Below are 288,358 nucleotides of genomic sequence, written 5' to 3'. Positions count from 1 at the left end.
AACCAGTCTCAGAACCGGCCCCTGGACCAGTTTCACAACCGGCCCCCGAACAAGTTTTAGAACCGGCCCCTGAACCAGTCTCCGAACCGGCCCCTGAACCAGTCTCACAACCAGCCCCTGAACCAGTCTCAGAACCAGCCCCTGAACCAGTCTCAGAACTGGCCCCTGAACCAATCTCAGAACCAGCCCCTGAACCAGTCTCAGAACCGGCCCCTGAACCAATCTCACAACAGGCCTCTGAACCAGTCTCAGAACCAGCCCCTGAAGCAGTTTCAGAACCTGCCCCTGAACCAGTTTTAGTACCAGCCCCTGAATTAGTTTCAGAACTTGTCCCGGAACCTTCCCCTGAACCAGTTTCAGAACCAATTTCAGAACTAGCCCCAGAACCAATTTCAGAACCAGCCCCTGAACCAGTTTCAGAACCAATTTCAGAACCAGCCTCACAACCAATTTCAAAACCAGCCCCAGAACAAGTTTCTGAGCCTGTCCCAGAACCAGTTTCAGAACCTGCCCAAGAATCAATTTCAGAGCCCACTCCTGAATCACTTTCAGAATCCACTCTTGAACCAGTTTCAGAATCTTCTCCTGAGACCATTTTAGAGCCAACTGTTGAGCCTCTTTCAGAACCAGTTCCAGAACCTGTTGGGGAGCATAATGGTATGTATAATATACCAATGTTTACTTATAAATGGTCCCCTTAGAACCTTTCTGCGATAAACACATCGTGGAACCTGGATTCTTCTAACCAGGCAACTTATTTCACTCCTCATCAGTCCAGTTTTGCTCCTGTGCCCACTTAAGATATGCTTTCTAGTTCTTTCTAGTTCTTTCTTGTTCTGTGTCAGCACCTCACAGTCTTCAGCAGTTGTAGACTTGTTTGATTAGTTTGATTAGTGGTTCATTCTGTGATGACCTCTTGCACAACAAAATGTGACTGGCTGTTGCATCTTCCTTTGACCACTCTGATCCACAAGCTGTTTTCGTCACACCATTCTCTGTAAACGATTGGAAAGCCCAGAATGAGAGCTGTGTGGGAGATACTACAGCTGGCACACCTAAGACCAACTACTATACTATGTTCAAAGTCACTTGTTTTGCCAATTCTGACACTGACAGTTGAACACCAGCTGGAAGCACTGGTCTGTTTGATTTACACTTCTTACATGCAGTGTGACTTCTTGGAATGTACTAATAGTGCGGTGGTGGGGTTGTCCCTATTAACCTGGCATCTTGGTGCATATTTAAAAGCCTCTACATGCTTCTTTCTGACTTAAACAGAGAGGCCACTTGGGCCTTTTTGTGTCTTATTCAACTCTTCAGCTTGCTTAGAGCCCCTGGCTTATACCATAGCATTCTGCATTGTGTTAAGGCGCTTTTTCACTGATCACACATTTTGTTGTTTTTCCACTGGCAAGTGAACTGTACCATACCTGAGTAAGCGTGCTGACTTTGGTTACACTGGGACATATGAGTGGAGCTAGAAAAGGTGCTAGGGCTGCACGATTAATCGTATTTTTATCATTGTGAGGTGAATATCCATGATGAACATGTTGTTAAAGATTGCCATGATGGACCGGGTCAAATTACATTCTACATGCTCATACATTACACGTATTAGGAGTAGTGTCTAATATTAGCACAACGATGTGTGCTCCTGAGCTGGGCTCAAACCTCAGCCTCTTACATGTAGAATGATTGGCTTAATTGAATTATATTTATTCACTTTGTAGGCCTATATAGAAAAAAACTGTTCAAGGAACAGGAAGCACTAACTGCCTTACAGTGTACTAAGAAGTGTTTGCAGATGATGACAGCTTTTAGTAGCAAACGTCACATCGTATTTCCATGTCCTGCAGTCATAGTGCAGCCTAGTGCTAGCCACAATCACTCACTCTTTGTGTAAAACAAATTTAGGGGTAAATCAGAAAATTAAGCTCCTTTGTTGCTGCTACTACTACTACTGGGAAATCATATCACCACACTACACAGCCTCCAGAGAAGTCTAGTTTCCTGGGTTGTGTTATGTGATTTGAAATGGACACAGATACTCCTTGACCAGGGTACACATATTTCTGGATTCAGACTGGTAATCATACTATGCCATCCTGCACTGCCCAGTGGAAAAGCATATTCATACTACAGCAGGTGTTTGGAGTGTAGGTTTGGGCTCTTGCTGACAATACCAGCACACATACTGAACTCCCCTCACACACACACACATACGCACTAGAGCTGTGTGTTCATCAGCTGTGCACTGAAGCTTGAGTAGAACTGGGTTTCACATGCCTCTCTGTACATATTTTGCCAATGGTTACATTTGCTGTCAGCATGCAGTTAGCTGTCACTGGGTGTAATTCTTAGATACCCTAATTCTCATAAAAGCCAACTTTACTTCATTCATGTTGATTTGAATAAGTTATGAGACATTGAGGTACAGAAATGCTTAAGGTTTTTTCACCATAGTATTTTCAAAGTAAAACAGCTGATGTAAAATCAGTTTATGCTTTTCCTCTTATGATTGTTTCTAGATATGTGACTGACAGACTAGTACTCTTAGTGTGTGCATCATTCAGTACATACTGGACATGGTTTGTTATATGTTGAACATATATATTACTGTTTCTACTATTTTTTGTACTATTTGTTTGCCATTCATATACTGAGAGAAATGTATTCTTGACCCATTACATGGTTTCCAATATAGAGAAAACTTATGTTAACCTCCGTTTAAATAAAATTGCCAATAGTAACATATTTTTATATTTATATTTTTATATTTACCAGATGATATGTTTTTGATGAATCAGAACCAGAAAATAAATATTTTTTAGATTGGTAATAAAGTGACTTTTCTCTCTACATATTTACCATAACACAGCGGTGTCCTGTCTTATATGCAAAGGGCCAGTGTGGCTGCACGTTTTTATTCCAGACATGCAGAGCACACCTGATTTTACTTGGTTAATCAATTGGTCAGTCTTCAAAGAACTGATCATGTGTGCTTCTGCTTTGTTGGAATAAAAACCTGTAGCCACACGGGCCCTTTGCGGATGAGATTGGACAACACTGCCATAACACTATCTTGTCATTTTAATTATGTCTTATTTTATTTTTTCGTCCCTCTCAGATGTGGCAGCTGCCCCAGTGGAGGCTGAAGGCAAAACTTCAAGTTTCAAACCTGGCAAAAAGAAAGCCATGAAATTTGACACAAGGATGACGAAGGAAGAGCTGGAGGAGGAGCAGAGGTCAGTGTTTCTGGATGGCCACTCTGACAATAGTATCAAAACACAAACAGTATTTATTCACAAACCTGTTCACAAAACTGAACCACTTTCCATGTGGCAGTTGAAGCTAAAAGAGCAAAGATGCCTTGAAAAGATATCACTTTAAAGTATGAGAAAAAGAGGCTGGTATACCATCAAGGCATGACAACTTTGATGAGTGTTTTCAGATACGTGCATTTAGAGATCCTTATCTGAGCACCAACATGTATCCAATCCACACTGCCTCCGACTTAGCTTCCCTTCAGGTAGGAATATCAGCTCTCATTTTTTCTCATTTTTCTCTCTTTTTTTGTTTCTTTCTCTCTCATTTTTAAAAATCAAGTTTAAACAAATGAAGATGTAGTTGTCAGCATAGGCTGGATAACAATAGATTACTCAAAGACAGTTTCTTCTGTGTTGTGTAGCTGAGTAATTTAGGATATTAGATTATGATTATTATTATTAAGGTGGACTTATATTACATAGATGCAATGTTTGTATGCTAGGGCAGAGTCTTTTTCTGATTTTTTTAGGAGTCTGCAAACTAGTATGTGGTGGGCAGGCTATCAGTAAAGAGGCTGTTTTTACTGAGGATAATACCTTATAATCTCTCCTCTGTGACATCCTGCTAGTCTTGCGATTTGCATGAAGACAGAACAGACTTGCATAACTGCATGCCTTCACTCATATCTGTAGCATGCTTCCTGCACGGGGTCTGCTATCGGTAGAGAAGCAGTCGTGGGGGGCCCCAGGGCTTGTGTGGAGCTGTGTTCTTTTTCCCCACTGCAGAGACAGGGAGTGGGTGGGGATGGGTCTGCTAGATAAGGGCATGGAGACGAAGTTATGGAGGATAGTACTTCTGGCAGAGACAGCAGTGCCTTTGTTTTTCTGAATCTGTTGTTCTGTAGATGAAGTGGATATCTTGAGTAGGATCTGATTGATCTGAATCAGGGCTCGAAAATAACACATAAGCTCCATTATTGCATTCCCATGAAGCCTCAGGGAGCTATGGAGAGGATCAAAACTCCAACACAAACTTGTAAACTAAAGCTATGCAAGCTTTTCTGCTGGATTGCTTTCAGTTCTGTCCATAAGTAATTAGTTAATCTGGAGATTTCAATCAGTATTTAAGTAATTTACCCTTAACACAAGGTGTGAAATACAGAGGGTCCTGCAGGGTCCAGGACCACCTAATTAATCTCTTGGGAACCCTGAATGTCTCAAAATCAAAATTCTGGAGGGTGCATAAAAATAAACTTAGTATAAGGTTACGCTGTTTGTTAGGGGGCGGAGTGGGTAGCGCTGTCGCCTCACAGCCTCGATTCCCTGGCTGGGTGACCGGGGTCCTTTCTGTGTGGAGTTTCCTCCGTGTTGTCCGGTTTTCTCCCGCAGTCCAAAGACATGCAGTCCGGCCAATTGGACATGCTAAATTGCCCCTAGGTGTGAGTGTGTGAGTGGATGTATATGTCTGCGTGTCTGCCCTGTGATGGACTGGTGACAGAATGGTGATGGAATGTTGTATTCTGCCTTCCACCCACTGACTGCTGGGTTGGGCTCAGGCTCCCCCCCCGTGACCCAGAAGGAGAAGTGGCTTAGAAGGTGTGTTTGTGTCTTTGTTATGGAAAAATAGACACTCAAATTCAATTGGTGAGCTTCTGTCTTTAATATTCTTAACTGTCTATGCAGCACTGGTCTGGGGTGGCAAAATTAGTTCACCCTGTTGGTCCTTAGCCTAGTAACAATATGCTGTAGCATATTTGTAAATCAGAAAACATGCCCAATTTCGTAAGAGACTGGTGGAAAGAGTGAGTTGTTACTTTGACAACACATTTCTTTGACAACACAAGAGGAGATATGCAAGATCTCAGTTAATGTGTGGAAGATCCACATTACCAAACCAGAAAAGAGCCTTTCCAAAGGAAGAATTGTTGAACCAAACATTTTGGTGCCACTGAAGCAAGCATCAGCACCGCCAGGGGGAGTAAATTAGCAGTTAGCCAATTTCAGACACACCTTGTATTTGTTGTAGATGATAAATACTAGCACTAGTGCACATACAACTCAAGTTAGGATCGTGTAGTTTTTTGCCCTCCTCTGTTGGGGGTTTTAGAAGCTAGGCCACGACTGATATTAAGGCTCTGTGGGTTTATTGGTATCAGGGAATAGGGCTAGGTATCAAAATTCAATAGTTTTATGGTACTGACTGAATTACTGCAGAGTATTGAAAATTTTAATGTCATTCAGTGCCAGATACGAATACTTAAGTAGTCAATCTTAGCACCATCTGTGAGCCAGTAAGCATGCTTATTCCAAAATTTAGACTGTATGTCTGTTAATATCAGTGCTTCTTGATTAGTCTGTAAACAGGATGTAACAATATACAAATTTCACAATTGCATGAAAGTATATGTTTTAGTTACAGAATTGAAAAAGAAATGCTGATATAACTTTAGTATTTATTTTTGTTTTTACTTCTTTTGAAGTAATTCTCAGAATGTTTTTTTTTCTGAAAGACAGCAGTGCTTGTTGAACAGGATAACTGGCACAAGTTGTCTTCTTGGAAGATGTAAATAAAAAGCAATATAAACAAAACTGCTTTATAAGGCTACATCTCAAAATTAAATTAACTGAGCTTTACAAGATCATTTACAATTGATCTTGTGTTTGTATATAAAATGTGACTATTACCTTTTGACTGAAAATGAGTGTGAGAGGGGATTTTCTAACATCGCTCAGTAACTCACAGCAAACTACAGAATCCACAACAGAATAGAGGGGTCTACAACCAAATCAAGGTGCAAATCAGTAGCTATTAACAACCCCACTAAGCCAGTTATTTGTTTCACTCACTCAGAAACAGCACTTGGATCCTGTGGGGAGAAGCAGCTACTAAGACTGAGATTATTAATATTAATTTGCTTGTTTTTTTATATTTTAAAGAATGCACACCCCTAACAGCGATTATTAGTTTCTTGAAAGTGTTAATGGTTTTAGTTCTTATACTACTATTACTCAAGTCTGCTTTGTTTGCTTTCACCAGCTACTCACATTTTTTGCAGCAATACAGACTGAACTGGTAAATTTGAAATCAAAACTTGCAAAGGTTAACTTAGTTTACCTTTAAAAATCAGGTTGTTTAAAAATAACTGTTCAAATATCACTGAAGTATGTAAAATGCACCAAAATCTGACCTTAGCACCAAGACAACATGCTACAACCTAAACCTTTGAGATAATACATATAAGTATTTTGCATATGTGTAGCTGTGTTGCAGAGTAAAGATACACTATGTGCATAATGTGTTTTCGCCCCATCCTTCATCTTTGCAGGATAGAGTTCACAAGTGACTTTACCTCTCTTTAAACAACATGTGACAGTGTGTCTGTTTGGTCCCACTGGTAAGGCAAAATTTACTTCAACCCAGCCTTTGACACTTGACCCCTGATCTCTCTCTTGGCTTTACCCCAACCTTCTCCCCTCTCCTGTTTGCTCTGTCCACATCAATATGTGGCATAATACATAAGCCTCTGATGTTCCTGGTCTTGGTGAAGTCTAAAAACCCTTTGTGTCCTGGCATATGAGTTAACACTGGTCTTTCTGTAAGCACTGATTTAATCACAGGGTGGTTTATTATCATGAGGTGCTTTGTTATGATGGCTTCAACTGTTTTTGGTGTCACACAGAAGCTGTTTATACTTTGCATCAACATGTGCTTTCATGGATCAGATCACATTTGGATTTCTCTTGGCCTCATGAAATGTCTGGTGTAAACACTCCCAGGTTGCATTATCGGATTCTGAGGTGGTCAGAGACAGATCTTGACCACATTCAACACAAGTGTAAACAGAATGCATTTAGTATATCTGTTTACAGTTACGTTAGTGGAAGTGCCTACTCCTGACTTGCAAGCGACTGGATGAACAAGGAAGAGCAAAATGAGGGATACATAAGGCTGGAGTTATCTTGAAACTCCGATGGACCTTCTTGCGCTCTGATGGGCCGATGAAAGCATCCCAGCCAACCTTGTTGATTCCTGTTGTAGCAGGGGAAAAAGTAAACAGAAGTAAAACAGAAATCACGTGTTGATGTGTCTTTTATGCGGGAAAGCAAAATTGCATCTCATCTGGTCACACCATGGATACAATTTAATGAAAATTATAAATGTAATTTGGCCAAAATACATATGAGAAGTTTCATTCCAAAATGCTGTATACACATTTGTAACAATTATGGATATGATATGATATGATGCGTATTTGAAAAGAATACCAGCTGATGTAAAATGGAAAACACAATTTTATTAAGGTGGTATTTATCATAGTGCACTCTCAGAAATAAAGGTACCCCTCTTGTCACTGGGGTGGTACCCTCAAGGGTACATCTCAGTACCTCTAGTCAGGGATCATAATTGTACCATAATCCATTGAAATTATATTTTCTAAGTTGTATTGACTCCACACACCCCGTCACATCTCCAGACTCCAGATTTTATTATGTTTTAGAACATTAGATTATGAAATCAGAGTCACAAGACACAATATGTACTTTTCACCTGGGAAAAACTTATTTAAGGTACACAATTGGACCTTAAAACTACTGTTGTACCTTTGAGGGAACATTTACATTGTTTGTACCTTGATTAACAAAAAATGTACCTGGATAGTACCTTTATTTCTGACAGTGTGTAGCATTGATATTACTTGTATGTGTAAAGCCCGTCCCAACAACATATGTCAATATGTCAGGTCTGTAATGAGTTTTGGAACGAATCCCTTCATATATATATATGGTCCGGACATAAAAAACATGCTAATGCACGGTATAAACAAGCTCATAGAGCAGCACTGCAAAGACACTGAAGTCTTTACACCAGGGCCATTATCTATTATCAGAGTCAAATTCAGCTGTACCAGGACTCCAGATCCACAGGGTTATGAATCTGTCTAAAGGGACACTAAGGAACAGTAAATTGAACTGGGGGGGAGGATCACCTGAAAGGATATGCTGAAATATAAATACTAACAGGTCACTGAGTATACACAGAAGAGTTTGTACTCCTTAGAGGGCAGTATAGGCAGGTCCTATAGAGAGTTCTCACATGCTCCTGCATTGAAGTAACCACAAAGACACAGAAAAATCTGTCTAATTTTCTTGACCAGGGGGAATACAGTTGTGGGGAACACACAAGGTCACCGTGTAGCATAGATAATGTCCAGTGTTCACATGTTTCCTCATATAATTTTTCAGCAACTGTCCATGTGAGACCTGTGGTCTTGCCAAAAGAGGCAGTAGCAGAACGTTTCTATTTGCAGCCCAGCTTCTATTGCCTTTATTTTGCTAGCCTCCTGCTGGCTGAGGAAGGCATTGAAGTATGTAGTGCAGTTAGTGTCTACAGAATTAAAAATAAAAGTACCAATTAGGGTTCTGTTCACGATGCCAAAGAAGAACCACTCTTGGTTGCCTAACAAATCTTTGTTTGGATAATTCTTTAAGCAGGATTTTTTTATAAATGATAGTGTGTGTGAAGAACCCTTTTAAAGTTTATAAAACTTACACAAAATGTTCTAGCAATTGCGAAAGAAGGTTCTAAACCTTTAAAAGGTTCATCACACACTTCTCTTTTTCCAAACACAGTTCCTTAGGGAACCAAAAGTGGTTCTTCTATGGCAGTGGTCACCAAGCCTGGGCCTGGAGATCTATCTTCCTGCAAAGTGTAGTCCTAACCACAATCTCCCACACCTGCTCCAGCTAATCAACATCTTCAGAAGTCCCTGATTGGCTGGATCAGATGCATTAGTGTCAAAAAAGAAGGAGGAAGCATTTTAGATGCAAGTTGGAACTTAACTCTGCAGGAAAGTATCCAGGAGGAGGGTTGGTGACTACTGTTCTAATGCTAAATGCTAATATTCTAAATTAATAAACATCATATTGTTAAGAGTGTGGGGTTGCTGCTTTATTATTCCTTGTAACAGTCACTCATTGTAGCTTTAGGCAAATATTAAACAAAAAAAACTACAATAAAGGTTATATTTCCAAAAAAAAACGAGTCTCATCTGATTATCCTTTTTTTCATAGACTTTGCATGTGTGCCAATTGCTTTGTCTCCTAATCTGCATGCATTCAGATCTTACCACATATTCAGGTTTCCTTCTGGGCATGATTCAGCAACGGTTTTAGCACATTACCAAACTATGGTTTAATGGTTTTAATGTACCAATCACTTTGTAACATGCTAAAACCTGCTCTTCATGCAGTATTTTTCATTGCCTTCTTACTAACAAGCTTCAGTCATATTCCTAACTGTATGAAAAAGAATCAGTTATAGGGCAGGCAGCAGTATTAATTTAGCTTGAAGTCGCAATGGGTGGTGGTGGTGAGTCTTTCCTAAATGCTTGCAGTGACTCGGATCAGCTCCATTACTGTCAACTTAAACTCTACTCCCTCAACTACTTGCATGACTAACGTGCTCTTCTGCTGATCGCTTGCACGCAGAATCGCCACAGTGCCAATGGTGAGTGGCCTTTTCCTCTTCTTTGATAGTAGTTGGAACTATACTAATGTATTACTGACATTGTCTAATTACTATGTAAGTAATTACCATTTAGCATATTGGCCTAGCATCACCAGTGAATACAGCACCAAATATTGCCTTGAAATATCAGTCAAATCAAAACAAATGCCTGATGCCGATATGCACTGACTGGTCACTTTAAGTACACCTGCTTGTATCTACATTCTTTGTCCGTTTTATCAGGTCTGCTTATCATGTAATAGCACTTAGTAGTACAATTACAGACTGGAGTACATCTGTTTCTGTGGATAATTTGTTAGCCTCCTTTCACTCTGTTCTTCAGTGATCAGGACCACCACAGAGTGGATATGGTGAATCATTCTCAGCACTGCAGTGACACTGATATAGTAGTGATATGCTGGACAGCGTTTAAACTGCAGGCAGATCGAATTTGTCTCCCAAATCAGATCTTTTGAGATGCCTGCCCGCACTGTTATTTGCAAGTGATCAGATTTGTGTACAGGCATCATCAACCTATCTGCATGGGTTTCTGTGGTGACGATGTAGGCATCAGTAACTACGTAGCTATGCTGGTGACTCTGATTTCAAACGCGGAGGCAGGAGAGATGGAGATGCATCATCTTGCCCTCCAAACTCTTCGGAATTCTCTGGCATAAGCATGAATCTTTGGTGCTCTTCTTGAATCCTGTCACTTCCCTCGGTCTGGATTTGACATCATTGTTTGAGGTGTTGTGAGTGATGCAAAAGACACTTTGATATCCGGACTGAGACACATCTGTAAAAATCCGATTGGAATCCCATTCCAAACCACCTCCTAATATGGATATAATCTGCATATGCCAGAAACCGAATTTGGCCTTGCCGTCTGAATCACTTAGACACACCTATCTTGTTGGTCCACCGTGTAGAACACAGTGTAAGCAGAGACAATAGCTCATCTGTTGCTGCACAGTTTGTGTTGGTCATCTGCTAGTCCTTCATTAGTTTTGATAGAACACTGCCAGCAGAACCCTGTAGACTGGATATTTTTGGTTGGTGGACTATACTCTGTCTAGCAGAGACACTGAGGTGTTTAAAAACTCCAGCAGCACTGCTGTGTCTGATCCACTCAGACCAGCACAAGACACACCAGCATGCCACCATTACATTAGTGGGGGTTAACAGTATGCAAAAAAACAGAAGGACTACAGTCTGTAATTGTAGACATACAGAATGCATCTGTAGGGTAAATGGACCTGATAAAATGACAGTGTAGAAACAAGGTCTGTGCGTGTGTGTATATGTGTGTGTGTATATATATATATATATACATACATACATACATATATACATATATAAAACAAAGCATTCTAATTGTTTTTCACTAAATGTTTTTTTTTTCTTTCAGAGCAGTTGAGTAAGCAGAATGAAAGGAACGTCGCCTGGTCCTCCTGTCTGTTTTGCGCCATGTGAGAAGGACTCTGCATAGAAGTAACCTTTCAAGACTGCTGGAGGAATCACCCTTTGTTGACTGTCATAGCACCTTTCACATTCTTGTGGAAAATAAATCTTGCTGTCTTTAGCGTCCACAGAGTCTTTTGCATTTTTGCCTGTAAAAAAGCAAGCTTTACCAGACAACATCAAAGAGCCTGAAAGTTTGCAAAGTTCTTATTTATGATTTTTTTTTCGTATTTAGAGCAGATGTGCTCAGGCCTATATGTTAACTAAAGCTAATCAAGAGAAGGTACATGATTTTTCTTCTGTGCTTTTTGTTTGAAGTAGATGTGACTATAGTTTAACATTCTGAGAAACATCCTCTGAAATCAGGTTTTGTTCTGAAGGAAAATGGCCTTCCTCAAATAAAATGGAATATATTGCCATATGTTAGTGATATAAACAATAGAAACAGAATGTTTTGTAACACACAGTCCTGTGCAAAAGTCTTCAGCTCCTAAGAAAATAACTTTTGAAAAGTTATGTATCTTGGCAGTAAGCATTTATTTGCCCAGACAAACGCTAACATGAGAAGAAAATAAGCTAATAAGATTAATACAGTAAGTACTCATTAAATATGTCACCGTTTCCCAACTTCTCGCTGTGGCAGCCCAGTATTATTTGTAGTTATCATCCTGCACCTGGATTGGTTAAACAATACTTCTTTATATTAAATAAAATGAGCTGGTGATGGAATTTAAAATAAATTAATGCTTATTTATTTTTAGGTTATTTGGTGGTTGTACAAGCAAAAACACACTTGGTGCCACTTTTGCATCATACTTTATTATGTTCTTGCAAGGGAGAAATAGGATAAAGGGTGGCCATGTGCCTAGTAGAGTTATTTGTGAAGGATTTTAGTCTGAAGGTGAAACTGTGATAAAATATGTCCAGATAATGACACCTTTCACTCTGCCTCATGCAATGTGATTGGTGATCAAAACTCTGGTGTCTAAGAATGAGCTAGTGAGTTTTAGCCGTTGTGTTTAAGCATGACTAGTAGCTCCCTGGAGATATGTTGGTTTCACTCTGAAATTAAAGAAATAGTTCAGCAAAAGAATCAAATATACAGTTTATTTCCCCTTGCCCCAACTCTATTGTTTTTAGTTATGCAACATACTTTTGTCCATTTTTTAGGTAACAGTATGTCAAACTGTGTTAGAAACTACCTAAGCAGGTCTATTTGAGATGTCTGAACATCTTGATGCAGTTTGTGACAGCTATATGATTTAGGCATACAGTTTGCACAGTGCTAATTGGTGGAGCATAGGCTTCCATTTTACTGGTGCTAGATTAGCTCCATTGCTAACTTGGCTTGTCTTGGCTGATCAACTCTATTAGGGGAAAACTGTGGAAGTCAAAATTTTGCCAATGTGTTTTAGGTAGCAGGACACAGAAAGTGCATTAAAAGAATGTTTCATCCAAAAATGATAGCATGGGTAACAATGAATTAAAATTAATGGTGACCAGTTATCTTCAATTATTAACATTTTTTTTTCACTAAAGATATCTTCTGCCATTACGTTTGCAAAACAAAATGTATTGACCCTTTTCTGTTTGTTTCATTGACTTTTGTAATATTTTATTAATACAAATCCAGGTGGGTGAGCCATTTCTCCTTATCATTCTTTTATTGCTAATTAGCAAGTCAGCAACTGCAAGCATGTTCAGAAAGCTAGCATTGTAGAAATGGCAGTATATGATTAAAAAACATTGTTTCTTAAAGAATTTTTGGTATGTAATATGAAATACTTATGTCATAGTTAGGTTTTCATTGGCATGTGCTATAGGCAATGCAGTAAGTGCACAAATTACCTCACTGTAATATTATAAAACTGGTTTGAAATGTACAAAGCTATTGACTGCTAATCAAGTAATCTTGAATTTTTAAAAACAATAAAAAATGAACTGATCAATAACAAACCATGCAGAACTTTCTAAAGATGGCATATATTTTACTGGTTGCTTTTGGGATCTCCTACCTTAAATAAAGTACTGATTAACCCCAAGGCTTTGTTGAAATCCCTGCATAAAAAAGCAACATTAATGTTTTTGATTGCAATATACAGTAAATTAAATTGTTTAATTCATGTTAATGTTGCACTTTTTTCTCCCCACCCCAAAATGGCTGTGCATGGGCCTGGTAATATCATTAGGCAGCTCAAAATACATATAGGAGAGCACTAACTGCCAATTATGTCATCTGACAGATGCGCATATTATCTTTCATCATACTGAGGGATGTGGGGGTAGAAGGAGACAGATAATACCCCCTTGTACTTGCAGGCTTTGATGGCTGTGGCACTGCTGGGGATTGAACTTGCACTCTCCTGCTAATGTATTTGTTTGTTTGTTTGTTTTTTAAATAATGTAATTGAATTGAGTAATTGTGACAGCCCTAATCCAAACATCTGAATATATAAACCTGGCTCGTGTGTTCTCTGTGTTTGTGTTTGTTACAGGGTTCAGCGGGAACAGCTAGCTGCTATCTTCAAGCTGCTAAGGGATAACCAGGACACGTTTGGTGAGGTGACTGAGGGAGACGTAGAAGAGCAGCTTAAACTCTACACATACTAGTGCGTCTACATGTGTCTGTAAATATGTATGAGGCACAAAAAAGGACCAGCAGGTTCTTAGAGGTCTTTTCAAACTCAGGACATCACTGACTTTGTTCAGTTTGCACAGCACAAAGCCAGATGAGTGTACAGGGCAGTGCTTCTGAAACAGGCCTCAGGCACCACAAGAAGAGACAGTGAGAGAGAAAGTCAACAGAAAACAACTCTTCTGCAATTTATTTAATTAATGATAAATATAAATGACAGTAGAAATGTATATCCAATATGACAGCATGACAGGACAACATGATTGTACTCCATTTACATTTTTACTTTTTCTTTAAAAAAAAAAACAAAAAAAAAACTTTTTACTCTTATGCCAAAAGGCAAAAATATTCACCCTAAAACAAAACCTGTGATGTGTGCACTACAAGCCACAAGTATGAAGGCAGCCATTAATTTTTCAAGTTTCAAAAAGCAAACCATACCATGTTTATTAGCATCTAGTTTAAATAAAGTCGCCACTAGAGCGCAAAGCCATATGTGTAAGGCTCCAATAATTATGGACAGCTTGGACTTACATAAGGAGGAGCCAGGATACTTCATAAACTGAGGCTCACCAAGCCAGTAAAGAGAGAGGAGAGAAAATACAGCTGGATGAAACTCCATTTGTGAGTAACCTTAGCAGGTTGGATTTTCAGTTTAACCCCTTAACAATCCAGGGTTATTACATACTAAGGCTTATTTTTCAGTAACTACAGGGACTTCAAAGCAAACTAATGGAGTTGTCTTAGGTTATAGAGTATAGTGTGTGATAAAACATGGTAAGGGGTAGAGTTTTATTTTTGTTTTTCATGTTTAAATAAAATTTTGATTTGCGCCCATGTTTGGCCCCTGTGTGTGTTCCCTGGGGTTCTCCATAGCTTCCCAGCCAGAGTGCCTCAGCCTCTCACCATGTCAACCGCACATAGTAGAAAGAATTTTAAAGGGATGTTTTCTAATTCTGCATATGACAGTGTACTCCACCTTGACCTGTAATCAAAATGGCCTTTTTTGCACCTTGTTGGTTCATGTTCCTGGTCATAAAAGACAGAATGTTTGTTTACCTGAAATCTTCCTTCAAAATGTAAAGACTTTTGCCTACCTCTAAAACATTTTTTGATTTTTGATTATGTCAGTGTGCACCAGTGGGTCCGGTAAAATAATAATCACCACTAATATGTTTCACCTTCCACCAAACTACCCCCATCTATCAACAATCATAAAACAGTAAGCTAGCTCAGAGACCCCCTTGATACCACGTTTCACTCAGAAATGTCTCAGTACAGAAGGAAATGTTTAATGATTATAAATTCACATTGACTTCAGATCTTTCTTGTTTTGTTTTGTGGTGCTGTAAAAACTTGATCAGCAGTCGTACCTCTTATTAGGCTTGCTTACTATGCGTTTAAGATATTGTATTGAAAATAAAACTGTTTAAAATCTTGATTTAGGTCTAATTTGTTATTTTTGTCAAAAAGGTTGCTACGGTAACAGAGCAGACATTTTCTGATACTGCTTATGATTTTGCTCTATGGACTTTTGTACTTTTGTACTTAGGGCTTGTTGTGCAACTGGTCAGACTGGCTGCTCTGAAAGGATGTGTCCATTCTTGTACCAGCCTTTTGTGTACACTCTCAATGGAGCGTATTACTGGCTACCTGTTGACTCACTACACTGTTAGAAAGGTTCTACGCAGGTACTTTTATTGTTCATCAAGGTACAAACAATATAAATGTTCCCTCAGAGGTACAACAGTGGTTTTAAGGTCTAATTGTAAACCTTACATATTTTTTTCCAGGTGAAAAGTATGTATTAGTACCTTTTCATAACCTAATGTTTTAAAATAGAGCAATAAAATAAAAAGCTTGGAGATGAGACGGGGTGTATGGAGTCAATACAGCTTAGAAAATATAATTTCAATGGATTATGGTACAATTTTGTTCCCTGACTGAAGGTACTGAGATGTACCCTTGAGGGAACCACTCCAGTGACAAGAGGGGTCCTGCCCCAGTGACAGTTTACTACCTTTTTTTTCTGAGAGTGTACAATGTGATTGTAGCCTAATACCTGGTTATAATACCTTGACACCTATTTTTAAACCAAACAACAAGACTCACTCAAAAAAAACTCTGCAGTTGCCATTTAAAACATATATGGATGTAACCACAATGTTTCTCTTTTTTAATTATAGATTTCATTGTTTTTTCAAAATTGCAAATACATGTCTCAGCAAGTGCCAGCAAGTATGTCTTTTTCTCATAAAGGAATGGGGACAAAGCACATATGTGTAGCAAGAAGAGAGGAGAGGGGAAGATAAATTGTATAGTAAATAAATTTGCTAAATAAAATTGCAAAGCACATTGAAAAGAAAATCTATAGACAGACAGACATACTGACTTACTGAGCATGCTGGCTAAAAAACCCTGCTAGCCATTTGCTTTCTTAAAAATTTTGCAAGGAAGTCTAGGTAAACATATAGATAGATAGACAGGTGGACAGTCACACAGACTATGACCAAAAGTTTATAGACAGCTGCTCATCCCATGGGTCTTCTGAAATAAAGGTTAGTAATAAGGATAGAGTTTGTCCCTCTTCTCATCTTTCTTTCTCATCAGGCTTTACAGTAGATGATGGAACATTACTATGAAGATTTGATTGCATTCAGCCTCAATTAGGCTATGTTCAGACTGCAGGCAAATTTTATTGTTTCTCAAATCTTTTAAGACAACTGACTAAACTTTTTGCAAGTGATCAGATCAGATTTGTGTATCCAGACATTACCAATCTATCTGCACGGGTTGCTCTGGTAACAATGTAGATGTCAGTAACTACACATATAGCCTTCACTGGTGACATGGACTAAACACGGATGCAGGAGAGATGAAGGTGCATCATCTCGCCCTCCAAGCTCTTCAGAATTCTCTGGCATAAGTATGAATCTTTGTTGCTCTTCTTGAATTCCAGCACTTGCTTCCCTCTGGACTTGGCACTATCGTTGTTTGTCATGTTGCAAGTGACACAATAGACAATTTCAAACCTGATATGAGCATCCAGACTGAGACACATCTGTAAAAATCGGATTAGAATCACATTTCAAACCACATCCAAATGTGGTTTCGATCCAATTTGCAAAAATCAGACTTAATGTGATGTTGTGCTGTCCAGACTATGAAAAATCAACGTGGATACAATCTGAATATGCCAAAAATCGGATTTGGGCTGTCAGTCTGAACCTACCTGATGTTTAGTTCTGGATCACAAACACCACTACAGCTCATGCTAAAGGCACTGGAGAGTTATCCATCACTCCAGAGAACACAGTTCCACTGCTCCGAAGCCCAAAGCTAGGGCCTAGCTGTTGCTTAGTGACTTTAGGCTCATGTGTGGCCATGTGTGCGCAACTAAAGTGGGTCAGCAATGGGTGCCCACTGAAGTAGATGAATTCACTAATTAGAACGGATGCCTGGATGCTTTTGGACACATAATGTAAATGGCAGTCTGTTCAATTAATCAACCAACCAACCAATCAATAAATGAATTTGTTACTGGAACAGTTCAATCCAAGAAACTCCCAGAAGAGGACAAATGTCCCCCAAATCTGGGAATTTAGGACTTTCATGACCTTTTATGAGAGCTGAAATAGTAGTCAGTGTTACAGACAAAAATAACATTTAATAGTCAAGACCTCAGTAACAGTTTACAAGTAGGTTACGATTCCTAGGAAATAGTTAGACTATATTCAGAGCAAAGACAGCATCATAGTTCGGCAATCAATCGAGTTCCTGTGCCTTTTTTTTATTTAGTTTTTTATCAGTGTAAATGAAACTTATTACAACTATGCAAGAAACAATACTGCCCATTGGTCATTAGACCACATTTGTGGCTTGCATTGGACAATTGTCCAATGATGTGTGTGGATATGACAATATCACATTGCACAAAATTTTAGCTTATATGACTTTGCTGAAAAAGGATTAAGATGAAGCACACTGTCTAGTCTGGTAATGTGAAGTGTGATCTGGTGATGAATTACTTTATTTTTTTTTTCAACCGTGCCCTGACTCGTATTTGTTAAAACATTTACTTTTTATATTTATATACTAGTGTATGTGTAAGTGTAGATACTTTTTTACTGTATATTTCTGGCTCCATACCTCCACTTTTAATTGAGGAAGATTTTAAAACAAAGTTAGTACTTGTACTTTCATTTACAGTTTCTGTCTTTTTCCTTCATCTGATTGTAGTAGAAATGTCATCATTGTTCAGTAGCCATTACAAAATTGGAAAAAAAAAGATGGACCATCATTATGTGGCAACCATTATATTATTGTAAAAGGTTTATCATTATGGAAAATTTTATAGAAATATAATATAAACAGTAGTTTTGTTTGTTTGTTTTTTTCTCACATCCTATCTATCTAACATGATGGTTTACTTTCGTGTAGGTAAGTGAGTCCAATCTGTCATTAATGTGAAAGAATCAGCGTCCTGAACAACGCGCGTGCATATCCGAATTAGGAAACGTCACGTAAATGAATTTGCGTTCTCTCTTAAGCCCGATGCGCTCTCAGCTTTTGTTTGACTCGTAAATATTGTTTTGAAATGACTCAGCAGGCCACCATAAGGACCACATGAAAGTGGCACAGGTCGAAGTTGAAAAGTTCAGATATGTGTGTCCACACAGCTCTGAAAACATCAGATCCGTGTCGCATTAGGGCAAAAAAACGGATTTGTGCCATCTCAGCCTGAGGTAAACGTAGCCTAATGTTTTTCGCTCTTAAGTCTTTTTTTTTTTAGTTAGGTTAGTTTGTTTACTGTTCATGCACGTAATTCATTCACGTGACGTTCCCAATGAACAGATATGAGTCACATCCACCAAAACGAACCATTATGTTAGTAAGATATTGGATCTGAGCAAAAAAAATCAAATTTGAGCAATTCTGAAGCCCAGTGCTGGAGGCTGCTACTCTGCACTTTTTAACGTTTTCCCCTGCTCCCAGCACACCTGATCCAACTCATCAGCTAATTAACAACCCAATGATCCGTTAAAGTGGGTGTGTTAAAGCAGGAAAAGCACAAAATGTGCAGGGCAGTGGGTCTACAGGACGAGGGTTGAGAAACTCTGTCCTAAACACACTGGCTGTGTTTACATGCAAAGATTTTTGCCAATCCGATTGAATACAATCCGGTTACAGGTTCAAACTGAGGTGTTTATATGCACACTCTATTCAACAATTTGATGGAAAATCTTCGTTTACATGCTCACTACAAGTAATCCGATGCAAAATGACGCGCATGCGTGGAGTAGCGTTTAGAGTAAACGTTACCATGACAGCGAACATCACGTGAGGTCCAATCCGCGTGAGACGAGTTTCCAGTTGGCGTGCTTGTGTTTTAATTGCTTTAAAATGATGTCAGACTCAGGAAAACGTGCTTCACATGTCCTTATAAAGGAAACGGCGAGAGGAAGACGTCATGTTCTGAGACTCATAAGCTGGACGTCCGTCTCACTGCCGTCTATTAAAGATCAGAGCATAAACTTAGTCTCCTCTGCAGACCCGTTTTCGCTCCGCCATGCTGAACGGTATAAACTTTCGCCATGACGCGACGCACATGCGCAGAACATACACGTTCTGATAGGAATGTAATCGGATACAGGCGTTTACATGGCTATTATTCTTCTATTTAACGGATTATTCAGAGGTTTACCCACCTCGTTCAATCGGATAGAAATTGTATTCCGAATGGCCTCAATCGGACTAGAATATTCCGATTGAGGTGTTTACATGGACGTGTTCTATTCCGATTGAGCTATTAGTCGGATTATCAGGCTGCATGTAAACGTAGCTACTGTTAGTCAGTTGTGTTCTTGTTTTACGTCTTTATTGCATGCAGTGTAACATTCTTATTTTCAAAGTAATATTTATAAATAAAATCCATCAAATACTGTTCTGAGTAATAAAAACATCTTTAAAATATGGATTTTTAGTACTTTGTGCATAAAAAATAAATACTTGAACGCCATTAGGAAACAGATCTCAGATCTGCCTCTGCTTCCTCAGCTGCGTCCGGAAGCGCAGTCCCATCTTTACGTGCTGTTTGAAAAGTGACATGCGCTCGTTTCACCTACAGCGTTTCTGTCCCCCGGCATGGAGACTCGCAAATACGTCTACATGTTGTTGGTGGTCTGCCTTACTTTAACATATTTTATCTGCGTTAAAATGCGGCGTTTGATGCCTGTAGATGACCATGCTCCGTCCCTCAGGTAGGCGCGAGCTTCTGTTTACTTACTGACTGATCTGACGAGCGTTCTGGCTAAAAACTCCCGCTAGCCATTTTTCCCGTAAAAATAGCTTTGTATGCAGTTGTTTTGTGTTTCATAAGTGTCTTTAATCTAATTACCGGTTACTTTATCTTTAATTTAGTAGACTTTTTAAAAATACAGCGCTTTATGCCCTTAATGCTCTTCGTAGCCTCAGTAATGGCTGAAAGGTGTTCACTACCATTCAAGTAAAGCATGGAGTTACACACCACGGTAAAGTTAGTTTTATTTTCGATATTCGTCTTTTCGGCGCTAATAACATTTGATCGGACTATGGTATTCAGTAAAGACTTACATATTCATGACAGTACGACCACAGAGAGTGACGCACACCTTTTGTTTTGCAGTTTGGGTGACATTTAACGTACCGCGCTTTTGTGTTAATACCATAGAACTGAGACAAGTTTTTCAATGGGAAGAAAAAGCATGCACTTCTAGGCCACGCCTACATCCATGCACACACCTTTGTTTTCCTCCAAATCGTTTCAGTGCATTTAAATACATATTTTATTGTTCATGCTAACAATGGACACCGTCAGACAATGAAATGTCAATAGCTCTGTGAACACTGTGTCTACACACATCTGATTAATTGTGTTATTTGCTCTAGATTATGGTTAGGAATACACACCACTTTAATTTTTAAAAAATTCCTTGTCCTAACAGTATTGAGCCTTACCTGTAAAAAGTGATATTACCTGTGTACTAATATAGCTAGTTAGCTTGACGACAGAGGTTCAGTAATCGTCAGACGTTAGCAGTCATGAAGGTTCAACAGATCCTTAACCATCTAAAATGTTAGTTTAAAAAATGAGAGTGTAGAAAAGAAAATGTCTTATGTAAGTGGATCAAAATGCAACTCAAAAGTCTTTCAAATCCATCAAACACTCAGAGAGTCAGATTTACGTTATTTTTCCATTTTGAATTTCGATAACATTTTAGACATTCAACATTTAAATCAGCAGTGTTTGGTGCAGATAAGTTTAATGACACACAAACTTTGGATTTTACTTGATGATGTAATGTAGCTAAAATACTACTTAGATTCAAAATTCAACATTCACTGCAATTAATGCAGCTGAAATGCTTTTGAAGATAAAAATAGATAAATATTAACATAACATAATTATTGCAGTACATTCAAAATTCAAAAGTTGTGTATGATTGCTGAAACTTAAGTGCACCATACACAATTGTTTGTAGTGTTGTGTGTAATACAGCTGAAATGCTATTGAAATTTACAATTTATAAAAGTTAATAAAAAGTAGCTACACCATTATATCCAAGAGCTAAAGGGCTGACATCTCTCTGCAGCATGCACAGCTGTTTTTGATGTAATATATAATGCAGCAGAAATATTATTCAAACTCAAAATCTATAAAAATTAACACAATTTGTTACACCATTATATCCAAAATCCAAAGACTGTGCATCATTGATACAGTAGTTACAGTAAAATATTCAACATCTAAAGGCTGTGCATCATTGCAGACACCTCACTGCACCATACACAGCTGTTTTAGTGATGTATGTAATGTGACTGAAATATTATTGAAATTCAAAATACAAAAAAGTTAATAAAAAATAGTTACCACAAATTATCTAAAATCCAAAGGTTGTGCATCATTGCTGACACCACACACAGCTGTGTTTAGTGTTGTGTACAATGCAGCTGAAATATTATTGAAATTCAAAATACATAAAAAAATGAATAAAAAGCAGTTACAGTAATATATCCAAAATCCAAAGGCTGTGCATCATTGACACCTTGCTGCGCCACACCCAGCTGTTTTTGGTGATGTACATAATACAGCTTAAATATTATTGAAATTTAAAATACATAAAAATTAATAAAAAGCAGTTACAGCAATATATCCAAAATCCAATGGCTGTGCATCATTGCTGACAACTTGCTGCACCATATGCGGTTGTTAATAGTGTTGTATATAATGCAGCTTAAATATTCTTGAAATTTAAAATACATAAAATTAATAAAAAGCAGTTACAGTAATTTATCCAACATCCAAAGGCTGTGCATCATTGCTGACACCTTGCTGCACCATATACAGCTGTTTTTAGTGGTGTATATAATACAGCTTAAATATTATTGAATTTCAAAATACATAAAAATTAATAAAAAGTAGTTACAGCAATATATCCAAAATCCAAAGGCTGTGCATCATTGCTGACACCTTGCTGCACCATACACATCTGTTCTTAGTGATGTATATAATGCACCTGAAATATTATTGTAATTCAATATACATAAAAATTAATAAAATGTAGTTACAGCAATATATCCAAAATCCAAAGGCTGTGCATTATTGCTAACACCATGCTGCACCATACACAGCAGTTTTTAGTGTTGTATATAAAGCAGCTGAAATATTATTGAAACTCAAAATACATAAAAGTTAATAAAAAGTAGTTACAGTAAATTATGCAAAATCCAAAGGCTGTGCGTCATTGCTGACACCTCACTGCACCATACACAGCTGTGTTTAGTGATGTATATAATAAAGCTTAAATATTATTGAAATTCGAAATACATAAAAAATAATAAAAAGTAAAAACAGATGTGTATGGTGCAGCGAGATGTCAGCAATAATGCACAGCAATTTTACAATTTTGGATACAATCACATAACTACTTTTTATTAATTTTATGTATTTTGAATTTCAATAATATTTCAGTCACATTACATACATCACTAAAACAGCTGTGTATGGTGCAGTGAGGTGTCAGAAATGATGCACAGCAATTTTACAATTTTGGATACAGTCACATAACTACTTTTTATTAATTTAATGTATATTGAATTTCAATAATATTTAAGCTGCATTATATACAACACTATTAACAACCGCATATGGCGCAGCAAATTGTCAGAAATGATGCACAGCCATTGGATTTTGGATAATTTGCTGCAACTACTTTTTTTTAAATTAATTTTAATGTATTTTAAATTTCAATAATATTTAAGCTGTATTATGTACATCACCAAAAACAGCTGTGTGTGGTGCAGCAAGGTGTCAGCAATGATGCACAGCCTTTGGATTTTGGATATATTACTGTAACTGCTTTTTATTAATTTTTATGTATTTTAAATTTCAATAATATTTCAGGTGTATTGTACACAACACTAACCACAGCTGTGTATGGTGCAGCAAGGTGTCAGCAATGATGCACAGCCTTTGGATTTTGGATATATTGCTGTAACTACTTTTTGTTAATTTTTATGTATTTTTGAAATTCAGTAATATTTAAGCTGTATTATATACATCACTAAAAACAGCTGTGTGTGTCTGCAATGATGCACAAACTTTGGAATATGGATATATTGCTGTAACTGCTTTTTATTAATTTTTTTGTATTTTGAATTTCAATAATATTTAAGCTGTATTATATACATTACTAAAACCAGCTGTGTGTGTGGTGCAGTGAGGTGTCTGCAATGATGCACAGCCTTTAGATGTTGAATATTTTACTGTAACTACTGTATCAATGATGCACAGTCTTTGGATTTTGGATATAATGGTGTAACAAATTGTGTTAAATTTTATAGATTTTGAGTTTGAATAATATTTCTGCTGCATTATATATTACATCAAAAATGAATAAAAAGTAGTTACATGATTATGTCCAAAATCCAAAGGCTGTGCATTATTGCTAACACCATGCTGCACCATACACAGCAGTTTTTAGTGTTGTATATAAAGCAGCTGAAATGTTATTGAAACTCAAAATGCATAAAAGTTAATAAAAAGTAGTTACAGTAAATTATGCAAAATCCAAAGGCTGTGCGTCATTGCTGACACCTCACTGCACCATACACAGCTGTGTTTAGTGATGTATATAATAAAGCTTAAATATTATTGAAATTCGAAATACATAAAAAATAATAAAAAGTAAAAACAGATGTGTATGGTGCAGCGAGATGTCAGCAATAATGCACAGCAATTTTACAATTTTGGATACAATCACGTAACTACTTTTTATTAATTTTATGTATTTTGAATTTTTATGTATTTTTGAAATTCAGTAATATTTAAGCTGTATTATATACATCACTAAAAACAGCTGTGTGTGTGTCTGCAATGATGCACAAACTTTGGAATATGGATATATTGCTGTAACTGCTTTTTATTAATTTTTTTGTATTTTGAATTTCAGTAATATTTAAGCTGTATTAGAGGTGTCAGCAATGATGCACAGCCTTTAGATGTTGAATATTTTACTGTAACTACTGTATCAATGATGCACAGTCTTTGGATTTTGGATATAATGGTGTAACAAATTGTGTTAATTTTTATAGATTTTGAGTTTGCATAATATTTCTGCTGCATTATATATTACATCAAAAACAGCTGTGCATGCTGCAGAGAGATGTCAGCCCTTTAGCTCTTGGATATAATGGTGTAACTACTTTTTATTAACTTTTATAAATTGTAAATTTCAGTAGCATTTCAGCTGTATTACACGCAACACTACTTGAATTTTGAATGTACTGCAATAATTATGTTATGTTAATATTTATCTATTTTTATCTTCAAAAGCATTTCAGCTGCATTAATTGCAGTGAATGTTGAATTTTGAATCTAAGTAGTATTTTAGCTACATTACATCATCAAGTAAAATCCAAAGTTTGTGTGTCATTAAACTTATCTGCACCAAACACTGCTGATTTAAATGTTGAATGTCTAAAATGTTATCGAAATTCAAAATGGAAAAATAACGTAAATCTGACTCTCTGAGTGTTTGATGGATTTGAAAGACTTTTGAGTTGCATTTTGATCCACTTACATAAGACATTTTCTTTTCTACACTCTCATTTTTTAAACTAACATTTTAGATGGTTAAGGATCTGTTGAACCTTCATGACTGCTAACGTCTGACGATTACTGAACCTCTGTCGTCAAGCTAACTAGCTATATTAGTACACAGGTAATATCACTTTTTACAGGTAAGGCTCAATACTGTTAGGACAAGGAATTTTTTAAAAATTAAAGTGGTGTGTATTCCTAACCATAATCTAGAGCAAATAACACAATTAATCAGATGTGTGTAGACACAGTGTTCACAGAGCTATTGACATTTCATTGTCTGACGGTGTCCATTGTTAGCATGAACAATAAAATATGTATTTAAATGCACTGAAACGATTTGGAGGAAAACAAAGGTGTGTGCATGGATGTAGGCGTGGCCTAGAAGTGCATGCTTTTTCTTCCCATTGAAAAACTTGTCTCAGTTCTATGGTATTAACACAAAAGAGCGGTACGTTAAATGTCACCCAAACTGCAAAACAAAAGGTGTGCGTCACTCTCTGTGGTCGTACTGTCATGAATATGTAAGTCTTTACTGAATACCATAGTCCGATCAAATGTTATTAGCGCCGAAAAGACGAATATCGAAAATAAAACTAACTTTACCATGGTGAGTTACACAATACATTAAACACATTAAGGATTTATGGATGTATGCATCTTTACCAGTTATGTAATTGCGAGAACCTTTTAATTCAGGTCGTGTGCCATGATCATTGCGATCATTGGTTGTTAGGATATGACATACATAGATTTCATGAGGGGTTGTCCTTTGCTCGGTTGTGCCTTATCTACTGTGATAGAATAAAGACTATGTTTGGTGTACGTTTCTCCTTTTAGGACATATTTTGAAGGTGGAGGCAGCTGGAAGGCAGTGGATTCCTCTAAAAGAGAGAAACAGTTACATAGTTGGAAAGTAGGATAATTCTGCTTTATGTCATTTTCTGTTTAACATAGAAGTGGTTGATGTCTGTGATCATGGGAGACCATCTTTGTTCTTTCTTCACTTCTAGCCTATGCCTTCCTGCTCCTTCAGACGGATTGTAAAGAAGGATAGAAACCTGAGGAAGCGTTTCAACTTCTCTGTGCCTCTACTGCAGTGGGCAGGGAGTTTTAACCAGTCTGAATGGCAGAGGCTTCAGCATGCTCCTTTACCGTTTGGCTGGCGGGATCTGTCTCATAATGGTAAAGAACATTTTTTGAAAATATCTCAAAACATCGCATACAAGTTTATTCATCCTCACTTACTTCCCTCATATCCGGTATAAACCAGTGGTGAGGAACACGCTGTCACTGCTTCATGATTCTACTAGCAGCCGTCTGTTTGAGCGAGAGTATTCAGGTCAGTGTGTGCGATGTGCTGTAGTGGGCAATGGAGGAATCCTCAAAGGTTCGGGACAGGGGAAGGCCATTGACAGCCACGATTATGTCTTCAGGTATGTGCACTCTCTCCTCATCTTTGGAGTGCCACTGTTTTCCATTTTAATCCTTTCTTGCATACGTTTCTTTTTCTTCATCTCATTTGAATGTTCAGACTTAAGTATCATGTATGTTGTATGTTGACATCACAATTTGATTTTCTAGGAAATGATTCAGTGCGTCATGAAATCTCAAATTTAGCATATTTTGATTGTTTTAGCATGGTTCAGAATAATTAAAAAAACACTGTTTACAAACTTGTGGAATGTAGCCATTAGAAACAGCACTAACAGTTTTTAAAGGTTTTATTTACAATTAAGTTAAAAAGCCCACTCACAAGTTTTTATATGTAATGTTGATTACATATGGTAAATGATGGTAAAATTGTGGTAAATCTGAAACAATGTTTTCCTCAGAGACTATTTTGCCTTGTAGCACCCTGCATGTTCCTTTCTTGCATGGATTTAAAACATGTTATATGCCAAAATGTTATATTAAGACTATTGTAAAACAATGTCTCAGGCATCAGGCAAAATATTCCTAAGCATTTCCTGTAATAAATTTGTTTCTAACTAGCGTTAAGCATTGCACTCTGAGTTTGGTTGTAAAGTCACAAAATTCCATTCCAGTTTTGTTTCGGATGTGTAATTTATTAAATATCATTATAGTTCATTATGATCCTTTCTAACATTCCAGAATTGGTGCAGTTGAACCTTTAGATCTATGGATCGCAATGCATTCTACATGCTATAATAGGTGTTGATTTTCTTTGAGCATGTTTAAATAGGGACATGACAGCTTACATTCCGTGATATTCTGCAGCAGACTCCCTGAAGAAACTTTATTTCTGCAGTCTTATTTTCACAAGTTAAATGTATTTGTCTTGGTTTCAGCCACTGTACTAGATAGACAACCAAGTGCTACATAGGGTGGACTCATTTATGAAATTATCAATAGGAGGTAATTTAACTTATTATTGATGTCTTTTGGTGTAATTAATGAACTACATATCAGATTCTCTTTAAAGACCACAACATGGCTGTAATCGAAAGTGAAGTTGCTGAATACCTGTTAGACAAGTAACTGCTTGCAATTTTTCAGGATGAATGGAGCAATAACCAAGCACTTTGAAGAGGACGTGGGCACTAAGACATCGTTCTATGGGTTCACCACAAATACTCTGAAGAATTCCCTCAAGGCATACTGGAGTGATGGCTTCACCAGGGTGCCACAAGATCCTGTAAGTGATGATGCTGTTTCTGAGGTTAGAGGTTTGAATTGCCTAATAAAGAAAGCTAATGTTTTATTCACAGCCTTATGTTTTCACCACAGGGCATTTGCTATATCTTTATCCCCGCTAACATCCGAGACTATGTGATGCTGGCTGCTGCCGTCCAGGGAGTTTCTGTGCCTTCAGGGTACGACAAAGGAGATTTGTAAGTGTTTTTAGATGATGCACAGGCTCTATTATGCACCTGTGTACCTCTACACGTACAGTAGCAGCACACTGAAACGTTGTTTTTGCAAGTGCAGTTCACAAAGTAACCACACTGTGGTGCTGCTTCACTGTGTTCTCTGTCATCCATGCTTCATTTAAGGCCAAAGGAAAAAACATCTCAGAACTATTAGAATTTCCAGTTGCCCTTTGGTTTTGAGATGTTTTTCCAAGCGTTCTGGGTTTTCAGACTGAGTCATCGAAGTGTCTTTTTTGTGTTATTTTTCACTGGTACATTCATGCTTTTCTGGTTATTCCTTATTTATTTATGTTTCGTTTTGTGGCACAGGCCTTCCAAATATTTTGGATACAAGCGGCCAGTCCAGCAGTTCAGAATGATTCATCCATCCTTCATTGAGTACGTAACTAAGAGGTGAGAACATCTTAATATTTCTGTAACACAGTAGGTAGTGTTGATTTTTGACTTTTTTTTGGAGACTCTAGATGGTGTGCTAATATAATTGGCAGGTTTCTGAACTCTCCACTATTGAAGATGAGGCACGGCGACGTGTACATGCCCAGTACTGGGGCGCTCATGCTCATGGCCGCCCTTCACGCCTGCGACCAGGTCAGAGTTTGTTCATTCCCTATGAAGTTGAAGGCAAACTCTTATGGTTCAGGTTATGGGAAGTGCATTTTATTAGCAGCTCTCACTTGATTCTGCATCTTTATGGGAGATTGATTTAATCTCCCATATATTGCTTAATAGTTCCTGCAGTATTGGTCTTTGTAATACCGATATCACAAAAGACCACAATATGCAGATGAACTTTAATAAATCACAAAAAGCCTATCCTTGCAGTGATTAGGTGGGACAAATTCATTCAAAGTGGTTAAAGGTGAAATGCTGCATTGTGGAGAACATAACTGAATTGGATTTCTTAATAGTGGTGGTGTAGACATCACAATGTCTACAATGCAAATATAGCTATTTTCTATACTATTTAAAACGCTACTTAAGAATGTAACTGTGGCAGATGATATAATAGTGAATGACTGCCAGAGGGTGGCTTACCCTATCAATAATTCTCTATTGTGTAGTGCTGATTGAGACTTAAGCCAACAAAGTCATTTGTGGTGTAGCCTGCGCTATAAAGAGCATTGTCACGCATCATCCTGGGAAACTATTTAGGGTAACCACGCAGCATCCAAGTGAAATATGCTCTTTTAGAAATGAATTTTCATTCATGGTCAGTGTTCTTTAAGTACTAATTATATTCATTATATGCTCAGAAAAGTGTATTGTGCATTACCATAATAGAATTTCTCATGATGTTAAAATATCGTCATATTGCCTGCTTCTAATTTCATGCCTCCTGACCACCAGAGAGTCAAGTCAAAGTTTATTTATATAGCGCTTTTTACAACAGGCGTTGTCACAAAGCGGCTTTACAGAAAAATCCCTGTCCAAGCCCCTATGAGCAAGCCAGTTGCGACAGTGGCAAGGAAAATCCTCCCTAAGAGCAAGAGGAAGAGGCGTTGACTCAAAACCAAGACTCAAAAGGGGAATCCATCCTCCTCTGGTCAACACCAGAGAGCAAACAATAACAGCAAGTCAAGTCAAGTCAAAGTTTATTTATATAGTGCTTTTTACAACAGGTGTTGTCACAAAGCAGCTTTATAGAAAAATCTGGGTCCAAGCTCCCATGAGCGTTACCAGTGGCGACAGTGGCAAGGAGAAACTCCCTAAGAGCAAGAGGAAGAAACCTTGAGAGGAACCAAGACTCGAAAGGGGAACCCATCCTCCTCTGGTCGACACCAAATAGCAAACAGTATTAGTATAAAATATTAGAATACAAAATGGAAAAAACAGGTAGAGCAATGGTTAATTAAATAGTTTGAGTTTATGCAGCAGCAGCAGCATCATCAGGAGGGTCAATTCATGCAGGTGAGGTGCAGATCAGCCAACAGAGGTGGAGCTCTGGTGACTCTAGCAACTCTGGTGGCTCACATGTGGCGACTCAGGCAGACGTTGCTCAGGGGCTCAAATAAAGGGAGAGAGAGGGAGAGAGAGAGAAACTGATTAACAGGACAAGTCCGTTTATGGAGAGATATTAGTGAGTTAATAGTGCAACAACCGATATTAGCACAATGCTTGTGCAAACTGATAAGCAAGTTTTGAGTCTAGTTTTAAATGTAGAGAGTGTGTCTGAGTCCCGAACAGAGGTTGGGAGATGATTCCACAATTTTGGGGCTACGTAGGATTAATTCTAGGTACTAATAGTAAGCCAGCACCTTGTGATCTAAGTAGGCATGATGATTCATAATAAGAGAGAAGTTCACTCAGGTACTGAGGGGCCAGGCCGTTTAGAGGTTTATATGTCAGTAATTTTGTACTCGATGCAGAATTTAACTGGCAGTCAGTGTAGGTTTGATAAAACTGGGCTGATACGGGCAAACTTTCTTGTTTTTGTGAGGACTCTGGCAGAAGCATTCTGGACTAACTGAAGCTTGTTGAGGCTTTTGCTGGAAGATCCAGACAGCAGGGCATTGCAGTAATCCAGCCTTGAGCTAATACATGCATAAACTAGCTTTTCTGCATCATGTAGAGACAGTGCATTTCTTAATTTGGCAATATTGCGGAGATGCAGGAAAGCTATTCTAGTAATATTTGTTATATGTGCATTGAAGGACAGATCGGGATCTATCATGACACCAAGGTTTTTTACAGATGTACCTGATGCAACTGTTTGTTGCTAGCAGCTTTTGGACCAAGAAAAAGAATCTCTGTTTTGTCTGAGTTGAGTAGGAGAAAGTTACTTGACATCCAGTCTTTTATGTCTTTTACACAGTCCTCAGTCTTAAGTTGAAGTTTATCATCTGGTTTGGTCGATATATATAATTGCATGTCATCAGCATAGCAGTGGAAATTGAGGCCATGTTTACTGATGATGGTACCCAGTAGTAGCTTATATAATGAGAATAATATAGGTCCTAAAACAGAGCCTTGTCAAACACCATACTGTACCTTTGTAAGAACAGATGATTCGCCATTTACATTAAACTGATAGCAATGAGTCAGGAAAGAGCTATTCCTGTTACTTCTACAAGGTTTTCTAGCCTATCTAGTAAGATTGATAGGCTGGTCTATCATATCAAATGTCAGATCAAGATCAAGGAGGACTAGCAAAGATACATTTTCTTGGTGAGAGGATACAGAGATCATTTATAATTTTCACTAGTGCTGTCTCTGTACTGTGATGGGATCTAAATCCAGAATTTTTCATGTACCTGATTCCTATGTAAACAGGAGCTTGGTAGTTGTGTCACAGCTTTTTCCAAAATCTTTGATATAAAGTTAAAGATAGGTCTATAATTTGCTAACTCGCAGGGATCAAGATTAGGTTTCTTAATCAAAGGTCTAATTACTGCTAGTTTAAGGGTTTATTATTGACAGAAGAGTGTTGGTTATTTCTGGCAAAATTTCTTTGAGTAAACTTGTAGGAAATGGATCTAATATGCAAGTAGAAGATTTTGAGGAGGAACTAATTTTAACGAGCTCAATTTGTTGAAGCTATACTATACTCGAGATCTGGGTTAACTTTGTAGGGCAGCGCGTTTGTAAAGGTTAACTGTGCGCTTTGTTATTGAAGAATTTCATCAAATCATTGCTGCTATAAGCTGATGGGATCTGGGGTTCAGTAGCCGTTTGGTTGTTAGTCAATTTTGAAATTGTGCTAAATAATAATCTAGAATTATTCTTATTGTTTTCAGTCAGAGAGGAGAGATAGGCTGAGCATGCTGCAGCAAGTGCCCTTCTGTAGTCTATAAGTCTATCCTTCCAGGCAGATTGAAATACTTCTAGTTTAGTCAGGCGCCATTTTCGCTCTAATTGTCTTACAGTTTGTTTTAAAGCTTGAGTATGATCATTGTACCATGGGGTGAGCTTTTTCTGCCTTGCTCTTGTACTTTTTAATTGAGCCACGTTATATAAAGTAGAACAAAAAGTATCCTCTAAGCACTTGGTCATAATATCTAATTCGGTAGGTTCAGACGGACAGCTCACAGAAGCTGATAGATCTGGGAGGTTTCTGATAAAGCTACTAGCTGTGGGTGATGCTATAGTCTGCTTAACACAATAGCGTGGCAATAAACATATTATGTCTAAAGGGAATTTCATATGAGATTAGTTAATGATCTGGACTGCTGTGCTCTGGGGAATAATAGATTACTTAGCCATGTTTACACCAAAGGTCAGAATAAAGTCTAGAGTGGTTGCAAGAGTGAGTGTGACCCTTTCTTTTTTGAGTGAACCCAACACTCAAGTCTTACTTAGTGGATGCTGTGGTTTGTCAAAGTTAATATTAAAATCTCAGACAATTACTACTTTATTTGAGAGCTTTATTAAACTTGATAGAAAATTAACAAATTCCTGTAAGAATTCAGAATGTGGTCCTGGTGGCCTTTAGATTGTAATTAGTGAAACTAATTTTTGTTTGTTCCTCGATCACATACATTGAGAAAGACTTTCAAAAGAAGCACATTTGTAGCCTGCTGTCTGGTTCACACCTAAAGCTTTTGTATAAAAGGTTGCTAAACCTTCACCCTGGCCGCTTAAATGAGGGCAATGTACATAACTGTAGCCTGTGGGGGTGGCTTTGTTCAGAGCAAAGTATTCATCAGGACCACCTTAGATGTAAGAGATCTTAAGCAGTCCTAGTTTTAGACCAAAGGTGCCGTCATTGCAAACTAGTTTATCTGGTCTGATGTTCATTTGTAGGGCAAACTTTTCAAGGTTTTTTTGAAATTTTGTTTTAGTCAGGCAACAGACACAGTCTCAATTTGGTGGAACCTATGTGATGTCTCAGAGAGGGGAATGGAAGAAACTGAGGAAGCATAGTCCATCGCATTAAAAGCACTTACCTGTCTGCTGTCAATACTACTTACCTTCCATTGTTTGCTATCGTTCCATCCAGTTAGGCCTGATGTAGAACCTTCTTTATGTTCTCGGACAAGATAATAGTCCCATGGAGGCTCGGGTGTAATCATCCCTGTGGTAGAAGGCCAGTCGCTCCCAGAAAGCACTCCAGTTGCTCATGTAGCCAAGGCCATTGTTCTCGCACCAGTCTTGGAGCCAACAGTAAAGTGTGTAGAGCCTACTGAGCATCTCGCTTCCTCTCCTGTAGGTGGGCAGAGGTCCTGAGATGACGATCCTGACATCGGTCAGAGAGCAACTTAGCCTATGGATTACTCCATTCCAGCATAGTCAGGAGGATGGGTGCATGTCCATTAAGGCTGATGAATTGGCTGACAGAACTGAAACACACAAGTCTGTAGTTGAGGCCACATATAAAATCTTGTGAAAGTGGATAAAGACGACCAGGATGCTGCCACAATGCCTGAAAACGGGACACTTCTAAGAGCAGCCCATGTTGCCAAGACACCCCGAGTTGAATGACATGCTACATAATTTGGGGTTGTAATACCAGTTGAGAGTGGTGCACCAGCTGTGTGGCTCCCAAAGCAAACGAAGAGCTGGTCAGTGTGATGGATAGACTCAGTCATCAAATCATGATCGCTGAGTGCCCAAACAGGGCATAAACGCAGGCACTGGTCATCAGAAATGTTGGTGTAAACTGACACTTAAGTAGATTTCGCAGCAGACCCTATGGCACAAAGGATGGATTATGTCACAAGGTGACACCAGAGAAGCCTGGCTTCCACCGCAAACAGGTGGGGCTAATAGAAAATGTGTGTAATGCACCATTTTACAGAGACTCCTGTAATTGCAAGTAAGAAAGTGAGACCCACTTTAAATCTGTCTGAGGGAGTGGTTCAAAAGGGGACATGCACAGGTCACTGCCCTCTGGAGCAAGGGCCAAGGAGTCCCTTATAGTGATATAAGGGACTCCAAGTGATATAAGTGAGGTAGTGCAAGATAAGGAATTGGGCGGAATTGGCCTATCTATCCAGTCCCATTGCCCCGTCCTCGTCTGTGTGAGAGAACCACCTTTGACATTGTATGTTTTCCTTGCTGGCAAAGTGGTCCACTCATGCTTCGGTGTAGTGGCTCCAAATCTGATGCCCATCATTTGGGTTCAGTCGCCACCCCTCGGGATCAAGCTGCTGTCTCAACAGGGAGTCGGGTACTGAGTTGAGCGCTCCCAATAGATGAACTGCCCTTAGTAAAGCTAACCTGAGGAATGCTCATTTCAGTATGTGACGTGTCAGTTGTAGAGCTGTTATGGAATGGCTTCCACTCTGGTGGTTGCCACACTGACCCTGCTATTAGAAAAATGTGTTGCCGGCAAATTCTGAGAATAGACACACGTGTGATAGTCACTAGCGTATATTTGTGGTGATCTGGATCAAGGCTGTGTCGAGCTATCCAAATCTGCAGTGGCTGCAGTTCAGGAGTGGCAGGATTTGAGCAGCAGCTGTAAGCATTCCCTGGACGCTTAAGAGCAGGCTGTGGCGAATTTGTCACCAGGTTCAAAATATCCGCTCTGTGCCATGGTAACAGCATTGGGGTTAGTGAGCTCTTCTCCAGGTTGACCATCAACCCCAATCTCCTGATATGGAGTTGTAGTGCACTGATGTCTGCAAGAGTGTGCTCTTGAATAGGAGAGCATGCCAGCCAGTTGTCCAAGTAGGTAAAAATTTTCATACCCGCTTCCATTTGAGGGGACAGACCTGCTTGTTCGCATCTGGAGAAAACCTTTGGAGCTAAGGACAGGCCAAGTAGGAGAACCTTGACCTAAAAGTGATGGTCCTGGAAAATAAACCTTACGAAAGAGTGATGAGCCTGTGCCATGGGGATGTAAAATTAAGCATCTTGTAAATCAACTGTCGTAAACTAGGCATTTGTGGATGTCGCTGTCAAAGGATCTGCTGCATGTATCATCTTGAATGGGACCTTATTGAGGTAACAATTCAGCTCCTGTAGGTTGTGAACTAGACAGAAACAGGCATGAGAAAATAAACTGAACAAAGCCCTTGGAACGGTATAGGAATAGAGCCAGGGTCTTTGGGGGGGGTGTCTGTGTGCCCTCTGCATGGGCGGGTCCATACCATGTGAAGATGGCCATTTTGGTTTGAGGAGCACCCACTTGTTGATACATAGCAGCTGGCCCAAACAGGTGGCCTAGCACCAATGGAAGCTCTTGTAATGTAGTTCTACAGACGTTTGGTAGAGGAGTTTGTGAAAGCCATACCTGGCGTTGTGGATTTACAAGGAGTGCCATTAGATGCCTCAGTTCCTGAGTAATGAATCCCAGCCCATGAAATACTGCCTGAATAGCATTTCTTACCTTTGGCTCTGCCTCCATCTGTTCCAGGCTGGAGCCAGACCAATAAGGCTTCCATACGAGCCGCTGTGCTGGAAATATCATCTACTATTTTATGAAGCTTGGATCTTGAATTTATTTTGGATTTCATTTTGGGTGGATGTGCTGTATCTGAGTGCATTGCTGCACTTCTCACTCCACCCATGTTAGCTGGTGTTCCTGAAGAGGGGGGCATAGCATCATTACTTACAATTGCAGCAGCAAGCCGGTGTTGATGGATGGTTAGGGACATGAAAGTGCTGTGTACACATCAGTGGACTGTCAGTGCCTCGAGAAGGTGCTCTAAAAATCTATATGTAAGTAAAAAGGCGAGAATAGGTTCACATGAAGTACACTCACCTCTTTTGCAGCGCTAGCCAGATAAACAGGCTAATGGCAGCTGCTGCTCCACCATGCAAAAATAGTAGGGTAAACCTATCAGATAACTTACCAGTAATGATTACTGAATAATGAGAGTATGTCACAGGGGGAGACTGACTTTGTGAAGCCCCAAATACACGTTTGATGCACAGTTGAGTTTGACGTGAGGAAGAACCAACCACGTTGTTAATAATAATAATAATAATAATACATGGCATTTGTATAGTGCTTTTCTAGGACCCAAAGAAGCTTACAGATTACAATTAGTGGTACAAGAAAAATATACATAACAACATACAAACAGATGACACAGCAGGCACAGAGATACAAAATCACAGCACAGATGATGAACTGACATGAGCTATAATAGTTTAGGATAAAGGAAAATTGTATGTAAGAAGGATGTAAGAAGGGAGAGAGTTCCAGAGGCACGGAGCTACTCTGGAAAATGCACGATCACCAAAGCTATGGAGTTTAGAGGAGGGAATGGTAAGCAGACCAGCGGTAGAAGAGTGCGCGTAGGCTTGTAGGATTGGAGAAGGTCAGAGAGATAGGAAGGAGCCAGACTGTTGAGAGCTTTGTAAGTGAGAAGAAGAATCTTAAACTTAATACGGTAGTTTATGGGAAGCCAATGGAGGTTTTGGAGAACAGGTGTAATGTGGTGATGTGACCAGGTGTAGGTAAGGAGACAAGCAGCAGAGTTTTGAACTGTCTGAAGTTTATGAAGTAATGAGGAGCTAATGCCTGCAAGAAGAGAATTGCAATAATCTAAACGGCTAGAAATGAAAGCATGAATGAGTTTCAGCAGCTGACTGGGAGAGAGATGGTCTGATTTTTGCTATATTGTGCAAGTGAAAGAAAGAGGTTTTAACAAGGGAGCTGACGTGAGAGTCGAGTTTAAGTGAAGAGTCAAGGATGACACCCAGATTATGGACCACAGAGGAGGGAGACAAAATAACATCATTTGAAGGAGTGACATTACGTATTCCATGCTCTGAGGCAGAGGAGGAGAACCAATTGTGAAAATCTCTGGATATGCTGTGACTAGATGAGGTTGGCACAGGGAAACCCACTGTGCAAACTGCAATACTCACATTGGAAGATATTCCAGCTCTTGAGAACAGCACATTTGATTCAAGTGCGAGAAGGAAAAAGGGTGAATTATATGTGAAAGTGCTCGTAATAGCACAGGCTGTGTCACATAACTTTGTTGGCATACGTTTTGATCCACACTAAACACTCCATGGGCTAAGCTGCTCTCTGGCGGCCAAGAAGCATGAATGAACAAATGGTGAACCTACATGTGTCTTCTGGGTTTTATATCGTAAGTATCTCCAAATTTGTAACTTCACAGGAGAGGGCAAAACCGTTCTTTTATTGTAAGTTAACATAATCTTATTTTGTTCTAAGCAGTTTTCAAGCATTTCAAGCATCTCACACAATGTAAAGGGAAGCTGCTGAGCTCAAATTATGTAGAATACTAAACATTGAAAAAAATAAAACAAATAAATAAATAAATTGGATAGCGACTATATGTAAGGTTGATGATGGATAAATCTGAAAAAAAAAAACTTTTCTTTGAGTACATTCCCTGAATATGTCTCTTTGACATGAATGTATGTTTAAAAAAAATCTTTTAGACCAAAACCTTATCACAAATCAAAGGTTTAGGTATCAGGCAAGATATTCATAACTATTTCATGCAATAGCTTACTGTGACATAGCTTTTAAAGGCATTGAACATTTTTGGCGTCTGGTTCCTTTCACTACCACTGTGAACAATTGTGACTCGATATGTTTCTGTAGAACAAAGCACTTTACATTAAACCCCTATGAATAACTTTAATCTTAAATATTTAATTATGTAAATTTTTTGAAAATTCCTCTTTAACAACTTGCTCTGTTAACCCAGGTTTAGATACTTAGTGTTTTCACACCTAAAAGTCCAGGCCAAGGTATTTGTTACATTGTATACATTTGATCAGGTTAGTTTTGGTTTTGCATTGCAATTTAGTAAGTGCACTACATGACACACCTACGTCCTGTCGTCATCACCAAAGTGGGCCACGCCTCCCTATACTTAACATTTGAATGGGTTGTAGAGGAGCGTGAGTCTGATGTTGATGTGTTGTCAGCAGCTTGGTGGGTAGCCTTTTCCATTTGAATGGAGAAAAAATAATATCCCTTCTCTCTCATCCTCTCAGAAAATAAGATATAAGTTTTAGCATTTTAATGCTTTTTTTTTTTCAAGTTGACTTTTGACTTTTTCATTGGACCAAACTGCAATGAAATATTTAGTCTTCTCCTTGTCTCCACATGTGCTACTGCAGCTCATTTTTACTTCTTTTACAATTCTTTTTTTCTTAATGGGTGATGGTAGCGTGCTTCAACTTCCTGTAATTGGATAGAAAGTCCAACCATCTAAAAAGTGCTTTCGTGCTGCAGATGAACAGAACAGAGTTTGATCCGGACCAAGACCACTTCTTTTGGTTGGACCAATTTGGTCCGAAGCACATTTTACACTGGCTGTTTTGGTTCAGACCAAATTAAGAAGTCCGAAGGTCCGGACCAAACAAGGTAGGTGTGAAGGCACCCTTGAGCTATGATTTAGTCCCCGTATGTGTGCATGTAAGTATGACAAATCGCGTGGGAAAAAAAAAAGTGCTTATTGAACTAAAGAGTGCTTTACATTCTTGAATGTATGTAGCATGGTTAATTTCCTAAAATGATTCAAAAAAGGACCGGAGGGCTCCACCTCAGAAGCTCAACCGTGGTTGATTTAAGAGCTGTTTATGATCTAGAATCCTGGACATGGAGCATAGGTTGCTGTGATTATGTAGGCTAGTAACATTGTTGTGAGACACAAAATCCAGGATTAGATTGAAGTAATCTTAAAGTTAGATATATAAGCAATTCTGCTTTGTGAGGCCAGCCCCTGTACTTAGAAAAGAAATCCCATGAATTCATCCCAGAAAACCTTAGGGAAGTGAATACAGTGCCCAAAGAGTGCAATTTCAAATCGCAAGAGTTGCAATTTTTACCATAGCACATAACATGATTTTGTGAACTGCCTGTAAAGAAGTTACACCAGCTAGAAACAACCAAACAGAGATGTGCTGTGGACAACACAATAACAAATAGTTGAGTCAGGTGCTATATGTTTAGTGTGTATTCTGGTTTTCATGGGTGAAAAACCTGAACCTTAATCTAAATTGCAGTTTAAATTGCAGTTAGTATATTGGTCAGAAAAATCACAATTAGACATCTTCCCCAAATCGTTCAGCCCCAATAAAATGTCAGAATAACAGCTTTAGTAAGACATTTTGGCATGTTTGTTTCATCCCAAGTCCTTTATTGGTAGAGTATAACAAAACTGTGTTACCTGGAGACATATTTCAGATGCTTATTTACAGAATTTAGCAACTGCCCAGTGCTTTGTAATATATGTGGGTTTTCAGTCAGTGCGTTTTCTGTTTTCTGAGTACAAGGAGATTCTTTGAACAAATATTGTCTATGGAAATGGACTGAGATATACCAATGCAGCAGCAGGTTGAGCATTCCTTTACAATATATGCTTGTGCTGTAGATTGTTGACATTTGAGAGCTTCATACAGCACTTTGTAAAAAGATGTGCACTTACTAGAGTTGTCACTTCAGGTGTCTGCATATGGCTTCATCACACAGAACTATGAGGACTTCTCCGAACATTACTACGATGCAGAGAAGAAGCCACTGCTTTTCTATGCCAACCATGACTTGCTGATGGAGGGGGAACTATGGGAGTTCTTGAACTCCTCTAGTGTTTTATGGCTATACCAGAGAGACAGCATGAAGGCCCTGTCATTCATAGACTGGCTAAATTAAACTCTGCCCTACGTTTGTGAAGTTGGTATGTATTATTAGTTTTATATGTGTAGGTAGCGTTTACATACTTATGTTTCTCGTTTGGTTCAGGGAACATGATTTTTCATACTGATTCCCTCTTTTCTGTTTTGAAAATATGCTATAAAAGGCGAGGAGAAATGTGCCTATAAATAGGTTTTTGTTCTCTCTGATTTTGTGTGAATTAATTGATTTATTGTGCTATATTTTGTTATTCATGTCATAATTTGAATTTCACAAAGTGGGATTTCTCTGTTAATCTGGGTAACATAAGCCCAAAGTGAAGCTCATCCACTAAAAATGTCAGTCTTAACTTTGAGCTCAAGTTACCCCCTAGGTTGGAAGTAGTGGAGTTTGTGCTGCTATGTTCTCAAACCCTTATTCAGGTGTTGAATTTGTTGAATTTGTTCAGTAGAAAATAAAGTCTTCTTTGACATACAGTACTGTGCAAAAGTCAGACAACATTTTTTATTTCACTTCTAGTCAAAACGACCATTAAGATGTATTAAAAATGTATTTTAAAAAAGAAATTAATACAAGATGAAGCACAGGCTTTCAGACCCATAGCATCCAGATGTCCTCTGACATTCTTTCATATCTGTAGCAATAGTGGAGCTTGATTTCATCCTATCTTTCAAGATGAAAGCTTCAAGTATGTTTATCTGGCATGGTTGTTAGGAATCATATTTTCTCTCCATCTTGCAATCATTTTTTGATCTCCAGTTTTGCAAACTCCTGCTTTTTCACTTATTTTCCTTCAACTTTCCTCTTCCCTACTCCTTATACAAAAGGATTCTTACATCTCCTAAAAAATGTGTGCTCTCATTCAGAAACATTGCTCAGCAATTGATACCTACATCAGAAAACAATAAGTGGAGTGTTCCTGATAAGAGTCAGGAAGGAGTTTGATCACTCTTCCAAGAAGGGAATCTGTGTGCGTGCATGCACATGTGCATGTATGCTATGAGTGAAAATTTGAAGTGCTAGAGCTGGCATGTCTGGCAAAATTGTAGTGTCTTGCCTAAAGTCTTTCTTTTGGGGAACCGTAAAAGCTGGATCACCTTCATCGCCCAATAACACAGTCCTCAGACGAGCTTGAATGAACATTCCTGCAATTTTCAACATAATCCCTATTAATTCGGAACTTACAACAAAAGCCAATGGGCACTTGATGAATTCTGTTAATAAATGTTTAACATACATGGCTACATAACACACACATTCAAAAAATCATCCAAAAAAGTTGGGATGGTGTGCAGAATGTAAATAAAAATAGAATATAATGACATGCAAATACTACAGGAAAATACTACAAAGACAACATATCAAGTACTAAAACTGAGAAATTTTATTGTTTTTTGAAAAATATATGCCCATTTTGAATTTGATGCCAACAACATGTTCCAAAAAAGTTGGGATGGGGGTATGTTTACCACTTCATGACCTCTTCTTTTATAAACACTGTAAGCATTTGGGAACTGAGGATACCAACTGCTGTAGTTTTGAAAGTGAAATATTTTCTTGTTCTTGTTTGATATAGAATTTCAGCTCCTCGACAGTTTGGGGGCTCATTTGTCATATTTTTCATTTCATAACCCTCTAAATGTTTTCAGTGGGTGACAGGTCAGGACTGCAGGCAGGCCAGTTTAGCACCTGGACTCTTAATATGGAGTCATGCTGCTGTAATACATGCAGAATGTGGTTTGGCATTGTCTTGCTGAAATAAGCTAGGCCCTTCCTGAAAAAGACGCTATCTGGATGGTAGCATGTGTTGCCAAAATTTGTATATGTCGTTCAGCATTAATGGGGCCTTCACAGATGTGCACGTCACCCATATTATGTGCACTAATGCACCCCTATACCATCATGAATACTGTCTTTTGAACTGTGCACTGATAACAAGCTGAGTGGTCTTTATCCCGGAGGACCATTTCCATTTCCACTCAGTCCATTTTAAATGAACTCAGGCCCAGAGAATGTTGCAGCATTTGTGGATCTTGTGGCAGCATTTGTGGATCTTGGTTTCTTCTTTGCATTTTACAGTTTTAACTTGCATTTGTGGATGCAGTGACAAACTTTTCACAGACAGTGTGTTTCTGAAGTGTTCCTGAGCCCATGCAGTGATTTCCACTAGAGAAACATGTCTGTTTTTAATGCAGTGCCTCCTGAGGGCCCAAAGATCATGGCCAGCAAACATGGGTTTTCGGTCTTGTCCCTTGCATACAGAGATTTCTCCAGATTCTCTGAATCTTTTAATGTTATTATATACCGTAGATGATGAAAAGCAGAAGTTCTTTGCTATTTTACATTGAGAAACGTTATTCTTGAATTGTTGCACTATTTGATCATGCAGTCTTTCACAGAGTGGTGAACCCTCCTCATCTTTACTTCTGAAAGACTCAGACTCTCTGGGATGCTCTTTTTTTATACACAATCGTGTTACAGGCCTGTTGTCAATCAACCACCAGGTGTTTTTTAGTATTACACAACTTTACCAGCCTTTTGTTGCCCTGTCCCAACTTTTATGGAATGTGTTGTTGGTATCAAATTCAAAATGGGCAAATATTTATCAAAAAACAATAAAATTTCTCGGTTTCAACATTTGATATGTTGTCTTTGTACTATTTTCACTGAAATATAGGGTTTAAATGATTTGTACATCATTGCATTTTGTTTTTATTTACATTTTTGCACAGTGTCCCAACTTTTTTGGAAATGGGGTTGTACAACAGGTCAGACAGACCGGAGAGAATGTTTTACCAAAGCAGTATTTATTAAAGTTACGCTATGCAAGTTTTGGGGATTTGGAGACCCCTCTGGTGAGAGTTGATGAATCTCAAGTCAAGAGGCTTTTATTGTCATTCCATTTATGTTCAGGTACACAGTGGGGCGAAATTCCGTTTCTTCAGGACCATGGTGCAACATGTAACAAAATAAGACAAAGTGCAAACGTGCAGACATAAGTGTGCAAACATTAAACAAGGAACAATACAATAAACATGATGAATGAACCAGACATTAGACACAGTAAACAGACAGGACAGTGCAACGTTGACAGCACTCATTTCTGGACATGAGGTAGTTAGGAGAATCTGATGATTTGTGAGCATATTTGATATCCCACGAAATCGAGACACCTCTGACTTTTAAATTATTTCTTCAGACTTTACAGGGTGACCCACAGCAGCGCACAGACACACCGTATTTTAGTGTTTTTTTCCCTCTACTCTGTAATGCTACTTCTTCCAATTTGACCAAAAAAAAAACTCTTATATAGCCTTCCCCATGGGTTTTTGGTATCCAGTCTTACCTCTGAAAGAACAAATTGTGCAAAATTATAGCTTTTTTTGGAGAACACTTGAAAGTGTTCCTTAAAAATACATGTGTTGAGCAGTAACCAATGTAATTCCGCAGCAACCCATTAGCTTCTACAAGTGTGGTCTCAGTAAACTTTTTCTAATTACTGTTCATAGTAACAAACCAACTCTTCAACTAACTCAGGGTGAAGAGATTAGGGTGCAATACAGTGTTTTCCTTTAAAGAGTTTTCCTTTAAAGGGCCTATATCAAAAGTACAAAAGTATTGGGACACATACACATTACACCTACAGGAGCTTTTATGACATCCCACAAGCCCATAGGCTTCAATGTGGAGTTGGTCCCTCCTTTACAGCGGTAACCGCTTCTACTCTTCTAGGAAGGCTTTCTACAAGACTTTGGAGTGTGTCTGTGGGATTTTTTTTACCCATTCATCCAGAAGAGGATTTGTGAGGTCAGACACTGATGTTGGAAGAGAGGGCCTGGTTTGCAACCTCCGTTCTTGTTCATCCCAAAGGTGTTTGATGGGGTTGAGGTCAGGGCTCTGTGTGGGCCAGTCAAGTTCTTCCACACCAAACTCGCCCAGCCAAGCCTTTATGGACCTTGCTTTATGCACTGGGGCACAGTCCTGCTGGAACAGAAAAGGGCCTTCCCCAAGCTGTTGGAAGCATACAATTGTCCAAAATGTGTGCTGAAGCATTAAGATTTTCCTTCACTGGAACCTTTTGTTTCTTAGTCTAACCCCTGAAAAACTAACCCATAGCATTATCCCTCCTCCACCAAACTTTATTGGCACAACACAGTCAGGCAGGTATCGTTCTCCTGGCGTTTGCCAAACCCAGACTTGTCCATCAGACTACCAGATAGAGAAGCGTGATTCGTCATGCCACAGAATGCGTTTCCACTGCTCCAGAGTCCAGTGGTGGCATGCTTTTTACCACTCCATTCGACACTTGGCATTGTGCTTGGTGACGTAAGGCTTGCATGCAGCTCGGCCATGGAAACTCCTACCATGAAGCTGCCGGCACACAGTTTTTGTGCTGATGTTATTGCCAGGGGAGGTTTGGAACACTGCAGTTATTGAGTCAGCAGAGCACTGGCAACTTTTATGCACCCCGCTGTGTAACTTTACGTGGTCTGCCACTTCATGGCTGAGTTGCTGTGGTTCCTTAATGCTTCGACTTTTCAATAATACCACTCATACTTGATTGTGGAATATCTAGGAGGGAAGAAATTTTGCAAACAGACTTGTTGCAATGGTGGCATCCAACTACAGTACCATTCTTGAATTCAGTGAGCTCTTTAGAATGACCCATTCTTTCACAAATGTTTGTAAAGGCAGGCTGCATGGCTAGGTGCTTGATTTTATACACTTGTGGCAATGGGACTGAATGAAACACCTGAATGCAATGATTAAGAAGTGTGTCCCAATACTTTTGTCCATATAATGTATCTCTGCCTATTCAGACCGCAGAAGTTTAGCCCTGCCTATTCATGTTGAAGTTATAAGGAGTATTTCAGCCTGGGGTACTTTTTGAGTGAGGCACAACACAAAGAAACCATTTTGAGCAGAGATCATTTAAATACAGTACTGTACAAGTGTCAGAGAACACCCTTCATTTATTTAATTTTTTTAATCAAACAGAGAAGCTGCTGGTGGTCCCCAAAAAGGACTGGCCACCCCAGAGTCCAAACCTCAAAATCAATGAATGTGATTTTACTGCATATTTTAGTGCAAATTTACTTCATATTTGTTGCATTTAACATATTGGAATTAAATATAAAATGTGGTTTGTACTCTTATTTTTGTCCAATATGTTAAACCAACCAACTACAACTACAAATTGTGCACTAAAATTTGTGGAAAAATTGAATATTTAAGTGTGTTCTTTGTAGAGGACGTGTGAAATTCACTTAGAAAATCAACAAAACGTAATTAAACCAGGGCTGTTCAAACTTTTGCACATAATTGTATGTTTTTTGTTTTTTCCTGATGCTAAAAAATGGATAACTTGTGCTTAACAGCCATTTTGACTGGAAATTAAATAAATAAGGGGTGATCAAAGTAATAAAAACAGCCTGTTAAATTTTGAGAGACGTTGGAAAATTGGAATGTAAAAATGAACCATGGCTGTTTATATACATAAACCAAAACAAATGTCAGAGGTTAACCTCTGTGAAACAAATAAAATACAATTTAAAAAATTATGATATGGGCTCTTTTTCAACATAATTTCTATTTTAAATGCCGCTTCTTGGAGCTGTTTACTGACACAGTATGTTTCACATGCAGCTGAAGGTTGCATAAATTTACGTTCTCGTCATCCCCCACCCCTTCCCCCCCTCAGAAATTCCCAGTGGGTTAAATGTAGGTTCTTCAGGACAGGGCCTTTCACACGCATGGTCATTTATGCTGTTATGCTGTAACAGCTGCCCAGAGGAGCCATATTTATCTAGAACTCTGTACTGACAATCACTCAGTGGACGCAGGGCCATGACCATGTTACCCTGGGGCGAAGGTCATAAGAAACCATCTGAATGCTGCATATGTTATAGAGAAAGACCACTGTGGACTAACTTTGACCTTTTTGTTGAAGGTAGCATGAATGCATAAGCAGTCATACTTATCCTCAAACACAAAGAGTAAACCACCAAGACCACAAAGAGTAGCGCCAAAGGATTTACTGTGAAACAGTCCATTTAATCCCTCTTCAAGATGGTTTCTACAATGTCTTTCTGTGACACTCCAGTTCGAGTAGGTGCTTTAATGAGTCCAATATCAAATTAATATAAATGTAATTAGAATGACTTGCTAATAAAGGTTTTTGTGTTCTTTGCAGTTAAATTGTTAAGATATAAATAACATTATTCACAGTGGAAGTGATAGGACCCAAACATCAGAGATGTTTAATACAGGTGAAACCTACCCCACAGAGAGTTATTTCATGAAATGGTAAACAGTACATTGTCTATTGCCTAATACACTGGTTTACTTGGCCTTTTTAAAAACATTCATATTTGACACGTTCATGTAAGATGTGCAAGTTCACCAGTCATTTTAAATAGTAAATAAAATGGCTATATTTACATTGTATACACAATAACCCTGGTTTCTATTACAACCACTGTAGCGAAGTCTGAATCAGTGTTTCTCTACAACACAGCATTTCACATCAAACCACTTTGAAAAACTTTGATTACATCTCAATGATTGAATCATGAAGGAACAAAACAAGAAAGAAAATCATTTTTAGGATGCAATCTGCTTTTTTAACAGGATAAATTGATGGAGTACTCCAACATTTTCCTCAAAAACATAATTTTTAAAATAATAAAATGTAAACAGGGAACAGTTAAGTATTTTTCTTAATTACTAAATATCTTTACAGTTTTCAGTAATTCTTTTAGTGAAATACACTAGTACACTAGTCTAAAGTAACATACCACAAGAATGACCTCCCACATCTTTGGATGAGTCAGAGAATGCACCTACAAAATGAATTTTAGATGCAGCAGCACAATATAGTCCAACAGTTGTGTTGTTCCAATAATTCTTCTTGAAGATCGTTCTGTAAGATCTGATAAGGAACAGAATGTACGTAAGCTTTTATCTGAGTCAATTGGGACTATTTTATTACAGAGCAGTGATATATGCCATGGCTTTCCACTGTTCCACGTGAGGGAGGTGGAGAAAATGCAGTCTGCCTAGAAAAATCAAGCATATAGGTTTTATGCAAAAAAAAAAACAAACAAACAAAAAAGACCCCAGCAACAACAGAGAATATGGTAAGATACGTATTCATTTATTCAAGTCACAGTAACCCACGGATGTGACGTCACTGGTTTTAATTTAATTTAATTTAATTTATTTATTTATTTGTTTGCTTGAGTTCTAGGCTACAAGACCACTTTGAACTGGGTGTAATTCGATGCACAGTGAAAGTCTATGGAAGATAATTTTTGCTTTGTGTCTTATTTTAGAAACAAACAACTAATTAGAAACGTATCACTGCCCACAGCATTCAAATAAGCATGTAGTAAGAAACAGCCCCAGCTGAATTTTGAAATTTCACTTTTTTTTTCTTTATCCCTTGGAAAAAAAATATATTTCTGAAGTATATATTTTCTAAAAGTATTTCTATGCCCCTTCGTCTAATATTGGAAAAAAATAATTTCTTTTGGAACTATTTGAAGTACTCCTTTAACAGCGTCCCACTCCTGCTCTGTAGAGCTGATGTGGGCTCGTTGATTGTATGGTTGTAAGCGCACGGTGGGAGGGAGGAAAGAGGAGGGCTCTGTTGAAGCGACTCTGGCCAAGTGGCGGTGGAGAAGAGCGCTGCCAAGAGTAGTGTTGGAGTCCCCGTCGACGAGGTGTCGTGGTGAACCCATTAAAAAGATAATTTGGCCTTAACCAGACACAGAAGTAATCATTATATGAAGAGAAAGTCGTAGTCGAGTGTATTTTACACAGACAGGACTACATTTGCCTGGACTTTGAACTACTTTTCCAGCTGAAAGTGAACAGGGACTTCACGGATCTCGGTGCGTTTACGTTAGCTCTCCTGTCTGGAGCTGCGGGCTTGACGTCAGTGTTAGCCTAACGTTTGGCCAAATTTAACGGTAAGACTTTAAGAGCTGTACTTTTTTCTGTCTGTACCGAATTATTTCATCAGCCACTCTCAACTTAAGCTTGCGAAAACAACTCTACAGTAAATGCCGTCCTGTCAGAGCCCGGTTAGGTTTTCCCTGCTAGCTTGCTTGCTAAGTTGAATGTCATGACGATAGCCTGATTATTTTACTCAAAGACTAACTTTAGCCCAACGAGCTACTCCTTGACGCTAACCTTAACGTTACAGTGGGTTGCACGAGTTCAGTAAGTAATTTACAACGGCTTACTAGTTCTTTATTGCTACCTTTGCTAAGGGCGTAAAAGTTATTTAGAAAAGCTCTTCGTTAATGAATCATTAACTCAGACTGTAAGTTAATAATACGCTTTTTTCCACTTGTAACAGACTTGTAAATAGTTTGTTTTGTCACGTAGCCTAGAAGTCTTGTCTATTCCCTGATAAATATCTCTAGTTCACCTGATAAAGAGGCGTGTTGTCTTGTTTATAGGTGAGGCTTCATCCATTGTATTGATGCTTTTGATGTCGAATATAGATAAATGCCTTTACGTTCTGCGGAGCTCGAGGTGGTCAATTGCTGGATGTATTTCACCAGCAGTTTGTATTGACCTTATATCACAACGAAATAGTGTTCTGGACAATTAACATTGCCTACTTTTATGGCTCAAATTAAGTATACTCCAGCCTGAATAATTGGCTCTCATTATAGCCTAAATGTGTGATTTTTTTTTTCTTTATTTAGTATCTCCATTGGACACTTTTAGGCTAAGTTTAGGTTTATCCCTACAATCTTTTCCTCTCACCTCTCACCACCTCCTATTGTTGTTGTTAATCCACTATTGAACTTTCTACTATAAGTGAATCACACCCTATTATGAAAAGTTATGTATTGCAAATAACAACGGTCCATCAGTACGATCAAGTACAAAAAGGTTGTTTCTTGTCTAGGAAGAATGGAAAAAGGACGTGATCACTGTTATTGACAGTGACAGCTTTGCTTACGCCCTGTGTGCCTTACTGGGTGTGTGTGTGTGTGTGTGTGTGTGTGTGTGTGTGCGCGTGCGTGCATGTGTGTGTGTGTGTGTTTGGAATACATGAAACTCTTTGGGGTTATGTAACATAGTTATGATTAGGGAAAACACAGCATACTCAAACAGCTCATTTTATTTTGATTGTGGTATGCCTTGTTGCCCACCCACTTACTGAAGTGTTTCTATGTATTGATTACGCTTACATATTGTGTTTTTCTTGTTTTGCCAGTACATTGAGGGTCAAAAAAGTAAGGAGTGAAAAACATGTTTTCCTCTTGGAGATGTAATTATCTAAGCAATACTCAGTAATACTTGAGTAAAGTAGAAACCGCCCAAAATAAAACTTGAGTATAGTAAATTCAGTTACTCAACTATTTCATACTAATGTATGTTACATCAACACAGTTTTGCCATTCAGTTTACTTACTCGTGGCTTTTGTTAATATATTTTATTAATGTGGAAATTATTTGAATCAAGTGAATTGAGTGCATTACATTTTTCAGTGTACCGTTCTAAGCCCTGATAAACTACTGTGTTTCACTTCGTGTCAGTAGACTGAACTGTGGTAAAATCTGAGCTTTTACGGATGTTGTTTCTCCCTCTCATGACTTGGTGTGAAGAACAGGTCATCGCTCTGATTTCTCTGCAGGGGGAGTGGGGATGCTGGGCATGGTGCCAGTCCCTAAAAAAGGGGGAGGGGTATTTGAAACTGGAGGGAAAAATCCAAAACAAATTATGTTAACCCAACTTTTGCTTTGCCTCCAATTAGAGTTCTGCTTTGCTTTTCTTGTGGTACACAAGGGTGCCTTCTTTCACCTCCTGGCATCAGAGAATCGTAAAAAACTCTCTGCTGTTCTCAGGATATTACTGTACTTCCCCCAAGCACTAAGCTTGTCTTGTGTCTTGTGTTCTAACATGGAAACCTCACTGTTATTCTTGTCAACACCTGTTTTCTTTCAGGTTCTTGTCTGCTGGCCCAGACAACACTGCTCCAGCCGTCCCAGCGCTGTGACCAAAACTTCATCCAGACGCTCAAGGACCAGACATGCAGATCAGATCAGGGAGTGCTGTAAAAAACCCAAGAGGAAAGAAAAGAAATTCGAAAGTGAATTGACAGGGAGATAGATTTTCCCTCTTGCTGCCTTCGATGCCCCTTGCCAGAGAGTGAGCTGTAGCTGATTGTGCTGATTTGACAGTGATTGTTGGTGAGATACAGCTATCCCTCTGACCAGTGCTTTCCTAAATTGTTTCTCTCTCTCTCCCCACTATTGGAGTTAATAAGCATTGTGGGACACATTTGTGCTGCTCTGCCTCCCTACATGGGGGTGTAAGAGAGGAGTTGGACTCTTGTGGGTCACCGGTAGACTTCAGTGCAGCAGAGGACAATGGGAAAGGAACAGGAGCTTCTGCAGGCGGTTAAGAACGGTGACTTGCTCTCCACGCAGAAACTACTTGCCAAGTTCAAAAGCAGCCGAAGCAGTGAGTATATTCCTTAGACTGCACAAACCATTCTGGTGCAGGATTCATTTACATGCAGGGTCGTAACACGTAGTTCTTAGTGGTTGAATCATTCTATGTTGATAGTGGAAGATGTTAACAGAGATGTTAACCTGGTTGGGGACTGTAACTTCACAATCGTATAGTAGCCCCACACACATTCTTGGACACTTATATCAATGGTGTTTCACCAAATTCCTTTTAGTCTAGCATTAGGCTTAATCCAGGTCAAGCAATAACTCACCCTTAATATGTTAAACATTATATCTACTTTTATATATGCATTGTATTAATTTTTATATACTAATCTTAATAGATTAGTTCATTATTACTTTGTTCTTGAACTGATATGATGTCATGACCATGAAGTAATACGGTCAGTTTGGAAAGTTGTCTGTTTTCCACTTCAGGTTAAGGTTTTCTAGAGTATCTGACTGTATCGTAATTTCTTAAGAGGAACCATTGAAAAGGGAGCAAAAGTGTTCTAATGGTAGCTTTAAAAGATAGCCTAGTGTTTATTGTTTGTTGTACAGTCTCTTTGATATTGCCATGTTCGTAATCTTATTAAATATGCATAATGTAGATCTTTCTGGAAGACCATAGATGGCCTTAATAGATGATGGCTAAGGCAGTGCGGAGAATTCATTAAAATACCCTTATAGTTTGTTTAGGCTTTGTACAGTTTATTAGACAGTTGCAATCTATGTCAGTGCCTGTTTCTTTAGGAAGAAAATATAATTTCAATTAGAAATTAGAATTGTCTGTTGGGAATGATGGTTATCAGGAACTGTAGCTTGGAATTTAGTTAAGAATCAGATGGAAAGAACAGAAAGTCTAGCTTACATGCAGTATTATTTGTGATCATTGGGAAATTTGGTTACATGATCCCATGCGATCTAAAATTTAAGAAGTTGATAATATTTGTAATGTGCCTGCCTTTATTTAGATCAGACACTAGAGACAGTGCGCTCACTAATGCATTAACTGACACAGTTGTGAAGATGCCACATTCTGTGTGCTATGTTGTAGTCATAAGCCATCTTCTGCCACTTGCTAACTTTTGCTGACATAATTTGAGATAAGTGACTCATCTCCTTGTTGACTTACTGAATCTTAAAATGAATGTTTTGGTAATTAAAGTAAGCACTTTTGTAATTACTTGGTGTTTTGGCAATTACCTGGAAATTACTGCTTTTTTCTGCTTATCCATGGACAAATGTCTGATGTTGATAGCTGCCTAATAACATCAGTAGAGTAGAGTAGAAAAAAGGATTTTGTTGCAAAAATGAACTAGTCCTACCTCTAGTAGTGTAGTGTATACATAGCAACAGAAATGGTAATGGTAAACCTTTTAAAGTCTAGTAGTTCTTATAGTCAGTCATGTTTTATGCCTGTTTCTGTCTTCAGGCATACATGATTCAGCCCAGTACTGAGAAGTTACAACAGGGAAAACACAAAAATGTGCAATATATTGCACCCCCAGGACTAGGATAGAATCCATTGCATTTAAGTTTATTTAATTTGTAGGTTTTTCTCAAAGGTGAGTCTGCTTTTGTGACTCATCTTTACTGCTTAGTTTAAATGCAGCTTTCTAATTAACCCACACTAATGAACTTCCAGGAAACCCAAAGCCCCATTCATTCGTCCTTCCCACCAGGCTTCTCATTACCTCCCCCTTGCAATTAGGCTTCACTACTTTTTTATCTTTTGTCCGAGTACATGTTCTACAAGAGCGGCAGGGCTGTGCTTTGAACCACCTTGCCAGCACAAGATCTGATAACATCTACAGACTGTTCTGTGCTTCTTTATCTGCACTATGATGACATATAGACAGCAAGATGTGCTCCATTACCGGTGCACTTGGTTTGAATGTCTGAATGCTCCCTGTGATGTGGTTAGTGGGTCTGAGCTGTAAGTAAGCTGTAGGGTGACCAATATGTTTAGTGTTATCATTACTGTGATAAATGACATCATGGTACGCTTTTCTGAGAGTATTGTGAGTATCATCAGTACATTTAGAGCACTAAACAACTGTATGTGTCACCAGAGATAAAGCTGTAGAGCCAGTGCATAAAAAGCATACCAAAAGATGTAACACATACGAGTAAAAAGTCACAACTAATTAGTCAGATTTTATGACATAGGATAACTGATAATGTCCAACAATCTTTCAGAATATGTTCTCTGTTCTGTGTGGCCTTGTTGATTTTATGTATGTTTTGTTTTATCTCTCTTGTGATATTAGAGCAATAAGTCCTGCATTACCGTGGTTTTGCATGATGGAAAGCAGGGTGAAACTTGGTTGGCTTATTACTTTCACAAAACGGAGAAACCTTGCCTTTATGCATAATAAAATGTATGTGTGCAGTCAGATGTGTATATTGAATATTTTATAATGACTTTGAACTAGTCATAGCCTCATTTTAAAACTGAAACCTATTCAATACTTATGAGGTGGCAACAGAACATATGTATGTGTCAAAACAGCACCAAAAACTTATCCTTTCCATGTAACAAAAGAGTTGTACAGGGAGGAGACGATGGTTCGTTCTGTTTTTGGTCTGTATTGCATTTGTCCTTCAAACGAACGGCACAGGAATTTGTTTTGAAGCAAACTGAGACCGAGCTGTTCAGGGGGTCTTGGTCCGTTTTTTTGGTGCGCACTACAGTTTGGATGGCAGTGTTCTCACTTGCTCTAATGAACCGCACTAACAGAGCAATCTTGCCGGGGTTCATTTTAATCTAAACTAATATGATATTTGTTGTACCTAACATACATTACATTGATGTAAAAACATGGCTATGGAGATGTGCTGGTTGAATGCACTCAGTACAGTAGGCAGAAATCATGCCTACAAAAAGTTTTCTATGATACACTGTACATTTTAGGACATCCTCAGATCACAGCGTCAAGTTTAATACAAAACAGCTTCAGGTATCTGGAAAAACACATAAGCAAAATCATGTCTTCGCTCTTGCACATCAGGTGAAACGGACTGTTTTCAACTGCCACAGACAAAATGGAGTTAGAGATAAGACATCAGGCTAAGTTAAGCGGCCTCAGACAGTGAAGTTCATGTGACAATCGCATTTTCTTTCTTTATAACTAGATTAATTATAGTTTTGTGTCCAAATTAAAGATAACCTATACCGCCACAGCTTCTATTGAACTGTGTGTTTGTTCCACAGTTGTTCCACACAGTTGTTCCACACAGTTAACTGAAAAAGAGGACTCCAGCACCTGGACTGACTTTAATCTTCAAATTACCTTTTTTACCTTTGCGATGTGACCCTTTTAGTGTGTGATAATTACAGAGCGACTTTGTTTTCAGAAGATGGCCCTCCTCTAGTAGTCTAGTTCCAGTTTTTGTCGGTTAGCCACTGGGTTAGTTAAATGTCTGCTAATCTACCACAGAAAAAACTACTGTCAGCTTGAGCTGAAAAACTAATAAAATACTTAAAAACTCAGTGAAATGGTACCACTGTATAGATCAGGTTTTAAGTTCAAGAAGCATTAAGAAGTTATAACAAATTTGAACATTGGAGTCAGTGACCAACGTTTATCTCTTAAGCTGTTATTTTTCTTTATTTATGCCATATTATAATAGCCCATCCACCATTTTATTTATCTGTATTTTATCAATTAGCTGTATATTTGGAACAGTACAAATGAATTGACGCAAAGGTAACTAAATGTGCCTGCGTTAGCTAACAGGCTAAATTTTACCAGTAGTTCATAGGCCTGATGTTATTAGCCAGAAGTTCAATTCAAATAATTAAAATAAAAGACTAATATTCTAACTAATATTGAAAATGCTACACAGTGAGTTTTGTGATTAATAATGTCATTGCTGTAATGCCTTTGTGTAATTTGGAAATCTTTCCTAACCTCTACCTTGTAAGAGACCCTCTGGCACCTATAAGAGAATCTATCATTGCTGTGTTTCTGCAAAGAACTTTTGTGTTATTTGAGCTCAGTGCATGAAGTGTCTTGATTTGTTTTCAAAGCTGGCTGGAGGCCAGTGAGATAACCCAGTGCCACCTCTGCTATTCCAGACTAAGGCGTTTGTAAACAGTCAGAGACTTCAAGGAGTGATGGGGTCACGAGGTGAGCCTTACAATAACTCATCCATTGTTTATCAAACCAAGACCTGTGGATGGGTTCTTTGTGGCAGTGGTGAGCAAGTGTAGTAATTTCTCTATAATGGATCATAAACTTTTTCATGTACTGGATAATACAAAGCAATACGGTTGGCCAGCTAGTTAGTTTACCCAGTGTGCATCTTGCCTACAGTCTCTGGAGCTTTGTTCAGATCCCTGAGGGGCCTGCTTGAGCATGGCCTGTCGGATTATCCCCAGCTCTTTGTTACAGCTTGTACCCTCCCTAATTCATCACCTTATGCATTTTGCATTAAGCTTGCATATTGTCACAGGACACAATACAACAAACATTGTGGCCTATGTCTCTCCATTATGCTAACTTCACCCATTCGCTTTGACATCTGCTATCTCAGGTCTACCTTCAGTCTCACAGCCCCCCTGTTTATCCCTCCCACCGAAATAATCATAAATACCCAGATGGTGCCTAGACAGATTAAGAGGAATCAGGGAAAAGGGAGCAAAAGTGTTCTAATGGTAGCTTTAAAAGATAACCTAGTGTTTGTTCTTTGTTGTACAGTCTCTTTGATATTGCCATGTTCATATCCTCCACTGCTAAGGAGCTTAATGATGCATCATGAAATAGTATTTGTTTTGTGTTTCTTCTTTGCTACAATAATAACAACAGATGGAAGTGCAAGACAGACTTGGATTGTATCGGAATTCATTTTAAAGAGGTTAGCCATGGTGTAGTGTTGCTTATATCCATGGGAAGCCTTTGTAACTCCAGTTTTATTACAGTTTCCAGACCTCTTGTTTTTTTATTACTGTTAAAGAGCAGGATTACAAAGAAAGTAAAGTGAGAGAGCTGTGATGAGAATAAATGTATTTGTAATGGCAGAGATTATATCTTTAATAGTAAAGTCAGACTTCCATATAGAAATTAAGCCGTTTCCTTCTGCTCTGCATCTGCTTCAAAGCATTTGCTCACGGTACATCCTGCAAATTAGTTTAAGCAGAAGAATTTGAATTAGTGCTTTGCACACTTATTATATAGCTGATATTTCACAGCTTGTTGCCTAAGTGGACAAATAATGCTTTGGGAATTGGGCTTAACATCCCCCACAAATGTGTGCACATACACACAACCCCTGAGAAACTGAGTGATCCTTTACCCCAACATGGGACGTCACCATATGTCTTTTTTCATTAAAGCATGTCACATGGTGTTATAAATGAGCTGCGCTAGCCTATCATCCCATCAGTGTCCCATTTATTAGTTCTTTGTAAAGCTGTCTAACTACAAAGCACCAGTAAAGATCCCAGTGATTGGGGGTTGTAGTAATGCTGTTCTGCAGCAGGATGGGACATCTGCTACAGGCCATAGAACAGCCCACCTGATTTCATATTGCTTTGGTTAGCATTATGAATTAGTCATGAATGCTCTGTTAAAACACAAATCTACTCTGAAAACTGTGCCATCCATATCTTGAAAATCTGGAAATGCTGCTGGAGCTAGACAGCTTTTTCTTGCATTGTGTGGTTGATGTCAGGCAGTCTTTGACCATGTATACAAATTAAATGAATGGTTAAAATACCAATGTTGCTTATAATAAAGGTGACATTATGCTAATTGATAGCTATTACTTTCCATTCTTTCTTAGGAACCTTAGCATTTTCACTGAACTTTATCTTCGAGGTTCTGTCCAGCATCAGATGTTGCAGGATTAGCATCCAGTGATTTTAATACAGCACAGAAATTAGATAATCAGGTCACAGAAACAATCAACTTGTCTTTACTTTACTTTCCATAGGGCCAAAAGTATTGCATAGGGATATTTTCATTATTGTAACTAGTTTCATTTTAAGTGTGGTCTCATTAAGTGAGTATAAGTGTACATTGAAGTCATATACTTGGTAGTGGTTAATTCTTCTGTGATGTTGAAGCACCAAATTTCAACTGTGTGACTTTTTTAAAAACAATGCAGCATCTTCTTTCATTAGTTTGTGCACAAAAGTTTATGAGACTCTCTGTTCACAGCTGAGCAATAAGGGAGGTAAATAAGATTACTCTTACTTACTGTTAGAGTGTGTACATTGATGGAAAGTGTTAAAGCCTTGTAGGTAGTTTGGGAAATTCTGTCTTTTGTAGAGCATCCACTAGTGTTTACTTGTCAACTTTCCTGTTAGTGTGCTAAATATTTAATTGACTTACTAAAAAGGCATGTCTCTGGAAGAGATCAGTTCTGCAAGTGTAGTGAAAGAAAGTAAAGAAACATCAGTTCTGTTATTTGGTTTTATATCAGTCACTTAAAAAGTAAAAAGAATTTATTTTTAAGTACTGATGTAAGTGTGGGTTTCAGTTAATTATAAATGATTGCTAAGAACAGATCCCTATTTTTCTTAATAGCATTTTTCGAAATGTTAACTGTTCTGCCTCAGCCGTGTGTCCTAACTGTGCCGGAAGCATGTTCTTTCTCACCTTTTCCTCCTGTCAGAATTACGAATATTTGACTGTTTTGAAGGATTAACCAGGCCTCTTTGGAAAACCACTCAGAGATTTATTGAAAGAACTGGGAAGTCCCAAAACTGCAGTGGTAAATACTGCCTTGTTTTGCTCTCAGTGAATTGAAAGCAAAGTGGATGAACTCTGTTTGAACTTTGTAATTTCTACCTCTGTATCTTTTTTGTAGAAGTCTTTCTTCAGATTGACACATGGTGCTAGGTTTGCTGCTGTATCTTACAACTCTCATTAATTGAAAAGATATGAGGGATTCCTGATCACAATGAATTTTAAAAGGCACAGGAGTTGTAGTTGTGTGTAAGTTGACTAAAGGCCTAAATCACACATTCTGTCTCATGTTTTGTTCTTGCTCAGCATGTTTTGTTTTGTGGATGGCAGATAAGATTCCTGCTACCAACTCAGTGGACAACCAGACTCCAGCCTTTAGCTTGCAACCGAATGATAAGATTTCATATTGGTGGCCTTTTTTGCCTTTTGAATGAGCATTCAGTGTTTGTTTTGTGACAGATGAATAAAGCCCTGTTTTGTGATAGCAGAAGAACAAAATGTGTTTCATATAGCAGGTTGTAGCCTATGTGCTCAATTAGCATCAAGCATGTTTATTCAGTCTTTTTTTCTTTATTCAGTCAGTTATTTGATTGTTGCCGGCAGTGGAAAGTTACTATTTAAAAGCATGCAGCATTCACTACGACCCTGGAGTAGAACCCTACCTCCACTGCCTCTGTGGACCAATTAATGAATAAACCCTGCTGCACATCGCCAGGGCACTCCATGACTGAGGAGAGGGTCCAGGATTTGCTGTAGGGCACAACATTTTCTGAAATTTTTGACCCCAATATTTTAAGAAGTATAAAGTTCAGATAACCGATTTTATCAGGTGATTGGATTTAATAGGATCAAAATTAAATAGACACTTAGTAAAACAGTGCTAAAGTGGCTGGGTTGTTTGTTAGTTGTGAGCTGTGAATCCTTAAATATGATTGGGAGTTCTGAACGGTTCCAAAGACTTTTATTCATTCTTAGCAGCTTTGTTGCTTTTTTAGAATTTTTTTTTCATTAGTTCTCCTCACATACAGCTTTTTGTGTTAGAACATGTTATACTAATGCTAAAGGCTAGGTTTAGATGCATTTTATACCTTTTTATTATTTCAACCATGATTGTGTTTTGGATACCACTTCAGCTTGTAATGCTGTAATACAGGTGAGCGGCTTGTGACAGTTTCTATATATGAAAGCATTTAAAACCTAGAAATAAGCAATTTCATCATGTTTCAGGTGTGATTTTAATTTATTTATTAACAATTTAAACAACATGTTTGATTGAGTGAGAAGTGGAATGACAAAATTTAATTAACTGAGAAGTGCCCTACTTTAGCTGTAATTTATGAAAATGCCAAGTGTTTTTTCCATAAGAACTGTATCATTCCGCTGAGCACAGGTTGTTTTGTAATGACTCGCTTTACGTGGCACCTGCAGCCTGTTTGGTCAGACTCTGAAGAAGAATGTGACAACAGGACTGCATCACATTCTGACCCCCTTTCGTTGCCCCTGCAATAGCAGAATAACTAAACAAACTAAAATCCATACAGAAACGAACAGAATACGATTCGGTAAACAAGATGGCCTGTGAAAGGCTTTACAGGCTAACTGAAACAAAATGACATTCAGGTTATTCTGGCAAATAATAAAAAGCTGAGCTGAACCTGATATTGTGACTGTTTATGGCTCTATCTGTAAAACTGAAGGCTGCTGCTTTTTGGGGGAAGGAATTGCCAATATTTGAGCACATTTGATACAATGTCTGGGGCTTTTTTTTTTTCTTTATTTTGCAGAACTAGTGTATAGAATCAATGCGGTGTGTTACCACGAATAGCATCATAGCTGTGATCTACAATACTCGCCTTCAGTTCATGCTGGTGACTAAATCCCAGCCTTGTTGTTATTAAGGAAAAAAACAAGAGCAGGTGTGTGTTAACATGTTGGCTGTGACCCGGCAAGTACAGTAGCTCACAATAGCCATAACGCTATGTGTGTTAGTAAAGGTTAGCTGCCACATAAAGTAAGACTTTAGTAACTGGTGCTCAGCAGAATGATAGTTATTGTGGTGAAAAAATACATTGAACACTTCTCGACCAGTCCGTTTGCACCGTCAGAACTAACTGTTCTATAATTTGCGAAGCAAGCAACTGTATCAGTTAGTCCTACTTTGCAAGGAAAGCATTCCAAAGCAGGACTGAGTGGCACATGGAAAGGGAAAGATGGGTGAACTAGGCCTCAGAATGCAGAACACTGTGACTTATGAGTCACAGCTGCATTGGACTTAATAGGGTTTCACAGCTATTTTTCTGGAGTCCTTCCCGGTCTGAGTGTGCCAGCCATTGTGCTAAATGCGACATAACATTGTGTACTTGAATGAAGGGAGGGGGGGGGTAGAAGGAATGATGTCAGCATATCAGAATGCATTCCCCATGGGATTAGCTCTGTCAATTAATTTAATCTGAATGCATGCAGTAGGTGCTGCATATTTGTGAGACTGTGTTTAATTGGCAGCCAACTGAATGTTAGAGACAACAAACTTAAAAAACGTTCTGACATGCTTCCATACAGGAGTCAAGGCACACCTGAGAACAAAAGTTCTTTGCTTTTCATACGGAGATGAAGGGATGAGAGCCTGACTGGTGAGAGAAGAGTAGAGAAAGACAAGGACAAGAAATGAAAGAGAAACAGGGAGAGTCTCTCTGCATGCTGTTAAATTTTCACCTTATCTCCATTAGGTTGAGAGATTGGTTTGGTGTGCTGTACACACAAGGGCCTCAGATGGATATGGTCAGTCACATGCGTGGAGCGCGTGCTTATTCAGGACGAGCTCGGGGAGGAGGGGGCTGTATCTGTTCTAAACAGATGAAAGTTTTGGATGGGAGGAAAATGTTGTTACGAACATAGGATGGGGTGTGAGTTTCCTTTCATCATGGGAACAGTTTTTGTGGCATGCTTGTGAGAATACTGTCTAGGAGTGTTCCAAGTGTGTTTGTGTGTCCTTCCTTTAAGTCAGATTGAAATCAGAATGGACCTTTTTTTTTATCTTGTTAGCTGCTGGTCATATTATCTGTTTTTGCAATTTCTGCCTGTTTTGGAGGTTCTTCATTTGAACTATGCATTTGTTTTTTTCAGTAACATTGATGGAATGTATTTTAATGGTAATATGTTTGATTTACAAAACCGGAAGCAAACTGGATTTTAGTCTGTGTAGATGAGCCAGCATGTCAACATTTGAAAGTGTTTTATGTTTGAATGCTTTTTTTTTATTGTGTTTAAATGTTGTTTGTTATTGGTTGAAATGAAAGCTCCAGTTGGCTGTTGTATCTTGGTGTTGTGCAGGAGAGTTGTTTTGTAAATTGTTTTCACAGCAGGGGGTTCTCTGCCTTTTTCATCCCTAATTGCTTGCTAGCAGCTCAACACAGTCACAACATTTTACACACAGAGAGCCAACAGTGTTCTAATTAATCTAATAACAGAATTAACAGTATTTTATTTGAGTATATTGATTAAAAACATTCAAGATGATTCCCTGAATTCTTTCCCGATATTGCTTCTGATACCTGAGCTCATGGTATCAGGCAGTACTGGGTACTTTTTTGTGTACCTCATATAATGTGCTGTTACAATTAAAGAGTTAAAGCATCTATCTAAAGTATCTATTTTAAGAAATGTTAAATGTTTTTAAAATGAGGCTCACTGGACAAGTTTTTCATATTCAACTATATTTTGTTAGTTTATTTTAGGGCTATGAAGTGGTCACTGATCATTGATCACTGACAAACACATTAACTATCACCTTGTCATATGAAAATCACCCCAAAATCTGACAGTTTTAACGTTTCGGACTACATTGAATTGATAAAAATGTAGAACTGAAATTATAATTTGCTAGCAAAGCTGATGTTAAGCAGTATAGAATATAGAGACGCCTTCCTGCACTGGGCTTTCATTCTGATGCATTACATCAAAGTTTATTGAGAATGTCTTTTATTTTGACACACTGCAGCACTTTGTAAAGAAAAACATGGCTTCAAACATGTAAGTTTGTGTGTAATGTGATCATGCAGAATTATTAGCTGTATATACATCATTCAGTTCCATTAATAAAAACACAAAAACAAGAATTTGAAATGCATCGTGTCTAACAGTGTTTTCACATATAGTTCTTTTTAAATGAACCAGTTATGTTATAAGTGAACCTGAAAGGGAACCAACTGCAAATGAGCTCAGTTCTTTTTGTGTTCACAGTGTAAGTGAGCTATAACAAGGACTCAGTTTTTCCTGGTCCTTTGAGATCTTGAACCACAACTCCATTAAAACTCAGACCCCTTTCACACCACTCACACAGCGTTATGTGATAAATCTAACCTTTTAGGTGGCGAGGTGGCATTCTTTTGTTGTCAGAAGGCCTGAAGATGTCTGTTACTGGGTAAACTTAAAAGTAAACCTACCAAAAAAAACGGTAGCAAACTCCCTTCTTTAGCCTTACAAAGAACAAAATATGTAACCTTGGTAAGAGACCATGCTAGTACTTTCATGTATCATCAACCACACATTGGACCGCATTCCAGTTTAACCTTTTTGATTGACTGGCTCATTATGATTTGTTGTTTCCCCTCTTGTCATCACTTACTGTCACATAAATTAGAGTGACATATTGAAATGAAAAGCTCTGTTTAACATTCTGATGGCTCAGTGTGAATTAGGCTCTGTCAGCAGCTTCCAGCTGGTTCAACATTGCGTTGTCATCCTCTTTTCATGACAAACCACAGCCAAACTCTGCCCCAGTGCAAGACTTGCATGAATGTATTTTTGGAAATGTATGCATTTGATCTTAGTGGAATACTTATGAGTAGATGATGGCAGCACAGCTTCTCAAAAAAAAAAAAACATGACTTTGAGTTCACAAGAATGCAAGAGAACATCTTATTGAGCACCTAGTTTTTGTGAATATTAGATTCTGTGAATGTTCTTTTTCCATAGTTTAAAAAGAAACTGAAAGCTGTATGCACATTGCAGACTTCTTTCTTTACATAGCTATACAGCGCTATACAGTGCTTTTCTTTGCAAATTCTTCATCCTGATGCAACTTGATAAGACCAACTCCTCGAAATGTTTTGTCTGCCGAAAGTGACAGACCTCAGTAAGTGTAGCACAAAGCTGCATCAGTACCAAAGGTGTTTGTTTGTAGAAGTAGATATGGATCATACAGCTTTAAATAGAACAGTTTCTAAATCCTGGTTCTGGATTATCATGGTCTTGCAAATTTTAGTGTTTTCAGTCCTGATTCAACTCAGCAGCTAATTAACAAGTCTTTTGAGGGTTGAAATGATTGTGTTGGAAGGAAATACTGAACTATACAACAGATAGAAGGCTTAAATATGTACTTCTGGTAAAAAAGATTATCATGTTAATAACGTATTAATGTGATAAATGATTGATGGCACTTAATAACATAGCACATTTTTCTGGCTTGACTCTCTGAACCATCTTAAGTAGTCCAGGCTGAATCTAGCCAGAATATGTCTTTTAAACGGCTTTCAAAGGGATACCTTTAGCACCTTTACCAGACCACTCTGAACAGTGCTCACAAGTGATCAGTGGTGTGAGTCGACAAAATCTGTAATGCCAGTATTTTGTGGAAAGGCAATAGTAGTAATTTATATCCTAGTTGGAATTCTTCTTAAGCTACTGGTTTCACTGATATGTCACAAGTACACCAGATTACACAATATATAAACAGTGTAAAACACACTAACCTACTAACCACACTAACAACATACCACAATGGCTGAGCTGCTTCTTTCAGTAATACATATAATTAGGGAGAAATCCCTCATCTCCTGCTGTGTAGTAAGTACAGTCTAATACAGTTAATGATAGTCCAGGTTGTTATTGAGGGAGCAAACTTTAAAGAGACAAATGAAAGGAACTGCCAATCTCTTAGTATAATGATAGCCTTTAGTCTTGGTTTAGCCTTTAGCATATCAGCCTGCTAGCTAGGCCTGTGTGTCCACTATTCCTTGCTTTGCACCTCCATCGGTCAGTTACATTGTGCAGCAGCAGGGTCTTGCGCACTTTTGCTTCAACAAAGCCAGGAAATCTGCGACTCAGCTGCTACTACTGACAGCGTGAATTACTATATTTAATATTTATTTACTAAACACCGGCAGAGTCTGACGCTTGCAGATGTAAGCGTGAGTAAATGGGACACACGTATGAGACAAATGACTTAAGAAATTGGGGTAAGAAACAACATTCAGGCCTGTTTTGTTCCAGAGAAGGTGCTGTGTGCTTACATTTACAAAACCACAAGTTTATCTATATATTGTTCAGCTCTGTTTTGAAATATTTTGCATTATAAAAATATTTTGCCTTTACTTCAGTTGTTAAATATTTCTTATTACTAATTATATTGTAATAAATATTATTTATAAACTTAAGCATCTGGAATGGTTTTCTATATCAAGCTTGATATGTTTTATTAGTGACGAGCACATCTTTTACCAAAATAAATTTAAAAAGTGGAACTAGGGCTGTGACGATAACTACATTACATCAGTACTGCCGTCATATGATGCCTGCTGTGGGGTTGAGCTTATTACCATCATCTTTTTTTGGCTGGTGAAAATTACAGGTGTGCATATGGTGTGTGATTTGAAATATATACACAGTGATCATTGTTAAGTATCCTCATTGACTGATTGATATTTTTATATATATATATATATATATATGTATATATATATATATATATATACACACACACACACACACACACACACAATACACAGATAAAATTTCAACTACATTTCCAGTGTTGCTTGGCATTGATTTCTGTTCAGTGGATGTGTGTGAACGGGGCTTTGGTTTGTGAAGAGGAACATGAATTTGAGGGGGAACCGAAATGGATGCAACAGTGTACTTGGCAGTAGCACACCTGCCTCAGGAGGACGCACAACCTCAGGCCAGCAGTGAAAGTTGGGAGTCTCTGAGGCCTTTGTGAGAGGAACGAAGTACCAATGTTTTTATCATCTAAACTTGTTGCTTAGCAGGAGTTTTGTGGGCGTCGTTGGCGGGATGGGGGTGAACAGGCATTGGCGGTAGACCGTCAAACTGTGGGGATACGTTGTTTTTTCACAGGAATAGGACAAAATCCATATCATCACAGTCCTATGTGGGACTGCATAAATATCAGGACTTTTAAGCTAGTTAGGTTAACTAGAGGGCGTTTTCACGCTTGGGCTGTTTCAGTGTCTTTAAATGGACTCAGATCACTGAGTCATTGTTTTCTGTGCATGTGTGAACACGGCAAATGAACTCCTCCAAACGGTCCGAACTGAGACCACCTCTTGAGACCTGAAGGCTCACTGCACACAAACGGCAATAGTCTTCCAGAACTGCAGTGGGTAAAAACAGACCATCAAAGAACATTTAGAAGGTTCTACTCAGGATAAAGCCTGTCCATGACCTATGACAAGACAGCAGCCCTGGCATATTAAAGTGATAAGATGCGAGAGCCCGCGTGATTTTACAGGGTTAAAGGCTCATGCTGGGCACGCAATGCAGAGTTTTAAGCTGCTTTCACATGCTGAATGAATGAAAATTCACCGCTGCTTTTTCAAATACACTATTTCATTGCAGACTTGGATTTTCACCAGGTGGAGCTCCCCACCTTGTGAGCGCTGCATACACAGTGAGTGGTGTAAAAGGGGTCTGAGTTTTAATGGAGTTCTGGTCTGAACAAGAAGTGGTCTGAGATCTCATCTCATCTGAGCTCTCAAGGAGCAGAAAAAACTGAGTCTTCTTTATTGTTCACATTGTGACATTGTGAACACAAAAAGAACTGAGGTAATTTGTAGTTGGTTCCCTGTCAGGTTCACTTTAATTGAACTCAGTTTGGTTCTTTTAAAAAGAACTACATGTGTAAACACCCAGAGTGACACTGAAGGAGCAGGTATTGGTTTTGGAAGGAAAAAGTGGTATTTTTGGTGGTCAAATTTGAGCAAATATTACAAATGTGATTTATCATGATTATTAACATATGCTGAATACACTAATTCTGGAGCCACAAGGCTTATGTAATAGAAATCTAAGTCACCTAAAAAGATTTTAAGTGATATTAAGTGATATACTTCTTGTACATTTTAGCGTCGTAGCTCCATTGCACAACTAAAGAAGCAGCATTAGAGCACCAAACATGTCTTGGATGATCGACTGTGTTTGGGGTAAGAGTAAAGTTTTCCAAGTTAGATTTGACAGTAAATCGTTCCTTTAAGCAGTTAAAGAGTAAATGAACTGTGTTTGGTTGTTGGCTTCAATTTGGGCTTGCATTTCTCTGCACCCTGGAGCTGCTGTGTCAGAGTGACCTGGTCATAGTATCACAGTCATGCTGATGCACTTACCCTTCTGGGTTATCTTGGGTGGTTGGATGGCTTTATGTGATTAAACCTCTGTGAGCTACTGGAGAGAGAGACTCCAGGGTAAAGAAGAGAATTAAGAAAATCAAGATTAGAAGACTGTGATTGTCCTCCAGATCATTTTTGCTCCTGCAAATACATGTGTTTCAGATTAAGCCTAGAAGCTAAATATTCCCCTCTTCTCAGTTTTCATATTAGAAGCCATCACATATTGCAGATGTGATATAGGCCATCACATTGCATCTTACCCTTTTATAAAGGGTACAAATTGAAATTGGCAGGTAATTTTACTTATCTCAAAAAATACTGCAGAAAACAAGCACACTTCTGCTAATAGATTAAGTCAGTGTCATTAGATAAAACTGAATTAGCCAAAATTAATCTAGAAATATGAAGAATGATCTTTGAGTATTCTTACAACAATATCATAATGAGTAATATTAGATATATTGACAAGATTTAAGATTTCGTTTACTAAGATCAATTTTGTAAGGATGTGCTCTTACAGTGTGATGTGATGTGGGGCTGCATGAGTTTGAAATGCCTAAAAGTCCCCACTCAGCCACTACTACTAAGCTATTTTTATCACCGTCTCCAGTGCATCGATGCCACCAACTCTTTTGTCCAAATCATTTGGCTTTAGTAGAAAGCCCCATGCTTGGGACAGATGTTTCCCTTTTAACCAAAATCTGCCCTTCTATTTGGTTTTCCTTCTGTGACATAGTAGGATGTGGTTAAAGAAAATTACCCCTTGTTCTAATTCTAATTTTGCTTGGCTGTGTCCACAAAGAGGTTTTTTGGAGGCCAGGCAGTTGGCCCAGCCTTGAAATCTGCAGTCTGAATGCCACTATGCTTAATCAAGATATAGAAACAGCATTGAATTTTATATCTGAATTATGTTTGATTGTATAGCACCTTGGTCATGATTAATGATTAATAATGAAATGACAACACAAGTTTGAGATCTTTTATTGTGAGCTTGATGTTCTTTTTTTCTTTTTTGGCCACAGATGGAAGGAAAAAATATTTAATTAATAATTAATTAATTAATATATATGCGTGTAATAAGATTATAATTGAATCATTTTCATTACTTGTATTGCTTCTGCTAATCTAGCTTTTTAATTTTGGGGTTTTATGTAACCAGTTAAATGTCTGCTACCAAGAGAAACATGTTTGCAGAACTTGGAGGAATCGGATTATCCAGTTAGCCAAACTCCCACAGGCAGCCTTGTATTCCTCTGTAACTTTACAGTCTAAACAAAACAGCCTGATGAGTTTTTTTCTAACTACCCTTATAACTTGTTCATGGTTTGCTTATCAAATTATAGCTGTGGGGCTGGTCTGCTGCACATATATAATTTAATACATGCAACTGAAATCATTTTTCATTCCACATAGTGAACAAAGCCCTCATTCATTCTTTTCTTCATCTTTGCTTACTTTTAGTTTGCAACCCAGTATAAGGTTTCAAAGTGAAGTTCCCAATACAAAGAGTATGAAGACCAAAGAGTATTTACTGAGTGTTTAAACTCCTAAAACAAAAGCTGTGTTTGGTGTTCCTTTGGTCTTTTCGTTTGTATATGGCGGTGCTGCTGATCCTCGGGGCCTCTCTGCTCCCCAGTGGCCTGCCCTGCAGCTGCTGAGCTCTGTCAATTGGCACGGAGATGAAAGTCTGGGCTCTCTGCTCAGTGCTCTATAACACAGCCTGACCGCAGCTCAGCCATGGACACAGCCACGATCTGCACTTTTGGCACTCTGACAGTGGGACTCCACAGACACAGACAGACACCCTGTGGGCTATAGCTGCAAATTACATCTCTCTAATACAAAAACATGCTCTCTCTCACTTATACACTTATATTAGTGATTTATTGGGATATAATGCCCTCCCTCTGCTCCTGGAGTTAATTTTTTTTTCCTCCAGCTTTAAAGAGAAACCTGGATACGTCTTAAAGACTCAGGGAATGTGTATGGTTTGGACGTGCACACATTTCCAGAGGCCACAGACCCAGCCTGTGGCAAATGCAGGCTGCCAGGCCCATGCCATATAAAGCTAGATGTCTTTTGACTCTTTTTATGGTATGTTAACATTTTGAAATTTTAATTCATGCTGATTGCAAAGTTAATACAAAGAAAGTGTGCCTCCTCCAAACCCTATTTGACTTTTAATATAATAATAATACCAATAAATGAATTGTGGGCCAGTGCTGATATTTGATAATGTTTGTGTACATTTCTGTTGATACTGATGCAACATTTATAAAAGCCATAAACAGATCCACCTAGATTACCTTTGAAAAAGAATGTAGCATTTCTTTACGTAGGGTTTCAAAAGCAGTAATATGAATAAAGTAAATACTTGCCCAGTGTCACCTGAATGTTTTGCACTTCCAGAGCACAAGAAATATGTCATCAAGGATCGCTTTGAAGTATCAGTCGAATCCAATTTGTGTGTCATCAATATTTGTTTAAACAAATATCATCTGATACTGATATGATTTATATATCATTGTGCATGTCTGGTAAATTGAATCGAGTAAGTTATTTAGAGCTGCACTTTGTAACTTTGGCAAATTTGAGAAATTGGCTGCCTATCTGGTGGAAATATTTAACTACATGAAATATGCAGAGGAACGTTTTGTAATGTGGGTTGTGCTTTCAGTCCTGAGGGGAAAAGTATGGTTGTATTCCCTGCTTCAACACAGATAACTGATAGCTAACATTACTGTTCGTATGACAGCTGGGTGACACATTTGTTCATTAGTTATATAAGGTTCCACTCAGCCAGATATCTGTCTAGACAATATTAGCCAAGTATATTTTATATTGGTTGTTTTTACGAGACAGATGGTAGCGCTGGAAGTTATCTGAGAATGATGGCTAGCCAGTAGAGGATGAATTCTGAAGCAATGTTAATGTTAGCTTTACAGCTAAAACACCTTCACAATTACTAGTTTCCCCAAGCAGAATGAACAGAATAAAGCAAAAAAGGCGCCATTAGCCAAGTAATCTGTTAATATTCACGTCAGGTATACAACTAAAAACAACTTCACGTTTGCAAGGGTAAATTGCATCACATTACAATGGTAACATTAAATTCCACAACAGTAATAATGTGGCTGCCTGTTTTCGATAGCTAGCTAGCAATCAACCAACATAACTGTCCAGCAATAAAAAGCCAGTTCAGCATCAGTCCTGAATCGCTTCAGGTCACAGAGCTTTCACCAGATCTGAAAAGCCAAGCCAGTGTTGATCCTGGTCTTAGCTCAAGTTCTGTCGCTCTCCTTTTTAGCTTGCCGGTGTTCTGCCAAACTTTGCTACCTTGTTGAAATGTCCTGTTGTGGCGTATATTTATAGATCCTACATAAAAATTTTAGGTAGGACATTTTGATAGCCTATATCACCTTATGAAAAAAAAATTCACATTCCCCCTTAAAAGCTGCAGCAATTATTGTAACGTCAGAATGTAATTGCTGCTCCATTTAAGGTGGAACAGGAAAATTTGAACAAGAAGCTGGTGAATGTCCTTATCAGAAAATGTTACCAGCATTAAAAGAACAACAAGGATATTTTGATAGCCTAAATCAAATAAAAGGGTAAGTAGTAATATTAAGCTGAGCCTGTATTGAAATAACATTAAAAACCCAATGAAACATTTAACATACTGAGTTACTGCACTATAATAATGATGTGCCCATACTCGGTAGGACCACTTGATGGGTAGGATAAATTGGTAGAACAACCGGCTCTCTTCAGTGTGTATTTATTTGCTTTGACCATGAGTGATGCCGCAGAGGCCTACTGGGTTTGCCTTTACAGTGTCTCCATATTCAGCAGTATCTCTCTCCTTACGTCATTAACTTTCAGCACCGTACAGCGCTGTGAGCAACGCCCCACCAACGTTGCTCAGGTGACTAGCCCATTTCATGCTGGACCATCTTTTTGAGTTTGTGCATGTGACGTATATATGTAAAGACGTCTGATGTGGTATGTAACACTGCTGCCAAATCTGACCTGACAACTCTGACTTTAGAAAGAATTCGTTTGGCTTTACTGGGAGACTTGCAGCAGTGCACGAACACTATATTTTAGCAGTTTTTTTTCCCTTTTGACTCAGTAATGCGAATTCTTTCAATTTTAACAAATGTTACATAGTACAGCTTTAATATATCATTCCTAACTTGCCAGCATGCTTGTTGGGAATGTAGATTTCAGCTTGAACCCGACGTGCTCCATGCACTTTCCTATTCCCTATTTGCCAGTCACATGACCTTTAATTCACTGTGAGTTTATTTTGTCCAGCTACAGAGTGCATAGCAGATTTACAGTATAGCACATATCTGATTTAGATTTTGAGTAAAATACTGCTTTAAGGCTCATCTAACCTACTTAGTCATGGGCAGATCTTTGTTTGCTCTCAGACGACAATGTTTGTTCCCCATCTCATTGCAATTGTACCCACTTTTAAATGCCTTTTTCCTTGTTTTCTTTGTTTGCTGTACTGTGTTGAAATTAGTTTGAAGGGGTAACTAGTAAACTAGTAAAAATAGATTGTCTCTGCTCTTTTATCCTCAGCTTCTCCGCCTCCCTTGACCTGCCTAGTAAAATTTAAATCTAGTCGATATATCTAATATCACTTATTTTGCGACTGTTGCAAGAATATTGTAAGATTATTTAACCTATTTCTAGATACTTTTACTTGTTTTAAGCCATTTTGTCTAGAGAAATTGTTTTATTTTCTGGGCAGATAATAAGCATTATTTCTTGAGACAAGCAAACTTATCTGGCTTATGCCTTGAAATTAACAGAAATATCTGCCAAAGAATAAGACAATTTTGCTAGATAAAATTATTCTCAAAATCAGAATTATTACATACATGCAAGATGTTTTTCACTAGCCAAGGGTTAATTTTTTGCAGCGTGGGCAATTTGAGAACTGTTTGATACTTTTAGATGATGTGCTTCAGTTGAAAATATAACACTTTAAAGGGTAGTTCTTTTTAAAAGAGAAAAGATGTCAGTACTAGTACAAGCTGATACCCAAGCTTTTAGTAAAGAAGATCAGAAAAGGAATGCAGACTTTATACATCCTTCTAACACTTTCTTCCCTTTCCTTGACTCTGCTGTGGATGAACTGACCCTAATCCTTTTATTCTTCTGTCCTTTTATCCTCTTCATAGTAATTCGGACAAAACATCAACCTGGTACATAAGACAGTAACGGTATTTTCACCCTTTTCAACAGTAGCATTCTTGTGCATTGTCACCTGTTGTAGCCACTTTGTCCAAGCACAGATTAATTTTCTAGTTATAAAAAAAGGTTCATACTAATGATCTGCCAGAGACTCCTCTTGATTTTCTTTGTGTATGTGTGGGTATATAGAGGTTTTATTTTAGGGAATTTTATGGTATATATTTGTTGAAATGTGTATTTGTGACCACACCCTCCGCAAGGACAATCTGTACTACTCATTTATTTACACATTGTGGTCCTTAACCTAGAGTTGGCACAAGTGCCTCAAACCTCTACAGTCATGCTGTACTAATTCTTGCATGGCAATAGAGCTCTGGTTTAAATCTGCCACCTTTCCATCTCAGCACCAATTGCCTAAGCTTCCAGCCCACTTTTCCTCAGACTTGGATCCCTCTTGATTCTTTGCATACCGTCCATGTTGACATTCTTTGCTGCATTTTCATGCATTGTTTTGCAGCCTGGGGCGATGAGGATGGCTGATATCACACGAGTAAAGTAAGCTATGCTGCCCTGACATTCCAGTTAGCAGGCTTTCTCCACAGGCTGTGAGAGGATGATGTGAGCAAAGCCATATCAAGGCGTAGACCGTGACAGAGCAGAGGCACCAACATACTGTACGCATTCCAACGTGGAGAGGCTTAAGTGTGTAAAAGGTCCACGTCTGCCGCCGCTCTTCTTCTGAATCACAATCAGCCACTCAAAGTCCTTTATCCTCCCGTGCCAGCCATTTGTCAGGTTTACCAGTAATGCTTTGCTAATCTACTTTGGTCTGGAATCTGGGGTTTAGAATGAAAGTGATTACAGTGATGTTTATAAAGGGACTTTTTTGTGAGTCCCTATTGTTTTTTAGGAGTGAACTTTAGAGAATGGGTCATTTCCAGTCTGACGATTAGACATTGTTGACGCTTTGATGCTATTTTTGTCTTCATTTGTTGTAAAATTCCTGGTTAGGGATCATGTGTGAATGAGTCTGCTGTATATGCAATATAATAGCAGGAGTCAGTCCAATTGATATATTGGTTCATATTTTAACATTGCTAATTTACTTTTAGTAATCCACAAGCTGATTTTATATGACGCCTTTAACAACAGTTGATATATGAGCCTTGGCAAAGTCTTGAATAATGGGAGAATTAAATTATAAATACGTTTCAGAATGTGTATTAATAATGTTAATAAAGAATGTTTTTCTGAATCCATACCTTCTCCATACATTTTTTGAATTCGAGAGCTGCTGAAAGCATTGAAAACATGGCTAAAGGAAGAAAGAAAAACAAAAAGAATAATAATATATGTAATGGAACAGAGGTTGTAGAACAACACAAGTGAGAGAAGAAGGGTAGGAGGGACGGGAGTGTTTGTTGAGTGAGCTCACCAGGACATCTCTTACACAGAATGGAGGCCCACTAGAGTTTCAGTGGTGGGGGACACAATAGACCCAGCCTTGCACTCTTTGGAACAATGGTCTTGGGAAAGGAAGTGTGAAAAGAGGCTCAGCCCAAGTCCCAGCTTTGTCTCTGGAAGCCTCCGCGCTCTTAACGGCGCCTGTGTCAACACACCCCCACCTCACCTCTCTCACCCATGTTGCCGCCATGTTAGGACTAAATGGCCCTGGGGTCAGGCTCAGCCATGCACCATAAGTTCCGGCTCTGACAAGCTTTCTGTCCTGTGTCCTGTGTAATGGTTTTAGGGGTGTGTGATATGATGGTACATTATTATTATGCTGATAAATGATGTCATATAATATGTTTTCTCTGGTACAGTCAGTGCTCTGGAACACTGAATAATTAATCACATGATTTTGTATATGTAATCAGGATTATTCTAATTGGTTTTATTTAGTCAAATCGAAACCTTTTTTTTATGTAAAAAACAGTATTTTTTATAGCTTTGTGAGTGGACAAATAACCTTTATCAGAATGTATTTTTTCAATAATAAATACAGTCAGTATTTTATTTTATAACTTCTCCGCTGTTGTAGCGTCCCCTTTATCATAACAACATACACCGTGCAAACAGCTGGGCTTCAGCTTGCACTACTACAAATGGTTTATAGGGCAAACTAAGAAAATGTGTTAACGATGTTAAAAATAATGTGCTGTTAATAGTCTGTTGAGTAGCAAGTAGCTAATTGGATTTTAGACCATTAGGTCAATGTCAATTTTTTTTTTAAATAATTATACTTGTTGTTTTTCATAGTCTTTTTTAGATGAGGTGCATGTGTCTGTACTTGTTTGAAAAACAAAATATTGTAATGCACTCCAAATTGATGCCATTCCAGCCTCCCCTGTACCACCAGGAAGTGATATAGCTAGCAAACAGAAGAAGTGGCACAGAAAGAGAGGTGCATTCCTTCCTGCAGAAACACACACAAACAAAGAGGACCAGCAGAACCACAGGAGGTGAACTGAGATGAGCTTGTCTGTGCCAGATAGAGCGTGAGTGAACACTATCTTGTTGAATCCATCAGTAGGACTCACACAGCTGTTGTAGAACCATGCCACATTGGAACATGGAGCAGCGCTGTAAAATGTGAAAGTTTTGCTTATTTTTATGATTTGCTACTGTGAAACAAGAACCTTAAAATGAGCCTGTTGTCAAGGATGTGATTAGTAAGTCTGAGGTACACTCTCAGAAATAAGGGTCCTCAGCTGTCACTGGGGTGGTTCCCTCAAGGGTACATGTCAGTACCTTTAGTCAGGGAACATAATTGTACCATAATACATTGAAATGATATTTTCTAAGTTGCTTTGACTGCACACACTTCATCTTGTCTCCAGGCTTTTTATTTTACTTTTCTGTTTTAAAACTTTAGGTTATGAAAAGGTGCAAATATGTACTTTTCAACTGGAAAAACTAATTTAAGGTTCACAATCAGACCTTAAAACCACTGTTGTACCTTAAAGGGCACATTTACATTGTTTGTAGCTTGATGAACGAAAAATGTACCTGCACAGAACCTTTATTTCTAACAGTGTAGTGTATTTTATAGCTGCAGGCTAGTTATGATGGCTAACATGTGCTAGGTCCAGAAACAATGAAAAGATAGTTCTCTATCTTAAGGGTTTTTTTTTTTGTTTGTGTGAATCTTCCCAACCAGTGGGAATGTTGTTTATAATGACAGCAGATGCAGTTTGTACAAGAAATGGCAGCATTAATACATAAAACCTTTATTGTAATATAACCTTGATAAACGAAGGGTTTCTGAAAACCTTTTCTCTATCAATTTTGTTTTTTAAACATATTTTTCTCATTCATATTTACAAGTACAAAAACATATATTCACAGGAAGTATAATAAATAACAAAACAAATGTGTCTGAATACTTGTTTCTCCTCACTGTATTTATGGTTTTCTGTGTTGCTCATTGCATCTTTTCCTTTTTATCTCATCTTGTAGACCTTCCTGATGGGAACTGACAGAAAAAGGATTTCAGGGTTTAGTACTTGTTAAAAAAAGGCCAGATAAATCACCTGAATCTTGTATCTGTTTACTGCTCTTCCTTATTTACAGCTTAGAAGTTTGCTGCCTAGAGATGAGGGGCAGGGCTCCTTTAGACATGATAGAACTTCTTTTTAGTTCTGTTGTTGATGGAAGGGATTTTTTATTAATGCCAGCAGCAGATGTGCTGACAGGATATGGATGTTACTTATTGGCTCACAAAGTTTCTGACAGTCATGCTTCCTGTCTGTAAATGAGCAGGTGCTGTTTAATGCTGCTCATTAGTTGAGGTCCAGAATAACCAAAGGACCAACCTACTCCCACACCGAGGAAGGAAATTTGACAAGGGAGCAGTTATGTGGAGTTCATACACAAATACACAAATTGTTTTAATTGTTATTTTATTTTTTAAAAAAATAAGTTATAAAGTATTTCTCAAATGTTTCATAGTATTTTTAGATGATTTAATAGTTTTTCTTAGGAAGATCAAGTTAGTAAATGATAATATGCTGTAATTATCTGTTTGTAGTCAAGTTTTTTTGAAGCCAGTGACTTTTGTCAAGTTGCCTCAAGATTTCATCATCACTTTCCAAATACAAAGCATTTTGGACATTAATTTTATCATAATATTATTCATAATGTTAAGCAACTTTCTTCATCATTTTGGAATAATCCACAGCTCTGTTCCATCCTGGAAGTTCAATCAGATTTTTTTTTTTATAGCTTTCTACAAATAATTTTAAACCTATGGTATTCTGATGTACTGGTGTCTTATTAGAAGTGCAACTGGCTATATATTCTTACATTTTTTTTGACTGCTAGTGAATGAGTGACCAACCAGAAATCTATCACATTTGGGATTGTACTTATTGCATTTAATGGTGGCCTTACACCAAACAACTTTTCAAGCAATTCCACTGTTGCAGATAAATATCAGATGTCAGAATAAAATCATGAGATTCCTGCTAGAGTTGCGGGTTGCTCCCGTCTTCTTAATTGTTTGGTGTCAGATGGGCAGGATAGCTTTCTTAGGTCAGTCTTTTTCTTATCTTGACATTGCAATAAAATCAACCGTGTTTAATTTCATCATAAGTTTTAAGTCTTGGCTCATGCAAGTGGTGATGTGCCAGGGGCGCGTGAGAGGGAATAAACAAGTGTGTGAAAGAGAGAGAGTATATTTCTCTGCTTGTAAATTTCCACAAAGTGCATGATGGGAAATAATCTTAAAAATCTAGTTGCAGTCGTGCAAATAGTGACCCTGTAAGATCCTGTCTTTGGAAAATCAGTCTGGGACTAAAAACTGTAAAAATTGTTTTTAGATGTGAGAGGGTATTAGACTTTAGTCTTTTAAAAGTTTTCTTTTAAAGGTTTTTTTGGATTCTTTTCAAAGTTTTCTAGCTTATACTGCATAACATGCAGTGTAGTTATCTCAGTTTTTGTTTATATTGGATCTGTGTTCTACATTTTTAGATCCTTTGCACTCTTTGTCTTGTGGTAAAATATCACAGTACTATGTAAATACAACAGGGCATCAACACTACCTAGACCGGACGTTTCCTTCCTGTGTGTAGTGGCCCCCTGCTATAGCATATAAAAACCCCAGAGCACAAAGCTGTCGCCAGTCTCATTTACTCAGCAGATAAGAGGGGCTGGGATCCGTTGTCCTCTTTCCTTAGCCAAACACACCACCTCCCCAGCTAGAGTGTGTGTCCACAGGAGGACTGAGGCAGAGCTGTGAACTCCATGGAATCTGCCATCTTTTGATCCAGGCCCAGGGTTTCCACTAACACTTTTCAGGCTTCAAACAAAGCCGCTACCTCTCCAGTCTTCAAACCATACTGGTGTAGATAACAGTGGTGCTAAACATTGCACCACTCCCAACTCCCCATGTAGTGTAAAAAGCACCTCTTCCTTCCTTGTAATCAAGAAACAGTGCCTTCTCCGGTTGCAAATATCGAAGAGGAAGGTAACAAACCATTAAGCCATTGTTGCACAAAGTCATGACTGCTGAGATCCACTTGGTGTGCAGTGTATGGAAAACAAACCATCAGATTATGCTTTGTTACACTTGATAACATTAGGCAGAGTATCCAAAGTAGACCCCACAATAAAGCAAAGACATATTTAAATCAGAAAACATACACTATATGGACAAAAATATTGGGACACCTACACATTACACCTACAGGAGCTTTTACAACATCCCGTTATGACGGTCAGGCAGGTAACGTTCTCCTGGCGTTCAACTCTGACTCATCCATCAGACTGCCAGATAGAGAAGCATGATTCGTCATGATACAGAATACGTTTCCACTGCTCCGGATCCGGTGGCAACGCTTGGCATTGTGCTTGGTGATGTCAGGCTTGCATGCATTACGCGCCTCCTCCTGCTCTGTAACTGTACGAGTTGCTGTGGTTCCTTAACACTTTCACTTTTCAATAATATCACTCACAGTTGATCGTGGAATATCTAGTAGGGAGGAAATTTCGCAAACTGACTTGTTGCAACCTGTTACAGCACCACGCTCAAATTTGTTGAGCTCTTTAGAACAACCCATTCTTTCACAAATGTTTGTAAAGGCAGACTGCATGGCTAGGTGCTTGATTTTATGCATTTGTTGCAATGGGTCTGAATGAAACACCTAAATTCAATGATTAAGAAGCATGTCCATATATTATACATTTCATAGATAATAATACAGAGGCTTCAACAACTAAATAATTTCTAATTTTCATTCTTTTTTGGTAACATGATTTCAGTTCTTGAAAGAAATCTGCAGGAATATTTTTTCACACCTCAAAGTTCAGTCTTGAAAGTTGGTTGCATTTTCTACCTCACAATCCAAGTAATCCCAAACACATTCAGTAATACTTAGGTCTGGGCTCTGGGATGGCTAGTCCGTTGTTCTCAGAACACCAACTGCTTCATTATTTGTTTTGAAAACTTGATGGTGACAGCTGTTGGTGGTCTACCAGGTCTTGCACAGTTGTTAGGAGTTCCATTTTCTTCAAATCTTAAAAAAAAAAATTTGCACCAATTTGGAATCTCCTGTTTTTTTCAGTCATTTCCTTTTAACTTTCCATATCCTTATGAAAGTGGATTATCTTATATTGAACCTCCACAGGAACACCTACTGGAAAACAGTTAGGTTGTACTGAATGGGTGTTTTCACAGCAAAATAGATGCACATTGGTCTCTCACTTTTGCATTGTAGTGTAGATCAGCAGGTGGACATTTTCCCTGTTAAACGGCTTTTATTTTCAGACCTGTTTAATCAGGAAAGCCCAGTCTACATTTAAACCTGAGCAGACAAAAAGACATTTGAGATACAAATGGTATGTCTGGGACTGTAGGAGTTTTAGGTTTTTAACAAGACCTGACTTGGAGTCGTATGATGTTTTAAAATGGCAGTTTCCACTGCTCATTATGGATGGAGCATGATCTCTCTGTGTAACTCCACCTCAAGCGAAAATGATGACCTGCACTTTTTGTGTGTTTACTGCTTGGATCTAAAACACCCTCAACTACAGTCAGAAACCAAGCCATTTTCAAGGCGTTCCCTGCCGGTTTTTGGATAAACATATAATTGTATAGTTCTGATATAGGTCGTGGCTTTTCTAATTTTAGTTGTAGATTTTTTACAACAGATTGGATTTCAGTCTTTTGCTCCACACACAGGTTGGGCAGTCCAAGGGTGAAGTTCTCAAATACACTGACGGGAATAAAATCTCCCAACTGGATTGCATTCTTGTGGCAGAGAAGCTGTGCTACATTTCTGCATTTAGCATTAAAGTGGATAGAATGATCGTATGCTGGGCCTCTCCAGTGTTTTGACCAATCAGGCAGAGCCTCCCCTCCCCACTATATACAATTAAAAATAACTTCAACAACTGTGCAGCAGATGAAAGGTTTGAGGGAGCCTTTGCTGCAACATTTAGTGGCAGTCCTTGCCAAATGAATGACGAACAGCTTCTACCATTAGTCACACAAGAAGAGTATGATTTCAATATAACTTGTTAGAAGTAGAAGACCTTTGTTCAAAGACACTTTTATGTGCCCATGAGAGTTCTATTCAGTGCTTGAAAGCATCCCATTAATTATGGTAGGTAACTAGGTTTCTCAAAGATCCTGTCAAAGAACTGATCCTGCATGCTGGAGCTGGTATGGAGTTGTACATCAAAGCCTTTTTGCTTTGTTTTGGTCACTTAAAAGTCTCTCTTGGCTGTGACAGGTCCATAAAGAGGATAGGCCATTGTGCCGTCGCCGTGGCTCCACATTGTGGGGTATCCAGTGTCTGTGGTCTGAGTTTCACTCTGATCCAACACCCCTGTGGCTTGTCCTTTTGGCCTCACAAGTCCAATAACAAACACTAGTTCCTGGAGGTCATCATTCCCTGACTCACCTTCAGTGATGCCTCAAGGAGCAGAAGACTAGGCATTGTCGGTTATTCACACTCATTGTGGCTTGTCTAAACAGGACTGGTAGATTGACTGGTAAATCTATGACTTTTTGAAATAATAGTTTGATGTAATATATATACATGTTAATTTTTCAAAATGTATCATTTGCTTCCCAAATAGATAGTGTAGTGTATTTACTAGAGACATGTAATGTGTCGTTGCTACATGTGTTGATGCTTCTGCTTACTGGAGTGGAAGATGTGGGGCAAATTGATTAATATGGACATTGGAAGCTAACACATTTCTTAGCATGTTTATTTTCTCTGGTTTAAGCAGCCTTCTCTGTGGTATCACATTACCTGCCATGCTGATTTTATTTTGTTTACTTTTATTTTTGGAAAGCAGATCTTGCTTGCCTGTCACCCTGCCCCCCCCCAGCCAAAGCCCCTGTAATCACATAGGGTCACACAACCCAATACAATGCCACAAGTGAACAGTAAATGAATTAAAGAATGGTTAATAAATCAATAAATGAATGAAGGAGCACATACCACAATACCAAATAAATTCAGCTACTTCGGTTAGCTGGCAGCTCGCTGTTTGAAGCATGGAGAGTTGCAGGGTCATCACAGGCTCTGATTGGTTTCCTGGAAACAAAACTAAAGGGGGCAAAGATGGACGAGAATGAGAGAGAGCTAAAATGAAGGAAGAGAAAGATAGAAAATGACTGTGTGTAATCAGTGGTAGTGCATAATTGGATTGATACATTATAATAACCTCACTGTTATGTAAATCACTGACTTAGTGGACTTGGTTGAAAATAAACATTGATGCACTTTACTTTTAGCCATGAGTCTGAAAGCCAAACATGCCAATGTTTTGATCCAGTTTGAGCTCTCCACAGTGTTTTGGTGAGTTTGCCTAATGAATATCATTGATTGCAGTAACCTGTTATGCTACTGATTACAATGTAATGACTGAAATGGCCTGAAATGTTTACCTAGATCAGGTTCAAGAGAATTCTGACTGTTGTATTCTGTTTCCTGTTTTGCAGAGCTATTGGGCTCTACCAAGAGACTCAATGTCAACTATCAGGATCCAGATGGGTAAGTCATGCTTCCACTGTGGCCTTCAGTATATTTGGGTACAATTGTGGTCTGCTGATGCTTCACCTTGTGATCTACATGGTTAAACACTAGAGCTAATGGAATCGTCATTAACATACCTGAATAAAGTGATTGTGATGACTTCCTGTCTGTTCCTCATTTGTACATTTTGTAAAACAAGCCTGAAAGCTCTTGCTTGTGCAGGTTGGGATTGGTTCTCTTGCCCTGAGGTGAATCACACCTTTTCGCTTAGTCAGGTGGGGCTGGGTAAATGGTAATTGTGTCTGGTAGAGAACTGCAGTCGTCACAACTGAAAACACTTATTTAAGTTTTGCCTTACTCATTCCATTTTTCTTTGTTATTCCCAAAGCTACATCTCCACAGACTGCCAACCCGTCTGTTGCTGAGGGTTGCACCTGTGATACTCTGCAAGCCTTCATTACATTTCATGTCAATTTTTTTTTGTTGTAAACACATTTTGTTCCTGGCACAAAACTGATTTTACCTTGTAGTCTTAAAAAGCTTGACTTTCTTTTAGTTTGTTTTGCTATTTTTTTGTTTATTTTCTGACAATGGATAGCATGACTGTGTGGGTTATATTGGGAAGTCTCTATATGATCAGGATACACTCTGAGGCCAGTTATGAATGATAATAATGATATTCAGCAGAAATTTTAATGATAGTATTCAGGGGAAACTACCTTTAATGAGTATCTTTAGAGGAAACGGCTTTTGCGAAGTTTTTACCACACAGCTTTGCAGAGTAGATGCACTTTTTTGGCATGGTCATTTGAGTTACTTTAAGCAAGCTTCTAGATTCTTTACCTGTGTTTTGCCTTAAGTTGGCAAGACATGGGGCAGTCCTCCAGCCAAAATAAACCTTAAGATAAGTTAGGCCTCTCAGAGCAGTAAAAAGGTCAAGCGATAGGACATTGACCCCATATATCAGAACCAGGGCTGTGGTGAGATTAAAGTGCTTGTTTTCGTAGCAACGCTTTTATGCAAGACCTATTCAGGGGTACAGGGTGGAGGAGGTTGAAGTAGGCGAGGGTCAGAACTGGGCAGTTGTGAGTGAGGGTCTGACCATAACAGATTAGTTGGGGGTGTTTTCAAAGCTCCACACAGCTTAGTGCAGTGATGACAGCCTTGGCTTCCGGACATTATTATGGTAGAGAGGAGCACATGAAACACCCAGAGGAAGACTGTGAATGATAGATAGAGCTAAGGGGGTCTGACCATTAGCATGTGTTAGTGTTAATCTGTCGTTTCATGTGTGGCTGGTATGTTCAGAGCCTAATGGACTATGGGAGCCTCATGATGAGGAGGAAAGTTTTCACTATCCATTAGTCTGTGCTATTAACAACTCTGTAGCATTAAAGCGAATATACAAAACTGTTCACAAGTCACAGACCATCCTTCATGTAGTTGCTTCCAAGTTAAAAGAGCTATTAAATAAAAGTCATTAATTTTTCAGCTTCAGGAGAAAAAAGCAGAAAACATACCTTTAACAGAAAATTACCTCAAGCCTTAACAACTAATAATTACTTTTGAATATTGAATGTGTCCAGCCTTTATCACAGATTCTGTTCTTTTTGAGACACTCATTTTTCCACACCAGTTCAAGTTCAGTCTTAGAAGTTGGTTGCATTCTATACTTCTCACAATCCAGGTAATCCCAAACACATTAGAGATGGCTTTCCCCTTCCTTATGCAAGTGGACTATCTTATCTCTAGCTTTCTCACATATGTCTCCTGAAAAATTAGTAACTAAAAATTAGTAACTGAGAAATTAAGTAATTGAAGTGTGGCCTCTGACTTTTGCATAGTACTGTGCTTGTACAGTTGTCTTACAATTTGACCTCTTGATTTTATTAAGTGATACCCGAAGAATGGAAAAGTTTGAGCCCTAAGGGAGGTATATGATGTAGCCAATCTAGTTTAGACCGTGTTTATTACTGGTAGCAGTCATGTAGGGATCTGTATGACACTGTTGAGGAGAACACTGAGTCACCCATGCGTAGGCAGAGGTTATACATGATTGGAAGCTGATATAGTTGAATCAACCTTAGAAAGGCCCATGTCCCTACATGTCACTGAATTCCAGCATTAAGCTTGCATTTTAATCTGCCATGTATTATGTGTTGTGTAATTATTTGAACGTGCATGTCCAGGTTTGACTCTAAAATGAGAAAATAGAGCAAGGGCAGAAGACATGTAGGGGGAAGCTTTAAGCAAATAAAAGTAGCAAAATGTTTATGGTTGTGCTTCCCTGTGGGACAAATTAGTATTTGAGCCTCCTTTGACTTTCTAGCGGACTGTCGGGATTTGTGTGGGGTGCGTTTCCATGGCAAGTGCTCCTGGAATGGCTATATGTGAAAGGGCCAGCCAGTGTGAGGGGGACTGATTGGAGCCCTTGTCCTTTGTCCACCAAGGCCACGCTGCCAGGACCTATCAAATCCACTCTGACAACTGAAGAAACAGAGGCAACGGCAGACACGACCTGTAATGCAGGGCACTTGCTGAGCTCTGGGAACTTTCGCAAAATGTATATTTTGGACAAACCAGCAACCACCTATGCAGTGTTGCCAACCGTTGGTGAGCCTTGCTGTGTGTGGTTTGTGCTTTTCTCTGTTCATATGAAATAAATCCAACTGCCATAAACTTAGTTTAAGTGATGCAGTTTTCATTAATTAAATTTGCAAACCTGTGTGGTCCCTAAAAATATGCCAGTAACCTGTTTGCATAAAACAAATTTTCTGCTTTGTTTGCAGTATCCAGAAAATGAATTAATAAAGGGGGCATGATACAACATTTAAAGATTTGTGTGAATTACATTAATTTAATAACAATCACTGCAATGTGGACTTAAAGTAACAGAAGTGGAAAAAAATTCACATTCAGAACTTCAGGTTCAACTTTGGTGATTTCTGGCACTTAAATTTGCATCTTCAGCCAATAGCACAACTGTTTTTGTTGTGTTGTAAAAAGCCTCTACTGATCTGAGAAAGCTTAACACTAGATGTTAGAACATTTAACTTTGATTTGATTGCATTCAACCATGAGAGAATTAATGAGATCAGGTACTTATTTTGGATGATTAGTTCTGGATCATGAACGCCACTCCAGCTCATCCCAAAGGTAGAGCTGGGCGATATGGCCAAAAACGTTATCACAAAATAACAAAATAACAAAATTCATATCGTTCGATATCGATACATATCGCGATAAATGTCAAATCATGATTTCTTTCACGTTTGAAGGCTGATTTTGCTCCTGGGTGGTTAACTGTGGTTTTAAACTATCACTTATGGTCCGATCATGACAAACACTCGGCAAACAGTGGAACATTTCACAAATCTGTCTTGGGACGGTGGGAGAAAGTTTCTGAGCTGTTTTTATCAGCTTGAAATGCACAGCTGCAATTTTTGTAATAGTCATAATTTAAGAAAGAAAACAGATTATTTTTAGCAGTCTGGTGACGAGCGCTCGGCTATCCCGTTACAAATGCTAAACAAGTGGCCAACAACAGTGCTAAACTCTTTAGTTTCTCAACAACGTCAACTCGGTTCGGTAGGTCACTGCTATCACTCCTACCACATCCATGTCAGAGCATATCACAGTATTCAGACACCAGCTAGCGACGACTGGGTTTCTCTATGCTATCGTAGTAGTTTAAGGGGTGAACCGCAGTATATCTGACGTTCGCTGTGTAAAAGCATTATCTACAGTGTGAATCTCTCGCACCAGACAAACAGAGTCCTCCTTTTAGGTATGTTTAAACTGAAAGCGGTGATTTTGTGTCGTGTTTGATCTACCGTATCATCAATTCACCGTGTTTTGCCGGAGCGCTGCTTCAAGTTAGCCAGCAGCTAAAAACAGCTAGCCTGGAAAGATAGCGCTCTCCCACTCTCCAATGCCTCACAGCTTCCTCAGTTTACTTTCGAACATGAATCCACTTCTTTCTTTCACTTTCGTTGCTCGAGAATGCACTAATACTAAAATATGACGGTTTGGCGCTGTAACACGGCGCTGCAGACGTGATTTAACACCGCTAAAGTTGTTAGGATGCATGGAAAGAGGTGAGTTCACTGTAGGACAGTGCAGTTACACTACTGACCTCGTCACTCACACTCCGTCACAGGAGAACAGATCGCCGATAACATCCACTCAAACAGGGAATGTATAACTCCGCGTTTCAGCCGTTGCTAAAGTATATTAGGCGACCCTTTTTTTACTCGTGGCCCCCTCCCTCTCTAATCAAGTCGAAAAACTCGGAAGTGCGCCCTCTCCTGGCGACAGCAGAGTAGTGTCGCTTTCCTTGCAGTAGAAAACGCCACCAGGGCTTTCGCTAAAACGTGGAAGTGTGAGAATGGTGTATTATATCGAACATTTATCGAACCTGTCTTATCGCTCTATCGAGGAAAAGTTATATCGCGATACTTATCGTTATCGTTTTATCGCCCAGCCCTACCCAAAGGTATTAGATGGAGCTCCATCACTTCAGAGAACACAGTTAGACTGGTCCACAGCCCAATGCCTGGGCACTTTATACCCCTCTAGCTGACGCTTGGCATTGGGCATGGTGAACATAGGCTCATATGTTGCTGCTCCAGAACATCCCATTCTACTGGCACTGCTTTTCTATGGAGAAAATTTAACCCTGTTTCATCACCTTAAAGTGGCACTCATTAAATATGTATGGATACTTAGATATAATTATATACATTCTTATAAAACATAAAGTGTATCTTTATACCTGTTTTGTGCTTTTAGTGTTCATGTTTTATGGACAGTTTCCTCATCCTCACCACAATGTGACTAGCAACAGCTAAAATGTTAAAGTTATTGCTAAATTGCTAAATCTTTGGTTTAGCCTTGCCCATGCCTGTTTCACAAAAAGTAAACTACTGTGAATTACTGTGATTGTGGCTTATTGTCAGCATTTTGCATTTTGGTCATGTCAGAGTAAGCAAATTTTACTATATGTGTTATAAAAATGTAAATAATTTACCTCAAATTACCCAATTTTGTGCTGAATTACAGCAAACATGCATTGGGCAATTCAGAGCACCTCACACATCATTTCCTTTAAATGTTGGTTGTAAACCTCTGTCTGGACATGTTTGTCTAAAAGATTGGAACTGATTGACTGTTAGCCTTTACCCTGTAATGGGCTCTTACATCAAATTAGCAGCCTCTATTTTCAGAATATAACACTACGTCTTCTGCTGTCTGCTGTGGAAAAGGGGGTTCTACTGGGCTTGTTTACAGTGATGACCACTTGTTTTGAAAAGTCATAGATTTCAATTTCTTTTGGAATTAAGTATTGGCAATAATTATTTTGGAGTGTGCATGATAATGTATATTGTAAATGATCATAGTGGTCTCTGTTACAATAAGAGCCATTAAATACATTATATATAGTGTTTTGATGTATTTTAGTCTTTTTAGTCTCTGTTATAAGCTTTAATTGTGCACATTTAAGGTTGAGCAAGCCTCAGAAAACAAATAGACACAGTCATTAGCTTGTTGCTAATATTACATAAGTGACAGGCTAATGTAAATTAGCAGTTTGCTAGCTGTGGCATTTTTATAAAAAAAAATGCTATTTATCAAATGAAATACAGTGTTTGGATTAAAATTTGCTATATTTAGGATAGATGGCAGGCTCATGAGTTTGACAATATTTTACAGACGTTAAGGTTTAGGTTTATGCATGCAAGTCATTCGTCCCTAAAGTGTCCCAAATCGGCTCATATGTTATTTTTATTGTCACCAGGAGTACAGGAAAGCCTTAGTCTGGAACCTTGCTTATGCCACTTTTCTCTGTTGGGTGGTAGTCCTTCTGAACCTACATGAATGAAGTGAGTGAGAAACTTGAATAAAGAGAAGTTGAGTGGTTAAGAGTAAAGAACCATTGTTCTTAAAACAAGAGTGCTTGAGGATTTTGGGATATGGAGGAGAGGCCTTTTAAACACAGAATCCTTTCAGGTCCTTTCATACGGGGCTTGCAGGTCTTGCCAGCACCAGGTCAGACTAGAGCGATGAAGAAAGGTAGCACAGAGGATGGATTGTGTTGCCTTATTTTAGAGCCCTTTACCTCTGTTGCTAACGTCTTCTCTTATAACATGACCTGTACTTGACCTTTTCCTGCCCCGAGGCTATCTTCAAACCCCACAGCAGTCCCCATTACCTGTGCCAGAGTAGTAATCATGAGGTTTGCCTTAGGGACCGTAGAGTTTAAAAAGTATGTTAAGTGTGCTGCTGTTTACCTCAGGCAAAGTGGTGTCCCTTGTGTAATTTTATTTCACCATCATTGGTTTGTTATTGATGCTGAGAGAAGGGTTTTTTGTCTTTGCAGGAGTAAAGCCCCTTTCATTTATTAAATTTTTGGTCAAAATGGCCAGTAAGTTCATTTTTCAGTGTCAACTAAAAATAGAAAACACATATTTAAAAGAAATTATTAGATATCAGATAACTGAGCTCCACTTTTCTTCAGATCTGAAAAAAAATCTGCAGGTGTTTCTGTCCATCCTTCTGCTGTGGATAGATAAAAAAAAGAACATAATTTGCATCAGAACATCAAAACTGGATATCGGATATGTGAAGTAAGGTGGACTGAGGAATCTAAATGTCTTATTGGGATTACTTAGATCATGAGAAGCTGAAAATGCAACCAACTTCCAAGACTGAACTTTGGTGTTTACAAGAAGCAAGGACAAATGTGTAACAGTGAAAAGTTCTTACTGTCTCTCTGCCTTAGATACTGAAGCCATCACTTTCTTCCTCTCTGGTATCTCTAGTTCTGTTTCTAAGATGCAAAAATCCTTCAGCATGTGGTTCAGTGCAGTGTGTGAAGTTTACACCAATCTGTGAGCTAGGCCTCTGAGAGAAGCTACAGAAATTTCCAAGTCCGTTTGTCTTGTGTCTGCGCTCTGACTGTAGTTGCTTATAGAAATGGTCATTTTGAGTACCTGTATTAATCCAGTCCGATCCATTTCCACCCCTCTTTCAGATTAGCCCAGATGTGGAGATACTTTCAACCTGCCTTTCTCCCATCCTCCCCTGCCTGATGTTGGAATGGCAGGCATGGCTAACTTTGTCTGAGAGAGTTTATACAGGAAATTAACTGCTTTTTTTGATCAAACTCACATGGGTTCCTATTAAAGAAAACAATGTCTGATATTGCTTGCTACTTGATGGGTTTTACCATGATCCCTGTCTCAAGACTGTTGACTTTGTTTTGGATGACAGAACTCGGATCTGCTCAGAAAGTTTCAGGTGTTATTATAAATATTACATTTAGACAATTAACATGATTTAGTAGCCAATTTGATTCTGTTCACTTACAAATAGCCTCTATTCATTTTGATACTAAGCAAGACTACATGGCTCAACATGAGATTTATATTCTGCAGTATTACTAGTCTGGAAATAAATGTAGGAAAACATGCTGCTGAATGATACAGTGTAAAGGACACTAACTGTTGTTAGGGTGGCAATTGTATCACATGTATCAGTACAGTTAGATATTCTACAAAAGAGTTTGACTCCTTTTTGCTTTTAACCCTTTTGAACTTTAGATATTACTTGCTTCTACTAGATAGACTTGCGGTGGACCCAGTGGTATTTAGTTTTATTCAGCGAATGAGTCCCTAAGGGATGATAAACTGCATGGAGGACAACTAATCTTCCTTTTAGCCTTTGGAGCAGGCAGATTTCAGTGTTTGTTCCTCTACACGTTTGCACACACTGGGCTCAGACATCCCACCTGTGAAGGCTGGCCAGATATGGGCCATAGCTGATCCTGAATCTTTATACACTGTTGAAAGTCTGTATTACTGGCTCCAAAGTGCTTTCTGTTGTTTGGCATGGCAGTATGACAGTGCTGAAGTTATGAATCTTCTGCATGCCACTGTTGTTTGCTCTTCCATCAGATTCTTGAAAAATTAGAAATATATTGAAAGGGGGGAAACTTTAATAATTTCTGGAATTCTGTTTTATAGACAGAGTGGGTAGCAGGTGTAGAGGTCTGAGTCTGACGAAACATCAAATTTTGGGCTGAGGTTGGGACGTTTTTTCACATGCAGCTTTAGGCTAGGGTTTATTTTCTAATGATTGATTTTTTTTTTAGCGTAAAAACTCACATATCTGTCACTCTTTCATAACAAAGTAGCAAACTTAGTAGTTGTGTGAGCGGATTCAAGTCGGGTTTGGGTTATAAATTTAGCAGTACCAGTGAGGGCTTGTTGGGTTGGGTTGGGTTGGGTTTCAAAGTTGTGGGTATGTCTTGAGTTCGAGTTCGATTTCTAATTTCCGACCCAAACTCTAAGGAAGTCGACATGCGTCTCACCTCGTTCAGTCAACTACTAACACTGCTTATATTGGCACTATAACGTGTATTAATAGTTACTCAGGGTTCAAAGTTCTCTTCATCTTTGTAATAGGGCTACACAATATATTTGATCATCTCAATATTGGCCTTCACAATATTAATATTATCAAAGGCTATACCATGCAAACGAGCTCTGTAAGCTCAACCAGTCGGAGTGTGTTTTTTTTTTTGTTTGTTTGTTTTTTTTTTGTTTTTGTTTTTTTTTTTAACTATGCTGTGAGCATTTTGGTCACAGTTCCAGGTGAGCCTATGGTATTTTTGTAGTACGAGAAAAGTAAATTATTGTGGTAAAATAGTACAGTCTTTAGCCATGTCACCATATTGATTTTAATATACTGGAATGCATAATGTAGTCACAGTATGTAGGAATATAATTGCATTGCAAATGTTTTCTCCATCTTGCAGTTCTACCTTCTAATGAGTAACTTCCGTAGTTGTATAGCTCATCATTTTAAAATGTGAAAGGTTCTGCCTTGTGGCCAATCACTTAAACCAAAGGCACGTCTTCCTCAGTGTGGGTTTTTCTTTGTGGTCCACTTGCACCTCCTTCCAAAGTGATATGTAGGCAGTAGCCTTCACAGGTGGGAGGTTACATTGGGAGATTTATGCTCGGGTCTATGGAAGGATGAAGGTGTTTTGCAGACTGTTATTCATCATTGTGAGCCATCTCTGGAAGGCATACTTTGATTTGGCATGTTCCAACAAAAGATAACATCCAGCCCAAACAATAAGCATTTTTTTATGTGTCTTGCTTCTTTAAACCTCCGAGCATTTTTGGAACTCAGGCTGCGCCTTGAATGAGTCTGGTCTTGATTGAGTCGTGCCTCAAGTACCATGGCTGGTATTTGTGTCTCTCTCAGCCTTGTTAATTTCAGTCTTCAGTTTACAATTTTGCCACATCTTCAGCTTTTCAGTGCCGCTTTTAATACGCCTTGGTTTGTTGGCAACCTAGAGTATATTGGAGGAGGGGTTTTTCCATTCTTTTTATGATCACACATGGCTCTCAGCAGCGCATGATGAAAGTGTATTAGTGTTGCCTTGCATCAACATCAGCAATAAACAGTACTACATGGCTTCCTCTATAAAATCTTACTTTATGTACTTGATTTTATTTGTCCTAGGCCTATATATTTTGGTAGTTGTTATTGTGGTTAGACAATATAAATTTTGTTTAACGTTATTTTGATGCTGGCCTGCGCAATATGGATATTGCAGAATTCTTCAATATGCAAATGAGACTATTGCAAATCACAGATATTTTATTGTGTGCTATGAGGGTCTGACTAAACCTCAAAAAGAGATCCTGTGGATGTTCTGATGAAGGCATTTACATGAACCAACAAATTTAAAAATGTTATAATGCATTTTAATATATTGTTAGGCACATCATGATTGTAATATCTAGCAGTATAATCACTAATTGGAATTTTGTCCATGTTGTGCAGTCCTTGTTGTTAATTGGGTATCCTGTCTCTCTATAACTACCTCTCACTGTTTTCTTGCATAGGTTTTCAGCACTGCACCATGCCGCTCTAACTGGCACCACAGACCTTCTTTCCTTGTTGCTGGAGTCTCAGGCAACTGTGGATATCAAGGACAGCAATGGTTAGAACACAACTCTGTCTGCTCCTTCAGCATTAACATATTGTTCCTGTTTCAGTTTGGTGATTCATAAAATGGTTTTAGATCACATAAAATTCTGCAGGACATCCATTATGTCTACAAGTCCTCTGGATACATGCATCAGTAAAGGGATATTTTACAGATACATTGCATAGAAAAGAACAATAGTAGTAACCACTTCGAAGTTCGAATTTTGTCTGTATATTTTTTCATTTTTAGCAATAGCAGTTTGTCATACAGTGCCAGAAACGACAGAAGTCTATTTGAGATTACTTAACAACTGATTTCAGGCATTTGTGTTAATTCAGGCGTGCAGTTTGGACATATGCTAGTTGTTCGGATATTAGCTTCCACTATTTGTTAGCTACATTACTCTTGTATCTCCAGGGCAAAAATAAAAAGGCAAGGTTAGAGACTAAAAGTCTTGGCTGACTGACTACATTTGGGTTAAAGGGAGTTGTGTAAATTAGGGTTCTTGCCAGTCTATTCCCTTAATAATTCCCTTTAAAAGATCTCTATGCTGCCCCTTTCAGGAATGCGTCCGCTGCATTACGCTGCGTGGCAGGGGAAAGCTGACTCAGTGCTCTTGCTGCTCAGAGCAGGAGCTTCTGTCAATGGAGCTTCGCAAGACGGGCAGATCCCACTGCATCTGGCTGCACAGTACGGACACTATGAAGTGGTGAGTATGATAGCTCGGTCATCCTGCTTATCATATGGAGGTTTGACTCTGAACGAAAGTCCTTAATGAAAGTGTAAACATCCACTTTGTGGACTAGAAACTTCATTTTAACTTACACTAAGTTGAACTGTGCCTCCAAGCCTTCAGAAACAAGTGGCTACTAAGTGGTGCAGTTGGCTAAGAAGGTTGCCTCCTGTCACTAGGACTTGAGTGTGATTCCTGACCTCACAGTCATTAGTGTTCAGCAGTCCATAAACTCATGACTTGCTGAGCATTGTTGGGGGGGTAGGAATTATTACTGGCATATACATAATCTTCACCTTTGGTGTCAGTCAGGTTTGGAAGAAAAGTTAAAAAATGCACGATACCTAAAAAAAAAAGTAGCAAGTTTACAGTATTGTGTAAGGTTTCCTTTTGCGTTATTTAAAGTGGCCTCCAACCTAAAGTGAACAAATGACTTAACCTGAACCTACTGTGCTTGGCATTAGACATGGTGTCCAGAGTGTCCCATTCTATTGGGCAATGCTGTATAGACACAACGTGAACACCTGCATCAGCAATGGGTAGATCTTAAAGTAGCTGAATTTGCTAATTAGAAGGGACGTCTATAAATTTTTGGACATACAGTGTATGTATATTTGTGTGTGCTTGTAAACAAAAGGCTAGACAAGTAGACAAACATGATGCATGTAAACAAAAGCTTGAGTGCTTATAATCAGACAGTCTAAATGTTATAGTAATCAGCTCAAATATTGAGCATAATGCTGATTGGATTATGAGAGATAAGAGGGAATTGGGCTGGATTTGATGAGATTAAGTGATGAGAGTGATTTGAGGGCTGATGAGAGGGATTTGGGGAGCACAGAGATCGAGGGTGATCAGGCTTTAGACAAGTCATAACTCTTGTGGCAACATTATATCCTCCTGTTGTCCATCTGCAATGCCTACCAGACACATACTCACTCTCACCTCTTAACTAGCAAATGAGCAATGTGTTTGTGGTGGTATGACAGTGTGTGGGTGTGTTTTTCAGGGGACTGACTGTCAGCAGTCTGGAATGAAAGCAGATCACCAATGAACTGTTATTTTCATTTTTTGTTTCTGGGGGGTCCATGGATACAGTGCCTGTGAAATGTTAAGTCATTACATTGGATCAGTTCTGCAAAACCTCAGTGTAAACTCCAGTATGTATATGAGAGTTTTAGTTTACAAACCAGTAGTTGTGTTTAGGGGTGTTAAGGCACTTATGTTTTAGAACATATTTAAAATATTTCAGACATAATACCAGACACACTGACAAATTGCTGTGGTTTCCACTGTTCTGTTAAAGGGCCTATATATTGTATATTTTTGTTAAAATCCATTATTAATGTTTGGGTGGTTTTATGTACATGACAATTTTCCAACCTCTTTTTATTCTTAAGAATTAACAGGCTGTTTGGTTACTTGTTGCCTTCCAGACTGATAAATGTAAATGACTTCTGTTCTGATTGGCTGCTCTATATTGTTCCTTGTTTAAAAAAAGCATTCCAGCTGAAACGCTCCTTATAACTTCAGCATCAATGGGCAGAGCTAAACTGCTGTTAAATGAATAGTTAGATATATGTTAGCAGTTTGGTTACTATGAGATCACAAAAACAGTTAAACTTATTTTATGTAAATGATAATGAAAGCAAAAATGTTTCTGAAGTCTATTGCAGTGCAAAAACCACTCAAAAATACATTTGGTTTCATGATACTAATCAAATGTCTATCTTGCAAACTCTTGAGCAGTGGATCTAATTTCAGTTAGAGTTTAGATAAGAAATGATTTTAATTTCCACTCCTCTCACATGTCCCTTCATTCTTTCTCTCTAGTCTGAGATGCTGCTGCAACACCAGTCTAATCCCTGCATGGTGAACAAGGCTAAGAAGACTCCTCTGGATCTGGCCTGTGAGTTTGGCAGGCTGAAGGTGAGAGTATATTAAATAAACATTTAAGCACCCTATAAGCATCTGTCTAGTAAGTAAAAACAATGTTTGCTTTTTGTTTCTATATTGAATTATATTGGCAAACGTGTCCTAACAAAGATAATATCACATAATATAATAATTATCTGTGCCTTGGATGGTACAGATGGTGTGTTTGTGAAGGGTGCCAGTTCTTGGTATGTATAAACATAATAAGCTCATGGCAAAATCTAGTTGTTCCTTTTAAGGTGCTTTTTCCTATTCCTCTTGAAAACATGTTTTTAAATAGATATTTTATTGTGCTTTTTGTGCAAGAAGCATAGAGCAAGGATAAGAATCAAACAATCATTTTCTCCCAACAACTACATATAAAACATAACAAGTCATCAATATCTTACTCATCCCCAGCTACACAATTCTACCCAATCAGAAGATGGATGAAAAGTAAATTAATGCATAATTATTTTAAACTAAATAGACAATAACATAAATGAATAAGAACTTAAATTAATATACAAAATAAACAAATTGCAATAAAAAATTAAGAAATTAAAAGAATTAAGAAATTCTCTCACAGGTTTGTTTTGTTTGCAGCCCTTGCATGTCATGCTAAAACAGTGGTCCATGATTGGTTATGTTGCATGTCAGTCAACTTTTCCTTTCGACATAGGTGGTTCTTAGCTACATCAAGTGATTAAATGCACCAGACTTTCTGATGATGGACAGATGTCTGGTTTGCGAGACTACTGATCAGGAGAATCAGAATGCTTTCTATGTGCTACACAGTTTTACGTGAAAACAGCTAAAAATTAAAAATTATGCTATGTTCCTATGTCAGTTAATTAATGTGACTGTGTTTATTTACTTCAGTGTTTGGCAAGTAACATCACCAACGTATGTTGATGTTTACTACACAAAAGCCAGCTAAACAAAACCTACTCAATGACAGAAATGCCATGAAGAATGCTGCGCCAAAGATTCACAATCACAAGTTCACATACAGCTTGTTCTTTTAGATTTCCATTATGCTTGCCCATCCAGCAAAGAAACAGCAAGCATCAGTAGCCTATGTTTAATGACGTTCAGGCTTTCACAAGGGCATGGGGATAGACTTTTACCAAATATATTTCTTATCCACTCTTACCCGTAGTGTTTTACAGTGGTTGGCAAGGGTAGTGTGAGGATTCTGAAGTACCTTTATTGGTAACTTACAGCAGTTTTGTTCCTTCCTGAATAAGGAAACCAGTCTCCTGTGTGTGGATGATGTGGTATCCGCTGTTCTGTTCAATATTTGAATTAGTAACTAATCGAACCGATTATTTTGATTAAAAACGGCGTGATGTTTTTTTAACAAAATACAAAAAACAGAACCTCTCAGAAAGTTCCCATTCCACATGCTGGTACCTTTCTCTGTGGCCAGTGTGAACATGCTTGCGGCCTGAGAACTATTAGCATTTTAATGAGTTAAGGGGACATTGTCAAAGTCTTTAAATATAATGCCAACAATAAGCAAGGTAAGATGGGGTCAGGCAACTCTAATTACATGGGTCTTGTTCGCATTCCAGTGACTCCAGTAATTAATTACTGATGTAGTTAAAACTCTTTACATCAACTTCAGTCAAACTCATATAAACGTGAATATTTGTTCCCATGTAAGATATCAAAACTCTCTTTGTAATTCTCAGCAGTGGTATGTTTGTGGTCACAGCTGTACAAACCTGTCTGCTCTGGACATGTGCAGGTTCAGTGCTTCTGTCTTTAACCTTGTCAATAATATCAAAAAGTGGAGTTCTTTTGCTTTTTTCCATTCTGTTTTTTTCAATTGAGCTGATCCCTGGCTGCAGCTTTTAGGTTGCTCATACAAGTGCTCTCCCAGTGCAGCTGGCGTGAATGCATTTATGCAAGAATATATTTAGATGGCTTACACTGTGTCATTTAGTATCCCTGTTTGTGCTGTCGTGTGTGTTTTTGTGTATGAGAATCAGCTGCTGTGTTGAAGGGCCAGGGTGTGGCAGTGGTAACTGCCTGACGTCTAGCTTTGTCCTTTCTCTTACAGTTTTCTCTTACATACTCACTGTCTCTCTCCCTATCTCTCTCTTTCTCTGTCTTTTACAGAGTGTAGGTGTAAAGGTCTCTGTGACCCAGATATTTATAGATGTTAACCAACATCTGGTCATGGCTCGTACATACATACATACACAGACGCATGGATGGATGGATGGATGGAAAGATAGACTGACTGACTAACGTACTGCCTGACTTATTTACTGACTTTTTTCCCCATATATAGTATAGACCTTACTACCAACCTGCCCTGCCAAAGTGTACTGACAGACATCCTAGCATGTTTTTTCCCATTTCCATTTTAAGAATAATCACATTTTAAAAATAATTCCAAAGAGAAAATATTTAATATTTTGTGAATAAAAAAATGGCACAGTGTCACTCTTTCTCCTTGTGGTAATTTCCATGACCTAAACCTTCACTTTAGTCCATAATGTGCTTCACAAATAAAAACAAAAACAAAGGTGGTTTAATATTTTATAGATTTATGTTTTTGTTTGCTGAATACTCAGATAACTATGCAAATGCTATAATTAGTTCAAACATCTATATATTCAGGTAACCTCCACCCCCTTGGTTTCCCCCAGGTTTGTTTCAGACTTATTGGAAACACTGCAGATCCATATATGAAGTGCACTAGGCATGAAATACAAGAAAAATATTATTAAATGGATAGATTATTGGTCCCAATCCTTATCCTAACCCAAATTTTCACCATATAGTTTGTTAGAAATTCAAACATCTGTATATTATCTATAGGGAGTCAGCTTATTCAACTTACTTAAGTCAGTTTTGTTAGTTTGTTTGTCAAGTCACTTTTATTTTTATAGCACTCTTAAAGACAAGTGTCAACTAAAGTGCTACACAATAAAATCAAGAAATTTCAAACAGCAGGAGACTGAGCAAAAATAATGAAAATAAATAGATAAATTAGTAAAATGAATAAATAAATAAAATGACACAGCATGAGTGACAAGACTGAGCAACTAAACAAAGCTCTGTAGGACTGTTTGTGTGGTTCTAGGTTCTAATCAAAAGTAGTTCAGACTCAATCATTGGATCATTGATAAATCAGATGCGACAGGTACTGTATGTTGAAGATATTCTTATCAGGGCAGTGTACAGTCGTAGGTTAGTAAAGTGTTTGGAGTGTTGCCCAAGGATTCTTATTGTGGCGCTCCTATCTGGAAAGAGAATCAGACCTCTGATCATTCCGATGTGGGACTGTGGTGTTGTGCACCATGATTTGTTAATGAAAAAAACTGAAAAAAAAAATGCCTAATGCAAAAATGGAATGGCAAGATACCACTTATATTGTGCTGATAATAATTAAATTTCCCAATTTATTGACAACTAAAATATTGACTGGCAACACATCATGCACCCCTTTTGTTAATGGTCTAAGAGTCACTTCTGTAGAAGGTTCTCACCTGTTGTGTTTCGGCAGAGTACAAGTCAACTCTCGGGAGGTGTCCAAGGAAATTCTGGTGGTGTGTGTGCACGTTTATGCGTTTATTCACACTCATACTCCCTGATTCATACTTACACCCTCTCTCTCTCTCTCTCTCTCTCTCTCTCTCTCTCTCTCTCTCTCTTCTAGGTTGCCCAGCTATTGTTGAGCAGTAACATGATTACGACTCTTTTGGAGGGGGACAAGAGGGACTCTATAGAATCCGCCTTTAACACGCCCCTCCACCTTGCTGCTCGCAATGGACATAAGGACATCATCCGGTCAGCTTGCCATTTTATCATGTTTTTTATGTGTGCCTATGTGGATGTCTGTCTTTATATGAGTATGTCATTAACAAATAAGCATGTATAGGCAAGATGGAGTAGTGAACGGTATGTTTTGAAACTTTATCCATTTAGGCATAGTGCATAAACTCGAATCAGAAATACAAAGAAAGTTCAGTTCAACATTATCTGGGCCCTTTCAGCAAATTTATAGTAAAACCATTCCTTAAATCATCAACAGAACTGGACACATCACTGAACTTTAAAGCTCCCTTTGAAGTATTTGTCTGCTGGCTGCATTGTTGGGGCTTTATTATAAATGGCGGCTAGGATAACTTAAGGTCTTTAATGTATGTTTAAAGTGCTAAAGAATAATACGGGAGTGCAGCTGGAAGGTCCCCTGTCTGCGCTGTGCATTTTAAGCAAACACTACTCAGTGCCCCCAGAACAGCTTTGTATAGAGATGTCACAATCCAGTCCAGTCACTATACTTTTCTTAAAAAAAAACAAAAGGAGTAGGTTAGACTCAATACCATACTGCACATATTAAAATGCACTGATATTACTACAGAAATGTAAAGTAACTCATCATTAAGGCAAGGCATCATAAGTCAACAAAATAAAGTATACCAAGCATGTCAGTCTATAATGTCATATTATGCACATAATAAACATTAATTTATTTTACTGCCGCATTAATATAGCCACACAATTTGTGTGCCAACCTGGGATTGTGTCTACCTGCTACATCAGTGGAGCATTTAAACAAGCAGAGTAAAACATTTAAACAAGCATTTCCAGCTCAGATGAGAAGGCACTATTTGTGGCAGGACTGGAGTTTAAATTAAGGAGGTGACTGAGGAGTGTAAATGTAAACGTATCTGTGGCACAATCCAGTGAGTAAAGAAATGCAGTAGATTCTTTAGACCGCTTGCTTTTGATACTCAGTCCATTCTTCTTTTAGTGTAGAGCTGCCTTTCTTATTTATTAGATTATTGCAATAATAATAATATTATAATAACAGCAATTTATTGCTAACAGTAGAAGTCTGCTTTTCAGAGTGGGGCAGTTGTTTTGTAGGTCAGCCAATATTATGTATAGATGTAGTATGTCATGTCTTCTCACTGTGGCGGGCATTCCGTACCAGTCCTGGAATTCCGAGGAGAGGGAACCTAATCTGTGTCTTACACGAGTGTGTGTGTGTGTGTGTGTGTGTGTGTGTGTGTCTGTCTTGTTTGTACATTCTACTCTGAGTTCTCTGCATGTTGCATGGGTACTGTAATGTGTGGCCCAGGATTTTAAAAATGGTGTTGAAATCTTCTGTAGACTAGGTCATTATATCTGACTACAGGTGTTGTATAAGTGTACGTTGTACTTTCTTTCTTTAAGGCTGATGCAAAAAAAATCTGTTTCTGCCATGTTAGCTAGTTCTATCACAAACTACCATTTTGAACAAGAAAACACATGAGTATGAATTTAAGTCACACATTAGCCATGCTAGTCTGATTAAATAAATCAATAATAAGCTCTTCCCAATCCAAATTCTGTTCTGAATTAGCTCCTACAATCACAGTACAGTCAGTAATAAAGGAAGGCTCATTTACATTTAATATAGTGATAGAAAACACGGTAGCACACAGAAATGGTTCTTCATGTTGATATTGGTATAGTGATTTTACCATTTCCAGTGGGTACATTTATGCTGTGTAATATCTTTGTTGTCATATTTAAATGAGCAGCTTCATTCTTTTTTTGGGCCCAGCACTGGGCATGTTTTGTTCATGTGGTTAGCTGTTGACAAATGGAGGTAAAGAGGCTGGGGAGCTCTTGTTGAAAACTGGACCTAATACACTGAGAGCAGTGAGTTACCAACAAAATAGATAGAGAGTAGAATGGAATGTTTACCAACTTTAATAAGTTGGTATAATATGGTGTAAAAAAACATACTGTTTGAAATTGTAATAATTCTAATAACACGGTTCAGTTACTACCTTTTTATAAAGTCACAGTGGAGGTACAGCCTGTTTCTTCACTCTTCTCGCAAAACATGGATCATAATTTGTATTTTTTTAAATATTGTGAATTTCTTTTATGCTATAAAGAAATATGAGGTATGAAAAGTCTGTTAACATAATATATGTGGTAATATAGATTCAGTATATTAATGAATGTGGTTAAATTTTAATTTACAATTACGGACATAGCCTTCTCCCAGACTTTAATTATTTTTGTAATTCCATTTCTGACACCATATCGGCTCATATATGCATTTCATTCTTGTATTCAGTCTGTCATTCTCTTCTTTTCCTCAGGCTACTGTTGAAAGCAGGGATTGACATCAACAGAGCTACCAAAGCAGGAACTGCTCTGCACGAGGCCTCTCTCTATGGGAAGACTGAGGTAGTGCGGCTGCTGCTGGATGTAAGTCCCTGGGTGTTTGAGCATCTTTAAGCCGACTTAACATCTGTATGTTTTTTCAAGGTGCCAGAGACAGCTTCAGATTCGTTTCTAGATTCTTCTACCTTTCTGTATGTGTTGTGGTACGGTGCCTTCACGTACAATCTTTTTAATCTACTGGAAAGCCATATCTAAAAAAGCAAATGTGAAATGGAGAAAAACAGTTTCAAATGAATTGTGATACCTTTCACAAATCAGTGTGTTAGAGAGCACCAGAAAAGAAGAGTAAAGGCTGCTGAAATCTAGAGAATTAAAAACTTATTACCATGCCGCATAACATAAATTTATGTCTTTAAAAGACAAAGAACTGAATTTTTATATGTGATAGCACTCAAACAGTAAAGACATTTAACTATAACTTCAGGATCCTGAATTCTCCATTACTATCTCATAACTAATCAAACTCAGACATGAGCTCTGGTGCATGATCTTTGCATGCATGTGTTTTTTTGGTTATGTGTGTGTGTGTGTGTGTGTGTGTGTGTGTGTGTGTGTGTGTGTGTGTTTTCTGCTGTAAAGTCTTGACAGGTAAAGACCTGAAAGCATTGTCGCCACCTTCTGCTACAAATGGAAACTGAAATATACCAGTGGTTTTAAATAACAAACAACTTCACTGTTTTGTCAATAATTTTGTCCTGGTTTATCAAGATCTATCAAAAATTGCTTATTGTCTGATCCCTTAGAAACAGCAGTAACAGCCATCTTAAAGCCTAAATTCTATTTCTACTTTTTTGTCCGTTTTTTATAGATGATATGTCAATAGTGTAAGAAACAGTGTAAGTGAAACTGTTTTGGTTGTTTTGCCTTCCAGGCTGGAATTGACGTGAACATTCGGAACACATACAACCAGACAGCCCTGGACATTGTCAATCAGTTTACCACCTCTCATGCCAGCAAGGATATCAAACAGCTCTTACGAGGTTAGGCCGCCTATGTGATGTGTATGGTTTTTATGGAAATGTGCCTTCTGGAGTGTTTCTATCACTTTTTTCAGTTTATTTTCTTGTTATCCTATCTAGCGTGCTTCTGTTCCTGCCTTTTCTTATTTAGTTTGTATAATTGTGCTAAATAGTATTTAACTGATGTATATTTGTGGTTGTGCACAAATAGTGGCGTGTAACATTGTGAATAGGAGCACAGCAATGTGTATAATGACACATTTTTCTGATGTATTTTTTGTGGTAAAGAATGCATGCTGCAAAGTGTATTTGGGGTTTGTGTGTATGTTTGTGTATACTGGCAGACCTTAGTGAGTTCTGTAAGGGGCCACAGTGGGTAGAGAGGAACTATAATTTAAAAAGCAGCTGCAGCTCTCTGTTATGTGCCCTGTTCTTTTCCTCAAAATCTGAAAAATCTGTGTGTGTATGTGTGTATGCTAGAGACGGACATGGAGAGCTTAGTGCTGACTTCAGAATGTATTATGCCTTCTGTGTCTATCTGTGTGTGTGTGTATTTGTGTGTCTGCATGTGAGCATCTCCCACTGGTGGTGCTATCTCCTCTTTAATCCGGTCTGCAGTCTTTGAGCTCAGTCAGTAAACAATGCACTGTAAATCATAAAGGTGTGTGGGGCTAAAGCGGGCTGGCCCACAAGATCTTTAAGATGCCTATGGCTCGGATGAAGTCTGTGTGATTATATAGCTTGCAGTTATTTATTTATCCTTCATGTGCACACCACATGAGTAGTGTATAGAATGATTTAACCACTCTGCAACAGAGCCAGTTACAAAGCAAACATATTTGCACTAGGCCTGGGCGATGTCTACAAATAATTAGCATGATATTTTCTGTTTTCTATTTGCTGTTGTCTAATAGCTTTTTAAGGCCCCTTAGTAACAGTAAAAGTGAATAAAACATTTTGTGCACATATTATTTAATATTGTTGTTCGCCCTTTTCTGATCCTGTTTTCTGGTCATAGATGGGGGTCTGAGGAACTTTCTGTGCTTTTAAAAGTTCTAGGGCTGGAGCTAGAAGCTCTAGGGTAATTACCAGTCACTTTAGCTAGGTTGTTTTACTGCAGTGGATCACACTGAAGCAAGTTGAAGTTCCAAAGCACGTCAAAGCAGTAGTTAAAGCTAGCATCACAGTAGCAGATAGAACTAAGAGGCAGCTTTTTAACAACCTCTCTCTCTCACTCATAAACGGAAAAAAATCACTGTTGCACAGCACACCCACACACTTCTTAAAGGAATGTGAATCTCAGTTTCTCGGTACATTTAGCAAGCTGTTTAAAGGTAAATTAACTCTCTCTAGCTCTCTGTCACTTTCCCAACATGGCTATTCTAGCTCCCAGTGTTATGTGTAAAATGTGTATGTAATCACTGCTGTCACAACAAACATGCATCACCATAAGTTTTTGAATGGGCTAAAAGAAACGGGCAGAAATGACTTGGGAAAAAGTCTGGTTCCATTGACTTACGTTGAAAGTAAAGTATGTCTTTTCCTTCTCCTGTAACGTTACCATTTTGGAGATATATGAGGTTTTCTTCCGACAGCAGCGATATATTCATTTGTTTATGCAGGCGTATGTAGAAAAAGTCAAGTGAAAATGTATTTATATTGTGCTTTTTAAACAGACTTTGTCACAAGCAGAAAATTGGGGTCCAAGCCCCAATGAGCAAGCCAAGGGCAAAAGTAGCAAGGAAAAACTCAAGAGCCGAAAAACGTAAGAGCCAGAGGAAACAAGTCTCGGAGGGGAAACCCATCCTCCTCTGGTTGACACTGGATAGCAAAACAATAATACAACAAGAGCAATATGAATAGAGAATAAACGTTTATAGTTACCTTACAATATTGAATATAAAGTAAAAAGGAAAGCTGTTCAGGGAATGGTGACAGCCTTACAGTACACAAAAAATACTTGCAGGTCTGATGTAAGTAGCTAATAGTCTTAGCTGTTAGTACTTTTTTGGTGCATCACGCAGTAATAAATGTTGGTACTTACTTAAAGGAGAAGTTATCCTTCACATGCGCACCACATAACTAGTGTATAGAATGATTTAACCACTCTTGATTTCTCTTGAATTGCACAGCAACTTGTTGCACACCCAGTCAGAGACCCCTGTTTTAATCATTATTTATCACTTCTCTTAACATCCTTGCAATGTCCAACAGCTTTTTCCAACATTAAATGTCCATATTTATGTCCATATTGTGCAGTCCAGTGGTATATATTGAGTGAATAACTTCACTGTGTTCTTTGGCATTTGGCCCTGTGTCAGAGCTAGTTTATTGCACTCAGGTGTGGGACGTTTAACTGACGTATCTTTGTGTGTGTCCTCAGAAGCCACAGGAGTTCTTCAGGTGAGAGCTCTGAAGGACTACTGGAACCTCCATGACCCTACAGCCCTCAACATTCGCGCTGGTGATGTCATTATGGTGGGCAATATTGTATTTCACTGCTCTTTGTGTGCATTTGTGTAATTGTACTGCTATTGGCCAATGACCAAACAACACGGAACAGGCTTACCGTGCTACTGGAACCCTATATTATGGGCTGTGTTCCTGATGTCTTGGGGATAGCAACCACATAATGTCATCCAAACAACACAGGTGTGTGTGTGTGTCTGTGTGTGTGTAAGACTTGCAAACTCTTTAACAATAGATTGAAAAACACTTGAATGTTCCTTAAATTGTAATGTTCTTTCAGTGCACATTGCAAAATTTGATATCCTAGCATGTGGAAACATCTAAAGCCTAGTCATTGTGTCTAATATTTCTCATAAAATTGTTGTAAAATATTATAAGGTGTTTGCTATTTGTCTGTTTTCCCTTTGTCTAGGGAAATTGTCTAAGAAAGGCTCTTAATCTATGTGGCGCTGTTTGTTTTAGGGTATAATGATTTCGCTTTTTTCAAAAAAAATAATGCTTGCAACAAGCAAACTTATCTACCTATGCAATCAGATAATTTTACTAGATGAAATGGCTTAAAAGTAAAAGTAGTAAAAATAAAAGAAATAAGCTAAAAGGTATTGTAATAATCTTACACCAACCTCAAAATGAGGCATATTAGATATATTGACTAGTTTAAAGACAATTTCACTTGCCAAGACATCCGTTTTTGTAGTGCGCTGCATCTGTTGTATGGGGCCTTCTCTCACTGTCTTTTTTTCTCCCTTTCTTCCCACTTCTGTTGTGTTTAAGACTTTTGTTTCCTTCATAGTGCTCTGATGGCTCATAGCGTTTACATTTCAGTCCCAGACTGAGAAGGTTTTCACACAACACTGTTGCACAGGAAATGTTTGGACGGTTTCTATATAATATTTTACACCTGAAATGCTAAACAGGAGCCCAGCTGTGGTTCAAGCACATTAATATGGAAACAGAGCTAGAACTGCAAAGGAATGAGCTGAATGGTTTCTTTGTGAGTGACTGAAGGCTCGCTGCTGTGGAACTATAGTGGACTTGTAGAACCTGTCATGCAGATAAATCTGACAGGAGTTGAATAGCTGCAGTGTGTGTTTGGGGGGATTATGTTACATAACATGCAAAAGGTTAATGATTAAGGTTATTGTCACTACTCCAGATAACCCTCAGTGTCTTTGCTTTTTGTCATGAAAACAATCTACCGAGGTAGTAGTAGGAAAATGATTGGCTGTCTGTGTGGTGTTTGGCAGGTGCTGGAGCAACACATGGACGGCCGCTGGAAGGGTCACATCCATGATAGCCAGAGAGGCACGGACCGTGTAGGCTACTTCCCCCCATCCATAGTGGAGGTCATCAGCCGACGATCTGGTATGTGCTGCTGTATCCTAGTACCCTGCGCTAACACTAATACAGTCTATTATGGATGGTTTTGGTACCACCATCGCATATGGTAACCTGGTCTTTCCTTGTCTCATACACATGCACACTTACTCACACATGTATATTAAAAGACTACTCCACCTAATCTCTATCTTCAGAACCTGTAGCATACTTGAAAAGGGACAGCAAACCTGTTCTAAACAAAGTTATAATAGAAGCCCACGGGCAGTTGCTTTTTAACAGTTTCAAATAAAGGTATAAAATATTCATGCCAATTTGTTTTAGTGCAGAGCAGGATGTATTCAGGATAACAGAAGTAGAAGGATGTGAGTCATTTTATGGAATGTAACGTTCTAGAACCTTTCGGATTACTGATGTCAAATTACCTCATTTGCGGCAGTAGATCCTTAATGAGTATGAATGCTCTGAGACAATGTTGTGACATGATAACTGTCTTAGTAAAGCTTGTTTTACATTTAAATCAAGCATGTTGTGTTGTTACAGAGCATTATATTTAATTTAATTACAGTATTTCTCATGGTGTTCTGAAAATGTATTTGCTGTAGTTTGATTGATTTATATTTTAGGTTTCACAACATAGTGTGATTGCTGACACCCTAAAAATGTAGTTTGAATCTTAGACTTTGGTTAGGAAAAATAGTCCAGCAGCATAGCGAGTTATCTCTCTTTCTCCACCCTTTTGCCTTTAGTGTCACCAACACATCGTCCAATAAGTTTCATCCCTAACCTCCCATAAGCTTGCATTAACCCACCGCTCGTGTGTGTGCGTCTGTGTGTGTGTCCTGTAGGGGGCACCCTGTCACGGCACTGTTCTCTGCCCTGCCAGAGGCAGCAGCAGCTCTCCAGAGCGCCCCTCACCTCCAGTCTGAGCATGAGCACCTCTGTCACCCCTCAAACCGACAACTCCTACACTCTGTACACCCCTAACCCCCACCTGGCTCTGCCCCATGCGAACAGCCTGAGCGTCAACCCAGGTACACACTCAAAAACATGCCGTCATGTTCAGGGACATGCACACTACAGTTGCTGGTCTATTAGGTACAATTGTCTTGTACCTATGCTCACTGTCCATTGTTTTTCACACATAGACATGAACTTTGTTGGTATGCAATTACTGACAGTAGCTCATCTGTTGCTATAGGGGTAGTTCATCATAGCTACCTCTACCTGATCCATCAAGGGAAAGGGACCATAGCTGACCATGTATTATTTTGGTGGTTGATCGTTCTCAAAACGACAGTGACATGGTGACATTCAGTGGGTGCACTGGCCTATTTTTTAGATACATCTACCTTGTTGGTACACCTGGTAGGAGTACAATTAGAGACTGAAACTCTTTTTCTCTGCACACATTAGTCATTGTACTGGTCAGTTTTTGAACACAGGAGCACAGCTGACTGGATTTTTCTCTGCGCTGGGACTGAACCCTGCTCTCCCACCTGGGAGATTAGTAACTTAGGCCTGATTCACACATACTACTTCTGCATGGCGTGAGCGACGCAGAAAGTCTTGCTTTTCATTTCGCCGCCCATGTTAACTGGTCAGCACTTTCACACAGGCTGTGAAGCGACAGAGCGCCCCAGATGCGCAGTAAAGCATTGCGGTATTTAGAGAATAGACCCAGCACTGATTTTTTTCTGTGCACATCACGCAGCAAAATACGCGGAAATAAGCCATGGAAATGGATTCAATGAAAATTAAACAGAAAATCACATAACCGCTAATTTTTAAATTAAATTTAATTCATTATGAAATACTAGTTAAACATTCCGTGCTGCAAACAGGCCAGCGCGTTCAAGCTGTTGTGCTCACACTGCTGCATCTCTCATGCCTCCCAAAGGTAGCATATGTGAATAAGGCTTTAACCATTCGGCCAAACGGCCAACACGTTCTCTGAGACCTTAACATTTGGCCCATAACTCAGCTTAAATGAAAATTCAACTCAAAACACAACTACAACTATATTCAGGTCCTCCCCCATCAAGCCTCTATAAGCCCCCCCGACGCACACACAACCATAGTCAGACTATTTTCATCCCAGCTGTGACATTGCAGTGTTTAAAAACTCCAGTAAGACTGCTGCATTAGATATATTCCTAGTAGCTGAACATCCACTACCATGTCATTGTCACTGTTGTGCTGACCAATATCTGGCCAGTAGTGGTCGTATGGTGGTATATTTCCATTGATGGATGGGGTAGAAGTGGCTGACAGATTGAGCAACAGGTGGGCAGGTCAACAGAAACTCACTTGGCCTGCAGTAGGTATTACTTTTACTCACACAACAGCCCCCGCCTAAAGTGCCAGCCACTACACCAAAGCCCTCTTTGGATGGGATGTGTAACACACCTCAAACACACACTTAACCCCCCACCCCAACTCCCTACCCAGAGGCAGAGAGGCCGCTGGCCCATGCAGTGTTTGTGTCTGCTAGGTGGGCCACCCAGCAGCCTCTCGCAGCCCACTCTCTCCTGCCTTGAGGATGTCTGGGTTCTGAGGAACTCCTGCACTGGTAAGAATTGCTGACTCCTTGCTGCCCTCTACTGCCTGCTGAATGGCTAGACTACATAACCAGCAGTAAAGAACATCAGAGCTGCTCAAGCGTCTGGCTTACTGCAATCCCCGTAGCAAAAACCTCTCATGTGAATGTAGACTGAGCTTTGTGTTTGTAGAGTCACCCCTGTTTGTGAGCATTAACCCCATCATGCCTCTGCCATTATCCTGCACTCTTCACTGCTGCCTTCACCCAACCCCGTCTGACCCCAGCCTGCATTGTCTTGACTTGAGTCGTCCCCTCATCGGCACTGAGGGCTGTGCCTAAATGGCCCCTTGCTCTTCGATCTCTCTGGCCTGCACTGGCAATAACATTGTGCCAGCACAGTGATGGCATGAATGGCTTCCTATTTAAAAATCTAAAAATTGTTTAAAAAAAAAAGCAAGTATTATACTGCAATTGTGATGCATCATATTGTTTTAGATTTGCAGTAGGGAGTCAGCAAAAGGAAGCAGTTAAAGGAATAAAGGAATAGTTAATTCCAAATGTGATTGATCAGTCAAAGTATGTTTAGTTTCTGGCTTTTTTAGTTATGGGCTGGAGCTACGAGGCTAATGCAAGTATCAAGTAATGCATGAGCACAACACAGTTCATAATTGTTGTCTGCACATAAGATATTTTACCACTTACAAGCTTTAGGACTAAATTCTTTTGCAAAGGTCCTTTTAGAGGCTCACTTAGTACTCTACCAATTTCATTCAAGCCTTATAATAGCTGTACAACTGTTTTCAGAAATGTGACATACTTGTCTACGACATTACCCTCGTACATACTCCAGTGAAAAACTAAAGATGTACACATCTGACATCAGGCATATCTTGGCTGATTGATTATAACTGGGGTAAAGTAAACATTGTGTAATTTTAATTTTTTCACCAAACTATTCCTTTAACTCCTTTTGAGTTACTATAACAAGCATCCTTTTGAATTACTATAACAATACACTCATTGGATCTTTTTCTTCTTTTTCTTTCCTTTGTGTCTTTTTCTGTGTTTCTCCTTCTCTTTATTTCTCTTCTTCCTGTTTCCTGTGGGTATAACCTCCAGCAGGGGACAGGAACAGCGTGGGCAGTACAGGCAGTGTCGGGAGCACGAGGAGTGCCGGGAGTGGGCAGAGCACGGAGAGCAATAGTGCCCCCAATGGCCTGCACCAGCACACAACCCAGCCTGATTCCAACAAGGTAAGCAAAGTTTCAAAGAATTCAGTATTCTCCAGTGCCATCTCACTGTTGATTGTAATGATACCACTTATCAACTAATACTGTTTATTCCATCCTAAATATAATAGTCTGCTGTTGGGACTGGGACTTTGTTTGTCATTTCAACCATATACAGGCAAACACTGAAACAAAATGGTGTGCATTCATGGCTTGGGTGCAGCATATAACATGCAAAACATGACATGACAGTACACAAGTCAAGACAGTACACAAGTATCCAAAATTGTCACTAGCAGTACACACACACACACACACACACACACACACACACACACACATATCATCCAAACCGCTCATCCTTCTGGGTCACGGTGGGGTGCTGGAGCCTATCCCAGCTGTCATTGGGCGGAAGGAAGGATACACCCTGGACAGGTCGCCAGTACATGCATAACAGCATATGTTTAATAACAATTCATAATTCACATTAATAAATAAACAGTAGAATAGTATTCACAGTAGTGATTCTGTTGCAGCATGTGACAGACACTACTTAGTATTTGTAGTATTTTGATGTGTAGTATGTTAAATGCAAATATCTATATAGTAATAATTGTAGTGATATGTAATATATTATACCGATTCAGGGTACCTATTTAGGTTTAGATTTCTCAAAGTAAATATACTGAAATAGCCTTGACCGCGGTTTTTGACAGTTTATCAGTATAATTGTATTAAACTTTAAAACCTATGTTTTGGCTTCTTGTTTTTTGAACAGCAAGCACCACCTGGTGGTGATTCAGTGCAACCAGATCACCACAAACAGCCTGATCAATCTACAGGTACTACATCTCTCTGTGTCGTGTCCTCTTCATGCAGATTTTACATGATTTATTTGGATGTAAATAGGTGCAGTTCGGGTTTTGGATTTATTTTCACTTATTATTTTCCCGCAGACAACAAAACAAGTGTACATTTGTGTGTTGTTCTTTAGGCATTCCTAGAAGGCCAGCGCTTGCTGTCCCTAGAGCAGCAGAGCAGAGCTTTTTGCAGCAGTTTGTGCGACCACAGCAGTTGTTGGAGGGCAAAGTAAGAACACCTCAAACCAATGAAACATGACAAACTTCCAAATAAGTTTCAAATTTAAAAAGTCTCAGTCCCAAATCATATTCAGAGAAATGGATTGTATCCGCTTATTATTTTGCAGGATGCTGAAGCAATCTACCAGTGGCTGAGTGAGTTTCAGCTGGAGCAGTACACTGCTAACTTCCTTAACGCAGGCTATGACGTCCCAACCATCAGCCGAATGACCCCTGAGGTAGAATTCTACTCAGTGGTCTATTCATATGTCTTAGAGCACTTTGATATGTAATACAGCAGTGTTTTTTTTTTTGGCAAATGGATTATGTGCTCTCTCTTCATTCTCACTTACATCTTTATCAGGACCTGACTGCTATTGGTGTAACAAAACCAGGTCATAGGAAGAAGATCTCTTTGGAGATTGGCAACTTGAGCATTCCAGAATGGCTACCTGAATATACGCCAGTGAGTTACATTATAGTACTGATTATTGTTCCTGTCGTTACTGTAATTATTTATTTTGTGTTATAAGTTATACAGTATATATGAATTTTGTCCCTCCTTTTTAGGCAGATCTGGGTGAATGGCTCAGTGCTATAGGTCTGCCTCAATATCACAAGAAGCTCTTGGAGAATGGCTACGATTCCATCACCATTGTCAGAGACCTCACATGGGAGGATTTGCAAGAGATTGGGATAACTAAACTAGGTGAGCTAATATACTTTTGAATTTTGCCCCTTTAAGCTTTTATTCATTAGCAGAGTTTTAGGGCTGTTTTGTAGAGGTACTCTAAGTTGACATCACATCGTATTAAGCTAATACTAGTAATACATAGTAAGCTAATCACTTAATGTGATTAAGTGAATAACAAAAGTGATGCACTGTACTATATGATCACTGGTTTTGATTGTATATTAAAAGCAGTTAATACAAACTTTTAAATGGTAAGGTATATGTAACTGGTTTATTAGTATGCATTTTGCCCATTGTGATGGTTGTGTTTGCCTCTGACCTGCCTTCAGGCCATCAGAAAAAGATCATGCTGGCAGTGAAGAAGCTTTGTGACCTGCATAAAGCTCTCCTCCAGACTGAGTCAGACCAGGGAACCCTGCGCCGCAAAACCCCTGCAGCCCTGGACCTTCTCCCAATCGAGCCACCCGCTGATGGTGGTGACCTCCCCTCGCCTCACACCCCCATGATGCTCACCTTCCAGGACAGTGAGCTGAGTGCCGAGCTACAAAGTGCCATGGCCACACACTATGGGGGCCCCCAGGAGGGCCTGGCCATCAAGAATGCTGTGGCTATGTCAGTCAGCCAGGAGAGCATTGATACTCGTTCCAGAGGTTCAGGGCGATCTCAGGAGCCTCCTGTCACACCATCCTCCTTCTCCTCTGCCACAACCCCTCACAATCATTCAGAGGAGAGTCTGGACAGTGCAAACAGCAGCCCTGTGAAAGAACGGAACATTCCAGAAGGCCGGGACCAGCAGCAGCGGCCTGTTATTAGCTCTTCAGGCTTTAAACACCCTGCAGTGCAAACCAAGCCCAAACTGGCCAGCTCTCCAGCCAAGAAGGCGTTCAGCTACCTGCATGCCAACAGTGGCAGTGCCACTCTGGACCGACGCTCACCCGGAGCGCCTAAGAAGCGCACCCAGAGCCTGACTCGTTACGCCCTGTCTGATGGTGAGCCTGATGAAGAGGACGATGAGGAGTTGGCCCAGCCTCTGGCTGCTGCCCTCCCCTCTTATGCCACTCTGAGTCGCAGGCCTGGCCGCAGTCAGCCGGCCCGCCTCCAGTCTGCCCCTGAGCAGCCGGTGGGCCGGAGTCATTCGTTTGCTGTAAGGGCCCGGCGCAAAGGTCCTCCTCCACCCCCACCCAAGCGTCTCAGCTCAGTTAGCAGCAGCACCAACACTGAGGCAGCACCAGACCCTCAAGTGAAGCCTGCAGCCAGCGTGGAGACCAATAGTCCTGGCATAGTAAAAACTATCGCGGCCACTTTAGAAACAGCTATAGTGGGCCCCAGGGCAGAGCTCTGCCAGGAGGCCACTTCTTTCATTTCCACCTTCACTGAAAGAAAGAGGGCCCTGAGCCAGAGTGAGCCCAGTGCATCCCCGCAGGCCGAAAGTGACAGAGCGGTGAAGTCTGACTCCGAGGAGGATGAGGGCACTAAGGATGCTGGCCTCGACAGCTCATCCTCCCCTCAGAACAGCTCCAGCGAGTGCATCCCCTTCGCTGAGGAAGGCAATCTCACTATCAAGCAGCGGCCCAAAACAGGTGGTCCACCCAGGGCTGACAGTGTCGTGGAGCATCCAGAGAGGCTGAAGGCAGTCAAGGCACCCGAGCTTCCAGAGTTCAACCTGAAAGAGTCAGACACCGTGAAAAGGCGACACAAACCAAAGGAGAAAGACCAGCCACCATCCGGGTTAGATAATGAGCACCAGCAACAGGGCGCGGTCAAGTTGCGCATCAGCGAGACTGATATTGCTGCACCTTGTCCGGAGCCTCTAGCAGCCCAGCCTGTGAAGGCACCACCACCTCTTGCTCCAAAACCGGCTAGTCCTCCAAAACCTCCACACCACGCTGTTAATCTCAGACAGACTGCTCCTGCAGCCCCAGGTACAAAGTTTAAACAGGTGGTTTGGTCAAAAGTCAGATTTCCCCTTAGCAATTTCCCCTTAGCAATTTCCCCTTAGCCCAAAAGCACTTGATCAGCCCAGACATGCTTGGTGCCTGAAGTTTGCTATGTATGAAACTTTTTTGCCCTGTATGCCTAAATCAACACTCACTTGCTTTAAATATTGTTGACTTGTTAAAGAGGAGTTTCACCATTTTTTTTTTCAAAATTTCTGCATAATTAAATCGGTAAGGTGTTAAACAGTTATTCAGAATGTTTTGGTGCGAAATGCACCGTTCTTGAGAACCTTATCAGAACTTTTTACAGTGGTGGTAGTAGGAACCAGATATCTGAAGTGTTTATTCGCTCTAAAAGCTTTATCACAAAGTTATTATGTAATATGGTTACAAATATGTTGCCTCATGGTTGAGACATTATTTTACAATAGAGAACATTTTGGCCTACAACTTGATATACAGTCATAGCAGAGGGTGTTCCAAAGTAAAATAGTACCCAAAGAAAAGTTTTTCAGATTTTTACCAATATTTTACTGTCATCAATGTTACAAATAAAAAACAAAAATCATGTAGTGGTAATTTTAAATAGCATGTTTCCCTACAATGCACCGTTTTATATCATACTGCTTTGAGTGACTTTTTTACATTTTAACCATTTAATTTTGCAGTAATTTTGAAAAATTTGTGGAATTTCCCCTTTATGTAATGACAGATATACTTAATTATATGGTTTCTGTTACGGACATGCTGTTATCTCCAAACTCTGGGATTACTTAACTAGATGTTTTCGTATTTCAGTGTAAAGTGGTGAGATGGCTTGCACACCTGTGCACCTATTCCAATTTACTGGCATAGTAAAAATCATACAAATCATAACAAAGTTTTTAAAATACCAATGAAATATGATAATATGCATATTTGACAAATTAAACTCAGATCTGTTCAAGTGAAGAATAACTTAAATTATAAATCCCTCTGTGATAGTTTAGGTAATTTTTAAGTTGTAGTTGTTCTAACTCTTGTTTTTGTCATTGATATTTAAGTGGGAGGATCTGGTGTGACAGTGAATGTGGTGCAGAGCGTGGCATTTGCTGCGCCCACATCTCCAGTGCCCTGTTCTCCTGTTCCTCGACCTCAAGTTCAGCCAGTATCGTCAGGAAACCCTCAGGCGTGTGTGGAGGTGGGCCCAGGTGCCGTGCTGGTGCAGCAGAGACTGGATCAGACCAGCTCCTCTCTGGAGGAGGCGTTAAAGGCTGTGGAGAGAAAACTCACCTTAGATGACATGACTGATGGGTAAGACAGAAGCAACACAGCAGACACATGCACGCACAAATGAAAAAGAGCTGCAGAAATACAAATGTAGTCAGGTTGTAAATAGAGCTTACTTGTTTAGTACATGTAGAATCTGCATCGTGAGTCCACTTTCACCACAATGTCTACAACAGCATAGTTCTACCGTTAAACACATCTTTACATACAACATGACTTTACATGTACTACAGTTCAAAAGTAGTACATGGTATTGCTTAATCAGTGCTTAAAAAACAATTTGGTTGCAGATGAATGTATAAAATGTATTTTGATTTGGTAGTTTTCAAGTTTCATGTCATTTGTAGCCAGCTAGAAAGCTGTAATAAAAATTAAATTTTAGATGTGTCCAGAATGATGAACAGAGCTTTAGATGATTTATGATGTTATACAGATTTTCCAGTCATTTTAGAATAATAATAAAATTAATATCAGAGGAAGGCTGGGGTGATATATATATTTTTTTGTCATAAAAAACTGATAAATCAGGACAAAATAAACATACTTGACTGGGAAGTATTCAAGATGGTGCCACAGATGGCAGCCTCGGTGAGAGCCTTGTACGTTTTGTGTTTGTTTGTTATTGTCATCTGTTGTGTGTTAAACAAGCAAGTTACTGACATTTCACATGATACAATTACGGAGTTTTTGGGAATCCTCACAACGAGTGCACTGGCTCTGCTCAAGCTGGAGAAAGGGATTAAAGCAGCAAAGAGGAAATATTTAGAAAAGCTGAAAAGCTACATTGCTGCTAACAACTCAACTTCAGTTTGGAAAGGCCTCCAAGAGAACACCAACTACAGCGACCTAAATGAGTTCTGCTGCAGATTTGAATGCGCAATCTTACTCTCCCAGTACCCCCACCATCAAAAAAATTACTGGAATAAATGATTACAGGACAGTAGCCCTGACTTCTGTAGTCATTAGGTCCTTGAACACCTAGTATTAGCCCACCTGAAGGCCATTACAAACCTGCTGCTGGATCCCGTGCAGTTTGCATATAGAACTAACAGGTCTACTCTAACAGGTCAACTTGGCTCTTCACTTCATGTTACAGCATCTCGACAGTCCTGGGACTTAAACTAGAGTTCTGTTTGTGGACTCAGCATTCAGCACCATAGTGGCAGAGCTGGTGCAGGTCAAACTGTCCCAGCTGTCTGTGCCAGATTCCATCTGTCAGTGGATTATGAATTTCCTGACAAACAGGAGACAGCAGGCTAGGAAAACACGTCAGACCCCCCAGCCCTCAGTACTGGAGTACCCCAAGGTTGTGTGCTCTCACCACTTCTGTATAAATGACTGTGCCTCTAAGGAATCAGCTGTAAAGATCTTGAGGTTTGAAGACGACACCATCATGGTGGGCCTCATAGCCAATGGTAATGAGTCTGCCTACAAAAAGGTAGTCAAGCAGCTCACCACACAAAAAAACGGTGGAGATGGTGGTGGACTTTAGGCGGACTCTCCCTTCCTTCACCGTCTCAACATCAGTGGTACTGTGGTTTCCACTGTGGAGTCACTCAAGCTACTGGGCACCACCATATCCAGGAACCAGAAGTAGGAGAAGAATACGGCCTCCATAGCCAAGAGTGTACAGCAGAAAACATTCTTCCTGAGACAGCTGAAGAAATTCAGACTGCCACAGATCCTAATGAACCAGTTCTACACAGTGATCATTGAATCCTTCCTGATGTCATCCATAACCATCTGGTTTGGTTGCTCCACCCCGGAAGAACAAGCCAAACTCCAGCGAATAATAAGGACAGTGGAGAGGGTCATTGGATGTAGTCTACCAGCACTTCAGAACATCTACAACAGCAGGGTATTGAAGTGTACTGGCAAAACTACAGTTGTCCACTTTCAACCTAGACAATATTCCTGCCAACTCAGTCTGGTAGAAGATTTGGGGCCATCAAACCCATAACAGCCATACATGCTAACAGCTTTTTCTCCAGAGCTGTAGCACTCATTAACCACAGTGGACACCTTACACTTTACACTTACACTGAACCTAACCAACCTCCCTTGTTGTATTACAGTATAACTCCTTCTGTAGCATCTGACAACTGTACAAATGTTCCTTTTTTTTACACAAGTTCATATCATTCTGTAATATTCTGTGCCTAATAGTCATTATATGTCTACTCAGACCTGCATATGTATAGATGTTCGTATTTGCATATGTACAGATATTCACACGTCTCTAGCTCATTTTACATTAGTGCTTTATTCTCTTATTATTGCATTTTAATTTTGTTTGTCATTTAGAGAAATATTTGTTCATAGTGTGTGTGCTTGTCTGGTCTGTTCTGTTACATGTCATACATGTGTGCACTCACCCAGACAAGTTCCTTATATGTTTAACATACTTTGTGAAATAAAGTGATTCTGATTCAGTTTTTATCGTTTTTTTAAAACCACAGCTATTATACAGTTACATATTCACAGTATCTGGAAGAGTTTCTATTTGTGCCAGGCAGGACATCAATGCCGTAAGGCCTTTTCACACAGAGTCTTTACAGACCAAAAAAGCCATGTTTTTAAAACAAACAATGGCACTAATGCTATCTTTAACATCAGAGCTGATGGTTGCTCTTGTACTTTCTTTGCTCAATTTAATGTTTGGCAGTTTAAGCTGAAGCAGTGATATATATGATGTGGAAAATAAATATATTCTATTTATCGATTTTATGACTTAATTGATAGTGATAAATCGCTAAGTGGTCCCAGCCTTAATCCACATTGATTTGTATTTCAGAGTGATGCTCATATACTTATGTACTTGTCATTAGACAATTGCAGTATATTGTTAATTATTATTTCCCCAAATACTTGAATAAAGTAGTTTACTGAGCATGGCTTTTGTATCTCTTGCTTGCAGGAGGGGGCACACGGTGAAGACTGCAGGGAACATTCTGGATGACATTGGGAACATGTTTGATGATCTAGCAGACCAGCTAGATGCTATGCTGGACTGAACTGGACTCTACTCTCTCAGGTGATGCTGCAGACCGGGCTGTCACTCAGACATGACACAAGGCAGGGTGGACTGCCTCAAACAAACATTGGCCGATTGCTTCTCTGCTGTCTTACATTACTAAAGTACAGAAATCTGCTGCTTAGTGGGATTGTTGAGGTGAAAGTTAATGGAGATATTTTAATTTTCTGGCAGTCCTCTGAACTCATGTCAGGCCATCAACATTTCTTTCACATTTAGAAGGACCATTCATGCTCTAAACACAAGCACTTAACCCAGCTGTCCAGTCTGTTAAGTATAGCCTGCTGCTGTTAAAACCGGAGTGTTCTTCCTCCTCTGTCTTTCGGACTCATCTCCTGCTTGAACTGTTGCTATTCTAGTTATTCCAATTTATGACCTAACAGCATTTACATTCACCTATTTTAATGTTTTGTGTTTTGTCTGCTTACCTTTCTCTAGATTTTTAAATGTAAACATAACTTATCGACAACAAAAAATTTTCATAAATGACTGCAACTATTAATATGGCAGGTGGACCCAGATGAAGAGGTGCACTTTGGAGAATCATTCCTCAAGCAATAACCAAGATGTGTTTTCTAAGCTTTTAACATACCTGTATGTTCCTGACCATTTCAGTTTTAATATCAGTTCTAACAAGTTTTATATCAAATGCAGATGATTGATTTTCATTTTAAGATATAACTGCCTTGGTGCCAGTAAAATGTTTTAACATGAATTGCATTCTGTGTAAAAAAAGACGTTAGTCTTCAGTAGTTAATGTTTTAAAGGGAACACATCAACTAATGAACTTTTGGCACCGCTCAAAAAGTACTGCCAGTGTGGATGTACAGAGGATGATGGAAAAAATACTGATATTCAATATTTTTGGAATTATTTCAACTGCATATTAGTGAAAAATAGTATTTAAAAATGTCAAAATATGTATTTTGTACACTAAAGGTATATTTGACCTATATTTGACTTCTACCAAAGTATATGTATATTTTTCTTGAAATGTTTCAATACAAATTGTATTTCATGCAGCTAAACTAATGAGGGTATATTGTTAACACTATTACATTTATTATTGTTCGTTACTTTGTTACTTGCATTTCTGAACTTCCTGCTATTAAAACAGTAGTATGATTACTGGAGGTTAATTTTGATGTCATTGTTGTAAATGTCTTCGGTTGTGCTTATATGTTTTTGTTAACTGATAACTGTTCTTAACTGATAACTGTTAACTGTTTTTCAGTGGTCAGGACCCCCATGGACCCTCACAGCTCTGTGTGTATTATTTGGGTGGTACTATTTGGGTGGTGGATCATTCTCAGCACTGCAGTAACACTGATGTGGTGGTGGTGTGTTATTGTGTGTTGTGCTGGTCTGAGTGGATCAGACAGCAGTGCTGCTGGGGTTTTTAAACACCTCAGTGTCACTGCTGGACTGAGAATAGTCCACAAACCAAATATATCTAGCCGACAGCATCCTGTGACCACTGATGAAGGACTAGAGGATGACCAACACAAACTGTGCAGCAGATGAGCTATCGTCTCTGACTTTACATCTACAAGGTGGACTCACAAGGTAGGAGTGTCTAATAGAGTGGACAGTGAGTGGACACAGTGTTTAAAAACTCCAACAGCACTGCTGTGTCTGATCCACTTGTCAGCACAACACACACTAACACACCACCACCACGTCAGTGTTACTGCAGTGCTGAGAATGATCCACCACCCAAATAGTACCTGCTCTGTGAGGGTCCATAGGGTCCTGACCACTGAAGAACAGGGTAAAAGGGGGCTAACAAAGTATGCAGAGAAACAGATGGACTACAGTCCGTAAAAATAGAACTACAAAGTGCACCTATATAGTAAGTGGAGCTGCTAAAATGGGCAGTGAGCGTAGAAACAAGGAGATGGCCATAATGTTATGCCTGATCGGTGTATTTTTTAATGTTTAAATTGATGGCTGGCCATCCCTGAATCGTTCTGTTCAGCCAAGACGTTTCTGTCAAAACTTGGGACACAATCATATCTTAACAGGTCATGCTGATCTAGGGTAAAAAGGCAATATATGGTGAAATGAATTTTTGGCTTCTAATTTTAATTGTGGTCGAAAATATAAAGCTCGGAGTCAGTATTTATGATCCATAATTTTATTGTAGTAAGAAATAACTTTCCACATATGTGCATTTAAACAGAAATTACACCAAATATGCTGCAAATGTAGTGCCCCTAAGCAAGTATTAAACATTGCAATTAATCAATACTGAACTACATAATATAACAGGTTTAAGACTTAATGATAATTAGAACACAGGTCATGTAAATAAACATTAAGTAATCAGAATATCTCTGTATTCAGTAAAAAGAAAAATTCAAAACATCATGGAAAGACACAGAAAACAGGTTTTGTTGGTGAAATGTTCTTTAGATTTACAACAATGATACTACGCAACACCTCAGTGGCCTGCTGTGGAAGTCAGAGTGGTTGACAATCAATAATCAATATGGTTCCCTTATGCATATCAACTGTAAAGAATATTGTTGGAAAGACTTTGAGTTTCTCAGCCACAGATATGGATAAAGCTTAACAGTGGTTACAGAATTTGCACTTCTGCTTAAATAAAATGGAGAACAGGTATCAAGCTCTCTGACCAGCAGGGCCAGTGTGGATGTTCTTGACGCCACACACTCACATACACACACAAACACACACAGGCACAGATGGGCTGAAATGATCAGGCCTTTTCAGATTATCAAACTGGACCAAAGGAAAAAAAAAAAAGTCAGCATTTATACAGGACTCAGTGTATAACAGATTAGGTTTGATGAGTTCTAAATTTCTAATGTTACAACTATCTAATTACTCAGCATCTAATTTGTGTTAGTACTTCAATTACATGAGCTTGACATATACAATGTATATATAATATTTATTTAATAACCATTTAAAATATTCAGTATTCTCTAGTTCAAATCTGGTTTAAAACGTGTCATATAAAAACAGCAGGACAGAACTCCTTTCTCATGCTTTAAGTGGTATCTAAATTACACAAGTAAACATGTGGGAAGATTACATTTTACTGAACAGTTCATGTTTCTTGTTCCAGTCCATTGGGGGGGCCCTCTTACTGGAGCGTTTCTGGTGGGCCCGCTCTTTCACTTGCTGCAGGGAAAGGTTCAGGGCAGGGATGGCATCCATGATGGACGGCTCCATTGCCTAAAAATGAGATTAAAGCATTCTACATTAAACTTTGCCTACAGTTTGTGCACTATTCAGCCAAAAGCAGAGCAAGTGCAAAATGTTACAACTTACCCCAAATTGCAACAGACAAACAGCTGGGTTTTCACACTTAGTTCATTCATGGTTTCACATTGCAAAGGCTAAAGTGCACCCAATTACACATGTGCGTGTTTATTAACTGGTTAGGAATTTGACACTAATACAAGCCTATTTTTATTTTAACTTTCACTATCATAGATCCAGATCTGTCCCTCAAATATGATCATGATAATCATATCTATTGTATGGAATCATATCTAAATTGTATGGAAATAGAGACGCTTAACTTCTGCATATATATCACAATTAGCGCAATAAAAATAAACCTTAACTGATCTCTACGTCTAGAATAGATTGGTTTAATTGGGCATCAGTTTGAGTTTAATTAGTGAGGTCAGCGATGCCTGGAACAACCCACCAAAAACGTGACAAAACCACGATCCGACACCTAAAGATCAAGATTTCTGCACACTTCAGCACCAACCCTAATCAACCACACCTGATCTGTCTAGTTATTTCCTTCAGACGTCGTTGCTCAGCTGAATGAGGTGTTAGGTTTGGGTTGCAGGTGAAACCTGCGGGAAGGTAGCTCTCCAGGAAGAGGGTTGGTGACCCCCATTGTAAAGAGTCAAATGTCAAACCAAGACAAACTCCACACACTAGTGAATAAAACCTATTCTGATTGTGATTTTGATATAAAAATAAGCTGCTCTAATCAGACCTACCTCAGATGGCGGAGTGCCAGCAGGTGGAATTGTGAGTGACGTGTTAGAAGAGGCATTTGATGGTGATGGGCTGACTGACACCTTGGACTCCTTCAGCTCAACCTCTTTGTCTTCTTTTCCATTAACCTGATAAGGCAGAAATCGAAAGTTTTACACAGTGCACTGAAGTGCATCATGTTCTGCAACTCAAGATAAATAATTATATAAGAGGGATATGTTTGTACTTCATATAGAAGTACATTCTAAATGTACTCTACCTTTTCCTGTGATGTGATACCCTATTAAGTATGTTCCTACAGTCTGTCCACTTGGGGGCAGGACTCACTTATGCAATTACATAGTAGCTTCATGTTTATAGGTGTTAACAGCAGAATGCAGGCTCAGGTTGTGATTCTACACCAAAATATTTTTGCTGTTGTTAACAAAACAAAGCAGTTATTACTGGTTGATTTCCAATAAAATTTTAAAACTATGTAAAAGGCAGCTGGCACATTCAAATGCTTAAAAAAAAGTTTCCCATTTGATAAGAAATCGAAGCTCAGAGTTTGGACTAGTAATATTAGCAACTGGATTTGGTAAAATTCTGAAGTTTTTTCAACAGACAAGCAGCTGTTCTAGTTCTGATTTAAAGAAGTTCACTTTTCAATTATAAATATTTTATATTTTAATAACTTTTATTTTCTAAATAAAAATCAGATCTGCCCACCACCCACCTCCACCCCCGAACCATTTGTCAGTCCTGTTTATAATTCCCCCTACTTAGTTGTTAACACTCTTTTCTATAGTAGGTAAAGACTGGCTTTCTAAAAACCAAGAAAAAGATGGACGATTGACAATGAATTTTGAAGGAAGCTTTTAACTGATGCCTCTAGTTGTAGAAAGCATCAAATTAATTACTATTTATCAGACCATACCATTTAAAAGACACTGTCCCACCCATCATTGGAATAAATGGTCTGCTAGCTTAGAGACTCTCCCTAATTCACTCAGAAACAGGTCACGTTGTGGAAGGAAAATGATTTCTGATTTACATGGCCTTTAAACTCAAACAGCAGAAACTCTGTGTTAAATAATAGAAATATTGCACTGCCTGGTGCAGATATCTGAGTGTTTTTGAGTTATTTCTTTTCCTATAAAACATAAATGTTTTTGTGTGTTGTGACATGTTATCCTTATGCTATAGATTAGGTTTATTATACATGTTTTTTGTGATACTATTTTGTGTTCCAAATAGAGCAGTTTAGCCTCTGTTGTGATAGTAGCTTTGTTACAGTAGTGCTGTAACAAATCTGCGCAACAGATCACTGCCAGTCTAGCAGTCTTTGTAAAGACTGGTTTTGAAAGTAACTAATTAAAACTGAGAAATTAGCATTTTTTTTATATCAGAGCTCACTGTTCATTACAAAGCCACTTATGTAAGTATCTGTGCCTTAAAGGTGGGATTTTCACTGATACCAATAAATATTAGCTGGTTTATTCAGCCAAAATACATATCAGTTCGGCTTTAGTGAAGGACAGGACTGGTACTGGCTGGTACTGCTGGAGCACTGCTGGTGTCTTACAGGTACTGTACAGCGTGTGCGTGTGTGGCCCTTCATGCGTGTTTTGAGGTTATGCTCAAATATCTCAGACGGATTAAGAGCCCGGACAGACATGAGCAACTCTAAAGCTTTCACAGTACAGCCTTTTATAAAATTCTGCTATGACTCGTGTCCCTAAAATATCTTCAACAAGTAATGATGCTTAAATCTTACAGTGGAGTAATACAGATACAGGAATGTAAAAACAATGTAGAATATAGACCCTTTAATAGACTTGTAGTGTATAGTGCTCCAATGCAAAAAACTGTAAGCTTCAGGCTGCACAACAGTTTGATCAGAATTCTTTAGGTAACAATACTTTTTTTTAACCTTTGAGAATGTTGGCCAAACAATGATGGTTAATTGTAATCAATTATAATCAATTCTTACATATTTTAATTCTTGATTGAGTTAAATCTCAGCTTGAGATCAGCTTGAGGGATCACCATGCAATACTATCCCAACAAAATGTCTCTGTTGGTCACTGCTTTATCTATCCTTCAATCTAAAAGACAGATACATGGTCTTAAGCTTAAGCAACTGTTAAGCCTGACCAACACACTGGCTTTCAGCAAAACTGTCACTTTTCCCAATCAAATTTAACAAGCTTACCTTCTCCTCCATGTCGCCATTGAAAACTGGTTCAGGCAGGGGTCCTGCAGGCAGAGAGAACAAGCATCACTTAATCAGCAGTTCCAGACCAACACTGTCTCACACCAGGATCTCCATCACATCCACAGACAGCTTTCTCTACTGGAACCAGGGAGGAACACCTCAGTAGTGTTTCCGCACAACATGCACCACTAAACCAACTGATTAAGAGAACAGCTTCGGTGACTCAGATTGCAGTGAATGAGCACCTTCTCCATCTCATACCACAGATATATGCTTCATTCATAATTAAAGCAAAGGTCATCTCCATGGAGCCTCCAGTAACTGCCCTCTCTGAGATCCACCTTATAATCTTACTCTTTTTTGTTTTCCTGGCTTTAACACAAATAATTCTGGGTCCGATAATTAACAAATCAGCATTTCTACAGTCAGCACAGTAGACATGCTCATGGATCATGGAGGATCAAAGGTCTAAGTATCAGGGCCATGCCTAGAGTACAGAAGAGTCCTGTAGAGACAAATGTCATTCTATCATCTATTGTCATCTGAATAGTTAACCCTAGGCAATATGACATAACTGATCACAATAACTAAAATCATCACATACTTTACTTGCTAACAAGTGCATAAACTGTGCAGTAATGTAGCTGTTTGGATGTCAGTCTGCTATGCAGTTATCACATTTTTTCAATGTATTTGTTTTTTTTTTTACCAGATTTCTACCTCCTGTCCTTCTTAAATACATTATTTTGACAAACGTTTTTTACAAATATGGCACAACGTCTGTTCCAACCAGAGATGACACTATACCACTTTTTCAATACCAATAATACCTTGACTATATGCTAGTCATGTGGTATGCCAGCCCTCACTCGCAGAGCCAGCAGAACACTAGTAAAGACCAAAAACAGGAGGAAGAAACTATTGAGATGGAACCTCACAGCCTTACTATCCATCGCTATCACAGTGCAGCACAGTGGAGTGTCTGATGTCTTAGTAATCTCTTTCACTGCAGGGTTTGCTATCTGATATATAGCTGAAAAGCTGCATGTCATGCAGAAACGATCGCAATCAAGATCTGTGAGCGTATGTAAATCTCCTTCCCATACACATGCATACACACAGGCTGTACGCGGAGTGCAGGGGTGTGCACACTTCAGAGCCTCTTCAAAAGCAAGAGAGTTGCAGACTGAAGAGCTACTCCAAACCAGCGCCTTGGAAACCAAACAAAGGTGCCGTCCAAACTCTCAATACCTCAGAGAGGGAGTCTAGGTGTGGTAAAGAAACTGAGATACTGTGTTTACATTTACACGTCATGGTCAAGGAACTGGCTTGCTGCAAGATGCCAGTGAGTGAACTAAGTTGACTCATCATTTCAATTAATTAATCACATAATTTTGTGTAGTGTTTGAAAGGCAGTGCATTTTGTTACAAGAACACGTAATTTGCCTGGGGTTGTTAAAACTTTTGCATATGACTGCCTCATATAGTCAGTGGCTCAAACTCCTCCGACACTTAACCTCTTGTTCTCATTCTTGTTCATACAGCTTGTGGATTCTTGTTATACCTCCCATAGGCTCCCAAAAGGAACTGGAGCTTTCCACTTTGCTCTTGCTTTTGGTAATTTGCTGCTTGTTAAATTATCCATAGGTCTCCTGAGAGCACTGTCCAGTATAGTCTGCCAAGAGTGCTGAAGGTATCACTTTTAAAGTCATTTAAAAGCTACACAAGGACTACAGTGGAGGATACTATAACAACATACAGCATGTGGGCAGCTGGGCTTCAGCATGCACTACTATGGTAGTTTGAAACGTCAAACAAATGTGTTAACGACATTTTAAAAAATAGTAACGTTATTAATTTTTCACAGTTTACAGTTGCTGTGTTGGACAAGCTTTGCAGGACATTGGCAGGAAGTCAATCGAACCCTCATGATAGACTGTAGGGCACATCTCAGAAGGGGTAGCCATCTAATTGTTTATTAACTTCAGCTGCTTTAAGGTTGCCCGCTAGCTGAATTAACATAGCCTACACTACAAGCTACTAAAACACAGCTGGTTTAGTGCAGCTCTGAGATGTGCCTGGGGGCTATGGTGGTACTGCTAAGGGTCTGTTGGCATTAATTTTTTTTTTTTTAACTGCAAAACTTCATTGCAATATATAGACATTTATACTATACATTATAACCAGTAACTTTTAATTAAGTTTTAATAACTTTTTATTATTTGCAAAAAGAAAACATAAAAAGACCTTAAAATTTAGGTCAGGCTCAGCGTTTTGTCTGGCAAAATGCATGACCGATGTATACAACATAGATCACTACAAATGTTTACATTTTCAGGGCTAGCCAGTGTAAAATATTTCTCTTTTTGATCGTATTTAAAAAGGTACCCCTGATTCGAATTCATGCATCATGGGTAAATGGCCAATATTTTTGCTGTTTATTATGTTGTATGATTATACAGTCAAGTGAAATTCGATAAGCTACATTGAGTTTTGTTTTGTATTTGCTTGCATTTGAAAAGGTCAGGACAGTTAACACTCTAAATGTATATACTTTGACAAAAACTAATGTTATCTACAAAAGATGCGTCAGTAGGAGGACCATGTATAGGTCAATTCTACCTTAGCAGAACCTAAACTGCTCAATATCCTTATCCAGAGTCCTTCCAGAACTGAGTGTTCTACGGTGGTTGGAGTCCTAGTTATGAGGGTGTGATTAAACACACACTCATGAGTTAAATCAAGTCTAATAGGGACGCCTCAAAGTTAAACAGAAAGGTCCAGAACCAATCAGCGTGTGTTCAGTGTTATGGAAACAGTCAATGAGTCCTCATTGGTATTCCCACAGAGAGCTGCAGCCTCACTGAAAACCTATTCACAAACTATTAATTCAGGTCCCTTGCTATTTCATTTCCTAGTGAAAGAAATAAAGACAGGGAAATGTTGACAGTGTACATACAGACTGTTTTGGAACCTGAACAATATATTTATATGTGACTTTGCTGATGGCAGGAGCTATAAAATAAATAAAGTGAGTTTATCATGGCTCTGACTAATCTGGCTGCACCAAATACAGTTGAAATGGCTTCTTCCGGCACCTCTCTTTCCTGCTGGCATGGGATGACACATAGAGACGCCCACTCAACAGTCTCTACAACTACTCATGCAAAACTCTATTCTGGGTCATGCGGAAAAACCAACCAGACCTGACACACTACTGTCAACATCCAGAGTCGGGTGCCATCTACAGGCAGCAGTGAGTATTGCTGGAACACAAGAAAGAGTGCTGGACAGCTTACTTCAGTTTAAAACACTGAGGTCTAGTTGCTCTAGTGTTACAGTTTTTTTTCAACTCTAACACAGCTAATTCAGTTCACCTATTTACCAACACCATTCATGAGCAAAATCAGCAATCATGTTAGAGTACAGCAAGGGTGTATGCCTTGTAGTACTGTTTGGTGTACTGTCATGCAGATTGTAAAATGTGCTTCTTTTTATTTCATATAAGGATCTATACATCAACAAAACATGCAGCGATTCAGCAATGTTGACTGGCATGTCTTATAAACAAAATCTTAAAAAATAAGAAAAAAGTAGAGTGAAAACACATTTTAATAGAAACATGAAAACAAGAGATTTCCCCCAGTAATGGAGAAAACTTGGCTTCTGGAAATTTTCAGAGCCCATGCAGTGATTTTCACTGCAGAATCATGTCTGTTTTTAATGCAGTTCAGCCTAAAGGACCCTAAGATCACGGCCAGCCAATACTGGTTTTCAGCCTTGTCCCTTACACACAGATTTCTCCAGATTCTCTGAATTTTTTAATGATATTATGTATCATAGATGACGAATCGCCAACTTTTTTTACAATAGTTAATAGTTATTTATTATTTTACAATAATAAACATTATTCTTGAATCATTGCACCATTTGCCCACATAGTCTTCTGAGAGACTCTGTGGGAAGCTCTTTTTATACTCAATCACTTTACTGACCCTTTGCCAATTAGCCTAATTAGCTGTAAGACATTCCACCAGGTGTTTTTAGCATTGCAAAACTTTAGCATTGTTGACAACAGCGTTTTGTTGTCCCTGTGCAAACTTTTTTTAAATGTGTTGCTGACATTTAAAAATGGGCTCATATTTTTCAAAAATACAATTTTAATTAAAAATTAAATTAATTAATTCAGTTTTAACATTTGATATGTCTTACTATTTGATATGTCTTACTATGTCTTACTATTTTTATATACTATTTTCAATTAAATATAGGGTTTAAATGGTTTTCACATCATTGCATTCTGTTTTTATTTGAATTTTGCACAGCCCAGAAAGTCACAACTTTTTTGGAAACAGGGTTGTAAAATATATTAATTTTTTCAGATTTCTTTTACTATGTGGTCAAAAATAAATTTGCCACAATTGAAACAGATTCTTTTTACTAAGCATACATATTTTGATTAATATATTTAATGTTTTTGGGTTGGAAAACTCATCTGGTGCAAACAACATAGAATTGTATTAACTGTGTTTTACATCGATTTCCTCAATTTTTCAGTGTCTGTTAGAATTAATTCTGTCTATGGTGTTGGTTGTATCATTTGCGCTCCTGCAGGGGAACTGTTCATAAGCAATAGGTGCTGGAAACAAAGTTTGTTTCCATTTGTAGCAGAGATGTTTAGGCTGCTTGTATAAAAGTGATGACTCTTGCTCAAATACTTTTAAAATTATCAAGCAAAGACCAAAAAGCATCGTGCCTCCCCTACGTACGGTTCTTCACAAATTTGGTGTGTTAAAGAATCATAAGTAGGTGTCTAGGTGTCATGATCTCAGTTCTAAGTCCAAAAATTAATTAGTTCTTCCTAATTAATTAAGAATCATAGTGCAACTCTGCAAATGAACATGTGTGTTAGCATGAGTGCTGTGTTGTTACCCAAAATGTGCTCTGCTGTCGGCACCACCTCACACTTCTTAAAGAATGCATCTGTGTCTGGATCCACCACCAGCAGTGTTGTCTCATCACCTCCGGCCTTAATGGCAGCCACCACGTCCGAGTGCAGCTTTCCTTCCACTGACACACCATTTACCTGCAGAAAGAGAGAGAGAAAAACAAAAAGAGACACAAAGAAAAACATTCCATTTCAAATGATATTTTATAGCCTTTTTTCTAGGTGCAATATTTAGGAAGTTAAGGAGAGAGCGTTATGTGTGAAGAAGCCAGTGACAGTAAGGAAGTGAGTGTAAAAACTATGATATGACTGCACAGAGCTTTGTTTGAGCCTTCGCTGAAGGCATGGTCACTTCAGGTTGTTTAAACAACACAAGCCTCTGCAGTCACCACAAAACAGCCTATTTAACAGGCCTATTAAACAGCCTCAGCCTACTTAAAGTGATATTGTTGAAACAAATTATTTATACAATGTTACTCTAAATGTAGTTGTTCATCAAGAAAGTGTCTGAATTTTGCTTCTTTAGTTGCTTCTTTAGTATTGCACTGTACCTGTATTGCACTGAGGCTAAAGTGACTAACTAGCATGAAAAATCAGCACACACTTGCCTCAAACCGTGTCGAGTTGTCAAGTAATCTCAAATTTACTTCTTACTGTGGTTTCTGACATTGTATGACATAGTACTATCCACAAAAATGCACAAGAGATGGCTGCCACTACTGATTTCAGCCGTGCAACATACTTCTGTTCATTTTTATAGAACGTATTATGGGCTGTGTTTTCATGTTTATATCGTTTATATGTTTTCATGTTTATATGCTCATGTATTGCTAATTTGATTGGCTGTACATATTTCTGGATGATGTTGATATATGGCTTCCACTGTGGATAGTACAGTTTTAACTTGTATTTTGTGAATTTCAGTGACAAACAGAGTTTATTCACAATGGTTTGTCATGAATTCCTGATCCCATGTGGAGATATCCATCAGCTTTTAACGCAGTGCAGACTAAGGGATCGAAGGTCACAGGCATTCAGTTGTGGTTTTTGGGGTTTGCCCTTTACACACAGAGGTTTCTCTAGATTCCCTGAACATTTGATGATATTTTGCAGTGTAATGAGTGAAATACCTACAATTCTTGCAAACACTTACTGAGAAATGCTTATATTAACTTAACTTTTTTTTGGTGGAAAGTGACCCATCCTTGCTCATAAAGAACTATGCCTTCCCTGGATGCTCTTTTTATACCCAATCATGATCACCTTGCCTATTTTTAAAGATTTTTTTGAACATTTCACATGCCTTGTCTTCAACTGCCCCTTCCCAATTTTTTTTGGAAAGCGCTACAGGCATCAATTTCAGAATGTGTGCATCTTTACGAAGAACAAAATTTACTGTATACATTATAAGTGATATTACTGTCTGTATTTGCAATTCACATAATGTCTATCTTTTTTTGGAATTGAGTTTTGTAAAAGCAGACATCTTTAAAAAAAAATAGAGAGCTATGGGAAGGGCGTCACCTTTTGGCTTGTAACCTTTGAAAAGCTATTTCTGTGGGATTCATTTTATTCACAGCTTCATTGTTCCAACACACACAGCAGACAACCTGTTTATCAGAGCAAGGATTCATTTTTCAAAATTATCAGTCTCCTTTCCTGCAGCTCCATCGAGGGAAATCCTGTGTCTCTTAATCAAATGCACACACAAACACACACATGCACTCAAGGGAAAATGCTGCTGGTGAAGATTTTCCCAGAACCTTGTGAATTAACATTGCATAAGAATATGTATTAAAAAAGGCTGATGAACAGTTTGACAGGACCATACTGAAGCAAAAATAAAAGGTAGCTGAAATACTTGGAATAGTTCATTTCTTTTTTTCTTTCCTTTTGAGTGTGTTTTTTCTTTGTGGCTTGTCTTGTCTTAATGTACTTGTCTGTCTCTTGTACAATATATTTGTTGCTAATAAAGAAAAAAAAAAAAAGTAAAAAAATAAATGAAATACTTGGATTAATTAAGTGGCAGATATGACCTAGGCAAAGAATTCTCAACACAATGGAGGGCTGGTATGCAGTAATACCTGAAAATATCACGTTATGAGCGGAACGTTCTGGATTTTGGGAGCATGATGGTGTGCGCACATGTGTGTGTACATGAATGTGTAGACTATGGCCGTTCACCCAGCACAATAAGTCTAGCACGCAGTGGGAGGTCAACAACAAATACTCCTCCATCTTTCCCTCTGCTCACACTCCTTCCTCCCTCCCTTTTATACTGCTGGACCTTACTTCAGAAAAGACTCCTGCTCAAGTATCAAGTTATCAACCATAACGTACAACAGCGAAGTGAAAATATCTCTAAATTTGGAAGACATGGTTTTGAATAATATAAAGATTAAAATACGAATAACTTCCTACTAACTTCTACTTTCTATTACAGAAGATCAACAGAACTACAAACTATTAATCTCCTTTAAACAGTTCACAGTGTCTTTACCCAAGGAATATTTCAGCACTTTTAAATTGTTCATCTGTCACTTTTGTATTATACTGTGGATTACCACAGAAAACAGTTTTAACACATTTCCCTATACTTAGAAAAAAAAAACAGAAAAATTAACTTATAATAGAAAGCAAAAGGCAGTTGCTAAATATTTGAAATATGTTACTACATAATATATAAATTATATAGCAAACTATAAATTTGAAACTGCAACCATTGTACTTCAACAATACAGATCTTCAGATGACACAGGCATGAAAAAATACTTTGACAAAGCTGTTCTTTCATCCAACCTTTGAAAACCAGAGCAGAAAAGTAAAAAAAAGTAGTTCCAGTTACTTTTGCTTTCCTTGTGGTTTTCCGGTATCCATGTGTGATCAGGCAGGAGCCTGTGAAAAGTCCACCCACATCACTATGGTATTAATTTATTATCATTTCTAGAAAACTAAAATCAGAATCTAAAAGAACTACTTAAACAGATCTACTCTTAAAATCTGGGACCACAATTATTTTTTCATTTGTACTTGGAAATAAACAAAATAAACTTTTAAAAAAGTTCAAGCAAACTTGCGACATTGACCATGTTAACACACCATCATTAAAGCAAAAACTAGACATACCAAATACTGAGAAATTCTAAAATTTGTGTAAATATTTCAAAGATTGTACTTCACTCAAATTATAAAGCTAATATTATAATTTGCAGTAAAAATGTATTAAATTGGAAAAAATAATCTAACATAGAAGCATTTTCACTAGTGGTCTCAGACTTTTGAATCCCACTGTACATGTTTTGCATAAAATGAACTGTCAGAAAGCAGCAAGTGCCCAATGGCTTTTATTATGAGTGTGTTTAGAGTCCACAGATTCTCTGTTCTTCCCTAAGAATAGGGAAACAAATCAAAATTATAGTCTGGGTAATTGACCATGCTGAAAAATACTGGTTTCATCAATACAGCTATGGTCCCTTCCAGTAAAACTAAATATTTTGCTGTTTCCTGTGTTAGGTTCCACTCTCTCAAAGACCTTTAGACTTTGTTGTTCTCCTGCAGGGATTCAGGCTTTAGGCAGTGATGCACTCTGTTCCAGTGTTTTCTGCCCATGTTCCACCAGCATCCCTGGAGCCCTGGTTTCTCTACACTCAACAGGATGGACAATGAACAAATCCTTCCCTTCCAGGAGCTGTATTTCCCGCTATGTTCCGAACACTATGGAGCTAAAGATAAAACAATGCTACACCAGTGTAGAGTGTCCACATTGTTCTAAAAACTCTTTTCAGGAGATCCCTAATTCTGCATATTCAGCTCTGGGCCAATACCAGCAGAAAATGGTAGACTGGATATCAAAACGAAAAAAAAAAAATCATGCCTGTCATATGACATAATTACTTACAGCACAGCATAAAGTAAAGCAGAGTAAAGTAGGCTGTCTAATAGTAGTCACGTTTTATTTATTAGTCACAAATATTTAACAATTGAACAAGACGCTTCCCAGTTTTACACTAGAATCACAATTCTTTTATTTTAAATTTTATTTCAAATTTTGCCCAAATTTGCAATGCAAAGTACAGAAAACTGATGTCTGCTATTCATGCTATGTAGAAAAGTGTTTCTTCTTATCGTATAGTTCAGTTTGAGCATGGTAATTTTAGATGACCCCTATGCACTTAGCTAGTTCAGACCATGCCTACACTGTATGGCTGCATTGTTAGAAGAGATTGTATGACTATAGGAAGGTAGAGATCTCTGACAACTCGGCCGCAAGTGAGGTTCTGGGCAGCGCCTGCTTAAAGCTAAAAGACCAGATCCCTACTTTTTAAATGAAAAGAAGTAGGACTGAGAGATAGGACTGGGGATAGGAGATGCAGTGTTGGTGGAGTGTGAACGCTTCGTCACAGGAAACAAAAGGTAGACAAGGAAATTCTAGGGCATTAGATTGGAAGGAGGAGAATCTTCAGGCCTGGTCCTACTCTTGAACTTTATTTAATACATAAATCTATGAAGTACTTCAATTAATAGCTTTGTAGTTTTTAAAGAAAGAAAATTTCTGATCTTAAGTTTCAGCACTAGCACAGTTTTTGAAAAAGAACACGTGGCACCATGGTGTGTCTACACAAGGATATAATGTCATAGAGTAGAGTACAATGTCATAGAATAGACCAGACCGTAAGGGAACATGTGAAAGTGTGTGAACCTGTACTATCCGGTCTTTGGGTCTCAGGCCGGCTCTTTCGGCTGGCGAGTCCTCGTCTACGGCTCTAATGTACTGGCCTGGTCTGGTTTTCTCGCTGTGTAGGTTGAAGCCATAGCCATTAGAGCCTTTCTGGATCACACACAGTCGTGGCCTCAGCTCATTCATAAAGTTCTGGACAAGAGAAAAAAAGGAAGAAAGTCAGTAATCATTACATGCATTGACAGTCACCCATTAATTCTTGCCATGAAAGATAATGGAAAAACTAGGTAAGTTTGGGTCAGTGGGTACAGGCGAGGTCAGAAAGACATGGCATAGTGGAGCAGGGATAAAGAGACACTGTTAAGACAAATGAGGAGAAACAAAGTGCCTCAAGTTAGGTTCAGGGACATTTCCTGCCTTTTCTGTGTTCCTAATGACCTGAGGCTGTACACAGGATGAGGGCATCTGACTACCCACCCCTCACTATTCACAGATGGCATGTGGTATGTTGGACAGTTCTAAGAAAAAAAAAAAACTTCCTTCCATGTTTAGCTGCATCTTTTTTTAGAGGAAAACTCTCTGAAGGGTAGCTCAGACAGTTAATCTGGCTTTGGCCCAGTGAGCTAAGTTTAGCAAAATAACACTTCAATATTCAACATGTTGATTTGCTGACTATGGAAATCATGACTACTAACAAAAAGGCTGATGCGGACACACTGTGGTCCTGGCAAACACCGCCCATGACCTGGAATTTAAGTCTCTAAATGTTTAAGCCTAGGATTTATGGAGGAAAAAGTGGGACTTTGATAAAGCGAACCTCCACTGCCACAGAGAACCCTTTTCTTACTCTCCAAAAAGGCCCTTTGAGACTCAAAAGAAGCACATCAAAATAAGTATGTTGAGCATAAAAATTATGGTTTAGCAGACACTGAGTACTTGCACTTAAATCCCAAAAAGAATGTTTTGGAAGTTAAGGGAGACGACAAATAGCATTGGACAGTATGGTAAAAAATGTGAACATGTGAACAGTGAACATGATATATTTAACACATTTTCTTGAACATTTTCATCATCTATCGTTTCATGAGATTTATGCTTTCTTTGGTTAGCTAAAATGTTATGAAAAAATGAAGGAAAAAATAAATCTAAGAAGCTCTGAAATGCTAAAATGTGGCATAACAGGCTAAAATCCAATCTGCGCATTGAAGAACATACTATTATGTATTTTCTTACATTGAACCTGCAATATTCTCTGTCATGATGTAATAGTATAAACATGAAAATATCTAATTTTCTATTTTCTACTGAAAATATATTATCACTGAGTTGTAAGTTTTTAGATTTTTTATTATTACTATTGAAATATTTTAGATTATTTAGATTACTATTGAAATATTATTTTTTGATAACTTTTTTCCCCAGTTTTGTGAAAAAATCATGGTTAATTCCCACTAGCTCTCTCCTATTACATGGTGCTACTAAGCTGGGTTCTCAAATTTTCTAAATACAATATTTTATATAGTTAAGAATAAAAATTGACACATGGAAGGGTTATCATTTGCAATTAACACAGGAGGTGATCCATGCCTGGTTGTTTGGATGATTTTATGATTTACCTTTGTTTAAGGCATACATGACTTAAACTATTGCAAACTGAACTACAGTTTCACAACTTTTGTTGTACAAATATATCTCTTTGCTTACACAGCTCTGCTATTCTTGAATACACTTTCTAATACCAAACTGCATAAGTAAACAAATACTGAGATAAGTTTGGATATTCATGCATTTAAACAACCACAACCACTTCTAGTTGTGTAGGGACGAGACATAATAACTACTCTTTAAACAGAAGACCCAAGACTTCCACCATTCACGCACATTTCCAGACGTCAAGCTCCCCTTCCTTTCCTTTCCATTCTTCAAGTCAGCCACGCCTAGTCAGAGTTTCCTGCTGACCCCACCTGTTTCCCCCTTCTCAGGAACAACACGCCCACATTGGACCATGTGGAAATCAGTCCCTACCCCATCAGGATCTACAATAGCACCACACCCAACAAGCAGAAAAGAAACACAGGTCCCTAAACAGAGGCACACAAGCCATAATGACGTCCTAACTCTCTAACTCTCCTGCTCTACACCCCAGGCAGGCCTGCTTACTAATAAAAGCCTTGAAGAGTGTTTGTCATATCCTGAAGGCAGGACATGTGTGTACACATGTACTCAGCTCTGACGGCCAACCACACTTAGTGACTATAATTAAGTAGTGTTTCCCTACAACTAAGACTTCTCATACTCCAACATGTGGGTCTCAAATACACTCTCACTTGGTTGTGATATTAGGTGGGAAAACTGTTGTTAAAGATTCATTATAACTACAGACACAAACACAGAGATGACGTTTGAGCTTTTGAGTTCATGCTTTATTCCTCAGGCATTGGAAGTCATTGCTAACAAGCAGTGCCGGGCGATCTATGGCTGTAGACCCCCCGTTCAAAACAGCTTTTAACTGTTAATTTCCATTATGACCCTCTTGATTAAACCAAACTTATTTCTAGTTACTGCTGTGAATGTATTTATCACTGAAGTACACTGAGTCTGAGGTATCATCTACAAGCAAAAACCAGCACTGATGCAGAAATGTCAGCAATTTGAGTGGTTGTGTGAGAGAAACCAAAAGAAAGCAATAGCAAAGTGGAATGCCATTTAATGTAGCAGTACGACAGCGAGAAGCTACAATTCCAGATGAGTAGGAATATGCAGGCACTGTTGCTCTCACTGGACGTCAGTGATTGTATTGTACTGCACTTGTGTACTGTATTGTATTGCACTGCTCTGTGTTTAACTCTGTTCCTTTTTCTCTAGGTGTCAATAATGACTTTCTGATTCTAGCAGTATCTGAGCTCAGGACTGGCTTTCTCTCTAACCTATTGGTAACTAGCAAAGATACTTTCTCTGGATAGACAAAGCACTTTTTGTAAGTCGCTCTGGATAAGAGCGTCTGCTAAATGCTTTAAATGTAAATGTAATGTAAATGATGAAAATTGGAACCCATGTTCACCTATTTTCATGTGTACCCTTCATTTGACAGCTCCACTAATGCCTAATCAAAGCTAATCACTGTCAATTAGCATGATACATATATAGAGATCTTTACAAAACTATTTCATATGTAAAGCAGAATAAATGTGTTCGACTATTCTGACAATGCAGTGCCATTTCTGAAACATATACGGAGTGCACTTATCCTCTGCTCACGCAGGCTGGGTAAAAGATGTAACCTGTTAACCTCAGCAACAAAATGAAAAAACAACATCTCCCACCTCACTCACGACATGCATAGAAGGTATGTGTGCAACAGACCTTAGGAACATTTGTCCTGTTTCTTATGTCTGTCAAAACATCTGGGCCCATATTTATCAAACCTCTCAGAATGTGAATGCTGATCTGGTATCCGTCTATGGCTTATACATAATGCATGAACTGAAAATCTTAGATCAGTGTTATTACCCTGAGACACTGTCACTGACATCAAAGGTCACAGATGTACAGAGAAAGGACATAATGGAGTGATTTCCAGCATATTATATTGTAAATGTTTCTGAAACCTGGCTTTTACTCAAAAACACTCATTCTGACCATCAAGACCAGATGGTCTACACTCTCCACCACCTTCCCAGCAAAACGTGGAGCAAAAGGACGATGAGTGAAGCAACAGAGGACACGTTGTGTGGGGAGAGTGAAGGAATCTTGTAGAGGGCAAAGAATCTGCGGAATCCGCTGCAGTCACAAAGCCTATCCATCTCCTGAGGAAGAGCAGGACTTTTCACTCCTATGGCACATCCTGTGTACACAACCCCAGCCCTGACCTCAGATCAGCACGCCTCAGTCACCAACACATCAGCTCAGCTTGGTCTGAGAGTACATCTCTGCTCATTTCCCTTTGATATCCAACACTGTGCCTCTCATGAGGCTCATGAAATAGGGCCTGCCTCACATTACTTCATGTTTTATTTCTTTTCCCACCGAATACCAATTTCAAGGAGTTACAAATTCTGAGAACTGATGTAATATTGTCCAAAAATTAAACATATTCCAAGGTTTTAGTTATGCTATTTAGCTTTTCTTATTTTTCATTAGTTCTCCTCCTTGTAACTAAGGCTTTCCTGAATAATTTAAAAACCTCCGAAAAAGTCATTCATTTCCTTATTTGGCTTTTGTTTCCTGTTCAGTCCCTAACAGTATTCTAGAACACTCTTGTAAATTTCTGACAAGTTGGAGGCTTATTCAGCACTGCATTTAACAAAACGTTTTATCATAAAACCAGGATAAAATAGTAATTATTTAATGATGGATATGAGAATAGGTTTTAAAAAATTCACACCCAGTTAACATTAGGAATTTCGATTTAGCTGGTTCGTATAAAATATGAACACCCATAAATCTACATGAAATTAGTACACACTGAAAGAACTCAGAGTCATTAATCCAGATTGAGATTTATGTTTGCCTATCAAAGTTATTTTACTTGCAATGGAATATGAACTTTCCTATCGATGTCCATTTGAGATGATGTAACAACTCAACAGGATTTAAGGCAAGTGTGCAATGATGGCATGCAGTTAGCACAATGTTAATTAATATATGTAAGCTTCCATAACTTGTTAGCTACATTAGCCTTTTAGCTCCAGTGCAAAACTAAAGAATGGCAAACATGTCTTGGCTGATCAACATTTGGGATAATGGAAAAACTGTGTAAATTTGATTTTTATCAAACTATTCCAAACTATGCTAGGGTGAAAGAGAGATTAAAAACCCTCAAAGCTGCTTCCTTCCTCCTGGAGAAAGTCAAGTGGCAAGTGGTCTTTGTTGTCATTCTTCAATATAACTTGTATACATAATGAAATGTAAGAAGTGAACGATCAGTCCAAACACAGCTAGACTCAACTCCCAACAGAGAATCCATACTTGTATACGGTCCTACCCATTCATTCTGTACAGCCACACTCACCCTGACCTGTGCATAACTCTCATAGCGCTAGTTAATGTTGGTAACTTTACTACAAACTGCACCTATAGCTATTTAGACTGGTGCTGCTTCTTGTAGAATGTGAGGACTACATGTGCCTTACAGAAAATCCTCACTGGACAGCGCCAGAAACTATCAGGACCTTTGCTGGCTGTAGCATGTTTGAATTTTGCCATGCACAGTACCAAACTCTTAACTTCGGCAGCAAAGTTTCTTTTTCAGTTCCCTAAACTAGCCTGAGCCCAGCTACTTACTTATCTTGTTTAAGGTTGTCAGTATTATTTAGTTAAACTGGACTACCAGTTTATATTAACTAGATTTGTTCAATGAAAATGTACCTTCTCAGTAAACAGTTAACTGTGTGTCCCTAATACATAGTATTGAGCTACAAACACAGACAAACATTTCTATAAGTGCTTTTACTTTTTAAAGGCATTAGCTTAAATCAGTTTAGGTGTTTTGTAACATTTCTACAGTGCCATCTATGGTCTCCCATTAGCAGCTGTTACTACCAAGTTCAAAGTCTAATCACAGTCTACCACATGACTTGCAAATGATCAACTTCATTGTCAAATATGTTTGCTCTTGTACAGGCATCATTCCATACACCACAGACACAGCGATACAGCCATGACAGCTATTCAAACACTGGACACTTCCTTGTCTTTTAATATGTCAGTAATGAACTAGAGCCCTCCAGTGAGGTGCAAAGAGAGAAAGGGTGTTCAGAGATAGAGGCCAGTTCTCGACCCCAAAGCAGCCTAATACTGTTTGTAAACTTTCAAAAAATATTGCAATAATAACGTTTTATCAACCATTTCTCCCGGTCAGTGCGTTTTCTGGTGTTAAATCTCAACGTGACTGTTGCCACATAACAACAATCTGACTAGTCGCTTCTCAGCTCATTTGCTAAAAGTTTGTCCAGAATGAGAGAGCAGATAATGGATGTGCTTCAGTAGTCTGATCTGTCAATTATATGTATATTTTGTCATCTCTCACCTCGTTATAGTGCAGTATGACACAGTCTGTTTGATGTAAAGTCATTGTTCGCCTCATGGATATGCTGCTTAAAATTTCAACACCCTTAAAACACCTTCCCGCATCCCTACGCCAGTAACTGCTGCACTTTTGTTTATATTTGTAAGGCCTGAGAAGCTGCCTGACTCAGGGCCTTGTTTGTGCAACAAGCCACAGGCCACATGATGACAATAGCTTGAATAGCATAACTGTATTCTGAATTCCAGCAGCGTCTGACCGTCAGAGACACAAGTATATATAGACACAAGTATATATAGACCAATTTATTAAGATAAATAAATTTAGAAATTAGATGAAGCTGAAGTCAGCTTCTTATTTAAAATTCCCAATCTATCTTAAACGGTGCAGTATTTACATTCAGGTACTAGTACAGGTGCCAGAATGTAATTGCTACTCCGTAAACATACACATAGATACAAACCGTCGACTAATAATTAAAAAGTAAATTTTATGTAAAAGTAATTTTTATCAACTCTAATCAAGCAGCTGTCACAGTCCTACAATCCTAAAAAAGATGGTTCTTCAAGTATTCTCTAGCACACTAGTTAACTCAAACAACACTTTGATTAAATATTTATATATATATATACACACACACACACACACACACACACGTACATATATGTACGTACACACACACACACACCACTGCTGCCTAGAATTATAATCACAGTAATTCAAATATATATTGCCCTCACTCAATCGCGCATTTGTTTTTATGCAACTCGAGTCATGGTGGCGTCACCTCTCAGGGTGGAGATGCCAGTATATTTCAGGCTAACGTAGTGTCACTTCCTTTCAGACTCTGTCTTGGGAGGTCACTTTCCTCTCTCTCATTGTCAGACAGAGTTTGTGAACCCAGAGGAGAATGGCCTGACGAATGGAATGCAGCATTGTGACCGGATCCCCAAGAGACAGTCTCCCTCATCCCCCGCCTTTCTCTGACAGACCACCCTCCACTCCTCACCCGTCCCTGGGAGAGGGCTCTGGCACCCAACATCACAAGCATGCCAACAGGAAGCAGGATACATGTAGACCCATGTATTCCCACACCAGCGCACACTCATACATGCACTTCACCTCCTTCGCCTTCTTGCTCTTTGGACAAATCTCCTCGGGTTCAGGATGCTGGTTTTGTGCTGCTGCTCCGCCCTGGGCATTAGACTTGGCTGTAGACAAAGAATACACAAATATGACGCCCTAGCGTCGCCCATAGGAACCAGGTTACTTCCCCACGCCTATCTTACTCTCATTCTCCATTGGTAAGAAGTAGCGATATGCATCCTGACTAACTTTTATATTTGAGTATCTTTAATGAAAGGATAATACACAGCCATGGGCGATAATACAGTGATTTCAGTTAAGGGAGTACTCAAGTATCTGTACACACCTCTTGTAAAAAGCCAGCTTATACCCACATGTGTGCATATCCTTGGGGCATTACACCTAAAAAGTATGAACAGTACATTCCAGGAAACCATTGAATTATGGCTTCTTTCCATCATCCTTCCAGTTTATATGGAAAATAAGGCTACTACTACTAGACATGGCACAAAACCAATTTATTTTTCTTTTTTTGATACCAATAAGATTGAAATGCTGAGTGAACACTTAGAGAACCTACAACACCTACCGAAACAAATACATAGCCAACAGTTACATCAGGATACTGCTGTTATCACCTGACCTACTTTCCTTCGTTGTACATTATGTTGCATTATAAGCAATTATGTTTTTGGTTAGATCTATTGTAGAAAAAGATAAATTATTTTGTTTATTCTGTGTATCTTATTATTGTACAACCCCATTTCCAAAAAAAGTTGGGTTGCTGTGCGGAATGTAAATAAAAATAAAATGCAATGATATGCAAATCATGTAAATCATATTTTGAACGGAAATACTACAAGGACAACATATCAAATTTTGAAACTGAGAAATTTTATTGTTTTTTGAAAAATACATGCCCATTTTGAATTTCATGCCAACAACACGTTCCAAAAAAGTTGGGGCGGGGGCATGTTTACCATTGTGTTTCATCACCTCTTCTCTTAACAACACTCTGTAAACTGTAACACTCTGTAGTTTTGAAAGTGAAATGTTTTCCCAATCTTGTTGACATAGGATTTCAGCTGGTCAACAATTTGAGGTCTCATTTGTCGTATTTTTCATTTCATAATGGGCAGGTCAGTTTAGCACTCTGACTCTTTTAATACAGAGCCATGCTGTTGTAATATATGCAGAAGGTGGTTTGGCATTGTCTTGCTGAAATAAGCAGGGCCTTCCCTGAAAAAGACCTCATCTGGATGGCAGCATATGTTGTTAAAACATGTATATATTGTTCAGCATTAATTGTGCCTTCACAGATGTGCACGTTACCAATGCCATGTGTATTAATGCCCCCTCATACCATTACAGACGCTGGCTTTTGAGCTGTACACTGATAACAAACTGAATGGTCTTTATCCCGGAGGACACAGGATCCATGATTTCCAAAAAAATTTCAAATGTTGATTCGTCGGACCACAGGACACTTTTCCATTTTCACTCAGTCCATTTTAAATGAATTCAGGCCCAGAGAATGTGGCAGCATTTGTGGATCTTGTTTATGCATGGCTTCTTCTTTGCGTTTTAGAGTTTTAATTAGCATTTGTGGATGCAGCGACTAACTGTTTTCACAGAGAGTGGTTTTCAGAAATGTTTTTAATGCAGTGCCATGTGAGGGCCCAAAGATTCACAGAGTGGTGAACCCCTCCTCATTTTTACTTCTGAAAGACTCAGCCTCTCTGGGATGCTTTACCCAATCATATTACTGATCTGTTGCCAATCAACCACCAGGTGTTTTTTTTAGCATTACACAACTTTACCAGCCTTTTGTTGTCCCCGTCCCAACTTTTTTGGAACGTGTTGTTGGCATCAAATTCAAAAGTTTGATATGTTGTCTTTGTACTATTTTCAATATAACATAGGGTTTAAATGATCTGCACATCACTGCATTTTGTTTTTATTTACATTTTGCAGTGTCCCAACTTTTTTGGAAATGTGGTTGTAGTTAACCAATATTAGATCCAGCATTTTTGTCTAGTATCAGCCTGATAGAGACAGTGCCATCTTCAATTATTGCACAGATTATTAAGATGACTTAGACTGGATCTGACTGAATTAGACTGGAGGAAAAAGTAGTGAAGTCTATGAATAAAAATAAGTAGGCTTGCTATTTCAACACTAAGCTTGCAGCTATATTATATATTTAGTTTTGAAATTTTGAATACCCTTTTTACTCTTACATCACTGGGGCATGTGTACAGATCCAACAAAGCGAGTCCCCACGCTAAATTCAGTTCAATCTGTGACCACCGGCTTCCCCTGCACTCTGTCCATGTAAACCATTTCCTCTAGTGAGCACTACCCAACAATCAGAGGAGGGAAGGGTCCCTCCCAAAGCATTCACTCTCATACTGACACGAACAATGTGCAAACACACACACACACACGCACTGTAGACACAATACTATAAGCAAAGTCACATAAAGGGAAAGGTTCGGACAACCACAAACAACTACAGTATTACGTACAGTACAATAAAACATTAGAGCCCGCCTAAAGATTCTCTTAGTAGACCGAAAGCCATGATTTTTTTACTTAAAAAAAAAGCAAAAAAAAAAAAAAAAAAACTTTAATGCACACATAGACTACATTGTTAACTATAACTGACTTCGACAAATAAACAAATAAGTAAACATATAAATAAAGAAATAAACAAATGTAATTAAACCAAGAATTTCATGACTGATTATAATTAGGGGTTTTACACAGCCTTTTTAAAAATTTCTGCATAATTGTTGAGATGTAAACAAACTCATTCTGGGTGATTTATTGTGAAATGGTGCGTTGTAGAGAAATTTACCATCTACCTATCCAAAATGATCAGTGAACCTACATGTGTCTTTCTGAATTTTTTTTTAATGTAATACTGACAATAGTAAAATATGCATAAATCTGAACAAAATATGTTATCTTTGGGCAGTATTGAGCCTCACAACACCCTTCATGTACAACTCTGTTATCAATGTATTAAAAAAAATTATGTTCAATAAAGCAATGTCTCAGGCATTGTTCTGTGTCAATAACATTGTTTCTAACATTTTATAAAGTAGCTCTTAGAGGCATTAAATGCTTCAGACATCTGGTTCCCATAACCACCACTGTGAACAATTCTGAATCTGTAAGCTTCTCCAAAATAAAATCTGATTTGTGTTCTGTGAGCGCTGTCACTGTATTTATGGCCAATCAAAATCATTACGCTCTCCACCAAGCTCTGCCTTACTTTCATCAGCCCTCCAGCTGCTTAGCAACTATGCCTATCCGCATTGTATCAAGCCTTCAGTATGTTATTAGCGCCCGTCATGTCCATAACTAGCATGCAGACACAGAGATCCCCAGTAGTTTCTGAAGCGTCTTTTTGCGATTCAGCCATGAGACTACACAATAAACCACTGTGATCTGACCATAGACTGGACTGCTAACATTGCTAGGTTAATCGGCATGCTTTAGGCTAGTTGGAGTAGCTGCTCAGTTTAGGCTAATGTGGTGAGCTCATCAGCTGGCTACATTAGCGATCAAATGAGAAACGAATGGTAGTTAAAAGTTTTTATACTGTTACCAACATATTATGTGGTACAATGAGCATAAGAAAATTCACTGTTAACTATCACATTGGTGGCATATTATCATCGTAACGTAATTCAGAAACCAACTGGTACATTAGGCTGTATTATGTTTGGTTAACTGTATAACTTGCTGATAGCTGAGGTTTGGCAGATATAGACTTTTATACCATATTTTTGATGTATGTTTTTTCATGGTCCTTCCGAAAAATGTATTTCTGCCTAAGCCACTGCATCAAACCACTCTGAATTAGGGCTGAAACGATTACTCGAGAAACTCAAGTAACCCGATTACTAAAAATCATTGATGCAAATTCTTTGCATCGAAGCTTGGTTTAATCCATATAACTATATTCACAAAATGCGCTAACGCCAGAGCCGGTTTATGACGAGCCTGGCCTCTTCCTATTTCCCCCATTATATCAAAAACATGACGGCAAAATGCCAGAGGGTGCCCGCGAGCGAGTCTTCAATGAATGGAGGTAAATGGAGCTCAACAGCTAAAAACTAAAAGTTACAATAGTTTCTAATCACTAAGAATTTTCCTTTAATTTTGAAAAGTAGAAGGATGTATTTCACTAAACAAGCAAACCTGTATGCTTCCTTTTCTCTATTGCAAGCAGGTTTTGGGCAGTAGGACTAGCGGAGCAGCTCACTGGCTGTTTATGCTCACTGACATCATGCATGTACATGAGGCACCATTTAAACTCTGGTAAGTGAAGTTTAAAAGTGCTTAAAAATATAACAGCGGTGTTAAAATATGTTCATGCTGTTCTGTGTTCAATAAATTAATGTATTCTTTTATATTAAAAATGTTTAAGCATGTATAAACAATGATTTTGCTCAAATGCTCCATCTTAAAACATTAATTTTGGACTCTAGTGTTTGAGAAACCTGGAAGACATTACAGAGTGGAAATTCTCCTTTCTACAAGTTCTCTGCTTACACTGTGAAAACAACAGAAAGGGCCCATTGGGATCATTTAAAACTGAAGAAATACGAAAACTCAGCATGTCTTATGTAAAACCAGACTAGCCTACCATAATAGCACAAAGTCAAAGCTTCAGCATCTCAGCAGAAGGCATGCAGTCTACGCATTCAGTCCACAGAGCTGACCTGACACAAGGTAACGTTAGTGTTAGCATTTAACATAAATCCAATATGATTGCTATATGATTCAAATGAAGGCTAGTAAAGAATGTGCATTAATTATGGCTATATGTAATGGCTTGCTAAGAATGAAATCAATGTGGGGGCTAGTTATGATGCCCCTAAGTCATAATAACTAAGCTTTGCTGAAAAACATAACCATGGAAAATAAAACGCTCAATTTCAACTTGTGAAAGCTTGAGCTTCATTCATATTATTATTAGGATTGTCACACAACAACCATGCGCCCCTCGCACACACAGCCACAAGCCTACACCTCTCACAGTGACACATAAAATACTTCTGAAAACAAAATATCAGTTTTTTAAGCAATTGGAGTCTAAAATGCACCAATCCAATACAGCAGGTATATTCAGTGTAGTTTGATTGCAGTGAGTAGGGTCAGCATGTGTGAGGTGACCCTTCAGTCTAGTAAATAAATCTAAATTAGCCAGTCATGTGAACTTACAGTATGATATTTAGGCCTAGTGATAATATTAATAATAATATATATATATTATTTTTAACTTATGCCTTAGTTTTAGGTTGTATGTATAACTTTTTTAAAGTAATCTGGAATTAATTTTCAATAATACAGATCGTTAAATGGCACCAAAATGCCATTGTGTAAAAGGGTTTACTTTCGACAGATAATATTACTGCATGCAATTTGAGCAATAAATATGCTGTTTTTTTTAAAACAAATTAGTTGTTCAGTTTAAAAAATGTGTCTTATTTTCTCTTTGTATACTTACAATTTGTTCCTTATTAAAGCAAAAGTATTTGTTATCCACTTACTCGATTAATCGCTGGAATAATTGGCAGGATACTCTATTCCTAAAATAATCGAAAGGTGCAGTCCTACTCTGAATAACTTTGTTTATATCTTAAGAATGAAACTTTGACGGAAATATGCTGAAAACACTAATGTTAACAATCAGTCGATTTCCTTTGCCAAGCATTCATCAAAACTTTTTTACAATTTGTCATCCCTGGATCCAAAATGAGTTATATCATCTCCTAATAGTAATGAAAGCAATGAAAATGGCAACAGTAAAAATTGTTTCTGGACCAGTGTTCAGAGACAGAACACTCTGACTGTTGATAACAGAGCAAGAGAACACCTGCAAGACGTGGCCTCTGCACATCCATGGAAAACAATGAGAGGAAACCACCTTAATCTTTGTGTCTGTGTGCTGGCTACCACCCCAAGAACAGATTCTTACAAACAACTGTTTGGATACTTTGAAGTCCTTTTCTCACAGCTCACAGTGTGAGCTTGCTCTGTTCTCATATTGAGCACAGTTCTAAGCTCCCCCAAGTGCTCTCTTTACTACAGTGTTTTCAAATGCTGCTCTATTTTTATAATCCAACACTACAATTTTAGGAACAATTCTTTCCTCTCTGCACTCAAAGGCGTTATCTGTGGACAAGTTTAAAGCTAAAGGGTGTGTCTGTTCCAAGCAGTGTTCTTTAATACATGTCTTTTATAAGACTGAGCAGATTAGAGAGCTTGAATATGTTATTGACCACCCTCTAGCACACATGGAGACATAACTCTTGAATAGTCACAGAATGTCATCTGTTCCTTTCCAGTGTAGCACTGCATTACGTACAATTAAATGCTTTTTCAATACTATAACATGTTAAACAACAATGTTAAACTTTCATAACTTCTATTTCTTGTTGAAATAGGTTAAAACTGCTGTCAAAATGTTGCTGTGGTTGTATCATTTCTCTGGAAAATTAAAGAGCTTATGATCATTTGACTTGGATAGACAGTGACAAGTCCATTTGCATATCTACAACATAGAGGTTACAGTTTTATTCACTAACAAATGTTCAAACAAACAATCAACATAACATGTAACACAATTTCTATGTGTTTCCTATGTGATGTAAGGAATGTTTGGCTATATTCCCCCACTGTCTCTCCTTCAGAACATGTTTTATGAGGACTTGTAAATGATTTAGTTACTTCTTTGATTTTACATATGAAGAATTTTGTATTGAAAAAAAGAGACAAACTTGAAACTTAAAACAAGTAAATTATTGTTTTCAATTTTTACGGCAGTACATGTGGCATTAGTATTACAGTCAAAATAATGGTTTCCTGACACTCTAGGCCAATGATAATTTTCTCACACACAAGTTAAGAAGTATTAACTAAGGGTAGAGTAAAGGATTCAACTGCTTGTGGACTATTAACTGTATCCGCTTGGAACCAGTCAGATATTCTTAGGTGTTCAAAAGGAGGTTCTGAATTTACAAAGCTGCTCCCTTTGACAGCAGTTACTTAAAGGGCCCATGTCCTATATTTCTCTTGTACATTTCCCCCTAATGACACTAATGACATTTGTGTGGTTTTATGTACCAAAAACAGTCCAAATAGAATAGTTTGAACTCCAGTCTCACTGTGTACAGAGTGAGTGACTTAACCACTCTGCTACAGATCCAATTACAAAAGCACACACATGCACAGTTCAAAACTACTTTATTCTTAACTACTAGTCTGTTAAAGTGCTTCAAATGGGATTACTACTCTCTCTCTGTTGTATGTACAATGATGCAATCCTGCATCACCACAGAGTTTCTAAGAAATTAAATACATATTTGTTTGTTTTTGTAGGCCTATATGTGAAAATCTGTCCAGGGGATGCTGACGGAATTTCTACCATCTTTACAATGCACAAAAAATTTTTTGGTGTAAGTAGCTATTATTAGAATTTCATTGGTTTTATTTTGTACACTGCACAATTGTGAGTAGGGCACTTGTAATCTCAGAGTTTCCCACAGATCCTCAAGCATATTTTGTCCCATTTTAACAATTTCCAAAATATTTCATATTGTTATGTACAAACAAGGGTACATCACAAGACTCAATATCAGCTGCCTGCATTTTATTTGAATAACCAATTTTACTACCCAATTTAGTAAAAAGAACCCTGAGATCAGTCTGTAAATCTGTATATATTAGAATACACCCAACACCCTATGCAGATCACACCAAGCTGTTATGTAATGATTTGTAACAGATCCATAAACTGAAACCACAGTGTTAGGCACAGCATTCTCAGTATTTCAGTGATAGTGAGGACAGGAGGCTGAATGAGAGCTTAAAGTGTAAACGTGCTCATCACCATGGGAGCACAGCTGTTTTGGAGTTGGACTGCCAAAGCTTTGGAGCACTGGAGCAAGGCACAAATCATCAACATTGCCAGTGTGCACAAATTCAGACATTTAGATACATGTGTTTGGATAAAAAAGCAGGAAAATCTGAGAAAAATGCATGTGCCCTAACAACGGGCTACAATGCACACAGACCTCAAGAAACTACGCCAAACTACTATGTGTCTTTACTTTGTTCTGTCCTATTTAAGAGCATTCTGAGCAGGGTTATGAAGTTTTGAAATGTTCATTATTTTATATTTACTTACATTTTCAAGATAATAACAGAGCATGACCTGGCCCCTGACTGGGTGTGGGCCACTGGCATTCTAAATAGGCTTGGGCAGTGTCTACCTAACTGGTAAATGACGATGTCTACAGGGAAATACTGCGATGAACAATGAAATCAGGGGGATGGGGTGGGGATGGTGGTAGTGTTAAGGCTCATTCAGATGAAATAAAATGTTTTCGCTGCAGGTTGAGCAAGTCTGCAGGTATTGCAGAATGCAGGTTGTCGCATCATGATGCTGGCTCAACATCGTGATGTCTGTCAGCCATCAACAATGGACGATGGCATCGTCTGTTGGTCCCACTCTAACTTTAAGCCAACTCATACTGACAAATCATCAGATGTACTGTGACTAATAAAGTACCAATATGTACAAGTACTTATCTACTGATGCTGATACAAAGGCAGTAAAACGAATCAAATAACATTTAGGCACAGTAGTCCAATATTGCCTAAACATTCTGCTTTCACAAAAATGTATTTGTACATACAAATACTCCATCAAAAAGGCTATCAGCTTGAATGTTTAATCAAATCTAAACATCTGTACACTGGCAGTTTTTTTTTATTTTATTTATTTGAGCAAATATTTGTTGATACTGATATCATTCCATTATCATTGTGCATCCCTTCTGATCAATCACCATATACTGCAGGTAAAGACCATCCAAAATCTCCCCATTCAAAAACTACACCACAGCTCTTCTCTCCCAAACAATACCACCCTCCCACAGCAAATGTTTGAGCAACGAACTGGTCCTTTGGGTACTATTTTAGTGGAGAGGGCACTTGCTTCACAGCAGTGCTGGCCAGTCTTTTTGATATCAAAAACAAAAGAGGAATTCAAAGCCATGTGTCTGCAGGAGCATCAGGAATGCATCGACAGCAATAAAATTTGCAGAACAAACCTAAAGCAGCAGGGTGGTGTTGTCACTATTCTCAACAGCGGAAAGAGAAAACTGAAGAAGTTGTTCAAAAAAATGGATATATATAAAAACATTTGTGACATCACAAAAAAATCAAAATAGGGAGTTTTGCAGCTTAGTTTCAATATATGCACTGTACGTACACTGTATGTACTGTATGAAACTTTAACAGTGTTTATATCACTCTTATTTTGAAAAAGTGACAAAACTTCACCTTTCCATGATATGAGCCCTATAACTGAAGCAAGGCATCGCTCTACTGTTATTTCATTAGGAATATTTCTCATAACCTCTGCTTACTCTAACTGTAACTTTACTCTATCTTCAGTCAACTGAAATTTGTCGTGAAACTGTCTATACAAATAACATTGTAATGTCCAGTATTCCCTAACGAGTATAAAAGACCGTTTTCTACCTTCTCAGAACTCTCGGAGCTGACTTTCTTTTCCACGGGACTGTGGTTTACTCCTCCGTTTTTCACAGGCTCTGGTGTAGACTCTCTGGGGCTGCCGTTCATCTCCACCGCCTCGTTCTCCAGCTCCCAGTCTGCTACAGGGATTCCCTCCGTCACGTACTCTCTCAGACACTTCAGGTCGTGTTTTCTCAGCAGCTGCTCGGTGTCCATGTCCACCACCACCAGCTCCAGGCTGGCTGAGGTCGCTCGGATCCGCGACACGACCTGCTGGTGACTCTCGCTCTCCACATTGTCTCCGTTCACGAACACTAGCCGGTCCCCTGCGCGCAGACCCGACTTTTCGGCGGGAGAGTCCGGCTCCACGAGCCGAATAAACTGCCCTGTTTTCCCCTTCTCTCCGTGAAGATGGAAACCGTAGCCGTTGTCCCCCTTTTCGAGAACGCAAAGTCTCGGTCGGAGAGTTTCTCTCAGGCTGGGCATGGCTGGCGAAAACAACCTGTTAGTGATGACGAAGGCGCTGAGCAAAGTGAGAAACGAACTGCACAGACTGAAAATGCGCGATGCTAGGTCATTAAAAAACAGTCTACGGGTGAAACATGCCACCGTACATGAAGGAAACAGCCCGGATAACTGGCCTCGTTTACTATGGTTTAAACTGAAGTTATAAATGTCGGCGGTCACACTGTGTCAGCGGTTCTCCGCGGCCAAGCGGCGACTCCTCCTACGAGGCTAAGCCTCCTCCTCTCTGTGCCTTTCACACCAAACTGGTTGCTCTTGTGTTTTTGATCAGGGGTGACAAAACGCTTATCCCAGCATGTTGCTGTCGATGGATGAGAAGCTCTGCTTGGCTGGCACGCTATGATTTCATATCCATTAAACAGTAACAAGGTGCACCTTTTAGATACCATGACGTACTAAAACTTTTTTTATTATAAGTATAGTTAAGTCATGGTAGTAAATTATAGATTGCCTTGTCTGTGCATTTTGAAAAAAGTGTGTCATGAGCTTCGTTCTAGAGGGATGAAATACTGTCTGGGCCATGAGGGCCAATACCCAGGGGCCTTGGACAGGCCCTTGACCACATAGCTTGATGTGTCCCAAATACTGAAATATTTAAATATACGTACAGATGTTTAGGTGATGTTTTTACATTTTTTATGTTGGAGTTTTACAATGAGTCCTAAAGTAAATACCTTAACTGAAATCCTGTCTTTGCATATTATTGGACTGTTAGTGTGTTAGCATGTTAGCTTTCTGCTGACGTCGTCAGCATACTTTGATGAGGGCAGAATATGGTCCAGTTACAGAGAATATAAATTTGGACTCTGTAGCAAACACTGCTTGCTTGTTTCCAGTCTGTTTTCACACATGTGCAAACTGAGAAATCTGAAAGAAATCCAAATAAGAGTATATATGCACTAAGAAATCTGATTATTGAGCTAAAATCCAGCTCTCTTTATCGGATTTCTTAATCGGATTTCTAGATCAGAGTATGCTGTTTACATGACCATTTGAATAATCAGATAACTGCAGAAATCTGATTATGATTGGATTAATAAGTGCGTGTAAAGGCGCTCATTTTTGGCAAGCTTATTGTTATTTTAGCTGTCTACTATAGCATTTTGGCATTTAAATTGAATTGAACTGAATATGAGCTGAATATGCAGAGTTTTAGCTCAAATTTGAAAGTATTTAAATCCCAATTAGTTGAACAGTGTTACAGCACCTCCAAGTGGTAGGCCTGTCAGTCAACAATCAAGAGAAGACTTTTCCAGAGTAAACACAGAGGGTCTACCATAAGATGTAAACTATTAGTAAGCCTCAAAAGCCAGATTGGAGTGTGCGAAAAACACAACTAAAAAGGTTCTGAGCAACACTTTATGGACAGATGAGACAAAGATCAATTTGTCTCTGAATGACTGGAAGAGTATGGATGCTACCAATAGAACTGAGTCCCTTGTATTAATTTATGTTGTGACTGCTGATAAAAACAACAGGATGAATTATAAAGTGTACAGGCCTATATTATCTGTGTTATCTGCATTTCCTAATGGTGCACTTTATGCCCTGCAGTCCATAACTTCACGTGCATGGAGTACAGCAAGGCCTTAGGGTGTCCTATTTATCATTTTGCCATTCACAGGGGTGCTCAGGAGCACCTTCATTGCAGCCTTTGGTGAAGATCACAAAGATGAAGACTCAGCAGTGGCCTATAACCCAAAGTTCCATGAGATACAAGCTAGTTCCAATCAGAGTAGAGGGATTTCTTTACAGCTGTCTGATAGACATGGCAAAGAGGAAGACATTCAGATGTGAGTACAAAATGCATTTGTTTATTAATTTAACTTGTCACTAAGCTGCATTATGCATGTAATCTGAATTCAGATACTGTAGATAAGCAAATTAGAACATGCAGAGCCTGCACGTCAGAACAGCCTGTCCCGAATGCACATGTTTAAACCAAACACCGTCAAAGTCTCTTGCCCTGCACGTTGTTGACGTCACCAAAGTCTAGACTTTGAGAAGGACCACAGGGAAACACCCAAGAGCAAGCAGGGACTAAAAACTGTTGCAGTAATGTCCTGGCAGAGCATCTTCAGGGAAGTAAATCAGAACCTGGTGATGCCAATGGGTACCTGACTTGAAGCTGTCATTGACTGCAAAGGATTTGCAACCAAGTATTAAAAAATGACAATTAAATTTATGATCATGTTAGTTTGTCCAGTTACTTTTTAGCCCCTAAAAATGGAGGTGAGCTATGTTTTAAAATGGCTGTAATTCCTACACCGTTAACCTGATTTGGATGTAAATTAAAGCTAAAAGTCTGTATGTTGAGCTCATATTAATTTTTTTTATTTCAACTCCAATCTGCTGTGGTTGATAGCTAAAAATAACTTTGTCCAAATATTTATGCATTTATGCAGAGGCTGTTAGTAACTGAGTAAATGTATTTACACACCACTGGTTAAGAAACACTGTTAGCCATTAAGTAAGTACACAAAAACTATGATTTCAAACAATATTTCAATAAATAATCTAGCTGTTAAAGACCTGAAATACTTAGGCTGTTGTACTGTAACTGATTTTAGAGAGAAAAGCTATGGAGCAGCAGATGTTGGCCAAAAGCTCAGGTGTTGGCCTGTTTCAGTGAGTGAGTCTGCACTGGAGTACATGCTTGCTCGCCACTTTGATCTCTCCAGCTTTGTTCTTCCTTATTGACTTCCATGCTGCCACCTGTGAGACCAAGTGTGGGATTCATTTGCCTACTGTAGTCAAAAGTATTTCAGGCTGCTTTTGTCTAAGGGGGAAATGCAAACCTATGTCAGGTTTAGCCAGGATTTCCCCAAAATATTTCACCTCCAGTCCTGGGAAACCACTGCTCTATTTAGTATGGTGCATTCCCCGCTCAAACAGCAAGAGAGGTCACTATGATACTATGAAAATGTATATTAGAGCAAGGAAACCGCACACTGCACATAAAACCCTCAGAAGAGCACATTTGTTATTCACCAGGGACAGACAGCACCCTATTGTCAGTGAGTGAGTATGAAAGCATATCAGTATCAAAGTTAAAATGAAAATGTAATATGTCAAGTGGAAATGTATTTGTATGTTTGTATGTGCCTTCCTACTCATATATGCAATGTTGAGCTGAAAGTGAAAATTCAAATTGAATACTGCAATTTTAATTTGCCATTTGGTATTGAAATTTCCCTTACACAAGGATATAGATGCTATATGAGTAGCTTTATTTAAATTAAAATGAATTTCCAGAACTGCATATTTATGCTCAGTGTTATTATTCAATAATTGTGTAAAAATAACAATTAAAATGTAATTTCTTTTATGCATTTTAAGTTTTTAATGATACTTTTAAATTGCTTTATCAAAGAGAACACCACGCTAGAAAGAGGGCAAAATTCAAATGTAAATGGTAAACAGCGCTTCTTCTCTTTTCAATTACGTACCCTCGCTTACTGCTCTCATTCTGTGTCAAAATGCCTTTGAAAATGCATTGACCAGATTGCATTTTAATTTTCATTGTCTTACCAACCTGTCAATCATCCTGTCAGGGCAGGGCCAACAGTAACGCTCAGTGGAAAAGGCTTAAAAACATGGCATCTTAAGAGTTTATAGCTACTCTTACATTAGCAAATGAGATGAAGAAGAGAAGAGCCACTTGTGATGCTTAATGTCTTTATACATGACCCCATGAGAAAGTGTTTAATTGAACATGTGGCCAAGGTTTCTGGCTTATCAATCTTGTTGATAAAACGAGGTTGAACTTGGCTTCCTTCTCGCAGCTTCTTTTTCAAATTTTCTGGTCCACCTCAAACAGTGCAGCAGTTACACTGAGCACCGTTTAAGGTGGAACAAAAATTGGAAAAAGAAGCTAACTTTAGCCTCGTTTCATAAACTAAGAACAGTGGGCGAAAATGAGGCTGGACATAGATTCCAGAGATTCCAGTTGATGCCATGCAGAGATATCTTTTACAAAGTGAGTATCAGAGGTGGACATATTGCTCTGACATCAGCTCACCTGCTAATATGCTACGTGAACTGTGGAAGGATGCAGAATTGCTAACACCAGCTAACGCTACTTTCCCAAACAAAGCCCCAGTCTGCTGATTTTATCAGTCTGCTAACACGATCAACCTCACTGTGTCACGCACACATACCAGCAATTTTTGTAATATTAATTTTTAAAAAGAAAAGCAGGACATTAAAGACTCCCTAGCTGATTTCAGATGAAATATGACAGGGTACTGACACAGTACAGCGGCTGTGCCAACTCAGCCACTCTGACGAGATGGTTGTGTGATTTACGTCTGCATGTGCCAGTACGATTAAAACTAAATCATTTTGTGAGTACGTATTGGTAACAGTGGATATTGCTTTAAAGTCAACCTGAAACCAAGACCATCACATAGAATCATCATATTGTACAATTTAAAAGAACAAATTTGCTCTCCTATTTGAGTGTTGATTTACTACCGGGTAGATGTGGGCCAGAATAGGGCCAGATCTTGGACGGCTTCATACCATTTTGCCTCATGTCTTCATTTGTGGGACGATTCTGGCATGAATGTTGTGGACCAACAATGTAGTTGGGCCTGACTGGGGCCAAATTTGGGCCATATCCTTTAGTTCTACACACTTTACACTGTGTGGGCCAGATCTGGGTCAAGGACCCAGCCGTATAGTGGGCCAGAACAAACCAAGGATGTGACCCACAAGTGGACCAGACAAATTTTGCTAACTAGGTAGTGACGTAGATTGTAACAACAAAGTCATAAGCTCTTTATATTTGACACTGACTTGCTCATTTTGCATGTAAGCAGTTTGCATGTACACCCAGTTACAAAGGCTAAGACAAAAAGACAATCTCCCTACTTTTCCATCCTGTCACATTTTACTGTTTTCCTGCTCTATCACTTTGACTCTGGGTTTGTTTATTAGCCGGTTAGCTGGTTGTGGTATATCAGAGCAGATAAAACGGTACAATACACACCAAACGGCTGTAACAAGACCGAAAGACTCCTTTTCTCGGCTTTGAACGGCTTTTTGTTGCTTTTACCGCTGTGTATATAATAGCAGCGCCATGAAATTTTACAAACGGATGGAATAACCGTGTTTCGCTGGATAACCACAGTCTCCGGACGCTCCTGCTTTGTGGATTCAGAGGCAGCCCGAGCAGCGCGGTCAGTGATTTCTGGGTTCATACGTCAGAGGCGCCGCAGCCAGCGAAGCACAGCAGCTGCAGATGGAAAAGCCGCCTTTCACAAACACAGCCATTAGTTTTGGCGTTAGTTGAGCTGAACAGCGATTTAAAATGCGTCTCTTTTAAAAACGTGGGAAAGTCCTCATCGTCTCTGACGGCCAAAACGGACGAAAAGGTAGGACAGACAGGCCGTGATGCACCCATCTAACAGCAGCTGTTCGCCAACGTCGGCTAGAAGCATCAGCTAAAGGCTGAAAATAAATAGGCAAATAAGTTGGTTGTGTTTTTATATCCATGCCGTTGTTTATAGGTTTAAGCGGCACGTGTGACATTGTAATCTACACATCTGTTATTCAGATGTCATGGAAGCTCCGGTGAAGGGTTTTTAGGGTGAAAGTAATTCAGGCTAGATTCAGCACATACTTCTAGATATTAAGCAGTACTTATTAGAGATGAATTCCATCATACTTATTGCCTTGTACGTGAGGTTTTGCATTTCCACACGTCTGTTACCCAGAGAATACGAGAAGCAGCACTGAGATTTTTGTTGATTTATGCAGGAATGCATGAGAGAGCGAAGGTGATCTATGTTGAGGCTGAAAGATGTAAGCCTGTGATGTCGCATGTGCACTTTAAGGAAGAATTCAATTGAAATGATCTCCTTCTTTAATCTGTCAAATAATAAGGCCTGAATTATTCTCCCTTCAAAGGAAACATGGAGAGCTATGAACAGTTCTTTTTGCGCAGTCTGGTTAGACTACAATCTGAAAGGACATACGACAAGAACCATCTCACATCTGGCCAATGCATGGACACCTCTCTCATCCGCTTCTATGGGAGGACAGTTCTGTCACCTATGGTGAGTACAATACTTAAGAGATATGTGATAAGCTCTGTAGTCTGAAGCATTACTTAAAGCAACATAAAATGACTTAGTAAGGTTAGGCCACCACAAGCCACCAGAACCGCTTCAGTGCACCTTGGCAAAGATTCTGCATGTTTGTGGAACTGTACTGGGGATGTGGAACACCAGCCTTCCAAATATATTGTCTCAGTTGGTATTTTGATTATGGTTGTTGAGAGTGCTGTCTAACACGTCAGTCCAAAATCTTCCATAGGTGTTAATTTTAGTTGAGATTTGGTGACTGTGAAGCCATAGCATATGATTTACATCATTTTCATACTCAACCGTTCAGTAACCCCTTATGCCCTGTGGATGGGGCCATTGTCATTCTGGAAGACATGGCATTTTCACTGTGGGATGAAGCTGATCAGTCAGAGTAACTTGTTTTGATTTGCAGAGACCCTTCTCTCTACGGCAGGGGTGCCCAATCTTATACACAAAGGGCTGGTGTGGCTGTAGGTTTTCACTCCAAACAAGCTGAAGCACACCTGATTCTACTTGTTTAATCAGTTGGTTTAAACAAGTAGAATCAGGTGACCCCCTGCTTTGTTTGAGTGAAAACCTGCAGCCACACCGGCCCTCTGTGGATAAGATTAGACACCCCTGCTCTATGGGGACAAGTAGAGAACATGGCGAAGGATATCTCCTCTAACCATCTCACATTTTTTCTACATCTCTGTAACACAGTGCCTGTGTTTTTTGCTCTCAAATGAGCATTTGTCTTTGTATAAAGGGGGTTGTGTGCTGCAACCATACTATAATATTCCTCTCTATGTTGTTGTGAAATGACTGTGCTTGCTAACACTGTCTGATCATGTTGTGCATTGACATCACTCATCAAGAACAGTTGTTCTTATGTTTTTCTTTGAGGACCACTTGCTCTTTTCCTATCAGAAATAATGCCTGAGCAACATGGTCATTGAATGTGTGCGTTTAACCACAATTTCCATCCTGTTGTAGACCCTAAATGCTTGTCAGTTTTGACTGTTCCTACTAAAAACTAGCCTGGTAATTTCAAACAGCCTCAGACAAAATGGCTCCACAGGCAAGATGGCAAGGGGCTAAGCTAAGTAGACACAGACTCAGATGGTAAAGTTTGCAGTTCCATTCATTTCTAATAGATTTATTACAGGTTTGTGGCCAAGTTAAAGACAGCAATTTACTACAAGCACATCAGCTTTTACTGAACTGCACTTTGTTCTTTTATTTAATAAAGATTAAGACTTAATTTATGTGTTATCAGTGTGTCTGTTTCAGTGTAAGGGACCATGGGAAAATTACAGGCCAAAATGGTCAAGTTAAAGGGAAAAATTGAGAGCTGTGCTGGACAGTGGGTCCCCAGGACCAGAGTTAAACACCATTGCTCTGTTGACTCACACTTTTGAATGCCACAAATTCACAGGGTTAAAGTTTACCTAGATTGTTTTACATTAAATGAAAATTACAAAATTTACTGTTACTGGAAGCAAATTTCTTTTTTGCATTCCGACATCTATTGCTATTCAAGTGAATTGTCTTTTTTCAGAAGGGAACTCTTTTCTGCTCACTGCTCAGCTTTGCTTTACCGCTCTACAAGCATGGTGTAAGAGAAGGGTAGGCAAAAAAGTGTAAAGAGCTGTGTCTTCCAGAGAGTTGACTTAATTGGCTTTTTTTACCTTTCTACAATTCGTGAAGCTTTTTCAAGAACATTCTGCGCTAATTTGATAGAATGTAGAATGTCTTGTTCTGCTAATTTTAAAGTACAACATTGTCCGTAGTATGACTAGTTGTTGCTGTGGTCTGAAATGTTTTTCAAGTATAATGTTTTGTAGATTGTGTAGTAATAAAGGTAAATTTGATTCCACCATAATAACAGTCGTCACAGTGTAAAATTGCATTCTACTGCTTAGGACTTATAGTTTCTGAAAAGTATGACAGATTTATGTTGGGGTTTGTTGGTTCTGCATGGAAGATCCACTGTCCAGAGCACAATGTACTAACCTTTCTGCTAAAAGTAGTAAAGCATTACCTGAATTTGAACTATAGCACCGACTGAACCAGCTTATTACTCCATTTAATGAAAATCACAAAATTAAATAATATTATGTGATTAAAATAATCAGCTGTCCAATATTAAGTAAAACAATGTTTTCAAACAGCATCCCAAATTCAAAGTAAACTTTCCATTAATGCTCTGATCTTACGCTGTGTTGATGATGGTTTATTGCTAAATTTAAAACTGACCTGAACCTGACAAATATTTGGAAAATGACGTTTGAACCCAATGTGAGCAGTTGGGTCCCGTTGAGTTCGGACAGATCTTTTATGCTCTAATATGTACCTCTGTCTATGTTTATGTCTAGCTAAGCGAGAAGCAGCGCAGGGAGATGGCTCAATACAGGCAGACAGCCGCAAGACTGGAGGCAGAGAAGCAAACTCAGTGTCGAAATAACCTCTTAAATCGGGTCCAGAAGATTCTGGATGACCGAGGAAATGCATTTACAGTGCCTGAGCCTTCCAAACCCTCAAACAATGTACTGACCAGTAACCACCTCGTGACTCCACCAGAGATTTTGAACAAAAACCCAGGAAAGGATCTGGAGAGGGATGTTGAGAGTGAAAATAAAGAAATAAGCCTACAGAACCTGCTGCGGAGGTCGCGAGAGTACATTGAAAAGGAATATGGTTGGCGAGGGTCAAAGGTTAGCAGCAAGTCACCTGTGTCTTGTACTGTGCCCTCAGAGAGTCTCTCAAATAAAGAGAATGAGAATGGTAGCCCTGTGCGTGAGACTGATGGTAATATATCTTGCTACATCCAGTACCATAGTCCCCTCAGCCCAGGCCAACTCAAGACTCAGCCTTTTAAGAAGCCTAAATCAGTAATTGATCCTGTACTTGGCCTTGACTCTTTATCTGGATGCACTTCGCACAGTCAGCTAAACACAGGGGCTAGTCTAAGCCTTAGGCCCCATCGTGGCCGCCCCCGTCCAGTGTCAACAGGTGACATAATTTTCTCATACTCTGGCAGAGCCAATGAGCCAGGTATCACAGCTATAGGGAGGTCTCCGGAGGCTGTGCTACCACCAGGCCTTGAGAGAAGGCTTCTGGAATTAGAAGGACTAGGCGGAAGTCGACGAGCCAGCCATTCTGGCTCCAGCCCAGTGAGTGAGAGAGGTAGTTTTATCAGTACACCAGATACAGGACATGACCTCTCAGAGACTGCATTTCGGAGAAGGTGTCACACATTGGATAGTAACCTGGGGCCACCTCATCAGAGCCCTCCAATAGATAGGAGCCAAGAGAGAGTTCCTCGCTTTATGGCAGGTGTTCCTCAGAGGACTCCCCCTCGCCGCTCCCCTCCTGCCCAACTCAACGCAACATTTACACTAGCTAGCCCCACTAGCCCAACTTCATCAATGCTAAGGCCTAACTTGATGAACACAGATCTCTCAGCTTCTTCATGCCATATCAAACAACAGCAAGCGACTGAGGGAAACTGCATAATCAGTACAACACTGGATGAGACCAGGACAGGTAAGCGAAGAAGAGATGGAGACAGATATTACAAGAATCAAAAGAATATTAGAAAAGTATTTCTGCTTTATATGTTCCGAACGTCATGTTATAGCTTAACAGGCAATGGTATACAGCCAACAACGGCAAAATTATAATTTGTGACTGAACATTGCCACTGGCGATAGCAGGATTTCCCCTTGCTGCTCCATTTAACAACAACGGAATATCCAGTTTGTCGTTGTACATCTGCCCCCCACATGGAAACGTTTAAGGGTGGGAAAAGGCCCGTGCCTGGTGTCGGTTAACCATGTTGCTGCAGTAACATTGGAAAAAATCGTTTACCTCCAGTTTTTAAAAAACACCATTAATGTATTTATTTATTTCATAAATTATTTCTAAATTAATAAAAGCCTTACCACAAATCTTAGGGAGGGTAATCATTGGGAGCAAAGGAAAAAATTATCTCAAAAGCAGCTCAGCAAATATGCTATAAAAGAGTGTTTCTTCATGCTAGGGACCCACTGTCCTGAGCTGTTTCAGCTATTCCCTCATCACTCCTAATCCAGCTCATCATCTGATTATAGAACCGTTTCTCAGCTGGATCAGGTGTGTTGGGACAGGAATAGTTGAAACTATGGAGGGCAGTGGCTTCACAGGAGCAGTTCAAAAAATCACTGGTAGAAAGCTACTTTGTTGTGTAATTGATATTTTATAGCACAGAATAAGTGTGTTGTGTGTCTTTCTCAGAAGAGGTGCAGTGGCGAGTACAGGCTATTGGAGAGATGCAGAGATGTGTGAAAGAAGAGCAGCATGCCTTACAGATGTCCCTAATCATGGCTGAACAAGAGAGAGAGCAACAGCGCCTTCAACAGGTCAGTGTGTGGAACTCCACATACAATTGCTTTTTTTTAAATAGTTTGAAAAATGGTACAGACTGTCCAGATTATGAGGTCTGTGAAATTGCAAGAAATTGTGACTGTCCTATACTACATAACATGCAACTACATAATGCAGAACTACAGATGGGGAAAAATGACCCCATTAAGAACACTGTCCATTTACTGTGAAGCTAAGCCATATCTGTGCCTTTTATAATGGACAAGATAATAACGAGTAAATCTACATACAGGGGAAAATAAACTGGAACAGCAGACAGTTTTGTTTTTATAGCACAAAAAAGAAATTCTTTAAAAGGGGACTTTTCATTCATTCTAAAATGCAGTAAAAACAAGAATCAAGAAAAACAAGAAAAAGATTTGTTAATTTTTTTAAACCTTTATTTAACTGACAAAAGGACAAAGTGATGTTTTGGCTGACCAACTTGACTGCACAATATAAACAAATTTTGAATTTGATGCCAACAACACACTTAATAAAGGTCAGGGGACAGGGGCAGAATAAGATTGAAACGTTTTTAGATATTCATGTTACACCATTTTGAAACATTCCACAATAAGCAGGGGAGTTGATAACAAGGGAGGTTATCATGACTGGGTATAAAAGGAGCATCCACTCAGTCTTTGCAAGCAAAGATAGGTGGTAACTTAGCACTTTGTGCCAAACTTTGAGAGAGAATTGTCAAACAGTTCAAAAAGAACATTTCTCAATGCAAAATTGCAAAGAATTTAGGTCTTTCACCTTCTACCATACATAATATTCTGAAAAACTTCAAGAAATCTGGAGAAATCTCATTGCGTGTCGGGGGAACATGTTTCAGGCTCCAGTCCTTGTGGGCCAAACTATTGCAGACTTCAGCACACTGCCTCCTTTAACACACGTGATTTAGCTCATCAGCTAATTAGCAAGGCCTTGAAGAACTGAATTCAGGGCGTTAGACGAGAGTAAATGCTTATCTCCGCAGCATTTTGGCCCGGAAGTTCCCCAGTTTCACATGCCTGATGTAGGGTAAGACCGGAACCATTGTTGAATGTGTGTGACCTTTGAGCCCTCAGACAGCATTACATGAGAAAATGTCATGCTGCTGTGTTAAATATAGCCACATGGGCTAAGGACTACTTTGGAAAACTTAACACAGTCCGCTGCTGCATCAAGAAACTTATTACAACAAACTCTATTACACAAGGAGAAAGCCATACATCAATTCTAAGCAGAAATGCCGCGAGTTCTCTGGGCCGGAGCTCATCTCAGATTGTTCGAAAGACAGTGGAAATGTTTGCTGTGGTCAGATGAGTCAACGTTTCAGCAACGACAAAAGGGACTACCCATACTTTTATCAGCGAAAGGTGCAAAAGCCAACATCTGTCATAGTACATGATGAATCAGTGCCCATAGGAAATGGTTATTAGACATGACAGAACTCTGCTTAACAGCAAAACACGCATTTAAACTCTCCAGCATGATGGCTAAAAATGTGTACCATTGCCTAATTCTAGCTAATAATCTCTACAGTTAGCATATTATGCTAATGGTAGCTAGTCAGTGAACAGCTTTGTGTTTTTTATGTGCTGAGAATGATCCACCACCAAAGTAATACTTGCTTAGGGGTGGTCCTGTGGGGATCCTGACAGATGAAAGTAAAAGGGGACTAACAAAATACGCAGAGAAACAGATGAACTACAATTTGTGAATGTAGAACTACAGAATGCACCTATATGGTAAGTAGAGCTGATAAAATATGTAACGATAGATACAAGGTACTTGTGCCTGATAAAGTGGCCAGTACATGTATATTGTGTATATATTTGCTAATGCTTGTGTCTTCTCCAGGAGCTGGAAGAGAAAGAGAGGCGGCTGAGGGATCTGGGTGGTGTCTGTGCTGTTGTGGGGGAGTTGGGGAGCGAGTGGAAGGCAGCTAGTGAAACTTTCTCCTCACTTAGCACCTCATGCCCTATATGCCCAGCTGAGATCTCACCTGGATGTACCACACCTAACATAGGTATTCCACCACCAGTGTTATAATAAAGCATAACACAAGATGTAGTAAAATAATTGCAAAAAATGTAATTTGATGGCTATATAATTACTTTGTGGGGCTGTCCCGAATACCATTTTTGGTCTCCGAAGCTTTGGCAGTAATAAACAGCAAACATTTAAACCTTCACTTTAAGGGGGAGGTCTGAGAAAGTCGTTCAGAAAATCCACGTCCGAATCTCCAGGCTAGCTGCTCTCCTCGCAAAGTGCTACAGCACTCACAGCATAGCTTCGCTCCATCTACCAGGCCTGCTGGCCTCTGTTAGCAGCAAGAGTAATAGCACAGTGTCTGCACAGGTTTCTTCTGAGAGCCACAGACATTACAGTATTTTGTGGTTTGCCTTTATTGATCGCCTACATTTAGCCAAAAAAGGGATATCTAAATCTCAAATTTAGAAACCAGATACCTACCCAATGAAGTCGAATATTTGGGTTCAGCCCTATTACTTCAATATAAATTACAGATCTAATTTAATTTATATTAATAGCACTGTGTGGCCAAAAGTGTGTGGACACCCCTCCTAATTGATTTTAGGTGTCTTAACTTACTACTAACAGGTGTATGAATTGAAGCACAAAGTCATGCAGTCTCTATAGACAAACATAGGCATTAGAATGGGAGCTTCATGAAATGGGTTTCAGTGGCTGAGCAGCTGCACACAAGCCCAAGACCACTATGCGCAATGCCAAGCTTCTGCTGGAGTGATGTAAAACACGCTGCCACTGGACTCCAGAGCACTGAAAACATGTTCTCTGGAGTGATGACACCCTTCATTGTCTGACAGTCTGATGGATGAATTTGGGTTTGCCAGGAGAACGCTATCTACCAAAATGCATCTGTAAAGTTTGGTGGATGAGGGATAATGGTCTGGGGCTGTTTTTCAGTGTTTGTGCTTGGCCCATTATGTGCTAATGCTACAGCATACTGTAGTGGCAACAGTTTGGGGAATGCCTTTTCCTGGTCCAGTATTACTGTGCCCCTGTGCAAGGTCCATAAAGACATTGTTTGACAAGTTTGGTATGGAGGAGCTCCGGAGCCCTGAACTGTACTGAACAACTTTGGGTTGAAATGGAACATCAGTTGTGAGCCAGGCCTTCTCATACCTGATTTTACAAATACTCTTTTCACTGAATGGTCACAGACACTTTATAAAATCTTGTAGAAAGCCTTCTCAGAGGAGTGGAGGCTGTTATAGCCGCAAAAGAAGGGCCAGCTCCATATTAATGCCCATGGTTTTGAAAAGAGATGTCCAGCAAGCTCATATAGGTGTGATGGTCAGGTGCTCACAAACTTATAGTGTATAGTATATAGCCATATAGTGTATATACTCAGGGATTTCTGTCACAGTACTCTTAGTGCCTGAGAATAGTGTCTATTACAGTTACAAGAAAAATTAACTGACATTGATCTTTGTTATTCCATTTATGTTCTACAGGTCTCCCCTCTCCTGCTACTTCAGGCATCATGACATCTTCTGTCCCACCTCCAGTCTACTTGTGGGGGCTAAACCGGGGAGTAAACAAATCTAGGAACAGACTGAGCCAGGTGTGAGAGCTTTTGATGAGATATATATGGGGAAGTTTTTGTGTCATCTGTAACTGTTAACATGGCTTAATCTGGAATGGCAACAGCATCAGTCTACTAACTTTAACTATTAGTGTTCTCAAAAAGAATATATAAATAGACTTGTTATACATTTTAGATGCCACTTTTTGTCTGTATGAAAGCCTCTGTTCAAAACTGTCCTTTCTACATGCAGTGATGAAGAACAGTTCAAGTATTGTTGTCATTCTTGGTTAAATTGCTGATTTCAGTATGTTAATATTTTGTCATACTTTCTTCCTGTTTTTTGGAGGTTTTAAGTCCAGAGCAGCAGAGGGCACTGTGTCGCCTCAGTGCCGTTGCTCAAGGTTTCCTTACGCGGCAGCTCCTGAGGACTGAAAAAGTTAAACACCTGCGTCAAACAGTAAAGGTGAAATATTAAGATATGCACATGTACTTTAAATATGTAAACTTGTAGGCCAGGTTCAGGCGGTCTGCGTGTTATGTACAAAAATTTAACTTAAAGCAATTAATGGCCCATTTCTGATTGATTACTAAAGGTTTGGCCACCTAGTGGCAGCCAGTTTTACATAGATTTTTAAAAGTAGATGTAAATTAGCAGTACTGTCTCAAAAGGGTGTTGTTGGTAGACTTCTTTAACAACAGATGCTACACCCTAGTTACATACAATGCTGTCAAGATGGGAGGGTGAAGGCTTTGAGTCACGTGCAGTCAGTCACCACATCCTTTCAACCTGCTCACACAACATCTTTGGACAGCTCAACACTTTTGGAGAACGCTTATATGAACCAAGCAAATTTTTTTATTGTTAAAAATAGACAAAATCTCTCTACTAATAGGTTGCCATTTTTGTCACATCATCAAATGGACACTCTTTTTCTTTTCCAACAGTGTGACAGTGGCAACCTACTAATTGAAAGATTGTGCCCATTTGTCATGTTATTAAAAATAAACAAAACTTTTCAATTTCATACACAATGTTTTGTTATGAAATATTGTTATATATTATTGTTATGTATTGTTATATATTGGACATATTGTACAAGTTTTAACAGTCAGTTTAGAGTTCCATTTAAATAAAGTACGCTACATTCACTTTTCCACAGGAAAGAGGCATATTTGTACCTTTTTATTTCAACGTTTTAAATAGAAAAATAAAATCTAAAGTCTGGAGGCAGGACAACATATATGGACCTAGTGCAGCTTAAAAAATATAATTGCAATAGAACATAGACAATTATGTTCCCTAAGGTGCTGAAGATGTACCACTCCAGTGACGGTTTAGTACCTTTTTTCTGGGAGTTTATCGTGTCAAAGTAATTGGACGGTTACAAAATTTTAGTTGTTTTGGCTCTGTACTCCAGGACGTTGGATTTGAAATGAAACAAAGACTGTGAGGTTAATAATGACAGCTTGACTGTGTAAAAAAAAGTTTGACTTTGCAAAGTCCCTTTTTTTACTCCATCACTCTGTGTGTTTGTGTTTGTGTTTGTCTTCGCAGGACACTCGGGAGTTCATCTCTTCTTTCCATAAAGAAGCACCGCAGAAAAGAAACACTCTCTCAGAGCAGGATCTTTCACTGCAGGAAAGAGTCAGAGCCCAGGTAAACAAAATTAGAAATGAAAAAAGGCTGGAATACAACTCCCAGCATCACTTGCAAAGTTCACAAAAGCTCAGCAGATGTGCTGTAGATTTCTGGCTGATTTGCATTTCTTACAGGCATGGATTGCTTTGTGATTGTGTGTTTTGAATCTGTCTCCTGCAGCTGCGTGCAGCACTTTTTGACATTCATGATATATTCTTTGAAATGACTCTGGATGAACGGTTGGCTCTGCTGCAACAGGACCGAGAGCTTCGTACAGAGAGGAAACTTCGAGAGATGGTAACCATGGAAACAGTTCTCTTGCATTTTCCGGCCAATCATTGAGCAGAATATTATTCTGTCAATACATCGTAAATAATACTCAGATTTAGTAAATGGGTTTATAATTAGGCCCAAACACAAATGTTTTTATTTTTATGTCATTATACAGTCATTGAATACACAGTTACAGCACTTGGGCCGCTAGAAATATGATCTTACTTACCAATAGCTCATAGTAGTGCTTATGTTAATGTGATATAAATAAAATAAAGATTTTTATGTGATCTTTGCTCTGTTTACTTTAACAACAAAAACAATGTGTAGTCATTCATAGTATGTTTCAGTTGCATTCACAGCTAACACACCATCAGATATAAAATCACAGTGCATTGCTTGTTTGTTTTTTTTTGTGTTTTTTCTACAGTTGCTTTTTAACCAATAAATGCTTACTATACAGGTTAACCACTTTACATGGTATTTTCTCAGGGGCATTTCTCACAGTACTTTGCATTATTATTATTATTATTATTGTTAATATTGTAAATTTTATCAGTCTTGGCAGGCTACAATAATAATAATAATAATAGTTATAACAACGTAGTAGTTACATACTAAATTGTTGATTGATATAATACAGAGGAGTATATGTTAAATAATTAATATATAAATAATATATTAAAAGATGTTATAACATGGTCATTTAAGAAATGCCCAAGAATCTTGACATGGCTGCAGAAAATCCATCATAAAGAATGGACAAACTTGTTATGGTGTCAAATGTGCCTTTACACATTCTTGTTGAATACTAAACTGTACCTTCTGCAATTTTGGAAAAGATCAATATTTTAGCTGAACAGACCATGTTAGTTCATACAACATGTCTATATGTAACTGTAAAATAGGAATACTGATTAGAGAAAGAAAATATTTTTGTATAAAATAATAAATTCGGAAGGTACATTTGAAAATCTACCCTTTTTAAAAATGCAAAAGTTAATGCACTAAATATACAGGACAATGCATGATGTTATTCAGCATAATGACTAACTGAATAAATTCCTTATCAACAGGAAAAAGCCAAGAGTCCCAAAGAGAAGATGATTTTGTCTGCTGCCACCCAGAAAGTTCTAGACAGGAAAAAGCAGAGGTGAGGAGATGTACCAAGCTTCTTTATGTATTGTTTAGTTGTACATTACAGTCTTAAAGGCAAGGCTGCAGCTGAGGTAGTAGAGACCTTGCTAGCTCTGGAATACAACATATTTCTTGACTTGCAGTATTTAATCCTTTTTTGACATAATCCTTCAAATTCTCAGGGTGCATGCCTAAGCCGAATGGAATTACTGTACCATTAATGTACTGGTTTGGCCAACCAAGGCGTTTGGTGTCTGAAGTTTGCTTCTTTAGTTTTGTGTTGGAGCTACAAGGATAGTGCAGCTGACAAGCATTGGCTTATAGCCTCCAAAATGTATGTACAAACTGTACGCATAAATCATGCACTTACCTCAGACTGATGTGTTAAGTAATCTCAAGTAGAACTGCTTATGTAATGCTTCTGATGCTTATATCCCATACTGTAGCACATACTGTTATTTATAGCAATGGAAAAAAGTAGACAAATTTCTGGCTTCAGTCTGCTACTGTTTTGATTCCTCTTCCTGAACCTCCTCAGAGTGGGTGAGTCTCCAGGTCAGACCAGAAGGATGCAACAGAAGCCCAAAAGCCCGCTTACCAACAGGTAAGAGTTGCATAGACGCAAAGGCCTGAGTACAGTTATGAAAATGAGTACAGAGTTAGCTGAATTTATGGATATAGTGTGCATGCAGGTGTCTCTGAAGTGGGGGTGTTATGAATATTCTGTTAGTAAGATACTGACTGATGGAATAACAGAATTATATTATGCATATTACTTTTATGCAGTCATTATTGCCAGAGTTACCTTGCTCCTAAAGGAATGGGCATTACATGTAAGTTAATTTTTGTGCAGAATATAATGCTCACACAAGTTGGTCTGACATGTTTTCTTCAATGAGGAAATGCAAAAAAAGTGCTCAAATAAAGAATATAAACAGAAATATTACAGTTGCACACTTTAACCAAGTTAAGTTTCCAAGGCAAGTCAGATATACAAAACATACACAGTTCACAGTAAAACAAGTTATACTGAAAGACAGACCAGACAGCAACAAACCTGTGATAAACAGAAACACATGCTACCTTTTAACATATTGCTTTATTTCATTATTGTTTCCCCTTATTTCATCAGCTCATAGAAAGAAAAACAAAATGTTTACAACCCACTAATAACAAATCCTGTGAGAAACTGGATACCATTCACTTTAGATAAGATGAGCAGACTTGTATTCACATTTTGAAATAACAAGTTAACATTTTTTTGGCTATGTGATAACTTTTCATAACATTTCCTTAGAGCTTGGTTTTCTAGTTTTAGTAACTTTGAATGTTAATGGGAAGATAAGGAAAATAGAAATACTTTGGATAATTGGTAATTTAACAAAATTCGCCTTCTCAGAAAAGCTCTTTTTACAAAGGAAAATTAAAGTATAACTGTTTAGCATTTTAAATATAAAATATAACTAATCAACAAGCATCATATAGAAAATTATTAATGGGGTGATACTTATAAGAAAACTTAATGCCACCACATATGCATAAACTCACTACATTACAGTGTAGTTTAGCTTAGACAGAAGGACTGTCACTGTTGGGCAGTTGCCACTGTCAGGCAATTCCACCAATTTTTTAAAAACCTGCATAATTTAGTCCTTAAGATGTAAAGTTAGTTTGATGTGAATTTTTTGTCTTGAATTTCTTGATGAACCAATTTTCTTTACAGTTGTGGTGATAGGAGCCAGGGGTTGTGATATCTACAACTAAAATATAACCATTTTATTAATTATACAAAACAACCAGTGGCTTTACAAGTGTCTTTAAGTGTTGATTGTGAAATAGTTCTAAATATGGAAGAAAAACGTTATCTTTAGGAACTCTTTTAACTTACAACCTTTTGCATGTTCCTCTTTGCCATTAATGTATTTTTAAAAAGTACATTTAAAGCCAAAAACCTATCTGAAATCTACTGTAAACCAATGTCAGTGGCATCAGGCAATATATTATTAACCATTTTGTGGAGTAACTTTCTGTTAGGGAGCTTTTGGAGGCATTAAACAGTTTGAATGTCTGGTTCCTGTCACTGCTGTTGTGAACAATTCTGATATCGACTCTCTTAAATGGAACGTTTCACATTAAACCACTCTGAATGACTTTGATTATATCTTAATGATGACTCAAAGCTAGTAGCAAGCAAAAACAATATTCTAGTTTGTATAATGCAGCGGAAAGAAGGATTAATACTATATTTTTTAATTTTACATTTTTTCAGCTCTGCTTTGTGTTTAACAATGATGCAGCACTTTGATAAACATTTGGATTTAGTCAAATTTAGCCAGAAAGGCTAGTTTTTATTTGCCTATAGACTTATCTTTTACTTCTTAATTCTGGTTTATTCATTCAGTGCAATTGCTATACGAGCCAAAATTCAAGATACCTTGGAATCCCAAAGTTTTCTTCTCTTTTTTAATAATGAATTTAATTAAATTTTTGTGTTATGTAAGCAGTGTTTAAAGCTTTGAAACACAGACTTAATGTTCCCACCCTCAGTCTTTATGTTGTTTATGTGAGGACATAAAAACTAGCTTAATTACATATTTCCCCTATTCAGCCTACAGCAGTTTAGTACAATACAGGACACCCAGTCAGAACAGAGCTTATTCACATTGATCAGTCTTAATGGCACATTAACAAAAACAGCTTGTTTAATTCTACGGGACAATGAGGTTGGAAAGTGGTCATGTAAAACTGATGCGGTACATAAAACCACACACATTATAAGATATGGCCCCTTTAACATTTGTAAGCAGATTTTTTTCAAATAATTGGATTGAACATGGCCCTGTCCCACATCTCCCACAAGATGCATCTGACTAGAAAAAATGTTAACCAGTAAGACATCAGAAATATTACTTATTTACTTTTGTTTTTATTGATGAAGAATAATTTCAGCAAAAGTTCAAAAGTGCTTATCTGCAATTGTATTTTTAGGAGTTTGCATAGGAAGACTCAAGAAGACAGAGTGAAGCGCTCAGACGGCCTGAAGAAGCAGCATTCACTTGGTTAAGGCGTCCTTTCTGGGTCTGTAGCACTACAGCCTATATAACCCTACTACTGAACAACTCACAACTTAGACCTCACTTTAACAAAAGCTAAATTACTGCTGCTCTCAAAACAATCTTATTCTGCCCTTGCTAACTATGGCTGAATCAGCTTGTCCAGCAACATAAACATAACATTAATGTTAATATTAATTAAGTCTTTATGTTGCCAGTAATATTTACAGTACTGAGCTACTCTGAACTCTCCACTCTATTTATGTGAAATATAAGCAAAACCAATAAGCAAACATGCCCTCTAACAATCCATGAATGTGCATAAGTGTATGCAGTTCTAAAACTGGATAATTAGGTATTAAATAAAGGACCCTTTTAGCTCAAAGGTTGCTCAAACATTGTCAAACCTTGTCTGATTTATTTGAAATTGGGCAGTTACTTTCTCACATATGACTCATTCAACTGTGTCAGTATTGGTTAAGAGTGAAGATTAATATCATATTAGGTAATGAGCATTACTGGAGTTGATGCTATGTAAATGTTGGCTGAAAACATAGACAGCTGTGCAGCCAACTTAAAAAATATAGTTGTCTAAACAAGGTTGTCTGCAAAGTCTATTGACCATATACACTGGGTGAAACACCATGGCTGTGAGAGCTTCAGCAACGTCACTAGCTTCAAATCCTGCAAAATCAGCTAGAGGAAGCACAGAGTGAGTACAAAACAGCATTGGAGAATAAAGTTAAAGCTATTATCAAGAAGCCGTGAAGGCAAGCAGCACTGAAAGGCATCCATCAGGGTCTATGAAAAATGACCACGATTGGGCATACTTATAACTCAGGACCAGATAGGTTTCATAGATCTATTCCATGTAACACTGTTCACAGTGTATACCAGGTTGTCAGTTTATGTACACCTATGTTGTACCTACCATTGACCATTTAATCAGAAACACCTATCATAGCTGGACATTGTAGTTATAAAACTGCTGACTGTTGCCTGCCTGTTTGCTTACAATTTCACCCTGTACCCCAGTCACCCTGTACCCCAACCATCAATGGACCACCACAGGACCACCACCGACCAGATATATGTCTGTTCTGATAATACACAATGCAAAAATGTATCATCAAAAGTCATTATCAAAGTCAAAACACAGCATTGGCTACAGGCAATCCTATGCTCCAAACCTCACTTCTTCCAGCAATTTTGAATAATCTCATCAACTATCAATTATTTCTTTTAGCTAATTATCAAGCTCTGCTCTAGCCTATACTTAGTTTATAATTAACTGAAAATGACATTTTATAAAATTAAATAACACAGAACAATGCAATTTCTTTGGGTAATTATCTATTTTGCCTCCCTTTCGCATCTACCAAAACAAGATGTTTTCTATCATCATAGCATATGCGCTCTGGAATGCAGCTATAGATAACTGGGCAAAAGATATGTACCATTTTGTTTTAAGTCATATCTTTTTGACTTCATTAATTGTAATCATCTGAATCTCATTTACAATCAGTGAGAGACATTCAGAGAAAAGTAAAAGTTTCTCCAGTTCCATTTTTACTGTAGGAACTCGCAAAGTCAGAGATCAGACTAGCTTTTTTTTCTTCCCCAAACTCTGCAGACAACTGACCTATAGGGAGGCAACATGATTAAATCAGCCTTACTATTTGCGTTCAAAAAAAAGTCAACACTGAATTAGAAGTGATGGTCTCTACAGTGACTTCTCACTCCCATATTCACAGTTATATGGTTTTGGTTTTTTATTTTGCACGTTTATAATGTTTTGCTTTTGTATTGTATACATAGCTACTGTGCTTGAATGGTTGTGAAATGCCTGTTTCACAAAAGTTCCAACTTTAAGTAATCTGTTACTAAACAAAAATGGCAATGCCAAGCCACCAAGAAGCCCACAAGTATGTCTGCTTTTATTGTTCATGTCAATAATGATATTGGCTGTTAAATATCACATAATAGTTTTGCTTCCGAAAAAAAGGGCAAAAATTATGTGCATGCTACTTGAACACATACTGAAATGAATGTCGTTTGTATTAATTTAATTTAGTCGTTTTGTTTATGTGGACCTTTCGGTTCTTCAAAAATTCTGTGTTCTGTGTTTGAAATGGCATGTTTCAAACTAGTAATGAAATATTTTTCATATTCTTGCATACAAAATAATATGACTGAAGCAGGTGGAATGTTCAGAAATATTCAGAAACAGTCCTGCTTACAGCAAAAAGAATAATTTGAAATGTTTTAAACGCAACTACCAGTCATAGCTCAGCACTCTCACAAACAGACAGACAGCCAAAACAGCAGCAGAACTGATTAAAATCTCTATTTCAGATGCAAGACATTTCCTAAGAAGTCAATTCTGTGCTGCTTTCTGTTTAGTGAAAGAACAGCTGCAGCTCACTAATCCTGTAAATTTCAACTGCTTTGCAGGGCTGGGGTGTGAGGCTATAACCAGATGCTACCTAGCAAAGTTAGGGGGAACAGCAGTGACTCCACTCGTGAAAAGGCTGCATGTAGTAGTTGTAGTTTTAGACCCTCATGTCTTTTATCAACGAGAAGAAGATAAAAGACAGGTACGCTAGCCTGTTGTTGGCTTATTATCCCTTTTCCATTAGCATACTGCACCAATAAGAAGCCCAAGAGATTCTTCATGAATTTCTGTTTTGCTTTTTGCAAAGTATTGGTTTATCTTCAGTTAGGCTAACACTAAGTCAGTTACAAGTTATTAATAAGAAGCCAATTTCAGCTTTTGAAAACGAATCAGAAAATGCAACTTACAATGCAAAAATTCAAAAATCTTCCAGTGCACTGGAGAACATTTTATGTTAAGACCTTAACCAAGAAACATGAAGAACTAATGTTCAACTTAATACACATTTAGCTAATTCAGCAGGTACTGCATGAAGTTTAGCCTGCACTCATCTGAAGCTTTGAATTGCGTATGTTTTATCAGATTGGGAAAGGGAGTGAACTGAAGCAGTCAAATCTTCATATGAAATGGCAGTGAAATCATATCAGTACCTGCAACTCGTAGGGAACGGCTGTACCAGCTGTAGGCAAACTAAAGTGCAAGTTATGCTGTAAAAAATGATTTGATGTTTTAGCTTAAAAAAAAGAAAATAACCTGTTAACTTATTATTTGAAGTTCAAGATGTTAAGGTATCCAGGTTACTGACTTTTTTTTGTCAAAACATTAAATCATTTTTTACAACATAGTTGTAATATGTGTCAAAATCAGAACAGTTGACATCCCAAACTGCTTTGGTCATTGTAATCAGTTTTATTGTTGTTTATTAGAAAAATAGACAAAAACCAAAATGATACATTAGCAGCAGTTATCCTAACTGACGTATGGTGAACAGTACTCAATTGCTGATATTTATTGATACTGTTCTAAATGCTCTTACACTGTTGCTGTCACAACAGAACCTTGTATCTCTGAAATGGTAGGAACAAACATTCTTAACCTTTATGCACATTAATGTAGAAAGATTTTATTCTAAGTAATTACAGCCTATTGGTCCATTCATCATGAAATGTTTACTTGAGGTAAAGGGCAGCTGGTGTTTTCAAATGGTATAATATAAAGGATAAAATGGAGTTGCAAGGTTTTGATATGGCAGCAACAATATGTTATAATTTATTTTGTCTCAATGTTTCATTCCTTGGACCTGATAAAAAAACTAAACTTTGACATTGCAATTCACCTTTTCCATGTGTTTGTTAACAGTCAAACAGCTAGACAGCACAGGATTGTTATTCCAATAATAGATGGTTGTGAAAAAGCTGTATAAATATCTGTTACATTGGCAGACGATGAATGTGAATGGTGCAGGTAGGCAGGGCCTCAGGAAGTGTACATCATTCTCTTCTTCTGTACATGCCCATAGTCTTTGTCTTTTGTGGCCATATGACCACCAAAGTGGAGTTTCATATTCACTGCATTCTTGGCATCTGGGTACAGCTAGTATTGATCCACGGGGAGAGCAAAGTCACTGATAATTCATATAACATTTTCCTTGTTTCTTTTTGGCTCCATGACATAAAACCCATCTGTAGGTAAAGCACAACAAGTGTACAACAATAAATACATTAAGAAATACATTGCACAGTTGTATGCAGAAGTTATGGCACCCATGGTCTAAGTGAAAATAAGTAGACATCCTCTACATTGGGCACACTTCTGCACATTTCAATGCACATATACTGTTTATCTTCTGAATAAAACATTTTTGGGAGAAAATTAAACATAAAATGTAACCTGTGCAAAGGTTATGCCACATTTTATATTATAAGCACATTTTACACACAAACATATATATATATATATATATATATATATAAAATGTGCCGAGTGTTCCCTCTAGAAAATCTACAAAACATGTATTCATGCTTTTGCATGACACTGTGGCACAGAATGACAGTGGCCTCTGCACATTTTCTCAACCATAAAAAATCCTTAGCTCAGAGGACATTTAACTGCATAATGTGGAAAATGCCCTGGGGCTGAAGCCAGGCTTTGCATCTAACCAAATCAAATCCACTTGTTACATTTTCTGCCTAATCAATTCTCTGTTTGCGTGGTCTGGATCATAGATTCAGCTTCATTAACTGGATCTGAATTTGAATGTGTTAGAGGAAGAGTGCAATTAAAAGGGAAAGTAACTGCTGATACATGGAAAAAAAAAAATTATGTATAAAAATAAAAAGACGAAGCAGCAGTGTATAATTTGAGCTCTGACTGAAGGATACTGACATTTTTCTCCGGGATACATTTTTAAAGAGGCATTTCATCAGACAGAATCATGGTGGGGAGATTTTGCGTGAGACATACTGCAGATTATCTGGACAAAATCAATCTTTCATATACAAGCCAGTCTCCTTCCTGGAAATCCACCCAGCAGTTGTTGTTTGTGAAGGTCTAACTCAGAATGGGGTACGAACTGATACTCCTCACATATTTTAAGCATCTCCTGCATTCGGGTCTTAAATATTCATTTTAGCCATCAACAAACTGGCAAACTGCTAGTAATGGACATTCATTTGAACTCAATGACCAACAACTAGATTTAATATGACAAGATAAATGTCCTTAGTGTGTGTTCTGATTGGTCTAAAATGATGAGACTTGTATAGTTATAACTAGGATGAACAATTAACAGTAGGTATTATAGTAGTGGAACTAGGGGTCACAGTGTCTACAGTGCAAAGTTTATTTCCAAAAAAACCTGTGAACCAACTGAGTTTTTATATGTAAATCTCTGAGCTCTTATATGTAATAATAATACTAGTAAAATAATGGGAAATCTGGAAGGGAAAAAAAGTTTTATTTGGGTAATTTGTTTGCCTTACAACACCCTGCATGTACCTCTCCACCATGAATGCAAAAATATACTTTGTTTCAAAAGCTAATCTCAGAGCTATAGTAAAAAACAGGGGCCCAGGAATTAAACAGTCTGTTCTTAACCATTTCATTTAATTGCTTCCTCAGATGTAGTTTTCAGAGGCATTCAGTGATTCAGACATCCGGTTCCCATCATCACCACTGTGAACAATTCTGAGTCAAAAAGATTCTCTTGACTGGAGCATTCTCTTAATGAATTTGTTTACATCTTTTCAACTTAATTATAACTTAGAGAATTAAAGATTTTTTTGAAAATCAGTAGAACCTCCTCTTTAAAATAACACAAGTTATTTTATCTTCATGTATTTTGGTAAACAACAGCCAATGAGACAAGAGGATGATTAATAGAAAGGTCAGAATTCAGTTTATCCATCTTTACAGTCTCTCTAAATCATCATCTCATAAACTGTTAAAATTCAATTAAGGAATGACAATGCTTAAAAAAATACAGTATTCTTTGTTAGCTTATTCATGGTTCTTTTTTTTAGATCCTTACTGGAGCTGTTAATTAAAGTGCATGTCCAACAGTATTTGGAAAATAATACTACACTGATCTAGCTAGCATAAATACAGAAATGTACAGTATAGTAAAGTTATACACCTAAAGCAATTGATCAGCCACAGTTTCCTCCACAATAGTCAATTAGCCAAGACAGAAATGCAGCTTCTAAACTTTCAGAATCCAAACCACGCTTGTGTTCATAAGAGGATAAAATGTATTATTATGGTTTTAATGTGATTAAAGGTTATTGTTATGCATATAGTGTTACATACCCAATTCAAAAAAGTTAGAACAGTATTATGTGAAATGCTAGTAAAAAGAGAAAGCAGTGAAATTCTGTTTGACCTGTATTAAACTGAAAATGTTATGATGTTTTACCTTATGAACTTTGTTACCTTATGAACATTGTTTGTTATAAATATATGCTCATTCTAAATTTGATCCCTTCCAAAAAATTTGGGACAAGTGCATGTTTATCAATGTGTCACCTTTCCTTTTAACAACACTCAGTAAATGTTTGGGGACTGAAGTCACCAACTGTTCCAGTAAAAAGCATATTAAAAAAAAATGATTAAAGCTTTAGCTCAGAGAAATCAGCAGCATCTCTGGATGTTGTTGACATAAGACTTCCACAGTGCATGTACAGTCTTAACTTGCATTTGTGAATGTAGTGATGGACAGTGATGGTGTTTTACAGTGGTTTGTCAAAGAATTCCCGACACCATGTGGTGATATCCATCACAGAAGCATGCTAGTTTTTAATGCAGTGCTATCTGAAGGATTGAAGGTCACAGGCATTCACAGCTGTGGTTTTAGCCTTAAATTGCCGCTTTTTGGAATGTGTTGCAGGCATCAATTTCAGAATGAGTGTATATTTACTGAAATAAACAGCAAAAACCCTGCAAAATTCTAAGCTGACAACAGAGTGTTAATGTAATTAATTGTATGTAATGTAGTTACAACTAAGGTAAAAAGGTAAGACTCAGGTTGAATGGTAAAAAACAACGTTTGTAAACATGGGTATAATAGTATCATGTACACCTTACAAAAAAACACTCATACACTCACTCACACACTGTACGAAAAAACCCTCATCCTTACTGATAACCTGTAGTTCTCAGAAATTACACATTTTAACCTACGACACTGATATAATAATGCATATTAACTAATAAAACTAAGCTACGTGGCAAATACAAGGAGAAAGTTAAGAGACCAGCTCATTAACAGAAAAGATGTACTAGAAATAAGGTGTGTGAAGAAAAGAATGTATAGTCTACCAGCAAGGTACTTTTTTTGTTTTTGACAAATATGAAAAAGTTCAACATGAAATTAGTCTTTGACTAATAAATTTGGACTGAAAGACTCAAGCGTTCACAGCAGTTACAGTTACTATTCGGTAACAACAAATTCTTATCCATACATGTCTTCCTTTCATAAGAAAACGCCAGCCGCTCTTTTTATTGTATGCAGATTTCATGCACAATAGAAATGGCCCAACATTCCTCAAATCTTGTCAATTTACCATAATTAACAAAATATCTTGGAATAAAGTCTCATTAGCTTCAACGTACATGAAAGTTAAGAACATTTTCCTTTTCCTATCATGTTTCCATTTTGTAGATACAAGGCTTTTTTGACTGCAACAATGTACTAGTTACCATATATGCATATCCTCTCATCATTTCTATCTTTGGTCTACTAGACTAACATACTTTCCCAATCAGATTTCAGATTCTCTTCTCAGCGGTCTGGGCTCCAAAAGTACAGTTTCCTGACTGGACGCTGTTTCTGAGACCAGTTCAGTGTTTGCATCCTCCAACACCACATTCTCACCAAAGAGGTCATTCTTTACTTCCTCATGCTCTTCCTCATCATCCATGTCTTCTTTATCCATGAGAGCTATTTCATTCTCATAACAAAAGGAGTTGGAGGCAGACATGATGTACTTTTTCTCTGCAAGTTCTCTGGCACTGCATTGTGGAGTGCTGGGAACCTTATAAGTGTTCTCAAACTTGGAGTAGTCCACAGTGTAGTAATTTTTCTCCACAGAAAGAACAGGCTCAAACCGGTGGCCCCACAAAATTTCACTAGCTATGTAAGAGCTGCGACACTGTGTGGTCATGGCAGTGGCTTCTACCATACCTTCCAGAATGACCACTATCTCAAATTCAGAGCTTTCCAACTCCTGCCTGCTCATGTCGTAGAATGGACTGTCTTCATCGATCTCATGAATGATAGTAATGGGGGACACCAAGAATATACGGTCAATACCAGTGTCAAAGCCAACATCAATGTCGATCTGATCCAGAGGTATATATTCCCCCTCAGCAGTGGTGCGGGACTTGAGGAGCTGTGCACGAACATGAGCTTCCACCAGGTGGCTCTTTCGCAAGTTTCCCACCCTCCACATCAGACACAGTTTAGTGTCCCTCATGGCGATTGTAGCATAATGGCTAAATACCAGCGTCTCGTTTCTTTTCTTGGGCTTAGCCATTTTGGCCATGACTGCACCAATGATGAATGCATCAATGATGCATCCCACAATGCTCTGGAAGACCACCATGAAGACAGCAATGGGGCAATCCTCAGTTATGTAGCGGTAGCCATAACCAATGGTAGTCTGAGTCTCCACAGAGAACAAGAAGGCCGCTGTGAAACTGTCAACGTTCGAAACACATATCTGTTCCTCATTGTCTAAGTCTCCATATGACAATGCAACCAGCCAAAACACAAAACCAAAGAGGAGCCAGGAGAGGAGGAAGGACAGGCAGAAGATAACCAACATCCAACGCCAACGGATGTCCACGCATGTTGTGAAAATGTCAGCCAGGTAACGCTGACCCTTTTCGCTCATATTGATAAACTGCACGTTGCAGTGTCCGTTTTTGTTCACGAAACGGCTCTGAGTTTGATGATGCGTGTGCACCTTACCCCCAGCATTACCATTACCATAGCCATTTGGCATGCCAATCGTGGCCAGCTTCATTCCATCTTCTTCCGAGGACACAATGCTATAGCGGTGGGCTCGCACGCTTCCCATCACTTCTGACTGGGATGGCTGGGCCACTTCTGCTTTGGAAAACAGTCTGAGTTTTTGAAAAAAGCGTTGGAGAAACAGTTTTGAACTCTTTCAGGGACCAACACAAAGGAGAAATTTGTAGTATGAATTCCTCAGAAGATCGCTGAGTGGTTGTGCTATTTAGCTTCTCCACAGAGGCGATACTTTGGCATGGGCTTCAGAGTCGGTAAGGATCTGTTATACGTCATAGGTTGAGTTTTCTGTGGAAAAAGATAAGATTTTAGAACTGTATGCTTATCTGTCTACAAATACATTCTATAAGCTCAGAATCTTTGTGCACATTAGCTCACTGATATATTGTTTGACTGATAAAATTGGTTCATATTAAGGTTGCACTTAGGGTTACACAAATCTACAACCAGCTCTAATGATACTTCTTATGACATTCTTTACACACACTGCTAGGTTTGCAATAACTGCTGGCCTAATTGGTATTGGTTATAGTGACAATTTCATATTGGTTGGGCCCTGCAGAAAATTCTGAAATAAAAACTATTATTTTATAAAACCAGCCAGTTCAAGATGTCTAATAAACCCTATTTGAATATGACAAACAGTGGGGAAATAATGTTAACACCACATGAAAAAAGTGTCTAAACTACAATAACAAAGAGAACTATGTAGATGAGTCACAGCATGTTCAGTGCCAATTAGCTATAAAAGGGGGCCAACAATCAGCACATTGATACGTTTTCAAAAGCAACATGAGGCAACTAAATATCTCAGCAGATGCAGCTGCATATCTCTGCTGTTACCTCACTAAAAGCTGCCCAATTTTATAGGATCCTTCCAATTGGCTGAGAAATGCACCGTTCGCTTCTCAGAAATCAAAGGATTCAAGGCTGCTTTATCCTTCCAAAGGAATCGAAAATCATGACAATATATATCAAAGGCAAAGGCAGACAAAAGGTTTCTGTCATTGATTAAAAAACTGTTACAACACCTCTAAAAACTGCAATTAATGGCAGGCATGGCATTCAGAAACTGCTGTTAGCCAAGGCCAATGAAAAAAGTTTCAGATGTGTTGCTTTAAAGCAAGGAATGGCTGAAGTAATTATCTATTTTTTAGCTAGCAGCTTCATGCACAACAAAAATAGATACAATCCAACAAGAACTTCATAGAATTCATTTACAAACTGGTAGTAATGAACCATGTAGAATCTAAACCAGTAGAGTGCAAGTTTCATCATGCCAACAAGATTTTCTAGCCTAGGCAACAGAATATGATGTTTTATATGGTGTAAAAAGCCATACTCTGACCTAGATATGCAGTTCTGGTTAGAGGATTTCCCGCTCTAGCTTGTGTAGTCAAGTTGATAGGAAAATCACATGAAAGTGTGAAGTGTGAATAATTTTAGGTTAATTTAGCAGTGACCAGCTGGATGTCGCAGTTTTCAAAGCAACACAGAGTTCCAGTAAGGCCAAATAGTGGATGCAAAAGTAAGTATACCAGGTACAAAAACCTGTTACACAATGATTTAATGTCAAGAGGTGTGATCTCAAAAGTTATGATATGTGACAAACAGTCAGTGCAGTGATTCAACAGTGAATTTGTTAAATACTGTGATGGCTCTATAATGTTATGGGCAGCCACCTTATAGGAGACATTAAGTGCAAGTGATTTCTATTGTTGCAAACAGTATCCCTTGATGACTTAAGCCTTCCAAGAAAATTGTATATTCACTTTCAAAGTTGTCCTCTGGTCAGTCTGCCCATCACTGCATTCATCAAGGAATTTACTGGCTGTGATTATATCTTTCTCACACCACGTTCTACGTTCTAAGACCAAACTCATTATTCAAACAGCAAATTTAAACAGCAGTAGCAATTAGTGGATTAATCAAACTATGTGATTATTAGTAAAATTACCAACTTTTGTAATAAGCTCAATTATATCAATGATAATATCAATCTTTGCCACTCACATGAATCAGCTGGTGAGGTAATCCTAAATCCATGTGTTTCCTGAGAAGTACTGCTCTCTGTTTCGGCTGTATGTTTCCACAGCACAACAATAGGCTTTCAGGGCAATGTGAACTCTCCATTTGTCATGGGGTAATTATGCCACAGTTGTGATATACTGTATGCCATTCTTCCTGGTCTGAAACCCCTCAGAAGTGACTTGACGTCCATTCTTATAAGTGATTGGCTGAGGAATTCCTGTGAGGGAAAACAAGTTTTGAAAGAGATCAGCAGTCATCTGAGAGGTAATTTTTCAAAAATGTCAACATGCAAAAACCTTCAAACTGCTGCCAATGATGAGCTCAGAGTGATATTTGTAAATATTTGCTTTCTGAAGTATATCAGTGCATCACCACTGAATTGGACACAGGTACAACTGATGAAAATGACATTCAAGGCTGATCTACATCATGCGTTATTACCTGTTAAATCCAGATGAAGTTCAGCAGAGCTAGTAGATCAACATCAAGCCTCTGCCTCTGCAAATCTTGATCAATGGACTAAAGTTGTCCTTAAGTGGAAGAAATTGAGATACTGATTTAGAACCAGGCCAACAGCCACAATAAGCCCTTTGCTATAGAAAACGTAACTGTGATTACTATTAACTGTTCCAATTTTAAATTTTTCCTTTATATCTTAGGTCTTTGATAAGGCTGTAGCTCAACAGCTAACATCACACTTGCATAAAAATCACATACATAAAACTGTTCAGTTAGGGTAAGGCCTCATAACAGTACAGAGACAGCAATATTAAAGTAAATATAACTCCAATTCCAAAAAAGTTGGGACAGTATGTGACAGTATGTGAAATGCTAATTAAATAAGTAAATTAGTTAAGATTAGTAAATTCTGTATATTAAATAAAAAATGGAACAGATGCCTGCAACATGTCCTACGAAAGTTAGAACAGCATGTTTACCTCTGTGTTACATCACCTTTCCTTTCAACAACATTTCAACATTTGGGGACTGAAGTCACCAATTGACCCAGTTTTAAAATCAGTTTTTTTTGCCATTCTTCTGTTATACAAGTCTTCAGCTGTGCAACAATACAGGGCCTTTCATGTCACATTTTGAGCTTCATAAGACACACATTTTCAATGGGAGACAGTTCTGAACTGCAGGAAGGCCAGTCTAGGCCCCTGCACCCTCTGATTACACAGCCATGCTGTTGTACCACATGCAATATGTAGCTTGTTCTTGTCATGCTGAAATGAGCCTGTATGTCCCTGAAAAAGACAGCATTTAAAAGGTAGCATATGTTGCTCCACTATGTGTTCAGTGTTAATGATGTTTTCACAGATGTGCAGGTTACTCACTAATACCAAACATACCCTGACAGACCCTGGCTTTTGAATTTTACACTGATATAATCTGGATAGACTTTTTCCTTTTTGTTTCGGAGGACATAACATCCATTATTTCCATAAAAAGGTTGACATGTCAGACCACAATACATGTTTACAGTGTACATTAGTCCATTTCAGATGAGCTAATGCCCAGAGAAGTCGGCAGTGTTTTTGGACACAGCTGGCATATGTCTTCCACTATGAATACTACTGTTAACTTGCATTTGTGGATGCAGCAACGGTTTATTGCCAATGTTTTTTTTTTTTTAAGTATTGTCGAGCCCATGGGGTGATATCCATTACAGAAACATGCAGGTTTTTAATGCATTGCTTTCCGAGGGGTTAAATGCATTCATTTGTGTTTTTTCTGCCTTTTCCTTTACACACAGAGATATCTCTGGATTTTTTTTTTGTTTTTAAGATATTATGCACTGTTGAGTGTGAAGCATCTAAAATCCATGTAATCCCTGGCTAATGTATAAGCAACCCATCATTGTTCATAAAGGTCTAGGCTTTTCCTGGATGCTTCCTTTATATCCAAGCATAACTGCATCACCTGTTTAAGATGTTTTTTGAACATTCCAAAATTGCCCCTGTCCCAACTTTTTTAGAATGTGTTACAGGCATCAATACCAGAATGAACATATATTTATTAAAAACAATTCATTTGATAAGGTAAAACATTACATATCGTCGCTGTCTTATGGAAACCATGCATCTCCATTTTTGTTGATTTTTAGTTTTCTACATCATTTCAACACCCCAGCATCATTTCATGATGAATGGACTAATAGAAATGCTTTAAAATCACTTGGAACAAAATCTCTTTACATTGACTTACATTGAAAGGTAAGAGTGTTTTTGCCTTCTCCTGTAAAGTTAATATTTTGGAGGTTTTTCATTGGACAGCGACGATATCTTGTCCTTGTATAATTTGGCTGGTTCACTATATTTTGTTTTATAGAAAGCAGCATGCAAATTAAATTGAGCTCACTCATAGCCAGGTTGAGTGCCATCATGCAGCTCTTGGCCTGTGGCTTAAAGAGTTGCTGGCTAGAGTGGCTATAGTCAACTTTACCCTCATGCAAGACTTGTCTGTCTGTGAACACCCACAACACCAGCAGCAACTGTGTTGCTCTCCTTCTGCACTGTCAGAACGCCCAACAACAAACAGGTTTGAGGCTCGAAGATGCCTAATTTTAGTGTCGCCCTGGTAGTACTTGGATAAGTACCGCTATACTTACATATTTGAGGTGCTTCATAAAACCTGTCATGCCTCCATGGTATGCCAGTCTTTTATTGCCAGATTTGCTCTGAGCATTTGTCTTTTCCTAATTTAAAGTGCTCCACTGATTTTTAAGGCAACTGTGCTTTTTCACCTTAAACAGCCATGTGGAAAGTGTAAAAAAGATGATGCTTCCAAACAATAAATACCAATGTAATGAAGGAATACTCAGGAATTTGAATTACTTGGGTCAGCCTTGTTCATAATCAAAAATGAACTAACCTGAACCAAAAATGACAAAAATCTGCAAAGCGATATCTTTGACATCAGCACTTGCACTTCGTTACATCACAAAAAAACGATTAGCTGAACACTCTGAAGTAGACATTTGCCAGCTTCTTGTTTGACTTTTCCGGTTCCACCTTAAATGATGCAGCAGTTGCATTCTGAACTGTTGCGCCATTTAAGGTGGAGCAGGAAAATTCAGACAAGCAGCTGGCGAAAAAGAAGCTGACTTCAGCTTAATGGAGAGTTGAAAGGCATGATATGAGGAAGTTTCTCTATTTCGGCTTGTCAGGTGAGTAATATTAACTTATTTTTGTGGGTTCAAATGGTCTTACCTAGAGGTTCTACTTATGGGTATGCCTGTAAATAAGTGCTACAGTTGAACATTTTGATAAGGTAGCACAACTCGTCAGAGCACCACCAAAGCCCGCTGTAGTTTCAAGTAGCTTAGTGACATCAAATTGATGCGCAGTAACTTTAGATTGCATGTAACAATATTAATAGTAAGAATCTTTAACGACCTTGAAATTCAGAGGATCCAGTGGTATTCAGGAGAAAAATGTACACAGAACAAAACATATTCTGAACATTTTTGTCTACCACAGGGTGCGATAGAGGCAATTTTCCGAAAACCCCATTCATTCTGGCCGTAGAGAAATGGAGCTTAGACCTGGAGTTCTTAATATGGGCATAACGTGGACTACAGAATGATGCACGACTACAATGGTCTATGAGGCAAGGTTAAAAAGTCTTAAAGTGCCTAAAATAAATTCAAAAGCACTTACAAATATAACAGCGGTCTTAAAATGTTTATGCTGTTCTGTGTTTGGGAAATTAGTGCAGTCTTCTATTAAAAAAAGGTAAACATTCACAAACTATGATTTTGCTCAAATGCTCTATATGAACACAATCATTTTGGACTCAATTGGGAGCGCCCTCTAGCTTTTGACAAACCCATGAGGACAAGAGTGGTGGACTACACCCGCGATGTGAGCATAAAATAACAGTGAGCTTCAGAGTAAAATGGAGAATGACGACAGTCTGCAACAGCGTATTCACTGTTTTCTAGCTAGCTTGGCTAACACTGGAAGTATTTAACAATATCAGATCAGAGTATTTAATATATACATAAGTTTACCTACCCTGCAGGACAGTAACAGTGCTTCTCTTTTTTATTTTTTTTATCTCATGTAGATGGATTGCTGTTTGATGAGGCTTGATATTTTTGCCTAAATCTGTAGGCTTTAGCTTTTACCTTTACATTTCAAAAAACAAGTATCTCCAAAATTATAACTTCACAGGAGAGGGTAAAAACGTTCTTCACTTTCAATGCAAGTTAATGGAAAGACATTTTATTCTAAGCAATTTTGGAGCATTTCGATTGGTCCAATCATCATGAAATTTTCACACAATGTAAAGGACAGCTGCTGAGCTCAAATGATGCAGAAAAGTAAAAATCACAAAAAATGGAGATACATGTTTTTTTTATTGGACAGCAACGATATGCATGTACTCGTCCATCACAAATCTTACAGGATTAATGCTACTATGTGATGCACATAACTAGTTGACTTAACAAGTGTTGTGTGACAAATAGGGTGTCACAAAGTGTAAGTATGCTAGCACTACAATATTTCATTCATGTTTATGGGCGGAGCAGTGGCTTGTGTGTGCCGTTGCAAGTCTGCAAAAGCGGCACAATTATGTTTCATCTAGAGTGGCACAGTGGTATGCATCAGCCCTGGATACAACAATACCACACAATGCATATACGACAGCAACGTCTGTTGTGTTGTTAGACACTTCATTTGAGACTCTTAAGTTTCTGCTGTTTAAGAAATTGAGTCAGTTTCAGTCAGTTAAGCACTGTTTAAACACATATTTATTATCTTCTTTATTAAAATAAATAAAATAAAAATACATTTTATTTATTAAATATTTATGTTTAAACAAATATTGCGGTAAAACATGAAAATATAACCACAAGATATATAATTATAACTGCCAATATTATCAGTTGTCAAAATTTCTAGCCACATAAAATCAGTATAAGTCAGGCCCTAATGATATTCTGAACGAAAAATAGACCACTCTGTGCAGGACAACGCAGATACATTTACATGTTAAACTTTTTACAGCACAACAGTTATCAGATTATTACAGTCAGTGAGAAGTGTGGCATAGATCTCTATAACAGAGTTCAGGGTGTACAGTTGAACATGACTGAATTTCTGGGAGTCTCTGGGACAGGTCTAAGACTGGATTAGACAAAATGAGATTCACAGCCCTTTTCACATCACAACTGCTGATGCAACAAGCTGCAAAAATTGCTTGACATGGTGAAAATGTGTCCGTCATGCCAAAATCTGTAATGCTGCGCAATACTGCGTCTAGCAAAACGCTGCCTTATCTATATCAACACACCTCTGGCAGTTTATACATCGAACGACATTCGACAGGTTGCTTTCTCTGAGGGAAAGTAGTGCAGACAGTAATCAGATGGAAACTTGTTACATAAACACACGCTCTGTGTAGGTCTTTTTTCCCCCAGCTGAAGAAGAGATCAATACAATAACCAATGTTGCTTTAAAATGACCCAACCTCCAACATGACAAGCAGATCTCTGCTATGCACAGTTAGAGAAACTATTCACTATTGCAACTCTCAATAGAACCTTCAGTGGGTAGACGTTTAAAAATCATTGAAGAGATGAATTAGAGTAAATTCAAGAACAAACATCTCTTAGCACTCAACACGCTGACCCCTGAAACAACATCATAATAAGCAGAGGAAATAAAAACACACAGCTCTATTACTTTTTAACTATTATTACTATTACTTTTACTCAAATAAAACTTTTAGAGACAGCCAAGTGAGGCGCCAATGAACGACAAGCGTTCTATCTTACTGAGTTCAGCTCAGTTACTGATAAACATCAAGCCTGCTACTGATTAGCATCGACATTACACGGAATTGGACTGTATTCCCTTCAGTGATTCATACGAACTTTTAAAACCAAACAAAACTTTTAGCTCCACTTCTTGGTCCGATGATTTATTTGCTTACTTCTCATTAGCGACTTTCTCCAACTTTTAGAACTATCTCAGTGTGAAAATCACGTCTACAAAGCACGTATCAGCCTTACCTGCTGGACGTCAAAGCCGAAATAAACATTCACTCCTGTAATTTATAACACCTTCGGTAAATAACCAGCTCTCTGATGCTGATGGCGTATCCACACCTGCTTCCATGTCCAGGTCTGTCCCTCAGTTTGCCCTGAATGATTACCCTGAACTGAGTGATTGGCACTGACAGCGCGGCTCTAACCCCGCCCCCTCAGAGACAGCTAACCAATGGGCTGAGCTTCAGTGGCCCAGCCTGATATTTTACTGCATGCGACAGCTGATGGGGAGCTCGAACTGGTCCTCTTTGACTTGTATATATATATATATATATATATATATATATATATATATATATATATATGGAGTTTTAAACACCTCAGTGTTACTGCTGGACTGAGAATAGAACCAAAAATATCCAGCCAACAGCGACCTGTGACCACTGATGAAAGACTTAGTGGCTGAATAATACAAACTGTGAAGCAACAGATGAGCTATTGTCTCTCTTTACATCTACAAGGTGGACCAACAAGGTAGGAGTATCTAATAAAGTGGACAGTAAGTGGACACAGTGTTTTAAAACTCCAGCAGCACTGTTGTTGCCTTTGGCTTGCTCATGGGTGCTTGGACCTGGATTTTTCTGTAAAGCTGCTTTGCGACAACACCTGTTATAAAAAGCGCTATACAAATAAACTATGACTTGACTTGAATCACTGTGTCTGATCCACTTGCACCAGCGCAACACACACCAACACACTGACATCACGTAGTGTCACTGCTGAGAATGATGTACCACCCAAATAATGCCTGCTCTGTGGTGGTCCTGTCGAGCTCCTGACCATTGAAGAACAGGGTAAAAAGGAGCTAACAAAGTATGCAGAGAAACAGATCGACTACAGCTTCTGTATGGTAAATGGACCTGATAAAATGGACAATGAGTGTAGATACAAGGATGTGGTTTTAACCCCTTACATGGCCAGGGTCTGCTGGTGGAGTAGCTCGTCCAGTTTGCATTGAAGTCCCTCTAGTTACTGAATAATAAGCCTTATTATGTAATAAGCCTGGAAGTTTAAGGGGTTTATATTATGGTGTACATATATACTTATAATACTTCATAACATGTTTGTAATATGATAGGATTGTTTGTAATGTGATGTAGCTATCAAAAAAAACTTTGATATGTGTTGCTAGTTTGTTGTTGTGTGAGCAGGAAACTCATTCAAACATGAAAGCTCATTAGTGAAAACTGCTCATATTTGCTTCATAAAAGCATTTTTTTTTAATCAAACCAGTTGTTGCCTACAACATCTTTACGGCTGTATTGTACAGCTGTAAATGTGAATTGACAGCAGGAATTTGTTTCTTAAGGTGCAATGGACTCAAATTATTATTATTATTATCTTTTGATCACTGTCTCTCAAAATTCATCCAATCAAACTACTTATCAACATCTCTGATTGTTTCAAAATAACAAACATAAGGCAGTTTTTAGATAAATAGTTCATTTGAATGTAGAATAGGGTTTTACTGAATGTTAAATGATAGATAGTATTGCTAACTTGGCTAATTTCCGGAACAAAACAACTGACACTGCTGCCGAATAAAGAGCCATTTGGGAGCCAAAAGAGCTGTGTTTTATTGGCGATCTGAGCCAATTGATCTGACTCGCTGAAAAGAGCCGGCCATCACTAGTAAGAATGTGCCAAAAAGGTAGGCGTGTCTACTAAAGTGGACAGTAGGCGAGCACAGTGTGGTAAGTGTACCTGATAAAATGTTGCGTGTAGGTCACAGAAGCTGTACTGAAAGGGAAATTTCTACATTATTCAACATTTATGTATATTTAATTTGTTAAGATGTAAATAAAGTCATTGAGAATGGTTTGAAATAAATGTGCCATTCTAGAGTGTTGATAGGAAATGGACACTGGTTAGTGCTTTTAAAAGTCATTGCACAAAAGTTGATGTATGTGTTTCTTGATGCCAATGATATTGTTTTATGATAGTTTTGAGATAATCTTTTGGCCTTAAATGTTTTTTTTTACATGCAGGGCATTGTGTAGCAAAATGGTACCAAAAGAAAACATACTTATATGAAAACATACTTATATACTTATATGTTTATATGAATGCCACTATGTATGAATGTTGAGCTTATGAGCCGCTGAATTTGTGTGCCAAAGTGCATCTGTAGGTGATTCTATGTATAGCAACAATACACAAGAGAGTCAGTCCTGCTCTGCGAAACAGATTTCTTTTAACAAGGACAAGATTAAATAAAAGATACAAATCTGACTGAACCTGATTGAACCTATAATCGCTTCCACTAACATGCCAGAAAAAAAATACAATCCCTCTCTGACAACAGATGGTTGATATTACTCAGGCTACGGGGTAAATAAAAGGCTCAGAGTGTGAGTAAATGCCTGTGAGTAAATGCTTAATATGCATTTTTAAACATTTGAATAATTCAATTAAAACAGTTGATAAGCCAACACATAATCAAATGATTAAAAAGCTGCTTACAAAGTGCAAGAGAAGTCTATTATAGAGAGTTTTTGTTGAATTTCAGTCGACTTTGGCCTTTAGTCAGATGTGATTTTGTGTGTATTTTGTAGTGTTGACCACCTGGTACATACAGTCGTATGGAAATGTGTGGGCACCCCTGGTCAAATCAATGTTTTAATGACTTGCAGATGAGCTATCGTTCCTAACTTTACTACAAGGTTGGCCCAACAAGGAAGGTGCGTCTAATAGAGTGGACGGTAAGTGGACATGGTGTTTAAATACTCCAGCAGCACTGCTGTGTTTGATCCAATTACACTAGTGCGGCACACTTGTACCCTGTGGTATGCACAGACTTTGTCATTGTGGAAATAATGATGGTATTGCCTCAAAAATTCATTTCTGTGTCATGGCGCTCTCCATATTTCAGAGTGTGCTGGAGAGCAGGATTAGTAGCTACTTTATGGCACATCTCTATTCTGGAAGCTGTTCTCCTCCATGTACGGATTAGAGGCATGCGTCATGCTGCAATTCTATCCCTTGTCTTCTCTGAGATTAAAAAAGAGTTTTATGCTTGGCTAAAGAATCAGCATAGTGCTGAAAAATAAATGAATGAAAGAATCTGCCAGTACTCTATAATCAGCTGATACATAGAAATAAAGCAGAATTGTTAAACAGTACTTATACTATGGAACTGAAATTGACAGAGAATGCATTTGTGCCTCTTTTCTACTGCAGGGCTGAACGGTTCTGAGCACAGAGGGTAACCATTCCAGTGGCTTTTCCACACGGACACGGGTCGACACAGATTGCAGGCCTTAGCCTGTTTTTTTCAGCATGGTTAGCTAAACGTACCTGGGGCTACAGAATTGTTCAGTGGCATGACACAACGATGTAGCTATTCGCTGATTGTTTCTACATTTATTGTGCCACCTCATCCTGCTGTGTTATTTCAAACTTGAAAACAAAAGTTCAGTTCGTCACATGAACGTCAAATAAATGAAAGCAATGCGCGATTTTAAATCCACCATTCGGTAAACATCAAAACTTCAATCTAACGCTAGTTAAATGTTAAATGGCATTGCTAACTAGGAAAAGAGTAGCTGGTTAGTGTTAGCTTAGCTAGCATGCTGTCAGCTCTGCTCAACACAGAACATGTTCGATTCTGACTAGCAAAGGCTTTACTGACAAGTTTAGATGATAATGACTCGAATCTGAGAAAGCGAAGTTGAGCGGCTGATGTTAGAGGGAGAGAAAGCCGAAATTAAACCTGTAACTGGTATCTGGAGCTGGAGCCTCCTAGCTAAGCTAATGCTAGCTGGCTTCTCTCTCCTAGCTAAATAAACTAGCTTAGCTAAAGAGATCCAAACACCCCAGTGCAGGTTTGATTTGACTAACTGCGCTGCTATCACAAATACAGACGATAAAAACTTATGGCAGTGAGAGTAAAGTCGACTGATTGGCGATGGAGTAAAAGAAAGCTCAAATTGAAGCTGTTCTGTAGTGCTTTAATCTGTAGCCTTCTAGGCTAAGATAACATGAGTGTATGCTGCACCTTCCCCCAGTAGAGCTCGCTTCTAGCAAACCGATGATTAAAACATCAAAACACATTTAGAGGATAATGACTCATGTCTGAGATCACAAATTTGAATGACTGTTGCTGAAGTGACAGACAGATAAAAATTAGAATTGTTCTGTGGTGCTTTAAGCTATACCCTGCTGGGCGACACTAATGCTAGTGTTAGCCAGCTAACATTACAGATGAAGCCCACCACAGCACAGGCTGTTTCAGTAACAGATGCTTAAATACCACCTGTTTAAAAGATAAAGAAGTTGGGAGCATGCTGAGAGACTGGTGTTTGAGTGACAGATGGAATGCTTGTATTTATATACATGTGGGTGGTGTGTGAGTAGCTATTAGCCAGTTAGCAGTTATCCACTCGTTTGTGTAGTTTTCTTCAGTATTTCCTGGTTCTGATTTAGCAGCACAACAGAAGGAAAAAGAAACTGTAACTAGTCTCACGAGTCCGGACCAGTGCGGAGCAGCCCAGCATGGCCTTGAGGGCCATTTGGCTTGACAGTGAAAAAGAGGCCTTGAACGGCTGTAGAGAGAGCCAGAGATCAAACTAGCGATCTCCTGATACAGTACATTTTATGTCTCCCAGATGACTTTTGCTATTAAAAAAAATCTTCACTCAATAAGTTTTGAATAATAATACTAATGATATTATATTTTCACTTATAATGCTTCATGTATATCTTAGACACAATTTATACATTTATACAGCAATTTTAGTGTTGCTGCCTCAGGTACAGAATGCCTCAACCAATTGATGGAATAATAAGATCGGAAGATTACCAAGGAATTTCAGAGCAAAATGTGCTACCTAGTGTAAGGAAGCTAGGTTTAGGTCAAAGATTATAGGTCTTCCAGCATGATAACGACCCAAAGTTTACAACAAAAAGCACAACAGAAAGGTTGTAAAGGAAGAAGTGGACTGTTTTAGACTGGCCAGCAATCCTTATCTCAACCCCAAATCTTTGTAGACAGCTGAAATCTGCCATAGGGAAGAGACACCTTGAGCTTGAAAAGTTGTGTGGGAACTGTGTGGGGGGCAATGGAGGAGTGGGAAAAACTACCAGTAGACAGGTGCAAGAAGCATGTACATGGCTACCAAAAATGTTTGGAGGCTGTCATTGCTGCTGAAGAGTGTGTAACAAAACATTAGGAAAGAATGCCATTAATACTGTCCATGTCATATTTTGTTTCTTTTCTTTAAAATCACTTCCTGAAAAAAAGACATTTTTTTGTGTATAAAAACTTTAGACATCCATTAAAATATTCTAATGATAAAAAATGTCTATTTATTTATGAACATATTGTACATTTTATATAAAAAGGAAAAGGGTGCCAATAATGGTGGCCAGAACCGTGACTGTATTTACCATGCAGATGTCAGTTTTTGGAAGCCATTGTTGCAGTCACCAGTGACTTCTAATGTTGCAGCTTTGACAAGGTAGTCGGCTTTGTTGTTGCCATTCTTGTCTGGACATGGAAGTGCCCTATGACTTTCTTCCAATAAATTCTTATCCCACAGTTACTAAATTTATAAATAATAAATAAATAAATAAATAAATATTAATAATATTTGAATAAATGACAAAGTTTACTTTAAGGGTCTTGGCAGTGAATCTTCAGAAATTTCAGAAATAGGAGATCAAAAGTAGATTCTACTTGAAACTTTTGAACTACATTAAATATCCACATTGTGTTTTACCCCTCATTAAGTTTTGGACCTTGGCTCTATTGACATATACACAGTAGTGAATGGTGTTTGGTTTATTCTGAGAGTAAGAATACGCAACAGAAAGAGATCTTTGATCTTTAGAGATATTAAGATGTGTCATTCAATCTCCATATCACATCTCCTTTTTGGAAAGTTTATGAAGCAGAATGACTGAAAAATAAATTAATATTATGAGCTAATATCAGCAAGCAAGTAAGTAACCATTCATTTTGATCATAGATTGTTTTGCTGCTTCAATTAAGTACAAGTTTTAATTGAACAAGCTTTTTCAGGATGTCAGTGTCTCCCACTTCTAAAGAGCCTGCGAGAACAGGTTGACTATAACATTGTGTCTGACATTGTCATTCAAGGTAGTTGCGAAGAGTTTTATAAACTCTAAATGTCTTTTTGCAAAGGTGATATTTTTCACATTACCTCTTTATTGACACATAGGACAACAGTTTTTAGAGTAGTCTAAACATAAATTTACAATCTCAACATTGCTCCTACCATCAATTTGAAATCAGGGTCTACAAACAACAGATGAATCAGCTGAGGAAACAAATAGAAACTTTAATTAACACAAAAGACAAGCCTACCTTTAATTAACATTTCCTTTGCAGAAAAACCAATGTAAAGGAAAACATAAAAATAAAGTACATAGTAGGCATGACTGCAGCTGGTACACATCATAACCTAAGGTTTAGTACATAAAGTAAGGTCATACCGGTGTAGTTTTGGGGAATGGAATAAATTTTATCATGAATTCACTTTTGTATGAAGGCTAAATCAAAATCAACACTCACTTATGCTTGTTCGGAGAGTGTGCCTCATTTTGTAGCTATTTTTGTCTATGGGAAAAATGAAGTGAATTTTCACAAATCAGCCTTGTCACACGCAATGGTAACTAAAATTTTCCAGAGCAGATACATTTTGTCCTGTATACATTTTACTGCTGGATATCACTCGGTTCTCTGAATTATGTGGTCATTAAGTAGTTAAGTAGTTAGAAATATGCTATAAGCACATTCTAAAATCAAGCTAATAGTCCTTATGTGAGAGTACCTGAAACAACACCAGCTACTTTAATTGTATAGTACCATATTTGACAAAGCTTTTTTCAAACATTATTTGTATATCCTAACTGCATCATGTTTTGCAACAAGAAAAAATGATCAGCCAAAAGAATGACCTCAAAGTAAAAGCAAAAATCTAGGAATAAGTTAAATTCTCACATAATATTCTTACAACAATCTCAAAATGGATAAATTAAGATACATTGACTAGACTTAAGTTGATTTCATAGACTAGACTTAAGTTGATTTCACTTGCTATGACAATTTTTTACAATGCTGTCAGTCTTGATGACACAGTCTTAAATGTTCTTAAACTTTCAAGCTAAATATGTTAGCTTGCATGTAGCAATTTTCCCATTTTGATTATTTACCAACCTTTTGATTAAAATGACACAGTGATGTTCAGAGGAAAAATGTATGTAGGACAAAACATACAGGCATAGGAAGTGCATCTATGCTAATGGTAAAACACATATCCTCAACGGCCTATTTTACTAAAGTGGATCTAAACAATATATATGCAATTCAAAAAGAAGAATGGACACATTTATTTTCTGGCTATTATGAGGCTATGATAGATGGGCTTGACTATAATATGCAGGTAGAGAGAGCTGTCAATAAGGTACTCTGATGTACGACGTTGCAGGTCAGCATCCACCAGAAAGTCCCCAGTCTCCTCTGTGCTTTGGTGGAAGTTGTAAACATGGCGTACCACAACCTTTCCCTGCTGCCGAGCTGCCACAATCACTGTCTTCTGGAAGCTAACACCAGCGAAGTCTGGACTTGAGGTGGCCGGTGTGATGATAATGCGTGGCTGTCCTCCGTCAGTACGCGTAGGTTGCATAGATCCATGCTCGGAGTAGGTTGAGCGGACACTGAGTGGGAGCCAACGTGGAGAGAAGAGAGCATTCCATGTCACTCGCTTGCTAGCATCATGGCCACTCGGGCCCAACTGCGTCTGAAAGCTGAAGCTGCGGTCATCGCGTGTTGGGTTGTTGATTACCCATGGTGAGCCCCAAGCTGAGGACAGGTAGTTACGTGGCATGAAGAGGCTGCAGTTAACGTCAAAGTACTTGGCCAGCTGGACAGGTGAGGCCGCATGAAACTGGAAGGTCAAAAAGAGAAGATCACGCACCGACTCGTAATACTTAAGCATCAGCGGTGACTGCTTCTGCAGGCGGAAGAGGTGTTGAGGTGGTATCATACCATATCGGACTGCCCGCAATGCGCTCTCTGCTGTCATGTCAGCTGGCTGGTTCTGACTGATCCAGGCCTCCAGAGCCTCATACAACTCCAGCTCACTTTGAAGCACAAGGTCAGAACGCTGCATGAGGGACAGCAGAAGCTCATCACTGATAGAGCGCCACTCTGCACTCTGGAGCACTGATGACAAGTTCCAAGAGAGGTACTGCAAGCAGCTGTCCCTTAGAGTGGTATCTCCAGTCTGCACTGCATACTGGTACCAGCTCACCACATGACCTGTTGGGGAGTCACTGGACAGATGTTGCGTCATGTAACGTGTGAGGCCTTGCTGCAGGGCCCATATGTGGTACTTACTGGCTAGCCTATGTAAAGCAATGGCCTGGTCAGGGCGCACAGAGATGTCACCACAGTAGAGGTACCTGCCAGAAAGAGTGGCCACATTAGACTTAGACAGAAATTACCTTGAGAATATACTTTTAAAAATAAAGGTTCCTAAATGGTTCTTGGCCTGATACTTACCTTGGATGTATGTTCTAAGAGCTATTTTTATGAAGATTATTAAGATCAATAACTTCTATCTCAATACATTTGTATATTCTCTGATCTACCCCATGTGTATGAATGACTACCTCATATACCCAAGTATAGTCATTGTCAGCAGAGAACATTTAGGGCCTTGTAGACCTACAGAGAAGATCTAATGATTTTGGGAAACTAAAAGTGCATGTCTATAATTGTGATTGATTATATTTAATCTCTGCAGGTTTTGTATTTAAACTCATATTTCATTGTTTAAGTGTTCATTGTTAAGGATTGCCTAAAAGGAAAATCCAATCAGGATTTTTCCTGTGCTATTCAGGTAGATACAGCCAATCAGTCTCTCCCATTGGTTAGGCCTTCAGGAGCTGAACAGAAAGCCTAACATGTTGGATTAACTGCCAACATTATTAGGAAGTTTTCAATCTAAAATCAAAAACAGTTAATGTGCACTAGCTTCAGTTTTGTGCTAACCTACTATTAGACACCCCTCAGGAATGCTAGCAAAAATTAGCTTTGCTGTAGAGATGGGTTTCTTTCTAGAGAAGTGGTCACCAACTCCTTCTTTCCAACTTCTTTCCTCACCTGATCCATCTAATTACTGTCTTCAGAAGTCCTTGATTAGATGAAGGAGGTGTGTTAGATTTGGGTTGGAGAAAAGTGCAGGAGCGTCTCAAGGAGGTGCGTTGGTAACCACTGTTCTAGACTTTTATGGCCCGAATTGAAGGCCTAACTCTAACAAACACAATTTGTCACTGGTCACTTCCTTGAAAAGGTAAAATAAAAATTGCAATATATGACATATTGTTCATAGCAATTTCTAGTGATGCCAATATATGTGATTTTTGTGTATTTGTCATTTTTTTTTCTTTGACTAATTTTACTTAAGAGATTACAACACTGCCCTGTTTTCAGTGTAAGATCAAGCTGATACACATCACTCTGATCTCTCATAACTTTTTTTCTGGAAAAGTATATGCTGTTGTCTTCACCCTGTAGCTTTAAACAGTTCCTCTCACCTAATGAACTTGTCGAAGACGGAAGCACATTCGGCGCTTTCTCTGAGAACGAGGTTGCTGGAGTTCCGCATCTGTAGGAGCTCATCGAATACATCGCTTTGCAGAGTCAACACCAGTGAGTGGGCCTGGATCACCTTCACCTCATCCGTACTGACAGTTTGTATCCGCAGAGTTACATCACTGCCATTGCCGAGGGCCAACAGGGCCTCCATCCGCTGCACCAGAGCCATTGAGTGATTCAGAAGAGTTGCACTGTTCTCTAGTGACGCCTCCTGCTTCAGTGCAGCTGCAGAGGAGACGGGATAAAATACGGTTTGTTGACAACATGCATGTTACAAAGAAATTATAATGAACACTCAGTTCTGTTGCCCGCTGTTGAAATACCTTGGATAAAATTCTACTTTGATACGTTTATGGCACATCTTGTCCATTATGTTCTTTTTTTAATATGTTAAACTCTGCAAATAAGTAGAAAAGCACTCCAATTTTCATATAAATGCTATATTTAAGTTTGTTCCCTGTACAAGATGTGTTAACTTGAATTCATTTAGAAAATGTAACACGTAGAAGCATATCATTTGACTGGGGGTGTTCAAAATTTTTTTGCATATGATGGTATTACAGTGATATGTATTGGTGTAACTACCGGCAGTGCAGTCAAGCAATTATAAGACCCATGTAGTAATTGTACCTTTATACACTACTACAGTTTTATACCCGTAACCCAGGGCTAGCTCAAGGGCAGCCACTGGCCTACATTAGAACACCAACTTCATTCCGACATAAAACCAGATGCATACATTTGAACACTCCTGAACAAATTATATGTTTTGTTGATTGTTTAACTGTGCATAAATTAACACATCCTCTACAAAGAACACACTTAAATATGACAGTTTTTTTTCTACATTTTAGTGTGCCATTTCTATTTGTGTTTGACATATTAGAAAAAAGTAAAACATAAGATATAAAATTTGCCAGAAATATATATATATAAAACTATATATATATATATATATATATATATATATATATATATATATATATTTACATTTATAAATCTGTGCATTAAAACGTAGATGTATTAACTTGTATTCACTTGGAAAATCAATAAAAAGTCATTTGTCAGATCCTGGTTACCGCACTGGTGATAAGGTAATGATTTTAAAGAAATATGCCTGAATTTGTTAAGCCGGTGCCACCAGGGGTTCTTTACATGCCAGTGTAAGCAGCTGTAGAGGAAAGAAAGTAAATGAACAAATCTATTAATCTATCAATCATGGAGAGACAGAGGGTTAGTCACGTAAAGCCAGCTGCTCTCTGCTCTGTTGAAATGAGTCGATCTTCCTCGCCAAAATCATACGATTGATCACATAAAATAATTTCAGGCCTGCTACACGCCCTTATGATAATTATGGTTTAGCTCCTGAATTGAGCGAGTGAATAGCGAGGCTGCATCCAAATTCAAACTGCAAAGGTTCAAATGCTGACGATACCACAGAGAGCACAGCTCAGTTCCTCTCTCCTTACAGTGGCGCCGGCCAGTCAATAGAATTTGCCAGCCCTCCTAAACTGAAATATTTGGTCAGCAGTGCATGAGAGACTTAAAAAGATGAAAGGGCTGCTTTCACGTGTGTTGGAGAAAACACATGGTTGTAAGAGAAATTCACAACTGGCAATAACTAACATGTATATAAGAAGACATTTTCATGATATGCAATAATATAACAAAATTTCATTTTTCTGAGACCTGACAAGTTGAAACAGTTGGAGTGTGCTGGAATGTGGCATCACCAGTGCCACATTAAAAATGCTATCATAAACTGTTAATACAATTATTTGTATTCAGTGTTTTAGTGTTAATCACTACATCCAATTAAACAAGACCAATTAAACAATCTTGGTCTATAGGCATCATCAGGGATTCAGACTCATGACCTCCTGACAATATGACAAAACCTCAGACAGTTATGCCACATAGAGATCCCTGTTAAGTCTCTTTTTAATGAAACATGCAGCTGGTCAGTGTTCTTTTTAGTACTGATTTCCACGACATGCTCAGAAAAGCTATAATATGTCGCTGCTGTTGGAACAAAACCTTGTATGACCGTTTTTCAGTTTTTTACCATAATTTGAATATGCCTGTTGTCCTTTGCATTGTGTTCAAATGTCATGATGAATGGACCAAGAGAAACGTCCCACATTTTACTTGGAAAAAAATCTGGTTTCAATGACTTACATTAAAAACAAAGTATGTTTTTTCCTTCTCCTGTAAAGTTACCATTTTGGAGATATGAGGTTTTGTTCTGACAGCAGCGATATGATAATGATATTATATCCTCATATCACCCACGCCTGGAAAGAATTCAGTTTTGCAAAAAATGCTTTTAATTTAATATCAAAATGAAAATGACGTTATAGCAACTTTTTCTCATATTTGACTACATGCATTGTAGTGGCCAATGCATTGTTACATTTGTGCTTTGAATTTGAGGGCTAACTTTAAAGATGGCAGAAAACGATTCTACCAGTATATGTAATGAAATATTAATTCTGTGCCCAACTCAGCCCAACTGACATAGCGGTTAGCCACTAAAATTAGCCAATATTGAGAACCCATGTGCTTTATGAGTATCAGCAGTTACTATACGTTTATTAAAAAAAAAGTCCCTGTGTAACTATATTACATCAGTACTAGTCTCATGGGACAAGATGTCATCTCTTAATGCAAATACACATCTAGGGACAACTTGTTAAACTTTTGGGGTTGGGCTGGGTACAATGGTATCCCCCCTCCAAAGCCCGTCCCCAGATTGCTCTAGTCACAATGCCCATCGGGTGATTTCATCAAGCATACCATCACCTCCTACTTTGAGCTTTTTCTTTGGTGGTGGATTGGTTTAGAAAAATTACCACCACTGTGAAGAAGTCATTTAGTTTCTCTATAATAAACTATTTCACATCAAACCTCTCTGAATGACTTGGTTTACATTTCAACAATTGAATTATGCAGACATTTTGAAAAATTGTCCTTTAACAGAAACCAAAACTGTATATAATTCTGTGTAGCTTCACCCCCAGTGCTAGCATATTTATATTATTTTAGATTGTGAATGCTTGTTTATTTGTGTGACAATTGAGACCGAATTAAAATGATTTGGATACAGAATTAACAAACTTCTCAGATAAAACATTTTCCTAAAACAAATCATTCTTCCACAAAGTAACATACGGAATGCTGACTAAAACAGACTTTTCTTATACTGTTGATATCAAATATTGCACGTGAAGCTTATATTAATGGACTGATATGACTCATTACAATCAGTTTCTCCTATCTGAAAGTTCTCCAATCTGTTTTTAGCCTGGAGCAAAATATTCTGAGGAAACCTTCCCACCACCCTCCTCCAGCTTCAGCTGTCTATGTATAGTCCAGCATTGGTGAGTGGGAGAATAGCATAGAGATAAGGACACTTGTTCAATAATTCAGGATGCACTGACCTGACATTGCATAAGAGAAGGGAAATCACTGTCATACAATAACAGTGCTGTTCATGCATCTGTAAAATGTGCAGTTTTGTCCCAACACTTGCAATATGACCAGAGAATGTTTTTGTTCATAACCATTTACTGAATCATGTTTGGTATATCATTAAAATAATGAGATAGGTAATAAGATTATGTCTTGCACATAACAATTTATATAAGATGATAATATCATATAATAATAATAATAATGATAATAATAATATTCTTGCCAATATTTTTGAGTCTTTTTTGTGTGATATACAAAGAAGCTTCCAAGCCATCTGAGCAGTTAATAAAAAGACAGTCAAATCTTACCTCCTCCTACCGTCTGGACAGCAAGCACCACAAATAGGCCAAACAGACAGACCATGGTTGAAATTCTCTGTCCAAAGAGGTGACGCATGTCACAGCCGTTATCTTCCTATTTTCCTTTCTTTCCTGTCTTTTTCTTTCTTCTCCCAGCTTTATCTTTCTGCCTGTTTTTCTCTGTGATATGGCTGTGTGAGCATGAGTGTGTTTGTCAGGATATGTGTGTGTGTGAGAGTGTGTGTGTGTGCGTGTCCTGTATGGTGCCCAGTCCTCCTGTCCCACACTCTTTATGTAGGACAGTGGCCCTTCCCATAGCCTCGCGAGGAACCATTGATTGGTGGAATCTGGCTGGGCCGTTGCTATGACAACAGCTTTGATTTTTGAATTTCTCCCTTTCTCAATGTTACATGGCATCGATCTGTGGCACTCAGCCAGTCGAGATGCGGCTGAAATGTATTTTTTGGATACGAGTGGGCGCATGAGGTGTGATTGTGTCCGCTAAAAATAGAAACCACCACACATTTGTTTCTTTTTTATATTTTGACATAGAAAACAAATTGCAGTGTGAGCCACTTACAATGTACACTAATATGTATTACACATCACATTTAATATACATTTATGATAACAGCAGATGCTTAATTTCCAAATCAGACAGCATCTTCTCAGTGATTTAATGATTTGGTGAATTACTCATTTCTAGGTGCCACATATATACATATATATTATTGATCACTACAATTAATCTGAGCAATTATAAATTCAATAAACCATAAAATTATGGCCTTTGTTGTCAGACTTTGTCAGAGTTTGAATACATTAGGCTTTATTTTGCTCTTCACAGACCTTTTGACTACTGAAGGTTCCTGTGCAAAGAAAAGCTAAAGAAAAAAACAGCTGAAAGATCCTTTTAACAGTGTGTTTCATTAGCTACACTTGTCAACCCATCAGGAGGTCAATAATGACAGAATTGTATGGCTTAAGTATGGCTCAGAATGTACACTGATGTATTCTATTAATTTCAAAATATTTCCTATTAATATTACAGTGTTAATATCAAGTGTTGCAATAAAGCTGCACATTTTAATGTTACATAAAGAAAAACACTGTCATCTTCCTGCATTTTTTATAGAACTTATATTGTAAGTAAAATGCAGATGATACTGTGCAAGACTGATGATACCTCACATGAGCTATTTCAAAAAAGTTATTTAAAAGAATTAGTAAATTAAGTGGCATGTGTATAACTACTAAATGAATTAGAAAATTGTCAAAACCTTGCAACTGAAATCACCAGCTGCCTTACGTTGTGTGAATGTTGATTAATGGATAGATACCAATAGTCCAAAATGAACTTAAAATAAATTCTCATTGCATTATTGTACTAAAGCAATAAGCCACTTAATAATGTAATGCATTACAGTAATTTTATCAAGGGTAAGGGGTGTTCTTAGGCATGATATGAAGTGCCCATGATAAACCCATGATAAAACCACTGTAATGCACAGTCCTGAGTGCCTTATTGTTTTTTTTAATGGCGACAACATAAAATATTATAAAATACACACATTTCAATAACTTAAATTAGAATTGTTAATAATCTCAATAAATAATTCTTCTACCAAGAAAAGTATGCTATTTTACATACTAAGGCTTTTTTTTTTCAGGAACTACAGAGACTTCAGTGCAAACTGGTTGATCTATTCTTAGATTATAGAAGTGTGTAATAAAGCTTTGGGCCCAACAGCGGTCATGTGAGGGGTTAAACAAAATAGGGTTCTTTCTTCAGCTGTCCATGCACTTGGTGCTCCATGTAAGCAGCATAAAAGTCCCTCTACAGCACAATCCTTTTTTTTATTTATTTATTTTGGTGCATTAATGCAAAATTCAGTTGTTGTGAGGCAATCATAGGTATTTTATAGCAGCTGCGAACTTAATTCATTCAATCAGATTTTAGGTCCAGAATTACCCATTTCAGAAATTGAATTTAACAACTTTTTTTTCCCTATAAAGTTTCAAAGTCACCATATGTTGTTACAACATAAAATAAAAGTATTCAATAACAGTTTTGCTTCAGTGGACACAAAGAACATAAACCTTGTAATCTTAAGTGCACTTCTTGCAGATGTGCCTTTCAATTAATTTCAGAAGAGTCTCACTTTATATTAAGCATATCCACTAGTGTGCAGTTATATCAGATGTATATTTGTAAGCACAAGGCAATGGTGACTATAACAGAACAATAGTGGTGATCAGAATGCCTTTTGTAGGGAGACATTAGGTAGCAGTAGTATTTGCAGGCCAATTTGAGCATTCATGCTAAATAGAGCATGAGTAAATGCACAGCTGTAAACAGTGCATTACTCATATCACCAGAAAAAACAGACCCTTGTCTGTAGTGGGATGTCTTTGATGCATGTGTTCATGTTTGTGAGCTAACTGGAACATCTGTCCTACAATGTTGCAGAATGTTTTATGTATAGAGTTTGTCAGGAAGCTGCAAATAGTTGATCAGAAATAGTAAGCCACGTTATGTGTCTGGCTGATCAATGGCCAAAAACGATGTTCACAAAGAAACTGCAAAATATAATGAATGTTCACAAAGAAACGATGTTCACAAAACGATGTTCACAAAACGATGTTCACAAAGAAACTGCAAAATATAATGAATGCTCTGGGAGGGATGTTCACAATAATGCTAAGCAAGGAGAACATTTTTTGGGGGCCTTAGCACTAAAAGATAGAGGGGTCTGGGTCAGAGAACTAGAGTCAACATGGATGGCTGTAAGAGTGAAATAGCCAGTAAGGAATTGTTCACATGTCACTGAATCCAAAGTGGCTCTTTGTAAAAAATGTTATGCACTGTGCAGGAGCTGGTATTTTTATTCCTATGTAGTGCACTATGTAGGTAGTACAGAGTCATGTAAGATTCATCCTCCAGCGTGGGAAAAAGGATGTACAATACTTTGAGCTTAATGCTAATGTAAGACTGGAAATTGCATAGAGGCATTAATGGAAATTAACTTTGTTGTCACTGTTGGTATTTTGGTAAATAACATTCAATCACTTAAATTTTTTTTTTGCATTAAACACTGTTATATTATGATATGGTCATTATTAAATGACAAAAAGTTTATAAAACAACTGCAATATAATGCTGGGTGACTGAATGTTATCATTTTCCATCAGCAGTTCATTGTTTGGCAAAAATAGCATACTCTAAACAAACTGTATTTCTTGGCATAGTAATTGTTTCTCCTTATTATGATCAAAAATAACAAATCATATATTTAAAAAAAATATGCATTTCATCATATTTTATGTTGTCCGCAGTTTGCCATTTGAAGGCATGCGTGACAGTGATTTTATCATGTAAGGGAGTTTTAGGAATGCTTCACATTAGGCCTAATAACACCTGTACCTGTGATAAAATCACTGGAAATCAATGTCTCATGTGGCCTATTGCTTTAATTATACTTTGCCTACACTCAATGGCCATTTTATCCAGTACACCCACCATACAGGTGCGCTTTGCAAGTCTACTATTACTGAATGTACAACATCTGCTGCTACAGAATTTATCAGCTTCTTGCTATCTTATCTATAAACAAAGAAGGACCACCATAGGACTGCCGCTAACCAGAATATTTGGGTGGTGAATCATTCTCTGCACAGCAGTGACATCATTGTAGTGGCCTTTAGTGTGTGTTGGTACTTTACTCTGTCTACACTCTGTACTTTTTTTTCTCACTGAACATCTCAAAAAACAATAACTAACCCAAATGGGAGCCAAAGGAACTTACGGTTCTAGTTTTGATTTATTTTCCACCTGCTTGAGAGACAACTAATATAACCATGATTAACATTTTTGGTAATTTTATGCCACCTTTCTTGCTAGTTAGCTTAGCTTATTGGCTGACGTAAAACAACATATTGCACTGTTTTGCACTCACATACGCACAACATCCATGTGTAGAGACACATTACATGGCCAAAAGTATGTGGACATACTTCCTCCTAATTAGTTCGAGTGTTTCAGCCACACCCATTGATAACAGGCGCAATCTCCAAAGACAACCATTCGCAGTAGAATGAGTCATACTGAAGAGCTAAGTGACTTTAAATGGCACTGTTATGTCACAAGTCAGTTTGTGAAATTTGTGCCCTGCTAGATCTACCCCAGTAAACTGTGAGTGCTATTTTTGTGAAAAGGAAGCATTTGGGATCATTTAATAACAGCTCAGCCACAAAGCAGTAGACCACATAAACTCACAGTGTGGGGCCAAAGAATGCTGAAGTGCAAAGTGAGTAAAAATCACCTATCCTCTGTTGCATCACTCACCACAGAATACCAAACTGCCACTGGAAACAACATCAGTACAAGCAACTTGATTTGGATTTCAATTGAAATGGATTTCCATGGCTGGCAGTCGCACACAAGCCTAAGATCACTATGCGCAACGCCAAGCGCTGACTGGAGAGGTGTAAAGTGCGCCATCACTGGACTCTGGAACAGTGGAAATGTGTTCTCTGGAGTAATGAATCCATGTATGTGGTATGTGGCAGTCTGATGGGTTAGTGGTCTGAACCAGAATGCATAGGGCCAACAGTAAAGTTTGGTGGAGAAGGCATAATAGTCTGGGGATGTTTTTCACGGTTTGGGAGAGACCCTTTAGTTCCACTGAAGGGAAATGTTCATGCTACAGCATATAAAGACATTTTAGGCAATAACATGTTAACAACTTTGTCACAACAGTTTAGGGAAGCCCCTTTTCTGTTCCAGTGTGACTGTGCCTCTGTACACAAAGCGAGGTCCATAAAGACATAGTTTGACAAGTTTGGTGTGGAGGAACTACCATGGTCTGCACAGAGCCCTGACCTCAACCCGACTGAACACCTTAATTTTGGCCATAAAGTGTAGCACAGAGTAATGTTGCAGCCTTTGTTTGTTACAGATGGTGTAACCCTGTAATCCCTGATTAGGCAATAACACTGAAGTTCAAGGCTACCTTGAGAAAAACTATACTATGTTTGTTTCTCTGAAATATGACACTCTTGATAAGATTGTTTGTAATATGCTGTAAATTAAATTCACATTCATGTTGCCCTCTGTTTCTCTTGAGCTCCTGCCCCCAAAAAACACTGGCCTGGTCATAAAGCAGCTTTGGAGACATCCTGGTCCAGACTCCTACCGAGCAAACTTAGGGCAACAGTGGTAAGGAAAAGCTCCTTATGTGAATGAAAAAGAACCTTTGAGGAGATGTACCACTGAATGAGCTTTTATAGAGGATCATACAATATCTTGAATCTACTTACAAATCAAAGCTGAAGAGGGATGTGATGGTAGATTACTCATTAAAAATGTGAGGTTTTCATTGCAACAGGAGGGTGAATGTCACATGCAAATGGTCCAAAGTCGTCAAGCAGGTCTGGGGGCGGAAAGAGGGAGGGGGAACCATAACTGGAGTGGCACAGCAGGCAGGAGCATGCTTACAGCTCAAGAAAGAGACACAGCGGACTGTCAGGTAAGTTTAGAACGCACAGCATGTACATAACAATCATGCGTAATCATCATATGCAGTATTTCATTCAGCTAATTTGGAGAAAGGCCATCACTAGTACTACCAGGCTATTTTATAATCAAAGCAGAATTTAACTGGCAGCTAATGTGGTGATGATAATAAAAGGCTAATCAGGTCAAACTTTCTAGTTAAGGACACTGGACTCATTGCATTCTGGGTTTAAACTTGAACTTGTTTTTAAAATATTGATAGCAAAGCATTATGATACTCCAATCTGGAGGTGACAAAGGTATGAACTACTTTTTCCACGTTGTGTTAAGTATGTATTTATGGTTGGAAATATTTCACAGATGGAAGAAAGCAGCAATGGTAATGTTACATAAACATAAGAGATTAAGAATCAATACTGACACCAAAGTTTTTTACAGCCATGCTTGATAGAACTGAAAAGTCATGTGCAAAAGTCAGAGCACCCAAAATGGTTATTAAGCACAACTTATTAATTTTTCAGCATTAGAGAAGAAGAAGCAGAAAACATCTACAACAACAACTATTTAACAGAAAATTACATAGAAGCCTCAACAATTAAATATTATTTTTGAATTTTCAGTATTTAGTGTTCCACTCTTTGTCTTACAGTTTTCCTTTTTTCAGGAAACTTGCTTTCAGCTTTTCAAAGAAATCTGCAGGGATTTTTTTCCACACTTTCAAAGTTTAGTCTTAGAAGTTTGTTGTATTTTTTGCTTCTCACATTCCAAGCAATCCCAGAAACCATATTTACACAAGGAAATCACCCCTTATTAGAAGATATTTGCTTTTTATGTGGACAGTGTGTCTCCAAATAATATTTTACATTCTTTCAGTTTTCTCAACTTAGTAATTACATGATTCAGTCTACAAAGTCCTTCCCAAGACCCAACAGATCACTTAGAAATCACATTTGAGCGTGTGATGCATGTCTGCACGTTCTTGGTTATTTGGTGGCATCTAGTGGTTTGTTATTTAGTTGTCTTGGAGGGATAATGTCATTGTAGCCTGTCTTTTGGAGAATGACATTACTCAGGAGACTTCAAAATTGTAGAGATTTGGCAGTTCAAGTTGGCTTTTGACAAAATTCTTTTGGAACTTAGAGCTCCTTGAGAAGAGGCTGCAACCATTGCTGTGTATTTTGGAGGATGGGAACGCTTGTGTAAAGTCAGTTTGTTATGGGACAGGCCACGAGGATATTGCTTCATTTATCAGATGCTTCTACAGCAGCTTGCAAATGTGTGTGATAAGGAAGGATCGCTTAATAGCCAAGGGCTTATATAATATAAGGTTATATGAGAAAGAACTATAGATATACTCCAGTGATTTCTGGAACAGTTAATTGGGACAAATACAGGGAAATATAATAGATTATTTCTGAATTACTATATACCAACAGAGAAATCGTATAGTTTCTTAGTATATACACTTTTGATTGCAAACAGCAATTCCAGAGTATTTTTGGTAATGTTATCCAGGTAGTTAGCTATTTGCTTATATAGCGTATGGCACAGTGAGATCTTTGAGGTCTTCACAGAAAGTGGCGGTATGAAACGATGTGCACTGTAAGTCAAGAAACTTCATTTAATGTCTTTCTCATGGAATTTTTAATTGATCACAAGCATTTTTAAGTGCAATAATGATTTATAACATCATTTCATGGCTGTGATTTAGCTGTTGAATTAATTGCTTGTCAGTTAATAAGTAAAAACTTTTAAAAATATTATTATTATTATCATTATTATTATTATTATTATTATTATTACAAATAGTAGTAGTAGTAGTGTAACTTGGAAGTTGAAGCTGGGTGAGAGTTCACATGCTCTTTATTGCTTTATTCGCTAGGTGGCGCTGTAGGCTTTCAGGCTGCGCGTGAGACTGAAGCGTTACAAATAAAGAGTTGTCTTCATCAACCGACACTTTCGACGGATTACTTTTTCGATTCGTTTCTGACAGTGTAGTGGAGAAAAGCTCGAGCTGATACATGTACAGCTGTTTTGCTAAGTGTGGCTCTGTGTAGAACATTATATTGGCACAGTAGCTGTTGCTTCAGCACTTCATTATATATGATTCACCGCCTGTTCGAGCACTTCAGACAAACAGGGGTAAACAGCTGTTAGCCTCAGTCCGTTTCAGCGCCAGGTACGTGCTATACGTGACCTATTTATTCATTATTCAGCATTTATTTCTTTATACTCTTGTACTTTTAGCATACTATGAACACTGTGCAGTTACATCACTCTTTCTAAAAAGGGGCGAAGTGGCATTCAGTTCAAATTAATGTTTATGTCAGGCAAAAAAGTATTTTACTTTCATTCTGTGTTCTAAAAGACAGAAAGAAAACCTCTCAAATGCAGTTGAATAATTTATATTTCATATAAGATTTACAGCCGTATATTTCATATAAGATTTACAGCCGTTTCCACTGTAAAGGCTTTTATGTATTATTGCTATAATTTAGGACATAGTTAAAGTGGTCGTAATCACATAAAACTTAGTTTTAATATAAAATGCAATAGGAATTCATGCTATTTTCCGTTAATATTATATATTTAAAGAGGAATTTCACTGATTTTTTAAAAATAACTGTGTAATTCAATCATTGATACTGCTCATAATAGTAATTTTTTTTCAGGGGGATTTGTTTACATCTTGACCATTTAATTATGTCGAAATTCAGATATATTTTAAAGAGAGTTTTTCAGATTACACCCAAATAAACATAGCAAAAAATGTTACATAGGATAGATCAGCTGTATTTTACAATTTATATTAGATGTACATTCACTAAGATCTAATTAATCGTCAAAGGGATTTCTATCTTGTCTTTCTGTTCAGACCACAGGACACTTTCTCACAGGTCAAACCTTTGTGTGCTTTCTTGGATATGATTAGCATCTGGTTTTAGGTTTGTCATTTATGACTAAAAACTGTCTCTGTAGTATTTAAGCCAGATTTGGCGAACTGTATTCCTGGAGTGTCCAGCATTGTTTGGTGATTTTCCTGCACTAAACACACCTACTAAACCTGCCAATGAGGTGCTAAGTTGAATCAGGTATGACTGTCGTATTTTATTATCTTACGTGCTTGAGAAAAATAGTACAACAAAGTCTTGAAAGAACGTGATTGTATCTCAAAGCCACAAATTATGTAATGTAAGAGAACATGACCTTTTACTTGAGGTCACAAGATTATAAAGTTGTGGCCACTAGACAAGTATCGTACCTCTTGGATACAAAATTGGCTGTGAGATACTGTCATGTTCCCTCAAGGTATTCCTCCATACACCCTCTTCTCTTCCTCACCATTGAGTTTCCAATCATAGTGACTATGCTTGGGTTGAAAATGAATGATGTTCCCTCCAAAGATTTGCATACAGTTTAAGCTGCAGTGGCCTTGTGCATCCCCCACACATATGCATAGTGAAATGCATAAACACATGCATTTTCATCTCCATAGTCACGCTGTAGACTAGAGAGAATGAAATTTTGCTACTCCTCCCCTCAGTCAGAGTTACATGAAATTCAAAAACAGTTTTATAAATTTCAGAATCTGTGATTGATATCAGTCCCTGTTCCAAAGTTGCATGTGTAAAGTTAATAAGGTTCTATGCCATATGGTTTTACAGTTGTAATCAGTGTTAACTAAACATTGAGGATGGAAAAACAACAATGAATTACCATCAGTGCTAACTGGTACCTGGTAAGCTTTGGTTCACACTGAAAAATGGCAATGTTTAATCAGTTTTGATCTCAAGTTAAAGTGTAGACGAAAAAAGAACATTAAAACACTGTGTTCACTAAAATCCTGTGAGGAACTGATATTGTGCCACATTAAGTCAAGTCTTGTACACATTGGAACGAAATGTCGTTCTTCAGGCCCATGGTGCAGCACTCAACAGCAGCACCTTACACAGAACTACATAAAGTGCAGATACAGGATTCAACAAAGCAGCATATGAGTGGAGGAACTAGTGCAAACATTATCAACCCCAAACTGTAAGAAAGATTAAGGTAAAAGTGTCCCATAGCAGCATTCAAAGAATTAAAGAATTTAGTTCAGGTGTACAGTGATGGTTAAAGGGTGTGTGGTCAGTCTGGTGGATGACTGGAAGTGTCTAGGTAGAGACTTTATAAAGGAGGAGACAGGTAACTGGTTGGAAAATGAATGGAAAAGCCTGTAACACTCAACATGGCGTCTACGGATGCCCTTCAATTTAGATGAGCCGGTTAAGCTGTTTAGATGCTGGTTAAGCTGCAAGTGGGAAAAATTCACCCTTGTTGTAAAATCAGAACAAGCTGAGCTGGAGAAAGCTCCAATTTAATCAGTGATTTTTAATATGTTCCTTTTAGTTTGGGGTTTATAGGTCTCTCCCCATTTAAAGAGATTTTGTATGAATGGAAATAACTGCCCTGGGGTGTTGCCAACTTGGCTATTAGAAATTTGGTCTAGATTAGTCCTCGCTCTCTCAGGGCGTTTTCACACTACAGCTTTTTGCTAGACCCAGGAACACTCTCTCTATGAGTTCAGTACATTAGGTCAAGTTCGATCACTGTTTTCGAGCCTGGGAGCAGTCCAGAGAACCGATCTATGGTCCTCCTAAAATTCGTGGTCTGGGGTTTAGCTTCCAGTGAACTCTGGTGCGGAAGCTATCTGCTCCTGGCACCGCATGGGGGTTTAAGTTAATTCTGTAATGTGACTGCTTCAATTCATTGTGTCACTTCCCTTTCTAAGTTTCGTGATGACGGGGAAAGGTTCGTTGTGGACAAAAAGCGGTGTTCTTTGGCCCGTAAGTGTTTGTATTCAAAGACAATAATAAAGAGCAACAAATGGGTGAAGATATTGTCTACCATTTTGCAGACCTGCACACAGAAAAGTGACATACGGAATAGATCCATGGTTCGAATGGAATTCTTGTGTGTGAAAGCAAACCAACGATAATGAGCCCCTCCCCCAAGCGAGCCCAGAATCGGTCCTAGGTGTGGATGCAAGTATTTGGGACAAGTGTGAAAATGCCCTTAGTTTGCTCTCTTCATCCTCTGCAGGAAATGAGGTTGCTGCTGGGCTTTCCTGACTAGGCAGATGGTGTTGAGGGGGTCAACTCTGGAAAGGGTTCAGACTTCAGACTTATTATTGTCATATGCATGGTGCATTAATTTTATTAAGACAATTGTTAAGACAAGACTCCACCTAACTGTCCATACCTTACTAACATTTGTCCCCTATAAAAGGTAACTTTTTAAAAGAATAAAATAAATACCAGTATAAATCTGTGTCTAATGTGAGGAATATCACTACTGATCACTACTATATTACACAGACAGTGAAATCTAGACCCTGCCTTCCGCCCGATGACAGCTGGGATAGGCTCGAGCACCCCACCGCGACCCAGAAGGATAAGTGGTTTAGATGATGGATGGATGAAATCTAGAAAATCCACATAATGCATACAGATATAAAAGATGAAGAATAATGAAGAATGATAATTACTGTAATTACACTAAACACTAAAAAGTGCTTTTAAAGTATGATATTATTTAACAGCTTGTAAATAAAAATAGTCTTTTAGCCTAATAGTTTGTGCCCTCGTGATCCTATAACATCTCCCGGATAGCAGCAGACTTAAAGGGGAACCCCACCGATTTCGCAAAATTACCTAATGAATATAAAATCATTCAGAGTGGTTTGAGGTGAAATGCGCCTTTCTAGAGAAATTTACAGTCAAAATTGTTCACCATTGTAGTACTAGGAACCAGATGTCCGTATGTCTACACTACAAATATCACCATTTTATCTGCTATCCAAAATGACCATTGAACTTACATGTGTTTTATAAGGTTGTGTATGTCATGCTGATAATGGTAAAATAGTGCTAAATTCCGCACACCTTTTGTGTTGTTTGGGTTGGCACTGTTGCGTTACTTGGTGTCAGCAAAACTCAGAGATTACGTGAATAACATTATTCATCGAGCTGCGATAGATCTCAGTGGCACCTCGCTGTGCTTCCCAATAAACTGGTGAGCAGAGTAGCAAGTTGTTTGTTGTTGACACCATCAATTTCCATTCGCCCTGGGGTCTTCTGTTTCGGCGCCGACGGGTTTAGTCTTTCTCTCTTGTTTGCTTTCTCTTCTTCAAGCCACTGCAAGTCATTATTATGGTTCAAATCAGTATGGCTCTACGACATTTTAGAAACAGACCTTATCAAAGTCCTCCACATACTCTGTCATCTTCCAAAAATAGGTAAGAAAACTGTAAAAAGAAACTGTAAACAAAAGCCGCTGCTAGTGTTATATCCGATTCAGTTACTCCTCAAATTCCCTTTGACAAATCAGGTCCTCGGGCACGCGCATTCATTGAACAGAAAACAGCGTCAAGCAACACTGGAACTATGGAAAGCAAAAAGTATATATAGAAGCAAAATATTTGATTAACTGACCCCAAAAACTTTACTAAATAGATATTTAGTAAATACCCTAACGTAACATACTGCGTGCTGTCTTTCTGTAGGTTGGAATGTCTCTTGCAGTCACCTCAACGGCCATGAATTCCTTCAGCACCGCACCAGGAGGCTGTCCTTCCGCAATAGACCCCCGCTACTATACACTGTGTGACCTGAAGGCAGTTTGGGGCATTGTGGTGGAGGCGTTTGCGAGTGCTGGGATTTTAGCTTCCTTTTTGCTGCTGCTTGTCATGGTGTCAAGCCTACCCTTCGTTATTGACAGAAGAAGGAAGAGCGTGTTGGCTCTGCAAGTCACCTTCTTGATTTTCAGCTTGGGCCTCTTTGGCTTGTCCTTTGCTTTCATCATGGGACGGGACAGCACCACCTGCACAGCAAGGAGGTTTGTATTTGGAGTGCTATTTGCAGGTTGTTTTGCATGCCTGCTGATGCATAGTCTGTGGTTGGCACTACTGGATCGGCATAAAAAATGCCCACAGGGAAGGCTATTCTGGCTGGGAGCTCTTGGTCTTTGGCTGGTGGAAGTCATTATCAACACAGAATGGATGATAATTACACAGATGCCGCAAGACAATGCAGCAGTGATCAGAGGCGTATGTGATATTACCAATAAGGATTTTACCATGGCACTTATTTATGTCATGGTACTGTTGGTTGCTGTAGTACTAATGGCTGTGCTATCAATGACCCACACACACAAGTCATTCCGGCAAGACGCACTCTACATCCTGTTGACTGGGCTCCTCTCCTTTTCTATTTGGTTGGTTTGGATTGTGATGTATATTCATGGCAACAAGATTTTACAACATTCTAACTGGGATGATGCCACACTGGCCATAGCTCTGGTGTCTAATGGTTGGGTATTCCTCTTGATATACACCATTCCAGAAGTCTGTGCTCTCACCAAAGACATAGAAGATGTGGAAGTAAGCCTTGAAGGCCAACATTGCCTTTCAAGTATTAGAGTCTATGAGAACTTCCTGAGAGACCAGACAGATAGCCAGTTTGATACAGGTATGATTTCTAATACAATACTGCATGAATCTTTTTGAGTCTAGAGGAGTAATGTTCAGAAGTCTTCTAGTAAGCATATCTATAAGAGCTATCAGCATGTTTGCAAACCAGCAGTGCAAGTGCCTGTTGGTAAACGCTGTTATATACATCCAATAACCTGCTAACATCTACGTGTATCTGTATTCTTAGGGATCTGTTTTTCTTCAGCTCTCTGTTTTCTCAATATGATAAATGAAGTGAGCTTATGGAAAAGTTCCTAAAGTCATGACTGGGGTCATGGGGTAAACAAAGATAACGTTGGACTGTAATGCTCCTTTTCCTGTAATGCTTTTGTTTAAACTGATGGGCTGATGGCTTATTTTCTAAACTAGAACTAGGCTGATCAGCAGGCTAACAGGCTAAAAGGTAGCTAACAGTCTAAACAACTCCCCCATTAATATCATAGGCTTTGAAGTACATACTATATGATTTGCTGTAAATACTAAAGAATGTCATTTGAATGTCTTACATGCTTCAAATGTCTATATTTTAGACATATCTGCCTTAAGTAGCATAGAACCCAGGTTGAATCTCAGATGGTTCCCTTCTTTCTAGTGTGCTATGTAAATTAAAAAATTCTGGCATTTACACCCAAATAGTGCACCTTTTTTCCAGTATGAACTTGTACACACATGGCTGAATCCCAAATGACTGTTTGTTAGACATATTATTCACTATTTGGGTGCAGGAGCCAGTATTTTATTTGTGACTATGTAGGAAGCAGGGAGCCATCTGGGTGTAGAGAAATGGTCTGATCTAGACAGCAAGATTGTTGTTTCATCCATTTTTGTGCAATGGACTTTGCTTTTTTTCAAAAGTCAGTTAAAGTCAGTCAATTCATGAGTACTTATACTATAAAACATGATAGAATGATAGTCAGATTCCCTCTATGTTCAGTCACAGATTTTTTGCAGCATGTCATCTAAAAGTCTCTATATAACAGAATATCTCATATTATCTTTTAATGTGTCCAAGATGTCCCCTTGGTATTTTAATAAATGTTCTCCTTTCCAGCAAAGAAGTTGATATCACCCTATAGCGGGTATAATGGGCAGGTTCGCAGTCGTGTGTACCAGGCTACTGAACTCGCCATCATAAGCAAGGGACCAATCAATGTGAGTATGGTGTAAATCAGGGTCAAGTCGTGAAGCTGCAACTTTAAAGACAGTAACTCCAGTTTTTATTTGAAAGCATTCATGGAGCAGATCATGTCTAGCACTTTTTCTTTGCCTTGCAGCTCTAAATTAAACTCAATCAACATGTTGGTTAGACACGTCATAGCCAAATTTAAGAGCCACTGTTTGTCATCCAGCTGGGCACATTCTCTATGGCTTGAGATGTGAAGAAACTCTTTGATGTCAGTTAAAAGATCCTATAGAAATTTCCCTATACTTAGCCATCTGTATGTAGCACAAGATTAGAATGCTCTTTGCCAGCTTTTTCCATGTATGAACGAAATAGCCGTCTCTCCAGAGGTGTTGCCTGAATCAAACAGGTGATTTTTGTTGACATATCCATCACTTCGGGTATGTTTAACATTCTTGTGCATAGTGCCTGTTGGTGGACTATACAGTGATAATTAAGGAAGTTTGGGAATGCTTTGTCCTTCCTGTATTTGGTGATAAACCCATTTATGTGACCCACTATTGCAGTGGCGCTGTCAGAAGTGATGGATACAAGCTTAAAAATTGGCACCTGGGTTTTGTCGATAAACTCCTTGAATGCACAAAAAAATGTCTTCTCCTCTTGTGCAGGTAAAACTGCAAGAAGCTCCTCTTTAGATATTATGTCATCAAATACTATTCTGATAATAATCTTCAGCTGTGCAGTAGTGATGACATCTGTTGACTTGTCAAATTAGAGTGAAAGGACATACAGTTATTTATATCTTTTTTGCTGCACTAAATCCCTTGCCATGATCTCGCAGCGTTGCATAGGCCTAACTGTGCTTTTTGACAACTGGAGAGCTTTAATAGCTGAGATTGTCTCTGTTTTGTTTTTAAAATCCGGAAACAACAAGTCTGTTGCCTCAACTAAGGCCTCTTTGACCATCTTTCCATTCTGAAATGATTTCTTGTGTTTCACGATAATATGACTCACCCGGAATGATGCTACGGTATCAGCTTTTGCTTTTGAGCTGGGCTTTGTGAAGATTGACTGCTGGGCAGTTACTTTTAATTCTTGCACTTTTTCTTCCTGAGTTCATTTTTAGCTGGGTATTCATCGTCATAGTTTCTGTGTATAGTTGAAAAATGTGTTGTTCCCCTTCTTTGGAAGTGCGATGGCTACTTAGCAAATCAAGCAGATGAGTTTCACATTGTAACAAAAAAGTTTAGATTGCTAGAGAGGCAAACTCACAGCAGTGCTTTTTATGGGCAGTGGAATAGCTATGCTAACAGCAATACATTAAAGAGACAGTGGCCACATTTCACGCTAATCACGTTGACCTGCTGACTGCCAGAAAGTGTTGGAATTTGACACCCTGTTTAATTGTAAAGGAACGTTAAATGAGGTGCCGTCCACCAACATGTACTGTTTACTAGTTGATCGTGATCGACGTATTAGGCACCCCTGGTGTAAATCATTCATTGGTCAGAGGGCTATTTCTTTAAATGTGACCATACACTGATCTGCCAGTTTATTAGGTAGTGAGAAGAAACGACACTTTTGCTTTTGTTACTTAATACCTAACTATATGCTTCCAGAGCATATATCCACTTCATATTTACACATATAATGGCCCATTCAACAAAGCATGCAGTCAGATCTGATCGTAAAATGTGCAAGTAAATTTCACAGACCGTTTTGTGTTTCATCTTTGGTGTATCTGTATATATATGGTGTATCAACCTTATCTCTTAGGAGTTAGGGGACCAGATATTAAAAGTCAACAGTTGTGTAATGAAAGTCCAATCAACGTCGACCAATTGCTGATGGCGTCATGAATAAAACAACAGGACAAGGGAATGCTTTGCAACAAACTTTAAAAATCTGACTTTAAAAATCCATGACAAAGGTCATGACTCCACAGGTCAGTAGAGTGTGTCTTTTCCAACCAGCCCTGGATCGCATTCCTGGCCTTCAAGTTACCAATGATACAGTCCCCGGAATCTAGCATATTTGTATTTGACACCCTACGTGTCCTGCTGAGATGCTTGCCCATGGCGAACTTCTGGAGAAGCAGAAAAATTAAGAGCGCCGTAACTTCGTTTAACTTCAAACTTTACAGGACTACAGGGCATAATGCTCCTTCTCCAATGACATATGACTATTTTATTGTCATCTTTGGCAAACCAGAGATAACGACGTTTGATATCTGATCTTTGAAGCACTGTAGTTCGATTAAAAAATGGTAGAACGAAGCCAAACTCCATAAGTAAGTAGAGCATGACGTGTCCTTTCAAATGAGCTCTGGATCGCATTGCTAGCATTGTGAAAAAGTCAGACGCTATGTAGTTCATGTCATTCAGAGTGGTCAAATCTGCACTCTTTGTATGCCACTTTGATTAATAAGGGTTAATGTCTTTTGACTTTGTACTTCCGAACAAAAAAACATTCCAGTTATTTAAGCTGCAATAATAGAAACAAATATATCAGTGCAAAATATGTGCAAATTACAGCTAGTGTCATTATAAAAGATTTCAGTTTTAACAAGTAGGAAGTGGGTCTGGGAGCATGCTCCCCTAGGAGGATGTTTTTAATAACAATATCTGTTCGTCATGAACTTTTAGGGTAGTGGTAGCGCAAAATGTATCAAAAAGAAGATATGTTTCTTCAGACTTAAATATTGTAACACAGATCACAGATCAAGCACAGGTATTAAAGTGAAGCAGCGCTATCTCCTCTGTCTTAGATAAGCTGCAGGTCCTAAATGTGGTATTCAAATACACAGATTACAGATCAGTTCAGTCTCAGTTTGTGCAACCAGACAGAATGTGTTTGTGTTCTAGTTGCACTTACATGTTTAAAAGTCTAAGTGACAAAGTCAGTGTGACATTAAACAGCACAAAAATGACATTTTCTCAATTATTTTTGTACCTTGTCTCACAAATGAGGATATATTAAGAGCCCCAATAAGAATGCACTAATATGTCTCTTCCATAATAATATCTGCTCAGTGGTGGCTCTATGGTGGTCCCTTTCCATTGACAGATGTGGAAGAGGGGAGATGATAAATTGTGCAGCAACAGATTGATATTGATATTTATTTGCAAAGTGCATCTATATGTTAAGTATACCTGACAAAATGATCAGTGAATGTAACTAAATGGTACATATGTATAACAATCTGACAACACAGTGTGTGGTCTTATGTAAAAGATGTACTGGGGAATATGCAAAACGTTCCATCAAGTTAATCTCATGGGTTGATCTTTCCCGTTTCTCCTCTGCATGAAAGGAAATCTCCCATGAGGAAGTGCTGCCTAGCGCAACAGCTCCACCTCTGGTCCCAGGCAGCAGCAGTCCTCTGCCTAGCGATAACCTTTGTCTCCAACAGTTCAGAAGTGTAAGTGTACATGCTGCCTCAAACAACAGCTCCAGTTAATGCTATTAGAAATGAACAAACATGTCTGACAGTGATTTTATCATAACCCTGCTTTTAATAAATTGCATCAAAATACAATATGTTAAAATACACTAATGAATTACAAACAAAAAATGTGTTTATTTAAATGGAAATGAAAAGCAAGAAAAATTATGTCCATGTTTAATATAATCACAATAAACAGTTATTTTTTATCTTTTATATAATAATAATAATAATAATATTAATAATAATAATTTATTTAAATCTTTCATATGTATTTATTTCAACTTTATTTTTATTGGGTTTTCACAGGGTTACAATAAAATCACTGCTCACCAAATCAGTCCACTTAGATTTCACGTTATGTACTTTATTGGTCCTACAAGGGAAATTTGTCATTTTGCTATGCCCAATCTGGGAGCAGCACAGTGTTGTTAGCAGAGCAGTGCCGCCTGGCGGCAGTGGGGGGTTAAGTGCCTTGCCCAAGAGCACAGCCAGGCATATCTAGTCAGTTGTGGGATTTGAACCTGCAACCTTCCGGTTGATGGCTCACTTCTCCTACCACTAGGATACCATGCACATGCAAGAACATGACAAGGTGTCTGGGGGAAAAAGAAGTTAAAAGTTAAAAGAAGAGAGCAAAAAGGAAGTAGCAAAAAGAAAAAAAGTGAGGCACATCTTGACTGAGGGCACTTGACCATTACATTACAATAATATACTTTGTTTCGTCCTAGTATTTAATACATGCATGCTGTTTGCATCAAAGGTGTCAGAATATATATTCAACAAGTTAACACTGGGTGACAAGGAATTCTTGGTATATGTTGTGTATATTTTATGAATTCTTTTCTAATAAGTTTAAATCTTTTCACAGTCCCAGAAAATATGCATTACAGGGCCTACACAACAAAATAATTTCAAGGGATTATGGTACAATTATGTTCCCTGACTAAAGGTACTGAGATGTACACTTGAGGGTACCACCCCATTGACAGGAGGGGTACAGCCCCAGTGTCTGGTCCATACCTTTTTTCTGAGAGTGTAGTGAGTTAATGAGTTAATAAATAAATTAAAAGAGAGTGAAGTAAAACTCAGTCTCTTGGGGTGAGTTGTTAGCCCTTAGCCTAGTGTGGAGATTTGCCAGCTTTCCATGTGTACCGTCTGTGGTGCTTCTTGCTCAGCCAGCTGTGATGCCACGGTCTCGGCCTACAAGCTGAGAGGCTCTGCAGTGTCTTAGCTAAAACTAATAGTGTGAACAGCATGTAATATTTACTAAATTCCAGCAGTGTCTGATGGTTGTTGATTAAAGCTCGAGTGTAAGAGACGCACATGCAAGACAAATGACTTTCTGAGGTAAGACAACATTCAACATGTTTTTGCCAGGCTTGCAGAAGCCACTATGGGGTTTACATACACTCGCCTTTATCTTGTTAGGGTTGGAAAACGATATTGACATCTGCCTATATATTGTTTACTATTTCACTCAATAAAAATATATATTTTTTAAAGATTTACTTCAGTTAAATATGGTTCTTATTTAAAGTGAAGGGACATCCAGAATAATATGCTACTGTTAATCTACAAAAAAGGTTTACTTAATCATCCAAATTGTTTTATTTGAAAAAATATACATAAATACACTGTACTTATCATCGATACAACATTACATGGAAGTACATTACAAAATTAAAAAAAAAAAAAATTGATACATTAAAGTTAGTTTTAATTTGGTCAAATGATCTAATTGTAATTCCTTTAGACACCCATATAGGAGGCCAATGTTCCTAGTCTGTGGAGGAAAGTCTGGATTATGGGCAACACAAAAAACAGTGTTAAGCCAGGCAACATAGTTAATTTACAAGAAATTCGCCACAACATATGGCGGCTTATTACATTCATAAAACATTTACAGACTAGGATATTACTAAATAGGGGAGAGCTGGGCACAACCTAACACAGGTGAAAATGTAATAGGGATATTTATGTAGTTTTGGTCATGTTCTTGTGTTCCCATAGCAATGTCATCTGTGAAATTTGACAGCAATCTAACACCCTGAAGACTGTCTTTGTACCATAGAAGTAACTTTTTAAAAAAAAATTTTTGATTACTTGACACATACATTAATTTTATTTAATCTTCATCTTCGTGGGGTACACTTTCAGAAAAATAGGTACAAAACTATCACTGGGGCAGTACCCCTCCTGTCACTGGGGTGGTACCCTCAAGGGTACGTCTCAGTACCTTTAGTCAGGGAACATAATTGTACCATAATCCATTGAAATTATTTTACAAGGTACAAATACATACTTTTCACAAGGAAAAACCTATTTAAAGTACACAGTTGGACCTTAAAACCACTGTTGTATCTTTGAGGGCACAATTACATTGTTTGTAACTTGATGCACATAAAATGTACCTGCACAGAACCTTTATTTCTAACAGTGTAATATAGCATAGTTTTGAACAATATAAGCACCTCAGTAAGAGCTATCTAAGCCAAAGTACAACCTCCATGCAGCATGGTAATTGAAACACAGTGTTACAGCGTGAAGTTTTTATCCACAGATTCAACAAGAAACAGACAGTTATGTAAATAAATATAAACATAGTCATGTAAATAAAAACATTTATCATGCTTTTATATTTGCTCTTCTACTTGGAAAAAATATGTTTGCTCAGGTTGACACAGCTTCTTTTCCCTGATCATATACATTTTGATGCAGATATTCTGTACTAAAGATGTGTATTGATTCAATTGATTCAGTTCAATTGATGTGTGTCATAAATGTGAATATGTAAGTATTTTACAAAGACTTTGATGTCTCTCAGCCAAACAGATTTTATAACTGGTATGATCAGTTTTATAATGTGAAACGTGCCCCTCATATTCTCAGACAACTGTTCTGACTTTGTGGTTTTGATGTGGTACAGGTTAGTTTCATCTTAGGTTAATTTATATTTTGTATAGAGCATGTTTAATGCACAGTATCAGCTCAGCATAATTCAGTATAAACACCACTGGCTTCAGTCAGAAGTGCTCAAATATTATTTGTGCAGTGAGTCTTTATTACACCACCACTGATAAAGATATAATGCAGAATAAAATACGCTTTTAAAAGGGCTTTTATTCTAATGAATTTTAATATTCCTCTAAACAGAGTGCACTAATGTGACCCTTGGATCATTCTCTCGATTCCTCTTACTCGCTGTGTGGACATGTGTATGGATCCTTTTCTCGGTGATCACTTTGTTAATTAACCACTGTTACAGTTTTCAAACTTCTTGTTTATTGCATTTATCCATTTTTCATCAACCATTCAATGCTGTTGTTATTTCTTTGCTTTTCTCTACAATAATGAATAACAAATATATTTTCACTCTTTCCAAACTTCTAAAAAATGATGAAAGGATTTTACCTAAAGCAGGGCTGCCCAAGCTGTTTGTTTTGGGGGTCCGAAGTGTAATGTTTATGGTGAGGACAAACAAGACAAAATATTTACAGGTTAATAGAGTGTACCTGGCTAAAGTGGAGAGAAATCATTTCAATTAATTTAAGAAAGACAAGAAATTTTAAAAGAAAGAACAAGAAGTTTTAAAAATACATGATCTCTCATTGGCTGAGAGAGAGTGGGGGTTTAAGTACTTGGCAGGTGTGCCAACTCAAATGTGCCAGTAATTTTTACTGGTAAAAAGGATCATTCAGTGCTAACTGTCAAATGTTGACAAGTATTATTATTATTATTATTATTGTTATTATTATTATTATTATTGTTGTTGTTTTTATTTAGCAATAATAACAGTTGTAGTAGTAATGGTATTTTAGAATAATGGTGTTAAAATCTGGGTTGAGGCCAGTTCAGATTAGCTTTGCTAGTTCAGCTGAAGAGATTTACTTACTTAAGTATTTACTGACATTTATCTTAAGAAGAAGTTCAAAGCAATAATTAATTCATTCATCTTGTGGATGGACAGCAATCTTAAGCAAATCAAACCTGAACTGATTGAACTGGCCCCATTCCAGGATTACAATAAAAGCATATTTATTTTTCTACACGTCTGAGGATAATATGTAGCTTATCTGTGATGTTAATTTTCAGCTTTTTCTTTTAACTAAACAATATATAGTTGTATGCAAAAGATTGGACACCTCTGGTCAAATGACATCATTTGATTTTCTGAATGTAAATAGTTCACGTTCTACACACCACACACTTAATTTAAAATACTGGGGAAAAAATAAAACAAATTGTGGCCTGTGCAAAGGTTATGGCGCATTTTATATTTTACAAACAGGTTAACCTCAGCAAATAAATAGAAACTGTGCATTATCAGAAAAATGCCGTATTTAAGATGTGGATGTGTTAACTTACTTTCACTCTTTATCGAGGGCATTCAAACATTTGCATACGACTGTATCTGGGTCTTATTTTCTTCATGATCACACAGAACTGTAGATACACTTCTTTTCTATAGAAAGGACAATCTGTTGAACTTGTTGATTTGCATGTGTTTTCATAGTGTGCAACCATATGATTTTAGTCTCTCAATGTTAGTGAGGAAATGGTTCTCATGCCACGTCAACATATTAAAGACTGTTTGACACATACATGACTCCTATCTGTAGTTTGACTGACCACTGTTGATTGTATCATTGCACCTTTTGAAGTCATTACCGAAAAAAGCTTAAGAATGAGACCTACACAAAAAGAACTATACCAGGGGTAACCAATTCCAGTCCTAGAGGGCTGAGGCACGTCTCACAAAGCAGGATTTCTTGCTGAGCCAGATAGCTTTAAGCTTAGTTTGATCTAACACTGGTCAGACTCTATTGAAATGTAGCCCTCCAGTACTGGAAATAAAAACCCATGCACCTGGAGGACAAGACGTTTAGATCAGTGGTTTCTAACTCTGGTCCTGGAGAACCCCTGGCTCTACATCTTTTAGTGTTTTTTTACTCTAACAGATCTACAAATCAGAAAGGCCTTGTTAAATAGCTCACAAGTTGAATCAGGTGTGCTAGTATGTGTGTTTAAAGAGCTTCTAACTTATTGTTACAGAGTAAATCCAAATAAAGAGACTCCAAGCGTGTTGAGCTGTTCAATGATGTTAAATAAGCAGCAGTTTAAAAAGATGCTTCACATGACTTGGATGAACAATGTGTTAGCCTCATCTCCTAGCACTGTTAGTATTCTGTAATTAGCTAGACCTACCTAGCTATAGACCTAGCTTCAATATGGCGACATCTTAAAGAAGGTAAGGTTCTTTTTCACTTTCCTGTTGAATGTGCATCAAGGGAATGGTGGTGCGGCTTGTTGACCATATGAATGGTTGAAGGATATTCTTGGGGAACATTGTTTTCTTAAAGATCTGTTTGGTAATGATCTATTTCTACATGGTCATGTGTCTATTCATCTAAATGCTGACATGATAAGAGTATGTGCTGACAAGGCTGGCTTGAATCTGACCAAAAGGTATCAAAGAGGAAATAACTCTTGGGTTTTACATCCACCTCTTTTGAGAATTTTGAAAATGTGCCACAAATCTGAAAAAACATATCTAAATATAGCGAAGAATATTGTGCACTTGGATGAAGTGGTTCATCAATGGAAGACCAATGCAAAAAAATTACATTAGTGGGTGATGACAAAGTGGAATTGCAACTGAGCCCTCATTAAATTCTTTCCATTAAACCGTAGTTCATGGAAGCGCTTGAGCAATTTTTCTGTTCCTTTACTGACTGCCGAATGGAACCAATTTAGTGGTGGGGCTGATGGCAGTATTTACAAGGCAATTACGGATGTCTGGATGTGTTATCATTGGCAATAAAGCATAATTGGGACTTAAAAATAACATATTGAGTTTGTATGAATCAACAGATTCAGCTGATTTTTTTAAATAACTTGATTTGGAAGCCATTGACTGCTCATTAACATTATACTGTCAAAATGTCAACAGTATGGCTATCTTTAGGTGTTACACGAAATATTAGTGACTGCACTTAATCTCCACAAAAACTAGTTAAAGTCTAACCAAATTCTTTCAGGTGACGTATCATCAGGGTTAGGATAGCTACTGAAAAATTTCCCAAAAGTTGTAGCTAGCACAATTTAACTATTTCTTAGCTACTTTTTGAAGAGTAGTGCACCACTTTTTAGCTACTTTCAAAGCGTGATTGTCAGAATGATTCTGAATCTCCACCTGACACACCAAACAAGCCCAACTGATAATGTGAACAAGACACTGCATTTAATCATTGCCAGAAAGAAACATACAATTGAAAAGCTGCAAATATACAAAAAGATCACAAAAAAATAAGTTTAAGTGTAACCAACAATGAAACTTACACAACCAAAGGCATGATATCCAACAAAGATTTAGACTAAAGGCTAAGTCAAAAAGGTTTTTCATTTCAGCAAGATGTGTACAGACATGACATTCAGAGACCTTTGTTAAACTTCAGCAACACTTTAGCCTCAAAATCCCCATCATTGACCCTGGTTCTGTTTGTGGTGAGAATCTGGCCTGAATAATCTCTCCACTGCTGCAGAGCTGTTGCGGCTCCACAGCAGAACTAGATTTTTAGGTAAAATAACATAATCCTCTTTTGCTGTAAAGTTGTTATAACACACAATTCTAGCACAGTTTTCACAATAAATGGTCTTAAATGCTGGAGTTAATGCATAACTGCTAATTCAACCTTTAACGCTAAAGACTGACGCACAGACTGCTGGTCACACGGCAACACAGACAACAAAAAGGCAAAGAGAAAGATTTAAGACGAACATCGATGATTTGGAGATGAATGGACTTATTTGCATTTATAAGCACTCAGCTGGTTTCCTCACACGTTTAATCTGCAACAACTCGTGAAGCTGAAGTCAACTTCTCATTCGAATTCTCCAGTTCCACTTTAAATTGTACAATCTGGCGCCTCAGGCACCATTTAAGGTGGAACTGGACAATTTGAATGAGAACCAGGAGAATGAGAAGCGACTTCAGCCTCGCAAAAAGTCGAACATTGAGAGACATTTTACAAGAAACTCGCGGAAAGGTTTTCTGAGATGCGAGAAAAGACGATACAGCTGAGCTAAAGGTTAAAGCAGAGCAAACTAAGTCTGCGTTTTCGTTTATTAAATTTTTAGCCTATACTAGCACATAAGCACATACTGAGACATACTTACAGCCAAGATAGTAAAATTGACATAAAATGTTGTGCCTCCCAAGGTGGTTTCATTTTTTGTTGAAAGGACATGGCTCTTCCTAACATTTCGGTTGCCGACCCCTGTGCTAAGACTACTAGTAAGGGGTGATCAGCGCGTGACCCTTTGCTTGAGCTGTCCGCAGCTCAGTCAGGCTTGCACAGTCGCCACCTGGCGTTTTATCTTCTTCGGGCAAAAAAGCTTGCCACTGTCTGGTGTAGACATTGTCTATCTTTCCTTATATGACCTTTACAGATGTAGAAACATTAGAGCCAAGAATATATATGTGATTAACAAACAATATGAAATGTACATACACGAATTTCTCATCGTTAGACTTGCTGAAAGCAGCAGAACGAGAAACGAAAGCGCGTCGGTGTAGCTTACGCAGTCTGCGTAAAACGCTCGTGCATGTGAACAGAAACTGCGAAAGAGCGCCCTCGACGGTCACAGAATTCGGTGTAACACCTGGTTCTGCGAGGCTTTACCAGGTCGAGAAGGATCTGACTGCAGCGCCGCAGAGCAAATTTACAGTGGAACGCATGCGCAGTAGGACAGCGCAATCGTGCCATGTGAGCGTTCCCATTCGTATTTCAACCACTTGCCGGTGTTACGGTAAATTCAGATCCCCCTGTTTTCCCCTCATTGCGCATGTCGAAATCATGACGTCCTCAGCTGAGGCTGTGTAGCGGGACCTAGGCTTAATTCGTTCGTGTTCGTAATGTTCCTCGTGGTAATTTTGTTATCATCCTCGGGGTAAGCTAAATTTTACTTCGTTTGTGAAATGTTTTGTAATTAAAGGCATGTTGAGATGTATAAAATGTGAATTTAATGCTCAAACAGTAGGGGCGTAAACTTGCTAATGCTAGCTTTCGCTCCATTTTAGCCATAGATATACATACCTAGATGCCGCTTTGAGTCCAGACAGTCCAGAGGCACAGAGAACCTGTTGATGTGATTGTTTTTTTTCCTGGTTTTATATTAAGCTTATTTTATTTAATAGTCTATTTAGGAGATCTTAACTTTATGTAGTAGTTATTTATTTATAATGGTGATTAATGCTTTACAGCTAGGTAAGTATAGCATTCCTTAATCCGTGTAGATATTCATAATTCTTATTCGCCAGCTTCTTGTTCGAATTTTCCCGTTTCACCTTAAATGGTGCATCAGCGAGCTTCTTGTTTGATTTTATTTTTATGTGTATTAAGATTAGAAGTGATCCACACATTGATGTATTTGCTGATGTGTGTGAGATTGTGGTGTTTCTACCGGAGCGCTAAACTCGGTTATTAACGTCAGGTGCAGATTGAGTGCTTTTCTGCTGGCCCAGACGGCTAATTAGTACGATCAATTATTAAAGAAATAAAAGCTACCGAAAACAGTCCGTGCAACCTAGATGAATGTATGTCTGAGGATTATAACAAAACAAATTTAATGAAACTTGGGTGAGTAATAAGGAAGTTGTGGCTGATTTAATCCTGAGAACTCATCTTGACCGCTCCAACATGGCGGACTCGCAGATGTATCGCCTCAGATAGAGAACAACAGGCAACGCGGCACCTAGGTATGTATATCTATGGTTTTAGCTACTCCGTGCAACACTGAGAGAGGGGGTTCAGTCCCGAAGTGGCATCTGGCAGCAGGAAGTGGCAACTCCGCCGTCCGGAAATGGCACGTACTGGCATGTGCCACTTAGCAAATGGCACCTGACACCGACAACTGGTAACAAGTGGCACATGGAGCTATGATGTGCCGCTAGTTAGCCCAGCCGAGTCTATCCAGAGTCTTTGCTTTACTCACAGGAGCTGTTGGTATGTGCCTGTTTTGAGAGGCACACGCCGTTTCTGTGTGGCGAGTGTCACTAACCGAGTGGCATGAGCGGCATGTGCCACTCGTTACCAGTTGTCGGTGTCAGGTGCAATTCGCTAAGTGGCACATGCCAGTACGTGCCATTTCCGGACGGCGGAGTTGCCACTTCCTGCTGCCAGATGCCACTTTGCGACTGAACCCCTGCAGAACACTGATTTAATGCTCCACTTCTGGTTTAATTACCGTGCATATAGAGACATTCTGTTGTTCAGACTCCAGTATTTTTAAAGATGTACTGTAGATGTCCCATAGCCTCGTCAGTCTCGCTAAGTTGTGTAAATATTTGAAAAATTTGAAAGTTTTGTTGTTGATATAAATAAACTGCATTACACGGCACAGTAATTGGTCTATGTTATTATTAATACTTGTTTAAGTCTGTTGAAGCTGAAGTGCATTCATGTCTTACTGTTATGGTAGTAATGTGTCTTTTCTTTGTAGCGTTCATTAGTGCAGTTGTTGTTTTACACTAGAACACAGAGGGAACAGTTAGCTGGTACTAATGGGAAAAGGTTTCCCAAATATTACAATATAACAACTGAAATTGAATTAAAATGCAAGAGTAATGATAGTGAGCATCTGTTCTGTCTTTGAGCACGACAAGTTTGATCCTTATAATTTAGTAATAAGAACACAGCAGGGAAGTGGTTTCCACTTGGAGAGATACAGCTGGAGTGGATTTAAAATACAGTAATAATGCTGGTAATCTATATCTGTACCAAGGTCATTTCTGTGAGGAACATTTAATCAAATTACACCACCTTTACTCTGAGAAGGTTTTTCTCTTGTAAATTACAGCTGGAGTGGATTTAAAGTACAATAATGATGCTGAAAATCTATATCTGTGCCAGATCATTTCATTCAGCAAGTTTTACTCAATCTGTACCACCTTTACACTGAGAATACAGGGGGGGCATCTTTAACCAGAGCCCTTAGAAAAGTGTTTTCCCCCTGTATATTACAGCTGTAATTGATTTAAAGTGCAATAATAATGCTGAAAATCTATATCTATGCAAGATCATTTCACTCAGTAGGTTTTAGTCAATCTGTGCTGCCTTTACACTGAGAATACAGGGGGAACTTCTTTAACCAGAGCCCTTAGAAAATTGGTTTCCTCTTGTATATTACGGCTGGAGTGGATTTAAAGTACAGTAACAATCTATGCAAGATCTTTTCACTCAGTAACTTTTAGTCATATTATACCACCTTTTAGACAATAACACAATTATTATAGTACTTTTATAACTTCTTGTAATATAATGAAATGAAAGTAGGATTATTATAGCACCTTTATACCCCGTTGTAGGGTAGGGAAAGGAAACCATTTACCAGGAACACTAGTAAATTCAATCCCACTTGTTTACTTCCATTAAACATGGTAACAGATAACATAGCTGTATCAAGAAACATTAGTGTACTACACCTGTATGTAGTAATCATTCAATTTGAGAAAAATGGTCAAACATTAATTTAATTCACCACAGTTTAAAATGTTGGACACATTGCAGTTACTGGGAGAACTGAAAAAAGCAAAGAAAGCATTATAGTATATTAAACTGATCCTAATGGTCAGTTTTTTACTGAAAATTACTTGTTTTAGGGGCACTGTGTAAATCTGTTCTACCGTTTACTCTCTGTATAAAACAATGTTAATAGAATGAAGCAGGTGGAATAAAATTTAAAAACAAAGATGAATGAATATGATAATAGTGCATTAAATCTATAACAGCTGTAATAATGCCCCATCTGCATTCTCAGTGTGAAAGTGGTATAGGTTGACTAAAACTGTGTAAAATGATGATACAGATACAGATTTTCAGCAACATTATTGTACTTTAAATCCACTCCAGCTGTATCTCTCCAAGGGGAAACCACTTTTCTCTGGCTCTGGTTAAAGATGTTCCCCTGTATTCTCAGTTGTAAAGTTGGTATAATATGAATAAAAGTTACGGAGTGAAATGATCATGCACAGATATAGATATCAGCACCTTTGTTGTACATTAAATCCACTCCAGCTGTAATATATATAATATATCCGAATTAAGCCTATTAGGCGAGCAGAGCAGCGGCAACTGAAGACGTCATGATTTTGACATGCGCTATGAGGGGAAATAGGGGGAACTTCCTATTTGCGTCCCTATGCATATTATCTTTCAGGAAGTGATTTTACAGCAAGGATACGCTCAAAAATTCAAGTTTGTTTTAGCCTAAAACTTAATATTATGTTCCGTTTAAGCCTGCTTAAGGTAAAGTTCTATAAGTTAACAGAGCTATATGTCTACATAACCCATTAATTTACCCAGGCCACATCAGCTGTAGTTTGTGTAATATTTACCCTGTGAATCTTTATATGCGTTCAAACCAAAGTTTTTTTTAGCCTAAAACTTAAAATGTAAGTTATTTAATATTGATTAGCCTAAATGTCGCTAAGAAAAGAAAAACAAGTGTTGGCCCATGTGCTGAATGCGGGGCGGCAGGTGCTTCTGAAAGATTCACAGTAAAACGGCTACATGGTAAACTGCTAATATGTATGTCACAAACGTGTATTTTATATGACATGTTTATAGAAGCTTCAAATGTCTGTGTCTTTTAGAATTGTCTTTTTTGATTATTCTGTTTTGATTATTCTGTTGGTGTCCAGTAGCCAGTAAATTTTCCTGACACAGTATAAAGGAAGTCCAAAGTCCAGGTACCTCTAGATGGCATCGTTTGGTGTTGGGTCATCATCTATTTGAACACTCAACCACAAAATGATGTTCCATTTGGGCCTGGATAACCTCTCCATGAGCCATTCACTACACTCTGGACAGCATATTCCAATGATACAGCCTGTTGATTCCACATGGTTTGAAACTTCTCCAAGATCTTACTAAGCACAATACTACGTGAAAGCATGTTTAACAGGCTGTTTTAATAACATGATGGTGTTTTAAATGACCTGTAATGGAACACACTGTATGAAAATGAGAAACCTATCAGATCCACACATGAAAATATGTCCCATCCTGATTTGCCCTTATGAGCAACCTAGATTCAATAATCTTTTATTTTAATTTGTGATGCCATGCACCAAAATCAGGCTCCCCTGGCTACTGGGTCAAAAGGCATTCTTCAATGGCCAGTCAGTCATCTAATATGAAGTAAACGAAGTGTTTATTTTACTTGCAGGAGATCAGCTGGAATTCAATATGGCTGCAGTAGAGTTAAACTTCAGAATGTCACTATATGCAAAAGATGTGTAACCAAATATCACATTAAATGTTACTTCCTGAACATAACTTTCCAATCCAGATACTATTAGGGTCATAAATGGAGAAAGTAGTTTTACATAACCTAATAAACTTTTTAAACTGATTATTAATTAATTAATTTATTTATTTATGCTAAAGCTTAACATTTTCACTAGCAGTTTTCTCAGGGACAAGTTCAATGAAGAAGTCTCATTTTCATTTGTGAGTATAAGAAATAAAATAATATAAAACAAAGTAATCACAATATTAAGATATTCAGTAATTATGATTATTTTATTGTTTTTTTTTTTTTACAAAATTCAAGGTTTATTTATAATTGTTAGCACAAAGAAACTGGATAGGTAAAAAACAATCTCAACTTCTTTTCAGCATTCAAAAATATACAAACCAACAAATGAGCCAAAAGTGGTACTAATGATCCAAACCTATGTTAAATAACTTATTTTATTGTAAAATTAGTTTAATCACTTTTTTATATGTACATTTGTTCTATTTCATCATAGTCTTTATTATCATATGTTGGTATATTGTATTTATTTGATGTTTGATACTTCTAGCCCATAAAGCTAATTCCATTATTCAGCCATTCAATTTTCATGCATAAGAGCTGCTTATCCTCACACGTCACTGACCAGATACAATTCAAATGCACTAAACTATGATAACGTTAGAGAACAGTCATGTCTCTCTGACATAACTGGTGTAACTGCAGTAACACCAGTTAAAGCAGGTTTAACTGGTGTTTTGTAGCAGTGAAATTACCAAACTGTGGTGGACAATTCAGAACTGAAACAGATGACCCCTCCTTTCTGAAGTCACAGTCATATTATTAATTATTAGTTACTGAATTAAACAAATTGTGCAATTTTAAGTTCTCTGTAGAGGATGTGTGCTTATTTTCACTCAAGATGCAATCTAACCTTGGGTGTTTAAACTTTTGCATACAATTGTATCATTGAAGATCCTTTAGTTTGTGTATCGCTGCCTTTTGTTGCTCTTGCTGTTCTTGTTTCTGCTTCTTCAGGTGCCGGTATGCCTGCACCACCCTCTCACGTTCTTCCTCCATCATCCTCTGTCTAGCCATGGAGGGCTTGACTGTTGATAAGGCAGTGTGGCCGAGTAGAGAATTCAGAAGAAGGCCCTTGGATGCCCCCTAGAGGAATTGACAATGCATAAACAAGCAACCTGTTAGATATCAAAATGACTGTAAAACTGGATTCAGGGTCCATTACATTATCGCATATTTAATTACAGAAGTTATGCAATTAATTACATTTATTTCAACTGACATTCTGCCTCAACTGTTTCCAGTGACCATTGTCTACTTTTTACATTTTTGTTTGTTTTAATGTCAAAAAATTAGAAAGATGCAAAACAAATTTTTGTTTCTGCAAAAACGGACTGAATCAGAACCCAAACCATACATGAGTTGGTCTTGACCAATAAGTGACTACCTGTGGTTTTAGCAGTATCAGCGAAAATATTGCCAATAACACACAGATAACTAGTTTTGGTCACAGCACTGCTTCAGAATCTCCTAAAGAGAAAAACCTTAGACAGCTATGCCATTCAGGAACCCAACATGAGGAACTTTAAGTTTAAATATGGGACAAGAATTCAGGCTGAACTGCTAAATTTGAACACAAATAACCATCATGGTTAAAATGCAAACCCAAATCCAAAAAAGTTGGGACAGCAGTTAAAATGTAAAAAAAAACAAAAAGCAACAATTTACAAATCTACTTTGAGCTGTATTTAAACATAAGCAGTAGAAAGACGGGATATTGTCTTAATTTGGTATTTGTACATATATGCAAATTTTGAAACAGATGCCTGCAACATATTCCAGAAAAGTTGGGATGGGGCAACTTCAGACTAGAAATGTTAAGAAAATCCATCTTAAAGCGGTAAGCAGGTGATGCGATCATGCATGGACATAATAGAAACACCCAGGAAAGGTCTAGTCTCGCCACTTTGCAAAACATGGCAAAAATCCAATATTTTAAAAACAACATTCCCCAATCAGGGATTGCAAGGATTTCAGGCATTTCAACCTCTACAGTACATAATAACATTAAAACATTCAGGGAATGCAGAGAAATCTGTGTGCGGAAAGGACACAGAGATTTCTTGTAACATCCTGTAACCTTTGATTCCTCGGACAGCACTGCATTAAAAACCGGCAAGCTTCTGTGATGAACATCATCTCATGGGCTTAGGAATACTTTGACAAACCACTGTCAATCATCAATCAGTTCATCTGAAATGGACTGATGCACAGTGGAAAGGTGTACTGTAGTCTGACAAGTCAACAGTAGAATGGCAATAGATTTTGGTTTCAAAACTATCTGTGTCTTAAATCCCCAAACGATTACTGTGAAATTGTTTGGGGACATTAAACAATTAGTGTTGTTAAAAAGAAAGGTGATCTGACACAGTAGTAAACATGCTCCTGTCCCAGCTTTTTTGGAACGTTGCAAGTTTGGAATGAGCATATATGTCCGTATAGAGCATATTTACAAAATAAAAAAAAACAAAAAAAAAACAGAAGTTGTAAGGTAAAACATAAAATACTGTGTTTTTATATCATTTATAACTTAATACAGGTCAAACAAAATTTACTAAACACTGCTTTCTGTTTTTATTAGCATTTCACATACTGTCCCAACTATTTTGGAACTGAGTAAGTAACAAAAACATGTAAAATGCAGTCAAACCTAATCTTTAGTATGACAACAACATGCCACAAAAAAAATTTGTATAAGGACATGAAAAACACAAGAAAAATAAGGGAATTAACAGAAAAAGAAGGCAGAACTCTGGGTAGCCTGCCCCTAGTACTACAATATTTATGTTATTTAATTGTGGCTTTCAGTTGTTTGAGTTTAACTAACTTGACCTCTGAGAACCAATTATCATATTTTACAATTTACAGTTGACATTAACCTCAGTCTAAACAGTCAAATTAACCAAAACTATTGAAGTAAAATTAAAACCTAAAAGGTAAATGTAAAATTACATCAGCTATTACTATCAGTTATTAGAATTTTTAGTGCTGTAAAATTGGTATTGTTATAAAGCACAAAACTGTCGTATTGATCTCCACATTGTAGTGATCGACAAATACATAAATTTTCGACCAATGCTTTCCATTAAAAAGTGAATTTAATTTCCAATAAACAATTGATCTCTATACCATTTCTCACTGCCTTTGGCTGGACCCTCACCACAAACAATTTGCTTTCTTCCATCAACAAAGAGGCAGTCTATAAAAGCGAAACTAAGTGTGATAACCAGGACAGAGGTGTCTGTGGCGATAGAGAGTAGAGGTGAGACTGCTAGTGTGGAAATCACACATGAGCGCCAGGGAGACAAAGCCAGTGGCATGAAAAATGCTTCTTCAGTGAGAATGCTTCTTGTCTCAAGTTGATAACTCAAGGAGAGCTAGAAAGCTATTTCAGTGATATTCCACAAGCATTGGAAATCATCTTCATTGGTAGAAAGTCAACAGTGTATGATTCCTGACAGTGGCAGACTTTGGCCAGATGCTACTTGGGCATAGCAGTGTCTTCTGCATAGCGGGACTTCTCAGCCGTTGGTCTGACTGAACAGGCTGTGTAGTTAAGCTACAGGCTGCAAATGTATGTTAGCTTATGAATTTAGTCCCATGAAAAAAAAAAAAAAGCATAACCCCTGAAATAGCCAGAGCCCACCAAGTTTTATTACAAAGTTCTATAAGAATAGCTCAGTCAGTTTGCATTGAAGTCCCTGTACTTGCTGAATAATAAGCCTTGATATGTAATAAGCCTGGGATTTCAAGGGGTTAAAAGCTGTGAGCTACTGACCTTATGTTAATTGTTGTTTAAACTGTGCATATGAACTTCGTCAGGCCATGTATGTTAGTTAACATGGGCCATAATTAATCTGTGGTAAATGTCAGTAAGTAAACTACATTACATATTAGAAATAATACACATTTTATTCAGTAAAGCCTAAAGCCTTGTTTATATAAAACACAGTTCTGTGTTTGATGTTTTCAGTCAAGTCTGTGATGTCAGGTTTGTTGGTTAACGATTAATCATCGACTAATAACATTTGGTTATTGGTCAAAAGAATTTGCCAAAATTTGCATCCATTTTCTTATCACCACAAAATACAACATATTGCCAAAAGTATTCACTCACCCATCCAAATAATTGAATTCAGGTGTTCCAATCACTTACATGGCAACAGGTGTATAAAACCAAGCACCTAGGCATGCAGACTGCTTCTACAAACATTTGTGAAAGAATGGGTCGCTCTCAGGAGCTCAGTGAATTCCAGCGTGGTACCGTGATAGGATGCCACCTGTGCAACAAGTCCAGTCTTGAAATTTTCTCGCTACTAAATATTCCACAGTCAACTGTCTGTGGTATTATAACAAAGTGGAAGCGACTGGGAATGACAGCAACTCAGCCACGAAGTGGTAGGCCACGTAAAATGACAGAGCGAGGTCAGCGGATGCTGAGGTGGCCAACTTCCTGCAGAGTCAGTCGCTACCGACCTCCAAACTTCATGTGGCCTTCAGATTAGCTCAAGAACAGTGCTTAGCTTCATGGAATGGGTTTCCATGGCTGAGCAAATGCATCCAAGCCTTACATCACCAAGCGCAATGCAAAGTGTCGAATGAAGTAAAGCACGGTGCCACTGGACTCTAGAGCAGTGGAGACGTGTTCTCTGGAGTGATGAATCACGCTTCTCTGGCAATTCGAATGACGAGTCTGGGTTTGGCGGTCGCCAGGAGAACAATACTTGTCTGACTGCATTGTGCCAAGTGTAAAGTTTGGTGGAGGGGGGGAGTTGGTGTGGGGTTGTTTTTCAGGAGTTGGGCTCGGCCCCTAAGTTCCAGTGAAAGGAACTCTTAATGCTTCAGATACCAAGAGATTTTGGACAATTTCATGCTACTAACTTTGTGGGAACAGTTTGGGGATGGCCCCTTCCTGTTTCAACATGACTGAGCACCAGTGCACAAAGCAAGGTCCATAAAGACATGGATGAGTGAGTTTGTTGTGGAAGAACTTGACTGGCCTGCACAGAGTCCTGACCTCAACCCTATAGAACACCTTTGGGATGAATTAGTGCGGAGACTGCGAGCCAGGCCTTCTCGTCCAACATCAGTGTCTGACCTCATAAATGCTCTGGAAGAATGGTCAAACATTCCCATAAACACACTCCTAAACCTTGTGGAAAGCCTTCCCAGAAGAGTTGAAGCTGTTATAGCTGCAAAGGGTGGGCCGACATCATATTAAACCCTATGGATTAAGAATGGGATTTCACTCAAGTTCATATGCATGTGAAGGCAGATGAGCGAATACTTTTGGCAATATAGTGTATCTTCTTTTCTACCTAAAACACAATTGTTATGCACTTCCAACAGCATTTCTTCTCTGCTTGTTTCAGTGAGCTACAAGTGAGAAATAATGAAAAACATGGAACTACAACATGCTTTGTTGTCACCACCTATAACTGAAGCTTCCGAAAAGTTTAAATCATGTTTGTCACATCACATTTAAACAGTTGCGAAGGTGAGTGAAAATCTTTGGTCTTAGGTGCGTAGCCCCCTTGTAGTAGTTAAATACACACACACAGATTCTAAATATATACATATTAATATACACAAGTGTCAACTATTCCAATACACAGTTTTTGTACAGTGATAAGTTATGAAATAAAAGCTATGTGTACAGTTGTACACTTTTCCTTATGTGCAATATGTGAGTCTGGGGTAGATAAATAAAAGAGATGCAGGGTACACAGGGGATAGAATATTGATATATAGATATTCCAGATTACAAGACATGGATAGAAGATGTGCAAGATGATCATCTATATGTGCAAGCATAGATTTGCTAGACTGAAGTTACAGTGAGATCACAGTGAGTCTGTTTGAGGTTGCAATGTGGATTGTCCACGGAGATCATCATGACGATGATGATTCAGAGGTGTAGTGACAATGTTCTACAACAAAGGCACCTTCATCTAATCAAGATCCACACAACTGTGAAAAGCAAAAACAGCTAGGACAAAGTGATCTTCAAATAAAATATGTACGGCTCTGTTCACATTTGATATTAACATCTATTTGATCTGGACAGTGAGAGCAGTTTACACATTTACATGCGTATCATATCTGTCTCCAGTGACCACTTAGACTATATGGACAAAAGTATTGGGACACGCCTTTTAATCATTGAAGGTGTTCAGGTGTTTCATTCAGTCCCACTGCCACAGGTGTATAAAATCAAGCACCTAGCCATGCAGTTTGCCTTTACACACATTTGTGAAAGAATGGGCCATTCTAAAAAGCTCACTGGACTCGAGTGAGGTACTGTAATAGGATGCCTGCGTTCCAACATGTCAGTTTGCAAAATTTCTTCCCTCCTAGATATTCCATGAACAACTGTGAGTGGTATTATTGAAAAGTGGAAGCATTTAGGAATCACTGCAACTTAGCCACAAGGTAGCAGACCATGTAAAGTTACAGGGTCCTCGAGTGCTGAGGCACATAGTGCATAAATATCGCCAACGCTCTGCTGACTAAGTAAGAAGTAAAAGTTTCAAACCTCATCTGGCATTAACATCAACACAAAAATGGTGCGACAGGAGCTTCATAGCATGGGTTTCTATGGCCGAGCAGCTGCATGCAAACCTTACATCAGCAAGTACAATGCCAAGCAGCAGATGGAGTGGTGTAAAGCATGCCACCACTGAACTCTGGGAGCAGTGGAAACATTCTGCATTCAGTTCATGTTACATTTGCTACTTTGTTTATATGTTTCCAGTGTGATGGGTGAATTTGGGTATGGCAAATGCCAGGAGAACATTACCTGCCTGCATTGTGCCAACTGTGAAGTTTGGTGGAGGAGGGATCATGCTATGGGGTTGTTTTTCAGGGGTTGGACTAGGCCCCTTAGTTCCAGTGAAGACAAATCTTAACGCTTCAGCATACCAAGACAGTGTGGACAATTGTACACTTCCAACTTTGTGGGAACAGTTTGGGGAAGGCCCTTTTCTGTTCCAGCATAACTGTGCCCCAGTGTAAAAAGCAATGGCATGGTTGGGCGAGTTTGATGTGGAAGAACGTGACTGGCCCACACAGAGCCCTGACCTCAACCCCATCAAACACCTTTGGGATGAACTAGAATGGAGATTGTGAGCCAGGCTCTCTCCTCCAACATCAGTGTCTGACCTCACAAATGCTCTTCTGGATGAATGGGCAAAAATTCCCCACAGACACACTAAAATCTTGTAGAAAGCCTTTCCAAAAGAGTGGAAGCTGTTACAGCTGCAAAGGCAGGACCAATTCCTTATTAAAGCTTATGGATTTAGAATGGGGTATCATAAAAGCTCCTGTAGGTGTAATGTGTAGGGGTCCCATTACTTTTGGCCATACAGTGCATAATCAGATTTTGTGATTGTAGGTAAGATACCACAGACATTTACTACATTGTGTTCCAAATTATGCAAATTGGATTTAAGTGTCAAAGATTTAATTTTTTTTTTTTCAATTAAACTCATGGATGGTATTGTGTCTCAGGGCTCCTTGGACGTTCCACATTATTAAGCAGGCCACAGGTTTCAAGCAATATGGAAAAGAAAAAGGATCTCTCTGCTGCCGAAAAGTGTCAAATAGTGCAATGCCTTGGACAAGGTATGAAAACATTAGATATTTCAAGAACACTTAAGCGTGATCATCGTACTGTGAAGAGATTTGTGGCTCATTCAGAGCACAGACGGGTTTGTGCAGATAAAGGCATAATGAGGAAGGTTTCTGCCAGACAAATTCATCGGATTAAGAGAGCAGCTGCTAAAATGCCATTACAAAGCAGCAAAAAGGTATTTGAAGCTGCTGGTGCCTCTGGAGTCCTGCGAACCTCAAGGTGTAGGATCCTCCAGAGGCTTGCAGTTGTGCATAAACCTACTATTCGGCCATCCCTAACCAGTGCTCACAAGCAGAAACGGTCGCAAAAGGCCCAGACATACATGAAGACTAATTTTCAAACAGTCTTGTTTACTGATGAGTGCCGTGCAACCCTGGATGGTCCAGATGGATGGAGTAGTGGATGGTTGGTGGATGGCCAATATATCGGGGGCTGTCTTGGGCTGGAGGTTAGGGAACCAGTCTTGAGACCAGAAGGTCGCCGGTTCGATCCCCTCAGCTGACAGTGACTGAAGTGCCCTTGAGCAATGCACCTAACCCCCAACTGCTCCCCGAGCGCCATGGATAGGGCTACCCACCGCTCTGGGAAGGTGTGCTCACTGCCCCCCAGTGTGTGTGTGTTCACTAGTGTGTTTGTGGTGTTTGCATGGATGGGTTAAATGCGGAGGTCTAATTCTGATGTGTTCAGACACAGTTGGCTAAAAAAACTTTAACTTCATGTCCCAACAAGGCTACGTCAGCAAGGAGGTGGCAGAGTCATGTTTTGGGCCGGAATCGGGGAGAGAGCTGGTAGGCTCCTTTAGGATCCCTGAAGATGGTCTGACTGACCACTTTCTTCCATGGTACAAAAAGAAGAACTCATGGTGTGGCCACCATCCTCCCCTGACCTCAACCCTATTGAGAACCTTGGGAGTATCCTCAAGCAAAAGATCTGAGGGTGGGAGTCCCTTCACATCACAACAGCAGCTCTGGGAGGCTATTCTGACATCTTGCAAAGAAATTCAAGCAGAAACTCTCCAAAAACTCACAAGTTCATCGGATGCAAGAATTGTGAAGGTGATATCAAAGAAGGGGTCCTATGTTAACATGTAACTTGGCCTATGAAGATGTTTTTGATTAAAATAGCTTTTGATTTCAGTAAATGTAACCTCTTAATGCTACAAATTCAACACATGACCATTTTCGGTTCTTTACAACCTATAAAATGTTTTGAAACTGTTGTGCATAATAATTTGGAACAGTGCATTGAGTTTTTTTATTTAAAGATCATTGGGAGGTTTGTTCAATAAAATTCAATTTATACTCTAATGGTTGATGACTTTAAAATTATACTGACTGTCATTTGCATCGACCATTTAGGAAAATCAGAGAAAAATATCATTTGCATAATAATTTGGAATGTGGTGTATTTAAAGGGCTGTTAGAAACATTACGATTGTATAGATCACTAATGCAACTTGTAATCTTATGTGACAAGAGATGAGAAAAGGAGGTAAGTGGCTTACTTTTATCTCTGCTGTGATAAGGCAGTTCATTAGAAAGTCTTTCTTTAATGTCTAGAACACTTGAGCATTCACACTACAAATGCTGCATAGTCACATGTGTCCTTGACCACACTAGTAGTGGCCAGTACACCAGCTCAATTTTTCCTTAGATATGAGTTTTGTTACAACTATTATATCATTGTCCCACTAATAAGCACAGATAATGTGACACTGCAAACCACAGTAACATTATTCCCTTTAGCTGAATGTATGTTTCAGCTATGTTTCAAATTAAAATGGAAATGTTGCAGTCCCTCCATCACTTCCCCTGTCTAGTCCATTGCATCTGAAGCTGTCAACTTTGTTTTCAAGGCAGTGGATATACAGGAATGGTTGGTTTTTGAAGTTAGCCCAACAGGGACACCAGGATGTATGTTCATGCCAGGTGTAAACAGGGCCTATATTTCCAATGTAACTTACCTGAGATTTCACTGGAGCCTTCTTGGGTTTGGCAGTCAGTGATGGAGGTTCCATGGCGACCTCTCCAAACTGTACGTCATCTTCAAGAAGACAAATGACATTTTAAAATACATGTGTGGATGATTGTGAAGTATTTTCAGAGAATGAATACACAGTACAAATGTTAAATAATTCAAGGAGAATCATTACGTACCTACAAACATCTCTTTTTCCGCTCTCTCCTCACGTTGCTCAAGCTTTTTCTTATGTAGCCGCTCTAATCGTCCTTTATTAAACCTAAATAGAAAGGAAAATTAGGAAATACCAAGACCTGAATGTAGAACATGCAATGGCAAGAAAACTTAGCTAACAATAATGTACAATAATAAATATGAAATGATGAAAAACATGGGACATGAGTGAATAGATAACAGTGACAAACATATATAACACATGCCACTAACAGTATCTTTTTTTCAGATTTATGTTTGCTTGACTTTGTTTCCTTCTCCTCCAGCTGCAGCTCAGGCTGTCTCTCAGCCTGGTTTTTGGTGAGGAAGAGAACGTGCTGGGTTTCTCGAGACATGCGGCTCAGGTAAGCCGATTCTGACTCTTGCTTTCCTCTGCGAAAGTGTGGAACTGGAATATCTTCCTCTACAGAGGTTTCTGTCCGTGCTTTGGCCTTGGCATCTAAAGTAATGGATGCAAACGAAAGAAACAAAAAGTTATTATTCTGCTATTTAAGAAAGACTGCAATAAAAAGCCCATAACAAACCATCTTTTTCTGACCACAAGGCAGGAATTTCATAAACATTAAAGCCCAGATATATTAAAAGCTTGCAATGGGTGCAAGCAAATCACAGACACTTGTGCACACAAAGTTGCTAAATTTTAGCATGCTTGACATCATTAACACTCATTTTAGGGTGTGGCACTGTTGAGGCACAGATATTATGCAGAAATTATGTGAGGAGATTACACAAACAACCGGGAGTGATTTACTAACATGAACTGACCTGAATTTTTTTAGTATTTTTTAGCACATGGAGAAGGAGGCAACACTTCTTTATAAATTGTATTTTTTAATGTTATTATTGTTATTATAAACAGGTATAACCCCGTTTCCAAAAAAGTTAGGATGCTGTGCAAGATGTACATAAAAACAGAATGATGTGCAAATCATTTAAACCCTATCAAGAGTACAAAGACAATGCATCAGGATTGGAATTATTTTTAGTCAGTTCAACTTAAAGCAATTTAACCTAAAAGAAAATTAAAATTAACTATTGCCATGTTCCTTTTTTTTCAGTGTGTGTGTGTGATCACTGGAGTGAGGCATTGAAACTGGTTTTATTTAGCTTGCATAAATTTAAGTTGAATGAAAAAAAAAACATTTTTACAGTGTAAGAACTAAAAAATGTTTAGCCTATAGGCAGTTTAAATGGTAATATTATAATATTACAAAGTTCCACACAAAATAAAGGTTTTGTTGCTGTGGGATGATTGGACCTTAGATCAGACTGAGAGATCATTTGGTACTTCATTTATTTTCTTCACTGTGATTTTCCAAAGTGCTTGTTTTTAGTAGCTGAGACCCTCCCTCCTTCATTAGAAGGTCTAGCTGTTCTAGAATTTCCTGTCTGCTTTCTACAGCTTGAAACATGCTCCATGTGGATCTCTGTGCAGGATGTCCTTTTAACAGCCGATCATAGCAAATAAGGCTCAAAATAGAGCCAGCTGCCCTCAGTAAATTTTAGGATGTACTGCATGGCTTCCATGCTCTGTAGTAATTCACTTTCCAGTTTATTAGGTAGACCTACCTTATATCAACAATTAAATTTTATCTGGTACACTGACTATTAAGGTTAAGTTACGTGATGTCCTGTCAGCTCAGGGGATCAAACCGCGACCTTCTGGTCACAAATCTGGTTTCCTAACCTCCAGCCCACGACTGCACCAATTTGGGTGCACTCTGTACAGCTTGTAAATAAACATGAACCGCAGCCCATCCGTTGCTGCACAATTTGTCAGCCACCTCTACCTTACCCATCAAAGTAAAGGGACCACCATAAGACCACCACTGATCAGATACTGTCTGAGTGATTGACTATTCTCAGCACAGCAGTGACTCTGACATGGTAGACACTATGACACTAACACACCACCACATCAGTGTTTATGCAGTGCTGAGAATGATCCACCACCCAAATAGTACCTGCTCTGTGAGGGTCCACTGGGGTCCTGACCACTGAAGAACAGGGTAAAAGGGGGCTAACAAAGTATGCAGAGAAACAGATGGACTACAGTCTGTAACTGTAGAACTACAAAGTGCACCATATAGTAAGTGGAGCTGATAAAATGGACAATGAACGTAGAAACAAGGAGGTGATCATAATGTTATGCCTGATCGGTGTAAATACATACATACTAGGCTCTGCTATATAGTTAAAACAACACTACCAATGCTTTTGGAGGGCCACTCCTAATTAAAGGGGTGGAGCCCACTGAGTGCTTTTCATACCCCTCATGATTTTCTTCAGCTTGCTGGATCCCATTTTCATTCTCTCTTTGCTTTTCATAATTTCACGCAGACGAAAAGGTATCTGCTCCAGATGTTCTTCAAGTCGAGGTTTCACATCTTTCTTCGGCTTCTTTTTCTTGTTGTTAAAACTAAAAATCAAATTAGAAGTGATAGAATTAAACAAATAAAACAACTAAACAGTGATTTCATTTAGAAATAAAACTAAAAAAGTAAGCTATTTTGATGCTGGCATTCAGAATACATAAATCAGAGACAAAACCCATACATTAGGAGTAAGAAAATCAAATGATACATTGCTGAAGAGGGATTTTTTTTAATTTATCAGTCATTAAGATGTAAACAAATCATTCACAGTGGTTTGATGTTAAATGTGCCAATCAGGAGAAACTTGCCAAATCAGAACTGTTAACAGTGGTAATGACAGGAACCAGACCTCCGAAGAGGTTAATGCGTCTGAATACGTCACAGAAAGATATTTTACATAAAGTGGTCACGAATACACTGCCTGATGCCCCACACACTGTTTTATGATAGTTTTAAGAAGATTTATTATTGACTAACCTGTCAAACTGAATTTCTTTTTTATGTGCTGTCAGGTTACCAAAAATAATCAGACAAAGTTGAACATTGTCATATTTAAATTCATAATTCATGCTTCACAATAAATCTTCCACTCAATAAACATTGATCAGCTACTCAGTAGTACAAGTATTAGTTTTGGCGCATGCTCTTTTATTCACGATCACATTCGGTTTATTTATGTTAACTGATGGCTAAAGCTTACAGAGCCCCCGGAGGGGACGGAGGTAAAAAAAAAAAAAAAAATTAATTTGAGTGAACGTTTTGCAGTTCGTATGCACGTTTTCTTTTATTCATGGTCACGATTTCTTAAATCGTTCCCACGTTTTCTTTTAATCGTGGTCATGTTTTATTTTTAATTGAGTGCACGTTGTTTGTATTTTGATAACAGCTTCCTGAGACAGTCTGACAGGTTTTGATGTGTTAGATTGATGAGAAAATGAACAGAGATGCTCATCAGGTCTGATTTTGATTTGGAGGGTTATGAGGAAACTGCAGCTCCTCTTCACAGCAAACGGCCCACGGTGTTTCTGCTCCCGTGTCAAGCTGCGGTGTTAGAGACCATCATACAATTAAAAAAAGAAATGATCAGCGTTTCAACATCCTCACATAAATATATCTACATCAAATCCATAGATCTATTAAACTCTCTTGCCATTTGACCTCATCCCACATTAATGTTTCTGTGTGTGTTTGAGTTTGTTGAAACGTTTACGCTGACCATTTCTTCCTGTAATTGTGTGATGATCTTTAACACTGCAGCTTGTCGCGGGAGCAGAAACAGCGCTAAGCGGCTGCGCTGCGTCTATATATCTGTTAAATATGATCATTAGAAAGTGCAGTTAAGATTGTGGTTGTAGTTTATTGTCTTCCTTCATTTCACCACCAAACTGCAGCTGCACTGATGAATCTGAGGGCCGTGTGCTGTGAAGAAGAGCTACAGTGTCTTCATAACGCTCCAAATCAAAATCATAACTGATGAGCATCTCTGTTCATCATCTCATCAATTTAACACATCAAAACCCGTCACACAGTGTCAGGGAGCTGTTACTTCCTTCTGCACAGAAGAAATAACACAACCTGTATCTACTACATTGATTTTGCGCACGAATAAAAAAAATAAACAACGTGCGTTCAGTTAAAAATGAAACATGACAACGATTAAAAGAAAACGAGAGAACGAATAAGAAACTCGTGATCGATTTAAGAAAGGGAACGATTTAAGAAATCGTGACCACGAATAAAAGAAGACGTGCGTACGAACTGCAAAACGTTCGCTCGAATTATTATTATTTTTTTTTTTTACCTCCGCCCACTCCGGGGCTCCGGAAAAAAAACTTAATGTAGTTGTTTACACTTAGTAAGTCACTTTGTCTGTGTGTTGACTCACGTAGGAATCATCTACAGGACACAGAAAAGCATCAGACAACACTGACATCCTCTACAAATGTCAATGAAGTAAGCTACTGGTGCAGAAACGTGGGAAATCGGATTACAGTAGAAGGTAAGTTAAACTAACAACACCGTTGCTGAAAGGCGATACGACTCAATTCACATTCTATCACAGATTACAATAATTTACTATTACCTTTTATTCTTCTCCTTCTTCTGTTGGTCAGAGGACTTTGCAGCTTTTTGGCTAATTTTGGCCATGTTTGCAGTTTACCTTCTCTTCTGTCTCAGACCCATATGGCAAAACGTTTCCTCTTCTTCTACTATCCTGACGTGTTACCGACAGGAACGACACCGCCACCTACCGACTGCTCTGTGTAGAGCGCCAACTCTAACTAAGGAAGGGACTTTTATTCGGCCCAGCGGTCTCAGTATGGTTAGACTCAAACCAGTGAAAAATTATTTGCGTTTTATCAACAAAACCGAGTAAAAAAAAACTACCCAATAAAATCTCGTTTCCCAGTTGATTTATTGTTGAGTTGCGGTTGACTTAGGCCTGATTTGATGAAATATTAAAAGTCCATTGCATGGGCAGAAAATTAATAAGAATACAAATACATATGAAAAAATAGGCAAGGCATTCAAAACGTTATCTTTTATTAATATAAATGTGAACTTAAGGAAAACACAGTGAAAAGAGTCAAAAATCAGATTTGATGGCGTTCAGCATTTATCTTTAGCAGTCAGTGCATTTACCAGAGCCGGTTTATGAGGAGCCTGGCCTCTTACTATTTTCTCCCGTTATATCAAAAACATGACTACAAAAGGCCAGAGGGCGCCTGCGAGCGAGTCCTCAATGAATGGGTTGATTGTATTCTCTTACATTAAAAATGTTTTAGCATTTATAAATATGATTTTGCTCAAATGCTCCATCTTAACTCATTCATTTTGGACTCACGCCCTCTAGCGTTTAAAAAACGCGGAAGACATTACCGAGTGGTAATTATCCTCTCTACAAGTTCTCTGCATGTAAACTATTTGGCTAAAAGTATATGGGCACACCACCTAATTATTCAGTCCATGTGTTTCCCAAGTGGTTGCTAGGGACTTGCTAGGCAGTTGCTATGGTATCCAAAATGATTGCCATGGTGTTGCCAAGTGCTGGCTATGGTATCCCAAGTGGTTGCTAGGGTGTTGCTAGGTGATTGCTATGGTATCACAAGTAGTTGCTAAAGTGATGCTAGGCAGTTACTATGGTATCCAAAATGGTTGCTAGGGTGTTGCCATGTGCTGGCTATGGTATCCCATGTGGTTGCTAGGGTGTTGCTAGATGTTTGCTATGGTATCCCTGGTGGTTGCTAGGGTGTTGCTGGGCATCTGCTATGGTATCCCAGGTGGTTGCTAGGGTGTTGCTAGATGGATGCTATGGTATCCCAGGTGGTTGCTAAGGTGTTGAATTCAAGTTACTTACTTTCAAATCAAGATTATTTATTTATTTATTTATTTATTTATTTATTCATCCATTCATTCATTCATTCATTCATTCATTCACAAGTTCCTCTGATATAGAAAAGGCCGAACTTTAGCAAATTTTCTCAAATGATATTAAGATACTTTAGTGACTGGGTTTACATGTGGGATAAAACAGAGCTCAGAATCTAAGATTACAACCAGATTTCATACTTCAGGTTGGTATATAAAGCTAAAGGAGCTCCTCATAAAGCAGCTTTTTCTAAGTTTTAGTACCAACTGTCAGTTTTTCAGTTTTTTCATGATTTAGTTGTAGAACATTTTGTGACATCCACTGAGAAATATCTGACACACAGCTGATTAGTCTGTCTACATAGTCCTGATTATCAGAAGAAATGGAAATGTATAATTGTGTGTCATCAGCACAGCTATCAAAAAAATTACATTATGTTTCCTAATGACATCACCTAAAGGTAGCATGTACAAAGAGAAAAGCAAAGGCCCTAAAACTGAACCTTGTGGGTATTTTTTTTTTAAATTAAAGATTTCCCAGTGAACCATGAACTGCCTATTAAATAAATAAGATTTAAACCAGGCATGTCAAACTGGGGACCTTTCGGGCCAAAGTGCTGCAGAGATTAGTGTTTACCCTCATCTAAAGCTCTGAATTCAGTTAATGAAGGCCTTGCTAATTAGCTAATGAGCTGAATCAGCTGTGTTCAATGAGGCAGCATGCAGAAGTCTACAGTGTTTTGGCCCACAAGGACTGGAGCTTGACACATTTAAACCTTTCTAAATTTGTGCCTAAGAGGCCTACCCAGTATTTAAGAGGATGGATTAGAATCTTGTGATCAACGGTATCAAAAGCTGATCCAATAAGACCAGAATAGAAAGATTTTGTGCATCAGTGCTAAACCTGAGATCATTCACAACATGAACCAGTGATGTCTGAGTACTACGGTTAGAACAAAAACCTGACTGAAACTTCTCATATAACTTGTTTAACATTAGATATGCATTTAATTGTTTGAAAACAGCTTTTCTAAGACTTTATTTAAAAAAGAAAGGCTTAAATTGGTCTAAAATGATTTAGTATGGAAGGATCTATGCTGCTCTTTTTTTAACAGAGGCTTCAAAAGGCAGTTTTAAAATCATCTGGAAAAGCACCTGTTGACAGAGAAAAATTAACAATAGTTAAAACATCACTTTGAACACAGTCAAAAACCATCTTAAGGAGAGAAGTAGGAATGTGGATGAAATTTATTTGTTTATAACAGTAGTGAGCTTCTGATAACTGATAACAGAGAAAGATGTCATTACTGATGTAGGTGAACATTGTATGAGCTGTTTTAGCTGGCTGAGCTATGCTCTGTGTTATCAAGGATATTTTATTTTGAAAATGAATTGCAAACCCTTCACGAGTTTTAGAAGATAAATCACCATGAGACGCACTAGCAGAAAAGCTGGGGTTAATTAGTCGGTCTGTGGTGAAAAAATGGATTTTGGTATGATCCTTGTGTTTATTAATTACACTAGGTATGACTGGATATTTTAATAGCATTATTGTAAGTGGATATCTGCTTTGTAAGAAGTTAAGTGGGCACACTTGCCTAGAGTGCCTGGGGAGCAGTTGGAGGTTAGGTGCCGTGCTCAAGGGCACTTTAGTCATGTCCTGTCGGCTCAGGGGATCAGAGCAACGACCTTTGGAGCTAATAAATGGTAGAAAGTTAACAACACTCAGAATGAGGGATTGCTACACTCTTTACTGTTGTTCCTAATGCTTTCTGATGATCGCCTACAGGACTAGGTTAAGGGTAAACTGAGCTCTGAGTTGAGTGGCAGCCTTCATGAGCTGCTGGTTCAGCTTTCACACGGCTGCACTTTATGTACAGGTCCACAAAATGAAACAACAGATAAGAGGCCATTACTATTTAAAGTGTTACAGAGGTTATAGACAGTGTTACAGAGGTTATGGGATTCCAAGGACAGAAGACACAAAGCAATAACATTTGATGTTGTTGTTGTTAAAGAATATGCATTACTGTGTGTTAAACAACCTGCCAAACAACAGGTGACTGATGATAGTAACAGATTACAATAATTATAAAGATAAAGAGCGGTTTTGCAGAAGAATCATAGATAAGTAATGTTTGGGGGGCACGGTTTCTTCTTTGACCCAGTTTGAAGTGTATGTATAGTGAAGCACAACTCTTGTTTGCACAATACATAATTTGGCTTAATGATGTATAGATAAGCATAACTTAATAATATGACATAACCAATACTGATTCATTGTCTTATGTTTTAAAAAAACAGCTCCTCCCCTGAACAACTTGTTTTAAAGACTTGCCTCAAGCATGTTGTTGAGCATCAGAAACAATTTAAAGAGAGAGATTTTAACTTTATAATGGCTTTAGTGGAAACCCTACTCCTGCAGGGTACCAGCACAGGCATATTACTTGGTGGTGTGGTGCTGCTGGTGGTTGTTTATTTACTTTTCTCTGGCTTGAGCTTTAAGGAAGAGGACAATGAACCTCCAGGACCCAAACCGCTACCTGTTTTGGGTAACCTGCTCCAGCTGGATCTGGATAGACCCCCTGAGTCTCTCTGTGAGTTGAAAAAAAAAACAACAAGCATGTATTTCACATGTATTTCACATGTATTTGCTAATGAATGTTAAACTCTGTGTTCTACAGCTTGCCAAAATGTATGGATCAGTGTTCAAAGTATATTTTGGTCCTAAGAAGGTCATTGTCTTAGCGGGATACAAAACAGTCAAAAGAGCTTTTGTTAACTATGCTGAAGTTTGTGGAACGAGAAATCACAGTGATATTCAAGAACTTTGAAGAACATGGTAAAAATAGCCAAAAAACATCTGCACTTGCTTCCATATGGTTGAGCTTAAAGGGGAATTCCTGTAATTTTTTTTTTTTTTATTTCTGCATAACTACACAGTAAACAAAGTAGTTCAAAGTGATTTGACATGAAATGCTCCATTCTAGAAAAAACTTACCGAGTCAGAATTGTTCACAGATGATATGAATCAGATCTCTAAATAGCTAACTGCCTCTAAAAGTTCCTCACAGAAAGCTGTTACATGAAATTGTTATAAATACAATGCCTGAGGTGTTGTTTTATGATAGTTTTGAGATAAGGGTTTGGCTTATAATGTAGTTGTTTAAACACATGCATGGTGGAGAGGTGCATGCTGGGAGCTAGAAGGCAAAATAGTTTTTTTTGGATTTAAAGGCATTCATCATCATCAAAATTACATTATAGTAATTTATAGTACATACAACGAGTGTATTTGTCACTTTGTGACACCTGGTTCCTATCACCACCACTGTAAAATATGAACTGGTAAGTTTATCTACAATAAACCATTTCACATCTAAAACTCTGAATGACTTTGCAGAAAATATGCAGATAATTCATTCAAACATGAACACAATTTGTAATGATCTGTTAATTAATTAATGAATCATATATACAATTTGTGTTTGTGTGAAACATAAAACCTTTGTGTTTTGTGTCTATAGGTATACTGTTTTCTAACGGGGAAAACTGTAAAGAGATGAGGCGCTTTGCCCTCACCAAACTCCGAGACTTGGAATGGGCAAGAGGGGGAGTGAGGAGAAAATTATTGAAGAAATTCAATACCTTAAAGAAGTGTTTGAGAGCTTTGGGGGCAATAATAATACCTTTATTACTACTATCAATGGCTTTTTTATATAGCACCTTTCATGCATAAACATTTTTCACAAGTACTTCACCTTGTGACAATAAAACAGTAAAACATTGTAAATAAAACAGTGCAGTAAAAAGGAAAAAAAAAAGGAAAAAAAAAAGGAAAGTGTAATACGGACTGTATAACCTTTGGTCAAATTACATGTTTTGTTCATTTTCTAAGTGAAAAGAAATAAAATCCTCTACATCCACAATTACTGTTTATTTGTTGAATTTAACATTAAAAATAAGACATAAAATGTTCCATATAGAAAAGTTATGGCACATCTATAATGTTGTATTTTTCCCATGTGTCAAATTCAGCAAATAACCAAAAAATATGCACTAAAATTTGTAGAAAACTACCATATTTAAGCTGGTTTACTGCACAGGATGTGCGTTTGACCAAACATGTCAATTGACCAGGGGTGACCAAACATGTCAATCCTATATTCACAATCTCCTGAGCTTTGCTAATCTTGACCTGGTAGTAACATGACAGAGTTTTTGTACTCTCTCTCTCTCTCTCTCCCTAGGGAAACCATTTGACACAACTCAGCCTGTGAACTATGCTGTCTCCAACATCATCTCATTGATTGTGTGTGGAAACAGATTTAAGTACAGTGATCCTCATTTCAAAGAAATGGTGGATAGGGCAAATGAAAATGTCAGGATTGGTGGATCAGCTCCTATTTGTGTGAGTAATTAAATACATCTGCTCTTAATATATTCAAGGACAAAATGGAATAACTAAGACCAAACTTTTGCATATGACTACACAAATAAACTCATGTCTTATAACCTTCCACTCTCTTTATATGGGATGTATACATTCAAAATGTAAACAAGCAGTTTATTCATGATACCTTATGCATATATCATACAAGATGTCATATGAATACTTATCAGTCATTTTTAGTGTGTTTCTTTAGTTTCAGTCAAGAAACATTTTAACATTTTAACATTATGCTTAATACAAATACTTTGAAACTACAAGACATATTGTTGTATACAGCACTGCATAAATACTAATGTGCCTCTTTTTTTGCTTCCTTTTGTCTTTGCTTGTGTTCTTCAAGCTCTACAATGTATTTCCTTGGATAGGCCCTTTCCTAAGAAGCAAAAGAATGCTCTTGTCAAATGGTGAGAAAATAAGAAGCAGTTTTGTGAACTGGTGAGTGCTCTGCAAGAGATGCTACATCCAGACGAACACAGAGGATTTGTCAACTCCTTTCTGCTCTGCAAACAAAGTGATGAGGTAAATACTTTACATTTATTGCTGAAAACAGCTTGCAAGACATTTGATAACAGCTGGCTTAGTGGGGGAGGCCAAATCTCATATCAAATGCTGTATTTCTGCAATATCCAAGAACAAATTTTAGATGTCACCGAGACAGAACTCAAACATATATGATTTAAAAATGCAAAAAACACACTGTGTTTGTGCAAGAACTAGACATAGGCTTCATTTATGAAGAAGTGATGGAACCAAAGAGAATGCCCAGTTTCTTATCAGATCTCATGGTCAATTCTGATGTTTTGCTGTCTAGAGCTCCATTACTGTCCATCTTTAAAATAGTTGATCAGAGCTTGTTCTAAACATATGCTCTATTGATATTTCTTTCAGCAATCAGGTCATAAAAACTCTCGATTCAATGAGAAGAATCTCTTCACCACTGTGTCAAATCTCTTTGTTGCTGGTACTGACACCACCGGGACGACACTGCGCTGGGGGCTGCTGCTTATGGCCAAGTACCCTCACATACAGGGTAAGAGCACAGCATTTTGAAGTAATACCTACGTTGTTTATTGTTTCTACTGCATGCTTGTATGTATAGATATGTCTCGTAATCATGAACACAAAATGATGTTTCCACATGAAGACCACGTGGTGGAATCACACTGAATTCGACTCCTCATAAACTTTGTGCAGTGAAACGATCCTGATTAAAGAAAGATGAGGAAGAAAACTGGTCCTCACAGGACAAAAACAGTTGTGTTTCCATTTTACCTTACCTCCACTCAGAAATGTCAATATTTTTTTTTTTGTGGCCTATGCTTGAACCACTCACTCACTAAACCCTAGCTAAATTTTTGAATTACTCTTTGCCTGAGAAAGGCATATGTTTGCAATAACAAATGGTGTGTCAAAGGCCAGAAACCACATTAAACCTACCCTACAAACTAATTGAGTTTTGTTTTGCAACTACATTGGAGGCTGCTCCAATGTTATTATATGTAGTTATGTAGAATTTATTGTTAGTTTAAATTGAAATATTTAAAGTATGGAATATTACATACACACCTAACAAGCTTCAAATGCCAATGTTTAGGCCATAAGTGGTATTAAATCCTGTGTTGGCACTAACATTGGGCATCATTCACCAACCGTTCTTAAGAAGAAATTTCTTCTTAAAACCCACTTACAGAGTTTTCATAAAGCTTCTGACATTCACCAATAATTCCGTATTTAGAATTTGTTCTTAGAGAAACAGAATCTATACACACTCAATAGCATAGAGGTGCAAACAATTCTGCAGTTAAGAACAAGTCATAAATCTGACAGACTTTTTCTTAGGACATTTCTCAAGAGCAAATTTAAGAAAAAACTTTGATGAATATCGGTAAATGAGGCCCATTTTACACACCATAGAGGTGCTTTAATTAGCTTTATCATAGCTGATAAGCAAAGGCTACTCTGTAAAGTTACTTTATTTATATAGTGCTTTTTACATCAGGCATTGTCAGAAAGCTTTCCGGAAAATTTGGGTCCAAGGCCCAGTGAGAAAGCCAATGGTGACAATGGCAAGGAAATCTTCTTAAGAGCAATGGGAAGAAACCTTGGGAGGAACCAAGACTCAAAAGGGGAACCCATATCTGGTCAACACTGGATAGCACACAATAACATAAAAAGAGCAATATCAGCGATAACCAGTGACTACTGTTAAAGGCCTATCAGGGTAACAGTGAGAAATAGATCTATGTAAATCAGTCACTGCTACCACTGAAAACTAGTGACTACTGTTAGGAATGTAACACAGTGAAAATGAGAGTTAAATCCATGAACATCAGCGTGAGAAGCCTATCATGATAGTGTATTAGTATGAATAAGAGAAGAGCTCAATGTATTGCAAGGCAGGTGAAACAATGTCTATGATTAAATATTTTGAGTCTGTGCAGGCAGTAGTATTATCAGGAGGCTGAGTGACATGCAGGTGAAGCTTTCTGCACAGCACTGGACAGAAAGCTCCATGGTGGTCATACTGGTCCAGAAGGCTGGCAAACAGAGGCGCCTAATCAAGGCAGATGAACCGACAGCATCAGACCACACCAGATGGGCAGTTGTTCATCTCAGCAAAGGAACACACAGATAGTTCTGTCTGGGGTGACTGAGAACATTGTATAATGTTGACAAAGTGCAAGCAGTGCCTCCAGCAGGCCTAGATATTACAACCTAATTAAATTGGAGAGCCAGAAGGTGACAAAGACATGAGAGCTCCCTGAGATGTCAGCGCCCCTCCCATGAGAGCAGCGGGAAGACAGCATAAACAGTTTACCATAATACTGTATGTTCATGAACCCCCAGCTCTTTTATCTGTTGGGAAAAGTTAATTACCAAAGGCTTGACTAAACAAGTAGGTTTTTAGCCTAGACGTAAAACTGAGGCTGAGTCCTAAACACTGACTGGAAGGTTATTCCAAAGGTGGGGGGCTTTGTATAAAAAGACTTTACTACTTGTGCTATGTGTGGGAGTTCTGTGGGATTGTTGTACAGGGCTTCTGGTACCACTGGCAATACTGCAGGCGACCAAACATACCATTGCTTTAATGTGCAACCTATCTAATGATCGTTGGAGCTTAGTTCAGATATTTCATGCTAAATGCTGTTGCATGATTGCCAGTAAAGCTACAGTGCTGAATTGGGCATGTCCTTGCCTACTCTCCTGAAGACAACAGTCATCCCTTTGTATGCCAGCTTCAGGATAAATGCATTGTCCATTCAAGCACTGTTGTGAAATCACATCTAAAGATGTCTCAATGAAATATTTGCATATAGCCATAATGTAGCTCTGACTGCATTCATAAAAATAAAAATTAATATTGACAATAAAAAAAGATCTTGTGAATATTTTTGGTAGCACTTTATTTGGATAGCCTAATCAAATGTTTTATAGCTGTCTGTCTTGAATTTACTGCATGTCTATTAAATTTACCTTAATTTTAGGTAAACCCTAAACCTACTCTAACCCTAACTTTAAAATCAATCCAAAATCTAATCTAACCCTGGTCCTAAAGCTAACTTTGTGTTAATCCTAATTCAACCCCTAGAACACATGAGAATAAACTTTTCACCAGAATAATAATTTGCTAATAATATGAACATCTGTGGAGTATCTACTGGGGGTTAACCAAATAAACTGTGACCATATTTTTGTACAGCAAGTAAGGATATTTTCAGGTTAAATATTGAGTGGTTTCAACCCCTTTTTCTAAAGATACCTTAACCTACATTATGTGACTAAATTCTTAACATCACCTGGGAACACTCCATTCTATGGGGCCCTGACCCAGAGAGCTCATTAAAAGTTGGCACTGCAAGTCAGTAAGCTGTAATGTTTTACTGACACTCCAGTAAAACTGAACTACAGCACTAAAAATAACGTAGCGATTGCAGCACTCCTTGCAGTTGATTCCTTGCTTTCTTCAGGACTAGAATAAAGGTAAACCATGCCCTGCTATAATAAACAACTCTTCTGTAGTTCTGTATCAGCATTCACATGCTTCCATTCCTCTCACAGGTCAAATGAAACAGTAGATAAAAGGTCACCAGTTTAAAGTGTGGCAGAGGTTACCGACCTGTGGTATTCAGAAGTGAAACTAGACAAAGTGGGACAAATTCACATCTAGTTATCACGTCAAAGACATACCAATCAGTGAATGATTGCTGAGGGTAAACATACAAATAATGGCTAAGTGAGAGAGTACATTTTACAGAAGAAGTAAAAGTAATTGTTATTGGGAGAATGCTTTGTTCTTTGTCCTACTTTAAAATATGGCTGTGAGTTTAGAAAGTGTTTTTTATGCAATGCCTAATGTGGTTTAATGATTTATCACAAGGTGTAATATAATTATGCAGATCATAGTTACCTTTTTCTTTATTGCCTATTATTGTAAAGTTACTCCTCCCCTCCATCACTTGAAGCCACTCCCTTTTCTTTCTATAAAGGGTACAGCAGCTGTTGGATCACCAGAAGGGCTAGTAACAGAAGAACCTCGACTTGTTATCAGATTTTATTCAACAAATTCTAATTCAAATGGCTTTAGTGGAAGGACTTCTCTTACAGGCTACCAGCACAGGTATATTACTTGGTTTTGTCATCCTGCTTGTGGTTGTTTATTTCCTCTTCTCCGGCTCGAGCTTTAAAGAAGCAGCTAATGAACCTCCAGGACCCAAACCGCTGCCTCTCTTGGGTAACCTGCTCCAGCTGGATCTGGACAGACCCCATGAGTCTCTCTGCGAGGTAAGAAAAACAAGCAAAACATACTTGAAAAGGTTTTTTTCCCTGAGGACTAAACTGGACATTTATTTGCTTATGAATGTTAAACTCTGTGTTCTACAGCTTGCCAAGACGTATGGATCTGTGTTCAAAGTGTATTTTGGTCCCAAGAAGGTTGTTGTATTAGCAGGATACAAAACAGTCAAACAAGCACTTGTAAACTACGCTGAAGAGTTTGGAGAAAGAGAAATTGCACGGACATTCAAGAATTTCAGTGAGGAACACGGTAAGGAATCAAGAAATAAGCGCTCATGTTACAGTATGTGATTGTCCCTAAATCATATAATGTCTTTACCTTTTATATGAAAACAAAGTTTGTTAAATAATTTACCATGAGATATAAAGTAAGTGACTGTAATCATAAAAGCTGTTACCTATTGGACACCTGTTTCGTGTCTATAGGCATACTGTTTTCTAACGGGGAAAACTGGAAAGAAATGAGACGCTTTGCCCTCACCAACCTTCGAGACTTTGGAATGGGCAAGAGAGGGAGTGAGGAGAAAATTATTGAAGAAATCCATTACCTTAAAGAAGTGTTTGAGAGCTTTGGAGGTATGAAAAGCAATGCACTCAAGCCAGTGCATGGATTTGTTCACTTGCATCAGCAGCCTGATTTATTTTAATGAAATAATATTAGTCAAACTGGGTATTCAATGGTAGATATAAATACTGGACTTCCTTAAGGAGAGGTTTGGAAATGGTTAACCTAACACTGATAGACATAAAGCTTAATGTTTTGTTTATATTCATCCTAATGCTTGTGTTTTTTTTATAAATACATGCTTACAGCCCATATAAATAGCTTTACATATCATTTCTCAGATGGTTCTCAGAAGGATTTTGTGCAGTACCTTATGCTATGTTTATGACATGTTTTCTTATTCTCTGAAGGGGAACCCTTTGATACAACTCAGCCAGTGAATTATGCCGTCTCCAACATCATCTCATCCATTGTGTATGGAAGCAGATTTGAATACAGCGACCCTTGTTTTAAACAGATGGTTAACAGAGCAAATGAAAACGTCAGGATTGGAGGATCAGCTCCTATCCGGGTAAATGTTTTCCCTGTGCATTTACAGAAAAATACAGCAAAGTGTGCTAGTCTGAGTCTTCCCACAAACAGTGTATAAGGTCTCGCTTATACTGAGCTCGTAATTGTTTTGTTTTAACACATGCTTCTGCAAAAGTCTTGAAAAAAGATATATTACAATAGGGTGCAGTCTGACACAGTGATGCACAACTGAAGGTGATTTCATGTATTGCCTCACAAATAGCACCAGATCTATGAAAATGCCTGCTCAGCATGGAATCTTATTATGCACGGTGACAGCTTGCCTGATTGGCAAGTTAGATAGCGGTATTTCCACAGATCATTGAACTTTAGAATGGATGTAACTGCAAATGATGAAACCACTGCTGATGAATGATGAAGGCTACTGTTTACTTGGTCTAGGTATACAAAAATTTGTGGTTTCACTATTTTTAATGGTTCAGCTGACTAGTTCTCTCACAAAAAACATTTCTATGTCTCAAAACTTCAATTATGATATAAAATATAAAATGTTGTTCATTGGGCTATATTAATCTATCATCAAAAGTATAATTCAAAGTGCAACTGTTCATGCTCTTATAAGGAGTGAAGAATGGTACACATATAACAGCCTCTCTGGAAATGTACTCGAAATACAAACATGACTATTTTCTTTCCCTTCTTTCTTCTCTAGCTTTACAATGTGTTTCCCTGGATAGGCCCATTCTTGAGAAGCAAAAGAACACTTGAAACAAATGCTGAAAACAACAAGAAGCAGATTAATGAGCTAGTGAGTGCTCTGAAGGAGACACTGAATCCAGATGACCGTAGAGGATTTGTTGACTCCTTCCTCCTCCGCAAACAGAGTGACGAGGTAGAGAACACTGTGGCCAATCAATCACTCTTTTTTAACTTAAGGTTTATTTGTAAGATATGGTTCTCTTTCCATCAGGTGCCACTGCTTACATAAAAATTATTTCAATTTTTTCTATTTTTTATTTTCTGCACCATCAATTGTCCTTTAAAGCATGTTACAATTTTATCATGAAAAGACCAGCAGAAATGGTCCAAAATCACCAAAAAACTTCTGATTACACTGAGTTAAATCAGTAGTAAACAGGTTTTTGCCTTCTCCTGTAAAGTTACCATTTTGGAGATGCTGAATTTTCAAAACTCTTGACACACCTGTAGAGCATTTTGGGCATGAAATGAACTATTGTGCCAAGATGTATGTAAATATGTAAACAACAGTTCATTTTATGCCCAAAATGCTCTGTAAGTATAAAAACTACAGAAACACTTAAAAATAAACTAATCACATCAGAACATCAACATTAGGAATATTTTATCAGAGTACAGTTACTTAGAAAACACTAATAACTGTTAGCATTAAGGTAGATCCACTGTTTTATGTTACAGTTTTTTACAACTGCTAACAAGCATTTTCATTACTTTTCAGTTTTTTTCATTTATAAAACTCTTCCCACAATAAGTACAATATTCTGTTTGAACCAAACAATGAACAGATATGAAACTACACATCAATTTGCCAAATCACAAATACAACACTGGAATTATACTGTCACGTTTGGAATTATTTTATTTATAATAGATTTTTTCATTTACCGTAAAAATTCTTTGTCAAATCAACCTAAAAAAATTGTATGTGGTGACAAACAATTTAACTGCTCTTATTCAACCCAAATAAATACTTTCAATGAAAGAATACAAAGAAAACTTTTAGTTTAGATGAACAAAATCAATATTTTACATCTATTCAATTCTCAAAAACACTTCAAATCAGCTGCTATTCCACTTTTTATAGCTTTGTGTACATGATCACCCAGAAAATAGCAAACTGATTACAATTACAAATACAAATTTGAATAAAATAGTGGATCTAGATTAATGTCAACAGTTTTTAGTGTTTTTAGATGACTGTACTCTGATTGACAAAGTATTCTGGTTATAGGAACACTAGGTTTGAGGGAATTAGTTTATTTTGAGGTGTTTCTGCAGTAACTTTATAACTGTAGAGCATATAGGGTATAAACTATGATATACTATAGGGTATGAACTGTTGTGTCAAGCCACATCTTTCTGCAGGGAGGGGTTGAAGAGTTTTAAAAAATGTAATCTTCGCAATGAACAATCCTTCTTGTAATACAAAGGAGTTTGTGCATTTTCTGTTCTGAAAAACTTGTGTCTTCTGTACCCAACTAGCTTTGTTGCCTGCTTCACTTTACTGATTAATGATTTCTACTTTTGTTTCTGACTGTTGGAGTAACTGTGTGAGCAGGATGCTTAATCTTAGGCTTCACTTGTCCTGGGTGTATACCATAAACCTGTAAGCAGGCTTTAACAATAGAGTGACTTAAAGAAAATACACAGTTCTCTCATTTTCCTGTCTGGAACTGATTTATTGTTGTTTTTAAAATAGTAAAAATTGTGCACACTAAACATGCATATTCTCTGTGGATATTTTTCTATTAGCAATCAGGACAGAAGAACTCGCGATTCAATGAGAAGAATCTCTTTACCACAGTGATAAATCTCTTTGTGGCTGGTACTGACACCACCGGGACGACACTACGCTGGGGGCTGCTGCTTATGGCCAAGTACCCTCACATACAGGGTAAGATTACAGTATTATGAAATAACAGCTGCAGTTATTTTAGTGGAAGTTTAAATAATTATTCACAACTATATTTCCTTGTGAAGATCGGGTACATGAAGAGATTGACAGGGTGATTGGAGGTCGCCAGGCAGTGGTGGAGGACAGGAAAAACTTGCCTTACACAGACGCAGTGATTCATGAAATCCAGAGACTGGCCAACATAGTGCCTATGAGTCTCCCTCACACAACCAGCTGTGATGTTAACTTCAATGGCTTCTTCATTAAAAAGGTAATGTAAGCTATCAAATGTATCATAACTGAAAATGTGACCTTAGCTTGGGAGTAAATTGACTGATGTCTTTCTTCAGGGCACTACAGTGTATCCTCTCTTGACATCTGTATTGAGGGATGAGAACGAGTGGGAGCGCCCCCACACCTTCAACCCAGCACACTTCCTTGATGAGAAAGGCCGATTTGTTAAGAAAGATGCCTTCTTGCCCTTCTCTGCAGGTATTTGATTGAGTTTATTTCTAGTTGTTGGTCTTTTATGTGGAAGCCAGCAGTTTGGCAGCCCAAGGATAAAATTTTTTTCTTGAGTCTGTTTGTTTGGCCCTCAGTTCTCTTCTAGTGGTGGAAAGGGGACAGGTAGTCTCTAAGTAATGCAAGCAGAAGTAATTATTGAATTTCCCTCAGACATAGTGTAAATGCTCAGTTCTCTCCTTTGTATCTCTAGACATACACTATATTGCCAAAAGTATTTACTCACCCATCCAAATCATTGAATTCAGGTGTTCTAATCACTTACATGGCCACAGGTGTATAAAACCAAGCACACAGGCATGCAGACTGCGTCTACAAACATTTGTGAAAGAATGGGTCGCTCTCAGGAGCTCAGTGAATTCCAGTGTGGTACCGTGATAGGATGCCACCTGTGCAACAAGTCCAGTCTTGAAATTTCCTTGCTACTAAATATTCCACAGTCAACTATCAGTGGTATTATAGCAAAGTGGAAGCGACTAGGAATGATAGCAACTCAGCCACGAAGTGGTAGGCCATGTAAAATGTCAGAACGGGGTCAGCGGATGCTGAGGCGCATAGCACGCAGAGGTCGCCAACTTTCTGCAGAGTCAATTGATACAGACCTCCAAACTTCATGTGGCCTTCAGATTAGCTCAAGAACAGTGCGTAGAGAGCTTCATGAAATGGGTTTCCATGGCCGAGCAGCTGCATCCAAGCCTTACATTACCATGCGCAATGCAAAGCGTCGAATGCAGTGGTGTAAAGCGCCGCCACTGGACTCTAGAGCAGTGGAGATGTGTTCTCTGGAGTGACGAATCACGCTTCTCTGTCTGGCAATCCGATGGACGAGTCTGGGTTTGGCGGTCGCCAGGAGAACAGTACTTGTCTGACTGCATTGTGCCAAGTGTAAATTTTGGTGGAGGGGGGATTATGGTGTGGGATTGTTTTTCAGGAGTTGGGCTCGGCCCTTAGTTCCAGTGAAAGGAACTCTTAATGCTTCAGCATACCAAGAGATTTTGGACAATTTCATGCTCCCAACTTTGTGTGAACAGTTTGGGGATGGCCCCTTCCTGTTCCAACATGACTGCGCACCAGTGCACAAAGCAAGGTCCATAAAGACATGGATGAGCGAGTTTGGTGTGGAAGAACTTGACTGGCCTACAACCAACCTGACCTCAACCCTATAGAACACCTTTGGGATGAATTAGAGCGGAGACTGCGAGCCAGGCCTTCTCGTCCAACATCAGTGACCTCACAAATGCGCTTCTGGAAGAATGGTCAAAAATTCCCATAAACACACACCTAAACCTTGTGGAAAGCCTTCCCAGAAAAGTTGAAGCTGTTATAGCTGCAAAGGGTGGGCCGACATCATATTACACCCTATGGATTAAGAATAGGATATCACTCAAGTTCATATGTGTGTGAACGCAGACGAGCGAATACTTTTGTCAATATGGTGTATTTGGATCTGTGGAACAGACTGGCAGATTGCTGTGCCTTTTAAACAAGGTGGGCGGTATAGGGAGACGCATGGGATGCATGGACCTTAGTGTTGTGGCAGGGGCTTCACTAGAGGTTCATAGATGGGGTGGACTAAGCCTCTTCTAACGGGGTCTGGCGGCATGGTCCCCAAAGAGTTTTTTTTTTAAGAGCCCCAAAATATTTATAATGCATTTTTAGAGTAGCAATAGCCAGAAAGTGTGAAGCATGTCAAAAATGGTTATGGGTCAAATTGGCGCACAGTATATTAACTCTGTTTCACACTGTTTCACTGTGTATATTGTAGATTTTAAATAAGGTCTAATGTTTATTTTAATGAGTCTTCAGCTTGGCTATCGATTACTTTGCAGTGCATAAGCAGATCCCTCCCCAGGTCTGATATGATTGGCTAAACATTCCGGTAGTACACCAGAGGCAGTGCAACATCAGAGCAGCAGCAGCAGCACCTCCCCCTGGCCGCGTCCTGCTATTACAGTATATTGTGAATGAGAATGAACTATAGATCATTTGGACTAGTAATGTACATTTACTTAGGAAGGAGGAGGGGGAGCTAAACATTAAGGCTATTGCCCCTCTAAAACTGGATTAACAATGCCCATGTGTGATGGACTGCAATAACCTTGAAGATGCTCACCCTTTCCATCAGCTTTTTTTTGGTTGAAATCAAAGGGACAAAATATAAAATCTGTTTTAGACATGCTTAACTGAGTCTTGTAGTAATGCTGCAGTATTCTCTAAAGTGATTTGTTTTTTTTTTTGGTTTAAAGACTTACTTACTGCTGCACTCTAATTAAGGCTTCAATGCCTGGTCAGGCACATAATCAGTAGTTCAAAATTCAGTTGTGGAGTGTTTCAATCAAAGAACTTGTGTAGATCAGACTCATGGGATAATAATTGTACTTCATGCTGAAAATCAATAAAAAAATCCTTCAGATGGGTTAATGAAATGTCTGTGGTCTTAATATGAATCTGATACCTAAGAACTGTTTTTTAGGGCGCAGGGTGTGTCTGGGAGAGAGTCTGGCCAGGATGGAGCTCTTCCTCTTCTTCACCTCCCTCCTGCAACACTTCCGCTTCACTCCTCCACCAGGCATGTCTGAGGATCAGCTGGACCTCACGGCAGTGGTTGGGATCACACTGAATCCTTCTCCCCACAAGCTGTGTGCAGTGAAACGGTCCTAATTCCTGCATTTTGCAGATCTTAGGACATTTGGGCAGTTCTGCTTTTGTGGTCAAAAATATAAAATATTTCATTATCCTTGTATTCTGTGATACATTCCCTGTTGAAGATGAATGACTGACTGTTGACTGCCGACATTTTTCTAAAGCGCAAAGATCTGAGAACATGTTTTTAATGTGATACAGCTTTTTCAGTGTAATGTCAATTTTTAATCATTTTGTTCTACGAGTGCTGTACTGTGAGTAGGTAAGGCATTTTCTAACAGGGTTAGAGTTTTATGCAGGGTAATCCATTCCTTAAAATTCCTGCAATCCTCTGAAGGTTTTACTATGTTTAGGAATAAAATGTGCAATGTTTCCTATCAGGAGGCCCTTTTCTATAGTGTGTATTTGAGAGAGCATGGGTTAAAATTTTTGTTATTTAAGGAACAAGAACAGAATGATATTGAATAAATACATGTATATTAACAAACTTTGTGTTTATAATAAACTTTGTATATATAAGCATGTCTCATTAAATCACATTACATCATTAAACCATCTACATCTAATATATATGTGTTGCCTTTTATGTTTTTGCATGCCTCTGGAATCAAAACCTTTCTAGATCCTTTCATTAAATGAATAGTGTTTTTTAATAAAGCAAATGAACCTCTGGTTAACTGGGCACTTAGTTGAGTGCAAGTGGAATGTACATACTGTCAACAACAAGGAAAAACAAATGTCACATAAAAAAATAATAAAAATTGAGGCATGGCCTTGTTGTGTAATGTGGTAAGAAATTAAAACATTCATACATTAACACAACAATGTATAGTCCACAGTTCAACAGTTTAACAGCTGCTGAATGTTTTATGATAAAAATGTGTTTTAAGGATGCTGAAACCGGAGTAATGTGCTCTCTTTTCTTTGTACCAGTTAATATTCTGGCTGCACTACTTTGAACTAGGGCTGGGCGATATAACTTTTCCTCGATAGAGCGATAAATCTTCAATATAATACACCATTCTCACACTTCCACGTTCAGTGAAAGCCTTGGTGGCGTTTTTATACTGAAAGGAAAGCGACACTACTCTGCTGTCGCCAGGAGAGGGCGCACTTCTGAGCTTTTCTACATGATTAGAGAGGGAGGGGGCCACGAGTAAAATGAGTCTTTAGCAACGGCTGAAACGCGGAGGTATACATTCCCTGTTTGAGTGGAGCGACCGGCGATCTGTTCTCCTGTGACCGAGTGTGAGTGACGAGGTCAGTGGTGTAACGATACTGTCCTACAGCAAACTCACCTCTTTCCTAACATCCTAACCAGCTTTAGCAGCGTTAAATCACAATCACACTCCTCACAACTAAAGCGCTGTTACAGCGCTCGCACAGTCATATTTAAGTATTAGTGCATTCCCAAGCAACGAAAGTGAAAGAAAGAAATGGGTTCATGTAAATTACAGCCCTGATTTAAACGAAAGTAAACTGAGGAAGCTGTGAGGCATTGGAGAGTGGGAGAGCGCTAGCTTTCCAGGCTAGCTGTTTTTAGCAGCTGGCTAACTTGAAGCTAACTCCACAACACGGAGAACTGATGATACTGTAGATCCAACATGACACAAAAGCACCGCTTTCTGTTTAAACGTACCTAAAAGGAGGACTCTGTTTGTCTGGTGTTATTTTGATATTTTGCGGTTCACCACTTAAACTATTACGATAGTATAGAGAAGTCCAGTCGTCGCTAGCTGGTGTCTGCATACTGTGATACTGTAATTTGTAGCGGGGTAGCCTAGCGCTCATCACCAGCTAAAAATAATCTGTTTTCTTTCTTAAATTATGACTATTACAAAATAGCCATGACAGATTTGTGAAATGTTCCACTGTTTGGCGAGTGTTTGTCATGTTCCGACCATAAAGGATAATTTAAAACAGCAGTTAACCAACCAGGAGCAAAAAATCAGCCTTCAAACTTGAAAGAAATAATGATTTGACATTTACCGCGGTATGTATCGATACTGAACGATATGAATTTTGTTCATCGTGCTAACATTTTTGGCCATATCACCCAGCTCTAATTACATGTAAGTTTCCTTTGGGTTCACCCCTAGTGACAAACTACCAATACTTCAAAACAAATCGTATTAATGGCATTTGCCAAATGCTCTTATTGAGCATGGCTTACGATTTGATCGTTTTATAGAGGTAGGCAAAGGTAGTGTTAGGGCTCTTGCCCATGGACTCTTATTGGCATAGTGTAGGGTGGTTGCCCACTGGGGAATTGAACCCTAGTTTACAACATGGAGGGCAGACATGTTACCCACTACACTATACCAACCACTGTACTAGTTTGGCGCCATGATCAAAACAGTAAAATCCTTGTTTGCTAAAATCACATTAATTGGCAACTTTGATACGCACATCAAAGCACTGTTTCTGTACATTTTATATTTGTACAGAAGTACTACAATACTTTGTGCTTTGAACGACTAGTCATGGCACAAACAAAATCCAGTCTCCCCACCTTACTGGACCCCCATTAATTTGCATTTTGCCCAAACTGCTGCATACCATCTTTTCAGCTGGCCCTAACCGACTTGGAAAACAAGGATAGTTATGTTAGAATTCTGTTCACACACTTCAGGTCAGCTTTTAACACAATTATCCCATAGAAAACTGAACCTATTAGTCTTGGACATCTCTCCTTGCAGCTAGATTCTGGACTTCCTGACCAAGAGGCTCCAGTTAGTCTGGACTGGAGACAAAACTTCCAGTGTCATTACACTGAGGACTGGTGCCCCCAAGGAGCGCTTACTCAACACTTTACTTTTTCCCTGTTGACTCCTCACATCATTACAGCACACACTGTCATCAAATCTGTGCAGGTGCAATCCTTTTAACTATTCCACATGAGAGGAGAGCCAGCAGCTGGAAGGTTGGAGGTTCAAATGCCAGGACTGATTGGGTGTACCTGGTTAGACCCAAGGCACTTAACCTGCCCCGCTACCTCAGGTGGCACTGCTCTACTGGTGATCCCATGCTGTTCCAAAACTGGGAATAGTTGAGCAGCAAATTGATCACTAAAGTGCATAACCTAAGTCTAAAATTCATGTAGACCTTCAACGATTCTACTTTTCACTCAGTTTGTTAAGCTGATAATATAATTTGTAATGAAAAACATATTAAATTAAAATAAAAGGCAAAATAGAACCATATTCACCTGTGGTCTGATTTTTATGGACTCCACTGTATGTATCATTCTCCCTATTTTTGTAATGTACCTGTGTGTGACCTTAATGGAATACAGTTACCTTTTATCCTGATTATGTAATGCTGTTACTTGTATTTCATTACTACCCAACCCTGGATGTATATTATGTCTTTAGTTGGCTGAGCACTATGGGAACGTATAGAAGCTAAATAGAAGCTGGGTGAGATGTTAATGTGCACATCATTCTTTACTACATTACTAAAACAAATTCCCCCTGCTATTGTTAGACATTATTTTTCCTGTTTGTTCTAACATCAAAGAGTGGTCCTTACTGTCTTTATCTGTTTTGCAGATCTGAAACAGATCAGCTATGGTGAGGCTAATGCTATTGTCAAATCTAAAATATGAGCTAATGTTAAACTTGATGATTAAAGCAAATCAAAACTTCACTCATTAACATGAACGCCACAGTTTTGTGCTGAGCTCATACCAAACCTTCACTGTAAAAACAGTTAGCAGTTTGCTCATGCTATCGTGAACCTATGTTGAAACAAAGCCAAATTGATTTGCTTGACCAATTTGTAACATTTAATTAACATTATTGAACAACCCCATCTTGAGAATCAGAAATTACAGTCATCATTATTGATGAGGATTGTAAATTCCAACTTTTTTGAAGGCAATTCCGGAACTTTAGAAACTGTGGGAGCAGAACCAATTGCCACTTCTCTGGCAGTGATTACACCTATATGAGCTCAGCCCATAGCATGTCCATGGTCCTGCAACCATAAAACCCTAAAACCACTGAAGGCCCCAGTACAGCAGCCTTAAACAGCTGAACTTTTAATCAAAGCTAAAGTTATTAAATAGCTGGTTTAAAATGACTCTCGGTAGTTTTCACATGCCATCTACTGTCCTGCTCATGTGTAATTGGCTATAAATGCGCTCCCACAGCAGCTATTGTTATTTTAATTGCACCACCTCTGTGGGAATGGCAGAAAACTGAGTTACTTTCTGGCTTAGCTTTAACAGTTTACCTGTCGTTTTGGGGAAGAAGACCCCACCCACTGACTTGGACTGAGTTTTCCCTCACTTTACTCTGAGCCTCAAACTTCTTGCATCTGCATGTGCAAGGACCCATTTCACTGCAGTAATGGCATGCATTCTAACGTGTTCTCTGGCTTTGCTGACTCCCTGTTCCATGGGACACACACTGTAACACAGCAGTTATGTGACTGTGACACCTCAGCTTGTGAAGTCTCACCAACAGATCGTTGAGCCAACTTTACCGCTCATCGTGTCCTCAGAGGCTGCACAGTCAGAATAGCACCCCCATGCAGTAAAACTGTTTCAGCACTGCCCTGAGTTTGGTGACTTTCTGGATCATTCTGAATGCCTGGTTTGAACCCTTATGCCAGGCGCAGAGGCTCATACTTCGACCTCTCTCCTTTGACTATTCCTGTAGCTGTTTCTATAACAGATCAAGACCAGCTTGATCAGAACGGCCTTCACTGTCACTGGAAGGAGTCTGCTCCTCCTCATGGGAGGGGTTAACTTGCTTTTCTTTTGTATTAATGCAGTTCTGCAACTTGTTTCTTTCTCTTTCAAGTGACTCAACTTTTGCTTGCAGGACACTAACAGAGTGTTGAGTGCTGAGACCTCTCAAGGTCCCTTTTCTTTACACAGTTGCTCAGAACCATAAAGCATTGTTCCTGATCCTATCCTAATCCTGCTGGAATCCCATACTCCTTACACAATTTCTCCTTTTTCTTTGAACATATTTTATCTAACATAAATTAGACTGGAAAACACTCACATATTTGGGTTAACAGGAAAAAAACGCTTGCATGTTTAACTCCGGAACACTACTGCAGAATTGACCTGTGAACTACCCCCCTCACAACCTAGGTATTACGCGACCCAAAGTCAATATGACTTGTGCAACTTCACTGCCTATGACTCATGACTACTGTCACTGGCCAAAACACAAAACATAAGACAAAACACAAACTGAACTTCTTCTGTTTGGCATTGAAGTTCTTTTTTTCAGGTCTCGCTCACCATTTTGCTGCAGTCAAAAAAGGAGATGGACCTGGTCCTATCCTCATCGCCACTGACATAAATCTTTGATCTTGCCATGGAAGAAATTCAGGAGACTGGGGTTTGCAGAAAAGAGCGTTATGTTCTCTGCCATCTCTGCTAATCTTCACCCAGTCTGAACAGAAGTTCATACACACAGCTTTTATACTTTGCCTTTGACCCCCCCAGCAGTACCACCATCGTACCACCATTGGTACCATCATAAAACTGAAGTCAGTGTTCTTAGAGCCTTAGATACTGTCATGGTCAGCTTTTTGAGTGATCCTATTGTAAATACCTTAGTGTCGTAAACTGAGTGTTCTGTCCCAGGAAGGCCAAATCCTCCTTAGGGAGTGTCTTAAAGGCCATTTGCTGTTGTTGGTCAAACCATGAGAACAGAACAGTTGGTTTCGCAAAAACTCTTCAGTGTTAACCCGCTTACCAAGGAATAATGAAGTAAACAAGGAAAAAGAACAGAAAGCTAGAAAATAAAAACAACTCCCAACACAACTTAGAAAAGGATGTTGTGACATAATGTGACATATTTTATCATGATAACACTAAATACTGTCATATTGCCCACCCCTATCAGCAAACACAGGAATGTAGGGGATCCTGGAGTGAAGCTCAGAGTGGGAAAGTAGTTCTCATAGTTTCCACCTGCTTTTCTCATCCACTGTGTACTCTGTGTGTAAAATGGCTAAGAAATGCACTAGAAAAGCAAAACCCTGACTAATAAAAGAGGCTTCAACAGAGTATGCTGTAAGTCTTTTATTGGTGTTAGGGTTTAAAAGTGTTGTTCTGTTTATTTCTCTCCGGTGGGATAGCTGTTTAAGAGATGTATTTGACTGGCTGTAGCATAAAAGTGGAGTTAATAATCTGTATCAGTCTGTAGAGTCAGGATTAAAGTCTCCTCCAGCAGTGAATGTTTAATGACATTAGGATGTGCTGTTTTTAAGGGCTTGTGTTTTTGGTAATGTTTGGCTGCTCTAAACGTTTTCTTCACTGGTCAACATGAAGCATCAGTTCTTCTTTACCTCTTCCACTGCATGTCCTGGGCTTTTTGAACATAGTTCTCGTGTTTTTTTTTTTTGTTTTCTTGTTAATAAAATATTGATCACAAAGGTGTGTCATTTTCTTCCATATGTGTCTGCATGCTGTATGTAGAGGCTTCAGCCTCAGTATCTGCAGCACTCATCACTTCACATCCTAAATCAAAGATACAGGAACACAATTTTCTATAAAATCTTGATTAAACATCACCAGCAGCTAGTATTACTTATCAGTACTATAATAGTAATTTTCAATAGTATGATCATAATTTTTCATCAGTTATTTAGATTTTTAATGTTCATTTTGTAAAAATAAACAAATGAGGAGACATTTGGCATTATGTATGCACTTTTTGTTGGTGAAATTTGACAATTTTCTGGGGAGGAGTGCTGATACTCATATGTTATTAATTTTTTGATGTTTTCAGCTCTTATTTTCTTCATGATATCTAGTGATCTTTTCCAGTACTCACCCAGAGGTTGGTCATTGGGAGTGTCTGTCTTGTCTCCATGAATCTGCCTTGGTTGTTTTATGGCTTCAGCCTCCGTATCTGCAGAGTTCATCACTTTAAAGTCACAGTAAAAGGAAGTTCTGTAAACATTTGATTTAACGTTACAAATGATTTATTAGTTCTGTAGTCATGAGTATTAATGAAGTAAATAATGAAGGACTGAATGAATCTACAGGTTGTGAAGAGAGAACAGGCCTTTCTTTGCTAAATGTGATTGAAGTGATACTTGAAGTTACTTCTTATTTATAAAGTTTTTTCATCAGGCCAAACATGTGAACAGCCTTATTTAAGAAAACTAATTAAGAGATTTAATAATTTAAAAGTGATATCTCTGTGATTCTTAGCTTCTCAACCTTCTACCTCAAGCATCTCGTCTCCTGCTTTAACATGACTAAATATCAACAATTATAGAAATCAACAACCTTTTCCCCAGTAGTGATTTGTATGTCTTTGCTGCTTACTCTCCCAATGGCCCAGAAGTGGTTCTAAAGTGTGTTATTTGCATTGGGTGTTCAATACCTTGAGTCAGAGTTTTAACATCCACCTTTATGTCATGTTTTTTTTGTTTTAACATTAAATTATTTCAACATTTACACTTACAAAATGGAACAATGTCATTTTGACATTTGATATTTGGTATTATGTATGCAATATTATGTAGTATAAGCTGGTGAAGGCTGAAAATGGTAGCTGGAGGAGGAGTTCTGATATTGTTATATTAAATCCTGTTTGGTCATTTTCTTCATGATGTCTAGTGTTCATTTGCACTACTCACCCAGAGGTTGGTCAGTAGGTGTGTCCGTTTCATTCAAATGAGTCTGCATGTTGAGTCTAGAGGCTTCAGCCTCAGTATCTGCAGCGTTCATCACTTTACATCCTGATCCAAAGAAACAAGAACAGAACTTTCTGTGAATGCTTAACTAAACTTTACCAAAAGCTATTATTTCTTCTCAGTAGTGATGGTAAAGTGAAGGAATCTGTGAATGAGCAGATGCTGTTCTATAATAGACGTTTCTTGAACTTCATATGTAGTTTTATTAAGCATTTATTATTCAGTACATTTTTATTAATCAAGCACCCGAGATATCATGGCAAACAGCAGTTGCTTAGCAACCACCTGGGATACTATACCAAACACTTTACAACATCATAACAGCCACATGGGATACCATAGCCACCACCTGTGATACCAGAGCAATCACCTGGCAAGACCTTAATAACCATCTTATATAAGATAGCAACCACCTTGCTACAGATTAACAACCACCTGTAATGCCATAGCAATCTCCTAGGAACACCATAGCAACCACCTGTAATACCATAGCATCCTCCTACAAACACCCTAGCAACCACCAAGGGTACTTTAGCAACCACCTAGCAACATCCTACCAAGCACCTCAGATACCATGGCAACCACCTAGCGACATCTTAGCAACTACCTATGTTACCATAGCAGCTGCTTAGCAACCACTTGGGATACCATACCAAACACCTTGAAACATCATATCAAGAACACAGCATACCATAGCAACTACCTGTGATACCAGAGCAACCACCTGGCAACACCTTAATAACCATCTGGAATACCATAGCAACCTCCTGACAACATTGTAGCAGCCACCTGGGATAATTTAGCAACCACCTAGCAACACCCTAGCAACCACCTTTGATACCATGGCAATCACCAAGCAACATCTTAGCAACCACCTCAGATACCATACCAATCGCTTTGGAGCACCTTAGCATCCATCTGGCATACCATAGCAACCTCTTAGGAAAACACTATCAACGACCTGTAATACCATAGCAACCACCTAGCAACACCCTAGCAACCACCTCGGACACCATGCCAACCATCTAGCAACACATTAGCAACGACCTGTGATACCATAGCAACCACCTAGCAACAATTTGGCAACCGCCTCAGATACCAAAGAAACCGTTTAGCAACCTACTGGTATGCCATACCAAATGCTTACAACAACCACCTGTGATACCATAGCAATGACTTAGCAACCATCTTGGATACCACAGCAATCTCCTAGCAACACCTTAGCGACTACTTGTGATACCATAGCAACAACTTAGCAATCACCTAGAATACCATAGGAACTGCCTAGCAACCAACTGGGATACCATACCATATGCCTAGCAACAGCATATCAATCACCTGTGATACCATTGCAACAACTTAGCAACCACCTTGGATAGCATAATCACTTAGCAACACCTCAGCAACCACCTGATACTATTAAAAACATCTAGCAACACCTCAGCAACCACCTGGGATTCCACATCAACTACCTATCAACACCCTAGCAACTATATAAAATACCATAGCCTGGCAACTGTTTAGCAACCATTCACAAACTGCTTAAGCAGCACAATCACTCAGCATTTTCTTCAGGAAATGCACTATTCTGGTTAAGTCCTGATTTTACATGATCTGGGTATCAGCAGTTCTTCAGCTGTGTTATCATCATTCCATCTGTTCAGTTCCTGTACTTACCGAGATGTTTCTCCACCGTTTCCTCCGCTTCATCCAGGTAAATGTTCAATAGCTCCTGGATGGCCTTGGCTTCAGGAGCCATCTTCTTCAGCTTCTCATTCTCTGTTTTCACATGAATAGATACTGTCAGTTCTCCAGCTGTGTCATTTTCATGATATCACTTATTCATTTTCTTTACTCACTCAGAGCTGCACTGTGTGCAACAACATCCTGCAGTAAAGCTTCCATCAGTTCTTCAATGACTTTTGCTTTAGTGCTCATCGTCTGATTTTCCATTTTTTCTGCAATAGTTTTTATAACACTTGATTAATATTTTACACTTTTGCTTTATGAAATCTATTATTAGTAGTTGTGAAACTTTTCTATTGATATTGAAAACTGAATGTTCATGTGAATGTTTGGTGGTAAATGCTGGACTAATTCATCTTAGCATTATTATCAGTAGTTTTTCATCCTGTTTTAATTTTGGCAGATATTAACTTCCATTGCTTACCCAGAGGTTGGTTGTTATCTGCCTCCTCCTCATCCAGGTCAGTGCACATTAGTGTTTTAACGGCTTTGGCCTCGGCTTCAACCTCAATCTGATCCAGAAAATTTTCCGTCAAATCACTTCTGGTTTCAGAAATGTATTCAGTGGATTGGAAGTCCTCATGTAGAGGAGTTCCCATCTTCTCTTGTATCACAGCAGAGATTTTCTCCAAGCTGCCAGACACAAGACTTGCTGGGAGGTGTGGAACATAACTCCCCTTCTCTCCTGCTGCTGGTTGTTGGACTGCTTGGATTTTGTCTGCTCTTTCTACATCCTTTGTCTTTTCTTTTTTATGTTGTCCCTTCCTTTTTCTTTCTCTCCACTTTTTCTTCCTCTTAATTTTGCCTCCATCTCTCCTCAGTTGTTCTTCATTTACATTATTTCACCATATATAATGTAGAGGAAAGAACCCTAGTTCCCCCAAAAAAGATGGATATAGATATAAAAAAGAACCTAACTAGAGTAAATGTGTTGCATGTAACTTACATCCTGTAACTGCAGACCTGCCAAGCTGTACACATTTTGCCTAGCAGGTGCACATTTTGACATTAAAGTTCGCTGGTATGATTTGTCACTGTACACAAAAAGCTGGTGATGCCCGTGAGTTCAGTTGTGCTGATAATATCAGTGCTTAAAGAACAGTGAACAACTGCATTTTTCACTACAAAGAGCATAATTAGTCATGTTTAACTGGATTTATTTATTTATTTCAGTCTAGTATGTGGAATATTGAATAAAAAGTTAGTTTTGATTTTTTTGTGGTACTGATGAAGCTTTCCTATCATGATGTTTTTGCCATTGTGCCCACCCCTACTAGATACTGCATTTAGAAATTATATTTATTGTTGTAAGAAACTCATTTGAGAGTCAAACAGCATCTGAAACTCAGGAGAGATTGGATAGACCATATTTATTTTTCTTCTTTTAAGTCCAATAGTAGGGGTAGTGCTATCCTAGTAAATAAAAATATGGCCTTTTTTATTGAAAAAGAAGAGTATGACCCAGAAAGCAGATATAATTTGGTCACAGGCTTGATCTTTGGTCAGCACCTTTCTATCTTAAACATAGATGCTCCAAATGAAGATTGTCCCAAATGTCTTGAATGGTTCAGCTATTTAGTCAATATTATAATTTTTACTGCATACTGAATGCTAGTCTGGATAAATGTTCTTCAGCACCTGCGGCCAATCCATAATCATCCTACAGCTCTCAAGTCAGGATTTGGGTTTAGTGGATGGATGGTGAGAATTTCATCCCACAGATAAAAACTACACATTTCACTCTAATCCACATAACTCATATTCCAGATTAGACTGTTTCTTTAAACCTTTCAACCTTATGCATGTGGTGCGAAGTTGTAGGATTGGCGCTTTTGTATTGTCAGACCAAAGCCCAGTCTACCTGGAGATTGACACTAACATGATAACTCCAAGATCAATTTACTGGAGGCTAAACTCCTCACTATTAACTACGGAATCATTCTGTTCATATACCAGAGAGAAAATATGCTGGACAACCAGCATTCCCTACTTCATCAGCAATCATATAGAATGCTTTTAAGGCTACTTTAAAAGGTCACTTCATTGCTTCCACCTCACTGCAGGTAAATGAAACTGAGGTTATTTCAGTAACACTTTGCAATACTGGTCCACAAAGAAGCATGTATTAATACTTAACTAATGCTTTTATCACAGTAAATTAATTAATGGACTAAAACTTATACATCAAGAAACAATGAAGTGCATATATCAATAAAGAACTGAATGAAATATGAATAACCATTATTAAAGGCAGTCATTAATTATTAACATAATTCTAACTCAGTCTGTTAATTGAAACCATGACTTAATATATTAATTAGGACCTTTCCTATAATGCATAATGTCTGATGGAGATGATGTAGGTTAACCACATTATAGGTTAATAACAGAGACCTTGTAGAGAGGAGAATTACCACTCTGCAATGTCTTCCGGTTTTCTCAAACGCTAGAGGGCGCTTCCGAGTGAGTCCAAAATGAATGGGTTGATATGGAGCATATGAGCAAAATCATAGTTTATAAATGCTTAAACATTTTTAATGTAAAAGAATGCAATCATTTCCTGAACACAGAACAGCATAAACATTTTAACACCGCTGTTATATTTTAAAGAGCTTTTAAACTCGAGTTATAGGAGGTTAAAACGGCACCTCATGTATGTCCATGACATCAGTGAGCACGAACAGCCAATGAGCTGCTCCGCTCGCCAATCAATAGGAAGTAATAGGAAGTGGCCAGGCTCCTCATAAACCGGCTCTACTAATAACCAATACACTAATCTGCAAGCCACTCAATGGCATCGATATGACACAATTCATTGATTAACATGTCTGTGCATCATTATTCATTACATTTATATACCATGTAACTTGTCTAAATTCATCATTAATTCATTATGATGTGCCCAGCCAAGTAAATTCATGATGTAAATATGTGTTTACATATCATTAGTTAATACATCCATATATCAGCAGCATTTGTGCTAATTTGTAAAACATTCCTACCTTATCTACCGTCAATTAACAAGATTTTAGCCATTGGGAAAGTTTTAGTTTAGTACATAAGCTTGGATAGTATTGAATTAGCACAGATGGTAGTCTTTCTGGTTGCATCCTGTCCAGATTTAATTAACGTTAATGATATATTAATGTATTACCCATGACGTGTTTACATATATTTACACCATGACTTTATTCTGTGGGGTACATCATCATTACTTAATGCTGAATGTACATACAAATATGTATGTATATAGAAATATGTAAACTAATTATATTAACTAATAGAATATAATTATGATTTAAAGTTGCTGTCGTGTCATGCAAAATTATTACCTCAGTTATTTTACTGTGTTATATTAAACTATTATTTTGTTAGATATTTAACCTAAGGATACATACTTTTTGCAGTGCTGTTAGAAAGTGGTTTATCATGTGATGTATTGGTTTGCCTTTAGCAGATTACATTACTGGTAAGCTATTGGATATGAATGATTTTACAATTAAACAATACAAACCTCAACCGATTTACATATATATATATATCATTCATTTATATATATAATTTACACAACACATACAAAATTATACATTCTTTAATATTCTGAGCATGTTTAGTACCCTTTTTGACCTTGGTTATATGCCTATAATGTGGATGATGTATAAATAAGCCATAAATTTTCAAATTTTTCATTACACACCTACTTTTTCTGTTGCATCATTATTGATTAAATAAATAAACAGCACATTGTGCGATTTTTCGATCTGAGCTCAGCCCCAAAACAATTTAAAAAATTTGTAATATTGGATTTGGTAAACATGTTTAAACTGCTGGATGTAAGCCACTGATTTTCCTGCAGATGAGTGTATTAGTTATTAGCCTATAATCTCTGTTAACCTACATCATCTCCAAACAAACATTATGCATTATAGAAAGGGTTTTAAATGATATATCAAGTCATGTTAGTCATTAATAGAAGGGGTTTATTAAGAGTATTAAGAGAATTAAGAGAATTAAGAGTAGAAGCACACACCTCCTCCACGGGCATTGGTAACTGCTCAGCTGATTGCCGATGTAATGCATAGGTTCAACTCAATTTGTCTGGATGCTCCCAAGTTTATTCTAGGTGATTTTAACCATTGTAGACTGAACAAACATTCATGGATGTATGAACAGTGTGTGAGTTGTACCACTACATGAAATAACTCCATTGATCTTTGTTATGGTTCTCTGGCTGGTGCTTATAAATCCTTGTCGATGCCTTCTTTTGGTGCATCCAATCACAATAGTGTGTATCTGATGCCTATGTATAAACCTTCCTTCAGACGCCTTGAGCGTAAGGAGAGAACAGTAAAAATTTGGTCAGAAGTATTTCCTCTCTTTAAGCATGTTTTGATTGGCAGTGTTTCTATTATGCTTGTGATGATATTGATGAACTAGCTGACACAGTCTCATCTTACATTACATTTTGCATTGACACCACTATTCCAACTAAAAACGTTGTTATTTATCCAAATAATAAACATTGGGTATCAAAAGAGCTTAAAACAAATATTAAAATCCTAAAAATACTAAATAAAAACCTTTTTTAGTGGAAATCCGCTGGAGAACAAACTTATCTCCAGAGAAGTGCGAAATGAAATTAGGAGGGCAAAAATAAAATATAGGGAAAAGATAGAAATGCAGTATAGCAGGGGTAATCTTAGAAAAGCTTGGCAAGGTATTAAAATAATGTCCTCTGTTAACCATGGAGTAAATGAGTTACGACAGTTTATTAGGATAAACGGAGTGGATGATTCTGAATTACCAAATGCCTTCAATAATTTTTTTTTCTCGTTTTGAAAGGCCAGAGTTTTCTGAAAATGTTTCCAAGGTTAGAGGGTCTCTCGTATCTCTGAATGAAATTGTTATAACTCAGAAATGTGTTACGGATCTGTTTAGGACGGGTGGACATGAACAAAGCTGCCAGTACTGATGCCATTTCTGGGTACATTTTGCATCATTGTGCTGACCAGCTTAGTGAGGTTTTCACTAGACTTTTCCAGTTGAGTATTGAATGTGGTCAAATACCTACAATCTGGAAAACATCCACTATAATACCTATTCCAAAATTGAAAAACGCCAAGGAATTAAGTGAGTTTAGACCGGTTGCACTTACATCCCTTGTTATGAAAAATTTAAAAGATATAATTGTCTCTCTTATTGGTAACAAATTCCTTTGCAATTTGCCTACCAAGCTGGTAAGAGTGTACAAGGATAAAAACTTTTTATCCTTGATAGGGTGTATAAGCACCTTGAGAGACCCAAATTTCATGTGGGACTCCTATTTGCTGATTTTTCTTCGGCTTTTAATAAGATGCAGCCTTGTTGGTGCTGCTTTTGGATTTTTTGACCAGTAGAATTCAGCAAGTCCGGGTGAATGGCCGTATGTCCAGCACCATGGTCTCAAATATGGGTGCACCTCAGGGTTGTGTCCTGTCCCCTTTGCTTTTTATTATGTACACGGACAACTGCAGGACTTCTAGAAAGGGCAGCTGTCTTGTAAAATTTTCTTATGACACTGTATTATTGTCTCTTCTTCAGGGTTCAGAGTCAGATCATGGTTGTGCTCTTCCTGCTATTGTTACGTGATGTGATGAGAACTTTCTTGATTAATGTGTCAAAAACTAAGGAATAAATCATTGATTTCAGGCAACTTAAAAACTTATATAATAAAGTACTCTGAACTGAACTGAGTTAGAAATATGTTAATACTTAATAATAACCTTTATTAATGATTATTTATATCTGACACAGTTCTTTATTAATGTATACACTTCATTATTTACTGGAAGGAAGTTGATAAATTTGCATCCATGTTACCCAAGAGCTTGGACAGTCTTGTGTGTTCCTGTAGTCCACTGCATTAAAAGGTGAGCATGAAGTGACACAATAAACTCCTGTCCACTGAAAATAGCAGGGCATCATGACCAAGTTACTATTTACTGGCAGTGGGTTAACCATGAATCTGCACCATGAAGAAGAACAGTGAATTATTGCCATCTCTCTCTCTCTGTGCTCTGTTTTTTTGGCATAGCTCCACCCCTGGTGCAACCACTTTGTCACACTGCTCTTAAGGGAGGAGGAGGTACCTGTTTTGCAACCTGGACAGTCTGTTCCTTTCTACTCGCTTTGTGCAGAAAGATTTTTTAGTTTTTTTGCAAAGCCTGTTTCTTTAACAATGGCTTTGCTGACAGAGCCTCTGCTGCAACCTGTCAGTGCAAGCATATTGCTTGCTGTTGTATTAATGTCGTTGCTGGTTGTTTATCTCCTTTCGTCTGACTCTCAGCAAGCGTGGAAGGAACCTCCAGGTCCCAAGCCGCTGCCTATCCTGGGAAACCTACTAGAGCTTGACCTCAAGAGACCCTACCTCAGTCTCCTTTCAGTAAGTGTCTTCAGTGCCACTAGATTTTGTTCAGACTGTTAACTGAACATAAGGAGGCATGAGTTTGTAAAAAAGACAAACGAAACTAGCTGTGAAATTGGAATAATATCTCATTACATGTATACTCTTGCCCTGCGATGGATTGGCGACCTGTCCAGGGTGTTTCTTGCCTTTCACCCAATGACCGCTGGAATAGCCTCCAACACCCCCACAACCCAGAAGGATAAACGGCTTCGAAAATGTGTGTGTGTGTGTGTGTGTGTGTGTGTGTACTCTTGTTAATAAATTAAGTCACTGGTTCTTTGCAATGCCAATAAACTCACAGTAGAAGACGTGGCGTAAACGTAATGTAAAACTCAAAATTCGTGCTGTGGCTTTTTTAACATCGACCCACTTTACCTAAGAAATTTAAACATATATCATCTAGAAGATGAAAAAAATTAATCAAATGAATCATTTTCATTTTGTCAAGCATGTAGTTTTTCTTCTTCACTGTAATTGTCGACTTATCAAAAACAAAACAGGACCCCATGGACCCTCACAGAGCAGGTACTATTTGGGTGGTGGATCATGCAGTGCTGAGAATGATCCACCACACAAATACTACCTACTCGATTCTGTATAGTACATAGTATAGTATCTGTATAGTACTTCTCTATTCCAGCTCCAATAGCGCTTTAGACACAGCCTTTTTAATGCAAAAATGTCAAGCTAGTGGTAGATAGATAGATAGATAGATAGATAGATAGATAGATAGATAGATAGATGGGTGTATAATAGGCAATAGGAAAAATAAGAATGAAATTTATTATAAATAACATAATTTGGGCATTTTCATTCTCCATTGTATTTCGTTTCACTGCTACATCACATGAAGACGTTTATTGTCTTATTTTCTCTTACTGTTTGCAGATGTCAAAACAATATGGATCTGTATTCACTGTGTATTTTGGTCCAAAGAAAGTGGTTGTATTGGCAGGATATCAAACTGTCAAGCAAGCCCTGGTGAATCATGCAGAGGAATTCGCAGACAGAGACATCAGTCCCATATTCTATGACTTCAACAAAGGATACGGTAAAAATTCTCTGCTCTTCATAAAATGTCATTCAGAAAAAGTATTCTTTACGGTAGTAGTTTCTTTATAGAGAATATGGTTTGCTGTGGTTTAATATGGATCCTTTAGTGTTGATACATTTGTACTGTAAAGACTGTAAATATGAAATGCATTTTTACAGGCTGTAGGACTTTTCTGTTTGTTTTTAGCAACAAAGATTAATTTGTCATCATATATCAAGAGCTTCACTGACATTATATGATGAGCATCACACAAAATGAATAGATGAATGTATCAGCAGTTGGAAACAGAGAAAACAATCATATAGATAAGGTGTTTTTTTACCCTTAACTTTTCCATCTCAAGGTCTGCATATTTATCATAAGGAAGCAGTAACAGACCTGCAAACCTTTGAAAAAATATTTTGCATAGCAAAATTGTGTAATGCTTAAAAAAAGAAAAGAAATACAGAATACCACTTTCTCTCAGAATTATTCTTAAGAAAAGAGTTAAAACAAAAAAAAGATCTTAAGAACTTATTTGAAGAATGACAATATTTCATTTTTTTTTTTCTTTAAAACGATTCTTAAGATTTTCTTTCTTAAAACATTTTTGTGAATCTGGCCCCAGATTATCAACTACAAGCATTTTGTTCAACTACAGGGATTCTGTTTTCCAATGGGGAGAACTGGAAAGAAATGAGGCGCTTTGCCCTGTCCACCCTTCGAGACTTTGGGATGGGCAAAAAAGGGAGTGAAGAGAAAATCATCGAAGAGATGCATTACTTGAGAGAAGTGTTTGAGCAGTTTAAAGGTAACATCATGTCACTGAATGTACAGCAGACACTTCATTTCCAAATGTGGTCTGTATGTAAAGCTATATAAATTTCAGTCAGCACTTACTCACTATTAGGTGGACCAATTCTGCAAAGATCTCAAAAGTAGAATCACTTTTATCTCTTAGTTTGTACTGTGTACATAAACTTTGTATTAATGACACAATTCTGTGACAAATATATACACATTTATCACATTTATAGTCTTAATTATGTCCATTATATTACATTATATTTGTATCATTATACAATTTATAAAACACTTTTATACTTTGTGTGGCCAAAAGTATGTGATCATCACACCTATATGAGCTTGCTGGACATCCCATTCCAAAACCATGGGCATTACTATGGAGTTGTCCCCCCACCCTTTGCAACTGTAACAGCCTCCACTCTTCAGGGAAGGTTTTCTGTAAGAATTTGGAGTGTGTCTGTGGGAATTTCTGCTCATTCATCCAAAAGAGTATCTGTGAGGTCAGGCACTGATGTTGGATGAGAAGGCCTGGCTCAGAATCGACTTTCCAATTCATTTCAAAAGTGTTTACTGGGTTGATTTCAGGGCTCTGTGCAAACCACTGGAGTTCCTCCACAAGAAACTTGTTTTTATAGACAGAAATAAAAAGGGCACATGGGGCCCCTCCAGTGCGCAAAACGTTGCATCATATATGATGAAATAATCTTTATCCTTGATTAAGATTAACATTGTTAATCTTGTCGTGAATGAATGTAGTGTTTAAGTCCTACTAGCTCTGTGCTGGGTGGCACAGTTGCACAGGGGGTAGTGTTGTTGCCTCCCAACAAGAAGGGACTGGGTTTGGTTTACTGGCTTGGTGCCCAGGGGTTCTGTACGACCCATTTTACTGCCTGTGTTTATCTATGGAGATTGCACGGCTATATGCTTGATTTTATACATCTGTTAGCAATGCATATGGTTTAAACACCTGAACTTAATAATTAAGAGGGGTGTCTACATACTTTTGGCCACATAATGTGTATGAAGAAGCACGGCTACTTCATCATGAGGTGTTATTATAAATTGTTAATAGCACACAGTACAGCAATGTATACAACAACTTATACTAACATCTCTATAATTTTTATGCCAATGTTTCTAGCATTTTCCAGAGAGCATATATGCATTAGAAAGTATGCATTTTGAAAAAAGGCATGTAAATCTTTGGAATTTAATTTGAAAGCTGCTTACTGCATTACAGGAAACCCATTTGATACCACAGAGCCAGTGAATTATGCCGTTTCAAATATCATCTCAGCCATTGTGTATGGAAGCAGGTTTGAATACAGTGATCCTCTGTTCAAAGGCATGGTTAAGCGGGCCAACGAGAATAGCAAGCTTATTGGCTCAGCTTCTATACAGGTACCCTGCATCTAAACAGTGGGCTCTAAGTTTACTGATTTTCAATATTCATTGATTTTTACACCTGTACTCTGATCCTACAAAAAGAGGGTTAATGCAGAAATCACTTAATAAATGAATATTAATATGTGTACCTGAATGTACCTTTAGCTGTACAACATGTTTCCCTGGCTTCGTTCCTGCCTAAAGAACTGGAAACTCCTCATGCAATACCGTAAGCAACATATCAAGGAGGTAAACAAACTTTTGGATGGTTTGCAGAAGACACTGAGCCCTCAACACTGCAGAGGCCTGGTTGATTGTTTTCTTGAACGCAAACAGAATGCAGAGGTATGTGATCTGATCATTTTTTGTGGTGTCTCTGTAGTACTTCTTTACATCTTTCTTGTGTTTTGGTAAAAAATTTTAAGATGAATAAATTGTTTTGAGAGATTGTGAACTTTAGATGAATAGACTAGGAGGAGCTTTAAACCCTGATAAAAAATATACTGAAACTGTAGAGCCAAAAAATTAGCCTAACTGCACATTTCATTTTTTCTCCCTCTCATGTGGCCAATTTAAACAACTTCATTTGACTATATACTGTAAGTAATATTAGTTATCAATGTGTTCATGGCTAATTACACTATTCGTGCTTGCAACCCTAAAACCTAAAATGTTCACAAATAAATCATGATTAAATAGACTAAATAATACATAAAAAAATAATGTGGTTCAACAAATAATCCATGAGCTGCATTTGAATTCTGATAAAGTAATAAATAACTACAGAAATTATGTATATTACGTAAGCCTACCCATTTGCAACATTCTCTTATAATATATACTCTTATATTCTTCTCACTCTTACACCTTGGCTGACTGGTGATCTATTTGTTTTTATTCAGAAATGTGGAGAGAAGGAAACTCTATTCCATGAAAACAATCTTCTTTTCACTGTTACCAATCTGTTTGCTGCTGGTACTGACACAACTGGCACAACCCTGCGCTGGGGTCTTCTCTTAATGGCCAAGTACCCTCACGTCCAGGGTAAGAACACAAAATGTTGCAACATGCACACATATCCAGAGTAGGGTTACTACAATAAGTCAGAGCATGTGATCAGACAGTTTCCTCACCACTGATTTCTCCAAAATGCAGGTAAAAAATTTTCATTTTTGTCTATTCCTGTGTACAAGTTATAGTTTCCTTAAACCAGCATTTCTCAACGTTTCCTTAAACTTGTGTTTCTCTCACATATATATCCTCTCTCTATATATATACGTACACACATACACTCACACACTCACACAAATATATGTCCAGGCTGGGCTGCCTTAGCAAATGTAACCCAAGAGCAGTCTGTGAGATGCTAAAAGAATTCTTTAAGAACCCCAAAATTTCATCAAGGCCACACATGGAGGCTCATGGTAAACATGTGCCCTTCTAAAAAGGGACTTTAATGTCCTTTAAATGTCATTGTTTGTTAGTGTAGGCAGTGGTGTCAGAAGTAGGATAGCAACCACCAGCAGTCTGGAGTGGAACGGCATTATAAAGGACTTAAAGTGCAGCGTATGTATATGAATGACATCCACTGAAATTTAACACAATCCAGATAACATTACTATGTCTGAATTTTCATCTTACAACTTATAGCTAGCTAAAATGTTAGCTAAGTTTGTAGCTAGCTAGGTTAAGTTTAAACTTGACACTGTCACTTACTTCGAGATGTTTTGTTTAAATTGGAAGTGGATTCCTTTGATGCAGACACAGTTTTACCATCAGCAGGCACAACTGACATTGCGCAGTAAATCTTTTTCCACTGTTTAATTTGAAATTGAAAAAATGGTGTCTGTATGTCCATGATGCAAAGATGCCTCAGTCTGTCATAGTTAATCTGCAACTTACCATTCTATAGGGCAAAGGGAGAAGACTTGTGATGATTAAAAAGTAAAAATAACAGGCATACACTATATTGCCAAAAGTATTCACTCACCCACCCAAATCATTGAATTCAGGTGTTCCAATCACTTCCATGTCCACAGGTGTATAAAACCAAGCACACAGGCATGCAGACTGCTTCAACAAACATTTGTGAAAGAATAGGTCACTCTCAGGAGCTCAGTGTATTCCAGCGTGGTACTGTGATAGGATGCCACCTGTGTAACAAGTCCAGCTGTGAAATTTCCTCGCTACTAAATATTCCACAGTCAACTGTCAGTGGTATTATAACAAAATGCAAGTGATTGGGGTCGACAGCAACTCAGCCACAAAGTGGTAGGTAATGTAAAATGACAGAGCGGGGTCAGCGGATGCTGAGGCGCATAGTGCGCAGAGGTTGCCAACTTTCTGCAGAGTCAATCACTACAGACCTCCAAACTTCATGTGGCCTTCAGATTAGCTCCAGAACAGTGCACAGAGAGCTTCATGGAATGGGTTTCCATGGCCGAGCAGCTACATCCAAGCCTTACATCACTATCACGCTTCTCCGTCCGGCAATCCAATAGACAAGTCTGGGTTTGGCGGTTGCCAGGAGAACGGTACTTGTCTGACTGCATTGTGCCAAGTGTAAAGTTTGGTGGAGGGGAGATTATGGTGTGGGGTTGTTTTTCAGGAGTTGGGCTCGGCCCCTAAGTTCCAGTGAAAGGAACTCTTAAAGCTTCAGATACCAAGAGATTTTGGACAATTTCATGCTCCCAACTTTGTGGGAACAGTTTGGGGACGGCCCCTTCCTGTTCCAACATGACTGTGCACCAATGCACAAAGCAAGGTCCATAAAGACATGGATGAGCGAGTTTGGTGTGGAAGAACTTGACTGGCCTGCACAGAGTCCTGACCTCAACCCGACAGAACACCTTTGGGATGAATTAGAGCGGAGACTGCAAGCCAGGCCTTCTTGTTTAACATCAGTGTCTGACCTCATAAATGCGCTTCTGGAAGAATGGTCAAAAATTCCCATAAACACACTCCTAAACCTTGTGGAAAGCCTTCCCAAAAGAGTTGAAGCTGTTATAGCTGCAAAGGGTGGGCCAACATCATATTAAACCCTATGGATTAAGAATGGGATGTCACTGAAGTGCATATGCATGTGAAGGCAGACCAGCGAATACTTTATATATTGTATCTTTAGAAAGATTTAAGGATTTAAGATGATTGTTTTTAATTACACAGGTGTATTCTAAAACTATTCTCTTAATTTTTTAAAATAACTATATTCTAAATATTGTCTTTTCAAAACATATCATGGACTGAATACACATACTTCATTTTTGTATTCTGAATACGTACCACTGATACTTAATCCCAGCCCTGTACATACATACATATATACCGACTAGTCACTTCATAAAGTACCCCTCCTTGTATTTACACTCTTTCTCCATTTTTCAGTTCTACTTACCATATAGGTGCACCCAAATATTCTCTGCTCTGTGGTGCTCCTGTGGGGTATGGAGGCACATCAGTAGCAAAATTAATATTAAAATCTAATATGTAGAATGGCAAAGTATTTGAATGTATAAGAAGTAAGAGTTAACTTTAGATTAATTAAAATGTATTTTCATTTGCAGCTGGGAGTTCTCTTTGATAATGCATTTTCAAATGCCTTATTAGTGAGTGTAAATCCATAAAATCCTTAAATTACACTTTAATGATCATTTTTTAAATCATCATTTTGACACCATTATATTAAGATACTCAGCTAAATCTCTGTCTAAATCTCTGTGTAAAATACAGCATTACACTGCCCCTGTGCACAAAGTGAGCTATATAAAGACATGATTTGACGAGTTTGGTGTGGCCTGCACAGACCCCTAACTCCACTGAACACCTTTGGAATAGGCACAAATTTCCAGACACATTCCAAAATGTGGAAAGACTCCCAAGAGGAGTGGAGGGTGTTATAGTCACAAAAGGGGGCCAAATCGATATTAATTCCCATGGTTTTGTAATGGGATGTACAACAAGCTCATATGGGTGTGATTTATAGGTGTCCACATACTTTTGTGTATATCTATATGTGTGTGTCTGTTTACCACCACTTTAAACTGCATAATTGCCTGGAAATATCTCAAAAACATTAAATATATTAGCTTACTTAAAGCCTTCATCTCGCAAAAATGCAGAATATGTTCTGTTCAAAGGATAAAGAAAATGTTTAAAATGTAATTTTCAAAGATAATGGAAATTTATATTTTTGTAATATGTTGAAATATATTTGTGTTAGTGGTGATTGTTTTATTTCAACATAATTTTTCCTTTGATATGCACCACATGTTGAATACTGTGATACTGTGAAACCATGATAATTATTTGACTAGGATATTGTATTGTGAAAGTCAAACCATGGCACCCCTAATCTAAAGAGGATAACACATAGAGGAAAGTGGTGAAGCCATATTGTTTGCCATGATATCACCTTGTTTTAGTGCAAACCTCTTGTTTTATTTATGAATACTGAAAGTCAAACAAAGCTTCTCTTGGTTCCAGACCGGGTCCAGGAGGAGATTGACAGGGTGGTTGGAGGTCGTCAGATAGTGATGGAGGACAAGAAGAATTTGCCTTACACTGATGCAGTGATCCATGAAATCCAGAGACTGGCCAACATAGTGCCCATGAGTCTTCCTCACACCACTGCTTGTGATGTTCACTTTCAGGGATACTTCATCAAGAAGGTCAGCCTATGATATTAAAAGAACCTAAAAAATAAATTCAATAAAAACATGCCATTTTCACAAGTCTATTAGCAGTCTATAGACCTCACTTGCAGCTGACATCTACAACCCTGTTTCCAAAAAGTTGGGACGCTGTACAAAATGTAAATAAAACCAAAATGCAATGATGTGCAAATCATTTAAACCCTATATTTAATTGAAAACAGTACAAAGACAATATACCAAATGTGAAAATTGAGAAATGTTATTGTTTTTTGAAAAATGCCAACAACACGTTCCAAAACAGTTGGGACAGGGGCAACAAAAGGCTGGTAAAAGTTGTGTAACGCTAAACAAACACTTGGTTAATTGGCAACAGGTCAGTAACATGACTGGGTATGAAAAAGCATCCCAGAGAGACTTAGTCTTTCAGAAATACAGATGAGGAGGGGTTCACCACTCTGTGAAAGACTGCACAATTAAATAGTGCATCAATTCAAGAATAACGTTTCTCAACATAAAATAGTAAAGAACTTTGGCTTTTCATCATCTACAGTACATAATAACATTAAAAGATTCAGGGAAATCTCTGTATGTAAGGGACAAGGCCAAAAACCAGTATTTGCTGGCCATGATTTTTGGGCCCTCAAGCGGCACTGCATTAAAACAGACATGATTCTGCAGTGGAAATCACTGCATGGACTTCTGAAAACCACTGTCTGTGAAAACAGTTTGTCGCTGCATACACAAATGCTAATTAAAACTCTAAGATGCAAAGAAGAAATCAAATATAAACAGGATGCAGAAACAGCACCACCTTCTCTGGGCGTGAGCTTTTTGGAAATCATGGACACTATGTTCTCTGGTCTAAAGACCACTCAGATTGTTATCAGTGCACAGTTCAAAAGCCAGTATTCATGATGGTATAGGGGTACATTAGTGCACATGGTATGGGTGACATGCACATCTTTGAAGGCACCATTAATGCTGAATGATATATACATCTTTTGGCAACATATGCTGCCATCCAGATGACGTCTTTTTCAGGGAAGGCCTTGCTTATTTCAGCAAGACAATGCCAAACCACATTCTGCATGTATTACAACAGCATTGCTCCTTTTTAAAAGAGCCCAGGCACTAAACTGGCCTGCCTGCAGTCCAGACCTGTCACCACTGAAAACATATGGCGCATTATCAAATGAAAAATACGACAAAGGAGACCCCAAACTAATGAATAGCTGAAATCCTGTATCAAACAAGAATGGGAAAACATTTCACTTTCAAAACTACAGCAGTTGGTCTCCTCAGTTTACAAACGCTTACAGAGTGTTGTTAAAAGAAGAGTTGATGAAACACAGTGGTAAACATGCCCCTGTCCCAATTTTTTTGGAAAGTGTTGTTGGCATCAAATTCAAAATGGGCATTTATTTTTCCAAAAACAATAAACATTTCTCAGTTTCAACATTTCATTTGTTGTATTTGTACTATTTTTTTTTTATGAAATATAGAGTATAAATGATTTGCACATCATTTAATTTTGTTTTTATTTACATTCTGCACAGCCTCCCAACATTTTTAGAAATGGGGTTGTACATGCATCTTGCTTGATCCGATCATAAATGGACAGCCCAGTAAGTACAGCTGCGGAATAACAAATAAGGACTGTCTTAATCAGTTACTTGATAAGAACAGACACAAAAGAAGCTGCATAGCTTCTTTTGTCATCTCCTGTTATCTTTACATATAATTTGGGTTAGCAGTCATTTGTAATATTTTCTCATGTAGTAAATGTGTGTGAAACCACTCCTTCAGTCATAAAATCTGATCACATGTTGTTATTCAAAACACATGGAAATGCCAGGCTGCTTGTCTTGCTGTGCACTTCTGATCAGATCACCCAATACACATGTTAAAACCAAGTCTAAGTGGGGCCAATCAAAAGCTACTATAGGTACATGACAAGACTACTATGTGGATGAATATGTTACACACAGTGAAATGTGACAGGCTCTACTTCTTTGCAGGGTACATGTGTGTTTCCACTCTTGACATCTGTGTTGAGGGATGAGAATGAGTGGGAGAGCCCCAACACCTTCAACCCAGAAAACTTCCTTGATGAGCAGGGACGATTTGTCAAGAAAGATGCCTTCATGGCATTTTCTGCAGGTGTTTTTGAATGCTTTACCCTGACTTATTCTGTAATTCAAAGAAATCATACTGTAATTTTAACCATACCCTCTGTGTCTCTGCTTTCAGGGCGCAGGGTGTGTCTGGGGGAGAGTCTGGCCAGGATGGAACTCTTCCTCTTTTTCACCTCCCTTCTACAATACTTCCACTTCACTCCTCCACCAGGCGTGTCTGAGGATCAACTGGACCTCACACCAGCTGTGGGTTTAATCCTAAACCCTTCCCCCCACAAGCTGTGTGCAATTAGCCGCAGTTCTTAAAGCAGGGCTGGTGAACTGTGGCTCTGGAGGGCTGGTGTCCAGCACAGTTTGTTGATTTTCCTGGTCTTAACACACCTACTCAACCTGGCAGTTAGCTGCTGAGTTCAGTCAGGTGTGTTTGAGAGGAAAACCAATAAACTGTGCAGTACTCCAGCCTTCCTGGCAGTAAATAATTGAATGGCAATGTTTCAAGTATAATTTCAAAGTGCTTTGTCCTACATGTGGAACTGAATAGTTTGTAGATCATGGAGTTAGAGTGTACCATTAGAAATTTGAATTTTAAAGCAAATTTGAAATGTTATTTAGAATCTGTATCATATCATCTGAAATTAAATTTTAAGGTTAGTAAGATCATTATAACATCTGATACTCAATTTTAAGGCTGATGTACATTTGAAGAATTCAATTTCTGTTGAACACCAAATTCCACACTCCCCACTCCCCTTGTACCTCTGTAATTGGTCATATGATCTGAAACATCTACCACACAGATACACTTGCAATTTGTGACTGTAGTCCATCTGTTGCTGCACTTTGTGCTTTTCAATTAAATTGTTTTAACGGCATGAACTCCATACATTTACCATGTTCATAAAGCTTTGGACAAATATGGAATATACAGAGTAATATTAACAACCTACCCTGGGCAACTCCATACCCCTTGAGTCAGTTTGCTCTGTCTGAACATTCACATTAATAAAATCCTGCACATGAATTCCTTAAACTTGTCTCAGCCTCTAGCGTTACAGCCATCAGGGCAGCTATCTAATATAATAGAAGTTTGAGTTATAATAGAAGTTATAGTTAATCAAATTATTTAATATAGAGTTATGATTCAAAACTGAATCATATTATTAATTAATAATATTCTTTGAGCTAATATTTGGCTTTAGCCTAGAGAGTTTTTTATTAGTACTAATTATCTCTGCAAATAATCAGAAAGCTTTTTACTGAATTTTACTGAATGTAAGTATTTTTTCTCACTCATTAGCTGAAACTACAATATGCTACATGATTACCAAGAAAGAAAATCTCTTTATAATCAACTGCAGGAATTCTGATTTTGAAGTGAAGATTACTGGAAGGAGATGAGAAGCTTTTCTCACTCTAGTCTTCGAGACACTGGGAAGAACAAAGGAAGGACTGAAGAAAAAAAACATAGAAGCGACACATTATTTAAGAAGTGCTTGCTTAATTGTTTGTTTACTTGATGCTTATTGTACCATTTGATACCATACAACCTGTGAATTATACCATTTCAAATATCATCTCAGACATTGTGTTTGGATGCAGGTTTAAATACAGTGATCTTCTGATCAAAAGCATGGTTAACTGGAGAAAAATCTGGAGTAAATTGCATTGTTAAAGAGAACACCAAGCTAGAAAGAGGGCAAAATTCAAATGTAAATGGGAAATAGCACTTCTCCTCTTTGCAATTACATATTCTCGCCACTCATTCTGTGTCAAAATGGCTTTAAAAATGCATGCGACCGCATTTCCATTTTCATGGTTTTCCTAACATGTCAATCTTCCCATCAGGGCGGGGCCAACAGTACGCTCATTGTACTGTAATTGTACTGGTACACATAGATGTCAAAATAGCTAGTATATGTGCGGGACACAGTGAGCTGGATCATGTTCACCATCTGATAAAAACACAGATGATGGCCTCATTTGGGAATGTAGCATTAGCTAGCATTAACAATCGCACTTAGCTAGCTTAATTCTGCTAGCTTAATTCTGCAGCCTTCCTCAATTCACATAGAACATTAGCAGGTGAGGTGATGGCAGAGCAATATATCCACCTCTGATGCTCACTTACACTGTTTTTAGCCTTCATATTCCAACAAAGCCTTAAAAAAAATAATGATTCACACATCACAGCACTCGGCAGACCCTGCCCTCACAGTCCAGCTGTAACTGAGCATCAGCCAGAAATCCAGCAGAGCTAAAACAGCAATGCAATACATCCATCACAGTGATCACCAGGACTTACCCTGTGTGTCCAGAGTGATTTTATGGAACTGCAGCGAAGATCCAGTCAGTAATCCAGTTCAAAAGCCCACTATTTAAATCCTGCTTTTATGTCCATTTAAATGCCCTATTTAAATCTGCCACTGCATGTGTTTGGTCAACAATTTCTCCTTGTGTCTCAAACAATCCTCTGATTGACTCAGACTTTATGTTTAGTGCTGAAAAAAAGAACTTTACAGCTAGTAAAGTACACAAATCTCACACTGTCATACATATAAGACCATGGGCTCTCCATGTGCTTCTGTGCTGTTTCTGCCCTAAGAGAGTGGGGAGGGGCAGTGTAACGCAACACTAAACTTTACAAATGTCTCACATGCCAGCAAAAAAGA

At 38.3% G+C, this 288,358-nt stretch overlaps 11 protein-coding genes, 1 long non-coding RNA gene and 1 pseudogene across 23 annotated transcripts in view; 8 read left to right on the top strand and 5 right to left on the bottom strand.

The window, feature by feature from the left end:
• Positions 1-15,276, top strand: part of si:ch73-366l1.5 (FILIA-N KH-like domain-containing protein) — a 30,717-nt gene extending 15,441 nt beyond the window's left edge. The window contains exons 2-5 of one of the 5 annotated variants that reach the window (XM_036590101.1): positions 1-657; positions 3,128-3,245; positions 6,593-6,661; positions 11,183-11,367. The exon at positions 1-657 is cut by the window's left edge and continues 445 nt beyond it. In XM_036590101.1, coding sequence (XP_036445994.1) covers positions 1-657; positions 3,128-3,245; positions 6,593-6,626 — 809 coding nt within the window. In that variant the 3' untranslated portion in view covers positions 6,627-6,661; positions 11,183-11,367. The other 4 variants (XM_036590100.1, XM_036590103.1, XM_036590102.1 and 1 more) reach the window with 4 other exon arrangements.
• A 4,656-nt stretch (positions 15,277-19,932) lies between these two features.
• Positions 19,933-39,876, top strand: st6galnac2 (ST6 (alpha-N-acetyl-neuraminyl-2,3-beta-galactosyl-1,3)-N-acetylgalactosaminide alpha-2,6-sialyltransferase 2). 4 transcript variants are annotated; one of them, XM_036590142.1, is made up of 9 exons: positions 19,933-20,130; positions 25,851-25,926; positions 26,024-26,195; positions 26,284-26,446; positions 27,531-27,669; positions 27,762-27,865; positions 28,214-28,297; positions 28,393-28,492; positions 39,255-39,876. In XM_036590142.1, the coding sequence occupies exons 1-9, from the start codon at positions 20,015-20,017 to the stop codon at positions 39,432-39,434; spliced, it is 1,134 nt and encodes a 377-aa protein (XP_036446035.1). In that variant the 5' UTR covers positions 19,933-20,014; the 3' UTR covers positions 39,435-39,876. The 4 variants fall into 4 exon arrangements, with proteins under 4 accessions (XP_036446035.1, XP_036446033.1, XP_036446037.1 ...); XM_036590140.1 differs by having other exon boundaries at positions 39,228-39,876; XM_036590144.1 differs by lacking the exon at positions 28,393-28,492 and having other exon boundaries at positions 39,255-39,454.
• Positions 39,877-47,046: 7,170 nt separating this feature from the next.
• LOC118821466 (caskin-2) lies at positions 47,047-115,739 on the top strand. Of its 5 annotated transcripts, XM_036590084.1 has the most exons (22): positions 47,047-47,389; positions 49,387-49,905; positions 79,157-79,208; positions 89,111-89,208; positions 89,760-89,905; positions 91,763-91,858; positions 95,520-95,650; positions 97,966-98,074; positions 98,922-99,030; positions 101,393-101,487; positions 102,726-102,843; positions 103,665-103,850; positions 105,311-105,388; positions 106,478-106,611; positions 107,366-107,429; positions 107,582-107,676; positions 107,795-107,905; positions 108,031-108,132; positions 108,237-108,375; positions 108,690-110,282; positions 111,341-111,590; positions 114,484-115,739. In XM_036590084.1, the coding sequence occupies exons 2-22, from the start codon at positions 49,812-49,814 to the stop codon at positions 114,578-114,580; spliced, it is 3,897 nt and encodes a 1,298-aa protein (XP_036445977.1). In that variant the 5' UTR covers positions 47,047-47,389; positions 49,387-49,811; the 3' UTR covers positions 114,581-115,739. The 5 variants fall into 5 exon arrangements, with proteins under 5 accessions (XP_036445977.1, XP_036445979.1, XP_036445978.1 ...); XM_036590086.1 differs by lacking the exon at positions 105,311-105,388 and having other exon boundaries at positions 106,481-106,611; XM_036590085.1 differs by lacking the exon at positions 105,311-105,388.
• Positions 115,740-116,719: 980 nt separating this feature from the next.
• On the bottom strand, positions 116,720-147,818 carry slc9a3r1b (SLC9A3 regulator 1b). The gene is made up of 6 exons (XM_036590146.1): positions 147,092-147,818; positions 130,435-130,605; positions 125,720-125,873; positions 120,785-120,828; positions 118,593-118,718; positions 116,720-117,804 (listed from the first exon to the last, which is right to left on the bottom strand). Exons 1-6 carry the CDS (start codon positions 147,569-147,571, stop codon positions 117,658-117,660), a joined length of 1,122 nt encoding a protein of 373 aa, XP_036446039.1. The 5' UTR covers positions 147,572-147,818; the 3' UTR covers positions 116,720-117,657.
• Positions 147,819-152,788: 4,970 nt separating this feature from the next.
• LOC118821467 (centriolar coiled-coil protein of 110 kDa-like) lies at positions 152,789-167,845 on the top strand. The gene is made up of 12 exons (XM_036590089.1): positions 152,789-152,988; positions 153,524-153,672; positions 156,060-157,230; positions 157,960-158,084; positions 159,940-160,108; positions 161,580-161,689; positions 162,000-162,116; positions 163,209-163,310; positions 163,473-163,589; positions 164,642-164,718; positions 165,241-165,306; positions 167,691-167,845. The coding sequence occupies exons 2-12, from the start codon at positions 153,529-153,531 to the stop codon at positions 167,764-167,766; spliced, it is 2,274 nt and encodes a 757-aa protein (XP_036445982.1). The 5' UTR covers positions 152,789-152,988; positions 153,524-153,528; the 3' UTR covers positions 167,767-167,845.
• Positions 167,846-175,113: 7,268 nt separating this feature from the next.
• On the bottom strand, positions 175,114-176,728 carry LOC118821486 (inward rectifier potassium channel 2). Its single transcript, XM_036590127.1, has one exon. The coding sequence runs from the start codon at positions 176,726-176,728 to the stop codon at positions 175,409-175,411; it is 1,320 nt and encodes a 439-aa protein (XP_036446020.1). The 3' UTR covers positions 175,114-175,408.
• Positions 176,729-176,743: 15 nt separating this feature from the next.
• On the bottom strand, positions 176,744-184,851 carry LOC118821509. Its single transcript, XR_005008340.1, has 3 exons — positions 184,733-184,851; positions 178,693-178,927; positions 176,744-176,967 (listed from the first exon to the last, which is right to left on the bottom strand). It is a non-coding gene; the product is annotated as an uncharacterized LOC118821509 (long non-coding RNA).
• Positions 184,852-192,032: 7,181 nt separating this feature from the next.
• On the bottom strand, positions 192,033-198,434 carry btbd17b (BTB (POZ) domain containing 17b). The gene is made up of 3 exons (XM_036590124.1): positions 198,176-198,434; positions 194,333-194,618; positions 192,033-193,195 (listed from the first exon to the last, which is right to left on the bottom strand). Exons 1-3 carry the CDS (start codon positions 198,261-198,263, stop codon positions 192,121-192,123), a joined length of 1,449 nt encoding a protein of 482 aa, XP_036446017.1. The 5' UTR covers positions 198,264-198,434; the 3' UTR covers positions 192,033-192,120.
• A 5,242-nt stretch (positions 198,435-203,676) lies between these two features.
• On the top strand, positions 203,677-223,509 carry LOC118821790 (G-protein coupled receptor family C group 5 member C-like). The gene is made up of 5 exons (XM_036590516.1): positions 203,677-203,694; positions 210,226-211,189; positions 212,243-212,343; positions 215,628-215,735; positions 223,378-223,509. The coding sequence occupies exons 2-5, from the start codon at positions 210,232-210,234 to the stop codon at positions 223,507-223,509; spliced, it is 1,299 nt and encodes a 432-aa protein (XP_036446409.1). The 5' UTR covers positions 203,677-203,694; positions 210,226-210,231.
• Positions 223,510-228,327: 4,818 nt separating this feature from the next.
• On the bottom strand, positions 228,328-242,578 carry ccdc137 (coiled-coil domain containing 137). The gene is made up of 6 exons (XM_036590153.1): positions 242,425-242,578; positions 240,237-240,385; positions 238,180-238,405; positions 237,930-238,012; positions 237,737-237,816; positions 228,328-229,226 (listed from the first exon to the last, which is right to left on the bottom strand). The coding sequence occupies exons 1-6, from the start codon at positions 242,487-242,489 to the stop codon at positions 229,026-229,028; spliced, it is 804 nt and encodes a 267-aa protein (XP_036446046.1). The 5' UTR covers positions 242,490-242,578; the 3' UTR covers positions 228,328-229,025.
• A 2,606-nt stretch (positions 242,579-245,184) lies between these two features.
• Positions 245,185-252,104, top strand: LOC118821498 (annotated as a pseudogene).
• Positions 252,105-252,658: 554 nt separating this feature from the next.
• On the top strand, positions 252,659-260,330 carry LOC118821476 (cytochrome P450 2K1-like). Its single transcript, XM_036590111.1, has 9 exons — positions 252,659-252,945; positions 253,045-253,207; positions 253,384-253,533; positions 253,873-254,033; positions 254,706-254,885; positions 256,505-256,646; positions 256,733-256,917; positions 256,997-257,138; positions 259,642-260,330. The coding sequence occupies exons 1-9, from the start codon at positions 252,739-252,741 to the stop codon at positions 259,827-259,829; spliced, it is 1,518 nt and encodes a 505-aa protein (XP_036446004.1). The 5' UTR covers positions 252,659-252,738; the 3' UTR covers positions 259,830-260,330.
• A 14,987-nt stretch (positions 260,331-275,317) lies between these two features.
• Positions 275,318-286,458, top strand: LOC118821480 (cytochrome P450 2K1-like). The gene is made up of 9 exons (XM_036590117.1): positions 275,318-275,652; positions 276,565-276,727; positions 277,371-277,520; positions 278,757-278,917; positions 279,068-279,247; positions 279,805-279,946; positions 283,385-283,569; positions 285,573-285,714; positions 285,805-286,458. The coding sequence occupies exons 1-9, from the start codon at positions 275,449-275,451 to the stop codon at positions 285,993-285,995; spliced, it is 1,518 nt and encodes a 505-aa protein (XP_036446010.1). The 5' UTR covers positions 275,318-275,448; the 3' UTR covers positions 285,996-286,458.
• The last annotated feature ends 1,900 nt before the right edge of the window (positions 286,459-288,358 follow it).

The sequence above is a fragment of the Colossoma macropomum genome, unplaced genomic scaffold, assembly GCF_904425465.1.
Source record: "Colossoma macropomum unplaced genomic scaffold, Colossoma_macropomum, whole genome shotgun sequence".
Taxonomy (NCBI): Eukaryota; Metazoa; Chordata; class Actinopteri; order Characiformes; family Serrasalmidae; genus Colossoma; species Colossoma macropomum.
The sequence above is the reverse complement of the archived record's forward strand: the minus strand, read 5'-3'. Positions and strand labels throughout refer to the sequence as shown.

Bases quoted from the DNA above. Each gene is read 5' to 3' on its own strand.
- st6galnac2 (XM_036590140.1), top strand. From the start codon at position 20,015: ATGGAGACTCGCAAATACGTCTACATGTTGTTGGTGGTCTGCCTTACT. The intron at 28,298-28,392 runs GTGAGAACATCT...TATAATTGGCAG, and splicing joins ATTGAGTACGTAACTAAGAG to GTTTCTGAACTCTCCACTAT. The intron at 28,493-39,227 runs GTCAGAGTTTGT...TTGTCACTTCAG, and splicing joins CCCTTCACGCCTGCGACCAG to GTGTCTGCATATGGCTTCAT.
- LOC118821466 (XM_036590084.1), top strand. From the start codon at position 49,812: ATGGGAAAGGAACAGGAGCTTCTGCAGGCGGTTAAGAACGGTGACTTG. The intron at 105,389-106,477 runs GTAAGAATTGCT...TATAACCTCCAG, and splicing joins TCTGAGGAACTCCTGCACTG to CAGGGGACAGGAACAGCGTG. The intron at 107,906-108,030 runs GTAGAATTCTAC...CATCTTTATCAG, and splicing joins TCAGCCGAATGACCCCTGAG to GACCTGACTGCTATTGGTGT.
- slc9a3r1b (XM_036590146.1), bottom strand. From the start codon at position 147,571: ATGCCCAGCCTGAGAGAAACTCTCCGACCGAGACTTTGCGTTCTCGAA. The intron at 130,606-147,091 runs GTAGAAAACGGT...TCTCTTGTCCAG, and splicing joins GCTCCGAGAGTTCTGAGAAG to AACTTTATGAATGAGCTGAG. The intron at 118,719-120,784 runs GTAAGCTTGTTA...CTGCCTTATCAG, and splicing joins ATGGCGACATGGAGGAGAAG to GTTAATGGAAAAGAAGACAA.
- LOC118821467 (XM_036590089.1), top strand. From the start codon at position 153,529: ATGGAGAGCTATGAACAGTTCTTTTTGCGCAGTCTGGTTAGACTACAA. The intron at 161,690-161,999 runs GTGTGAGAGCTT...TGTTTTTTGGAG, and splicing joins CTAGGAACAGACTGAGCCAG to GTTTTAAGTCCAGAGCAGCA. The intron at 163,590-164,641 runs GTAACCATGGAA...CCTTATCAACAG, and splicing joins AGAGGAAACTTCGAGAGATG to GAAAAAGCCAAGAGTCCCAA.
- LOC118821486 (XM_036590127.1), bottom strand. From the start codon at position 176,728: ATGGGAAGCGTGCGAGCCCACCGCTATAGCATTGTGTCCTCGGAAGAA.
- btbd17b (XM_036590124.1), bottom strand. From the start codon at position 198,263: ATGCGTCACCTCTTTGGACAGAGAATTTCAACCATGGTCTGTCTGTTT. The intron at 194,619-198,175 runs GTAAGATTTGAC...TCTCCTCTGCAG, and splicing joins TGTCCAGACGGTAGGAGGAG to CTGCACTGAAGCAGGAGGCG. The intron at 193,196-194,332 runs GTGAGAGGAACT...TCTTTCTGGCAG, and splicing joins GTCTTCGACAAGTTCATTAG to GTACCTCTACTGTGGTGACA.
- LOC118821790 (XM_036590516.1), top strand. From the start codon at position 210,232: ATGTCTCTTGCAGTCACCTCAACGGCCATGAATTCCTTCAGCACCGCA. The intron at 211,190-212,242 runs GTATGATTTCTA...TCTCCTTTCCAG, and splicing joins AGATAGCCAGTTTGATACAG to CAAAGAAGTTGATATCACCC. The intron at 212,344-215,627 runs GTGAGTATGGTG...TCTGCATGAAAG, and splicing joins TAAGCAAGGGACCAATCAAT to GAAATCTCCCATGAGGAAGT.
- ccdc137 (XM_036590153.1), bottom strand. From the start codon at position 242,489: ATGGCCAAAATTAGCCAAAAAGCTGCAAAGTCCTCTGACCAACAGAAG. The intron at 238,406-240,236 runs GTATGAAAAGCA...CCATTACTTTAG, and splicing joins GCTGAAGAAAATCATGAGGG to ATGCCAAGGCCAAAGCACGG. The intron at 229,227-237,736 runs GTAAGTTACATT...CAATTCCTCTAG, and splicing joins AGGCTCCAGTGAAATCTCAG to GGGGCATCCAAGGGCCTTCT.
- LOC118821476 (XM_036590111.1), top strand. From the start codon at position 252,739: ATGGCTTTAGTGGAAGGACTTCTCTTACAGGCTACCAGCACAGGTATA. The intron at 252,946-253,044 runs GTAAGAAAAACA...TGTGTTCTACAG, and splicing joins CCCATGAGTCTCTCTGCGAG to CTTGCCAAGACGTATGGATC. The intron at 253,208-253,383 runs GTAAGGAATCAA...TCGTGTCTATAG, and splicing joins GAATTTCAGTGAGGAACACG to GCATACTGTTTTCTAACGGG.
- LOC118821480 (XM_036590117.1), top strand. From the start codon at position 275,449: ATGGCTTTGCTGACAGAGCCTCTGCTGCAACCTGTCAGTGCAAGCATA. The intron at 277,521-278,756 runs GTAACATCATGT...ACTGCATTACAG, and splicing joins AGTGTTTGAGCAGTTTAAAG to GAAACCCATTTGATACCACA. The intron at 278,918-279,067 runs GTACCCTGCATC...ATGTACCTTTAG, and splicing joins TTGGCTCAGCTTCTATACAG to CTGTACAACATGTTTCCCTG.